Source organism: Manis javanica, chromosome 2, assembly GCF_040802235.1.
Source record: "Manis javanica isolate MJ-LG chromosome 2, MJ_LKY, whole genome shotgun sequence".
NCBI lineage: Eukaryota > Metazoa > Chordata > Mammalia > Pholidota > Manidae > Manis > Manis javanica.
Genome location: NC_133157.1, coordinates 201720382 through 202008739, shown reverse-complemented (window position 1 = coordinate 202008739; position 288358 = coordinate 201720382). Strand labels below are relative to the sequence as shown.

Here is a 288358-nt window from a genome sequence, read left to right as displayed (position 1 = left end):
GCACCACAAAGCCCCAGCCAACGGCATCACCAACAATCTAGAGAGGAAAACCACAATTAGCAATCAGCAGACAGATCCTGGCAATTTGCCTGTCTTTCCAAGGGAGAGAAAATCAGCCCAGGATTTAGTGCATGCTGTGACATATCTTCTCTCCATTTCACCTCTACCCTGTTCAGGGAGCAGAATGCTTTGCTTCTATCACAAACACAGGCATATCTAGGTGGAAAATGTGGTCAAAAAACACCTGTTTGGCAGCAAGAGGCTTCTTCTGTGAAGGCACTACTTAAATAACTGGCAGATTGCCTGTCTCTTCGGCTGTTACGTAATTTAATATCAGACTCAAATGGAAAGTTTAGAAGATCTTAAAACACATGGTTGAAATTTCTCTCCAGATCCAGTTTCTATTCCAAGTTTTTTCTTTTTCCCTAATGTAAATGACACTTTCTTGATCATCTTGCTACATTACTGAAGTCTAAAGTAAGCATTTAAATTATCAATGGTGGGAAATGCAAAGAGTCTTGGCTTTCTCAAATTTTCTTTACCAAGGAAAGGAAGTGAAAAGGTACATAAAGTTAACAATTTACAAAAGGATGCTGGTCCAAAAACTGTTTGAAACCTGAGGATGTTTCTTCCCTACAATATCGTTATTAGAATTGGCAGTTACATCCTCTGGCAGATGCATCTCTAATATATACCCCAACTGAAATATACAGGAAACATTCACAATCAATTACCAGCAAAGCTGACATTTAAATTTAAACCAAAATTACTTTGAAAATACAACTGACTGTCTCTTGAATGCTGGAGACTGAGGAGAAGCAGGAAAGCAAATGGGATTTTTGTGAACATTCTCACAAGCACCTTGAGGCACTGCACTGTCTTTAGGGTTCACTTTTATTAGTTCATTATACCTAATTGCACTTCCAAATGTAGTTCCAAATTACATTTTCCCTGATAAAGACATACTGCCAGTGCTTTTTCATATTGACTGGCCATGACTGGCCCAACCTATTTTAACTCCTCACTGCTCAGAATGTGAAGTAGCCCTTGGCAAATATCTGCAACACGAATGGGTGTGGAAAGATCTTTCTTTCCTCATCGGGAAATAAAAGTCAGAAGACTGAAGGAAAGACAAGTGTTTTAAAGAGGCCAGGGATATGGATGTGAAGAGGCTGAGAGAAAGAGGCAAGGGAAGGAGTGTGGGGAAGGAGCTGCCACACAGAGCACTTAGATTCTGTTTGAAGAAAACCAACTGGGCCAGTGGGAGTGGAAAAAAGGCTGAAGGACCTCCAAGAAGGGGCAGGTGGTCACGAGGTGCTCACAGGTATGCATTGCTCCCAAATGAGGTCCTTGTATAATTCAAAAGCACCATTCCTTACGGTAGAACAATTTATCCCATGGTTTTCTTTCTTTACCTAAAGACACCCCTAATGTCTTAAGTAATTTTTAGAATTAACTGTAATGCAGAAGGAATTATTGTCATGATTTGCACCATCGTTTGCCTTAAAATCTATTTATATTAGGAGACGTACAGAATGGAAATCTCTTTTTTAAGGATACATCAAAAGTTTAAAATGCTATATTGATTATAAATCACACATAGGGAGGAATATTTGGAGCTTTTCAGTTCCACCTTTCAGCTACACATTATACACTGACATGCTTGCATAGCACAGAAAAGTGAACAGCACAGTTGAAAAACCCAAATGGTGAGCCTACCGTGAATGTCTTCCTTGCATACGGAGCCCCAGGAGTGAGCAGTTCCTCAGAGGTGACGGGTCTCTTTAACACTGTAAGACAGACACAGCGTCCAGGTGTAAACCCTTTCAGCCCTTCCTTCATTCACCCAGCAGATACTTCCCAAGTGATCTGCATGTGACCATCAGAGAACAAAAGTGTCAAAGACCTCTGCCTCACAGTTTATACTCTAGCCAAACTGAGACAGAAAATATTCACACACATAAATAACCAGAAACCTAACTTACTATGGAAAGAAGAAATGGAGCAGGGTAAAGGGAAACAAGAGTGCCAGGAGTGAGGTAAGGAGTGGGTGAAACTTTTTCTATAAAGAAAAAGGCCACATTTTCTAGTCCTCACATTTCTTTCTTTTAAATCCTCAGGTGCATTTACTACATCAAAATCTGACTCCAGCAGTCCGACATTCCAAGTTAACGTCACACATTTGCACACACCCCACTTACCAAAGCTTTACCTGTTTCCTTGTTCATACCCCAGACTGCACGTCCACACCACCTTTTCCCCTGAATCGTAATGCTAGTGAACTTTACCACACCTTAACATGTGCTAGGCACTACTGTCTCACTGAGTCATCCACAAATGAGTTAGGTTCATCATTGTCTCAGTTTTATTAGTGAGGAGACAGGAGTTTGGAATAGCTAAATAGCTTGTGCTCAATGGCGCAGAGCTAATGGATAGCAAAATGACAACGCAAACTCAGGTGTTCGAGACCTGCACCCATCAGCCACTGTGCTCCACGGTCACTCCCAAATAAGCACAAGAAAGGGCTCAGAAGCTCCGAAGAGCAGAGGCGTGGGGTCCTTGTAAGACACCTGTTCTCGTCAGCTCACTGCTGTTGCCTACCACGATGGCAGAGACAGCAGCCAGTTCCTGACTTGTGGGCTGCCTGAGACCCTGCCAATACGATCGTTCCCTCCTACCTTCAGGGAATACATTGTAAGACCCCCAGTGAGTGCCTGAAACCTTGGATAATGAACCCTATATTCACTGTGTTTTTGCCTAAACAGACATACCTATAATAAAGTTTAATTTACAAATGTAGCACAGTAAGAGATTAATAATACCTAATAATAAAACAGAATAATATACTGTAATTTAAGTTAGGTGAATGTGGCCTTTCCACCCCTCTCAAAATATCTTCTTGTCCTGCACTCACCCTTCTTGTGATGTGAGATGATAAAATGCCTACGTGATGAGAGGAAGTGAGGTGAATACAGTGAGTCAGGTAGGCACTGTGACTTAGCATTAGGCTGCTATTGACCTGCTGACAGTAAGTCAGGAGGAGGATCATCTGCTTCCAGACCTCAGCTGAACACGGGTGACGGAAAGCATGGAAAGTGAAATCACAGGGAAGGGGAGACTTCTGTAATAAACTTCCCCGTCTATTCTGTGCCCACTAACAACTGGAGAAGCAACAGCACAGCCACCCAAAGCAGCCAGAGGGTCGGGGAACAGGGACCATCCTAACCTAGTAGCATCGTGAACTTGAGTGCTACAAAGAAACTGGAGAGGTCAAGGCCTCTGGCAAAGTGCAAGCCTCCAATTCCCCTTGCCGGCAGTATTTGGAGGTCAGATATCAGCCCTGGAACAAGTGAGCAGCAGAAAAAAGGAAACAGCAGTGCCGGGCAAGGCCTGGATGATCCACCAGGCAGCTGGGCCCTAACAAGCACCTCCTCAGTTAAAGGCAATTCCACCTCTGGGAATTTATCCAAAGAAAACAAAATAGCTAATTTGAAAAGATGTATGGGCCCCATGTTCAATGCAGTATTATCTGCAATAGTAAGTACAGCATAGGGAACACAGTCAATAATACTGTAATAAATTTATATGGTGATGGTAACTACACTTGTCATGGTGAGCCATCTAGTAACAGATATAAATGATGAACCACTGAAACCAATATAATATTGTATGTCCACTATACTTCAATTTATAAAAGAAAAAAAGTTTCCAATTGCAAGAATAAACAAACCAACAAATAAATAAATGACAGAACCCTTTCAGCAGATGGGCAGAGGGAAGAGGAGTCCATGGTTGAAACTGAGATCTTTTAATTCCCTGTCAGCCAGCTCCCTCCCCATGCCCCATACTCTCTTTTGGGGTTTATGAATTTGGGTATAGGAATCACACTTTACTATAATGTGGCAACAATACTGACCACTGATTTTAATACACTTTTTCTCTTTCTCTTGAAAATGTAGAAACCTGGAAGCCCAGGGAACTGCTCTTCAGCTTTCTCTTTTTTGTATCATTGGAAAAGTATTTGCATATGACAATGGTACCAATAATGGTAATGTCTGTAGCAGTTTTTTGGTCTGGCTTAGGGCATTTATATGCAGTACTAAAAAATACATATCCTGATGTATATATAATAATTGATTTTAAATGCCTTACTAGAAAGGCCTGTTTATCTGCTTGAGAAAAAAAAAAATCACAGGTGAGTTCTTTGCATCTTGGAAACCCTCTTAAGAGTGAGGGAGAAGCTTGTCAAAATGTAAGAGGTAGGGCTTAAGAACCACAGTTAAGTCCCAGCAGCTCTGATGCTTAGAGACCCCAAAAAAGGCAACCTCATCTTTGTTCGCTGCCTGCTTATCAGCAAACCTTTCCTTTAAGCCCAGGGGTGAGGAGAAAGAAGAAACAATAGGAACCCACCTCAGGGAAGATGGGTGTGTAGTTAATTTAAATAATTAACACTTTGCTCTTATTCTACTACCAAATACAATAAAAAACACATAAAATGGCTTTAGCACAACTGACCTTTTCCTGAAACTGAGCTCTTTGAGGCTACCTGTCAGACTTCTATCAGGGCATCAGAGATCCTAGTTCTCAGAATACTGTCCTCCTTTCTCATTCTACCTTAGCCACAATGTTTGATTTACTGAAAAACCTGGTAGTATATGGGTACGCAATGGTTTTCCAGCCAGAGTCAGTATGGAAGCAAGTTTCTTCATTCACTTGCAGGTTACAACTTTATTTTTACGCTAACCCTCCACAAGGCAGCAACATGCTAGATTAAGAAAATTACCCACTTGCCTAGCTAACATCATTAGATGACAGTTTTCTTTTAAAGCCCTTTGAACACTTACTTGTACTTATTCTCACTAATGTCTAGTGTTTTTTTCCTCCAAAGAAACGATGTATTCACCGAGGAAAGGGGTCATGACCTCTCATCTTAGTATCCCCACCATCTGATGATGAATAAGAGGAATTCCCAATAAGAACAAGAGGAACAAAGTCCCTTTCCTGAAGGTGATACACTAAACTGAGGGTGGACAGGCCATGAGACAAATGGAGTTGAGGGTGTTTTCAAGGCAGTGATCACTGTGATGGACCATGCACCCTAACGACGGGAAGAGGTAGTTAAGCCACAGTGACAAGGGGGTGGTGTCAATGGCTTACAAATTCCTGTGGACTGAAAGAACTGATTAGATGGTAGCAGGACTGTTTCTAAGTACAAGTGCATCAACAATCTTTGCGCCTGGATTTTTTTCTGGAATGTAAAGGCCATGGGAGTTGAAAAGTAGAGGTTGAATCCACAAGGCACTGAGTCAATTCCAGGGACAGCTGGCTTTGCATACATCCATGCTTCTTCCCCATCAGTGCCAGCACCCAACCAATCTTTACAAACATCTGTTGCAGTCTGGGGAAGCGCTATTACCCCTGAGGTGGAGAACACTGATATTCTGCTCAAACCCTCCTAGGACTGAGGAGCTTCTCCCAGCTGCTGGGTCTGCTAATGACAGACAGCCCTCAGTCTGCTAATACCCACAACGATCTTTGGATCTCTGAAGAGAGCTAGCTTGCACAAGGTCATGAACTCCAGGAGCGGCCAACATCAACTGACTGATCAACATGGGGGTGGAAAAGCCTGGCCTCCTCACCCCAAGCTGGGACAACCTGCAGGGCCACCCCAACTTCAGACTCCCCTGGTGGTCAGCTGAAGCCTCACTGAGACCAATTCTCCCCCCACCCAAAGCTTCCTCCTTCCCTTCCATCCAACAGGCGTTGACCTGGAGAGCCCGTGGTGGTAAGATTCCCACACGCTGGCCTCCCTCTGAGATTCCGCCTCCCAGGGAGCCGGGGCTGCACATCGGCCCGAGTGCGCTGGGCTGTCCTTTGCTCACTCACCAGACTTGGGGTTGCAGAGCACAGGGGGGCTGCCGCTGAGGGTGGGGCTGCTGCTGAAGTAGCCACTGCTGCCACAGCTGCTCATGCTGCTCCTCCTCCCCGCTGACACGATCTTGATCTCCGTGCTGGGGCTGACTGTGTGGGCAGAAAACACGCACAGTCACTGGCGGTGGTCAGGGCTCCCCAGAGCACACGGGCTCAGCTGCGAGGCACAGCAAGGCGAGGCTCATGTGTCAGAGAAAGCACTCTGCCCTTGGAGGCAGAGAAGCAAGGATTTGAACTGCAGCGCTGTCGGGGCCATTCCGTGCAGTTCTCTGAGCCTCAATTTTCCCAACTGTAAAGTGGGAATAATGCTATCTCATAGGATTGGTACAAGGAGTAGAGTATACAATGTATGTGAAAGTGCTTTTAGTATAGAAGATATTATTTCAGAGACAATGGAGCCCATACCGAGCAGTCCCTGGAAGGATGTAAATGAAGTGATGGCTATATAATAATGAATTAACATCTAGAACTCTCTGTTACAGAGTTGGCCAGCTGTCAACAGGAAGAGGACGGCAAGGCGTATGATCAAAAGTAAGAAGCCATGGCGTGTACTCTGCTTAGCGTCTGGCCCATGGAAAGCACAAAATAAATGCTGGCTTTTATGGCAACCGTGGTCACCACATTCTCCTTATTATCACGGTCACCTGTGCAGGCCTACTGGGCCCTGTTAAACAGGCAAAATCTTAGTACCAGTGAGAACGTAGTTATCCTGCATTTGTGGAAGACTGCAACCTCAAGGGCACACAAGTGGTGGCTCCTGACCCTCAGCTGGCGTTTGCTTTCCCAAAGTGTCTCTTGGTTCGTTCTTTCCTCCACCCCAGTTGAGTCTGAGGAACATGGGATGGGAGGGTTGGAGTGGAAACCGTTTAACAGAAGCACTGGAGTGAAGACAGAACTGGTGGGAGATCCCACTCTGTCCACCACTTTCTAGCTGTGTAATCTTGGGCAAGCCACTCAAAGGCCCCATGCCTCAGTTTCTCCATCCATAATGTGGGGATAGGAAAGTCTTTCCTCTTAGGATATTGTAAGAATTAGATGAGAAAATTCATGCACCCAAGTGTGGCTCAGTGCCTGGAGCACAGAAATGCCTCCACATAGTTGCCAGTGCTCTCTGTCACCTCCTAGACGTCAGCAAGACACACATTTTCATTTTGCCCTGGGTCTCACGTGAAGCCCAGAATTTCCCAACCACAGGCCAACCAAGTCCTTGCGTCAGTGCCAAGTTTTCAGAGGAATGAGATACCCCTTTAAGCACCTCATCTTCTCGCACAGATTGACACCTCCAGCTAACTGAATGAACATCAGTCACCATCATTCCTGCCAGGGTTAACTGTAAACAGGAGGCTGTCTGACCTTACAGGTAACATCCCGGCTCTGGGCTTTAAGGGCTCCATTGGCTGCTTTTCATACAGTGGTTCTGTTCTGTGGCACTCCTGCATGATGGATTGACAACCGGTCGCCTTTTAGTTGTATATGCCCTCAGAAGTCTTTATTTGTCCTTAAAAATACAACTTTTCAATGCCGTGATTTAGAAAACTGGATAATGAATGATATGTAAGAATTGTTTGTAACTGAAAAGCACATAAGGTATGCAGGGGAGCTTGAGAGGTCTTCTAAAATTGGAATACATAATTTTATAAAACGGACTTCACGACATTTAAGTTGGCTGCCCAGGAACAATTTGGCTGTGTTTCCTTTTCTTCTTGCACATACTTCTTGGTTATGAATAAATACAAATTTGCCAGAGAAGCAGCATTTCACAAAGATGAGTTATTACTATACCTTGTCTCAAATGACAAATACATGTGATCAAATAAACAATGGACCTGAATACCTGACATAAAACTGGTAGATTTTCGATTGTCATGGCTCTGCTTCCTCAGGCAGAAGGGGCTGTCGTGCGTTTCCTGGGAGGAAGGGGATTTCTCATTGAGCAGCTCCATGAGCCTTCGCCTCCGACGGAAGTTCATTCTGAACTGGTAGAGAAGATTGCTGTCCACAAATGGGTGCTTGTTGGACACTGGGAAGAAGAAACGACAGATGAGATTCACTGGAGTCCTGGCCACACAGCAATGCAGCCAGAAGACTCCAGCTGCCAGGGGCAAAAGTCTTGAGACAGAGTATAGTCCTACAGATGCTGCATGGCTTATAGGCCACACGTGGTGGCAGATTCTTTCCACGTGTCATGCACTTTAAAACTTTACTAACCAATTCCTCTGGGGGAACTTGGCCACAGTGGAGCACATGGGTGCTCCATGATGGTAAAGGAGCTCCCTCATGCTGCTCCTGGATAACTTCCCCCTCCAAGTCCCTATTGCCTACAAAGCATTAACATGTTCTCTACCATGTAATCATTATATAATGATTAGAATATTATGTGAATGGATCACACAGTATGTAGCCACTTGAGATCAGTGTTTAATGAACAAATGCTATACAATGATAAGTATGCCCAGTTGGTTAGTGGCAGAGGCACTGTTAGTCCCCTGCTCTCTGCCACCAAGTCCATGTCCTTTACATTATCTTACAACATATCTCAGGTGGTCAAATGTTGAGTGTTATCTTGATTCCTGTAATGTATGGGCTGTCATCTCAGCCCATCAGTGTTTAACAACGCCTGAGTGCCCACTGATTGCCATCTCGAGGCCACTCTGCTGAAGCTGAGTCATAATAATGATACCAGGAGCTCACTTACTATTTGCCATTGTACTAAGGTTTGTTTCTGAGGAAAATCTGTACTTGAGAGGGCCTAATCATGCCAGTGTGTCAACTCAAAATCAGCAAATACAGCTACCTTCATACAGCATTTCCTATGAATCCAGCACTACTTTAAGTCTTATATGTGTATTTTTTAGAATTATAATAACAGCCTAGGATATAGGTACTACTATTTTCTTCCCCATTTTTTGATGAGAAATCTGAAACCCAGCGAAGCCACAGTAAATGGCAGAGGTAGAAGCAGAACTACAGCACCTGATGCCAGAGTTCAAGTTCTAAACCACTGCTCTCAACTCTCTCTATGAGAAACAATTCCTGTGTTTGTTTAGGATATCATAAAAAATTGAAAGAATGTTATATAAACTGCTAATGTATGGCTACTGGATTGAATTTATACCCAACTACACATTATCATTTATATCTTAGGCAATGAGGTGTAAATCAGGTATGAAGTCCATTTGCAACTTCAATTTTATACAAGTCAATGGTATTTAGTGTACACAGAGTTGTGCAACCATTCCTGCAATCTATGTTAGAACATCTTCATCACCCCAGAAGGAAACCCTGTACCCATTAATAGTCACTCCCCATGTCCCCATGGCCCTATCCCTAAGCACATACTAATCTACGTTTTGTATCTATGGATTTGTCTATTCCAGACAGTTCATATAAATAGAATCACACACTATGTGGTCCTTTATAACTAGTTTCTTTCATTTAGTGTAATGTTTTCAAATTTCATCCACATTGTAGCATGCATCAGTACTTCACTCATTTTTATTGCCAAGTAATATTCTATTGTATGGACAGACCACATTTTGTTTATCCATGTATCACTTAATGGATATTTGAGTTGTTAACACTTTTCAGTTATTATGAATCATGCTGTTATTAACATTCACATACAAATATATCTTCATTTCTCTTAGGTTAATAGATACAAGGAGAATGGCAGAATTTTAAGACAATTCTACATTTGATGATTTGAAGAATTGTCAGACTCTTCTCCAAAGAGGATGTCCATTTTGACATTCCCACCACTAGTGTGGAAGGTTCCAATTTTCTCACATCCTGATTACACTTTATATTGTCATATTAGACCTATCCTAATGGGTGGGAAATGGTATCTTACTGTGGTTTTAATTTGCATTTCCCTGATGGCCAATGATATTGAACATGTTTTTATGTGTTCCTAGTCCATTTGTGTATCTTTTTTGGAGAACTGTCTATCCAGATCCTTTGCCATTTTTTTTAACTGGGTTGTCTTTAAAGAAAAAAAAAAGATTTTATTTTTTAAAGTCATTTTAGGTTCACAGCAAAACTGGGCAACGAGTACAGAGAATTTTCATATATTCTCTGCCCCCCAACACACAACATCCCCTACTATCAATTATCAAGAATAGTACAGTTGTTAAAATTGATGAACTTACACTGACATGTCAGTATCACCCAAAGTCCACAATTCACATGAGAGCTCATCTTTGGTGTACATTCTTTGGATTTTGACAAATGTAGAATGATATGTATCTATCATTATAGAGTCATATAGAAACTGTTCCAATGTCCAAAAAGTCCTCTGTGCTCTGCCTATTCATCCCTCTCTCCTCCCTAACCTTGGCAACCTCTGCTCTTTTGACTGTCTCCAGAGTTTTGCCTTTTCCAGAATGTCATGTAATTATAACCTTTTTAGATTATCTTCACTTATTAGTGTGCATTTAAGGTTCCTCTATGTCTTTTCGTGGCTAGAGAGCACATTTCTTTTTAGCACTGAATAATATTCCATTTTATGGATATACCATGGTTTATTTATCTATTCACAACCAAGAGGACATCTTGGTTGCTTTCAAGTTTTGGCAATAAGAATAAAGCTGCTATAAACATCCATATGCAGTCTTTTGTATGGACATGAGTTTTCAGATCCTTCAGGTAAATACCACGGAGCATGACTGCTGGATCTTATGGTACGAGTTTGTTTAGTTCTGTAAGAAACTGCCAAACCAGCTTCTGAAGTGGCTGTACCATATTGCATTCCCACCAGCAATGAATGAGAGTTCCTATTGCTCTACATCCTCTCCAGCATTTAATATTGTCAGCATTTTGGATTTGGGCCATTCTAACAGGTGTGTAGTAGTATATCATTGTTTTAATTTGCAATTTCCTAATGATATATGATGTTGAGGATTTTTCCACTTGTTTATTTGCCATCTGTATATTTTCTTTGGTGAAGTGTCTGCTCAGGCCTTTGGCCCCCTTTTTAATTTAGATTGTTCATTTTCTTATCATTGAGTTTTAAGAGTTATTCATATATTTTAATAACAGTTTTTTTTTCAGATGTGTCTTTTGTAAATATTTTTCCCAGTCTGTGCTCGTCTCCTCATTCTCTTCATGGGTTGTCATTTCATTATTAAGTTGTAACTGTTCTTTATGTATTTTAGATACAAGCCCTTCATCAGGTATTGTATTTGCAAATATTTTCTCCCATTCCGTGAGTTCTCTTTCACTTTCTTGATAGTATCCTCTGAAGCACAGACGTTTTAAATTCTGACTATGACTACCTTTCTAATTTTATATTTTTTAATCTATTTTTTTTTCTGTTGTCACTTGCGCTTCTGGTGTCATGTCTAAGAAGCTATTCTATAAGCATTTTTAAAATAACAATAAAAAAAATTCTTCACCTAAACAGGAAGAACAATGGGCTCTCTATGGATTGGCAAAAAGGCAACACTTCGTAAATATATGTACATGCCTGAATGTCTTAGCCATATTATTTACTTAAAGTTTAACTGTAGAATATGGAATGGAAATTAGAATGGAAGAACTTAACATCACTTTTAAATCTACTTTTAGTTTGTAAAATATCTTACTTTTCTAATCAAAAAAGTTTTACATGTTCACTTTTAAAAACAGAAAAATATAGAAAGGTCCCCATGCCTTTAACACAATAGAATCATCTATCTATCCACTATTTATTTAACTATGTTGAGCAAAAAACAGGGCTGCCAAATACCAAATTTGATGGAAAGGATTTAATTCACCTTTTGTTCAGTACTTAAATATTGACTCATTCTTATTCATTTATACTATGAGTACCTAGAGGACAGTCACATAAAAATAAGAATCATCACTGCTCTGAGAGCTAAGAATTCAAAGAGAAATTACATAACGTATCCATGACCTCAAAAAGCTCATTGTCCAGCAAAGGAAATAAAACATGATCACATAAAACTATATCACAAGATAGAAAACTCAAGTGTCTTAAGGAAATCATACATAAAGTGCTACAGAAATTCAGAGGAGAGATTATTTTCAGCCTATGGGTGAAAAGAGATTCATTAAAAATTGACATTAACTGAAAATAAATGCATACATGTAAGAAGCTTCTTTGGAAACATGGAGGAAAACCCCAAATCAACAATCAAATCCAAAAAATTAGAAGATAAAAGTTCAACCTAACAACAAAGAACTTAAAAGGTTCTTTCTGGTAGGAAGGATGGCTCGGCCTCCTCTCACCAATGAAGGAAGAAAGACGATATGCCCAGAAGGTTAGAGGCAGCAGCACTGTTGGCCCCTGCTCTCTGCCACCAGTCCAACATCCTTTCCATTATCCTCCAACACATCTCAGGTTGTCAAATGTTGAGTGTTATCTTGATTTCTGTGATGGGCGGGCTATCATCCCAGCCCACCAGTGTTTAACAAAGGTATGGAGTGCCCACTGATTGCCATCTTGAGGCCACTCTGCTTGCTGAAGTTGAGTCATAATAATGACACCAGTAGCTCACTCACTGTTTCCCATTGTACTAAGCATTTTATCAGGATTATACAATACCATCCTCACAATCACACTGTAAGAAGATATTGCTATGATCTTTACCTTACAGTGGAAGAATCGAGACTTAAGGCAGTTCAGTAACTTGCCCAAGGCCAGAAAGCTAAGGTTTTTGAACCCAAAGCAATACATGTTTACCTAAAAACACAGGCCACAAGGTACTGGAAAAAATTCTAGAAGTTTTAGTAAATGTCATCTCCAACACTCCCTCCCAGGTTCACGATAGAGTTTATCTTTATTTTCTTTCTATCACCTACATACCTAGTAATAGCGAATCTTCTTGCAACACTTACCATATTGTAGGGGAATATGGGTTTTTTGTTGTTGTTTTGTTTTGTTTTGTGGTGGTAGGGGAATATGGGCAAAACTGCAGTATTTCCAGAATCTCTTGCCTGGTCTTGTTCATCTCCATATCAATAGGCGTTTCCAAGAGTGGAGAGAAGTAGTCATCTCCATAGCAACAGGTGATTACAAGGGTGGGGGGAGCAAGGCTCAGGGGAGTTTGGTGGGGTCCCTTTTTTACAGCCGGGTGGTGAGAGACACGGGCGAGCAGAAGTGGACGCCTGCTTGTAGGCAATAAATGAGCTTCTCCCACCTTATTTCTCCCTTTGACAGATTTCAGTTTCAAAGGTAATTTGCCCCAGGCTGGAAGAAAAATTTCCCCTACCCCCGGAGTAATGGGGGCACATCCCTTTCCCCTCTCACTCTTCTTGAGAGCCCAGACTGTGTCTTAATCATTCTGCCATCCTCAAATGCTAGACGACAGTATGTGTGGCCCAGAAAAGGTGCTTAGAAAATGGTTGGGAGTGAACAGACCATGGTGGGTAGTCAGAGGAATATAGACGTTGTTCAGAACACAGCTAATTTTGAACTATTTTGTGGCTAGTCTATGCTGCCAAACTGATCTGCGGGCTCATGGTAGGTCATAAAGAGGTTGCTGGTGCATGGGGAAATTAGAATGTAAAAGAAAATGCATTTAGTTTTTCCTAAAACTAAGTATGTTCCATTTAAAGACTTACCTTTATTCTAAAATTATATCATCATGACTTTTTTTGGTGTTCATTCATCCATCATTTATTCAGCTAACATTCATTGGGTTAGGCTGATTATATGCCAGGTACTTTTCTTATCCAGTGTTTTACGAAACGATAGTAAAGATATAACTTGTTTTTTTTTTAAGTACTCATTCTTAACAATTATTTTTTTGGACTGTAAAATTCAAAATTCTGTAAACCACTAGGAAAATAATCTAATACAACCCATTAAGAAACATATTAACTCCTTTATCAATAATACTAACGGGATAACAGACTTCCTGGGTGATTCACAAACAGCCTCGCAACCCTTCTAGGTCAAAGAGACAAATGCAATATAGGGTTGTGACTGTATTTATTACCCACGTTTGCTAACGAATAATTATTTTGGTTACATGAATATCAAAGTCTTATAAAGGTGGGTCCCTATTAAAAGAGTATATCCAATATTTAATCTTATGATTCATACGCATGTTTCACAGTCTTTAAATGTTGATAAACTACTCACTTGGGCTAAATGAATGACACTGGCCACAAAGACAAATACACTTAATTCAGCTGTAGTTCTGTATGATCCTAGTAAATCATACATTCTTGAATTCAGGAGGTGCTGAAGATATCCTGGACCAAGAGATAAGCCAATTACACTTTGATATGATATTTACAAACTGTGGCTCTTTTGTGCTTAGTCAAAGTTTTACATAAATTTAATACACCACTACATTCAGTACTATTACAATAAAATTTTGTAGATATGCTATTTGTTTCTGGCAACATTCTCCGAGTTTATTGTGATTTAAAAAATCCTCGAGTTGATTTTGGCAACAGTTTTTGAATTATAAACTGAAAATACATAGCTCCATACACATTCATTAACACTAACTATCTTTTCTTTGTACAGTGAATCACACAAAATGCTGCTCTGCTATAAATAAAGCCAGAGAAACATTCTGAATCTGATTTCGTCAAAGACAAAAGCACTTTAAAAATACTTTTAATTGAAGTGGAAATTTGACTACTAATTTAATCTCCTCAGGCTTTAACTACCAACCCAGAATTAAAATTCAGTCATCCACCTTCCAGGCTCTACACTAGTTATACCTAAAAGGGTAAACATACCATCTGAGATAAGATACAAGGGGTTAAATTTAAACAGTCCTTCATTACCTTCTCTCTCCAATAGTGTGGTTGACCTTAAGTGTGAACAAATCAGGGAAGACAAGCTCTGGATGAGACAGTAGACGACACATGTTAAGTACAATGCCAAGCAGATTGTAAGAACTTGATAAATTGTACCTTTATTATTTTACAACCATTGTTGTTTTTACTGTTACCATGATTTACTAATGCTATACTGCCACGTGGCTTATGGGAGATCAATTTCATGAGACCCCTCCTTTAACGTCCCATTCAGTTTTCTAGAACTTATTTCGATTTTAGTGCCTCTGAAGTAGCCACGCTCTGTGAAATGAAGGTCTCCAAGTGTTCGTGCCCCAGCTGTGTGGCTGGCACAGATGGAGTCAAATTCTTCTCAAAGAACAGAGAAGTGACAAGTGCATGTGTCAGCTACATTGTTTTCAACGAATTATTTTGCTTCTAAAACTTTTCTCTCTCATTGCAAGTTTAATGACACAAACATTGCGTTTCATACATTTGCTTTGTTTGTGAGTTAGCCCGAGGTGTAACATATCTATGCTACAAAATCATAGCTACAAAAGCTGGAAGAGCACGGGCAGACAGCCATATTATAGCATCAGTCAATCACACACGGCATCCCTTTATTCAACACTCTGAGCACCTACTAAATGTCCCACACTGTCCCAGTTGTCTCTCAGGATGGGGTTTGGAATATGACTCCTTCATTTGCTCAGCCTTTCAAGTTCACTGAAGGCTGCTAAAAGAGACATTGTTTCATACAAGAACAAAACTATTAAGTTGGGACTTTACTGAAAACTTTCTTACACAAAATAACTTTTAGAAAATAACGTTATGCAATGAAAAGCAAAGGTTCTAGGTCTAGAAATCCTCAGTTTTGATCCCAGTTCTGCCACCTTTGCTAGCTGAGTGATTTGGGCAGCTTACATTTTAAGCCTCAACTTTTTGCATAGTTTTGCTGTAAAGAAGAAATGAGATAATTGATACAAGAGATATGAAATGGAATCTGACAAAGTCTAGTGTTTTAAGTGTTCTTAGACTCCCTGGGACTGACTTTAGGCTTTGGTGATGTAAGTTCCTGCAGAGAATCTGTTTATTCTGTCTGTCTTTTCTGCCCTTCATCCAAAGAAGATTTTGCCTGTCTCCCATGGGCAGTTCTGCCACCTTTTCATTCATAAAAAATATAAAATCTTAATCAGGCATCCATATTAAGTTTGGCAAATATCCCACTGGAAGATACTTAAATCTCAGAAGTCAAAGGAAAGCAAGAAATACAGGAGTGAGTTAAGACACAAGAAGTTTTAGGAAGTAAGTAGATTAAGGAAGCCAGAATTTTTTTTTTTACTGCCACAAATTACATGCGTAGAGTCTCAAGAAATAAAACAACAGCTAAATGACATACAGTTTATGTTCCAGAGAGAGAAGAGTTGGTACTTTCTACATGTACATGGCCTCCTCTACATTATATACAAAAGTCATTTGCTAAATAGGCAACTTGCTCTTTGTTAAACACAGAAAAAATTACTTTAAGATCTGTGGAAAAAAAATAAAAGGAGAGAGAAACCAAGGAGGACAGTGACTGGTGTCTCTAAATCTTGGGGTTGTTCCAATTCCTTGTTTCTCAAACCCCAATGCTATACAGGAGCTTCATATGATAGTAGATGTTGTGACATATGCAGTGTAACAAATTTTATTCTTTGCCCTTTGAAAATATTAATCTATAGGCAGGAAGAAAAAAGAAGAGACAATGCTCAAAGCTGACATTCAAAATCTAATATTCTAGCTGTGCTCTTATCTACAGCTGTAATTGAAAATTGACCGCATTTTACTCATCCAATTTATAACTTCTGGGACTTTCCAAACCTTCCCTTTAGCATCAGTAGAATTCTCTAGGGGCTTGGCATGGTTTAGTATTAAATGAGACATAAAATAGGAGGAAAAGCAGACACAGCCAGAGGCTGAAGCAATGTAAATACAAGAGGATCTTATTGCTGAGGAAAGTGGGTGTTGAAGAAGTACTAAATTCACAACGTTGTTTATACATGGTAAAAGAAAACAGATCCTCATTCTCTGTATGCCTGTACTTTCCAGAAAACACGAGGGGAGGTCATGTAGTGTACCAAAGTAATAGAGTGACATAGTTCAAACATATCCATCTTTTTATGGATAATGCAGCTAAATTCTTTCCCTTATAAATTATTAAGACAATTTTAGCAAACAAAGATATTTTTAAAAGCTAATTATCTAGAAGAGGGAAACTGGCTTCAACTCCACTCACACCTGCATATAATAAACATACAAACTTATCATCTTGAGCCCTACAAGTTCAGCTAAACATAAAATACATTTTAGGCTACGTATCTAGTTGGAGAAAGGAAGGTCATTTACTTTCATCCATCCTTGAAAGGTTTGCTGGCAAATGACATAACCCAACAGGTATCATGAAATAAAGTGAACTGAATTCAGCAGTAGGGTAAGGAGGCGTGGGGTGGGATGTGGGAAGAGAACGGGGAGACATCAATTGTTCCCTGGATGACACTTCATCAAAACTTTTTTAAAAGATGGTCTTGGATTTGGGATTATATATATAATCTAGGTAAAAAGAGGGCTTAAACAGAAAGGGAAATAAGGATAATGACTTTCATAATGAGGAAGAAGAGAGATCAGCAAAGAGGAGGTTGACAACTGCAAACTGGCTGGTGTCAAAGCTAAAAGGTCTTCAAGGTCATCTGAGAGATAGAAGACCCTCACAAGCAGCCACAATTAGCCTCCTCAGCATTGCTGCATTCCACAGGGGATGTGACCCACCACTCCATGCAGTGTACAGTGGAGGGTGAAGGGTCATTCTGAGCCAACGAGGGTGTCACTCTGTCCTGCCCGTTGCTCCAGTTCTTCTTGCTGGCCCTCTTGCTTTCAACTACCGATCCCTACAACAACTCCTAAAAGGATCACCTAGCACCTACAGACATTGCTTAAGAGTACTAACAAACCTCAAGGATAAATAGGTGGCAGATCTAGCCCTCAAGTAGGCAAATAAAGTCTGCAAATGAGAATTCTAAAAGACAAATACATTTTGCATGCAAAAATGCTGCAACTTCCCTGCCAAGGAGACAAAACCTTTCAGTTGCTTCATGTGTCCGGGGATGGATCTACACTCGATCTGTATTCTTTTGTCTCCCTGCTCCCGCCAGATCACAGTCCTACAGAGTGCAAGCATCCCAGGTCACTTAGTAGGTCGCATATTTAAAATTTTGCCAAGATTGAAAAGTATTAATACTATGCTTTTATGGGTTTGGCAGAAAATATGAATTGAGAACCACAACAGAAGATTAAAGCTATTTTTTAAAGAAAATCTGAACTGTACTTAAGGCCTTAACTACCCATCTCAAACCATCCTACAGGGATGCAAGAGTTGGAAAATCTCTGTTTCCTAGGGCAGCAGAAGTCCTTGATTCAAGAACGTTCAATAATTGTGTTCAAGTGCCTACGCCATATAAGGACAGTGCTAGGTGCTGGGGATACTGAACGCTTCAAAAGGCAATAACAATGGTGAGTCAGAGAACTAAAATAATTACTTCCTGAGCACTAACAACATTAAGAAGAGGATATGAAAGCAGGAAATTGACTTTAGGGTATAAAGTCCTATTAACTGATATTACTAAAATAAAACACTTCACATGCACACGGTCGGAACCTAATTACACTTCTTTAGGAGACAGAAGAGAGGAGAGGGGATGGGGAAGAGAAGAGGAAAAAGGATCAAAATAACTTTAGTAAAGATAGAAAAGAAGAAACCAAGACATGTAACATTGTGATTATATGGGTTTCTGCTGCTTCCATGTCTTACTGCCAGAAATGTAAAGGTAGTAAACAGATGGCAGATCAAATTATGTTTTATTCTCCTCTATATATCACTAAATAATAGCTGGATACATTCCAAAGACCAGAATCTATATTGTTAATGATAAAATTAAGAATAGAGGATATGTTTTTCAGAAATGAGATTGTTTTTCAGAGACTTAAGTTATACTGTAAGTGCAGAAAAGTCTAAAATAACAAACATTTTATCTGGCAAGTGTAATATCTTATGTACCTAATTCAATGAAGGATATCTGCAACTCTGTTCTAGACCTTTTGGGATTGTTTGCGTCAATTCAAAGTCCCAATTAAAGTACTTCAGTCTTGATTTAACAAGTATATATGCAGCATAGAGTACATATAAGATACTGTGAAGACCAGCAATGGATGAAGAAATCAAACTTACATTAAGCTCTATCTACCAAGGCATTTTGAGGATGTTAATGATAACAATGATGGTAATAACCATCAGCCAGCATTTATTTAGTGATACTCTGGGCTGGGCCCTGTGCTAAACACTTGGAACAGTTATTATATCATTTAGTTCTCAGAGCAGCCCTATAGGAGAGCTATTATAGTCATTCCCATTTTACAGATGAGACAACTGGGGGTTACACAAGGTAAACTTGCCCAAGTCCCATTGTTATCGACTGGCAGGTCCAAGACAGAAACACTACAGATTAACTCTAGAACCCTGTCCCTTAATCTTCTCACTAAACTTTCTCCCATACAAAGATAAAATAAATAATGCCAAATGAGGAGGCAAGTGAGCTTACAAACACAAGAAAACCAAGTCTGCTTTCCCCTCATTTATTCCTTTCTCCAGGTTGGATATGTTTTCCACACAATTCTTCAGCAGGGCACAATGTTTATTACTATGGAATTGCTAAGAAAAGGACAGAGCAGTAACAATAGAAAACACAATTTCAGCCTCAGAGGGCCCTGAGTTGAGTGCCAGCTTAAGATTTTACTGTTATTTGACTGCCTTGAACTTCAATTTTATGCATATCTGTCAAATGAGTTGACAGAATGATGAAACAACAAAGATAAAAGGCCTATTAGAGTTGCTTGTCCATAAAGGCACTCAATTAATGGGCTTCCAATTGAGGGCCCAGGGTGTCAGTCCCCAGAGGATACCTTTCCACGATTTAGGCCTTTTCAGACTTCTCCTCTGTAAAGGGAAGTACCTGGAAGTAACTCTAGGTAGTCTGAGAGAAAAAGAGACATCCTACCTAAAACAGATCAATTCTGCAGGGCCAAGAATGTAGAGAAGAACCTCCAATGTCATGTGGAGGTACTGGAATAAAATCCTAGGTGGGAATCACAAAGCCTTATTCTTGAATGGCATTTTCTTCCCATTCCCAAAAAAGTTAGCACATAACCTGCTGGAGCTTTACTGTAACTGTATCAGATGTTCCTTATGAGTCTAAGGACACTAGTACCCCCCAAAGGAAGAAGCAGACATTCAAAAAAGGAAGAAATCGGTGGTGAGATTTAGTTTTTTTTTTAAACCTGTCTTCATATATTTTCCATATTATTTATATTTGTACTCACCTTTTCCTATAATAAACATTATAGGAAAAACTTTGCCTACATATTTTGCAATAAACTTTATACTTTGGAATAATTTTAGATTTGTAGAGAAGCTGCAGAGATAGTACAGTTCCCATATACCTTTCACCCAACATCCCCTAATGTTAACATAACCATGGTACATTGGTCAAAATTAAGACATTAGCATTGGTACACCTGTGTACTTTAAATCTAGCTTAGAGTTATAAGGAATTCAGTGTGGACACAGGAAAAAACCTGTTCCTTGGAAGCCCACGTTTCATAGAGAAGGTCACATAGTTACTTAATGGAAAAGACATTTGTTCTTGTGGTTGACAATGCTAGTTGCTTGTCCAAAACCCATTCTCCCATTTTTCCTTCTTTATAATTTGTTCAGGGCAGCAGTGTGCCTTGGCTAAAAGCATTAGATTCACTATGTCTTCCAGGAAGGGGTGACCATGTGACTCATGGGCCCATGCAACATAAGCAGAAATCCCTGTCAGAGGCAACCCTTCCTAAACAAAGAGGAAGTCTTGTTAGGTGATGCCCCTCTGCCCTTCACCTCTTTGGCATTCTTCTTCCTGCCCAGGATGCAGACATGAAGCTCTTACACACTAAGAATAGCTAAGCACAGAGATGAATGGAGCCCATGTCTGCCTCTTACCAGCCTGTAATTCCCCACCTGGGGCAGCTCTCTGCACAAGACAGAGAAACCTCTCTGTTCAAGAAGTCATGACTACATTTTCTGTTATTTGTAGCAAAACACAACCTGATACCCTTCCAAACTCAGGTCTAGAGACATGAACGCAAAGGCTTAAAAAACATTTATTTATAGCCCACACCTTGTAACAAGGTGTGCTTGACTGAGAAGCCAAGACTGATTAGACAGAAAGTCATGCAGGCAGAAGATAACGCCTTTCAGCAACTCGGCTCTGATTCCCCACAACAGAACTGATTATGGACAGTCTCTGAGCCTCATTTTTTCCATCTGTGGAAAAGAAATTATAGAAACTTCTTCTTTTATCCAAAGCAAGTGAAATCAATCAATAAATAGGGACCCATAGCTCTCTGCAAGACAGGTCACAATAATGCCAATGCACTATTAATATTAGCTCTGCCAGCAAACTCCAAAGGATCCCACGATGAGGACTAAGAATATTTAAGAAAGTGCTCCTGAATTCTGGTCAGAGACTGGATTAGCCCTTTCTGAGCAAGAAGAGGACTACCAAGATCACATCCGGTTTAAATGAGAGCAGTCAACAATTTCTGACTTGTGGAGATATTTAAAAATCAAAGGAAATATTTTGAAAAAACAGAGGAGAAAGAAAACATGACTATGAAATCACTGTGCTAGGGAACGGAGAACTGCCACCAGTCCGGAAACTCACGTGGCTGGCACCCAGCTTTATTTGGGTGTCCAAACTGGCACTGCAAAATATAAATAACAAGGTGCTTCCTCGACAAAAACTTTCAGGAATTTCAGCCATAGGGGAACAAAGATCTCTGAGATGAGGGATTGAAAAATGAAATACACATTCACCAGGATACCATCCTACCCTGTGCTAGTATCAAAACACTGCGGAGCTGTGGTCCCCAGAGTGGCAGCCACTAGCTACCTGTGGCCACCGAGCGCTTGAAGTGCCACAAGTCTGAATTGAGATGAGCTGCAAGTATAAAATATACACATTGGATTTTAAAGGCTGAGCATGAAAAAAAAAAAAAGAATGTAAAATAGCTGGTTGGTGTTTTTCATACTGATTATGTTTTGAAATGATACTATTTTGAAGATCAAATATATTAAGATTAATTTCACTTGTTTCTCTTTTTTTTTGCTGTGGCTACTAGAAAATTTAAAATTACACATATGGACTACATTGTGGGTTACAGCATGTTTCTGTTGGAAACATTATTAGTCTAGAGGTTGCTGTCCCTTAGGAACAGACCAGCTAATTAATCCATAAGTTAGTCCCTTACAGCATAGCATGGAGTGATTTGTCCAAGAAGGTATACCTTACCCTTATTTTGAGCTTCTGACGGCCAAATGATTAAGTGCTGCTTGCTATCTTTTCCCCCTGCATCTTATCTCCTCCCTCCTGTTTCCTTCATTTTGAGGAGGAAGCACATCATGCTCCCACCTGAGAGGAATCCCCACTGGAGTGGATGCTCTCAGCAACTGCCAAAGAGGGCTTCAGAGAGGAGAGCCAGTGGCCAAAACCAACCCCACCCTTCTCTGATGGCTTTGGTAATTTGCAATCAGACCAAAACCTGGGTGACAGCCAAGGGACTGGCACAAACAGGACGGAAAGAATGTACACCCTGATGTACAAGACTTATTTGGATGGAAGGACGGTGGTTCTGGTTGAGACAAATGTCGTCAATAGGTCAGAGAAGAAAGAAAATGAAGGGGAGCTTTTTAGAAAATAGCTAGATAAAATGATAGCACCTTTAAAGTTTTGTGTCAGTTTAAAAATAACATACATAAATAATTTTACAAAATCATTAAACTTCAAATTAGATCAAAATTGGTTATGTGTATTAATAGACATATCTTCCCAAATGTAATCATTGCATGTGTATGTATACTTCCTTCATAAATTTTAACCTAATACTGTTCTGTAGTCATGTTGATCAGAGTTGACATATGATCAGTTTTATAGTGAGTAATCACTCCATGGTACGGATATACTTCAGCTTGTTTAACTATTCCTGGATGAAGATGGTAGAAGGGAGCAGGTGGGAGGATAGAAAAAAGGAGGGTTTCCAAAGAACTACAGACCCCCAACATAGAAGACAATCCAATAGAGATGAAATGGGAGTATCAGCAAAAAGAAACTGAAGCCAGCAGCTGAGAACCTAGAGCCAGCTAAGATCCCACTAACCAGAACCTTGTGGGAGAATTTCTAAAGGACCATGAGAGACAGCAGTGCAGCAAGGATGAAATGGTTGTGAGAATAATCATTATAACTGCCCAAGGAGAGCCTGGGTCCCAGACAGGAATCCCCACCCACACTTTCTGCCTCTCCCCTAACTCCGGATGGACACAGCGTCAGAACTAGAAAAAGGGTGTGTGGTGGGAAAGAGAATGGAGACAGTTCATTCCCTGAAGGAGAGCCTCCTAACTTCCCACCCCCCAGCCCCACCTTGGAGCTATGGTCCAGGTCATGTCCATCAGTAACCAGGACTTTACACCAGAGTGCTATTGATAATAAGGAGAGAGACGGGCATATCAGAATCTGCAGTCTGAACTTTCCATTCCACCCAGGAGATCCTGATATGCTCTTCAATGTACCTAAGACACCAGCTTACATGTCCCTCTAAAAATGACCACTGAAACCCAGCTGAGTCATTAGATTATCAAACAAGGCCAAACTGTGTACTTAATACAAGACTGCATACTGTCCATATACTTCAACTGCACAAAGATTGTGTGCTTGTGTTTTAAGATTCCTCATGCTGTTGTAAAAATGTCCCATTTGGGCAAGCTGAGGACCATGTACTGCAGGGGACATTGGGCAAAAAGCTGTCAGGAGCAAGGCAGGAGTCAGTAGGAGTACAGGCTGCAGAGGCAAACATGCTCTGTATCTAGAGATTTCTGCACACCTGACAAAAGTTACCCTGATATCAGTCAAGGAGAGAAGTATTTGCTGTTCCCAAAAGACCTCTCTTCCTTCCACATAACACTCTTCTCTAGGAAGATTGCATAAGATAAGGCAGTTGTACTTCCTTCATACTGTCTAAAAGTTAAGGCTGGGCGTAGCTACAGACCTGTTTTCCTTTAACCAAAATCAATACTATTTTGTGTGCCAACGTTAGTCCTTGACTTTACCAAGCAACCTTGTTCCCTTATGTTTACATTACAATAGCATTCTGGAGGTGTCCATTTTTTCTTCCTGTTTTGGATGCAGTTATAATAAAAAGTAAAAAAGAGCCAAAGCCTAGCCGAGGGCACAGTGGGAAGATTCCTGGAAATTCTAAATTGAGAAAGTTAAAAAAAAAGCATTAGATTATGACTGCTGATAAAAATTACTCTTAACATATTAATTATTGAAAGTAGACTGAGAAATTTTCTACCCAATCATGTTTTTGGATTCAGAGTTGAACATTTAGAGCTAAGAATGATCATGTAGCTGCAAATGCTTTCACATATCATCTAACACAACAGGGAAAACAGTACCAAGTGCACTGATACTTTTGGAGGGTTAAACGAACTAATAGCAGTAAAGAACAACCTGCCTGTTGATTTTACCTGCCCAGCATTCATTTCCTTGTGGGGAAGGAAATTTCAAAAAACATTTTTTTTTTTTGCAGGTACAATGCCCCTCTCCCACTTGTTGAGCCTGTCAGTTCAAGGGTCCTGACCATCCAGGGTCAAGAGGCGGGCATGTGACACAAGCTCAGCCAATCAGAGCCCCCCCTTAGAGTTAAGCATCAGGAAAGAGCCACTGCCTAGGCAAAATAGCTACGCTGATTTCCAACTGGAGATGGCTGGAGAGGACTTCCCTTTAGTCACTCATTCCTAGCACCTGAATCCCCAAGAGCTGCTCCAGTTCTTCTCCAAGCAGCTTGGTTTTTCAATGTTTCTAACTGTTGGCTAGTTCTGCCACACATTTGAAGAAAATAATGACTGGGACTGCTTATATTCAGAGAACTCTAGTTGGTATAAACACCTCACTAAGTGGCCACTACTGTCATTCACTCACCCAACACATTTTTTAACTGAGTAGCTAATACATAGCTGCCAAGCCACAGGGGATACAGAGACAGAGAAAACAAATTCTCTGTTCTCAAAGCACTTACATTATAGTAAAAGGTAAAGAAAGACTAAGATACTGGGTACCATCTGTGCTGGAAAAATATCCAATTTGTTGGTGGCAAGAAGTTACCAAAAGCAAAAAGAAAGAGAATATGAGCAGGAGAGTTTTGAGGGAGAGGAAGGGAGGGGAGGCAAACGAGGGTTGGGTGCCCCTGGCAAAGACTCACTCCTTGTCCCGACTTCAGTCAGCCTCCTCTGAGCCTTCTTTTCAATGAGGCCTTGATCTTGGCCCCCATCCTGTCTTTGGCTCAGCCCAGTCTTAGCAAAGAATTCTGCTAAGTCAGTCTAGGGCGAAACCCCCCACCCTTGTTTTCTGATCAATGTGGTTATATGATCAACTTCCTCATCCTCCATCTTTGGTGTGTAAGTCCTTGGCCTGCCTTTAGCAAAAATTCTCCTAAGTCAGTAGAGCAAGGATTCCCCTGCCCTTGATATCTCCTACTAATATGTTTCCATATATTGACCCCTCACCCTGTTCCATGGCCCTAAATCCCCACTCGTCCTTGTATCCAGAGTTGAGCCCCATCTCCCTTTCCTACTGCAATACTCCTACTCCAACAGTCTTGAATAAGGTATTCCATACTATTTTAACAAGCATCAGAATAATTTTTTTCTGTAATATCATACAGTCTTGGGCAAGTTGCAATCTTGCCTTTAGTCTCCATCATCAGACATTTTTTCCTTTCTTCCTCCACCTTCCCTTCCCCCTTCTTTTTCTCTTTCTTTGGCTAGGCTATTCCAGGCTCAGGCTGAATGCTGTCAGTCATCTTAATTACTGGAAAGATGGGGTTAATTCCCATCTGGATCTGGCATCTAGCTTCCTTTGCAGCAGATCCCACCTTTCTCTCTCCGTGGCTATCACAGAGTGAATATTTCAGCTACTGTCTTCCACTTGAAAATGGGATAATCACAACCACCCACAAGCAGCTGGAAGGATTAAAAAGATAACATATGTAAAACTGTTTGTGTATTGAAAAATGTTATATAAATATATATTTAAAACAAAAGAAAAAAAGAGAGGGCCTGATGAAGTGTTGAAATTGTTGAAGTGCTCTGACTAAATCTTAAAAAGAGTAAATTATAGGCCTGGACATAGCAGCAGTAGCCTGATTACCCAGGGTCAGCTGTGCTGCAGCTGTGAGCAGTTTACCCACGTGATTATCTGGTTTCTATCTCCCTCTGTCTAAGGATAAGATAGCTGGATAAACCATTGGAGGGAGATATTTTCTGTGAGTAAAGACATGTGTTCATTGCATCTGCAGAGGTTACACAAAAAGCTCAAGATACCTCATCATAGTTTGCAGAAAGGGAATCTAGTATGTTGTATGGGCTAACAATTTTTATAGTTGCTATATCTGCTAGACTTTGTGAGCTGATACAATAAAAATTGAGAATTTTTTTCCCAGTCTAGTGGAGCTTACAATTAGCATCTACTTTTCTTCAGTGATTAAGAAACTAGATTGCCTTGAAGTGAATCTTGAATCTACCATTTACTAGCACTTATCTTCAGCAAGTTATTTAACCTCATCTCAAAAATGAGGGTAATTATAATACCTAACTCAGAGAGTTATTGAGAGGAATAAACAAGTAAATGAGTAGAGTAATTAGAACAATGACTGGCATACAGTAGGGGGCTCTGCAAATTTTAACTGTTATTTACAGTTGAGCAGATCACATATAATAGCTGGCATTTGAGGGCCCTAAGAGGAAGACACTGTGCTAAAAGCTTTTGCCAACTGCTCTCATTTAATTCTCACAGCAGCTCTGTGCAGGGAAGTTACCATAGTAGCCCTGATACAGAAGGGCCTGTTTTGGGGCCTGGCCCATGGCTAGCATCTGGAGACTTGTCTTTTGGAAGGTGCCCTAAGTTGCTGGACCAATAAGGCAACTTTGCTCACCTGGGGCATGGAATTCAGCTACATTGTTTGTATAAACAGTGTGATTTATGGAGAAAACATGCTTTCCTTCTGAGAGTCCGGAAGCAAGCAGAGTGTACCTCTGTAAGCAGCCCCCAACAAAAACCTTACACTCTGTGTCTCATATGGGCATCCCTGGGCAGGGACGCTGCACACGTGTTACCGCCATGTGTCTGCTGAAGAAAGGACTCTGTCTGCTCCTGGGAGAGCAAATGGGGAGGCCATCCTGGACTTCTCCAGAGAACACCTGATGTGTCTTTTTCCATTGCTGATCCTTCTGTGTCCTTTCACTGTAATAAATCAGCCATGAGTCCAACTATACGTTAAGTCCTTCTAGTACATGTGGTCATAGGATCTCCAAATAAATAAATGAGCAACTCTCAAAGGTATATAATGTGACTAGAATTCCATAAACTTAAAAACCAGTAACATCTTCCTATGTTGGCAGGTAGTAACTGCACTAGTGGGGGTGAGGATTTAGTAACACGGGTAACTGTTGAACCACTGTGTTATATACTTGAAAACAATTTAAGATTGTATATCAACAATACTTTAAAAAAAACCTCTGAGGAATGGAGGAGTTCAGAAGTTAACATGGTCCCTCTGTAGGTGAAGGAGCTGGGATTTAAATCCCAGCTGTCTCCCTCCGAAGACTATATGCATTCCACTGTGCCAGCAGCTGCATCCAATTACATACATCCTGAGCCAAGGAAAACTTTCTAAGGTACAATGCCTAGTAGCTACTGGTTAGCTATGCAACCTTGGGAAAATATCTTAAAGGCTTTGAACTTCAGGTCTCCTCACTATAAAACTATAATAATAATAATAATAATAATAATAATACCAATGTCAAAGAAGTGCTGTGAGAATTTAATAAGATTATATAGATAATAGCTGCCATATATGTGAAGCATGTACATATTAAATACATAAAGCACATTAAAATCTATAAAGTATTTAGCCCAGTGCCTGGCATATGGTGAATCTCAATAAATGAAAAAGCTAGATAAATATGTACATTAATACATGCATATGTATATGCAGACATATATATACATGCATACAAATTAATTACTCACTGAACAAGTTCTGTCTTGATTACAGACCATCACTCACCATTCACAAATGGAGCTTGTTATGATTTCATAAGTGGGCCTGATTTTCACGCCTACTGGTTTCAATCCAGGAAACCACTTCTAACCAGAAGCGTGCTCAAAGCCAAAAGGTTGACTTTCTTTAATGTTTAACCTGTGAAATGAATTATTATCTGAACATTTCAGAGCTCTAGGACACTGACTAGTATTTGTCATTAGCTCTTATCACACACATATGTGGTGAGCATATTTTCATTAACTCAAAGTTAGAACATGTGGTCGAGCAATGAGGTGCTGCGCTGGGGAACTGGAGCTCCCGTGGAAACTCTGACTTCAATCTAGAGAGAATATTCAACCCTCCTAAAACCATGGAAAGCAAACTGCTTTCCATGGTTAAAATTTGCTACCAATCATGCCTTATTTTATCCTTTACATCTTGACTTTATGGCATTTATGTCTCTAGCATTACAAAATTACACTGTAATTGAAGTATAATTACTCACTCTTTGGAAATCATTTGGAAACAATTCATGGCATCCTCTATCTTCTCTCTGAAGTTGAGATGTACAGTATCAGTCAGTAAATTGTAATATGAAGCTAGTTTTATCCTAGAACTTGGTGTCACTGACTCTGAGTTCACACTCATTAGCAATAATATTCACTTAGACATAACTGAGTGACCTCAGATAAATTATTTAACCTATTGGTGCCTTAGTTTCCTTATATATAAACTGGAGATAAAAGGAATTTGTGCCCTATAGCTAACAATACTATACTGTACACTTAAAAATTTGCTCAGGGTTGATCTCATGTTAGGTGTTCTTATCATAATAAAATATGTTTAGTAACAACACCAAAAATCTGCCTCAAAGACTTTAAGAGATTTAATAAGTTAATAAGTGTAAAATTATTAGAACAGTACCTGGCACATAGTATAACATAAACAAATTAATTAAATATACAGTACATCTCTTGCTATTCTCCAATTGCTTCTACATCCATCTTATAGTCCTCAAAAGACTATAAGCTGGTTAAGGCCAGGGACCACACTGGCACTATACTTTTCTATCCACCACCCCACCCTCAGTGACTTAGCCCAGCAGTAGATATATGAGACCATTAATAAACAGTTGTGAGGTGGATTGTGGCAGCACTGCATAGGAGAGAACGCCCTGGAATACATTTCCAGCTTGAGCCTTTCTAGCCAATGCCTCCAGATCAGTGACTTTCCAAATACTTGACCCCAACACACAGTAACAATTTTTATGTTGCAAATCAATAAACACCAAACAACAAACAACAAACAACAAACATGTCCATCTGTTTATATAGGGTATATCTAACTGAAATAAAGTTTTTGTAAAACAATACTTAACCTTCCTGCATAAAATATGCTCTGGTATTTTCTATTCCAGTTAAATCCAGGCCAGTGCATCTCAAACTTTAATGTCCATTCCAATCATTTGGAGGTCACGCTAAGATGTAGTTCAGATTCAGCAAGACTTGGGTAGAATCAGAGATTCTGCACTTCAGTCAGGCTACCAGGTGACACAGAGGGTTCATGGACCACACTTTGAGTAGTAAGAGTCTAGTCTAGTACATTTTTAAATGTTTTTAATGCTGAGAATGGCCCTCTAAATTTATTTCACAACCACTGAAGAATTGTAATCTTTAGCTTGTAAAACACTGTTCCAAATAATTTTGAAAGTTTCTTTCCTCTGTAGAATGCCATTGTGATCTTCCTAACTATGGGACAGAACTTCAAGGGCTGAGTAGAAGTAGGGGTAGGAGAATTCACAGTAGGAGTTACTCAAGTATTATTTTTCATGTTGACTCTTAGGCTGAGATGCCTACCTAGGTCCAGCTCTTACCTCATTGTTCTAAGCTTACGCCTTACAGCTGTATTAATTAATTTATTGAGCACTTACTAAGAGCAGAGCTCTGAACCAACTGCTTTGTACCTGCCCATTGACTCCTATGACTACCTTATGCAGCAATCTCCATTTTACAGGTGAGAGAAGGATCCTATGTTCTTAGGATAGCCAGCCTCTGAGACAGCTCCAGGGATCCTTGCCTCCTGGTACTCAAACCCTAGTATAGTCTACTCCCTGAACAGGGCTCACCTACTGAAGAAATGACAGTGTGTCTGAGTGACCCAATTAATGCCATGAGAAGCAGAACCACACAGCAAAACCCCATCTAAATTCCTAACCTAAAAAATCGTGAGATAGAAAAAAATGGTTGTTGTTTCTAAAAAATAAATAAATAAATAAAATGACAGTGTGTGACATCCCAGGCTCAGTTAGAAGGCCTTGTGGCTTCAGCCCTGCACTGTCTTGAATCAGTCCCTCTGCAAGGAAGAGCCAGGTTGCCATGTTATGAGAATTCCCAGGCAGCCACAGGAGGAAGTCCAGACAGCAAGGGACTGAAGCTTCCTGCCAAAAGTCAGAACCAGCTTGGTAGGCAGACACATGTGCCACTATGGAAGCAAATCTCCCAGCCTGTCAAGCCTTCAGATGCCTGTGTCCCCAGCTGACATCTTGACTGCAACCTCCTACAAGACAGCAAGACAGAACCATCCACTAAAGGCCCTCCAAAATCCCTGACCCATAGAAACTGTGTAAGGTGCTAAACATTTTTTATTGTTTTACACCATTAAGTCTGGGGTGATTTCTTATGTAGCAACCGGCAACTAATGTAGTTTTTAACCACCAGATTATATTGCATCATAATTCAGCCCTAAAAGGAAAGTAAGACTTTTATGAAGCCTTTTGGATCACTTCTTCACTCGCGGCAACTTGTACTAGGGCTCAAGCAAAATCTCACTCTCCCCTTGCAGACAACTTTGTGAAAGGCATCTCATCCAGATTTGACCAGATAACTTGCTTTGACAGTTGGATATGGGAGTAGTGATGTGAAATCACATATGAACAGAAGTTTTTGGAGAGCTACACAAAGAATCCACATGCCCTCATTAGCTTCTGCAATCATCGGTAAAAACAATGTATCTCAGAGAGCAGATGTTCCTTTAGCCTGGGTCTCAAAATGAGGAGGCATACCTTCTATGGAATACATAGCTAAATTTATCAGAGAGAGATAAGCCAAGTTGGGGCCAAGCAGAGGCACCAATGATCCACGAGTGAGAAGTAATGCATGTTGTTATAAGCCCCAAGATTTTAGGCGTGTCTGTTACCACAGCTAAGGCTGAGCCATACACTCACCGTGCTGTATGATGCCATGCTCCATGAGCCGGTGGCAAAGCTGCTCCCCCTCTTTCCTTGTGGTGGCCTCACCTTCCTGAACCAGCCAATCCAGGAACTCAGATGCCATGAAGGTACGCTCATACTTGACCCCTTCCTCTTCCCTGGGCTGCAGGAGTGTGTTTTCAGGGCTCATTAGCCTGGAAGGAAGAAAGGGAAAGAAAATAAACCTACAAAAAAGGAAAACAGCATACTTGAAATCCTACATCACAGGTTCTGTGACATATCACAGCAAAGTGGCCAGACAGATGTGGTTGTCATGTGCTGCCATAGCAGTCATTTTTAAGAGAAGGATCTGCTTCAGAAGCAAATAAGATGCGTTTTCTCCTGGTAATTAAAAAAAAACAAACAGACATGCAATCCAAAACTCTAGCATTATCAACCTGCTTTCAGTTTAGCTATCTTGAAAAGGAGTTATAATTTACCTACCACGCCCCACTCTACCTTTCTAAAAAAAAGGCTAACATTTCTTTCTTAAAGGCATGACTCCATTTTCCAAATCTTTGTGCTCGTAAGAAGATACTCCTACGGATTCAATGTTTGTGACCACCCAAAATTCATATATTGAAATGCTAATGCCCAGCTTGGTGGTTTTTGGAGATGTGGCCTTTGGGAGGTACTATTTCATGAGGGGAAAAGGGCTTGCTCCCTCTCCGTGAGGATGCAATGAAGAGACTGCAAGCCAAGCAGAGTGTGCTCACCAGACAGTGCAGATCTGCTGGCACCTTGATCTCGGACTTTCCAGCCTCCAGATTTTGAGAAATAAGTGCTTGCTGTTTAAGCCATCCGGTCTATGCTTTTTTGTTAAAGCAGCCTATGTAAGTCACTCCTTTAGTCCCCTTATCCCCGCATAGCTTGTTTCTCCTACCCTTCCAAGTATTCAATTCCTCCAGCTTCTGTCCTTTACACTTCCAAAATAGCCCCCATGGGTCCATAAGTATACTTCCTTGCATCCATATACAAAGGGCACTTTGCAGGTCCCCATTTTGGCTGACATTAACAGCATTTAGACACTGCTGACCACCCTCCTCAGCTGGAAGGTCATCACACTGTATGGTTTCTGTCCTGTCTTCTCTTGGTTATCTTTGTGTTGCCCTTCCTCATGTCCCTGGACTGTGAAGGCTGGAATGCCTTGAGATTCAGTTCCCCAAATCTCTCTTTTTTTCATTCCAAAGTCTCTCAGGTAAGTTCTTTCATCTCCATGGCTTCAAATACCAGCCATGCCCCACAGATTCCCAAATTTATATTCCTAGGCCAGGGCTACATTCCCAACTCCAGACCTCTGTGATCACGTGGCCATCTTAAAGACACCTCAAAATCAACAAGCCCAAAATCAACAACCCCCAAACCTGTTTCCATGCTTGTGACTGTTTCCATCATCCAGCCGGAAAACATGGCATTGTCCTTGATACTTCCATCTTCCTCATCCCCCTGCCCAATCAGTCTGAAGTATGAATTTTACCCCCAAAATTGCTCTCATAGACAGATGTATGTCTTAAGTCTTCCCATCTCTGGTGCCACAATTACCTTAGTCAAAAATATCAATTACAGTGGTTTCCTAAATGGACTATACCATGTACCCACTCTTGTTTTCAACCCAACCTCAAGCACCTAAGTCCATACACAGCAGTTAAAATGATCGTTTTAAAATTCAAAATAATGATAATGCCCTGCCCCTATTGAAGATATACTTCAATGGCTTTTCATTGCTTTTAGGTGAAAGACCAAAATCTTTTGCAGGGTCTACAATGTAGGCATGATCCTGCCTCTCACCTCAGGACCATTCTCACCTCTGACCTTTCTGTGTGCTTCAGAGACGCTGGCCTTCTTTCAGTTCCTCAAACAGATCATGTCCCACCTACCACACACAGGAGCATTGAATGTCATTCCAGTGGCTGGAATGCGCTCCCTCATTTCTTCCCACTCCTCCTTTACTCCTCAAGCTACTGAACTCATCTTTTATATCTCAGTTATTGTCAGGTCTCTATTAAGCCACCTCATTGCTCCCTGTATGGCCGGTGTGATTATCAGATAAAGGATACCTCCCCTACTCAGTTTTAGGCTCCAACAGAGTAGGGTCCCTGTTTGTTCATAAAACTTCATTCAGTGAAAAGTGGAACCTCATGAAATACCACAATCATTGTGCCAACTTCTTTACAGCTACTCCAGATGGAACTTTGTTTCTCTTTTAAAAATCTTCATTTCTTTTCAAATTAACAATAAAATGTAACACAAACTGTACCATTTCATTCTAGGACAGGAAGAAACCTTAGAGATCATTGTAATCCAACTCCCTCTTCATTCACATGAGAAAAAGGTAATTCTCTACTACAATGTTTTATGTCAACTATGTATTGATTTAAAAAATATAATTCTCATCCAAATGAAAAACCTGAATGACAGCATTCAGTGTTGTAGGGAGGAAACTTGCTCCAGGTCATGTAAACAGACACTTTATGCATGTTTATAAATCACTTCATTTGAGGGTAATCGAACCTGTCTACCTGCATGTCCATTTACATAATGCTCACTTTCAATGTTTTCAGACTTAAATTCCAAACCTAGTGTGAAAAGAACACTGGACTAGAAATTTGAAGGTTCAAGGTTACTCAGAGTGGGTTGCTTAGCAGCTATTAGTTGGAAAGCATGCCACTTTTCTGTTGGTCAGCCTTGTTCTCAAGAGTGTAATATCTTCACCCCCGCTGTTGTAAGAGTTATATGTGAGCATGAATGAAACAACTTTAGAATACAAAAGACAAGTTATATATAAAGTGTTGCACTACTTAGTTTTTGTGCCTACCTCAGGGCATGGGGAATTTGTGCCCAATAGTTACGAACTGATGAAAAGAGAGACTCCTTCCAACCTTTCCAGCAGAATCTTTAGAGTTCTACTCTTTGGAAGCCCATGGAAGGGGCACAGGTTTGTTAAGTAGGAGACCTGAGATCCAAACACGGCACAACCATAAACGAGTCACATCATTTCTCATTGCTTCAGTGTCCTCAAACTCATATTAAATGAGGCAGGTAACACCTATTCTACTTCCTTTCATGGATTGCTATCAACAAAAATTTTTGGAAAAAAGTCTAAGTATATAAATGTATGCTTTTACATCAAGAGTATTTATAAAAGCTTTAGCATATAACGGAACTCCTTAAAAACTTTTTATTCGGTATGTAACAAAACTCACTTAAAAATTTTACTTAAGTCTTTTCCCCAAGACTTAAAGGGAGACCTATAAGTCTTTTCAATCTTCTTTTGCACTTTAATCCATCTTTAGAAATAGCTCATAGCTGGCACTCCCTGGATTAGTAACAGCTAAGTTGGTGTGAGCAACAGTAATTATATGTAATATAATAACAGCCAGCCCTTCTTAGAAGACGGAAAGGACAACTGCCACATTATGTCAACACATGTGACAGAATCATGGAGACATTCTATAGATTACATGCAGCAGCTCCTTTCAAGCTTCCTTCCAATGTGACATCACTGCCTCTCTCAAGAGGTTGAGTCTATTTTTTCCCTTCCCTTGAAATTTGGTTGGCTTTGTGAATTGCACTGACCAAGTAAATGTAGCAGAAATGACATTATACATCTTCCAAAGTGAGGCTTTATGAGGCCTTGCAACTTCCACTTGCAGCCCTTGCAACGGAGTGCTGAGACTGCCACATGAAGAAGCAAGTCTCACTTACTGCAGGTGAAGAGGCCACAAGAAGGAAAACAGAGGTACTCGGGCAACAGCCAGCACCAACTCTCAGACACGTGAATGATGCCATCTGGGATGTTGCAGGTCTGCATGAATAAGCCCAGGTGACATCAGCTGAGGAGCCACCATGCCACCCACGGAATCAGGAGAAACAGTACATCAGTGTTGTAAGCTATTAAGCTTGGAGGTAATGTGTTTTGCAGGAACAGATAACTGGAATACATCCATATCAATAGGCAATGACAAAAAGATGCCAATTCCCCAAAACAGAGACATGTCATACTGCTCGGAAAGTACCGAAGGAAGAATAAATGAATACTGGAAGATCTGTGAAATAAACCGCATGGTTAAAGCCACATGGTGCTAGACCTGGGAGCCTACAATGGTGATGAGATTCCAGCAAAGAGAATTGAAGGGCATGTGCATGTCCAAATAAGGAATCCCACCATTTCTTTATTTCTTCCGGTCCTCAAATAGAATATTTTGGAGTGAAAATAGAGGAAAACTAGCCTCTTCAGTTTTCTGGTTTTAGACGTTATTTCCTCTAAGAAGTTTTCTCTAATCCCACAAATCTGGATCATGTGCCACTTCTAGGGACTCCCACAGTTTCCTGCAAGGCCCTCTGAGAATCACGTACTCACTTAACTATATGCTTTTTGGGACAAGTGTCCATCTATGTGCTTCACAGTTGTTTCTTAGTACCATAGGTTCTCAAAGAGCATTTGCTGAATGCATAAATTGGACTCATTTCTATGCATACACTGCTACACATTATTATCTGAGAGTATATTAAAAATGACCCCTTAGCTATCATCAAGAAGACAAGCAACAACAGATATTGGTGACAATGTGGTGAAAAGGAACCCTTACACATTTGTGGTGGGCATGTAAATTGGTCTAACTCTGAAGGAAAACAATATGGAGGTTCCTCAACACATTAAAAATAGATCTTTGATACAATGCAGCAATTCCACTCCTGGGTACACACCCACAGGAAATGAAAACAGGATTTCAATGAGATATATGCTCTTCCATGTTTATTGTGGCATTACTCACAATAATCAAGATGTGGAAACAACCCAAGTGCCCACCAACAGGTGAATAAATAAAAAAGGTGTGTATACATATGCAATGGGATATTATTCAGCCATGAGAAAGGCTGATACCCTCCCATTTGCACAACATGAATGGACCTCAGCACGTTATGCTAAGTGTGATAAGTCAAAGACAAGGCCTGAATGATCTCACTTACATGCAGAATCTAAAATGTTCAACCTGTAAAAGAGAAAAAATGGTGGTTATCAAGGACTTAGAGAGTAGGGATAAGAGTTACATGTTTAGTACAAAGTTGTAACACATAATAAATGAGCCACAGAGGTCTAATGCATAGTATAATGAATATAGACAATAATATTGTACTATAATTATGTAATATGGTAAATACTGCTACATTGGCAATCATAATATATAAATGCATCAAAGTGACATGCTGTAAACCTTGAACTTACACAATGTTACCTGTCAAATTCATTTTTCTATAAGACATAATCCAGATTAAATATAAATCTTTTCAAGCCATTGTTTGATTTAGTAGGTTCTAAATTCCATGGAAAATGACTACTTGGCCCTTAACTGTAATAAAACTAAGAAAACAACAACAACAACAAAAATGACCTCCTTAGAATGCCCTGGCGTGGTAATGAAGCAAATCAGCTGTTCTGCCTTATTGACACTCTCCAGTTAAGATTACACACACAGATGCTAGGCCTTATCTCTGTTTCTAACCACGCTGTCCCTTTCAGCTCAGTAATTTTCCTTTCAGGCTGTGGGGTATACAAGTGGATGGGGGTTTACTTGTGTCACTTCTGGTAACAAGAAGCATGACCTGCCAGCCCTCTAGAGCTACTGCTAAGGAGCTGGTGGCCTCTGGACAAGTGGCAGGTCAGCCACTGCTGCCAATGTGAGCTTTAGAAATAGACCAGTTGGCAGGCTTGCCTGGATTAATTCAGCTTGACATTTAAAACATGCCCCACCATCCTTAGCTCTTCCCTATTTCATTTTCCCTTAATATCAAGTACAGTCTCTAGACAGATCCCTCTCTTTAAGACAAAGACTTTCATGGGATTTTGATTTTAGTATTAGTATGTAATCACAGTGTTAAAGTAAGAATTTGACTGACTGCTTGTTCCAATTATGTTTTGCTATGTAACAAGCTGCCATAAAACTTAGTGGCTTCAAACGACCATCATTTAAATATATCTAGTGTTTTGTGTGTTGCCTGGGGCTCAACTGGGTAGTTCCTCTATCACTCTGGCTAGGGTCACTCATGCAACTGCTGGCAGAGAGTGGGAGTGGGCTGAAATGTCTGGCCCTACAGTGCTCCTGAGTCAACATAACCTCTCTCCAGTGAGGCAGGCTGGACATTAAGATACAGGGCTCAAGAGGGAGGAAGCAAATGCTGCCAGGACTTTTTTGTTTTTATTTTATTGAGATATAATCCACTTATACACTAACCATACAATCAATCCATCTAACATGTACTAGTCACTGGTATTTAGTGTACACATAGTTGTGCAACCATCACTACAATCCATATTAGAACATGTTCATCACCCCAGAAGGAAACCCCATACCCATTAACAACTACTCCCCACTTCCCCATTGCCCCATCCCTAGGTATATGCTAATCTACATTCTGTATTTACAGATTCACCAATTCTGGAGAATGCACATAAATGGAATCATACAATACATGGTCCTTTATGCCTGGTTTCTTTCATTTAGTGTAATGTTTTCAAGATCAATGCATGTTGTGGTCTGTATCAGTACTTCATTCCTTTACAATGCAATATATTTCATTGTATGGATAATCCATATTTTGTTTATCCATGTATCAGTTGATGGTCATTTGGGTTGCTTCCATTCTTAGTTATTATGAATAATGCTATGAATATACATGTATTTTGTATGGACATGTTTCCATTTCTCTTGGATATACACCTAGGAGGAAACTGCTGGGTCATAAAATAATTGTGTTTAATGTTTTGGGAAAACCAGGCTGTTCTCAAAGTGGCTGTACCATTTTCATCCTCACCAGTAGAGTGGGAAAGTTCTAATTTCTCCACATCCTTGCCAGCATTTGTCATCTGTTCTGTTTTATCAGGGCCACCCTAGTAGCTGTGCACTGGTATCTCATTGTGGTTCTGACTTGCATTTTCCTGATGTTTAATGATACTGGGCATGTTTTTATGTGCTTATTGTCCAATTGTATATCTTTGGAGAAATGTCTGTTTAGATCTTTTGCCCTTTTTAAAATTAGGTTACTTATCTATTTATTGAACACTCTTTATCCTGGATGCAAGTCTGTTATCAGACAACGTTTTGCAAATATTTTCTCTCATCTTGTGGGTTCTCTTTTCGTTTTCTTAATGATATTATTTGTAAACCAAACATTTTAAATTTTGAAGTAATCCAATCTGTCCATTTTTCTCTTTTGTCATTTGTGCTTTTAGTATCACATCTAAGAAACCATTTACCTAGTCTAAGCTCATGAAAATTTGCTCCTATAAGTTCTTCTAAGAGTTTTGTAGTTTTAGTTCTTATATTTATTTCTTCAATCCATTTTGAGTTAACTTTTCTATAAAGCATAAGGTAAGGATCCAACCTCATTCTTTTGCATGTGGCTATCCAGTTGTCCCAGTACCATTTGTTGCAACGACTATTTATTCCCTGTTGAATTATCTTGGTACTCTTGTCAAAAATCAATCAACCCCACCAGGCTTTCTTAATGCCTAGGCTCAGAAGTCACATAATGTCAACTGCCCTGAATTACATTTGTTAAAGCCATCAGACACATGCCAGACTTAAAGGTATGGGACACCTGTGTCACCTCTTTATGGAAAGAGCAACATACATGTACAGGAAGAGGTGGAAATGTTTGGAGCCATCTTTGAAGAATAGATACTATACTATATTATTTTAATTAGCCAGCTGAAAGGCAATTTCCAAGTTTTATAGCTCATTCACAGTTTTGCATTGTCTCTTCCTCATTTAATAGTTTTACTTTAAAGTATAGGGTAGTTTTAAAAGCATGCAATTTCAAGGCAAATTTAGCTTCGGATCCTAACTCTGCACACATTAGCTATGTGACTATGATTCCCCAAGTGTCATCTGGGGATAATAACAGTGCCTAGTTAGAGAAATGTGCAGCTTAAGTGTGATAATGCACGAAAGGCTTCAATCACGGTGTGTAACTACTGAGTAAGTTTTAGCCATGATGATGATGATAAAAGTTTCCTAGATGGAGCCACTATTTGATAAAACCAAGTTCCTTTTGCCATAGCAAAATGAATTAAGATTCTGTGTCTATTTCTGTAGACAGTAATAACACTTCCATTTTATTTAGTAATCAGAAATGTGTATGATGCTCTGAAACACTTGAATCTTATAGAGCAAATTCATTTTCAGTCAAAACTGTCCTATGCTGGCCTATAATCATGACGCAGTCACACGCCTTACAAGCTGTTAGGCATTAACAATACTTGCCTCCTGCCAAGTAACTCACCAGATTTGACTGTGCATGGGAGCTGATTTCAACCTTTCCTGGATATGTATCTGACTCAGATTTCCCAGAGTCACTTTAACCCAGGGGGAAGGCAACATTACAATAGAAGGAACTGCTACATTGAGGGGCTAGTACAGGAATAGAAATAAGCTGATAACGATCTCCTTGTGCATTGAAAAAAAAAATTCAGAAGAGTTGAGAAGGCCTTATCTAATGTGGGAACCTATGTAAATGGTATATAAGAACACGAGCTAAGGTGGAAGTCAAAATGACCCATGGGCTATTAGGCCAAAAAAATGCTTTAGAATTTAAAAAGAGAACTTAAAAAACAAAATCATGTGTTAATATAATGATAAATGGTTTTCAAAAGCAGAACATAAAACTCTACCTATGGTAACCATTAATAATTAAAAATTCACTCACCCAAATGTTGAAAGAGTTACTTACTCCTGGGGGGAAGTTTGTTAATGATTTTTCTTTTCTTCTTAATAGAATTCTCTATTATTCAAATTATTCCCCAGAAAAAATGTAGTGTGTTTGTAACTGAGGGAAAATGTTATCAATAAAGAAGTTATATTAAGGTTAATATTAAGTTATATTAAGGTTTCTGTTTAACCAGATGACTTGCCCTGACAAGATGCTAACATGAATATCCAATACAATAAAGTAGCTCCCAATGCATAAATTATATATTTAGATGTATGCTTCCAACATACAGTTTGAGTGTATAACATTGACTCTTGTGATTAAAAATAAAGTATTAATTAGGAAGACATGCTTACATGAAGCTGGTATTTTTAAGTATGACGCTATTATCTATAGCACAGATGCTATACAAATAAATTGAGATAGTTTTCATAATTAGGTTTGGAACTAGTAAATGGAAAGCTGTTCAATCAACATTTATGAATAAAAATATTACATACTGGAAAAGGTGAGGGAAAAGGAGGAAAAGCAGCATTTTACCACTCTTGGCCAAGAGATATCTTTTGCCCTCCATATCACATGTTGAATTGAACATGCTCATTTTTATCCTTATTTCTTCCTCATGCTGTTCCTTTACATCTTCTCTCTCTCCTTTCTTTGGAGAAACCCACTCTTTTCTGTACAGTGATATAGGCTGTTCACTGTACAAGGGAACCTGGCTCTAGGGAAAAACAAGAGCTAAAATCCAGCTCTGATACCCCATGAGCAGTCCAGTGTGGGGGTGAGGAGCTGCACCAGCCTGAAGGAAAGGACTAACGGGGGGCTTGGTTCCCATTTACACAAAGGTGCTAAGTGACACTTAGGGCTGGATTAAATGCTACTCCATCTTTAAAGGTATCCCGACTAACGAGCAATCCATACAGACCTCTCCCTTTTTTTAACTTGAAGTCCATACCATGGTTTATATATTCTCTCAATTTCTGCTGCCCTATGTTCACCTCTCCAGCTAAATGAGAAGCTTCTGGAGGATGAACACCAGGGCTTAAATGTTTTTATTTTATAGAAAACAAAGCCAAGGGAGGAAGAATACATCAGGTGCTCAACAAGTACTTGTTAATCCACAGACTAAAAACTAGAAAGAATATCATAAACAACAGTAATGGAGAGTGTTACTTATCTTTGAGAGATAAAACCCCTTCCTCTTTGCTTATTATTTGAAATTTTCTGGAAAGAAAACCAAAAACTTCTTAGTGCTGGTTTTATACTCTGAAGAAACTGATATTCTAGCAACTAAGTTGTAATTCTCACCTTCCCTATGGTTTTCAGTGTTGTTAGATTGAACATTTGCAGAATGTGAGTCAGATTTAGAGAGAAGCTGAGTGTGATCTCAGGGCCACGGATGTCCTAAAAGGCTACATTCAACTATGTTTTCATAACTGTGAAGTTACACTAGAAGGAGAGAAACTGAGCAAATTTCATACTGAATTCTAATCAATTCAAACCTCTGTGAACCTTTTCCAACACTGCCAAGGGAAGCTGCATTTAAAACATATTATAAGGACTCCTTCTAAGGGAATGGTTTTTATGTTTATTTTGGATGTTTCCATAATTCTTATAAAATAGAAGGATTTACTGCCAAAAACAAAGAAAGAAAGGGGAATAAAGAAAGAAGTTTAGGAGAGGTAACATGAAATAATGAAGAAAAATTGAAAACAACACCAATTAAATGACAGAGGCCAGTTACAAAAAGCCATGTATTATACGACTCCATTCATATGAAACGTTCAGAACAGAGCAGTCTATAGAGACAGGAAGAAAATGAATGCTTCCCTAGGAACGAAAGGAGGAATATAGGGGTGATGCGAATTGGTGCGGATTTCTCTCTGAGGCAATGAAAATATCCTAAGATTGTGGTGATGGTTCTACATATCTGTAAATATATTAAAAACCATTGAATTGTACACTTTTAATGGGTCATTTATATAGTTTGTGAATTATATCTCAATAAAGCTGTTTAAAAAAATCACTACTTTGGCCATTTCGTTTATGCATTCGTTTAGTTCAATAAATATTTATTGCACAGCGTCTATATCCCAGGAGATGCAGAAATGAAAAGGCATGGCCCTTACCCTTAAATTGCTTACTATCCAGTGGGGAGGCCAACATTAAAAACCTACGTAGGAGGCAGATAAACACTGCAACAAAGTTAGAACTAGCTCTAGAATGGAAGGGGAGTAAGGAACAAAATATCCAAGTCTACCAGAGGAAGCGTTCAGGCTCCAACTTTAGAAGAAATGGGGGTTGGCCTTGAGAGACAGGGAGAAGCTACAGGATCCAGGAACAGCAAGTACAAATACACAGGATGAGGAAAGATCAGGACTAGCAGCTGGGTGTTGAGTAGGATGGGGGTGGGGGTTGGGGGACAGCAGTGTGGAAGGAGATGAGCATCGATGACAGGCAGGCATTAGATCAGGAGGGCTTCAGACCCGATAGGTGACAGAGTGGGTAAATTCTGCGCTCAGGAGGGTCAAGGGGGATAACAATGACGACAGCATAATGATCCTTCTGTATGATGGTGATCGACCCCCTTTTTCACTTTCCATTATGGCAATTGTGCTTTCAGTTCCACCCAATGTACCAGCACTTACTGGATACCCTGCTCCTACTCTGGAAGACCAGGAGGAAGCAAGGTAAGCAAACTTCCTGAAAGCTTGAAACTGTTCTGAACATATTTTGATTTCGCCTACCTGCTGGAAACCAGAAGGGGATTATCAGCATGAAAGAACCAGTTGCTAACTTCAGTCTAGGGTAAATTGGATGAAAAAACATTCAGCAAACTGGAACCTTTGGTGTTCACGTAGATGCTAACAGCCTCTCGTTCATCTCTAGCGTGGACTAGAAGGAAGGGAACGGTCTATGACAGTGAAATGTGATCGACAGGAAAGACTTCGCAGTCTTTCTAAATCTGTATGTCCTAGTGTGGAAGGAAATATAATGAGTTACAAAACAATACCTCAGTGCCACATAAAAGGAACCTGGGAATGATCCCTTTGGTTACCTTCTTTGCTCTTGCCTATTAGCACAAATGGGTGCAAAGAGAATGGCAACGGGAAGCGGTCCTAGGTTTGAAATCTCTGAATACTGATTTCCAAATTGTGGTTGGTTTCTATGATCCTGAGTTTCTCCTTGTACATAATAAGAATAATAATGCTTACTTCAACGGGGTTGTAAAAATTAGAGCAAATATGTATAAAGCATCTAGCATATCACCTGGCACAAAGTAGCAGGGAACAAATGATATACACAGGTACATATGTACCCATGGACCCTTGTTAATTCTCATCAGGTTGGACAACAATCCACACTAACCAGAAGAGCCAATTCCAGCCATCTGGGGAGAGGGGCTGGCATTGGGTGATAGGTGAGACAGAGGAAAGCCAAAGGAGTTTAATTACTTAAAGAAGAAATTTTATACTCTAGAGGAGGCTAACACTGATGCAAATGTTAATTTTATTTAGGACATTAAATTGTGGTAGAATACAGGGGGAAATTTTTTAAAAATATTATTTGGGTGGTGGTTCCATAAGTGTTCAATTTGTGAAAATTTATTAAGGGACACACTTACGATGTGTACTTTGTGTATATTGTACTTCGATTTTCTTTTCTTTCTGGTCTGAAAGAGTCTTTTGTGAGGGGCTCTGAAAATAAATGCTTTCTGTCAGTCTGGTGCTTTTTCCATTTCATGGAACAATGCCTTGGCTTACACGCCCCGGCTCTGTGTACAGAGACAATAATTAAGTAAGGATGTTTCCATTTAGCAAACAAAGCGAAAAAACAATATACCAACTACACTTCTTGGGATCTCTGCATTTAAAGACAAAGCCAGCTACTCTGGAACCCTGCACACAAATCCTCTAATAATGGAAGAAAAGCTTTTTCTCTTACAAACTCTCAGCCTTGCCTTCCGCTGGTACCATTCCTTGAAGAAATACTTTTACTTTGCTCCAACACGTGTCTCTTCTCTCACAAGGTCCTGCCCCCTCCTCTACTCTGTGTGTGTTCTTTCCCCTTTTGTTGCAGAATGTTTGGTACAGCGTCACCATTGCCCATCCCCCTTGACGCATTCACTCTATAATCTCCACACTTAAAAACAAACAAGAGCTATTTCCTCTAGAAAAGACTTCAAGTTCTTAATCGCTTCCAGATGGAATCAACTGATGCTTGATGTAAACTAGAGTCACTGGATTGAAAACATGCTGCATATGATATTTGATTTCTACAGGTCCACTCAAGAAATAAAAAATTTTAACTTTTAATGCCAATTGTGGGAAAATGAAAAGCCTGCACTGTACAACTTTTGGCCAGGAACTGGGCCCTCCCACTCTTTAGGAACTGGAGGTTAAAAGCACGTTACTTAGCCCAGCTCAAATTCACTTTCCTTAACTGTAAACTGATGGTAAAAAGCTCTTCCTCTTAGATGTGTAGAAGGAATTAAGTGATATAATGTGTGAAAAATAGGATGGTGCCTAGACCACAGACGTGCTCATATGATCATTATTCTTACCCTTTGAATGTTTATTATCAGAACCTACCAGGAGTTAATATGAATAGAGTGATCTTAAAAAGCAATTATCTACTACTAGTTTTACTCAAATCAGAACATTCCACAGAATAAGAGAGAAAGGGGCTGTCCATTGATTTCTTTCCTAAATATGAATGACCAGGTATTCATTTATCTATGATCCCTTCAACAATCATTTATTGGGCACATACTATGTGCTGGATATTGAAGCTCTGAGGTTTTGTGTGGCCCCAAGGTTCATGCCTGAAAGAGCTTCTGGTCAAGCTGGGGAGACTAAAACATCAAGCACAAACACCTTGCAGAAGTGGCTGCTGTGGTGGCTGGGCTATGCTCAGGGTGAATAAGGAGGAGAAAGGGAACCAAATAATTCATTATAATCCAACCATGTGCCCTACTTGTACAACAGGGGCTATTTAGTATACCCTGTGCCAGTTCCAACCATCACATCATGCATGGTACACACTCTGGAAAAAACAGAAAGAGCAAGTGACTCTTAGGCTAACAGAGTGTGGGCATCTCTGCCTCCCAACCCACTCAAGGAGCTATAAGACAACGCACTTCAGTTCCTAGGGGGGTGTCACAGGCCCTGTCACTCAGGGTCTGGCAGGAAACTCCAAGAATGTGAAAATGGACTAATAAGAGATGGTTTATAATTAAAGGCTGGGAGAGTTAAAGAAAACTGGAAGGGATGGGGGAGCTCCCAGACTAGTAGACTGCAGTGACCATTAACAACTCTAGGCCTAAGGATTACGGAGAGCGGGCAGTTGCCTGAGCCTACAAGGCTGACATGTAAGAAGAGGGCTGCCTGAGAGGAGCTGGGACTTCTGGAGCAGAGAAGGAGTAGAGAAATAAATGCTCTGACCTCACTCTCCTCCCATCTACTTCCTGCTACTATCTCCCAGGGGCTGAGCCTGGTGATGTCATCCCTGTAAGTTACCTCCTGGAGTGCCCGGCACATCAGAAAAGGGTAGAGGATGGATCTGGAGGACAAACAGAAATGTCCTGCACACAGCCTGGGCATCTCGCCATGCTGAATAGAATTCTAGTGTAAAAAGGCATGTGATTTTTATTCAACTGGGGTAACACAAGGATGCTTTTGACTACACGAATTGTTCCTTGCTTATTAGAAACATAATGCTTCCTGCATTCACTGAACTTTATCTCATTTAGTCCTCACAGCAAGGCTGTGAATTATGCATTTTCTTCCAACTTTACAGTTGAAAAACAGACTCTGGAAGGTTGACCACCTTGATAAGAGGCAGGAGAAGAACTCTGATGCATGCTTCTCCAACTCCAGAAATCTTAACATTTTTTTCCCCGCATTCTACCAAGTTAAAAAGTAACTACAGAGATGGATTGGCAAAAATCAATGTAACAGAGACTTGGTTCATAGCCCTGCAATTAGGAAAACTTGGCAGAAGTAACCAGTACAGTCAATCACCACCATAAAGGAATCCAGTTTACTGTTGAAGCAATAACATGTTTACCTTTACATCACATTATTTCTAAATAAACAATCAGAGCTGGAAATCTCTAGATGACCACTTAGGGCTGATGATTTCTGGCAAGCACAACTGGCCTGCTGCTGGTTTTGTGTGTTAACAAAGCTCTTATATTGTTGCCACATATTACAGGGAAGGGGGAAGGTGGTATTGCCAAGAAACAGTGAGAATGTGATTTCCAAAACCAGACCCAAGGACTTCATATAAGCCACGAGACAAATACTTTCTTCAGGCCCACTTAAAAATCTGTGAAGCTGGACATTGTTAACCATTATTTAGTGGTGTTCATTACTGCTACCACCTTGGATTGAAGCTGCAGAAATTTTGTGAAGGAGAAGCTGCAGAATGAAAAATAGTTAAGATCATGGGCTCAGCTGGAAACCACTGTTCAAAATGCTCCCTAAGCTTTCTGGCTGTGTGGTGATAAGCACATTGGTTCCCCTCTCTAGTCTGAATTTCCTTATTTGCCGAAGGGAGAAAAGTAGTATTCATCTCATTAGGTTAGAATGAGGCTTTAATGAAACAACACATATATAGTATAGTGTTTGGTATACAATGAGCATCGATGCGATGCCCTGTTTTCTTCTTTCATCATTATCTTCAGCATCTACAGGCTCACACCACTGATTCTGCAGCAACACTGACCAAAAACATCTGGCCTGAACAGGACAGATCTCACCTTGCTTTTCTCTCTCTCATGCTTGCCCGTGCACTAAGAGAAGCCCCTCTGCTCCCCATCAGCCACCATTTCTTAGTGATTTTTAAATTTTTTTACTTATTTTATCTATTTTTTTATTGTGGTTAAACATACATAACATAAATTTTACCATTCTAACCCACCCATTTTTAGTTCAGTAACACTAAATGCATTCACCTTATTGTGCAGCCACTACCACCATCCATTTCTAGAACTTTTCATCTTCTAAAACTAAAAGTCTATACCCACTAAAAGATATCTCCCTATTCCTCCCCCTCCCCAGCCCCTAGCAATCTCCTTTTTGTCTCTATAAATTTGACTAGTCTGTATATCTCATATAAATGTAATCATACAATATTTATCCATTTGTGACTGGCTTGCTTAATTAGCATAATGTTTTCATCCATATTGTATCATGTGTCAGAATTTCCTTCCTTTTTAAGGCTGAATAATATTCCATTGCATGCCTGTAGCACATTTTATTTATCTATTTATCCATGGATGGACATATTACTTTGACCTTATGGCTATTGTGAGTAATGCCGCTATGAACATGGGTGTACAAATACCTGTTCAAGTCCTTGCTTTCAGTTCTTTTGGGTACATACTAAGACATGGAATTGCTAGATCACAGAGTAAATCTGTTTAATTTTTTGAGGAACCACCATGCCATTTTTCACAGCAGCTATGCTATTCCTACCAGCAATGCACAAGCATCCCAATTTCTCTACCAATCCTCATCAACACTTGTTATTTTCTGTTTTTTGTGTTTGTCATCCTAATGGGTGTGAATTAGCTGCATTGCCCCTTTCTATTTCCAGCAGCTCTGTGCTCCCAGATGCACTTTGCTACCCCCACTTCCCAGTCCCCGGGCATAACCAAATGCATACACATTGGCCAGTGCTATTCCTGAGGAAGAGGACTGAACTCAGCTACCTGGACCGAAGCAGCCATAAAGCTGGCTCCTAGATGGCCCTTCCTTGGCAGGCTGAGGCTGCACTGTAAAAAATAAGAGAACCAACACAATTAGGTGAACTATGGCCAGATATTTTCAACATGCATACACATTGCTCTTACTAGTTTGTAAACTACTCTTACTACTAATTGTAACTACACTTACAACTATAAGGCAGTGTTTAGATAGAGAAATTATTTGAAAATAACAGCAGTATAAAATTCTTGTTGATATTTAAAATAAAACAATGAATTTGTTCTATATTGTTTCTCCAGGCCAGGACCCCTGAGGGAAAAATTATTAAACATTTTAATAACCCATCAGGTGAAACTCACAATTTTGCAAAGCCTGTTGGGAAGAAATTCACTTTCAAAAAGAGAAAAGGACAAAAAGAAAGAAGAAAGGCGGTGATAAGGAGTGTCCAACAAGGACACGGTTCTAGGTCAAAAATTTCCCATGACTACGCAGAACTGCACATATAATGAAACCACTTAAACTTTTGTTCTGAAGTTGCTAAACATTCTGGGAGAAGAGATGATGGCCCTTTAAAAATAGCATAGTTTTAAAACTTTCTGAACAACTCAGTTCTTTTCTCAAATAAACTCTTATAAAAAAAATCCCATTTTTTCATTTCATGTTTCCAACATATTAGTTACTTTTAAAAGTTAGACAGTGAACTCTACTGCAATACATAGTAAAATAACCAAAAATCCAGTCAGTTAAAAAATGTCTGGTTTCATTAAGGAATTCCAACCCTGGTTCCCTGAAAAATAGCACACATTAACTTTTTTTTACTAATTATAAAAACAGCATTTTAGTATCTCTTACTATTGATTGTGTCTCTGTTAACTGCACTTAGGGTTTAGCCTATAGGTCCCAACCAATATGTTACTTTCTCAAGAAAAATTCCTTTTCCCATATCAAGCCTGAGTTAGGTATATTTCCTCTTAAACCATAATACTGAACACTTAAGCCTATCACAGAACTTATCACATGTCATTGCATTGTTTCTCTACTTATATCATTGACTTGTCTTCTTTATCAGTGTGTGCATATATATGACTATATATAGATAGCATATTTGTATCCATTTTACAAACTATATGTATAGTTTATATATATAAAATAATAGGGCCTGGTGCATAGTAAATATTCAATTATCATTTCCCAATGAATGAAAAACAATTAGACTCCTTGGTGAAGAGATGAAAAATGACTGTGAAATAAACACATTTTTCAAAAAAAAAAAAGTTAGACAGTGAAACCTTAAAGTTAGTTTTAACACAAAATATACAGAAATAAGAGGAGTGATGAGGATTATTATTACTTCCCTAGTGGTCAGTGTCAAGATCTAATGACCTTGGCCACTCTGTCTAATTACTGGGAGATAATTCTCCACGGGTCTCTCACATCTTTTCATAACCTGCAGGGAGAAGCACTGACAGCTTATGTTCTAGACTATCTTTTCAAGGAGGCTTACATAAGGGGCAGATTTGGAAGAGAGTGTTTCCTTCTGGGGGCAAAATGGTGGATTTGCTTACTGTCCGGATAATAAAGATAATGTTTCCCTCTGGGCCAGAGAGCGGTTTTGCTTGAAGACTATTAGAAAAGATTCAGGTTACTCAACCTCAGAGTTCCTCTTCTGTGATCCAGCCCTCGCAGGTGTCATCTGGTGCTCACTGTGCTGAGGCTTCAGGAACTGGTTCCAGAAAATGATGATACCCTGGGGTATCATCACTATTGCTGAGGGTAATAAAACATCCTTTGTCCCTGACCCAGGAGTCTCATGTCTTCTGCTAGCAGGTAAGGAAATGGTGGTAGGCAAACTTGTTAGCTTGCAAGTAGGGAAGAATCTCAAGACTCTTAAAAAGTTCTGGATATTAGTTATACGGTATCAAAATTACCCCTTCTCACCCAGATAAGTAGTTGCAAAAGGTAACAACTTTTAACTCACTTCCACTGCAATCTTGCAACACTCTTCAAGTAAACCAAGAAGGCAGGGAATGTTTATTCCAAGATCCTACGAAGCCATTAATTAATTGGGCAACACAAGTAAATGTGAAAGGTTTTACATAACACATTAGAAAGTACTTTTTATTAAAGTTTGTGAAATAATTGCAAAATATTTTAAATACAAAATTTGAATCAATTTGCAGAACTGAGGATCTCAGATGGAAAAATACTTCTATACCAGAAATGAACCAAAAGCTTGGAGACTTTTTTCTTACTCCAGCTCCATGGTTTAGGGGTACATCAGTCATTAAATCTCCCTCTAGCTCTGTCCCCCATCTCTACAAGCAGGATTGATTGTGCCCACTGGGTGCAACTCACAGAGTTGTACAAAGGACCAAATAGGTTAATGTATAAGATGTTTGGTAAACTCTAAAGAGGCAAACAAAGGTAACCCTCTGGATGCTGTTGCTTGTCATTAAAAGCAAGTTCTCTGTAGCTCTTTCAGGGTAGAAGCTCAGCAGCTCACAGTGATCACAGCATGCAGTGGCCTTTCTTCTTTCAACAAATATTTATTGTGCCAGGCCCTGAGAGGGAACAGGAAAAGGATTCCAGGGGCACTTGGTAGAGAAACCTCTGATAAGATAAAACACACAAAAGGGCTTTTCCCCTTTGGATATAGTTTCTTCCTTATATTTCTCTCTAGTCCTATGGAAGAAAAACTACAAAGGAAGCGGTGGGGACTCAGCAGAAATTCTAATGGCATACAGGCACTTTAAACCAATTCTTCAGTTAGGTCTACCCTCCCAATCAGGTCTCTACTCCTTTAGACTATTAGTGGCTGGGGAGAGAAACTCCTCCTGCTGAGAAAACCAAGTGCCCTTTAAATGAAAAACTAAACTAACATCTTTACGTACCAGATCTAGAAGGGATTTAACCTCATATTGAGACTGGGATTAAATTAGAATTTAATTAACTTTTTTCTTAACAAGATCTATTTTGCTGATGGCTAAAAGATAACCAAGTTTTGTAGTTCAGAATGCACACCCAAAACATCTACCATGTGAAGGCAGCATCTACAGATTCTATATTGTTCTTCTGAGTTACAGATATTTATCCTGCTTACAAAGGTTTTATGTGAGAACTAAAATCTGTTCTGTTTGGGAGAATGTAAGTGATGTTCATGTGTTATGTGCCTGGGGTATTTATGCCTCTGCAAAGCTAAGTGGGAAACTGTCAGCTTCTCTTAGAGAGATGTCATGCCTTGTTCTCTGCATCTTCAGCCCATAGTGATGGTTTAATGGAAACTTGATGAAAATGCATTGTGCCCTGAATGTGCTCAGATGAATTCCTCAAAATGACAGTCTGGGCATCGATCCAGGAGCACACAGCCTCTTTCTTACACTCCCTTCAAGCCCATAGCAAGAGAGGAGCAACAGGTTATACTCACAGTCTGCGGCAGGGCCTGTCTTGTGTACTTATACATATTAGTTTATTTAAACTGTAAAAGAAGTCTATGAGATTGATCCAATCACTATCTCCATTTACTAGACAGGCAAACAGAGGCACAGAGAGGTGAAGCCACTTGCCACAAGGCACAGAGCCAGGATTCATACCCAGGTAGCCCAGCTCCTGGGCTCTCTTAGCTTCTATGCTAGCCTAGATCATAAAATAATATGATAAAAAAATAATAGATATCATTTATTTATATGATTATTTACTACTGTCTTAGCAGCAGCTAATATTTCTTGGGCTCTCACTGTGTGCCAAGCACTGTGCTTAGCATTGTGTTGACTATAACTCACTTAACCTTCCCAACAGCCTTTTCAAGTAGGTCCCAGCCTAACCTTCATTTAAGACTATGGATCAGTGAGGTTCAGCAGCCTGCTCAAGGTCACCAAGCAACCAAGTTGTGAGGATGGGATTGGAGACTAGGGCAGTGTGACTTCAAAACCCATAACCACTGTCACCCACGAGGCAGTAGAATTCATGTCCCTCTAACCCTACAACCTTCCTCATGCTGGGACAACTTTGAAGAGTCAGCTCTGCCCCTTAACCAATAATTCATTGAGTACCTCTGAGTTAAGGTAAGTGGAGGGATATATATACTAAGAGGTAGCAGAATCATTGACTTTTAGTTTTGAAACACAGCCTTGTCCTACAAAATAGCAGACCGAGAAATACTACTACAGCTTAGAAAGTCAGAGCGCTCAAAAATCAGCATGGTTCAGCAAAACCATAGCCAGAAACCACCAAGTTTCATAAAGCTCTAATAATAACACAGAACAAACAAGCAAGAGGAGAGCAAAGAGGAAATATTGACAATATAGCCTCTCAGAGCAGGACAGCAGCCTGCACACCTGCCACCTGGGTTCAGGCATTCCTTCTGCCTCTCTCGCGCTGTAGCACCATCATGCAGGAAAGACGTATCCGCTTCAGGTCCCAGATGCTCCTCCTGAAAAATGGACCAATGGCCCCATCTATTTTATATTATATTTTATTATTTACTACTCTGTTATTAGAGTTCAGATAAAATAAGCTAATGGAAGTGCTTTGAGAAGTTTAACTTACAAATAAAAGGCATTCTTGTTTTGATCGTATTTGTGGAACACCACGTAGATATCATTGATTTCATCCCTTTAATCTCCGTAAGTAGTAATAAATCTTTTCTAATAATAAAAGTGTTTTCTAAAATTTATGAAAAGCCTAGTAGCAGTAAGTTTGGGCATTGGGCCCCAAGTTCAAATCCCAGATAATTTTTACTAGTGAGGTGAGCTTGGGTAAGAGATATAATTGCTTCCTGCCAATTTTCCTCATCCATGAAATGGGAACAATGACCCAACTGAAGTTATGATGATCAAATAAAATGGGTTAGTCGTGTTGTCAGATACACAGTTAACAACCAATAAATATCATCAATTGTTATAATCTTAAAAGGGAAACAACAAAAGGAGCATATATTTTGCAAGACCTTCTTTCACAAATGTTAATGGTAGCCTAAACAAGTACTCTGGCTGAAAAATATAGGAAAAATACTTCAGTAGTGAAATAAGTAAAATACTTGAAAAGATGAGCTGTGAATAAAACCAACTATTTTCTTTTTCATGTTATGTTCTAAGAGCATCCAAAACTTACAAACTAGTAGTACACACTGAGATTCATAGGGAAAATGCCCAGGGAAACAAGGAAAATGCCTTTAAAAAATTAAGTGTACACTCTAAACAAAAGTGGTCAAATAGGCAAACTGAGTCATCAGTTCCAAAGGCCACAAAGTTTGTTCCATGTCTGTTCCAGCAACCAAAAGTAGGGGCCAAGATTTGTGATGTGACAGCTAGTTCATGCAAGGTTAAGTACTTATTAAATTACTTTTCCTAGTGCTAATTTCATAAGCACTTTAAACAAATAAGTACTTGGAAATTGAGACACTGAACACTAACAACTGGAACACCAACTACACGCCAAAAGACACAGCAGTATTGATCCATAGAAATGACATGTATGTTTTTGACATCATAGAATCTTATAGTGTGAAGGGACCATCATGGTAATCTAAATACCTAACACCTGTTAGAATTTTCCAAAAGGAATTAAGAAAATAAAAGAAAACAGCAAACAAGCATAGACACCCATTCAAGTACACAAATAGAGGTGTTGATGGGTCCTGTCCATTTGAACTCATGTGAGTCAGGGAGATGAGGGATTTTCTATACTTCAGTATTTGCACCAACCCACACATCACAGAGTAAGCTCTTGAAATTGGTAAGTACATATTTTCAACTCCCTGCGCCCTTGAAGGCAGCCAGAGTTAAGGAGAGGGTGCCAAGCTCTTGAACTCCTTTCTCTAATTGTTACCCTGGAAAAGTACAAGGAAGGGAGGGTGGAAAAGGGACCACAGAAATAGCAGATAAGCTCGGAGACGAACTACCGGGGAGATTCAAGATCCACCAACTGCAGACCCTGGGCTACAGTATATTCATCTCTCCCAAAGAGCTGAGAGACTATTCCCCTTCGACCATCATGCTATCTGAAGTTCTCTCACTACTCAACTCCTGACCTGAACTTGAACTCCCCCTGTACCTGACACTGCTTCCCTAGCCATTTACAAGCCTCAACTGCCAAGTCATACAACAGGAAAAGAACGGGTAACTGCATTACTTGATGCCAAACATCAAGCTCCAACCTATTGTTTTTACTTCTGGAGTTTGTTAAATGGACTTGAATATAGAAGACACTATTTAAATAAATTCTTAATTAAGAATCTACTTAATTTCTGGCAAAGAGAAAAGCAAATGAGTGATAGCATTTTCTCTTATTAAAAGGGACGGTTATGTAACCATCCCACTGTGGAAGAGCCAGGCTGAAGTCAAAATGATAAAAGACTGAAACAGCCTTGCTTCTCCCAACAAGTTAAGGTTACAGCGGGGGGTTTCACGGGCAACATACTTCTCATATAGCCTCTGTCCTCTCATGAAGGCCTTCACTTCGTTGTCCAATGGGAAGGTGCCGTCATCCTTTCTAAAGCGGTAGAAGAGTTTGACATCCTTGAATTCCTTATGCTCATCACACACTGAAACACAACATACACAGAGGGAGAATAATAAAAAAAACCTCTTATTTAATTACTCAAATGGAGTAAGATGCTAATTAAGATTTGCTTTACTACCTAATTTCTCAACCAACTACTATATGATTTGTTACCTGTTCCTGGAACAGGGTAAGTTCAGTATTATTAGCTATTATCATCATCATCATTTTTTTACCTATTAAAAGGGTCAGATTTCAATTTATAATTCATTCCACAAACACTTCTTGAGCATGATACTGGGGTAGGCATTAGCCTCAAAGAATGTAAAATCCAGTGAGATAAAGAGAAATGTCAACACGTAACCAAAATATGGTGTGATAAGCTTACAGTACCTCAGTAACCTAGCTTTGGAGAATGGGCTCTCCTCTGAAGAGGTTGCATGGAAGTGGAGACCTGAAGAATGAGTAGAAAGTGGGCAAAAATGGAAAGAAAGGGCCTTCCAGCCCAAGAATATAACAGCATGTGAAAGGTCTTGGTCAGAGAGAGAGATTTCAAGGAGACATGTTCATGAATGTTCATTGAACCACTGAGAATAACAGCAAAAACCTGGAAACAACCAAAATAACCCTCAGTAGGGGAACAGTAAATTATGATGGCATAATTATGTGTGGCACACATAGCAGTGAAAATGAGCAGTCAAGAGATACACAATCAACATGCATGGATCTCACAAATAGCATGTTCATCAGTTTGCAAAAGAATAAACATGCATCTCTATAAAGATTAAAAACATTTAAAACAATGTCATATGTTACTAAGAGATACATATGTAAAAAAGAAAAAGTATAAACAAAGTCCATGGAAATAAACTTAAAGCCTCTTACAGGGAGGAAGGGCATGAAATTGGGGAAAGGTACACAGGAGACAATTAAAGTAAAATGTTTGATTTCTTCTAGAATAGAAGATGTAGTCCTTCATTTCCTCTCAAGTTGCCTATCACCACCTCACTCACCGTGATGAATAATGCCCCGGTCTGCTAATTTCTGCATGAGTTTAATTGCCGTCTCTCTGTCAGAAGCCTCTTTGTGCTCAATCAGCCAGTCAATCAGTTCTTTTGCGACAAAACAGTTTGGGTAGGTTTTGAGATGATGTCGCCTATCTTTAATAACCTTTTCTTCATGCAGCCTGAGCCTGGAAAGAAAATTGGGTAATTATTATAGGTATTTTGATGACAACACAAATTATGAAACCAACCCCAGAGAGCATTAACAGAATGGAAGCTCTAAATGCATCAAAGTGTCATTCAAATATCTTTATGTCATACTGTCAGAGCCTAGAAGACCCCAAAAGTGATTCTACCCCCAGATCTGGAGATGATACAGGTAAATGAGAAGGGAAAACAACCAAGGTTAACCTAGAGCTCTCCTGCCACTGCAGAGACTGACAACAGCTCTCTCACCCTTACTCCACCTCAGTCCCTTCTCTTTATCTCCCCACCAGTGGGCTTATTGCTTGAACCCACCAACGAACAAAAGTTCTAGCAACTTGCTGAAACCAGGCACTTCCTCTTTGTCACAGACTGCTCAGAGTCCACCATATTTGCATTAATTCATTCATATAACAAATATGAAGAAGTGTCTACTACACGTCCATTAGGCACTTCTAGACATTTAGAGACATACATCAAAAAATACGTAAGGTCCTTGCCTTTATAAGCCTTGTTTTTTATAGAGAGCAACAGTCAATCCTTTTGTGAAGCTTCCCAGGTTCCAGGTATAGATTTGAGCACTTTATATAGATTGACTCAGTCATCAGAAATTATTATTACTATCTTCTTCTTTTTTTTTTTTTCCAGCACAGAGAACTGAGTCTTCAGAGAGATTTAAGTGACTTCTCTAAGACCACAGAGCTAACAAGTGGAGAAAATAAGATCTGGGCCCTGATGCTCTCACTGCAGAGTCTGGCTTTCCAAATGCCACATCATCTGCCTATGGCTAGAGTGACGTAAACAAAAATTCCAGGAGAGATGGATTAAAGCTATTGGACAAATACAATTTATTTATAAACTGACAGATTAATGTGGAGAAAAGTGATTGACATGGAACCTTTTCTTACTCAAGTCAGAATTCAGTTACTTTTTACCAAGAGTCTTTAACCTGACTTTTTTTTAAAACAAGTTTCTTCCATTTATCTTCCCTTCTTTTATCAGTCATGCATGGACTTTTTAATTCTCAAGTGAAGCATTTGAACTGAGTGAAACATGAGGTCAGCTTTCTTCTGACTTCACCTACATGGCTTCTATATTGCTTACCTCATATTCTCTACATTGTTGAGATACGGGAGTGCCACATAAGCAAACCACAGAGCAACAGTGTGATGGGGGCAAGCGATTTGATATCTCTTTCTTCCTCTGCAAGGTGGAGGCAGTTATGCCCACCCTATCCTGGGTAATGTTGAGATTTGGAGACATAATATCTTTTAAACAGCAGCAACCCAGCACAGCGGCTGACATACAATAGATCCTATCTTCCTTTCTGCTATTCCCTAAGGAAGGAATTTCATCATATTCTTGCCTGTTTTTTGGACAGAGTACACTGAATGGAATTTAATAGATTTTGATATCCCAAGGGTTGTGATTGTGAGTTGGGGACACTGGGCTGGAGTTCTCCGTTGCTAAACCAGTTACAAGCTGCACTATGTTCCCCCAAAATTCATATGTTGAGTTTCTAACCTCTGGTGTTGAGAATGTGACTGTTTTTGGAGAGAGGTTCTTTAAAAAGGTAATTAAATTAAAACAAGTTCATTAAGGTGGCCCTAATCCTGTATGATTTGTGTCCTTATAAGAAGAGATTAGGACACAGACAAGGCAGAGAGGGAAGACCCTGTAAAGACAGAGGATGAAGGTGGCCATCTGCAAGCCAAGGAGAGAGCCTCAGAAAAAACCAACCCTGCCAATACCTGGATCTCAGATTTCTAGCCTCCAGCGTAAATTTTTGTTGTTTAAGCCTCTCCTTTGGTGCCACTTTGTTATGACAGCCTGAACTGGGGGGAAGGGAGAGGAGGAAAGAAATGAGCATAAATTGCACAGAAGGAAAAGAAGTATTTTAACTGAGTTCCAACTATATGACCGATTTTGTACTAAGCATTTTGACAGATGCTGACTTAACTGCTACAGCCTGAATGTTTGCATCCCACCCCCCAAAATCCACATGTTGAAATACTAAGCCCCCAGTGTCAGTTATGAGGATAGTACTGAACACAGCACAAGGAGTAGGGAGACTGGGCTCTCGTCCTGATACTGCCAGTAATTCCAGGCATCAAACTTCTGAGTGTCAGAATCCTCACTTTAAAGTGGGGATAACAGCATCCGCCTTGCTCTCCTTATCACACTGTCCCAAAGTTCAATACTATGGATAAAAATAGCATTTGAGCCCTTACTTTGGGCTGGGCCCAGTTGTAACTGATTCATTGGCATTAATCCTCATGACAACCCCCCAGGGCAGCTAATGTTAAAACCACAAATGATAGCAATGTAGAGTTGTAATTATTAATAAAAAATAAATGAGCCCTAATTAAAAAAAAACCCACATTCACATAGGCGTGCTAAAGTCATTACATGAATCCTTCTAATTAATTCAGTGACAATGACACTGAATAATTTGTTGAACATGCTTAAAGTGGCAGAATGCTAAACATTAATTCCTAGACGTGATGTCTGTCAGGAATACAAGAATAATGAAGACCGATTTATTTAGAAATTGAAATGTGGAACAAGCTACCACATAATTTGGCGGAGGAGGAATATGTTATGAGCCAAGAGGAGTTTAAGTTTCTGTAAACTTTCCAAATTAAAAACAAAAAGTATTAGGTAATATTTATCTTTAAATACTACAGAATAGAACCTTTAGTCACTATCCTCTCATGAACCCTGAGATTGGTGCTAATTCTCAAGCATGTTTTATTCCCACTGATTTCCACCATGCACAGTGGGACAAAGCACTGGACACTATCTCTTCATTCCCACTGGGCACTGTGGGTACTTAGTAAATATTTGCTGAACACATGATGGTACAAGGGCACTAACAGAAATGACACCATTTTCAAAAATGATAGGGAGGCTTCGCACTAACTTAAGAGGAGTGGCCACCCGACAACTTAGTAACCTTCTAGTATCATGGAATTTACCTGTCTTTTTATACAGAAACTATTTATGCTTTCACTTCTAGGGTAATCAATTCCCAAAGTTTGAATCCCTGTGTGTTGTTTGTGTGCGTGTTTTTAAAAGGCATTTCCTTTTCCTTGTACTAAACTTAACCCTTACAAGTTTTCACAACTTTTAATACACTAATATGCATGGCAATCTCCAAGAAGGGGATAGAGTAAGCAGCATTCCTAAGGGTTGTGGAAAAACAAAACATTACATAGCTGAGCCTTTCATGGGAAACTACACTTTTACACATAGCATGTTGCCTGGACATGTCTGCCATGCCCAACATCACCTTCAAGTTTAAAACTGCCTTCCACATCTTACCCATCCCAGGTAGGATTAAAAAAACCAGTGCCTGTTTTCTCGGCATGGGGCAGCACCTGACTGGAAGAGCTCTTGACCAACAATGGCTGCTGCACACGCCCATAGGCAGTTCAGTGAGGAGACCAGGGGCCCAAGATTTATATTCCGTTCAACTGATAGTAACTGGTTATGCCAAGCAGATGGCTCTAAGAATTAAACTAGAGCTAAAGTTTTCAAATTCTGTTTGTGATATGGAACACTTTCTTCAGGTGGAATATACCCAGGTGTCAATGTGTAAAACTGAGCAACATGAGGTGCTCTGGCTGAACGGGGTAGGGCAAATCCAGGGTATTTCCTGATTTTCCCATTCAGTTTGCCCATGTACACCCTCCACATCCCCAGACTATCTACATGGAACACTTAACACAAAGGCTAAGAATCCCAGGACTGGAAGACGCTGAGGAACGTGGCCACCCACGAATGAGAGGGAAATGGGGCAGACCAGAGCAGCCAAGTGGAGAAAGAGCCCCTGAAGCTGCAAATGAGAGACAGCAAGAGACACAGTTCCCAGAGCACCCTGATTTCTGTGGTTTTCTTCTTCCAAGATACATATACCCTAGCAATAACCAGAGCAGTACCAATTCCTACAGGTGGCTGTGTAAGCTTCAATTCCCTGGATCCAAAACAACCTTGCCTACCCAGACGCTAAGGAGGCCCTCCACCTGGACCCCAGGCCTCCTCCAGAGCTCTCTCCCCTCTTCTCACCTCCCAACCACAAGCATGCCCGCCTTGCATTCTGGACACACTGGACTTTTCTCCACAACCTAAACATGCTATCACCCTCCATGCCTCTGCTCAAGACAGACACCCCTCTACTTGGAATGCTGCCTCCTCCTGCCTTCAATAGTTCTACTTGCTCTTCAGCTTAAATTAAGTCACCTCCTCTGTGATCATTTTTCTGGCTGTCAAAGCCAGAGAACAATCTCTCCTCTTTTCTCCCACAGCATGTTGGTGCCCCTGGTAAGCATCCAACCCACTGTTACAACTAGATGACATGAGAGCAGCCAAAGAAGAGCTGCTTACATATATTTATCATTCCAGCTCCTATCCCCAAGTAAGGGAGAGCTCCTCGCTGATGTGAAAAATCAATTTGTTCATGCTATACACTCAGCATCGAGGAAGCATACGGCAGAAGAGTCTTCTGACTAACGCAGTCCAAATCAATCCACATGGAAGCACTGGAGACAATAACCATCTCTATTCTAGTTGCATTTTCCATACCACTCGCTAAGGAATTTAAATACAAAAACCACCTTCCAATCATTCATCTCCAACAGCAGGTTCACAGGCTTTAGATACAAGGTGATTCTGTAACATTCTATTCCTGTCCAGCTAACCAGCTGCTGAAAATGCATCAGACAATTTCCTCTCCCGGCCCTAGGAGAACAAACACTACCGAGTGCAGGCTGTGAATAATCCCTACAAAATTACCATCCATCTGATATAAAATTTAGAAATTGTTTTTCAAAAAATAGCTTGCAGAGAACTGCAGCAGGTTGTGGGATCCAGGGAACAAAGTGGGGACAGAAACCACATATTCTCATTTAAAAACAGCGTCATAAATCTCAGCCAAAGTAAACAGCTTAATTAACAAACACAGCAAGCCAAACAGTGGGGCTGACAGTGTGAGCCTTGTGATTTGGGCAACAGCACTGCCACAGATGTGCTTTAAACCAAAGCTATTGTCCTTTCCAGACATTCAGCAACAGCCAGTATCTGTCCTTGGGGATTGGAGAACCCAGAGAAAATCACTCTTGGTAATCTACCTTTGAAAGGTCCTGAGTCTAAAAGGACCTTTTTTCTGAGAAAAAAATGAACAAATGAAATCTAACATATTGCATTTCCTTTTAATGTTTAGATTTATTTTATAATTAAAAATTCAAATTATCCAAATAATACATACTTATGTTAGGTAAAAAAGTCAAATAGGTATAATATGAAGCTGGGCAACTGGTGATGAAGTGATCATTGTTAGCTTGGAGATAGGTGCATGGGAGTTTGCTATACTACTGTATTTACTTTGGGATGCATTTGAAATTTTCCTCAACCCCCTACTTTCCAAAGTTACCCAATATTAGTGATTGCTTATGTCATTTATGATACATGTAAAGCCAAACATGTATATTTGTATGTAAAATAGAATCACAATACACATTCCCTGTTGTTTTGCTTCAAGAAGATGCTTGAATCCCCAGCCTGTCAGAACACAGAATAAATACAGACAGTGAAAGAAGGGAAACAGTACAGAACTGGTTAAATATAAACAGAGTACATGTGATTCTGTAAAGCCAGAAGGAATTGGAATCAGAGCACCCCCCCAGCCCCCACACATACATGGCAGAAAGTTGTAGTAACCAATTTTACGGTGGTGATATCAAGTGTCCTACCAGCAAGACTCCTTTTCAGGAGGGTTGTAAGTAATGATTCTGTGAATCAGGTCCAAGTGGGAAATTCAGCCCTCCCCAGAGCCCTTCTGGGCCTCACATCAAATCAGCACATAGCGAAGCCCCAGGTATACTGTGTGCCTTGTCAGCACAGGGAATCGAGATGCTAAACACACCCAAAAGGAAGCATGTTTGATTCTAAGTCCCATGTATCGTACTGTATTTGAGATCGTGATGCAGGAATATTTGCAGAAATAACAACGGTAATACCTGACATCTGAACAGAGCCGTGGCCTGTCAGACCTGAGCCAAACAAACCCCGGTGAATCAGGAAGGCTCCATCATATGCTTTTGACAGATACGGAAATTGGGCTCAGAAAAACTAAAGTGCTATGCTCAAGTCATGTTTTTATTAAGTTGTAGAGTTAGGGCTTGGGCCATGTCCTCTGGTTTCTGTGTTTAGAGAGCTTTCTGGGCCATCAAACTTTAAATGGCAGACAAAGTACTAGTCTTCTGCCTGTTTTAAGCTTGTATAGGCTAAGAAGGAGAAAATAGTCTAGTTATGGTAAAGCACCGTGGTAAGGTGAAAATTTATGCAGTTGATACATAACACAGATACTGCTACCAATACAAACACAGATGGGGCTCACAGAAGTGCCTACAAAATAAATCATCATATTGTCTTCATGTATGCATGCAGCCAATGTTGTATAATTCAGATGACACTTCTTGGGGGGCAGGAAATGGAGCTGGTGAATTACTCCATCCCAGACAGTATTAGGTCATGCAGTGCATACAACAACTATTTTTTAATGATGTATGCAAAAAAGCTCATGAGGCCCTTTTAAATCTTTCTTCTCATCCTTAAGATAAGGGTTAAATAAATACAGGGTCCAGACAGGAAGGCCCCTAAGTCAGCCTTCCTTATGTCACTAGATTTGAGATTTTTCATTGAGTTCTTCTCCCACATGGGCTTCTTCCTATGAGGGCTCCTTTACTGCTTCTGAAGCAATAAAGAGGGCCCTTTTATCCCCTCCATCTCCAGCTCTCATCTCCAGCTCTCATCTCCAGCTCTCATCTCTTCCTCTGATGAGTCAGAAGAATGATCCTCTTCCTGATTGCAAAGAAATTCCTTTCATATCCAAGAAGGAAGAACTTTTTTTAAAACAGACCATTATTTGTTTATCCACCATACCCAGGTGTACCAGGCCTCTAATTGCCACCAGAGTGGTTTGTGGAGCTTGGGAAGGACTCAGAGCGACTTGTGGGACAAGTACTGACTGCTGAGTCAAGTGGTCCTTGGTGTCTGGGTAAAGCATTCTTGGAGCTTAGCAGCTACTTCTGATTCTGGCCCCCAGGCCCCATTATGCCCCTTTGTAATGAGAGGATGCTGCATCCCAACTCCTTCCTCCTCAAAACAAAGGGGCTGGCTCTTCATTTAGCACCCTGGTTCTAAGTGGGGCCTACACTGTGTCCATCCCTTTGCCCCTGCCTCCTCCAGATCTGGCACAAGGCCGATAAATGGTGATTTTCAGGTGGCACCAAGTGGGCAATAAAAATGCATAGCTTTTACCAAGTCAGAAGGAACAAAATAGAAGTAGACTCATAGACACTAGAAGCAACTAGTGGTTACCAAGGGGGAGGGTGAAGGAGATAAAAGGGTACAATAATTCACAATCACTATATTACCTGGTCACAGCGATGGTAGTACAGCACAGAGAATATAGTCAGTGATTCTGTAACATCTTACTACACTGATAGATAGTGACTGCACTAGAGGAGGCGAGGATTTAATATGGGTAACTGTTGAACCACTGTGTTGTATATTTGAAACCAACATAAGATTGTATACCAATGATACTTTAATGAAAAAAAAATGTACAGCTTTTAGATAACAGGAACTCGAGTCAACTTCCTGCCCTCCTCACTCACTATTCATCATTCATTCATTGCAGACCTATGGAGTCAGACTGACTGGAGTTCAAATCCAAGTTCCATCCATTATTCTCTGTGTAACTTTGGACGAAGTATTTGAGTTCTCAGAGCCTCAACCTTCTCATCTATACAATGGGAATAATAATGTATATCTCACATTGTGAGGATTAAATGAGACTCTCTGTCAAGTCCACATATACATAATAAGCTCTCAATAAACTTCAACTCTTCCTGCTGTTATTATTATTTATTGTATGTCATTGTCAGATCTTACCAGAAACACCAACAAGAAGCCATTGAATATGTATTTCAGTTACTTTTTAGAAAAAAATGCAGTCCCTGGTTGCTGACCATTGTTTCCCAGTGTGGATGCAGGATTCTGCACTAAATCTGCTAATTTCTCTGAGAGTGAATCAAGTAATACTGTTGAGAGTTGGCTGTTCTTCTCCATGAATGAATTAGGAAGAGAGCCCTGCAGGTGGGTGGCAGGTAAAAAGCCAGGGGAGCCAGAGGTAAGGTGTTCAGTCATTCCCTGCAAAACATACAGTCTTGCTTCCGGGACATTTGCTAGATCTCATCTCACCCCTTCTGTGGTGGCAACCAAACTAAAATCACTGCATCGTTTGAACTGGGGAGAACTTTATTAGCTCTAGTTCAACCCTCCCCAACATCACTGCTTTACAGATGGGAAATCTGAGACTTAGAGAAGTTAGGTGATTTCCCCATGTTCCCCTGTGGAACTTCAAGGTGCAGAGGCAGGCAGGAGAGTGGCCCAGAGGAGCGCTGATCAAGCAGGTGACTGTATGGGGCCGGATGTGGTCCAGGTAGGACCTCCTCTCTGGGCATATGTTTCCAGGCACTAGAGCAGTCTCCCCAGGAATCAGCAACCTGTGTGTCTAAGGCCCTTGCAATACCTTACCACAATCTTAAAAGGTTGACAGGTGAACGTAACTCTGGGGTCAGCCCTATGGTGTAATTCTTAGGGCCCCTCCTTCTCACCGATGCTTGTTCCTCCTTGAGGAGAAGCCTAGCCTTCCATCCAATAAGAAGGTATAACAGCCTTTTCTTTTTTTAAAGACAGGTCTTTGGCTGAGAGCAGGTGATAAGCTCTCACATATTTAGTATAATCAGTTAAGCAATGAGTGTGATGGCATTGACTCTGTTTACATTTTGATTGGGAGGAAGTTTCAAGTAGGAAGGTGCAGGATTTGGGGGTTAAAAGAGGAAAGAGTTGGTCCTGCTGGTGGGGAGGATGCCCAAAACAGAAGCTGGGCTCAGTGGACTTCACAGTCCGCAATGCGGATGGACCAACGGAAGCCAGGTACTGTGCTGTCTCTGGGAGGAGTCTGGCCACCTAACTGTAGTGTGTGCAGTTTCCATCTAGGTTACATGGCCAGGGGAAGAGCTCTTACCAAATTAGGACCTGAGTTTCCTAATCTGAAAAATGAGGAAGCTGACAAGATTTATTTATAAAACCTGTTTTAACTCTAACTTCTTTGTTTCTATGGACACCCTGAAGAGCCTTGAGAGTAAATCACTATTCATGAGATCAAAATAGCACAGGCTGTTTAAGGCACAGTTTGTGCTGAAAAGAGCTACCGCAAACCACAAGGCCAGGAAACACAGAACAGCAAATTTCATTTCCTTTGGGCTTCCAAACAAGGATAAACACATCAAAGGGAATCTTGTGCCAAACATGCTGTACAAACACCATCTAGAGTTACAATCACCTATTTTCAGCTCACAGGACACATGCTGATGCTGCCGAAGTGTCACAGGCTCTGGGCATGCAGGTCTATGACATGAAAATAGAGACAGTTTCTTTTAGTTTAAAAGTATTTCAAGGGCCCTCAGAAGTGTTTTCAAGGACATCTGCAGCCATAGTAAAGGCTACTTTCAGCTAAGGGGCTTCGAAGAGATTTCTCAACCAATATATATTTATTGAGCCCCAACTGTATACCAGGCACAGCTTGAACAACTGCTCACGATGGACTAGTTTCTGTAGTTCAAGGACCATGCCACAGAAATGAGCGCAGTTTCTTCAAAATGAAAATGTATTCTGTGTGTATAGGATACACACACACACACACACACCAGTTAAGCTCTCCATAATATGTTAAAACTGAATCTATCTAACATTATTTTCCTCTTCTTCTATTTCCTCTGTTTTAATCAAATGCATCACCTTCCTTTCTGCCTCTGTCCCTAAATTTATGCTATCCCTTTTTCAGGATATGCTTCTCTTCTTCCTATTCATCCATTAAAGTCTAGATTAACTCAACCTTCTTCCATAATGTCTTCTGCTATCCAACCACGTATGATCCAGTTTCCCTGAGTCCTCTATGGTGTATTTTCTACAATGTTCATGTTTACTCATATATGATTCTGTATTACCTTACTCTTAGTTGCATTAATTCTCTATCTTTGACTATACTACTAAGTCTATGAGTAAAGAACTAATCTTATTCTTCCATGTGTCCCAAAGTGTCTGGGACAGGGCTAATGGTGAATGATAGGATAGGGCCTGGGTTTTCATCTGGACAGAAAGAAACGAGCACGGTACAGAAGGCAGACATTGAGTCTCCAGTCTCGGGCCCTTTGATGGCTGCATACTCATCCAGGTTAGACACACTCAGCAATACTTCTCAGTGCTTGTGCCATTGCATTTCTATTAACAGGAAGGAGCATTTGGACCACCTGTGTATGTTTGCTTCCCCTGGATAACAAATGTCAATTCTTCCTTCAGGAAAAGCCCACGCTATTCCTCACTGAATGTGTATACAGCAGGCATCTGAACTTTAACCCAGTTCTGTCTCCTGTCAGAATCCAGGCAGATGTAGACAGATATGGCTCGGGCTGGTGGACAGGGCCCTCCAGGAGTCCACTGACAGCTTGGCAAAAATAGCCAGGCCACCAGAGAGGAGGGAAACTGGTAGAAGGCCACAGTACCCAGTCAGCCCCAAGGACAAGGAGCCAAATCTGAAGGTGCAGGGTGCACTAAAGTCCTGTGAGGCAAAGGGCCAGAGGCAGCTCTGCTGTGGAGAAAAGGTGGCAAAGAAGACACCAGAAAGGGACCTTGAGAGTCTTGATACAGTGCTGCGAACACACACACACACACACAGGTTCACACACAAACACCACGACACCAAAAGGGTCACAAGAAGGGCTGTTGATAAATGTCCAGATCACTCCAAAATAAGCACTTTTGAGGGGTTAACTGTCCTATATAGGTACTTAATACACTTAAATCCAAATGTTTATGCCACCTTCGTACCCAGTGTAGACACCGAACACACTTGGCATTGGGACTTGTTTGTTTGTTTACAACTAAGAGTAAAATGAAACTGTGGGAGAAACTCAAAACACCTGAATATTTATATTTCACTTATGACATCTATGTAGAAAACTAAATGGTTTTCTCAGGGCTACATAATACATGTGATTTCACATATCTGATACCACCCTCAGGAAAATCTTCATAGATTCAACTGTCAGAGACATACCCAGTGAACGCAACTACTTGTAGTTCAGATATTGGCTTATTCTAGGTTTACATTTTCTCCTAGCATAGCTGCTTGGACTCTTGCAGGTACACAATACACATACAGTGAAATTTTCAGACCATTTTACAGCTCAGTTTTCTCTCTTTGAGTACCAGGGCAGTCACTGAGCACACATGCTCTGTGTTTGTTCATATTTAATGAAGCTTGAGTATGTATGACCTCATGTATGTAATCCCACACTTACTTGGATCCCCGGTTACTCATTTTTTGAGGTTCACAGAGAAGAGGCACTAGAGCAGGAGCAAAAAGCCTTCACCAACAGCCAAGAAGGAAATATGTCCAATGTAGCAGGAAGACTCTAGATGTCAACATGAGAGAATTCAGTTTTCTATATATTTGAGTCCTGAAGTGCTTCTACTTAATAACAGGGCCACATTCATATGCTTAGCACATTATGGCTTGTAAATTACTTTCATATACTTCATCTCATTTGATTTTTGCAAACAACCATGTGAGGTAGTTAGGAGAGAGATGATGAACCCTGTCTATAGATGACAAGAAGGAGGTTTACTCTGGTCATTAGAATTGGTGGCTAATAGTTTACAAAGTTGCACATCACATTAAGTACTTAAGATTTCTCATTTATCAAGACTTCCTACTTGAAAGAGAATGTCACCCTCTTTAATAAGAATATTTCTGCAAAGCTGGAGTTGGTCAAATCAATGGTTGTACTGTAGTGTTACCTGCATATTTACATTTTTCATGGGTCCTCCATTACTTTCAGAGCGACCCATACAGTCCATTTTCTCTATGACTCTATTTTGCTCTGGTGGATGGGCAGGTATTTAAACCCTGCTGATGATTATATAACGAATCTGAAAACTTACCAAATTCTATTTAGAGCCTCAAACATATTCAAATACCTAGCATGGTTCCAAACACCTGTGGCTATTTAGAAAATACAGCACTCATTAAACCAAAGACAGTATCTTCTTATAAAGTTAGCTAGATCAATCACTAAAGAGCTCGTCAACTCAGCCACATTTCTTTTGACAGCTGTCATTTGAACTGTAGTGACACTTGGCAGCAGCTAAAAAGTCACACTATTAATTAGGCTACCAGAGGCAGGTAGGGGAGCTCCAAGTTGGCTCTTTGGAAATCATTAAGTTTCTAGAGGGCCTTTGAAATACTTCTCTCAATTTAATGTCGCCATGCTACTGTGCCCATCTCCAATATCTTTCTGTCCCAGCATTTGTTCTATTGTGTGCAAAATGCTAGGAAGCAAAGCTAATGCAACAAACTAACTCTAACAAGAAGGAAATGATATTTCTGTTCTATGAATTGGTGGGCTGTCTGTCACGGTTTTTAATTGAGGCCCTGGTGTCGTGTAAGCCTAGGTAGGGTCTATTTCCCCTTGACTGATGCACATCACAATTATATCTGCCCTGAGGCATCTGGTAAGTTAACTATCTGGTTTTTCCTTGAGAAAATTTAAAATACCCTCAAATCGGTCTCCCTTTATCAGATTTGTAACCTTCCCACTGCTTATACAAGGAAGGAACAAATATTTGACTTGATTTGATTTGATTGCTGTTTGATTCAATAGCAACTCAAGTTCTCAATGTCTTTGTTTTAAAAGTTGCAGACAAAAATAATAGGTGTTCAAATTAAAACAATGATAAAACATACATTTTAATAAAGGGTGTAACCTAAACCAAAGAATAGAGGTTTGTCATAGTGTGATAATAGAAAAACAGAGCTCTGAATGTAATAAACACAATAGCTGATGAATATAAGCTATTGAACAAATAAAACTAAAATGTCTTTGATCAGAGACTCATAATACTTTACAGTCCTTCCTGGATTATTATGGCTATTTCTAAAACTCTTTACCATAAAAAGAGTAATCTCTCTTACTCTGGTCTTTTATTTTTTATTTATTTGCTGCAATGACCACATCATCCAAATCCCTAAACCTTCTCTGATATTCAACATGCAGGATGGAGAAGCACCTACCCAAACCAAACTCAACCAGTGATACTTTCCACAAAGAATCGCATACCAATGACTGAAGTCCAGGCATCACATTAGATGTGCAATTAGTTCTATGACATGTACTTACAGTGCAACTATCATGACCTAAAAAAAAAGCCCTTTTGTTTTTATAATGCATTGCTACTTTTGAGTTCTATATTGTAGTAGATCTTCTAAGCTTTTACTTAAATGTTTATTTTGCATTTCTTGAATACATGAGCTGAAGGCAGAGGTAACCATTAGAATTAAAAGTAAGGTAAAAGTCCTGGATTAAGAAATCAGTACTGAAAAATTCAAATCCAGATAATAAAGCATCATTTGCATTGAGGATATGTGTGTGTTCTTCTTCATGTTCTTTAATCTTATTTTATACCCCACAGCACTTGAAAACTTATTACTGTCATGAACTTATTAGTGTCATCAATGTTAGTAAACATCAATGCCTCTGAACCTTCTCTTGACTCCAGTTCAGGGATCAACAAGAGGACAGGCATGTCCACCCAAAGCATTCGTTGTTGTATTGCAACATGCACAAAACGTGGTAGACACAAACTAAGTAACCATTTCAGGGCTTCCATTTTTCTTGACTCCCACAAATACATACCCTGCCTACCCTGACTCCGCTCACAATACATACATTCTCTCTCATCATCATCATTGCCTACTAACGTAGTTCCTTTCCCCAAGCATCTGACTTCTAGGAATGATTCCCCGAATATTCCAGCCACCTGGACAACATTCTTAGCCATCTCGGATTTAGAACTCCTTAAGGACAGAAATTAGGACCCAGTCGTTTTTTTGGATTCCCAGCACTCTGCCTAGTGCTGACAGGAGCCCAATAAATGTTTCTTGTACTCAAATTTCCTTCATCCCCTATGTTTAACTTGCCATCAAGATCTGCTGTTGACACCTTGGAAATTTCCCTTGACTTGCCTCCATTCCATGACCACTTTTCTAGCTCAGAGTCTCCTCATTCAATGTCTGGAACTCCACTGTTTCAATACATACCTGCTGCCCAACTCACCTCTCCCACTTAAGGACATTCAGAGGCTCCCTATTAATTTTGGTTTGCCACAAACCCTGACTCTTCTGTGCAACAATAAAAGCTCTGTCTGAGCTTTCCTCACTCCATCTTGTTTTTTTTTTATTAAGGTATTATTGATATACACTGTTACACAGGTTTCACATGAGAAAACAATGTTGTTACTACATTCACCCATATTATCAAGTCCCCACCCATACCCCAATGCAGTCAGTGTCCATCAGTGTAGTAAGATGCCAAAGATTCACTATTTGCCTTCTCTGTGCTACACTGTTCTCCCCATTCCCTCACTCCATCTTAGTGTGTCTTAGTCTGATTCAACCACGCTGACCCCTGCTCTCAACCCAGCCCATCAAGCAGGCACACATCCTATGCCTATCCCATTTCTGAATCTTTGCCCATGGCATATTTCCATTGCTAGGAATTCTGTCCTTCTTCCCTTCAACTTCTACAAAACCTACTCACCTTTCTTCATGTTCCACCTCACCGTGAAGCCATCTCTGTTTCTAGTTCACAAGGACTTCTCCTTTCTAAAACTGTTGCTTTAAATCTCCAGGGTTCTCTGCAGTATTTCGTTCAACTGTCCTTCATATAGTCATAGATTTTTATTTTATTTCTCTACCTAAAAATCATATTCCTAATAGCATGAATCATACTACTTATTTCTTGACACTGTGTTTAATACAAATAAAAGCTGGCCCCACAGGCTCTCAATAAATATTTGTAGGCTGAGTAACTTAAGAAAATTATTCTGGGAGGAAAAGAGGAAGAATACTATACATCCAGGTTTCTATGAAATTTGCTGAAGATATCTGTGCTCTGTATATACCTAAAAGTACCCAGTCTTAACTAACCTATTATAAAATATTAACTGCACTTTTTTAAAGAAGTTCACATATACTACCTTAAATCCTGTCCAAACCCATCTGTTAATTGCAAGGCACTATGGCAGACCTTATGTTTTGTTTGTTGCCAGGTGAAAAAGACAGTTCTGTTGCTACAACATTATAGACCCCTAGATTCAAAAGTCAGACAGAAAAACTTGTTTTTGATATTGCTATCATTAGCAGTAAGAGCCATGGGAAGAGAAAGAATGGCCTTCATTCTCTCTGCCTGCTTACTCAAGGGCTGTTTACCATTTTAATAAGCTGTTCATCAGTGCCAAGTGCTTCACAATATCACTTTCATTAGTCACTCACCACAAGCGCCATGTGATGCACAAGAATATTATTGCCCCTGTTGAGCAGCGCACATGCTTTCATGAGACACAGAAGGAGGGACTTGTCCAGCCTAAGATAAATAGCAAGCTTGAATTCAAAGCTCTGGTGTCCTGCTCTGAGCCCTGGGAAAACCTACAAAAATCTTCCTTCAGTAAAGCTGAGAAACATTGTCATCAGCTTATTACTTTAAGCTAACTCTCTGGCAATACTAAAAATCAACTCAATCCAACAAATATTTTGGGGGTGCTTAGTAATGCTAGAAAACTGCCAGACATGGATGACAAATATGACACACCTGGTCTCCCTCATGGTGCTTGAAGCCCAAAGAGTGGCTTACGAAGGACAGGCCTAAGACCATCTTTTGGAGTGCAGCTTGAAAAATATCAGGATGTCTATATTTATTTTATCTCACCTTTAAAGGGACTTTCTCAATTTCTATTTTTGTGTATGTTTATGATATACATAATGCATTGGTACAGTAGTATATGTGTATAACTGTTAAATTAATATGCTCATATTGGGGGGAATCTATGCTCAAAACATTTGGACAGATAAGGATAGGCAAGCAGAAACATTTGAAAACATTTTGGACTTTCCTGAACATGCCATGGCATTTCACATTACCATTTTTTCTAATTTCTCTACCTAAAATGAACCTCCTTTCCCCCACTGTATGTTGAGTAAGTGCCTTCAAAACCCAGCTCAGCTGTTACCTGCTTAAGAACATTTTCATTATCCTCTCTCACGGGCAGAGTCAGACGCTTCCATCCAGTGCTCCCACTGTACCCCGTACACCTTTCAACTGCAGACATGATCACACTGTGTTGCTATCATCAGTCCACATTTCCATCTCTGGCACTAGCTGGCTGGAATCCCTGACTGTGAGTACTTGAGGACAGGGTTCAGATGGTTTACCACTTTTCCCAAGGGCTAGCATGTTCTGTCACAAGAGACTCTCACAATTTATATGAGAAATTTATTCACACAATTTTTTCTTTCCAATTGCAATTGGCTTGAAGAAGAAAGAATTTCACATGGGCCATCAGAGTGCATTTTACTTCCTCCTATTTCTCCTTGTGGAAAGGCAGAGTGCTTTGGGGGGATGGGAAAAGGTGTTCACACTTAAGATACTACACTACATTCCTGACTTCCCAGTTAAGTAAAAACTTAGAGCTGGGATATGAGAAAGCTATACATTTTAACTTTACCAGTGAGGGCTGTTCCAGTGGAATAGTCTCATGAAGATGCATGTGCGACTGAGAGGAAAGGAGCTCAGGACGGAGGGACCAGCCTCCTGTCCTGTCTCAGCTCTATGTACACTAACTACTTTGGGGCCACTTAGCCTCCAGAGGAGATTGCCTTGATTCCTCATATATACTTTCAGAGTTGGCATGAGGAAGTAGGGTATACAGAAGAACCAAGACTGTCAGTTCCATTCTTGCTCTGGCACAAAGTCAAATGGCCAAGCAAGAGTCATTCAACAGGCTGAATTAGGACTTGATTAAGTTGATGACATGGAGAGGGTATCAACCCTTTAGGATAACCTTCACTGACATGTGACTTGGAGTAACTACTTTAGTTTTCAGAACCTTGCCAGTTGACAAATATTAATTGAGCACCTAGTGTGCCTTAGGCACTGTGTCAGGCACTGGGCATTCAGTGGTAAATAAGACAATATGGAACATGCAGTAAGCAAACTTCACTTTCCTTGTCTTCCAAATGTAAAGGTTCTTTCAAGTCTAAAGACCGTGAAATGTGATGATTCAGTGTGAACCCCAAAATGGCATGGCCCTCAAGATTTCCTCTCCAATCTCATGTATATATTTTTAAATTCCATTTGAACACATTAGGACTAATTTAATTTTAGCTGTGAAATAATCCCTCATCCAATTTAAGAGGTCTGCATCTTAAGATTTCAAATGTATTTCTTTATCTTAGAAATGTATTTCTTTCTCTTATCACCAAAACTACTGCAGGTACCTTCACTGGGGCATCAGCATTACAAAGCTGAGCGTGGGATTTGAAATAAAAAAATCCTAAATCTGAGCTCTGCCCCCATCACTTGGTAATCACGTGTCCCGTAGCCAAGTCACCTAATCTATCTCTGAGCTGCATTTAGTTTGCCACTTAGAAAATTTTCATCCCATGGTGACTATGCACCCATCTATGTGGTGAACACTGGGGGCATTAACAATGAATATGAAATTATGATGAACTTCATGTAAAGCTCCTCACCTCTAAACAGGAATCCAAATAATCACTAAGGCTCCTCTCAGCTCATGGGCGAAAGATCAATACAATGTTAAGGGCCAATAGAACAATGCATATAATACCTCTTTCTAGAATAGAAGATTTAATTATATATGTGTAAATGTTAATGGGTGTTTATAATTTGTATCACAAATACTTATCACAAAACTAAGATAAAGGAAAACTATTACAGAAATAATGGAATTTCTTTATATATTTATCTCACCCAGCAAGTGGTCTGTGTGATTCTACAAACTAAAGGCTCACAGTGTGACCTACTTCCACTTTTTTCTGAAGGCACCTGAACCATCAACTAAGAGCTGCTGTGCATTCAGGAAGCCAAGGTTACCATACCTTTCTAACAGCATCTGTGAAAGCTAGAAATATTAATGTGTTTGTGTATCATCTTACCTGAAACTGCACAATCAACTGACTGTACATGGGATTTTATGTTTGTACCTAAATATGCAGCAATTTTAACAGCAGACTGAAGTGATGGACTGACTATAAAAAGACAAAAATGTTAACTGGCTCATGATAGAATTGCACAAATTTCCTTGACCCCGAAAAGATGTAAAACTGCAACCACATGAAATAAAATACTCTCTGCTTCTTATACACAATGTAAACCCCAAACCACAGACAAGTTCAAGTCCTAAAACTTCATAGTTTCCCTATTTTTTCTAACGTAGGAAAGGGGAGAATGAAATGTCATCACTTGGAAACTAATTGCAATTTCAATTCCCATAAGGGATCAATCAACAAGCATTTATTTATATTCTTTCCTATTCCTAGAACAGCGGAAATGCCATGAGAATTACAAAAATAGAAGAACATTTAGCAATCTATGTAACAAATCTCATTAGAAGTCCAACATTTTTACATATTAAAGCTCATGCAAATGTGAGAATTATAAAGTAATTATTCTGATTATAAGATGATTTTTCTATACCAAGTAGAATTAGACTTTGTTTATACTTTGTAATAGGCAATAATTTTGCATAGATATCTCCAACTCTGTACTTTTAGCAAACAAAAAGAAATGAGTAAATAGATATGTTATTTTTGTCACATAATATTTATATGCATTATTTCTGGTACTAATTTCTGTATCAGTGATGGTTATAAGAAACAGAAACTAATTCTGCCTAATTTAAGCATGAAGTGATTTTACTAAAATGATACAGAGACTTCTACGAATTCAAGGCAAGGCTGAAGAAGGAAGCTTAGAAAACATAGGAACTGTGTACCTCTGAAATATGCTCAAGAATCTCATTAAGGAAGCAGGGACTGCTGGAAGGTTTAAAATTACATTGGCAAGAAATTCCCAGAGACTTTTAAGAACTAGATGATGAAGACTGCAAGATCTTGTAACAGGCTAGCAAGCGTCTCTGAGCTAAATAGTGTCAGACGATACAAATTACAGTTGTTTCTTAACAAATGTGTGATTAAAAGAAAAAAAGGTTTTACAAAGCAAAAGCCATCCCAATTGCCAATGACAGAAGACTTGCCTCTGAAAACAATACTTTCTTAAACTAAAATTGACTAATAACTTAAATATATACAGATTCCTGCACAGACTTGAAGCATTAACCTCTAAAATATGGTATCAAAATAAATGCATGCAAACTTGTAAGTCTACATAATTGTGTAGACAATTTATCCCATTAAAAGAATATATGGAAATGAATGCAAACAACTGGTAATTCCTTCTTCAGGCTCCACTCAGTTCCTAGATTAGGTCTTACAACCAAGACCAAGAATCAACAGAGGTGGGAAGAGACTCCCACAGAAGTGCCTAAAGTGCAAATCTGCTAAAGAATAACAGGTTTCTAGTGTAAATTCTTGTCGAGTGATGGAAAGCCTAAAAACATAAACACAAATAAGCAGCTGCTCAGTGTGTGACAAAATGGAGAAAGCATTTCAATACAGGATGAAGAAAAATCAAAGAATAATATAGTTTTATACTTACAACACTATTTTAAAACCTCTAGTGGCTGACAGAGGATGGGTAAAGAAAAAAAAGAAAGAAATTGGAGAAAATAAAGTCAGCATTTCACACTTGATTAAAACAGCAACATGTAGTCTTGATATGGATTTTATCACAAGGAACATGGGCTTTTGGAAAGACTACACAGAAAACATCCATTAGTCTATCATTGTATGTATGTTATTAATGCCATCTTCTGTGCCACTGTGACAGATATTAGGCATCCAAGATGGGGGAAGCAAATGGAAACAAATTAGAAAACAAATGGTTTTGGATTCTATATGACAAATTATTTAAGTAAAGTCTTTATGCTTTGTCAAAATTATCAGAACATTTCTAAGCTTAGTTTCCTACCATAAAATGTCTTCTAAAATGGAAAAAATCTTAATACCAAAGCTTCTCAAAATAAATTTGTAAGTATGCCAAATATTCATTTCTTATTTGGAAGAATGTTATCAACCTCTAGTAGAGATTCCTTAATGTAACCATGTGCAAACCACACACACATACTTTCTCTCTCTTAGATATCATCAAGGGCTGGCAAACTTTTTCTATAAAGGACCAGATAAGTATTTTTGGCTCTGGCACCATACAGCTCAATTGCAACTACTTAACTCAACTGTTATAGCACAAAAGCAGCCCCAGACAATATGTAAATATAGGGTATGCCAATAAAACTTTATTTACGAAAGCAAGCAGTAAGCCAGATATGGCCCACCAGCCATAGTTTTTGCCTATCACCAACAAACAGGACTGATTTTCGTGTATCATTTTAAAATTCATGTTTTCAGTATCATAAATAAATTCATATAGTCTCATTTCATAATTGAAGAAAAAGTGCTTCTAGAATGTTAACTCTGACACATATTGACCTATTTACCATTATTGGTAACAATAATACCAATTGATAATGAGTGTTCCCTACCTGCTAGGCCTTATTCTAAGAACTCTACATGCAGGTAACCTCGAGCACCCTATTTATTCTTCCTATTTAATAAACAAGAAAACACAACTTTAAATTAGTTTAGTCAACAAGAGTGCTCAGTTAGTTAGAGCCTCTGGACCTACCAAGAGAGACTATTTATTCAAGAAGCTATGCCAAGACTGCATAACTCCCTTTAAAAGCTCCTTATCCTCTCTTCTGAAAAAGCAATTATTTTCTTTCAGGATTCCCGAAAATTCTAGGACTATGCCCAAATATTGCCTAATACCTTAGAAAACCTTATACTTATACTGTCTTAAATCCAAGATTCTCAAACCCTTAGAGTTCTGCATTCTTCTAATGCTAAACCCAATACCTAAACTAAAGGATCTAACTTTACCAAATCTCCAGGTCTAGCATGAAAAATTCAGTTATAATCATAAAATTATTACCTTAACCATTCCTACAGAGGAATAAAGAGGGTCTTGAACAAATTGTCCAAGTGCTTATTCTGCTATTACAATTTATGCTCTTTGAGAACAATGAGTCAAAGGCTTATATTAGAGTCTATGATAAGAATCCATAGTTAACTAGGTAAAGATTTATTCTAGCTCTAAACAGAAATTGATCAATACCTTAAAAGAATTATTAATCTGCTTGCTAGAAAAACAGATGGCACAGTAGGGAGGCAAGGTGGAAACCACCTCCCACACACACACCAAGGAAGAAACTATTGCAAATACAACTACACCTGAAAACAACATGAAGACTTCAGGACAACCACCAACACCTCATGAAGAAGAGAAGACCACACAGAGAATGGTAAAATGGCAGAATCACAATAATCAGGACCCAGCCCTTCACCCCATTCCAGCCCACAGGTGGGAGGAAGAAGAACAGGGAGGGGATAGGCATTAAGGAATTCTGCATGCCTGGCCTTGGAGACCGGCTCTGGGAATACAAGTCCACATTGCACTGGGTTCAGGTGATTAGCAGGGCTCGACATAAGGGAGAGTTGGAGCACTCTGGGAGGCTAAGACTTCAGCATCTTGTGGAGGGCAGGCATGTTCCACTAGTCCCACTGAGACCCAAAACAGAGGTGGCAATTTGAAAGTTTTGCCAGCAGTGGGAGGGGCAACACAGGGACAAGGGTTGGATGGAGCTCTCTCTGCAGGAGAAAGGACAGGTGGACACTTCCCCAGCCCTCCATTGGCCCAGCAGGTCGGGCACTTTCAGGAGCCCCAAATGCTCCATCTTTCTCACTGGCAGCTCAGCCCCAAGGTGCTTCCCTGCACCCCCACCTGCCTGCCCACTTGGCCAAGCAGCATCAGACTTTGCTGCCTTAAAGGCAGAGGGGGAATTTTCCAGCTTTCTCAGCTCTGTCATAACCAAAGTAGGAGCCAGGAGCCAGGAGCCAGGATTGAACACTCCTTTTTACTCATGGACTCACCTCTGCACACCTATGCCAGAGCCATGTGATAGCCCCCACTGCCCCACCCACCCCATTAACCCAGCAGTCCCACCATTGCTACAGGGTAAGCAGAGAACAGCCCTGCCTGCAGACAATCCCAGCAGAAGTGCTGCTGCTCTGCTCACAAAGGGCTGACTGAGGCAAACTGTTGTCTACAACAGACTGAGATAGACCACTGCTAGCAGTCAAACAGAAAGGTAGCCCTGCCTACAGCCCACTAACAGTAACTGGGGCTCAACTTCAAAGGAGAACCAGGCACTGGAGAGTAAAGAGCCTTGAGCTTATGAGTACCACAGGGTGTCTTCTTAAAAAGCCATTACTCTCTAGACCAGGAAGTATAGCAGATCCACCTAATACAAAGAAAGTAACACAGAAACCCTGATAAAATGAGGAGGCAGAGAAATATGTCCCAAACAAAACCACAGGAATAGACACCAGAAAAAGGGCTAAATGAAATGGAGATCGCCAATATTCTTGATAAAGATTTCAAAGTAACAGTCATAAATATATTCACTAATCTGCAGAAAAGTATTGAAGTTCTCAGGGAGGACTTCAACAAACAGAAGAGTTGAAAAAGAGCCACTCAGAAATGAAGAACACAGTAACTGAAATGAAATATACAATGTAGGGAATGAATAATAGATTGCTGCAATTACAGAAGACAGTCGATGAGATGGAAATTAGAGAACAAGAACACAATGAAGCTAAGGAACAGAGAGAAAAAGGATCTCTAGAAACAAAAGAATGCTAAGACAACTGTATGACAACTCCAAATGAAACAATATTCACTTAATAGGGGTATCAAAAGGAAAAGAGAGAGACAAAGGAATAGTCTCTTTAAGGAAATAATTGTTAAAAACTTCACCAATCTGGGGAAGGAAATAGACACTTAGGTCATAGAAGTACAGAGAGTCCCTAACAAAAGGAATCCCAGGAAGATAACACCAAGATATAAAATAATTAAGATGACAAAGATTAAAGATAAGGAGAGGATATTGAAAGCAGTTAGAGAGAGAAAAAAGATTACTTCTAAGGGAAACCCCATCAGGCTATCAGCAGACTTCTCAGCAGGAACTTTACAAGCCAGAAGGGATTGGCATGAAATATTTAATGTTTTGAAACAGAAGGACCTTCAAGCAAGAATCCTCTACCGAGCAAGATTATCATTCAAAGTTGAAGGACAGATTAAATATCTCCCAGATAAACAAAGGCTGAAGGAATTTATAACAACTAAACAGATATTCCAGGGTATTTTAAAGGGACTTCAGTAGATGGAAATGTTCTTAAGCCTAAATAGATTTCAGCAGGGAAAATAAACCCGTAGTAAAGGTAGTAGATCAATTACTTACCAACTCCAAGTATGAAATTAAAACAAAAGTAGTAAAACCAACTATACACAATCAGTCAAGCAATACACAACAAATGCTGATTATGAGATGTAAATCATAAAGTGTAGGGGCTGAAAGAGAAAACAGAAGTAGTTTTAGATTGCATTTGAAAGAAAGCAGTCATCAACTTAATATAGACTGTTACATAGTTACAAAGCTATCCACAGACCTTATGGTAACCACAAACCTATAGCCTATAAAGATACACAAAAATTTTTAAAAAAGCAATCCAATTACAACACTACAGAAAACCATCAAATAACAACAGCAAAGTGTAAGACAGGAAGAAAGAAACAGAGAGGAACTATAAAACAACCAGAAAACAATTAACAAAATGGCAAGAACTACATACCTATCAATAATTACCTTAAATGTAAATGCAATGAATGTAACACTCAAAAGACATAGAGTGGGAGAATAGACAAAGAAACAAGACCCATCTATATGCTGCCTACAACAGACTCACTTCAAACCCAAAGACATACACAGACTGAAAGTGAAGACATGGACAAAGATATTTCATGAAAATAATAGGGAGAAAAAAGCAGGAATAGCAGTACTTATATCAGACAAAATTGATTTCAAAACAAAGAAAGGTCAGAAGAGACAATGAAGGACATTACATAATGATAAAGGAGTCAGTCCAACAAGAGGATATAACCATTATAAATATCTATGCACCCAACATAGGAGCACCTAAATATGTAAAACAAATACTAACAGAATTAAAGGGGGAAACAGATTGCATCACATTCATTTTAGAAGACTTTAACACACCATTCACATCAATAGACAGATCAACCAGGCAGAAAATAAATAAGGAAATAGAGGCACTGAACAATTCATTAGATCAGATGAACTTAACACATATCTACAGAACATTCCATCCAAAAGCAGCAGGATATACATTTTTACATGTACATGTAATATTCTCCAGAATAGATCACATACTAGTCCACAAAAAAAGCTTTAATAAATTCAAAAAGATTGAAATTGTATCAAGCAACTTATCAGACCACAATGCTTTGAAACAAGAAATTAATAACACAAAGAAAATAAAAAAGCCCACAGAGGCTAACCAGCATCCTTCTAAATAATCAATGGATCAATGAAGAAATCAAGAAAAATGGAGACAAATGCAAACAAAAATACAAGAGTCAAAAATTTGTGGGATGCCACAAAAGCAGTACATAGCAATACAGGCTTACCTCAAGAAACAAGAACAATCTCAAATAAACAGTCTAAACTCACAATTAAAGAAACTAGAAAATGAAGAACAAATGAACCCAAAGTTAGTAGAAGGAAAGACATAATAAAGATCAGAGCAGATAAATAAACTAGAGAAGAATAAAACAGAAAAAAGTCAATGAAATCAAGTGCTGGTTCTTTGAGAAAAATAAACAAAATAGATAAACCCCTAGCTAGACTTATCAGCAAGAAAAGAGAGAGAGCACAAATAAACAAAATGAAAACCAAGAAAGGAACAGTCACAACAAATTCCACAGAAATACAAAGAATTATCAGAGATTATTACAAAAAATATATATACCAATAAATTGGACAACCTAGAAGAAATGGAAAAAGTCCTAGAAAAATACAATCTTCCAAGATTGACCCAGGAAGAAACAGAAATCTGAACAGACCAATTACCAGCAATGAAAATGAATAGGTAATCAAAAAAAGTCCTAACGCACAACATTCCAGGACCAGATGACTTCACAGCTGAATTCTACCAAACATTGAAAGAGCTAATATCCATCCTTCTTAAAAGTATTCCAGAAAGTAGAAGAGGGAATACTTCCAAACTCGTTCTATGAAGCCAGCATCACTCTAATGCCAAAATCATACAAAGACACTAAGAAAAAATGAAAATTATAGACCAATATCCCTGATGAACATAGATACAAAAACCCTCATCAAAATATTAGCAAACCAAATTCAAAAATACATCAAAAAGATCATCAATTAGGACCAAGTGGGATTTATTCCAGCAATGCAAGAATGGCATAATTTTAATAAATCAATCAATATCATACACCACATTAACAAAAAGGATAAAAACTACATGATCATCTCAATAGATGCTGAAAAAGCATTTGACAAAATCCAAAAACCATTCATGATAAAAACTCTCAACAAAATACATATAAAGGGTATTACCTCAACATAGCAAAGGCCACATATGACAAACCCACAGCCAACATCATACTCAATAGCAAAAAGCTGAAAACTTTCCTCTAAGATCAGGAACAAGACAAGGATGTCCGCTATCACCATTTTTATTCAATATTGTACTGGAGGTCCTAGCCAAGGCAATCAGACAAGATAAAGAAACAAAAAGCATCCAATTGGTAAGGAATGACATATTATACATAGAAAATACTAAAGACTCCAGCAAAAAGCTACTAAAACTACTAACTGGATTCAGCAAAGTTTCAGGATACAAAATTAATACACAGAAATCTGTTGCATTCCTGTATACTAACAATGAATTAGGAGAAAAAGAAATCAGGAAAATAGCTCCATTTCCAATTGCATCAAAAAGAATAAAATACCTAGGAACAAACCTAAGCCAGGAGGTGAAAGGCCTGTCCTCTGAAAACTCTAAGACACTCATGAGAGAAATAAAGAAGACACAAATAAATAGAAATCTATCCTGTGCTCATGGATAGGAAGAATTAATATTGTCAAAATGGCCATCCTGCTCAAAGCCATTTACAGATTAAATGCAATCTCTATCAAAATTTCAACAGCATTTTTGATGAAGTAGAAAAAAAAAAGTTCTAAAATTCATATGGACTCACAAAATAACCCAAATAGCCAAAGCAAGCCTGAGAAAGAAGAGCCAGCTTATGCTCTGTGACTTCAAGCTCTACTACAAAGCTACAGTAATCAAAACAATTTTGTACTGGCATGAGAATTGACCCAAAAATCAGTGAAACAGAACAGAGAGCCCAGACATAAACTCACACATCTATGGTAAATTAATATATGATAAGCCATGCATATACAATGGGGAAAAAACAGCCTCTTCAACAACTGGTGTTGGCAAAACTGGATAGGTACATGTAAGAGAATGAAACTAGATTATTATCTAACTCCATACACAAAAGTAAACTCAAAATGGATTAAAGACCTGAATGTAAGTCATGAATCCATTAAACCCATAAAAGAAAACATAGGCAAAAATCTCTTGAACAGAAGCATGAGCAATTTTTTCCTGGACACATCTCCTCAGGCAAGGGAAACAATGTCAAAATGAACAAATGAGACTATATCAAACTAAGAAGCTTCTGAACAACAAAGGACACCATCCGCAGGACAAAGAGGTAACCCACACTATGGCAGAATACTATTCCTAAAAGACTCATCTGATAAAGGGTTAACATACAAAATATATAAAGAACCCATATGCCTCAACACCCTAAAAATAAATAAATAACCTGATTTTTTAAAAAATGGGCAGAGGTCATGAACAGACATTTCTCCAAAGGCTCCACATCACTAATCATCAGGAAAATACAAATCAAAACCACAATGATGTATCACCTCACACCAGTCAGAATGGCCACTATCCAAAAGACAAGAAATAACAAGTGTTGGTGAGGATGTGGAGAAAAGGAAATGCTCCTACACTGTTGGTTGGCAATATAAATTGATGCAACCACAGTGGAAGCAGTATGGAGGTTCCTCAAAAAACTAAAAATAGAAATACTGTATGACCCAGCAATTCCACTTCTAGGAATTTACCTGAAGGAAAAAAAATTTCTAATTTGAAAAGATATATGCAACCCTATGTTTATAATTGCAATATTTACAATAGTGAAGTTATGGAAGTAACCTGTGTCCAGCAATAGATGAATGGATAAAGATGTGGTACATATACATAAAGGAATATTATTGAGCCATAAATAAAAAAGAAATCCTGCATTTCCAACAACATGGATGGATTGAGAGGGTATTATGCTAAGTGAAATAAGCCAGGCAGAGAAAGACAAAAACCATGTGATTCCAACTTATATGTGGAATATAAAAACAAAACAAAACAAAACAAAATGAATAAAAGAGCAGTAGACTCAGACACCTAGAAGTGACTAGTGGTTACCATGAGAAGGGTTTGGGGTGGGTAGGTGAGGAGGGTCTGGGGAATAAAGGGCACAAAAATTCTCAATTATAATATAGGTTGGTCACAGGGATGGTAGTACAGCAGGGAGAAGATAGCTAATGATTCTGTAACATCTTCCTATGTTGACAAGTAGTGACCACATAGTGGGAGTGAGGATTTAATAATATGAGTAACTGTTGAACCACTGTGTTGAATACATGAAACCAGTATAAGATTATATTTCAAGGATACTTCAGTAAAAATTTTAAAAAAGCTCTCAGTCCTCAATGTATCAAATAATATTTGGAATATTTTTTCATGTTTCTTACATGAGATTCTACTGACTAATCTATTCCTTATGTGTAAAACATAAATCTGGGGATATGCATTCTCTTAGAGTTTCATGTCACAGAAAAACAGTAATAAATAAGTTTCCTTCTAAAGCCTAAAATATGATGAGCTGGACTCACATTCCTGGCCTTCCTTTTTTAGGTAAGAATCAGTCCATAGATGAGTATTTACCACTATCTTAGTGTAAAACACCCAGAGTTAATCTGACACATTTCATATATTATATATATATTTATCAGTATGCTCCCTGGTAATTAGGCATATGGAGCTGTGTAAATAGTTATTCACACAACTGACCCAAGTTTTGTAGCTTTTAAGTATTTCTTAATGTTAAATGTATTAATATTGCTATTTATCATTTACATATATGTAGTTGCTACAATTATTATGTATGAAAATTTAAGTTTTGGTCCACACAAAGACATGCACAATATTCAGAGACAAGTCAAACTTCAAAGGTCTAGGCTTCAGGTCCATAATAGTGAGGGCAATCTCTGTCTTTGCCATCCTAGCTCCAAAGGTTTAGGGCTAAACCCACCTGTGTCCTCAAACTATAAACTCTACTAGCAAGGCTTTTGAGAGGACATTGTGGAGCTACAAAGCCCAGCTTTTCTGTTTGGCTCGTCTTGTGACCCTGTGCAACTTTCTTGATTTCTCTAAGCCTTTGTGTCTCCATCTCTAAAATGGGACTAATGATAACTATTTGAGGATTAAATGATGCAGTTCATGTAAAATGCTTATCATACTACTTGGTACACCGTAAGTGTTCAATAAATACTGGTTATTATTATGTTATTATTGCTGTTATTATTGATTAAGAAGGCAAAAAGAAAATCAGACCACCACCAAAAAACCAATGACTATCACAATAAATAGCATAGTAATAAGACTTAAAATCTACTGCCAGGGATGATTTATCTATCTTAACAGAAGGAAAACAGATGGAAGCTCGGTGTTTAAGGAGAGTCAGAGATTAAGAGATGTAACCTAACTTAACCTTTGAGCTAAACACACTAATTTATAAAATAAGGTCAAGTTTAAAGTTCTCATTTTAAAACTTCAGATTAAGTCAAAATGAAGCAAGGAAATAAAGCATGCCTCTTCCTGGATTTCTAGGTAGGGAAGCTCTGGACATAAGAACAGAGTGCTATTCTCACCTCAAAGAGTATACAGACCCGCCAGTTCTGGAGAGACACACAGGATATGTGGATGTGACCTCAGTGGCCCCGGATGATCTGCCAGGCAGTGAGCTGGCTGGGACTCGGAGCCTGCCCTTCCCCAGGAGGGGCTGCACCCAAACCCAGCTTCCCCTGAGATCGGCAGCCTCCTTTCCCTAGCAGAAGGGGCTGTGCCGTCAAACACGCCCCGAGGTCTCCAGATACTGGGCACCTGGTGTTTCCCAGCTCAGTCTCTTGGGTGCTTGAGTTCACTATAGGTTTCCCCAAGAGATAAGGCCATTCTCAAGCTTGCATTACAGGAAAGTCGAGGGGCATGGAGACAGGAGGGGGAAACAAAGTACATGTCAGGGAGCTTCATGACCATGCCCAACTCTTTGTAGGATACGAGAGGGTGGTGGACCATGTGTCCCTTCTTGCTGACCACTGCATATGTGGGTCCTAGGAAGAGTGTTCTCTAATCCACACATAATACATGATACTCATCTTCACTCCTCTCATACACAAGGGGGACAAAAATGGAAAGCATTGTAGAGGCCTTGATGGAAGTTTATACAAGGTACAGGAAAGTTCAAAGCAGGAAGCACACCCATTCTTTTAAGTCACTAGAAAGAGAAGTTCAGCAAAGAGGGCTGGGTGTTCCTGGTAGAAACTGTCATCTTTTGTTTACACCTTCCATTCCTAAAGTCTGAAGGGGCAGAGGAGACAGTCATGCAATGACCTTGACCTTCCTCCAGGAGAATTATCAAACTTGGACACAGGGGCTCTTGCAGAAGAAAACATCTTCCCTATGAGAAACATACTACACATTCACAGTCCTGCCATGAAACATTTCAGGTCACAGAGATAAGATACGATTCTTGGGGCCTCATGGCCTATCGCTGTAAAATGTCTAATTCTAGTAATATGAGGTTTCAAGCAACTGAATTTCTCAAACTTAACCTTTGAACAAGTCTCTGAATAGACTACAGTATAGTTTTAAATTAAGGGTTTTCTTTGTTACATATTGTTTTAAAATCTATTATAAAGGCCCATTTCCCAGGACTCACCAAACAATGTAATTAAATGACTTGCTATACGCTATTAAGAATAGCATGGTTCACTACCAAGTAAAGCGAATTGTCATTGTTTATTATAGGTGGTGTTCTTCTAAGGACTGCCAGGCTAGATTTCATAATGAAATTTCCTTTCACATACACCATCAATAAAGATTGCAATGACTTCCTCAAATGCATATAGGTAGCCCCCTGCTTTTTAAAAGTTTGCCTTATGCTACTTCAGTTTTACAAAAAACCTATATAACTACCAGTTTTCACTAACAGAAAGAAATCTGAAGAGGGTTTTTGTATCTATGACAAAGACAAAAAGTGAAATTAGTACCCAGCATTTGTTTTGCAGTGAGTCATCATACAGCCAGCGCACACCAGGACCACACTCAGCATCTCAGCACCAAGCTGCCAGAGCTTTGAACCATGTCTGTGAGCATCTGTGCTTTATCTTGATTTGTTCTGTGCATCTGTTGGCAAGACAAGTCCTAAGGTATCAGAAAAGCCTAATTATTTTTAGGGGGATTTTTTTTCTTTGCTTTATACCACTTTGACTTAGAAAGCTTTCATAGAAATACTTGACTCTCAGATAGCAGGGGAAAACTGCACTCAATTTCCTAAGTATGACCACTGTGTTCATGGTGGCCTTCCCCCTACTGCCCACACATTTAGATGCTCCTTAAGACCAGATGAGTCCTGGGTACTAGAAAATTCCTCTGACAGAAGCTAGAGGATCAACAGAGGAGTATGGGTAAGGTAGAAGAACTACAGGTCAAGGAAGATGTTCTGAATCTCATGAATCTAGGGGAAGACCTTCAAGAGATCACTCCCATTCCCCCAGTGCCCTCAGGAGGTCTGGCTGCAGCCAGGAAATCTTAGAATGTAGATGCAATAGTGACAACATGAAAGAACAAAAATGTCCAGATATTCCCCAAATTTTCAAACTCCTCCCTGAATAAACATTCTTCCAGAACCGCTGACAAATAGCCAAACCAACCTCCTCTCCTTTTGTGTGTTCCCCTTTAGTAAATGGAATTATCTAGCAAGAAAATAACCACCCCAAATGGAGTTAACAAAAAAGATGACTGAAGAGATTCCCTCTGGTTAATTAAGCAGATAAATGATCAGATCATTCTGTCCCATGATAGAAAAAATGGCTCAACAAATCCTCGTGCATCGTAATAGTTGTTTGTAAAGAATTCCTGGCCCTAACCATTACACCTTCACTTGAAAGGTGTAATTATAAATTATAATAAAGTCCTGAGTAATCAGACTCTGACCTTTGTGGCTTAAAGTCCTTATTCGTGTGAAGTGAATAAATGAAGAACATGAAGACAAATGGGTTGGCTCCAAGCCTGGTTTCTTAGATTTCACGGATGCTTCTCAATTAACGGGAGCTTCACTCTTTTGTAATCAACACAAGCATAAGAAAACGCATACCACAGTTCCTTACCAGTACTTGGTACAAAAGGTCTGCTGCATTTGTACAAATTCTACCCCTTCTGAAGAATAAAAGGTTAAACTCATGCAATATGACCCAAGAATAAAAACACTTTCACTTGCCTTATTCCTATGAGTTATCTTTACAGTACAATGCAGTACAAAATCAAGGCCAAAGGTGCTTCTGTTACATGGAAAGGAACCTGCCTTCTTCATGAACAGTCAAAGGTGGCATCCACTTCCAATTTATAGAAGTGGGGAGAAAAACTGACAAAATATACTGAAACACATGACCTGAAAGACCTTTCTTAGTGGAGTTATGCAAATAAAGAGCATTTTACAATTTTCCCAGAAAGTCTGCATCTTATTTATTCCTAAAGCAGCTTTGCTTAAACCGGGAGAGAACTTTCATACAGCTTTGGCTGGAACTCTCTGGGTAGAGGTGTTCCTTGGAAAGACATCAAAAGCCAAGTGATACAAAAATCATGCTTTGTGATCTGAACCTGAGCCACTAGCCACAGTCTTACACTGAGAGTTCTGTATCACTTCTATTACTGAGCAAATCCTGAACACCAGAGGTGCAGCTTCCAAATCAGACGGTAGGGAGGGATGGGACAAGGGGTGGAAGCCAATGGATGCTAAACAGGTGATCATCAGGTTGAGGTGGGGGTCGGTGGGGTGTGTTTTACAGAGGAAATTGTGTTGAAAACAGTAGCGTCTGAGATGTATGCCAATGTCCCCTAACCCTTCCCAAGCTTTATCTTTCTTGTGGCTTTGCTGTGGGCACTTCCTGCTCTATATAAGCTCTCCTCTCCCAACTTTATTTCTCATGACGTTTTACCCTAATCACAGCATACCCTGCTCCAAAAATCTTCACTGGTTTCTCATCATTGAGCCCAAATTACCTTCTGTGGAGGACATTGTGCTTATCTCCCCAACACTCAACAAACCTTTCTCCGCATACAGCATGATCTCACCCCATCATTAACAGGGGTCCTGACTGACCTACAGCAGGGTAATACCTCTCTCCTTGCCACAGTATTGTAGATAGGTAAGCCTGAAACACCCAGTGAAGGCCTTTGCTCTGCTGTAATGTACTGTGAGCCTTTAAGTTAACAAAAGCTCAAGACTTTTTGTTGGTGGTTGATGGCAGCCAACTCTCTCTCTTCAGTCTTGATCGGCTGGGGGCAGGTGGCTATCCCATGACCACAAAGAAGCCTTCATGAAGACAAAGCTGATGCACAAAGAAGGGCAGAATTGAGAGAATTTAAGAGAAATATCACTGGAGCCCAGACCAAACCTCATATGAAGTCTCCCTATTGCTGAAATGTAATGTTACATAAGCCTAGACATCCCCTTTATTGTTTAAGCCACTCTATATAATGCCCTTTTCATAAAGTGCCCTTTATGTATGGTGTCTTTATATTACTTAAGTGTATGCCTCTCCCCCTTTCTACCCTGCTTAGACTGTGACTTGAAGGCAAGGAGAACAGGCCTCCTTACTTCTTGATATTTTATAGAGTTACTTTCAGAGTAGTATGCATCTAATAGAAACTCCGATAGGCCTGCATTCAAAACCAAGTTCCTATACTTAGTAGCTATGACTTACGGCAATTGTTCATGTCTTAGTTTTTTCCATTTTTAATGGGGAATCTTAGAAATATTACCAGGATTCAATGAAGTAATCTACATGTAAATGCACAGAATAGGATCTGACACTTCACTATTATTATTTTTATTTATTATCCTAATATTTTATTATTATTTAGGAATAAATGACTGAATTGTCCAACTATCCCTCTCTTTACAACCACATATGAAAATATACACCCTGATCACTCTCCTAGACAAGGACTAAGATCATCTCTAGCTTTCTCATCCCACATTTCTCTGTGAGTTATGAGAAGACCTTTTAACTATCAAACTACTGCCAAAACTTTGTTAGCGAAGAGTTTTGCATTCAGGGCGACCCATAACCTGAAGGCCAATTTCTGGCCTGGTTTCCCAAGGTGTAGGCTGTAGGCTATTTATCACTGTTCAGATTCACACCTGCCCACCTAGGTTCCTGGCCTGTGCCCTTCTTCTGTCATTGATCCCCTTGCCCTGCAGGAGTTGCCAATGTATTTATCGTCCCTTATAAGTGCCCTTCTTTGCCATTAATGCCTCATAGCAACTTCAACACTCCCCCATCCTTAGATTTTCAATCATTTCATTTTAGGATCTCAATTTTTTTTTATTTATTGGTATACTGAATTACAACATATGAATTTACTGTATTATATTTATTGTGTATCCATATTTTAAAATTATATTTATTGTATATCCATATTTTAAAATACATTTGTTATACAAGGAATCCACGAGACACGAAATTCTTTAATACATGTTTACTCCCTTCCCTCCACCCCACACTCACACTCTTGTGGCTCGTACTTCTGTATCCACCCTGTCATTAAACGAATTTTGCCTCAGGAGAAAATACAAAGAAACAAAGGACTTTTGCCTTGAACAATCCCAGAAATCCCATAGGAATATATTCTTTTTATTTTGTATATAGTTTATCTTACAGTTTAGAAATCTTGCACCATGAAAATGAACATAATGTACCTAATCCACAGAAAACCAAGAAGTCTGGGAAATGAATGTCCTCCTCTTGTCCCCCGCCTCTAACCCAGTGTTTGGCATCTAGATGGGGTTCAAGGCATTGAGAGGGATCCTGCAGGGAACAGAGCAGGATAACAGAGCCCTTAATGCCGCTGCTGAGCCATCTTTTGGCTTCAAAACATAAAATCTAACCTTTCCTTCAGCTTTGTAATACTTTTGCACTAAATTCTGAAAAGGAAAGGGAGGTAAGGGCTCCATATATGACAATTCTAACAATACAGTGTCATAACTCGAAGGATATAGTATTATTTCAGAAGAAACATAATTACACATGCACACGGTTCATTTAGTTATTCTATTTGGAAGAGTCACCTCTGTCACCTAGATGAAGAAAAGGTGATTCTGTGTTCTCTTTCCAATAAAACACATAACACTTAAAATAGATGCCACAGTGACTTTAAGAAGACAAGTGGTAAAATACATAACCATTTTCTCTCCAGCTCTTAAGTTTTATTCTTACTGATAAATACAATGCCTGTCTTTAATATAATGTGGTCTCAGGTCATAAATTCTACTTTGTGCAAACATTTGTTAAAACAAGATAGAATATATTTTGAGTTCCTCAAAAGTAAGAAGTCCCTTTCATTTCACTTTGTACCTCTCATAGCAAATGGTATAATGGCTGACAGATAACAGGCACTCAATAAGTACAAGCAGAGCAAGTGAAGAAATGGTAGCAACCACTGAAAATAGGTTTGTTTAAAGAAATTCTTGTAAAATGAGCTGAGTTACAGTCATCTATAATAAATCTAAGTGTTTAATCTCAGTTTTGACTCCCTGCATCATAGTTTTGCATGTGCAAAAAATAAAAGGTTTATGCTTTCACCTGAGTATTTCTAATATGTTACACTACTCTTTTTCTCAAAACAACCTATACTTTTTTTCCTAAGTTCCTTTCCCCCCTTTCTATACTACACAGTAAAACTATATAAGCAAGCAAAAAAAAATCCTGAAGTGGTAAAAGAGGATTGTGCTTGAACTGTGGAGTGAACCATGAGAGAGGGTGTGTGTTTTGAGGGGAGATGTCTGGTTTATTTGTGTTGTCCATCCACTCCCCAAGCCATAACCTCATGGGTTCAAGAGCAGGTGTATGACCTAAGCAGTCCAATCAGAGTGAACTTTGGGAATTGTGTTTGGAATCGGGAGTGGAAATGTTCCATCTCTTTCCCCTGAACATTTTTATGAACAGAGTAAGGCCAGAAATTCCTTTTCTACCACTGGCGTAAGGCTTAAGCCAATCAAAGAAGGAGCTGACCCATGAAGAGCTCCAGGAGAGAACCAACAGAAACTCAGAGAATGAATTTAACACCGAAGTATAGCATCTCATGTGCTTCTAGCTATCAGGGTCAAAAATTATTTAAGTTGATTTTCTATTTCTTGTAACCAAAAGCAATCAAAGATTACTGAAGAAGGATTTGGGTTTCACAGATGTATGCCTTAGTCAATACTTATCAAATGGTACATTTCATCATACATAAATTTTATCATATAAAAAAACATGAACAGTAGGGAATACTAGTTAGTAAATTACATGTTGAAGGTTTTAGGGGACATGTATATTGCCTGCAGCTTATTTCAAAAGGCCTAAAAAATATTAAGATGTATTGATGGTGGGATAGATAGTTGTGATACAGAAAACAGAAAATGTTAATCGTGGAATCTAAGTGGTAGATACAAGAGTATTCACTATAAAATTCTTTAAACTTTTCTGTATGTTTGAAATTTTTCATAATAAAATGTTGGAGGATAAAGCTCTAGTTCATTCTTGTTCCTTATATTCAGATGTCCTTAAATACTTTGGGTTCTTCTAAGTCTGACAGCAGGATAAGTGCTTTTTATCATGACAGCCAAGGTCTTCATCCTTGGCTTATATCCACTATTAGATTTGACTATTAGATTCAACAACGCAGTTATTAACAAAATAAATTCTAACAAATGTGAAGGAAAATGAATCATGGTTATGCATTAGATCATACTGCCTTAAAACCTCATCTGAAAACAGCTTTTTGCTGTCAACTGTTAAGAAGACAATAGCACAGTAAATAGAAGCTTTGGTAAAGTCCTGATTTATCTACCTTATTACAGCTTAACCAAACATAGTATTAGGGGCACTTTACACCTCAGTGTAAAACACAGTTGTATATCACTAAGGGCATAAACCTTGTTTTTTTCAGTGAATATATTCTGTAAAAGCCAGTTTCATTTAGGGAAAAGTTAAGTAAAAGGCAAGTAGAACTTAAAAAATATGCAGTGAGAAGATCCAAGAGACATTCTCCTGTCTTCCTGGGGAAGAGGAAAGGAATTGGGAAGCCAAATAGCACTTCTACAACCAAGAAATTCACAATTTATTGCATTCAATATATGTGCCTGAAAATAGTGTGCAAATCTTATTAAGAGAACTGCATTTTAAATAGCAAACTAATTCAGGATCCTCAATATAAATACATGCTAAATTATTCCTGAACATGGAAAAAATAATCCTTCCTTGACAGATTTGCTTTCTAAATTGGCACCTCTGTGTATTGGTTGTTCTTGGACCAGCACATAATTATATATCTGTATACTAACTCCTTCCCAATCCTCTTTGCTTTTTCTGTCAAGACACCACTCATAGTGTACTCACCCAACATTTCATAACTTGTTAGAGAAAGGCCAAGCTTCACACATAATAAAATGCAGTGACTAAGTTAACCCTAAAGAAAACAGGGTAGTATGAAATGAGACTCTCTCTTAGTGAGAGAACGTTCTTCAGTATGTTCATTTGTTTCTCACGCATGAAGTCAAGATCAGGGTAGCTACCGTGCAGTCTGTGCTAGGACTGGCCCTTCTGAATCCTGCCTGCTCTGCCCACTAAGCACAAGGCTCAGTTCACTGCAGTTGTAATAGTTCTACTGCCCAAAGAAGAGCCTCACAGAGCTGGATGATCTAATTAAGGCCACGGCCTAAGAGGGTACTGGGCCACGGCCTGCCCCAATAAAAGGAATCTCTGGGGATACATCAGAATCAGAAATCTATAGGGGCAAGTTTTACAGGGAGGCAGTTTTATCAGGATTAAAACAAAGAAACAGCACCAGCAATAACAGAACTGCAAGTAGCAAATGAGGGGTATGAGTGGAAAGAACTGGCCTTTCTCTGATGGCACTAGCTGCTAACTCCGTCCTCTGCAGCTGCCGTGGGCTTCCTGGAGCTGGAGGCCCTGGCCTGGGTCCTCGCCTGCCACACCCTTGCAACAGCTGTTATCTGAAAACTGGGGATATAACAGGATATCGTGTCCCACACTCTGGGTGTTTTTCTCTCTTTTCATCTCACCTCTCCTACCCAACTTTAAAAATATTTTAAAAGCTCCAGGAAACTGACTCTGTGTAGACCTGAGTTGGTCAGTGCTCGCTCTGAACCAAGATGGAACCACGTCAGCTGGATGGAAACCGGATGCAAACAGCTGCTGTCACCCCTGCTGGCACTGCCACAGGGAACAGCTGCTTGCAAGCACGCTGTCTGACCCCTAAGCCCCCAGCCCCACTCCACGGTTGTCCCTCTAGTATGTAATGATCCATAAAAACACTCCCTCACACCTTCCAGGTTGGGGTAAGGCTGACAAATATTGGAACAAGACCTGACCTGAAACCCATCTCTCCCAGGTAGATAATGAGAGGGAAATAGAAAAGTGTGATATTTACTATGTAGAAAAAAGGTTGATCGCTGTTTCCTCTGTTTTTTCCTAATCACCAAACTCAAAGAAACCAACCATGGAAGAGCCACCACCTAATAAGAGAAGTGGCTTCCTGATATGAATAAATACTAGAAATAACAGAAGAGAATGATCTTCCTTCATCTCACATTCATGTCTTTTGAGGTGTCATTAAGTTATTTTCAGGGTTATTGATTACAAAGATGATAGAAGCCAGAATTTTTATCTTTTAATCTGCATTGACTGCATTAACATTTGCAAAGCAAAATCAGGAAAGCTACTCAATATTTATTGAATGTGTTTGTATTGAAAAGGCCATGGCAAATCTGTAAGAATCTGGAAAGGCAGTCTGTTACAGCAAAAAGGCAAATACATCAAAAAATTTGAAAGAACTGCAATTTCCTACAATTTAACTAAAACTCATTGCCTAGTAAATTGCTTTTAGGGAACCAGCTTTAGTGATTGGTTGAGATTGTTGTAATTAGCATATTTAGTCTAGATAGATGAGCATAACTGAAATGCTTGAAACATTTTCTTTCTTAATTAAGCATTCCCTATTACATTCTTAATTCTCTTCCCCACCCCACCTCCGTCCTCACAGCTGGCAAAATAGTGAACTGCAATTCATCTTCCCATTGGAATGATTACAAATTCAGAATGAGTGGAGTTCAAATTACAGTTTCAAAACCACATGGCAAGGAGACGTGGTTTAATAGTAGAGTGACCATTCCATCTTGTCAAAACATAAACATTTCTAGAAATAAATGAGGTTTTTCCCAACAAAATGGAAAACCATTTGTCTACTTATTTGCTTGCAAAAGTTGTCACACCAACATGGATAGTCTTATCTGTGTGATTTTGTTTTACTTTTGTCTTATCACATTTTTTAACCCTCTAAATTACTAGTTGAGAGTACCATTAAATTGCAGTCTAGCATCCTAGTTAAGAGCAGGGACTCTCAGCTCTAGCACTTTTGGATGAATAACCTATGGCCAGTTAGTATAAATGTTCTGTTCCTCAGTTTTCTCATCTGTAAAATGAGGGTAATAAGCATATCTTCCATACAGAGTGGCTATAAAGATTAAAGAAATACATATCATCAAAGCACTTAGAAGAATCCTTGGCAGGTAATAAAAGCCACATAAATGTTACTGTTATTATTACCTTGCCTATTTTGACCACAAAGAGAATAAGAGAATAGTGCAATTGTTGAGCCTCTTTACTTAAATACTCTATTACAAACCACTTTCTTGTTAAGCATCTCTGAGATTAGCCTGTAGAAGAAACCTGAGGTGGATTTTGGATATCCTAATTAGAATGTCATAGATAACTACATGGGTAAATTTAAAGATAAAAGATTTATGTGTAAAATACATAAAAATAACTAATGATTTGATGATTCATAGCATAGAATCCCACTAATATGGTTAATTATCTTCAAATTAGAAACATTCTGAGATGTTATTGCCTATTTATGATACCATTTCTCTGCTTAATATCAAGAATACTACAAAAATATATATGTAAAATATATTTAAATGTTATATCTTAATAATTCTTTTTAAAGTTACAATATTTTGTCTTTCTTCACTCTAATGTGTCATCCCAATGTATTTTCATTAGTTTTATTGATATAACTCATGTATCAAACAATTCATCCATTTAATATGTATAATTCCATTATAAGTATATCCACAGAGTTATGAAATCATCACCACAAACAGGTCTAGAGCATATTCATCATGACAAAAAGAAATTCTATACCCACTGGCAATCGCCTTCATTTTTCCTTCCCAGTGCCACTGGCAACTACTTTCTATCTCTGCAGGTTTGCTGTTTCTGGACATTTTATACTAATTGAGTCATACAATATGTGTCCTTTGTGTCTGTCTTCTTTCATGTAGCATAATGTTTTCAAGGTTCATCCATGTTCCAACACATATCAGTATTTTATTCCTTTTTATTGTCAAATAATAGTCTGTTGTATGGATACATATTGTTTATCCATTTGTAAGGTGATTGACATTTGAGTTGTTTCTGGTTTGTGCTATTATGAATAATGCTGTTGTGAACATTTGTGCATGAATTTTAATGTGGACATACATTTTCATTTCTCTTGAATATATGCCTAGTAATAAAACTGCTGGGTCATATGGCAACTCTATCTTTAACCTTTCAGGAAATGCTAAACTATGTTCCAAAATGGCTGCATCATTTTACCTTTCCAACATCAGTGTATAAAGGTTCCCATTTCCCCACATCCTTGCCAACACTTGTTATTATCTTTCTTTTTACTTATAGCCATCTTGGGGGTGTGATGCAGTATCCAAATGCATTTTTAAGATGCAAAATCATGGAAAACCATTGGGCAAGGAAGTAAAATCCTTTACGACAAGGGAAAAGCATGAAGAGATTAGAAAAGTATCCTGTAGTCAGACTGGAAAAGGCAGCAGAAGATGTTTTTAAGTCTCTTACTCAATTTCATGTCCTTATGCAACCAAGTACCCTTACCAAAGTGTCAGGATGGTGCAGCCCGCCCTCAGTTTCACATCTGGAACATATAATAATAATGACAACAACTAATCTTGGTTTATTGACTTATTTTGCAAAGTTTCTTCCATGTTATACCCCATTTCATACAATACCACAAATCTTATGTGGGAGGGTATTATTATTCCCATTCTGTGCACTAAGACCCAGAGTGTGGCTAACTGACTGACTCAAGGGAACATAGTTTAAAAAAATAGATAGACAGATAGACACATATACATAAACAATATTAACCAAATAAAATTCACAAAACTGGGCCTAGAAGCCATAATCTTTTTTTTCCAAACCCAAGCCTCAGATTCCTCTTTACTCATCACTTTCATTTGCCTTATCTTTTTGACCCAGAAAGTAATACCAAAGCAAGACATGGTAGAGAGGAATTGTACATGTCTGTGAAACAATTAGAGGCAGGACCCTGCACATCACAAAGTCCCTACAATCAGACCATGAGTGTACAGCTAGGGATCTAAAAACATGCTGTGACAGTGACAGCAAGGATAGCTGCATTCCTACTCCTTTATGAGAGGTTCCTCCTTTCATCAAGAATCCAGGGCATATAGCCACTTAGATCCCTAAATTCTGCCAGTACTTACAATTGTATACTTTGACTATATACACTAGTCATTCAACTATTTATTGAACAATTACTGTGTTTGGCACAGTGTTAAGATGGTTGGGATTTCTAAAAAGCATTAATTACAATTTTCCAAAGTAAAATTGAACAGCTAACTAACATTTTCTAAGCCTTTTACATACTGCATTTCATTTACTCCCCAGAAAATTCCAGCAAGAAACTGAGGCACAAAGAAGTGAATTGACCCAAGGTCACAGAACTAATAAATGGTGGAGGCAGAATAAGAACCCAGGCAGCCTGGTTATGTACCCTGTGTTCTCAACCACCACCCAGTCATTCCTGCCAGATCTTGTTCAGCTGGAAGTCACATGTGCTGATACATGGAGACCAATAATACTAATTAATTCCAGCAACCATTTATTGACTGCTCATTAATACATGAAGCCCAGGGGCAAGTTCTCACAACTCCCTGAAGTACTTGTTTTCTTTGCCTTTTTATGTATGAGGAAACAGAGGCGCAGAGAAGTGAATTAACTTGTCCAAAGTCACAGACTATAATATAAGAGTTAAGCTAATGTTGACATGGTGCTTACTGTATACCAGGCACTCTTCTAAGCACTAATTCATGTAATCTTCATAATCCACTATGAGCGAGGTTCCATTATTACCGTCATTCTTAGCTAAGTAACTTGTCCAAGGTCCCACACTAGTAAGTGGCTAAAAGTCCTCTGAAAACAACTTAATGCTGGCTTTTGGCTACAAAATGACTGAAAGGAAATTCAAAACCAGGTCTGTTTGTCATGATTGAGAGAGAGAGCCCTCTATCTTCTTTCTTACCAACAAGCTAAGTATGGCCCTCAAACTGGCTGTAGTGCAGAGGGGTGCCAGGGAAGAGGGACAGGTGCTCTCCTGAGTGCGGAAAAAAAAGCAGCATTTACATTGCATTTTTAAGGAGAAAGTGCTGCTACCCAAAGGACGGCATCACGCAGGAAATTAAAAATACCCAGCTGAAGACTTTGAAAAAGACAATATAGTAAAGAGGAGCAAATAAATTAAATAATTAAAAAGAAATATCTTCGGATTGAATCAAAAAAAGCTTTTTCTTTCAATTAGATAATACTTTTGATGAAGGAAAACAAATTTGCCTTTTGTAACGTTAAACAGAACAAATTCTGACTTCCAAATTACTTCCTCAATCTAAGTGCTGCAAGCAGAGTTTTGCAAGAGATTCTCCCTCCTGCAGGTCCTGAAACACAGCATTTAGAAACCAAAACGTGTCTGGAGATTCTGGCCAAGAACTCTAACAGGCGATATTCGTCTGACGGGGCCAAGAGCCGGCATGCCAAGTTGTGGCTCAAACGCAGTAGAACCAAGGTTTCCCCCCCCCCCCCCCCCCCCCCCGAGCAAACTGATTTATGACCACAAGAAGAGCAGCTGTGGAACCGGTCAGACCATAAGTACAATTTTCAAACAATCCAAGAAGAATCCAAGAAAAGAACTAGGATGGGATGGATATGGTAAGGGGGATAATCAGGACCACTGCCTGTCCTGGGTGCGGTGAGACCTGTCAAGTCCTAACCCTGGGGCCAATGGACCCTGCGGCCCAAAATTTGCGCGCCTGGGGAGCTGGCCCGGCAGCTTGGAAGAGGGACAAGGTGCCTCCACGCCCCCTTGCGGACCCAAATGATTGGTGGGGATGTGTCAATTTAGTGATAGGTAGTGTTTCCGAAATGTTCAGCCCCACAACAACCCTACAAGAGAGTCGCGGCGATCAGCCCCCCTTTAACAGATGAAAACGTTGAGGCTCGGGGGAGAGAAGCAGGTCGCACCAGCCAAAAGGAAAACCTTCAGGGGAGGTGATCGTTGGGCTGGTCCCTTTCATCTAGGCGTGGAGGCTGGGGCTGGCCGGCTGGGGGGCCCACACCGGTCCCCCTGGCGCAGTCCGGGCGCACTTGGAACCGGCTGTCAGGCGGGAGGCCTGGGGCGCCCACGTGCCTGGGAGGACGAAGAGCGCGGAGCGCAGGGCTGCGGCGGCGGGGCTGGATAGCCGCGTGCGCCGTCCACTCGCGTGGCTCCCCGCAGCCGACCCGCGCCAGTCCTGAGTCCGCAAGGCGCAGGGGCGCAGCAGCCAAGCACGGGGACAACACGGCGGGTCCACGCGCCCTCAGCGGTCCAGGAACCCCGCGCGCGTCGCAAGCCACGGGCGCCGGCGCGCGTGCGCGCGGACTGCTGCGGACACGGGCTAGCAGTGCCACCGCGAGCCCACCGGCACTGCCGCACGCCTTACCGTAGCTGCTCCCCAGTGACCAGGACCTCAGCCATGCGCTCCAGCTCCCTTTGCTGCGCCCCGCCACTCCCGCTGGTGCCGCTGTCACTGCCCCCGCTGCCGGCGCTGCCGCCCTCCTCCATGGTCTGGGCTGCGCCGATACCACTGTCTTCGCTGTCCGCCGCGGTTTGGGTGTTAAATCAGGCTGCCCTCATGGAGGCCTTCCACGCCATATTTGTTAAGGGCAGGCCCGTTGCTCCGACGGGATTGGTTGGAGAGGGAATCCCTGTGGGTAGGCTGAGGCGCTGGGCGAGTCCGCCCCCAGGAACTCGGGCTTGGGCTGGGGCTGCGGCCCCGCGTGTCGGGGGCGGGGCCGAGGGAGGAAAATATAAACATCTGGGCGGGGCGCCGGCTTCGCGGAGTGTGTGCTGGTGGCTATTGAATTAGGCCGATGCGTTTAACTTGACCCACAAAGCTCCTGCGATGGGACCCTGGGGACAGGCTGGCAGGTTACTAGACAAGTGTGAAAGTATTTTTATTTTACTGTCTATGCCTCCAATTGCCAGAGAGTAAAAATAATAACAAAATAGCTAAATAGGGAACAACGAAGGATATAGGAGTCTCTGCAGGAGTTGGAGAAATTAAGCATGCCTCTCGCCTCAATCCCCTTCGCCAAGGACAGTTTACTTACCTTACGGTGTCATCGATGAAAAGGCCTGACTTGGGAGTCAGAATAGACCTGCGACCCCGCTGCATGTCTAGGATTTCCAACCTAGATGTGTTTAATCCTCAGTTTCTTCTTTTACAAAATAAAAATAATTGTGGCTCCCACTTGTCGACAGCTGCTGCATTAAAGATGCCTTGGGTACCTGTTACCTTCTTTAATGACAGCAACAAATCAGAAAATGGGTTATTGTCCTCGTTTTACATCAGGAAGCAGGCTCAGAGAGATGGGGTAACTTGTCCAAGGCAAGCAGATCTTAAGTGCAAGAAGGAAGAATCAAACCCGGGACATTCTGAAAGTTATGTTCTTAGAAGACTGCTTGTCAAAAAGGGGATGTAATGGTATTGTCAACATTATAGGGAACATGCAAGGAAATTTGACTAATGCCAAATAAATGTCCTGTTTTTCTGTCTCCTGAAGTATCAGAGCCAGGTCTGCAAGAAAGCAGAGTAATGCTGCTGGTACCAATCACTGTTGTAGTAAAGAGGTATCTATGGATGGATGTTTTATGCAGCTTGTTAGAATTTTTACATATTTACAAGTCTCTGAACCCTTAGGACAAGTAAATGTGAAACTTAAAAATACTATCATGAAAAACAATCTTCAAGTGCCAATATGTAGTAGAAGTTAATACAATAAAAATAAAAATGAGAAGGGTGGCTGTTAAAAACTAACTTCTTTGTATACTTTATACCAATTCTCCTGTTAAAGAGTACTGATAACCACTATCCTAGAGGCTTACTGTATTATTGTTCTGTTCTGTTGTTATTTTGTTTCTAAGCAAGATCACTGTAGCATTTTCCAACATTCTAGAAGAGCACTACTTAAATTAACTTCAAATTTGCAACAATTCATTGAACATTCATTTTGTGCTTTACATGGTACCACTTTGTTTACATTAATTTACTCTCACAAATTTACACATTTACTCTGACAGATGGGTATTATTGTCAATTTACAAATAGAAAGCTTAAACATGAAAAGTGAAGCAATTTGCCTAAATTTCACACCCAGAAAGTGAGTTAGGCAGCCCTCCAACCTTAGTTCTACAGACACCCAAGGCCATGCATTGCCATACTCTGGAAAGAAAACAAATGTCAAACTCTCTTGGGAATTCAACAATAGATATCAGGCAACTCTTTCACTAAAAGACATTACCTAAATTTCTTAATTTTTTAAGTAGACCCTGGCAAAACTGTAGACCAAGGGACACACAGTACTAAGTGAATGTGATTCTAAGAGCCTCATTCACATAAAGTAAAAAATCATTTAGCACAAGGAGAAGTCCCAGAGTGAATGAGTTTAACAGCTGGTTGTTGCTTGTCCTTTAATCCTATAACATAGACTATCAAGAGTTTCCATGGGCTTCATATTCAAACATGCATTTTCTATTCTGATTCTGTCATTTACTAATTTTGCAAACTTACACTAGTTACTCGCCTTCCGTGGGCCTCAGTTTCCAATCAATAAAATGAGAATAATAATTCCTATCTTACAGGAATGTTGCGTGGCTTAAATGAAATTACATTATGTGAAGTTTCCACATACATGATACTGTTCAATAGCTATTCTCTTTAATATTATTACTGCTTTTAAGAAGGGGATGGAGGAAAGAGGAATAAATTCTTTCCAGATATTTTGCATTACGAGTTGTTTTATGCAAGGCAAAATACTTTTTCTCAATTATCTCTAATAATTCTTATTTTTAATTATTATAAGGCCTTCAAAAGTAAAGAAAACTACAGACCTGACCCTATTAAATATCTTGGATTTAAGGGCTTAAAGCTTTTGGAAAGTTCAGAATTTAAAAAAATTGTTACACATTTCTAATTATTCATTGTTCATTCAATGCTTTATCCAAAAGCTCTAGCAACATAATGTAAATCATATTACTATCGTGATTGTCTTTTCCTACTTTTAAATCTAGTCATGTTTTCAATTAAATTCAGGTAGCTTGCTTTACTGGAGAAATGAAAATTAAAAATGTTTTTTTATAAAATAATAGTTTATGAGTAAAGAACTCTTATCATAAAAGTTTATGATAGATAAGGTACCTTAACATAAGGAAAAATATTTCAAGTCAGAAAAATACCTGATACCACTACACCAGTGAGAGTGATAGAATTTATTTTTCTTGCTTGATGAGAAGGGTTTTCTGGGTGTAAATGTGAACAGGAAGTAGGAAGTAGTTTGTTTTCCTGTTTTAACTTTTCTTTTGACATATGAAATGCACCATGATTCTCTGGGTTAGAAGACAGACCTTTTTTTTTCCTAACTTAGGGAAAGATTAGTCCAGCTCCTGGTGATGTGGGCACACCAGTGCCAGGCAACTGCTGCAATTGGTCCTAGAATAAAATGTGATCTATAGGTACTGATAGTCAAGAGAAGGGCACTGACATGGCCATTAATCCAGCGTGAATATTTTAAAAGGGCTGAAAACTCCAAAAGACCTTGATTTGATTTCTGGCTCCATTGGGGCAAGTTTATTATCATCTCTGAATGTTTGTCCTCCCCTGTAAAGTCAAGATCATGCCACCAATCCCATTAGGTTGGAAGGATTAAATAAAATTTAATGTGTGTCCTGTTACAGGTGGAAACTACTAAATGAGAGCCTTGTCCTCCAGTTCACTCTACACTCACTTCCTTTATGCCTTCTGGCTGTTTTGGAACTCTGGAGTCAGTGCCTCTCAAACTTTTGATAGATAAGGACCGTGTGTGTGTGTGTGTGTGTGTGTGTGTGTGTGTGTTTTCAACCCATTGAAGACTGTGGTTCTCAAACTTTTGATAGATAAGGACCAGGTGTGTGTGTGTGTGTGTGTGTGTGTGTGTGTGTGTGTGTGTGTGTGTGTGTGTTCAACCCATTGAAGACCAATCCTTTGGTAAAATACAATAGAAATGAAATTTTAGAAATATAGAACACGAGCTCAAATTTTTCATCCTTGTGGTCAACAGAAATAAAATTGTCAGATTGCTAAAAACATTTCTAAATGATTTCTCTCTAAGTCTTTGTCTCAGTGTCTCTTAGATAATGGTCACCAGTAGGCAGACCACACATTAAGTTTTACTGGTTAAGGGTGAGCAGCAATGTGAGAACATGAACGTGCATAAATGTGTGAAGGAATATTATCATCTAGGAAGCTTAATAACATGCTAGCTACCATTACTGCTGTTGCCTCCTAGTATATACCAGTATAATTCCCACCTGATTTTAAAGACTAACTCAAACCCTACTTTCTTTGTGTTATCTTCTTGCACTCCCCCAAGTGATGTACAAATTCTCATGGTATCAAATGATTTATGTTGTTGTTGACCATTAATGGAAGACTTGATTTTCCAGCTACCAGTTTTTATTCTCCTTCTGTGAATGGAAGCAGACTGATGATGAAGTGGTATCCTGTCCAGATATTTCTGTTGATAGATCCTTTATAAAGGAAGGGAACTTGTCATTTAAAAATAGATGAAAAGAGAGAAAAATAAAATTTTCATGGATTCATCATTCACACCCTTTTTAAATATTTTAGTCATCTTTTTATAGTAATAGAAATAAAACATTGCCAATAAATTTGAGGTCCTCTTGTCCTCCAGTCCCAGCCCTGCTCACCTCCCAAGGAGTGATCTTGATGCTTCAAGTGCAAGTCGAAATAATTAATACCTTGGCATATGCTGCCACCTAGTGATTTTCTCTGCAATGACACTAAATGATAGTGTGTCTTCTGTAGAAAAATGGCCATCCCTAAGAAGGCCTTTTGAAAAATTTTCCTGGAGGTAGATTGTCATGGTACTAAGACTGCTACTAGCTTTTAATGTGCAGGGAGTAAGTGATAGATATTCTCAGGGGACAGCACTTTTTTCACAAAGAATTGAAATGTCCTAAATCCCAAATGTCTTTCTTATGGCCTGTGAGTTCATGTGGATGAAAAACCTGCTTTGCTATTTACTATCTGAGCTGAGAACCTAGTTTGGCTTTATATAGAAACACAAGATTTCTCTTATGCACAATTTTAATGTAATCCTAAAGAGCCCAAGAGTGCAATTATTCTGTACATCAAGAAAAAAGATGTATCTTTTCTGCTCAGAACTTTATCAAGATAAGTGCATCACAGCATGAAGTGGCTTCACTTGCCATTTGTACAGTGTATACACCATGACTATAGCACTGTACACCCTTTCCAGTCTGCATTTGTTAACTACTGCGTGCACAGTGGTTCGATTGTGTATGTGTATAGGAATATATTACTTAGTCAAGTTTTTAAATGCCAAATAAAAAAAAGAAATGATGACAATGTTCAGTTAAATATTCTTGGTTCTATTGTTCTAAATTTATTCATTAGAGGTAGTTATAGAATTCTGATTACCTCACTAGGCCTACTATTGTTTAAATATTAGAATACATATTGTTATACATGATTTTCCTTTTGTTTTTCTTATACTCCAGTATAAAAGCATCATATTGATTTTTTTAAATTATGTAGACAGAAAGCTCATATTATCTATGAATTTAATGACAAGAAAACAAAGTGAGCATTATACAATATCTTTGCAATGACACTAAATGATAATAATTATGACACTAAATGATTATTTTTAAAGGGGACATTGACTTAGATGGCATTGAGAATTGTTAAAATGGGATTCATAATAGGTCATATTTATTGAACTCTTGCTCTGTGGCGGGCCATGTCCAAAGAGTTGTACCTGTGTTAAACATTTATTCTTCAAAATAACCCCATGGATTGGCCACTATTTTTCCCCATTTTTCCAAGAAATGGGAGCACAGATGGGACTACACAATAGTAGAGTATTTCTGGTGGAGCTTGGCTTGGAACCCAGCCTGTGTGGCTTTAGAGGCCACTCTGATAGTTTTCATGGAGACACACCCTTGAGCGCCTCCCTCTTCTCATAAGTCATGGTGTTTTATGTGCTTTACTGGACTCTTCATTTGACCCTCACCTCATCCCTTTGAGGGACATAATATCACCTGAGGCTGCCTAGCTGCTGAGAGCCCTGGCCCCTTCCACCACTGGACGTGGCAGGCTGAAAGTGATGCCGGGGTTCTTGTTTGCAGAGCCGAACAATGAAATTCACAAACAGTCAAGGTAGGAGAGCAAGGTACAGGCATTTTTTTTATCTGGTATCATTAATCTACAATTACAGAAATAACATTATGTTTACTAGGTTCCCCCCTTCACCAAGTCCCCCCCGACATACCCCTCACAGTGACTGTCCATCAGCGTAGTAAGATGCTGGAGAATCACTACTTGTCTTCTCTGTGTTGCACAGCCCTCCGCATGTCCCCCACGCACTATACATGCTAATCATAATGCCCTCTTTCTTTTTCCCCGCCCTTATCCCTCCCTTCCCACCCATCGTTGCCAGTCCCTTTCCTTTTGGTAACTATTAGTCCATTCTTGGGTTCTGTGACTCTGCTGCTGTTTTGTTCCTTCAGGTTTTCTTTGTTCTTATACTCCACATATGAGTGAACTCATTTGGTACTTGTATTTCTCTGCCTGGCTTATTTCACAGAGCATAACACTCTCTAGCTCCATCCATGTTGTTGCAAATGGTAGGATCTGTTTTTTTCTTAGGGCTGAGTAATATTCCATTGTGTATATGTACCACATCTCCTTTATCCATTCATCTACTGATGGACATTTAGGTTGCTTCCATTTCTAGCCTATTGTAAATAGTGCTGTGATAAACATAGGGGTGAACCTGTCTTTTTCAAACTGGAGTGCTGCATTCTTAGGGTAAATTCCTAGAAGTGGAATTCCTGGATCAAGTGGTATTTCTATTTTGAGCTTTTTGAGGAACCTCCATACTGCTTTCCACAATGGCTGAACTAATTTGCATTCCCACCAGCAGTGTAGGAGGGTTCCCCTTTCTCCACAACCTCACCAACATTTGTTGTTGTTTGTCTTTTGGATGGCGGCGATCCTTACTGGTGTGAGGTGATATCTCATTGCGGTTTTAATTTGCATTTCTCTGATGACAAGCGATGTGGAGCATCTTTTCATGTGTCTGTTGGCCATCTGAATTTCTTCTTTGGAGAACTGTCTGTTCAGCTCCTCTGACCATTTTTTAATTGGATTATTTGCTTTTTGTTTGTTGAGGTGTGTGAGCTCTTTATATATTTTGGATGTCAACCCTTTATTGGATCTGTCATTTATGAATATATTCTCCCATACTGTAGGATACCTTTTTGTTCTATTGATGGTGTCCTTTGCTGTACAAAAGCTTTTCAGCTTGATGTAGTCCCACTTGTTCATTTTTGCTTTTGTTTCCCTTGCCCGGGGAGATATGTTCTTGAATAAGTTGCTCATGTTTATGTCCAAGAGATTTTTGCCTATGTTTTTTTCTAAGAGTTTTATGGTTTCATGACTTACATTCAGGTCTTTGATCCATTTCAAATTTACTTTTGTGTATGGGGTTAGACAGCATGTAGCTCTCCAGTTTTGCCAGCACCGTCTGTTGAAGAGACTGTCATTTCCCCGTTGTATGTCCATGGCTCCTTTATCAAATATTAATTGACCATATATGTTTGGGTTAATGTCTGGAGTCTCTAATCTGTTCCACTGGTCTGTGGTTCTGTTCTTGTGCCAGTACCAAATTGTCTTGATTACTATGGCTTTGTAGTAGAGCTTGAAGTTGGGGAGCAAGATCTCCCCCCCACTTTATTCTTCTTTCTCATGATTGCTTTGGCTATTCAGGGTCTTTGGTGTTTCCATATGAATTTTTGAACTATTTGTTCCAGTTCGTTGAAGAATGTTGCTGGTAATTTGATAGGGATTGCATCAAATCTGTATATTGCTTTGGGCAGGATGGCCATTTTGACAATATTAATTCTTCCTAGCCAAGAGCATGGGATGAGTTTCCATCCATTTGTTAGTATCCCCTTTAATTTCTCTTAAGAGTGTCTTGTAGTTTTCAGGGTACAGGTCTTTCACTTCTTTGGTTAGGTTTATTCCTAGGTATTTTATTCTTTTTGATGCAATTGTGAATGGAGTTGTTTTCCTGATTTCTCTTTCTATTGGTTCATTGTTAGTGTATAGGAAAGCCACAGATTTCTGTGTGTTAATTTTGTATCCTGCAACTTTGCTGTATTCCAATATCAGTTCTAGTAGTTTTGGAGTGGCGTCTTTAGGGTTTTTTATGTGCAATATCATGTCATCTGCAAATAGTGACAGTTTGACTTCTTCTTTACCAATTTGGATTCCTTGTATTTCTTTGTTTTGTCTAATTGCCATGGCTAGGACCTCCAGTACTATGTTGAATAACAGTGGGGAGAGTGGGCATCCCTGTCTTGTTCCTGATCTCAGAGGAAAAGCTTTCAGCTTCTCGCTGTTCAGTATGATGTTAGCTGTGGGTTTATCATATATGGCTTTTATTGTGTTAAGGTACCTGCCCTCTATACCCATTTTATTGAGAGTTCTTATTATGAATGGATTTTGAATTTTGTTGAATGCTTTTTCAGCATCTATGGAGATGATCATGTGGTTTTTGTCCTTCTTTTTGTTGATGTGGTGGATGATGTTGATGGATTTTCGCATGTTGTACCACACTTGTATCCGTGGGATGAATCCCACTTGGTCATGGTGTATGATCCTTTTGATGTATTTTTGAATTCGGTTTGCTAATATTTTGTTGAGTATTTTTGCATCTACGTTCATCAGGGATACTGGTCTGTAATTCTCTTTTTTGGTGGGGTCTTTGCCTGGTTTTGGTATTAGGGTGATGTTGGCTTCATAGAATGAGTTTGGGAGTATTCCCTCCTCTTCTATTTTTTGGAAACCTTTGAGGAGAATGGAAATTATATCCTCTCTTGTAGATTATATCTATATCTGATAAAATTCTGAGGTAAATCTGGGGGTTTTGTTCTTGGGTAGTTTTTTGATTACTGCTTCAATTTCTTTGCTGGTAATTGGTTTGTTTAGATTTTGTGTTTCTTCCTTGGTCAGTCTTGGAAGGTTGTATTTTTCTAGGAAGTTGTCCATTTCTCCTAGGTTTTCCAGCTTCTTAGCATATAGGTTTTCATAGTAGTCTCTAATGAATCTTTGTATTTCTGTTGGGTCCACTGTGACGTTTCCTTTCTCATTTCTGATTCTGTTGATGTGTGTTGATTCTCTTTTTCTCTTAATAAGTCTGACTAGAGGCTTATCTATTTTGTTTATTTTTTCAAAGAACCAGCTCTTGGTTTCATTGATTTTTTTTCTATTGTTTTATTCTTCTCAATTTTATTTATTTCTTTTCTGATCTTTATTATGTCCCCCCTTCTGCTGACTTTAGGCCTCATTTGTTCTTATTTTTCCAATTTTGATAATTGTGACATTAGACTATTCACTAGGGTTTGTTCTTCCTTCTTTAAATATGTCTGAATTGCTATATACTTTCCTCTTAGGACTGCTTTCACTGCATCCCACAGAAGTTGGGGCTTTGTGTTGTTGTTGTCATTTATTTCCATATATTGCTGGATCTCCATTTTAATTTGGTCATTGATCCATTGACTATTTAGGAGTGTGTTGTTAAGCCTCCATGTGTTTGTGAGCCTTTTTGCTTTCTTTGTATATTTATTTCTAGTTTTATACCTTTGAGGTCTGAAAAGTTGGTTGGTAGAATTTCAGTGTTTTTGAATTTACTGAGGCTCTTTTTGTGTCCTAGTATGTGGTCTATTCTGGAGAATGTTCCATGTGCACTTGGGAAGAATGTGTATCCTGTTGCTTTTGGGTGTAGAGTTCTGTAGATGTCTATTAGGTCTATCTGTTCTACTGTGTTGTTCAGTGCCTCTGTGTCCTTACTTATTTTTGTCTGGTGGATCTGTCCTTTGGAGTGAATGGTGTGTTGAAGTCTCCTAAAACGAATGCATTGCATTCTATTTCCTCCTTTTGTTCTGTTAGTATTTGTTTCACATATGCTGGTGCTCCTGTGTTGGGTGCATATATATTTAGAATGGTTATATCCTCTTTTTGGACTGAGCCCTTTATCATTATGTAATGTCCTTCTTTATCTTTTGTTACTTTATTTTGAAGTCTATTTTGTCTGATACTAGTACTGCAACACCTGCTTTTTCCTCCCTATTGTTTGCATGAAACATCTTTTTCCCTCCCTTTACTTTTAGTCTGTGCATGTCTTTGGGTTTAAGGTGAGTCTCTTGTAAGCAGCATATAGATGGGTCTTCTTTTTTTATCCATTCAGTGTCTCTATGTCTTTTGATTGGTGCATTCAGTCCATTTACATTTAGGGTGATTATTGATAGGTATATACTTATTGCCATTTCAGGCTTTAGATTTGTGGTTACCCAAGGTTCCAGGTTACTTTCCTTACTATCTAAGAGTCTAACTTAACTCACTTAGTATGCTGTTACAAACACAATCTAAATGTTCTTTTCTATTTCTCCTCCTTTTTCTTCCTCCTTCATTCTTTATATAGTAGGTATCAAATTCTGTACTTTGTGTCTATCCCTTGATTGATTTTGAGGATAGTTAATTTAATTTTGCATTTGCTTCATAATTAGCTGTTCTACTTTCTTCACTGTGGTTTTATTACCTCTGGTGATAGCTATTCTACCTTAGGAACAATAGCAGTCCCTCCAAAATACACTGTAGAGATGGTTTGTGGGAGGTAAATTCTCTCAGCTTTTGCTTATCTGGAAATTGTTTAATCCCTCCTTCAAATTTAAATGATAATCTTGCTGGATAAAATAATCTTGGTTCCAGGCCTTTCTGCTTCATGGCATTAAATACATCATGCCACTCCTTTCTGGCCTGTAAGGTTTCTGCTGAGAAGTCTGATGTTAGCCTGATGGGCTTTCCTTTGTATGTGATCTTATTTCTCTCTATCTGGCTGCTTTTAATAGTCTGACCTTATCCTTGATCTTGTCCATTTTAATTACTATGTGTCTTGGTGTTGTCTTCCTTGGGTCCCTTGTGTTGGGAGATCTGTGGATCTCCATGGCCTGAGAGACTATGTCCTTCCTCAGATTGGACACAGCAACTACCTCCTCAAAGACACTTTCTATCCCTTTCTCTCTCTCTTTTCTTCTGGTATCCCTATAATGCAAATATTGTTCTGCTTGGAGTGGTCACGAAGTTCTCTCAATATTCTTTTATTCTTAGAGATCCTTTTTTCTCTCTGTGCCTCAGCTCCTTTGTATTCCTCTTCTCTAGTTTCTATTTCATTTATTGTCTCCTCCACCATCTCCAACCTGCTTTTAATACCCTCCATCGTGCTCTTCAATGATTGGATCTCCAGCCTCAATTCATTCCTGAGTTCTTGGATGTCTTTCCATATCTCCATTAGAATATTGATGATTTTTATTTTGTACTCCCTTTCAGGAAGAGTCACGAGATCCATATCATTTCAATCTTTCTTGGGAGTTGTATTAATAATTTTACTCTGGACAAGGTTCCTTTGGTGTTTCATGTTTGCATGTGGTGCCCTCCAGTGTCCAGAAGCTGTAGTATCTGGGGCTGCTCAGCCCCTGAAGTAATGTGAGGGGTCACAGGGGAGCAGTACTGGTGCCTGGGGGGCGGAAAGAGCTGTTCCCTGCCTCCCAGCTGTTGTGCCTGTCTCCACTGCCTGAGCTAGTGGGCCGGTCACACAGGTATAAGTTTTTGTTGCAGAGCAGCCAGATATGGATTCCTGCTTTCCACAAGTGGCTGGAATCCTTGTCTACCCAGGAACTCTGCCTGTATTAACTTTCCAACCTGATAGTCATGTGAGTCTCATGAAAGCACCATGTAATGTAAGTTTGTGCTCCCAGCATAGATCTCCAGAGCTAGGTATTCTGCAGTCCCAGCCTTCCACTCCCTCCCTGCTCTGTTTCTCTTCCTCCCACTGGTGAGCTGGGGTGGGGGAGGGGCTCGGGTCCCGCGGAGCCACAGCTCTGGTACGTTACCCCGTTCAGTGAGGTCTTTTTCCTCCAGGTGTATGCAGTCTTATGCCGTCCTCTTTCCTGTTGCTTTCTCAGGATTAGTTGCGCCAATTAAATTTTGTAATTGTATCCAGTTTTACAAAGAAGCCTCTGTCTCTCCTCTCATGCCACCATCTTTAATCCCATTCTGTCCTCTCATTTTATTTCTAAATAAAAGCCTCTGCCTTGCTCTCCTACCTTGAGTGTTTGCAAAGTTCATTCTTTGACTCCATGAACAAAAAACTCCTGGTACCAGCACCGTGGGTAAAATTGAAACATTTCTAGAATATCTCGCCTGGCTTTACTATATCTGCATATCAATAGGCATTCAGAGGTGGAAAGAAGTATGGCTTTAGTGCAGTTGCTTCTTTCCTCAGGGGTGGAGAAGTTCATCTCCATATCAATGGGTGATTACCTGGGTAACTGAGGGCTTATCTGTACCTGAGAGGTGAGGGGGAGAGCCAGTGTGGTTGCTGCTAGAGTGGAGAAGAAAGATGGCCTGAGACTACAATTTGTGAGCAATAAACAGGTTTTGAACTTTATTTCTCCCCTTGACTGATTTTAGTTTTTAGAGGTATTTTGCCCAGAGATTTCCTTTCCCCAGACTTACGAGCACTTTTGTCATCCTCTTCCTCTTTCCCTCACAGGACCCAGCCTAGTTTGTGGCACAGAAAATGCAATTAAACTGTTGCTCAGTGGCTCAGGACATGATATTTTGATCTCAAATAAAAAATACCATCTATGAAGAATTTATCAAGTATCTCTCCCTTTATTGATCACAGAAGATGACCTAGGCAACCTTTGAGTTTTAATATAAACATGTGTTCACTGGAGAATTTTTGTGGATAGCAGTGTTGGAAGCAGTCTTCCAGAGGCATCAAAAGCAAAAGGAAATTCAGAACTCTGCAGATTGTCAATCAAATAGGACTTACTATTGAAAGCAAACACAATGAAAAAAATATTACAAATGAACTGCTGGAGATAATGCTTTTTTTTTAACATTTGTATACTGCTTGCTTTGTGCCAGGTACTATTCTAAGTGCTTACAAATGTTAAATCATTTCATAACCATCTTATTAGGTGGTATGATAATCTTTTAGCACTTGTTTGCTCTCCAGTTCCCAGAGCTTTACCCAGCTCTCTTCTATACTCCTGGGGCCTGCAGGCTGTATTTACACGTTTCTGTGTCCTGTGGCTTTCGGTTAGGTTCAGCCAATGGGAGGTGTTAGGCTGGAGGAAGGAAAAACAAGGACATACAAACAGAACAGAGAGATAACATAAAAGGAGACCAGACCAGACCCCAAGGTCCATGCCTTATATGGAAAGGGGACAGCTCTTCCTGAATTTCATCCTTCTCATGTGCCAACTAAGACCTGGATGTCAGCCTCCTCCCTCTTGGAAGGAAAAAAAGTTTCTAGTTGTCTATCATGTCACCTTTAGCCAATCATACCTCTCCATGCCCCCTAGGATAGCTTGCCCACTCCTCCCCCTCCTAAACTCTTATAAACCCCCACCTCCCTGACCAGGTGTGACTTCCCCAGCCTGTAATACTCAGACCAGAGAATATCACCCAGGAATTGCACTCAAATAAACTGCCTAGCCCTTTGTTGCCTCTCATCACCTGCTTATTTCGGTTGAAATTTATCTTACATTTTAGAATTTATCTTACATTTTGTGCCAAAACCCAGGAAAGAGCATGAGCATGGGGCCCTGACCAGCCACTGGTGGCCCTGTCCCCTCTTTCCCCGACCCGGGACCTCAGCCTGCTCTCCACTGCATGGACTATTTTCTGGAGAGTCCCTCAGTTTCCCCCGGTCTGTTTCCCTTCCTAACTTCATTTCACATGGTCCATTAGAAATTGTAGCAATGTCCTGGTTGGGGCATCCAGCCCCTTGGGCATCCAGTCCACCCTCTGCGGGCATCCAGACCGCCCCTGGCCCTGCAGTGTGGGAGACGTCCCTCACCCAGGCTCCCAGGACATTTTCCCTGACTTGGCATGCTTGGGACACTGGGCACTCTCCTCAGAGGGTTTAGTTGGGAGGGTGACACAGACATGGGGAACCAGCCCTCAAAAGCAGAGGCTCAGACCCCATTGTGGTATCTCATTTCTAATTTGGCTACTCTATATTTATCCCGGGAAGTTTGCAAATAGAAGCTAGTCTTTCTTTGCTCTGAGGCCAGGCCTCAGTATCCCTTGGATAATCAATCTTGCTGGCCCCCTGAGGTAACTTTCAATTTTAGCCTCCTAACTGACTTAACTAATTATTGCCACCGGAGTGGAGAGTAGGGTGAAATCCCATATGTGCAGGCTTTTTAGACTTTGCGCTCCCACCCAGACCTTTATGTTAAGTGTTCAATGACTCAGGTTCTCCTGGCCTGATCTCCTGCTCAGTCCTTCTTCCTTTTCAGATCTGCCAGAAGACCTCAGTTACCTGCCTCCTTCAGCTCGTGATCCCCTCCCCCTCTCTCCATCACCATCTTTAAGTCCTTTGTCTTCATATGTGTTGCCGCCATCTTAAAGTCCTACATTCTCAACCATGCCGTTGTCCTGCTCTCCTCTTCCAGTGGCTGCACCACCCCTCCCCCTCTCCTTCTGCCTTCACCACCCTCTTCCCCCACCAGAACATGCTCCTCCCACCCTCTGGTTCTGGAAGCCACAGACATGAAGCTGAGGAGAGGGAAAGCAATTAGATATCAGTGACTCAAGTCTTTATATCGGTTTGTCTGTCTGTGTATACGTTTTTGTGTAAGAAGTGTTGCTGACTGTAGTTATTGTGTCTCAGTTTGTATGTTTGTGTGTCTAGGTGTGTGGATGAAAAATATTTTCCTACCTCCAGATGGTATTAATAAAAATTGATTTAAAAACAAGTGCTTGTGAAAATTGGGCATTCTAAAACTTCCAGAAAATCTGATAAAAAATGCTAAGCTAAATCTTTTAAGAATAAAATGCTTAAAGGCTTGGCTTTCTCTAATATTCAGTCAAGGTTTGTAAGTAATCTAGCATAGTTGTTACGAATGAGTGAACTAAATAAATGTGGCAAGTGAACACCTTTTTAATTATGTGTTACAGTGTGTATACCTACCTACAGCCTGAGAATCTTTGTGGTAACCTAAAACCTTAAAGTTTTGCTAAGTTAAGAAGATATACTTTGTGTTTAGGGAGAGATTGTGCTGTAAAGCTCATAGTTACAGAAATTATAAAATGTTCATAAATTTGTCAATCTAAATAATGCTAGTGTAACAGTTTATAATAGCCTGCCTCTCAGTGTTCACTAAAAATTAAGGTACCTAATGGTTTTAAGTTCTAATTAAAACTACTTAAAGTAATAAGGAAAACATTTCTGCATCCTACAGAATGTGTCTTTTGATAAAAGAAAGTAACTTTGGTATAAAGTACAGCTGTTTTTACAGAGAGAACTGTAAATGAAAAAAGAAGGGTAGAGAAAGTTTGTAGAAGAATTTAATATGGTCATACTATACAAAATTAAAGCAAATGAGTTTCGGTATCAAGTACACAGCAAAATTAGAATTTTGTTTTCAGTTAAAAAGGACAAATTTTTCTTAACTGTTAGTCTGCTCTTAATATTGAAAAATTGCAATGGGTTCTCTAATTGTTTAATCAAAGCAGTTTCTCTTGCTTAAAGTCCCAGTAAGTTGTTGGAGTATTTAAGAAAATGATATCTTAATATTAAAAAGACTAAAAGGTAAACTTTGCTAACAACTGTGCAACCTTCTTTATTTGCCTTTAAAGTACTTTTTTGTCATTCTAGTTAAATGGATAAGTATTGCTTCATGGCAACCTATAATCCTATTTAAGCAAGTGCCAAAGAAACTTTCTTCTGACAACTTCCCAAAATCAAATTCAAAAAGGTACTTTTACCTCTAGTTAACTCTGATATTTTCCAGAGGGCCCCTGGAACATGTCAGAGGAACTTTTTCTCATTGGAGAAAATATTTAGCTAATTTGACTTATTTATCTGATATATATTTACCTAGAAAGCACTGTCAAAAAGAATGATACTAAACTTTGTTACTGAATGTTTTGTTACAGAAATATCCAAATTTCCTTATGACAACTGTCTTACAGTAAGCTCTCATCAGATCTTTAACCATTGTCATTTGTAAGTCTTTTGTCATCTATACTCACTATTACTCCTAAACTAGTAAGAAACTAGATTTCAGCAGAACAGGTATTAGTTACATAGGATTAAGTAAACTAAGGAAGATGATTTTGTAGCTTTTTGTTTCAAATGTTGTTGATAAAGTGTTTTAAGCTTTTTCTCTTAAACTGACAACAGTTTAGTAAATTACTGCCTTTTAAGCAGAATTGAAACTTTATCTTTCTCTCTATCTGATCCCTCCAGAATTTAAAAACTCTCAGTGACTATTTTTATATTTCATGGCAATATGTTTATTTGTACAAGTTCAATAAGAATCTGCTTTCCTTGTAAGAGGACCAATTAAAAGCACTGGTTATATTACCAAGGCTTTAACTGGAACGTCATACCTGAAAGACATGTGTGTAAAATCAGATATGAACAGACAGCTTTAAGGAACTAAGATTGAGTTTATCAAGCCAACAAAGCCCCTTAGAAGAACTGGCCTGGTACCTTGCTTACGGAGTTCCCAGCAGCCTTACCAGGTGAGTAAGGAAGGTCATTTCCTGGCAGGTGAAGGAACCTCAAGAATGTCTTGAGAACCTCAAGAAGAGAGAAATTCACCCAAATGTACAGGTACTGCAAGCGCAACCTAGTGGCAAGTCTAGCTTGGCTTTCTAGCCTCAAGAAGCCTTTAAAAGTCCAATCTGAAATTCCTTATAAAAAGTTCCAGCAAAGCATATTTAAAAGAGCCTATGTAATCAATTGCTCTTCTTGCTGCACTTATGCAAATAATCAAGCCACCTGTTAATTATTTTCTTAATCTGGCTACTTCTAATAAAAATGAGGGTGATTTAAGAGAAAAGTATTGTTTCAATAATGCAGTCTTATCTATACTAAATTCTAATACTAGTCATTGAGATGTAAACTCGATCCAGAATTCTAGTCCCCCATAATAGCCTAGCTAATGCCCCTACTGAGCCCCTTAATAAGAGTTTGTGGTTTACTCTTAGTTGCCCCCTTGTGTCCTCAGGTTCCTCCAACAGCGGCTAACCCAGATGACCCAAGTTGCCACTAACCAGATGTTACTTCACCACTATGCACCTCTTCCCACTGAACCCCCCCCTTCAGCCTAATACCAGCCTCAAACCCCCACGACGCCCCTTGTCAGCTGGAAGTAGCCAGATCGAGTCGTCGCCCATTATGACCAAAAGGCTGGAATATTAGGCTGGAGGAAGGAAAAACAAGGACATGCAAACAGAACAGAGAGATACTATAGAAGGAGAACAGACCAGACCCCAAGGTCTGTGCCTTATATGGAAAGGGGACAGCTCTTCCTGAATTCCATCCTTCTGATGTGCCAACTAAGACCTGGATGTCAGCCTCCTCCCTCTTGGAAGGAAAAAAAGTTTCTAGTTGTCTATTATGTCACCTTTAGCCAATCATACCTCTCCATAGCTCTCCCACTCCTCCCCCTCCTAACCCCTTATAAGCCCCCACCTCCCTGACCAGGTGTGACTTCCCCAGCCTGTAATACCCAGACCGAGAACATCACCCGGGAATTGTGCTCAAATAAACTGCCAAGCCCTTTGTTGCCTCTTATTGCCTGCTTATTTCAGTTGAAATTTATCTTACATTTTAAAATTTATCTTACAGGAGGCATTAGTGGGAGATTGGAGAGCAGGTGTAAGGGAGAAACCTGGGTATTTCTCCTTATCACTGTCTAGCCTTGAGGCTTTAGATCCTTGTAGACAGGTCCTCCTAGATATTGTAGTTCCCAGGATAGCCACAGTCCCTTGGGACCAGGAACCTGCCTCTTCCCCTTGTCTCTCTGGGCCAGCAATGGTAGAGGTTTCCTACTGTTGCTATTGTCTCAATTACTTCACCACCTTGCTCTTTTCTTTTCTTTTTTCTTTTCTTCTTTTCTTTTCTTTTTTAGCTTCTCAGATCTTTCATCACCCATAAAAACAATCTTCTTTAATAAGCTATCCCTGCTTAAATATTCAGACTGTGTGTCCTTTTCCTGTTTGAATCCTGACTATTATCATGTTTTACATAAAAAGAAACCAAAGTAAAGCAAACTGTCACTTAACTTTAGGACAGGAAAGAAAAGCTATGAAACCAGAATTCTTTATTTCATGAATTTGAATTTCAAGAACATAAGTGAAATGAAAATGTTTTAAGATAAAATAAGACCAGAAGCATATGTTACCAGGAAATCTGCACTCTAAGAAATGCAAAAGGAAGTACTTCCTATGGAAGGGAAGTGATTAATCCCAGAAGGAAACTAAGAATTTAGGAAGGAATGAAAAGCATTGCAAATAGTGTACATATATCTGGAAAATATTGAAGACTATTTTTTCTCTTAAGTAAAAAAAAAAGATTGTTAAAGCAAAATATAAGTTTGCTTTCTATGATTATAACATCTTTAGTGTTCATAAACACTGATGTGTTAAAGTTAGCATGTGACTGGCTCATAAGAATCAACTTAAATTTTCAAGAAACTTGGAAAGTAACTGAAGACACATTGGTAGCTGGAAGTTAGCCACAATAAAAATATTTACACAATGGAAATCAGCAAAAACTGTAAACCAGGCTATATCATTATTTCTTTTAGAGCCAGTTGTCAAACATTAGGCAACATACCATTGTTTATAAACTGTGTAGATGTAATACATATGTCAACTATATACAAGTGTAAGTCCTCGGAGAGGAAGTCCTGGGGCAAAATACCTCTAAAACTGAAAGTAGTCAAAGGGAGAAATAAAGTTTAAAATCCATTTATTGTTTACAAACTGCAGTCCAGGGCTGTTTCTCTTTCCTGGTCCAGCAGAAGCCAACCAGCCCTCCCCTGAACCTCTCTGGTTCATATAAGCCCTTGGTTGCCCAGCTAATTACCCATTGATAATGGAGATGAACTTTTATCCACCCCTGAGGAATGCCTATTGATATGCAGATGCACTAAAGCCACACTTCTGTCCACTCCTGAGATGCACTAAAGCCAGGTGAGATATTCTGGAAACACTATAGTTTTACCCGCAGCAAGTATATGCACAAAGAATGGAAAGGTAGTCTTAATGGACTATATAATTCCAAGTTCTCTACATTATTCACAAACTGATACAGTGTTGACAAAAAGTATACAATTACAAGTTGAGGATGTATATTTTAATCCCTACAATAACTTCTTGGGGAGGAAGAAATTTCCTCTTCCCATCCAGGCTCTTCTAGCTGGTCTAAGAATCAAATTGACATGAGACAGATTAACAGGAGAAAAATTATAAAGTTCAAGTATGCAGATATGGAGAAGCCATAGACCTGGGTTCCAAAGACAGTCAGGGAGAATGAGGTATATATATATCATCCTGAATCAAGGAGAAGGGCTAGGGGCGTGAGACTTGGAAGGAAAAGGGAAGCAACTTACAGCAATATGAAATGAGTAAATTATTAATAAACAAAATATTTGATGGGACACACACAAGCAATGGAGCATAGAGAGAAATTTTAACAGACTTAACCACATTCCACCCTGTCTACCACCCCTATTTTACATTACAATAAAGCTATCTGTGGTGATAGTGCCCCTCCTGGAGTAGTTCCTCTACCTAATTCTTATTATGCAGTTGTGGGGTGGGAGGTCAAAGTTTCTTTCTGGGTCTTTGGGCCTTAATTGTTCTCTACTCTGAAATCTGCATGTCACAATGGCACATATAGGGGCAGTCTGCCCTTGTTCCCTACAAACCATTTAAAAATACTGTAAAGAGAATAGGTTAAAAGGTCAATATATAAACTGTAATGAAATTCTTTTTCAAAATTCAGATAATCTATAGGAAGGTAGAAAAAGAGTGCAAGAAGAAGAACAACAACAACAAAAAAGTGGGGGCAGGGGAGAAAACAATTAAAAAATGGCACTTTCACCAGGGAAGGCCACATACTGGACCATAAAAGCCTCAAAAGAGTGTAAATTACTGAAATCATAGAGGATATGGTTTTCATGTGCAAGCCATACCATAATGGAATTACATTAAAAATCAATAAATATCTAGGAAATCACAAATGCCTAGAAGTACAATCCACTCCTAAACAACTCATGGCAAAGAGAATTAGAAAATATCTTAAAGTCAGTAATAATGAAAGATAACTTTTCAAAATGTGTGGAATACATCAGGGGAAAATTTATAATTTTAGGTGTTCATATTAGAGAAGACCTAAAAACAATGATAAGCTATAAAAAGAAAAATAAAGCAAACCCAAAGTATAGAAGTTACCATTTAATAAATATTTCTTCTCTTTATTTTTCCAAGGGGCATAATAAAACTGTTGACAGTTGTGGGTAAAATTGTAATATTTCCAGAATATCTCACCTGTCTTTAGTATATCTGCATATCTGAATAGAGGTGGAAAGAAGTAGGGCTTTAGTGTATTTGCATCTTTCCTCAGGGGTGGAGAGAAGTTCATCTCCATATCAAGGAGTAATTACCTGGGCAAGGAGGGCTTCTCTGTACCTGAGAGGTTAGAGGGAGGGCCAGTTTGCTTCTGCCGGAGCAGGACAGAGAAACAGCCCTGGACTGTGGTTCGTAAGCAATAAATGGGTTTTAAACTTCATTTCTCCCTTTGACTGATTTGGGTTTTAGAGGTATTTTACCCCAGGATTTCCTCTCCCTGGGCTTACAATGGTGGTAAGAACGTTCTGCATTTGTCTGTGGTGGTGGTTTCAGCAGTGTGTACATTTATCAAGTCATTAAATTGTCCAATTAAAATGGGTGAAGTTTATTTTTATTAATTTACACTTTAACCAAGTTGATTTAAAAGCAAAGGAGTCTTGAGGCAGAAGTGCTTCCTATGAATTTAGGCAAAGTTAGGTGTGTTAACAGGGTGGGGAGAGAAAATGGAGATTGCATATTCTTATTATAAGAACATAGTACTTTATCCTCTATTTACCCCATGGTCCCAAGCACTTAGGCCGGTGAAAATCATGTCTAGACTTCTCGGACTTGCCTGGACTTGCCTCACCTTCTGACCCGCCCCCAAGGCAACAGGCCAAGCGGTACTTTTCCACTCCACCCCTATAAAAGGCAGAACACTCTGCACCATGAGGCTGCTCCCTCCCTTTGGGGGCAGCCCTTTTCTCTTTCAGATAATAAAATCTCTTGAGCGGGCCCATGTCTCCTGAGTCGTTCTGGGGTAAGGAGGGTCGTGGTGAGATACCCTTTTACTTATAGGCCTTGATAAGGCCTTGGATTTTATTCTGAAAGTCATCAAAATTCACTGGTGGATCTGAACAGAGGAATACCAGGATCTGAGTTAAATTAGGGCAAGGATAGGAGATAACATATATAGGGTACTCAATTCAGTGCTTTACTCAGTAAATATTTAATAGCAATTCCTTTCCTTTGCTAAGGCATTGGAGAACAACTGGGTAAAGCAGGCCACTTTGTGAAGTGTGAAACAATACTACCATCTAGTGGATAAAATCCTGATTGTTTTATACACAGTCTTAAAAATTTCTTTAACAAAGGATGTGAAGTTAAAATTTGAACTACTGTATTTACCACAGAATAAATAATTCTTGCTGTAAATCATTACTTCTGAAGTGATATTAGGTGAACAGAGAGTAATTGTAAGTCTGGGGAGAGGAAATCCCAGGGAAAAAATACCTCTAAAAACTGAAATCAGTCAAAGGGAGAAATAAAGTTTAAAACCTGTTGATTGCTTACAAACTGCAGTCCGGGCCCTTGTCTCTTTCCTGCTCCAGCAGAAGCAAAACTGGCAAGCAAGCCAGCCCCTCCCCTTAAACTCTCAGGTTCAGACATGCCCTCAGTGCCTAGGTAATTACCCATTGACATGGAGATGAACTCTCCACCCCTGAGGATATGCAAATGCACTAAAGCCAGGGGAGATAATCTGGAAAAGTTACAATTTTACCCACAGGAATGTACTTTCTAAGACACCATTTTATTCTGTTTCTCCTACCATGTGCAAAATTCTTCACCCCCCACCCCGCCCCCGCCGCCAGAAGGATTTTTTCAAGACCTCCACCTCAAATGTTGGTGAGGCTTCATTTTTAGACCAGTTTTTACTTGGAAGTCACACTCACCCTGGATGATGTCATTCATAGGCAGTCTTGTAACTACCACATAAGCATGTTTAAAAGCTTTATCTTTATCTCCTGGCCAGGCCTTTGTTCAAACTCCCTAGATCCAACCTTAAGGCATATCTTTACCTGTATGTTCCCATAGCATCTCAATCTCCACGTATAAAAACCAGAACTCATCGTATCTCCCCCACAATCTATTCCAATCCAGTAGCCACTGTTGTCCATTCTATCTCAAAAATTATTTCTCAAACCCAGACACCTTTGTCACTCTTTTGAGCTCCTACTGGTCTCCTTCTACTCTTGTCTCCTGAATGAATTATTCTTTCTTTCTCCCTTCTCTCACTCTTCATCTCTCTACTGGATTCATATATGATTTATTACCTATTCATTTGAGGTTATTTGTCTCTTGGGTTTTGTAATAATGAAGAAAATATCTTTAATGTATTTAATTATATGTATTTAATGCATTAATATGCTCTCAGTGTTATTGTTTATACAACAAAGATAATCAGAAATCCATTTTGCTGTCTCCCATTCCCCTTCTTAAAGGTAAATGTTATTACAATCCATTCATTTACTTATTCATTCATTTAGCAAATATACAAAGACCTATTATGTGCTGGGCACTCTGAACTTTATAGCTTTACACTCTTAGAGACAAAAAAGACAAGATTAAGTAATCACTCCGTAGGGAGCTATTACCAAAGATGCCTTTCACCTAAGAAGCTTATCAGCTTAACAGAGAGGGCAACTTTTGTTTTCTAAACATCTCTTGCCTTCCAATGGAAGACCTCTGTCTCCCCAAACCCTACCTCTTTCCATAGCTCAGGTTGGTATATAAGCCTAAATTACCTGGCTGCCCCTTTGGTCTCATATTCTTTATAGGGCTCCTAAACATACAAAATTTATTTTTCTCCTGTTAATCTACTTTATGTCAATTTAATTATTAGACCAGCCAAAGAAGCTAGAAGGGAAATTTCTTCCTCCCCTACACTAGGAAAGAGAAACCTGCTAACCTAGCAGCATGTATTAGAGTCTTGACCTGGTCAGGGAGGTCAGAGAAAGATTTTTGAGAAGTGGCTCCTTACTAAGGGCCGAATGGTCTGATACAGTACGCAGTAGCCACATGTGGCTCTTTAAATTTAAATGAGCTAAAATTCAATTCAAAATCCAATTTCGCATTCACACTATTCACATTTCAAGCTCAAAAGCCACAAGTGGCTAGAGTTACCAAGCTGGACTACAAAAATATAGAATATTTCCAGCATCTCAGAAAGTTCTACCTGACAGTCCTCAGCAAGAGAATGAATAGCTATTAACCAAGCAAAGAAGGCAGGGAAGAACGTGCTGGGCAAACAAAGCCCTAAAAGACAGGAGACAGCAAGGTGAGCATGAAGACCTCAGAGAGCCAGTGTGCCAGATGCTACAAGGAGGCACTGAAGAGGAAGAGGGAAAGCAATACTCAGTGAAGCAGGATAGGATCTATGATCTGTATCTTCCAAATTGCTAGAGGAAAAAAAATAAACAAAATACCAAAAAAAAAAAAAGGAAACCATTCAATAAAAGACAGTGAAAGAAAATAAGCACCAAAACCAACAAAAATGCGCAGGAAAAAGAGAAAAAGAAAAAGATGGCAGAGATGAGGTCAAACATACCAGATCTAAATTTTGCTTCCTATGTGCTGCCCGAGGCTGTGTTAATCTGTTGGAGGAAAGACACTACATTCAACGCAGCAGCCACAGGGGCCACACAGGCAAAATAAATGGGGGTGGGGGAGCGAAAGGAGCCACTACTCTTGCACCCAAAGTCTCTGAGGGTAGCATTCATTTCCGCCATTACCTGCTGGATGTGATACTGTTTTTAGTTTCTGTGTATGGAGACAGTTTCAGGGCTTCTACTTTGCTTTTTCTCTACAATAATTCTTAATCTATGAGCAGGAACTAATGTGAGAGGCTGCCATCTAAATACATCATTAAAAATGGGAACAACATTTGGGAACCAGGGAAATGATCTTCGATCTCTGGTTGTCTGTTATCTCTGGATCATCTCTCCTTTCTCTGAAGATATTCTGTTTATCATAACGTCTTGGGAGTTTTGCTTTATTACTTCTGTTTCCTGTGGTGTTAACTCTTCTGTTTGATAATTTTTTAGTATCTCTTTTTTATGTCTTCAGTAATATGCAAACGAGGATTCCTGGTTGTCTCCTTTCAGCTTTGTATTTGGGAATCATTGTTCAGAGTTTCTTCTGTTTTCCAAGACGACCTTCCGAGATTGTGGGGAAGAAGTAAGACCATACTCGCGTAGTGAGTTCTGCTGATACTTTGTCTTCTGAGAATTGTTGCTCCTCATTACTCCTGAAATTCACGAGCCACTGAGCATTTCTCTGCCTTTCCATGACCATTTCCCACACTGCTTCAGCCCATGGATAAAGCTACTACCTGTGTATTATGAGTGGACCTGGGAAACAACCAGCTTCACTCATCAATCAGCCACATGAACTCAGAACCACCCCTCACTTCCTTATCTAGGCTTGGTGTTCCTCTAAACCTCTATACACTCTACCCATATTCATCAATTGTTAATATTTTGTACCACTTTTTCTACCATTTGCTTTATATTTAAAAGTAATATATACATATTTTTGAACTTTTTGAGAGTAAGATGCAGACATCATGTCCCTTTGCCCTAAAACATTTCTTTGTGTATTCCTTAAGAACAGGACATTCTATTATATATAATCACAGTACAATTATTGAAACCAAGAGATTTAACATTGATGAAAAACATTTTTATCTAATCCATAGTCCATATTCAGATTTAAGTAACTGTCTCAATGAGACAGGGACAGTGGGATTAGGCAGAGTAGGGTGAGGGCCTCCTGAGAAAAAGCAGAGCAAGATAATTCCAGTCAGAACAATGTAGCAATGTGCAAAGAAGTCTCTATTGAAACTCTGTGATAAGCATTAGGCAAAGTCAGTCACACTAATTCTCTAGGGTAAAGATACCAGACTAGGAATATAGACATCTTCAGTGAGATCAGTTAAAACTCAAAAGGCCAGCAGCAATTTAGCCTGGAATGTTTGAGTGTTCTGCAGATAAAGAAAAGCGTCTCAGCATAACCCGTGACTTCACTGTAAAATTTACCTTAGCCTGCTAAAAGGCCCAGCTTATTTTAACCATACCTATGTACTATATTTCCTTCTCTAATCCTAACCAAGTAATCTGCAACCTAGGAAAAAGACTAATTTAGTATGCAAGCCCAACTATAAACAGCCCAAGAAGTTAAGAAGTAAGATTCTTAATTTACTTCAGCAAACAGGCAACAACCCAGCCCACCTTGGGGGCAGGGTAGGCTATCTTAACTGACATGCTCCCAGAGGGAAACTGCTATCTTGAGAAAGAATCAGAGCTGAAAATTTCCTCTGTTACTCATCAAGAATGAGCATTCTGGGACCACTCAACAAGTCGGTACCCCTAACCCTTTACCCTCTTTCCTGAAAATCCTCAACCACGCATAAAACCCCTGGACAATGAGCCAACAACGGACTCTCTTGTCCCCTCCTGGTGCGAGCTGGGAGCTCTGTTCTCTCACTTTATTTCTAAATAAAAGCCTGTACCTTGCTCTCCTACCTTGAGTGTTTGTGAAGCTCATTCTTCGGCTTCGTGAACAAGAACCCCAGCATCATCAATAATAATATTTTATAGCAGTAATTTTTCCTAGTCCAGGATCTAATCTAACATCACATATTGCATTTCAGTTATCATGTCTTTCCTTTACTCTGAAAGAGTTCTTCCACTTTTCTTGTTCTTTGTGACCTTTCTATTCTTGAAGAGGAAAGGCCAGTTATTTTATAGAATGTCCCTCAGCTTGGGTTGACTGATGTTTTCCTTCTGTTTAGATACATGTTATGCGATCTGACAGGATTAATTTAGTATATCATACCAGGAGGCATATGATGCTTGTTCTAATATTGATGATGTTACCCTTGATCACATATTTGAGGTGCTATGCTCTGTTGGTTCACAAACTGGCCCTTGTACATGGAGGGCAAGGAGAGATGGAAGAAAAAGGCAGACCACTCCAGATTGGGAGGTGGCAAGTTCAATAAGCAAGGGAATTTAGGAGGCTTGTCTTGGGCAGCTGCAAGATAAATAGATCTCTACATCCACCTGCCAGAATCTTAAAAGTATACAGAGGTCTTAACTGGGTTTGGTCACATACACCATCCAGATGATCTCAGCAACACTTTAGTCATTCAAAACTATGTTCTTGCAACAGCTCCCACTGTGGGAATGACAGGCAGAATGTACATTCAAAGAACAGGGGAGGGAGCAAAGAGCTTTTGGTCCAGCTTGAGGGTCAATCAGCAGTCTTGTCCTCTTGTTAACCTCTTTCTACATGCTCCAAGTTTATCATTCTGAAGTTACTATGTTTTCCCTTTGTAATTAAAAAGTAATTTTTAGGTAGATACCTTGAGACTATGTAAAGATCCTGTTTCTCATCAACTTGTCACCTATTATTTAGTAAATAATCTTTTAAAAATCTAAATCTGATCATATCATTCCCTTCTTTAAATAATCCAATGATCTGCTAGGGTACTTTCGCATCTTCTAGGGAATGAGGACTCTTCCTATTTCTCAGGCCACAGTTCTGGTAATCTTCCTCAACTCTTATCTTCTCACTCTCCATATTGTCAACAAGGTCTGTCCATTCTACTCTCTGAATATTTGTTATTTCTCTCTTCTTTGTTTGTCCTTGTTCCATAGAATCAGTTCAAATCCTTGCCAACGAGGTCTGGCTGTGTCTATTTATATACCATTCTGTCTGCTCTAGCTGGTTTAAGCCTCATTTTTTTTTTTGACCTATTCTCCAAACTGCTACCTGAAAGTTCTTTCTAAAACCAAATACCTGATATTGAAACTTTCATGTTTATGTGATAAAATCCAACTACTAGGTTTCAGAAATATAGAGCAGAAAATTTGGGGACATGGGGAAGGGACATTGTCAAGGAAATAACATAAGAAAATTTTCCAGAAATGGAAAATATGAGTTTCCTGATCGACAAGGCTTGGCACAGTCCTAGAGAGAACTATGCAGAAGTCATTAGCTTCCTCTCACTGTTGCTATACAGAAGTATGAGTCCCCTATTGCCAGAGACCTTGATTATTTAAAAGAAAAAAATAAAAAACCCAGAATGTTAGCAGATATCCTAATTTTAAAATTATAGCTGAAATTAAAAGAAAATACACACAGATAAAGATGGCAGTAGGAAAGTACAGGGGCATCTGTAGGTTAGAATATAGTATATGTGATGAGCATTTGGGGTGTAGGGTCCAGAAAAGCAGAGTGGGCACAGAGTGAAAAATCTTAGAAGCCAGCAGGAGTAAGAGCTTTTTTGAAAGAGGAAGAGGTAATGATCTTTGAGCAGAGCGTAATGTTATTAGAGAACTTAATGTTTAGGAATTTAACTGACTGTGGTATGGAGATGGATGGGCAATGGGAAGGGGATGGAAGGTGGAAAATCTGTAATTTTTTATTACACAGTAATAAGAAATGAGAACCCAAACCAAGGCTGTGCTTATGAAACATTTTCAATTCATTTTTTTGGAAGTCACCATGCTCTTCATGATATTAAAAAAGAAGAGAGAGAGGACGCAAAAAGACAAAAGGTTTTCATATGTAATTCTTACCTGAACTATGATTTACTAAATAAAATTCCCATTTTATGCTATGAAATGCAATACATGAATATCATAATCAAGATTATAGTGTCCATGAAAGCAGTATCAATTTTTGTATGGTTGGCTCTTTGTAAGTTTTTCTGTAACTCTTTGATTAGCAATTAAAAGTTCTTCTTTTCTCCTGTCACCCGACGAATGGTTGAGCAAGCCTCAAACATTTAAGAAAAATGTGTAAAAAATGTTTTACTTTAGAAAAATGTATCCATTAGCAGGCTTTTAAAAATGAATGAATTGCTGCACTATTTACAATAGCCAAGACATGGAAGCAACCTAAATGTCCATCACTAGATGAATGGATAAAGAAGATGTGGTACATATACACAATGGAATATTATTCAGCCATAAAAAGAAAACAAATTCTATCATTTGCAACAGCATGGATGGAGCTAGAAGGTATTATGCTCGGCGAAATAAGCCAGGAGGAGAAAGACAAGTACCAAAAGATTTCACTCATTTGTGGAGTATAACAAGGCAAAAACTGAAGGAACAAAACAGCAGCAGACTCACAGAACCGAAGAATGGACTAGCTGTTACCAAAGGGAAAGGGTGTGGGGAGTGGGGGTGGGAAGGGAGGGAGAAGAGGATTAAGGGGTATTATGATTAGCACACATAAAGTAGTGCGGGCAGGAGGAAGGCAGTACAGCACAGAAATGACAAGTAGTGACTCTACAGCATCTTACTGTGCTGATGCACAGTAACTGCAATGGGGTATGTGGTGCGGACATGATAATAGGGGGGGAATGTAGTAACCACAATGTTGCTCATGTGAAACCTTCATAAGGGTGTATATCAATGATGCCTTAATAAAAAAAAAATGAATGCAAACTATCATTGTTTTTAAGAGAGAACAGAATAGCATTAGTCCTGCTCCAGAACAGCAAAATCTGATGTCATTTATTAATCAATAGTAAATTATTTAATAAATAATATCTTATTAATAAATAAAAATATAAACAACAAAAACCTGCTATTTATAAACATCCTTTGCTTCACATATATTTTATAATGTAAGCATTATTATCTCCTTTTTACAGATAATGAAGTTGGAATGAAAAAATTAAGTAAACTGCTCTAGGTCACAAAACAAGTAAGAGCTGAGTTGGGATTCCCAGCCAGGCCCGTCTGATGTAAATGCTAGCATTCTTACACTGAACTGCTTTCAGTGGTAGGATTTTCCTTGTTAACAGAGCACCTACAATGATTGATTCCTTTCCTAATCATAAATTCTCATCAAACAATTGCCTTCATATTCAGCATTTCGCTGTACCATATTCATTTTGCATTCAGATGTATAAGAAGCAGGTCATAGGAACCAACCTTTCCACCACTAAAAGCACCACCAAACCCCTGGGTGAGGCTGAAAGGTCTGTGGCGGAGTTTACCACATTATGCTGCCTTTACAAGTAACTAATGTGTGTAACCTCAATATGCTGATGAGCTTTCCTCTTATAACTTTGTATTCAGGTCACTGTTAAAACTAGGTTTGGAAAGCCCCGAAGCACACACCCTGATTGCATTACCTACCTATGTGTCAGCTACTAGAGAGACAATTTGTATATATAACCTGAGATGAATCATGTGATAATTTGTTGGTTTTCCTAAGAATTACCATTATAGTTTAGGAAAAAGTGGCAGTGGGTTGCTTATGATAGCTGTATGAATGGGGTAATTACATGTTACTGAAGTGGGAGTTTTGGAAGAGAAAATAGTAGAATTTAATAAAAGTGTACATTAGAGAATTACATCCCTGATGTATAGTAGTAACAAGTAAACAAATGACAATATTTTGTTCTAATGAAAATGCTGACAATTTGACTTGTGGCATAGACATTACTTAGTATGTGCTATAAAAATTGCTAATAAGAATTGCATCTATTGCTGGAAAGTTTTAGTAATTTTAGAATAACAATTTAATGGTGGTATGTCCAACATTTAAACTTGATTGGAAAAGAGAAAAAATTTTAATTCCAGAATAATATAATTGTGTGTATTTGCATTAACTGAAAGACAGGCATAACTTGGAGATGTTTCGCGTTCTGGTCCAGACCATCACAATAAAGCGAGTATCACACACATACACTCATACACACACACACACTCTCTCTCTCTCTCACACACACACAGACACTATGTCTAGAAGACACCTTAGAGAAAGCTGAGTGAGCAGTTTATGCATTCTGTTGTGGTAAGTTTGTGTCTCCCCTAGGAGGGTGTAAGGCCCTTCCAGCCTCGGAAAAGTTGCTTTCCTGTTGACACTGGTTTCAACCCCTCACCTGTCACTCGGCACGGACCAGATAGGTTCTCATGTAATGGATGGATCTAATCCAAACCACTGCTCCCCGGATGTGATGATCCCCAGACCCAAAGAAGTGAGACGTCCTTTCCAATTGTTAGGGTCTTGCTTCTAATCCTAGGTGTTTGCATATTTCCAGGCTGGGTGTTTGCAGGGCCACAACAGACTGGGCTGGAATCAGACTTGACCAACTCCGGATTGTGCCACCACCGGCAAGGAGCTTGTTTCCTCGTTCACAAACGGGATGACCAATGGCTCCCCTTCAGGCCCCGCGGTCACGCCGTGGGTGGTCCAGCCGCGGGGCACTTGCGCGGGGAGCAGCTTTTGGACCTTCCGGAGGCGCGCCAGCGGCGCCCCGCCCCGGAAACACGCCGCCGGGCGCCTGGGCGCGCTTTCGAAAACTGTGTCCTTTCTATTTGTGTCCGTTGCAGCTCCGAGGCTTTAGTTCTCCTGCCCTAACCCTGCGGCCCCCGGGGCGGCGGGACCCCGCGCAGCCATGAGGAGGACCCGTGAGGAGGTGGACGCGACGCTGCAGATCGCCAAGCTGGACCCGGCCGAGCTGCTGCCCGCCGTGCACTGCCTGGGCTTCGGACCCCGCGCCTGCGGCGCCGCCGCCGGCGACTTCTGCCTGTTGGAGCTGGAGCCCGCGCTGTGCCAGCAGCTGGAGGCCGGACACGGGTGAGCCGGGCCCGGGCTCTGCCGCCACCTTCTTATTTTCTTACGGGGAAGCTGGACCAGAGAGGTGCATTGATTTGAGCAGGGGGCTCGCAGCAGCCTGGTGGCCTGATCCAGCGCGCTGCCTTTTCCTGGGGATCCCACGCCACTGCCAGTCCCTCCAGGTATCCGGACTGGGCTGATACCCAGGGCTGGTCCAGCTGATCGTGGACTCCTGTGTCAGCCGAAACAAGACAGGAAATAAAACCTCCGTGAAGTTTTGAAGACCTTCACAGTGATGTCAGGGACTGCACAGAACACTTTGCCATTTACCTTAAAATCCAATGGTGATACCTAGTATTTATAGAGCTCTTTTTGCCTTCTGCTTATATTTATTTTATTCAGACCATGGGTAGGACTGGAGGGAACAAGTTGAAAGCCAATATACAGATTTGGTAATTGTGGGAGGCCCTCAAAATACAGACTTGCCTGGGGTCACTCAGTGAGGATCTAAGCTGTTCCTAATTGTAGGTCAGCTACACATTTGCTGCAAGACCATGGATTAAAAAATATAGTCAGAAGAGAAGTCTAGGGAGTCATTCTCTCTTTCAACTTTGTGCACTTCCAACTTGTGGAAATTAGGTGTTAGATGCCTTGGTTTGATTCTCTTCTGTACTGTCGTTTCTCCAACAACTGTATTATATTAGGTAGCTTGTTCTTTTGTGGGTTCCTTTAAACTGAACCCTTTCAGCTCTTTTTCAGTTTTCATACTTCACTTGTCTGACAATGTCATAGTTAACTGGCCAGATGCTAGCTAGGAAGTTATCTTTCAGGAAGCTGAAGGAAAACCTCTCTCACGGTTTTCATCCCAGCTGAGTTGGCAGGAATTTGAGAAAGGACTTAAGGTGTGAGGGCCTTCTCTTGGTCCAGCTATAGTTAATCCAGTTGTCAAAATCAACAGGGCTTGGAACCAGGTGTTTAAAGATTTTTTTTTTCGCAGGGGGAGGGTTAGTTCTAAACAAAATATTTCAAATTCCAAAGCAGAGATAGTGCCATGTAGAAATAAATGTTAGAGTGGGTATTTGGGACTATTATTAGCACCAGGAAGCTGAAGATACTTTTTATTATTTTTTACCTAAATGAAGGCTTAGTTAAAAAAAAAATACACAGCCTTCTTCTATTCAGGTTATTTCTTTAAAAGAAGTGAATTGTGCGTGGGGGTGTTAAATGCTTTGTAGACAAGGAAAACTGCTAGAGCTAATCCCTTGTCATCCCCACCATCTATGTCTGTAGTCTTTCTTTTTCCTGCTCCTCACTTTATTCTTCCCCTCTTCTTTCTTCTCGCTTTTTTCCACCTGTCATCCTTTGCCAGAGACTTCATTTAGTCCCTTTTGTAAACATACCCTTCTCATATTTTCATCCAGCATTTCATTCAGCAACCTTAATTTCACAAGGTCCCAGTTTCTTTGCAACATAGCTGATGGTTAGGACAGGATGTGCTCCTTTGATTATTAGGGGATACTCAGAACAAAGCCAGAAGGCTCACTCTTATGTGGGCACCAGGACCCACAGCATGGTCATCATCTAGGTTATTTTCATTGTTAGAAATGCAGAGTCCTAGGTCCCATCTTGAACTACCGAATCCCAATCCGCTTTTTAACAAGATATCCTAAGTTGCCTACCCACAAGTTTAGGTACTGCTTTAACATGTTTTAGAAAATTGTAACATCTTCACTGAAGCTTCTGGATGCTTTGTCCTGTGCCTTTCCCAGCAGTTTGCAAGAAGATGCCATGTGCTCACATTTGGCTTCTTGGTCTCTTTGGATCCTTCTTGCCCACGTTGAGTTATTTTTCTGTAGTAAGGCTGGTGCCCGTCTGGTTCTCTCAGTTGTCCCAGACCTTGCTCTCTGCAGCCCATCGCTGTGCAAAAGGGCTGTGAGAGCAGGGGCCAGACACAGCCTCAAGATTTAGTTTTAAATTGTACAAGCCTAGAGGATTTTGGAACTGTTTATGATGAAGATGCCCCTTCATGTCTCAATAAACCAATTTTTATTTTTTCCCATTTTTCTGCAGTTTTGTGATTCGTGGTGATAAAGATGAGCAGGCTGTGCTGTGCAGTAAAGACAAAACATATGACTTGAAAATAGCAGACACTTCCAATATGTTGCTCTTGATTCCTGGTTGTAAAACTGCAGACCAGCTGAAGATGGAGGAAACACAGTGTAACATTATTCACACTGAGGTACTGTTTTCTGTCTCCTGATTTAGAGAAGTATGAGAACAATAATACATATACTAACTCTGCTTTTAATTAAAAATATACCCTCACAAAAACACCTACAAAATAGGTACATGATGAGAAAAAAACACCTTTTACAAAAGTATGAACTGCCAACATTTCTAGTTACTTACAATGAAAGACATAACACTATAAAAACTGAAATATATTTACTGAAAATTTTTCTGTTCTAGCAACATGAGTCACTGAAATTTCCCATTATTTTCTCTTATTTCTATTATAATTATATTTTTAAGGAAATAGTTTTCATATATTTAGGTATGAAATGTATAATCACAGGGAATCTGAAAAGTTCTCTAGTAAAATTTGAAATTTCTCAGCATTACTATTTTTTTGTATGTTTGGAATCTTGTGAAGTTGTCTTTATTTTCCCAGTTTGATTTTAAATCCCTGACAAGTTGGCTATTTTATGTAATTGTGGAAAGTTTCTTATTAAGTGACATATTCTAAAAGTTTTACCTAGTTTTTAGAAAGTGTTGGCTGTGAATGTGTTTTGAAAGGAGAGTCCCACAAACTAACTAGTGCATTAGGTAATATTTATGAGGTAGAGAGATGCAAAAAATCTGAGTTCTTAAGGGAAGTGTGTTCCTTACTTTTGAAGTTGGTTTAGTTCACTGTACTCTGTGACCGTGTATAACAAATCTTAATTGTTACGGAGACTACTGATGGCAGATAGCAAACAAAAGTCTCCACCCTGGCTGGATTGGTACACACATATTGTCACACATATAACAATCAAAGCATAGCCCTTAATTCTGTCAGAATGACCTCTGGCCAGCTACCTCCTTAACAATAGAATTGTAATAGAAATAAGAGAAAATAATGGGAAATTTCAGTGACTTATATGTTATGGCTAGAACAGAATAACTTCCAGTAAATACTGTTATTTCAATTTTTGTAGGGTTATGTCTTTCACTGTAAATAGCTAGAAATGTTGGCGGTTCATCCTTCTGTAAAAGGTGTTACTTTCTAATCATGTATCTATTTTGTAGGTGTTTTTGTGAGGGTATAATAACATCTGTGAGTACCTTTGAGGCCCTTGTTTTGGGAGTTCCGTGTACTGAGGCTGAATACAGCTTAACAAAGATTTATTAACCAAAGTTTTAGTCTTTGGTTGCAGTTCCCATGCCTGAAAGGGCTAAGTAAGGCCTGTGCATGAGCAAAGCAGGCTGGCATTGATAAATGGTAGTGGAGACCCAGTCTCAGGAGGAACAGGGAATTGTGGAGCCTATGGAAAATTGGAGAGCATAAGTCCTAAGTAGGTGGGTGTCCACTCCTTGGCCTTAAAGGAAAGCAGGGCAGTATTGCCAGATCTTTTGGTTTCTTTTTTCCAAGAAAAGCTTAATATCTAGCTTTTGGTTGGGAAAAATCTCCAGTTTTTCAATGTTGGTGATTAATTTCAACCCTGTACTAAACCTTCCTTCTCTCAAACACAAAAGCACACAACAATTGTCATTTGGATACAGCCAGGAGGCTGCCAGTTTGCGAACTGTGGATGAAGTCGATCTTTCTGGTTTGGTCCTTAAGTTACCCCTTTGCAGGTCTTAGATTCAGCAGCATCTCCCATCAAGCATCGGGCCTTGTCAATTTCGCCTTACACTGGTTGGAGATAGAAGCATCCTCCAATCTTCCATGTTAGAGTTGGGGTTTTCTTTCATGTGGAACACTTAATGGGCACCTACTAAATGCTAGACCTGGGCAGGTTCTGGAGATAGAGAACAGATATTTATTTTCATTTAGTCACTATCAACTGGATTTCTATGAGTGGTAGTCCTCTCACTGTTTCACAAGTCCAATAAGGAATTAGCTGCAATTCTAAATTGTAGGAAGGTCTTGCACTGAAAAGAAGTCTCTTCCTTAAGGTCTGCTTAATTTTGATATCATGAGCAACACAGAAGGGTGCTCCCTCTTCCTTTTAAGACCCCTTCATTATTTGAAGTTTGTGATTATGTATTTTCTTTGTTTTCTGTTTTCCATCCTAAAAATATTCATTTTCTGTTGTTCCCACCTGGTTTGCAGAACTGTCACCATCCTGGCCATTCTGTTCTGGACATACTCAAGCTCCCAGGGTGTATTTGTGAAATAGAACTCCATTATCAGTACTTTGTTGGCAGTGTCTTCTGAACTGGGGTTTGAAAAACATTTCCTGAAGGTATCCATCCATGTGCATGAGGTGGCTAGATGGGTGCCTTCTCGACAGAAAGCAGAATACCTTGGCTCCCTTTTCTTGCTGTTTGTTGAGGACAGATGCCTTGTTTGACATTTTGTATGGTATTTTCTTTTTAGAATGCCCCCTCAAAGGATATGATATATTTATAATTTCTAGATCTTTGGTTTTTCTAATAATTATTGGGAATTAAGAAGATGCAGACCTAAATTAAAGAAGCTAAAGAAGCTTTTGATGGAAAATACCTACGAAGGACCTGATAGTCAAAAAGAGAAGGATTCGAATCACTCAAAAGTAAGACTATTATTTTCATGTTTTTATTTGGAATGTAAAAAACAGAACTATAACCAGAGGCATTTAATGGTGACATTCTTTTTAAAGTTTGTATTATAAAAATTTTACACATACCCATGAGCAGAAAGAGCCCCATATATCTGTCAGTCAGCTGGGCATTTATCGTTTCTTGTCAATTTCGGTTCTTCTATCCGTCTGCTTCCTCTCACCTTTTTTTCTTTTTCTGGAGCATTTTAAAGTAAAACCTCGATATGGTAATGTTTATATAGCTGAAAGTTTCTTATGATCTTAACTATGAAATTATGGGTTTTTTTAGAGATTAAATTAATTTTTATGTAAACTGAAAATTATAACTAGGGTCTCTTGAGAAAAAGCATTATGAAAGTAGAAAGTGCTACTTTAATGTCAGAATTGACTAATTCCTAGAAGTGTACAAAAATTTTTACAAACCAAGTAAAAAAGTTTTTAATGTAAATCAAAATTATACAGCTCTACTAGTATTCTGAAGACCATGTTTGTATTAGTTCTCCTTTTCCTTTTTTTTGGATAACCACTTTATTGAGATATGATTCATATACCAAATAATTCACTCATTTAAGGTGTATGATACAATGATTTTTAGAATATTCACGAGTTGTGCAGCCATCACCATGAAATTTAGAATATTTTCATAACCCCCAAAAGAAACTGTGTCCATTAGCTGTTAACCTTCCAACCTTACCTTTCACCCCTGTTCACAGCTCAGCTCTAGGCAACCACTAATTTGTTTTGTGTCTACTGATTAGCCTATTCAGGACATTTCATATGAATAGAATCATATAATATGTGGCCTTCTGAGTGGCTTCTTTGACTTATTAGCATGATGTTTTCAGGGTTTATTCAGGTTGTAGCATCTATGTTATCCCATTTTATGGCTATACCACATTTTATTAATCCATTCATCAGCTGATGGATAGTCGAGTAGTTTCTACTTTTTTGATGTGAGTAATACAACTGTGAACACTCATGGACAAGTTTATAGTGGACTTACGTTTCATTCCTTTTGAGTATATACCTAAGAATAGAACTGATGTGTCATATGGTAGCAGTATAACCTTTTGAGGAACTGCCCGACTGTTTTCCAAAGTGGCTGTACCATTTTCATTCCCATTATATGAGGATTCCAGTTTCTACACATCCTTGAAAACCCTTGTAATTATCTGTCTTTTTTTATATCCATCCTACTGGGTTAGAAGTGGCATGATTGTAGTTTTGATGTACATTTCCCTAGTGGCTAATGATTTGAGCCTCTTTTCATGTGCTTGTTAACTATTTAATATTTTTGGAGAATGTCTATTCAGGAACTCCTTTGCCCAATTTTTAATTGTGTTATTTGTCTTTTTTTATTACTGAGTTGTAGGAGAGTTCTTTATATAGTCTAAATATAAGTTCCTTATCAGATAGATGATAGGCTAATATTTTGTTCCATTCTGTGGATTGTCTTTTCACTGTCTTGATTTTTAAAATTTATTTATTAAGGTATCACTGATATATAATCTTATGCTCAGATTGCACATGAGCAACATTGTGGTTACTACAGTCCTCATATTTTCAAGTCCCCACCGTGTACCCCATTACAGTCACTGTCCATCAGCATAGTAAGATGCTACAGAATCACTACTTGTCTTCTCTGTGCTATACTTCCTTCCCCGTGTCCCCCCTATATTATGTGTGCTAATCATAATGCCCCTTAATCCTCTTATCCCTCCCTTCCCACCCATCCTCCCCAGTCCCTTTCCCTTTGGTAACTCTTAGGCCATTCTTAGGTTCTGTGAGTCTGCTGCTGTTTTGTTCTTTCAGTTTTTGCCTTGTTATACTCCATAGTTGAGTGAAATCATTTTGTACTTGTCTTTCTCTGCCTGGCTTATTTCACTCAGCATAATACCCTCTAGCTCCGTCCATGTTGTTGCAAATGGATTTGTTTTCTTCTTATGGCTGAATAATATTCCATTGTGTATATGTACCACATCTTCTTTATCCATTCATCTACTGATGGACACTTAGGTTGCTTCCATTTCTTGGCAATTGTAAATAGTGCTGCTATAAACATAGGGGTGCATAATGTCTTTTTCAAACTGGGCTCCTGTATTCTTAGGGTAAATTCCTAGGAGTGGAATTCCTGGGTCAAATGGTATTTCTATTTTTAGTTTTTTGAGGAACCTCCATACTGCTTTCCCTAATGGTTGAACTAATTTACATTCCCACCAGCAGAGTAGGAGGGCTCCCCTTTCTCCACATCCTCGCCACTGTCTTGATTTAAAAAAAAAATGTGATAAATGACTATAACATACAGTTTACCATTTTAACCATTTTTACATGTATAGTTCTGTGGCATTGAGTACATTCACATTGTTCTGCAACCATCACCACCATCCATCTACATAAATTTTTCATCCTTTCTGAAAATCAGTACCCATTACATATTAATTCCAAAGTCTCATCTGCTTCCCAGCCTCTGGCAGCCACTGTGCTTTCTGTCTCTGAATTTCACTACTCTAAGTATCCCATATAAGTGGATTCATACAATATTTGTCCTTTGGTGTTGATGGTGTTTTGAGGTACAAAAGTTTTTCATTTCGATCAAGTTCAATTAATCTATATTTTCTTTTGTTGCTTGTATTTTTGGGGTCTTATCTAAGAAACTGTTGTCAAACCCACGATCACAAAGAATTTATTTATCCTTGTTTTCTTCCAAGATATCTATCAATTCTGTGTAGTCCTCATTACACATTAATAAAAGAAATTGAGCGAGTACATAAATATTGCCTTAATCTGTTCTGTGTATTCCCTAAAATTCAGTAAGTGTAACAAAATATTCTTCAGATGCCTTAAAATGTTTTTTGTTTTTTTTTTTTATTCTTGTTTCAGTATACAACTGAAGATTTGCTTGATCTAATTCAGGCAAGTGAGGAAGAAATAATGGCCCAGTTACAAGCTCTGAATACTTGTGAGATTGGAGGTACCATTACTTAGTATCATTATATGTAAGGATGGAATTAGGCATTATATGAGAGTGAGAGAAATTCATGGGCATCTTAACCCTGTTTCATACTGTTTCTTTAATCTTCTGTGATTAAAGATGGTATTTGTATTTTTGGGTGTGGAGTAAAGGGTACAGGTGATCATCTTTACTTGAGGAGGTTTGTCTGTGACCAGTGACTTTAACCACTCATTACAGGCCTTTTTTCTTTGGATTAAATGGTAATAGAAGAACAATGTTAGATCAAGAAAAGTCTTGGATGAATCCCTTCATTGTTTCTACTAGGTGAGGAAACTAAGCCTTACGAAGGGAAACTGACTTGTGCAAGGCTACATGCTGAGTTCATGATAGGATAAGGTACAGAACTCAGGTACTTGAACTCCTGCTTCAGAATTAATTTGAGAACCTCATTGTATTTCTACATTGCTTGGAAGATGCAACTATGTTCTTGTGATAACTTGTAAGATATTTTTGAGTATGTGTTAAATAGTTTATATAATAAACCTATGTACGAGCTACTATGTTAGCATGTGCTGGTCTCAGGGGTTGATGTAGAAGCCCAGTAGTATCTTCTTCAGCATTTTAACTAGCTTTTGGTCTGGGGTTAGAGCTCTTTTTCAGTATGTGTACCTGCAGAAGTACTTGAATGTGTTTGTGTGCATTTTTAGCCCTCTTAAGCTTGCCCAGAGAAACAGCTTAATTCTGGAAGGAGGAAGTCTGCATGGGCTGTGGATGCTTTATTCAATCTGCTCATAGTCTTCTAAGCAAGATTAGTCTTTGTGAGACCTTAACCCTCAAATATGGTAAACTCTGCTGAGTAAAGCCACTGTACACGCCTTTAGAACTAACAGGAAACACAATTCTTTGCCTGATTCCTTGAGACACATTTGGCGCTAAGCATTGGAATTAGAATTTTTAATTATGGATGTCTGTTACTTACTGTTGTATGTGGGTATCATGAATGTTAAGATTGAAAGAAAAAAGGGTTTTAATGTGGCCTTTTGCATTATTCACTTATTCTGTGAGGATGGATAAAATTTTGATGTGTGTGAGTGCATAGATCATTCTTTGCTTGCTTTCTCAGTTTTACATCACACATACCATTTTTTAATGTTGCCTCTATTTATTCAGAATAAGAATAGCAACATTCTTCTGGGGAAATTGTGGATGTGTATTTTGTTTCTCTTGGGGTGGCAGTAGCACCTTCAAGTATAAGATGGCATTTCAGAATCTGTCATGAGAACAGGGAAAAGTATTTGATGTCCTGCCTTAATGTTGGCACTGGTTCACATTGTACCCCTGAGTCCATTGTCTCCTGAATGAGCTAGACTTCTTTATGAGCATGAGAACACCCCTGCAAGACAGCTGAGATGAGAGTTAGAATCATGACGGTGCCCATGGCAGAGATACTGAACCTATGACTTCGTTTTAGCTGTAGGATGTTCTAGTGAAACAACCTGCCTGCTACAGGTTTCCACATTTCCATTCAGAATGGCAAGATTATTGTGAGATAATGTAGTATCAAAACCCTTGAGAGAAGTCTAAGTATTAGTTATGTGGAAAGTGCTCTTTAAAAACCACTTGATCTCCCTTAAGACACAATTTGTAATGTTGGAGAGAAAAGCATTAAAAGAAACAATGTTTATAAAGAAAGCTAAGATTTTGTGTTTCTCTTTCTTGCAGTGGGCAAGAGTATACTGCTATTTTATCAATCTGTTAGCCGATTAATTTCCTGAAAATATTCTTTGGTAAATATAACTTTTATAGGTTATTGGAGGATTCTGGAATTTGATTATGAGATAAAACTTCTGAACCATGTGACTCAGCTTGTGGATTCTGAATCTTGGTCTTTTAGTAAAGTTCCTTTGAATATATGTCTTCAGGAACTTGGACCATTGGAGCCAGAGTAAGTGTTTTAATCACCATCCCTCCAGATTTCCTTAAGGGGAAGAAAATTATTTTTCAAGGTGTAACTAAACCCAGAGCATAGACTATATTTTGATATCTTATAAAATATTTAAAAATATACAGCCAAAAAAGGTCTTGGGAATTCTGGTCACTGGGGTGAATTAATTGCATCATCTTTTTTCCCCTCCTCCAACATAAAATTAATAAATAATTATATTTAAGGTGTTTTATAATAATAAATGTATGCTCACATAATTCATGTAAAAATGTCTAGCTTGGGGCCTAGCACACAGTAGCTTTCCAGTATATTTTAGTTAGTTCCTAATGTAAAGTTTTACTTGGCAATACAAATCACTTAGGATTTCAAATCTTAGATTCTATCTTATTTTCTAGTTAGTAATGGTATTTAAAATATAATATATAAAAATATGATAACTTTTAAATGAGCATTTTACATTTTTCAGAGAAATGATCGAACACTGCCTTAAATGTTACGGAAAGAAATATGTAGAAGAAGGTAAGATCTGGGAAGTATTTTTGGGTATCTCAGCTCTTATAAAAATTGGTGTGCTTCTCTGAAGTGTCTTCATGTTAAATAAAAGAATGCCAGGGTTATGGGAGTTGGGTTGTGTATAATCCCTTCTGTGAAACTGCATCGAGGAAAAGGAGGCAGAGGTAGTGTATTTAACTGTAAGAAGACAACATGAAACTATCTGGTACCTTTTCCTTAGGCCAAGTTTATTTTGAGCTGAGCACTGATAAAATATGCAGAGCAACAGCACAAATGCTACTTCAGAATGCAGTGAAATTTAATCTTGCTGAGTTTCAAGAAGTGTGGCAACAAAGTGTTCCCGAAGGAATGATAACTAGGCTGGATCAGCTTAAGGTAAAGTAGCAATGGTGATTGCTGCCATAACTCAGTGGGTTAGCGTTAATTACTAGGGGAAATGAAACTTGTATTGGAACTGAATTTGGAGCCAACTTATTTTCCTACCATTAGGAGTGTGTTATCCCTTAGTCTACCCACAAAATCCTTAACAAAAAAACACAAAACCCAGCACTTTATTGAAGTATAATTTACATATTACAAAATTCAGTCCTTTAAGAAGTATTTTCAGAAAATGTAGTGAGATAGCCATCATCACAGTCTAGTTTTACATCATTTCTGTTGCCTCAGTGAGGTTCCTCAGGCCTACTTATAAGTTAATCTTGGATCCCACCTGGTGTATCTCATTTCGTTCATTTCTCTCCATTTCCAACAGTACATTCTTAGCCCAAACGGTCATGTTCATCTGGCTCTAAATAGCAGTAGCATTCCTGGTAGGCCTTCCATACTTTTCATTTTGCCTACCTCCAGTCAACTGTAGTGCTACTCGAATGATCTTTTAAAAATGCCTGTCAGATCAGATGAACATCTTGCTTAAATCACTTTAATGGTGGCCCACTGCATGTAAGATATAAAATTCAGGATTCATATCCTGGCCTACAAGGCTCTATAGCTTCATTTCTGGCTACTTTCTCTCCTGCTTGCTGCATGTCAGCCTTCTTTCAGGTTTTCATGATCATCAGGCTGTCTCCTACCTCAGGACCTTCACACAAGGCTTTTGTTCTAGAATGATCTTTTTCCTCATTTTTTTTTGTTTTTTTTTTTACCTTTAATTAACTTTATTTTTAAGTTGCAAAAGTCGTATATATTTGTTAGAACATGTAAAACAGTATGAGATGCATAAATTTCCTCCCCTCACCCCAAGTTGTGGAGCTCAATACATATGTATAATATTCAGAACATATAAAGAACTTTCTCAATAACCCAACTGAAAGATGGGCAAAAAGCTTACACAGACAACTCACAAAAGAAATATGCAAATGATAAGTACAGGAAAAGATGTTTAGCAACCCTTATCATTTGGGAAATGCAAATTAAAACCACAAGATACTACTGTGTATCTGTTAAAATGGCTTAAAAATACTTAACACTATGAAATACTGGTGAGGATGCAGGGAAACAGAATTACTCATAGATCAGTGGGAATACAAAAATGGTAAGGCCACTATGGAAACTGGTGAGCAGTTTTTTTTTTTACCATACATAATATAGTATCATTTATTTTTTATTTTTCATTGTTTTACCTCTGAATGGATTTTTGTTTATTTTTATTTATTTATTTATTTTTTTGAGAGGGCATCTCTCATATTTATTGATCAAATGGTTGTTAACAACAATAAAATTCTGTATAGGGGAGTCAATGCTCAATGCACAATCATTATCCACCCCAAGCCTAATTCTCGTCAGTCTCCAATCTTCTGAAGCATAACGAACAAGTTCTTACATGGTGAACGAATTCTTATATAGTGAATAAGTTCTTACATGGTGAACAGTACAAGGGCAGTCATCACAGAAACTTTCGGTTTTGATCATGCATCATGAACTATAAACAATCAGGTCAAATATGAATATTCGCTTGATTTTTATACTTGATTTATATGTGAATCCCACATTTCTCCCTTTATTATTATTATTATTTTTATTTTTAATAAAATGCTGAAGTGGTAGGTAGACGCAAGATAAAGGTAGAACACATAGTTTAGTGCTGTAAGAGGGCAAATGTAGATGATCAGGTTTTTTCCTCATTTTATCTGGCAACCTCCTACTCCTTTTTGAGTTCACAAGACCTTCCTTCCCTCCAAAAAATGCTTCTTGTTTTACTCTTCTTCCAAAGCATGTGTATCTTTCCTTAATGGCACCAACCGCTTATCTTTGGAAAAATGATTACTTATGTGGCTTCCTACTCTCCACTTTAACAGAAGTTTGTTCCCTGTTGCTTGCCAATACATGGCATGCTGCGTGGCATGTGGTGTATGCTCAATACGTTATTTACTTTTTTGTGGAGGGGGCAGTGTTAAGTCATTTTATTTATTTATTTACTTATTTTTTAAATTAAGGTATCATTGATATACAATCTTATGAAGGTTTCACATGAGCAACAATGTGGTTTCAACATTCACCCATATCAAGGCCCCCCTACACCCCATTTCAGTCACTGTCTATCAGCATCAATATGTTATTTGTTAAATAAATGAAAAGATTTACTCAATAGTTACAGAGATCCCCCTTATTTAAGCAATATGCTAGATTCTGAGGAGAAGGCACACAAGATGCCATCAAGGTCAGTCCTCAGCTTGGTGGGGGTGGGGGTGCACCTTACACGGTAATCTCTTTTCACAGTGTAGAGTGACCTGTGTCAGGGAAAGGTATGCCTAAGATGTTATGGGAGTAGAGAAAAGGGGCTTCTCCATCTCACTGGTCAATAAGGGATGATTTTCTGAGGGTATGGATGTTTCAGCTGTTGAGTTTGAAAGGATAAAGTATTACTGTCTAGATGGAAAGGCAGAGAGGAAAATCCAGGAGAGCATGTTCCAAGGAGGGATACACATCAGGACAGTGAAAAAGGGACACATGAGAGTGAAGGGTGCTGGCGAGCTAGAGAGGGACACTATGCACTGTGCTGAGGAATTCAGCTGCATGTAGAAAGCTCTTTGGGGCCATTCAGTGACATCAGTTAAAAGAACTACCTGATGAATTTTGCCTTTTGGAAAGAACACTACAACAGTAATGAGGATTGTTGATGGAATACTGACTAGAGCTTGGGAAAGGGGAACTGTCCAGGCCCTCAGCACTTAAATACTTCTAACTAATAGAGTACTGGCCAAAGACATTTGATGATGGGGAGTGAATCAAGGAATGTTGACGCCTTAAAATCTATGGGATGTAGTACCACATAGGTGTGGGGTTTGAATAATGGAATCTAGGATAATGCCTAGGTTTCCTGGTTTCCTAGGATAGTAGGAAGAGACCAGTGAGTGACAGACACAGTAAGCTCATAAATAGGTTTGAATATAGAGGTCTGGTGCCAGGAAGAGTTTTTAATTGATACAAGTATTACAGTAGTTAGCAAATCAGTGGTGGTTGAAGTGATGGATTTAGTTGAGGTTGCCCAGGACAGTGACAGTGAGACAAGTAAAGGGATTGGTATAAAGGTCCATGGAGTGACAGTATCAAGGTAGGAGGAAAATAATGAGATGGGATGTCAGAGATAAAGAGAGATTCAAAGAAGAAGGAATAAACAGCATTAACAACAACAACAAAAAATGGCTGGCAAAATGAATCTAAGTAAAGGACCCCCCTGGATTTGGCAATAACAGGTTATTGGTAACCCTGAATTAGAGCTGTCTTGATAAATTGTGCACTAGAAGCCAGAATGCAGAATGGAAAAGAAGTTACTGTGTAAAGGAGCTGTTCTAATGAAAAAAAGGCTATTGCATGTCTCTGGGTAGTGTGTGTAAGTTTCTGAGAGCTGAATAAGGTAAACCTATAGGTAAAAGAATGAATCATATTTAAACATGAGACCATTACTTTAACTGCCCTTTCTCATCTCATTTCTTAATAGGGTTTAGCCTTGGTGGATAGACACTCAAGACCAGAAATCATATTTTTGCTAAAAGTAGATGATTTACCTGAGGATAATCAGGAACGTTTTAATAGTCTATTCTCTCTAAGGGAGAAGTGGACAGAAGAAGATATTGCTCCATATATTCAGTAAGTAATTTGTTAATGGATTTTGAGGTTATTCTTTTCATATAGTGGCATAGGGTTTTACATTTATCATTAAAACACAATTGTTTTAGAGTATTCATTCCCTGAGGATACCACTTCCTTTGAAACTTTCTCAAGTGGTGGCTCTCTTCTCTATCATTCTCCACAATTACTGATCCTGGAGATGGGGTGTGTGTTCTATCTTCCTTACCACTGCTTCTGAAACCACTTCTCTGTTCTCCTTCCTGCAAAATGGTGGCTCTTCGAGGGACAGTCAGACTGTATACCCCACTATGATTCTAAGGCAAGCACCCCTCTCTGATTGATTGCCACCTTCCATCTTTCCTGTTGCCTTACTGTAACATTTTGGTAGATGCCAGCTGGCAGAAGAAGAAATTAGCTCCAAAGTCACTATTACCAGGACCTCAAATCCCCTGACACCACCACCCCTTCACTGTGTCTCACCTCCCAAGTCATGTCTCTCCTCTTTACCCAGATGAGATTCCCTGGTCAACCTCTCTTAAATTTACTCCCTTGGTCATCTCTCCCTGCTGTCACACCTCTTTGGTAAAAATCTGCAAAGACTAAACTCAGCTTTCTTCTTACTCTGTGCCTGCACCTGGACAGCTGAAAGCTCTTGGAGAAAAATACTCAATGGGGATTGCCAGTCTCACTTAAGAACTTAGGTGGTAATTAGCAGGGTTCCTGGCAAGGGACCACTTCCTCACGAAACCTTTCTACCCTTATAGCTCACTTTCTATTATCTTTTCTCCTTTCATACCATCAGTTTCCTTCTCACCCTCAGCTTATGACCTTGTTTCTTGGGAAAACAAGCCAACAAGAAAAGGCAAGAGCAGCTTCTTTCTCACTGGCAAATCTGCTGGACTCCCTTGTGTCTGCACACACTTGCTTTGCACCCCCTCCTGTAGAGTGCACGAACTCCCCCTGCTCCCCATCCTCCTCCTGCACTAGGCCCGTTCCCTCTGGCCTCGTTGAAGACTTGTTTCCTCTAGGTATCCCTTTCCTCCTCTGTTGGCAATGTCTCCCTATCTACTGGATTACTGCCATCAATATATGATACTATATAGTATTACTCATCTTAGAAAACAACTTACTGGACCTCATGCTCTGCTTTCCTTTGCAAGTAAACTTTTAAAAGTTTGTGTACTCACTTTCTGCTTCGTCACCCATTCTTTCCTTAACTAATGACATCTCCTTAACCCAACTGCACCATCTTTCTACATTCAGTGGTCAACTGTCTGTCCTTAACTACTAGGCCTCTTAGCACTGTTAGACACTGTGGACCACTTCCTGCTTGGAACATTGGTCTTCTCCCTTCTCCCCTGAGGCTGCTCTTTTTCTGTCTCTTGCTGAGGTCTCCCTGTTCTTCCCAGTCTTTACAGGTTCGACCATCTTCTATTTTTTTCCCTTGGTGCCCTCATAAAGGCCTCGATTTAAAGTTACTGACTTCTTAATTTTATCGTCATTCTTGGCCTTTTCCCTGAGCTCCAGATTCTTATATTTAGCTCCCTAATTAACATTTCTACTTGGATGTCGAATAGGAATTTCAACCCTGACATTCTCATAACAGAGCTGCTGATTCCCACTTGTCCTAACCCCGTCTTCCTCATTTTGGTTCACAGCACTACCATTAATGCAGTTACTCAAGCAAAAAGTCGAGGAATCATACTAGTCTTTTTCTTCCCTTCCCCGCAATTCAAACTATCAGCAAATCCTGATGGATCATCTCATACCTGCCTCTGAATTGGTTTCCCTACTTCTGTTTTTCCCCCCTTCCCCTCTCCCTCTCTATTTTAAACTTTTTATTTTGGAAAATATTAAACATTCAAAATGGACTATATAATGAACCCTCCATGTGCTTACCACCTAGCTTCCATAATCATCTCATTGCCTCCCTTATTTAAAATTTAGATCATGTTATGCTTTTCCATGAATTAAAACCCTCCTAATGGCTTCCCATTATACATAGAATTAAATCACAACTCCTTGTCATATTCTTCAAGGCCCTTCATGCTCTTGCCCTTGCTCCTGTCTCTAGCTCATGTCTTTCCATTCTTCCCTCCCTCATTATGTTCCAGTCTTAATCTTGTCATGTTTTCTCCATTATGTCACACAGCCTCAATGTTCACATCTGTAATATGGGGTTAAATAATATTTTACTCCAACTTTTACTGTGAAGGTTAAATGAGACAATATATGTAATATACTTAGGTCAGTTAAGCTTAGTAACCTCTTCCTACTTTATCCCTCCTACAAGCACACACCCTTATGTTTGTGGAAAGACAGGTTTTAGGGGAGAGAGATATAAGTAACTGGTATGGAATATTGTTACTTTCCCTAAAATATTAATACTATTAATTTTTTTGTTCTTACAGAGATTTGTGTGGAGAGAAGCAAACTATAGGTGCATTACTCACGAAATATTCTCGATCTTCGATACAAAATGGTGTGAAAGTTTATAATTCAAGAAGACCCATTTCTTAAAAGAACAACAGTCTGTTCATTTGGGACTAAAGTTGCCTCATAATGTTGCTGGTTATAAAAAAAGATTATTTTATGTATTATATTCCAGACTTTTAAAAAACTTGTTGCTTTGAAGCATTTTGCTCCTCATCTTAAGCATTTTGAAATGATGGCTCTTTTTTTTCCTTAAATATAATAGGGTATTTCTTTATTTTTCAAGTTATGTATGTATGATGCACATAGGATAAATGAGGACAAAAAAGTTTTTTTCCCTGTATTTAGTATATCTCTGTAGTCTTTGGTTTTATTTACAGAAAAATAATTCTGTCTTTTTTATATTTAAAATTGCATTCCTTTAATTAGGATTTGGCATTCTTTCATTAATAAATCTATCAGTTTTTCAGAGAACTAGATAGTAATAATTTTCTAGAAGAGAATTCTTTATTCACTTAAATATCATTTCTCAAGTGAATCCCCCTCCACTTTCAACCTTCCTCCAAAATGAAGTCATTCCATGCTACCAGTTATCAAATGAGTTGTTTGCGTTGACATTGGCTTCGTAGTTGCTGCCCTGTTGCCTGGATGGTGCAGACAGGCACACTTTAGGATGAAATAGATTTGATCCTCTATTCTAGGTGAAGAATACTAATAGCAGTTTATAATCCAAATACTGACACAGGTAATTCTCACTAGAAAACTACAAGTAATTTCTAGCTGGCTTTGTTATGCTTGATAAAGTTCCTTTGTAGCTTTGTTGTCCTAATTTGTTTTCACCCAGACCAAAATTCAAATTAATTTTACTTCGGCTAATGAAGTTGTCATCAGGTCAGTTGCAGGGTGGATGCAATAAAGTTAAATCAGGTCCACGTTTTGAAAAAATTAAAGGACAATCCACAATTAACCAAGACTTAACTTTTTAAACTTATTCTTATATACATGAAATGCAAATACGTCTTTAAAATACTTGTCCTGACTGATGGACAGTGACTGCATTGGGGTATGGGTGGGGACTTGATAATATGGGTAAATGTAGTAACCACATTGTGTTTTCATGTGAAACCTTCATAAGAGTGTATGTCAATCATACTTTAATAAAAAATTTTTTAAAACATATTTGTCCTGTCTTGCAATAAATTTTTCTGATCTATGTGGATTATATTATTAAAAAAAAAATACTGAAGCAGCAGCACCTAGTGAGGGCTCTGGAGTTCTAGTTTGAATGCCTGGGGTCTAGTCACGTATTTTACACCTTAAGTCACGAATCCCGTGAGTTTATGGTGTCTGTTCACAGGGCAAAGCAGCGGGATACCCTTCCGGCATCTGGTTCCCTGGCTATAGCGCCCACTCATCCCTTTGCAAACCTTGTCTCCATACTTCGCAATGTGCTAGTCCTAGACCTTCCATAATTTAATATCCTCTTCCTTTCCTTCCTGCTCTTATCGCTTCACCCACGAAATATGAATGTCCGTTTTCCTAAATTTCAAGTTACCCACTGTTAGTTGGCTGAACGCCAAATGCGAAAGTCCCAGTATTATCTCCGGTGGGGGTCCGGCCCGCCCCGCCCACAGGCACAGACTTCCGGCTTGTCCTCGCCGTCCTCGCACTTCCGCTGACGTCTCCGGTCAGAGGTGACAGACAAGATGTCGGCCACTAGTAGCTGTGAGCTGTTGTTGAGACGAGCATCTCGGTGACAAGCTCCTCTGTAACAAAATCGCAGGAGCGAGTTGTAGGAGGCGGCGGATCCGGCGCAGCCGGGTGTGGGCGCCGAGAGGCCGCGGCCGCGGGCCGTGACTGTGGGAGCGGGGAGTGTGAGGGCCGGAGACCGGTAATGCCCCGCTGCCCCCGGGGAAGCCGGGTGGCCCAGCGCCGCGAGGTCGCTCCATGCCGCCGACTGGTCTAGAGCCCGCCAGAATGAACAGGAAGAAAGGAGACAAGGGTTTTGAAAGCCCAAGGCCATATAAATTATAAGTATTTTTTCACCTCCCTTTCCTCTTCCAGGTTTTGTTTTTATTAATTATATTTTCTGATTACTTGAAACTGACTTGGTGGGCCAGGGAAACCTAGGAGGAAACTAGAAGCCACTCACTGTGATGGACGTGGTGTTTGTAGCGGGAAAGTGTTTTAAATGACCGTGTTCAACAGATTTAATTCCCCTTGAAGGTTAATAAACCTTTTCTTAAATATCTGTTTGTGTGCAGAGTTTATTTTTGTGGCTGTCTAAATTTAAAACAAGTTACCCCAATTTGTAGGGTTTTAAAATAAAAGATGAAGTGTAATTTTGAGATGTTTAGGACATACTTTTTGTTTATACTTGCATAGAATTATGCTTTGATTTAATGATTGAAGTATTTTCTTTCTTTGTACAACCCATCAGGTCGTCTGCATCAATAACATAAACTTCCAAAGAAAATCTGTTGTGGTAAGTATATTTTCAACAGTTATAGGCAGTAATGAGTTACCTTTTACAATACTTAGAAGCTTTTCCTTCAGATAATTGTGTTTCAAGAATATGTAAGATTTAGAATTCGGATATCTATAACTCCTAGGACCATGGCCTTGCTACTATACTGGCTGCCTAACCCCAACTCCCCCTACCCCCTTTCTTTTCATGTTTCCTGATTAAAATTTTATTCTTTTAATCTGTTGTGGAATATGAAAATCTACATTACCAAGCATTTTAGAATTGTGCATGAAACAACAATAAGCCATAGTGGGATTTCTTCAGTGAAAAAATTAATTAAGGTTAATGGACTCAGTGACTTAATGTAGCTGTTAAGAGGCCAGTATTGTTTTCTGATTCTTGGCTGACTTGGTTTAGGTAGCATTGTTCTGTAGTCAAGTTTTAGATAAGGTATTTAAAATCTAGTAGACACTCCCTGATCTCCTTTAGATATATTTAGATGGTTGCCTATATAATCCATTCTGAGAGCATCTTTGTCAACTAAAGTACTTAATTTAGTTTCTCAGAGGTACCTGTATTAAATAGACCAAGATCTTAGAGCTGATTTTCTTTGAGTGAAAAGCATCAGCTTCCCTTTTAAACTTGTTACCCAGCTGTGCATATGTTTACTTAAGATGAGCTATGTAGATAAAAAAAAGTAACCTTTTCATAGGAATCATAGAATCTTAGATATGTAAGGATCCTTAAAAGTTGATTAAGTCCGATGTCCTCATTTAAGGGATTTCACTTTCCATATTCCCCGTGTATAATTTTATACCTTGTATCCCATTGATGGTTACTTTAGGTGTGTTGTGTTATGTCAGCTGGGTAGGGAAGATACGAGCATTAGGGAAGTCTAGTTAAGAGGTTATTGTAGTAACTAGGGGAGAAATGATGAAGACCTAATGAAGACAGCATTAGTGAAAATGGTATAGAGTTGACATGATTGACTGAACATTTTTTGCATAGATACTATGTGTAAGGCCATCTTCTAAGGTTTTCTGTGTATGACCTCACGTAATTGTCATAATAAACCCATGAAGTAGATACTATTTTAATTCTTAAGTTTATAAAAGCAGCTGAAAGAATTGGAGGCTAAGTAATTTTTCTTAAAGGCATAAACTTAGCAAGTGATGGAGCCATTTTCAATCAAGGATGACCTAAGAGTCATCTGCAATTCCTTTCTGTTTATCTCCTTTGCATTTCCTCTACCCTTGCCAAAATGATAGGAAAAAATTGCAGGTGACATGTAATAAGAATGCTGAGAAGTAGCTGATTTTTGGGTTTCCCATTGAAAAAATTGGTTGGTTGGTGTATTGGTTAGGGTCCTAGAAGGAAACAGATGGCACATTCATACAAGTTAGTTCAGGGAAAATAATGAAAACACTACTTAGAACAAACAGGGTTAAGAGAAAACAGTAAGAGATGGAGGAGCACACTTAGTTTAGCAATGAGGAACAGTTACTATTTCTAAATCTGAAAGAACAAAAGGAAGGGAGAAGTTACCAGAACCTACTGTATCTGTGGGAGAGTCACCTTACAGGAGCTGTGGCATTTGAAAGAAGAATGAAGCTACTGCCTCCATGAGCTGGGCAGAGGGGAGCAAACAGGATGAACTCACTTTCCTTCTGCTCTCCAGTTTCTTCCCTGTGCCTTTCCTTTGACCACCCATCAGGAGGCCAGAGGGCTAGTTCCCAGGTAATGCAATTCCTGGGGCACAGAGTAAGGTGGCGAGTGGATTAGAAGGGGCAAAGGAGAATATCTAAACAATATATCCCTTTTGACCCAAAGCATTCTCTCATCTTTTGTTGAGATGAAAAGCTAGTGTTCCCAATACACAGGGCTTAATGAAGTTTTGTCAGCTATTGCAGAGGTTGGCAATGGATGACTTCCTGTTTTTATATGTAAAATTTACTTGAGAACAGCTGCACCCATTAATATATTGTCTAAGGTTTATTGGATCTCTAAAGGCAGAGTTGAATAGCTGTGAAAGAAACTATGGCCGGAAAGCCTTTTTTATTTTTATTTTTATTTTTATTTTTATTTTTATTACTTTTATTTTGGTATCATCTACAATTACATGAGGAACATTGTTTACTAGACTCCCCCTTCACCACGTCTCCCCCACAAACCCCAATACAGTCACTGTCCATCAGCATAGTAAGATGCTGTAGAATCACTCCTTGTCTTCTCTGTGTTGCACAGCCCTCCCCGTGCCTCCCACCACATTATACATGCTAATCTTAATGCCCCCTTTCTTTTTCCCCTGCCCTTATCCCTCCCTTTCCACCCATCCTCCCCATTCCCTTTACCTTTGGTAACTGTTAGTCCATTCTTGGGTTCTGTGAGTCTGCTGCTGTTTTGTTCCTTCAGTTTTTTTCTTTGTTCTTATACTCCACATATGAGTGAAATCATTTGGTACTTGTATTTCTCCATCTGGCTTATTTCACTGAGCATAATACCCTCTAGCTCCATCCATGTTGTTGCAAATGGTAGGATTTGTTTTCTTCTTATGGCTGAATAATATTCCATTGTGTATATGTACCACATCTTCTTTATCCATTGATCTACTGATGGAAACTTAGGTTGCTTCCATTTCTTGGCTATTGTAAATAGTGCTGCGATAAATATAGGGGTACATCTGTCTTTTTAAAACTGGGCTGCTGTATTCTTAGGGTAAATTTCTAGAAGTGGAATTCTTGGGTCAAATGGTATTTCTGTTTTGAGCTTTTTGAGGAACCTCCATACTGCTTTCCACAATGGTTGAACTAATTTACATTCCCACCAGCAGTGTAGGAGGGTTCCCCTTTCTCCACAACTTCGGCAACATTTGTTGTTGTTTGTCTTTTGGATGGTGGCGATCCTTACTGGTGTGAGATGATATCTCATTGTGGTTTTAATTTGCATTTCTCTGATGACTAGTGATGTGGAGCATCTTTTCATGTGTCTGTTAGCCATCTGAATTTCTTCTTTGGAGAACAGTCTGTTCAGCTCCTCTGGACATTTTTTAATTGGATTATTTGCTTTTTGTTTGTTGAGGTGCGTGAGCTCTTTGTATATTTTGGATGTCAACCCTTTATTGGATCTGTCATTTATGAATATATTCCCCCCTACTGTAGGGTACCTTTTTGTTCTATTGATGGTGTCCTTTGCTGTACAGAAGCTTTTCAGCTTGATATAGTCCCACTTGTTCATTTCTGCTTTTGTTTCCTTTGCCCAGGAAGACATGTTCATGAAGAAGTCATTCATGTTTATGTCCAAGAGATTTTTGCCTATGTTTTCCTCCAAGAGTTTTATGGTTTCATGACTTATATTCAGGTCTGATCCATTTTGAATTTACTTTTGTGTATGGGGTTAGACAATGATCCAGTTTCATTTTCTTACATGTACCTGTCCAGTTTTGCCAACACCAGCTGTTGAAGAGGCTGTCATTTCCCCACTGTATGTCCATGGCTCCTTTATCATGTATTAATTGACCATATATGTTTGGGTTAGTGTGTGGAGACTCTGTTCTGTTCCACTGGTCTGTGGCTCTGTTCTTGTGCCAGTACCAAATTGTCTTGATTGCTGTGGCTTTGTAGTAGAGCTTGAAGTTGGGGAGTGAAATCACCCCCACTTTATTCTCAGGACTGCTTTGGCTATTCGGGGTCTTAGGTGGTTCCATATGAATTTTTGAACTATTTGTTCCAGTTCGTTGAAGAATGCTGTTGGTAATTTGATAGGGATTGCATCGAATCTGTAGATTGCTTTAGGCAGGATGGCCATTTTGACAATATTAATTCTTCCTAGCCAAGAGCATGGGATGAGTTTCCATTTGTTAGTGTCTTCTTTAATTTCTCTTAAGAGTGTCTTGTAATTTTCAGGGTATAGGTCTTTCACTTCCTTGGTTAGGTTTATTCCCAAGTATTTTATTTATTTATTTATTTGGGTGGGGTTTTGGTTTATTTATTTATTTATTTGGTCCTTTGCAAAACATTTGGGTCTGCTTCTTATTCCCTTTTTTAAAAACTAGTTTGTGAATGTGGGAAAGGGGGTAGGCCATTCCATTTCTTCCTCTTCTTTTTTTTTTTGAGAGGGCCTCTCATATTTATTGATCAAATGGTTGTTAACAACAATAAAAATCTGTATAGGGGACTCAATGCACAATCATTCATCAACCCCAAGCCTAATTCTCAACAGTCTCCAATCTTCTGAAGCATAACAAACAAGTTCTTACATGGTGAAAAAGTTCTTACATAGTGAATAACTTCTTACATGGTGAACAGTGCAAGGGCAGTCATATCACAGAAACTTTCAGTTTTGATCACGCATCATGAACTATAAACAGTCAAGTCAGATATGATTATTCGTTTGATTTTTATACTTGATTTATATGTGAATCCCACATTTCTCCCTTATTATTATTATTATAATTTTTAATAAAATGCTGAAGTGGTAGGTAGATGCAAGGTAAAGGTAGAAAACATAATTTAGTGCTGTAAGAGGGCAAATGTAGATGATCAGGTCTGTGCCTATAGACTAAGTATTAATCCAAGCTAGACAAGGGCAACAAAACATCCACGGATGCAGAAGATTTCTCTCAAAACAGGGGGCGGTGAGGTTCTAAGCCTCACCTCTGTTGATCCCCAATTTCTCACCTGATGTCCCCCCTGCGACTGTGCCTGTCAGGTTGTTCCTCCCTTGAGGAATCGTACCCATCTCTGGCTATCCAGTCATCTTCTGGGGCCATACAGGGAAATGTAAAGTTGCTAAGTGAGAGAGAAGCAATATTCTTTGAAAAGGTTAGCTTTTTACTTCTTTGCAGATTTATGCCCTGTGACTTCTATGCCCAGCATTTGCCTTGAGGTATCTTTACCACTTGGAAGAATTATGATACTCGGTAATTTTTGATATGAGACATGAATTCTACTGAAGGGTTGTAATTAGGAAGGAAGAAGAAAAGGTATAGAAGTAGCAAGTAGCAGACAGAAGAAAACATGGGAAGATTATTTCTTTGACATATCTTCTTGTGGAGTAACATAAGCATGTATAGGTTTTAACAAACTACTAATTAAATTGCGTACACACATTAACATAATAGGAATACAGCTACATAACAAAACCAGACCTACAATTACCAGCCATATCCAGTGAAACCAAGAAAACCAGTTAGGTACCCTAGGCATTTGTGAAAACTTATCAATGATATGATGGATATTGTCTAACTGTATATGAATAGTTTGAGAAAAATCAGACAAATTAAAAGAACACATTCCTGGGAACTGTTCACATCCAATATGTTCTTTTAACAGTAGATAGTCTATAGTCGCACGATTTTGGAGCACTGCAACTTGCACTTCCCTAATTCTTGGTTGAGTTCTAACAGTATAGATCCAGTCAAATTTGTTGTTTTACTGTATGCACAGGCCAGCTTTGATATCTCCTGTATTTTATTTTTTTTGATGCAATTATGAATGGAATTGTTTTCCTGATTCCTCTTTCTGTTAGTTCATTGTTAGTGTATAGGAAAGCCACAGATTTCTGTGTATTAATTTTGTATCCTGCAACTTTGCTGAATTCCGATATTAGTTCTAGTAGTTTTGGAATGGAGTTTTTAGGGTTTTTTATATAGAATATCATGTCATCTGCAAATAGTGACAGTTTGACTTCTTCTTTACCAATTTGGATTCCTTGTATTTCTTTGTTTTGTCTATTTGCCATGGCTAGGACCTCCAGTACTATGTTGAATAACAGTGGGAAGAGTGGGCATCTCTGTATTGTTCCCGATCTTAGAGGAAAAGCTTTCAGCTTCTGGCTGTTAAGTATGATGTTGGCTGTGAGTTTATCATATATGGCCTTTATTATGTTGAGGTACTTGCCCTCTATATCCATTTTGTTGAGAGTTTTTATCATGAATTGGTGTTGAATTTTGTCAAATGCTTTTTCAGCATCTATGGAGATGATCGTGTGGTTTTTGTCCTTTTTGTTGACGTGGTGGATGATGTTAATGGATTTTCGAATGTTGTACTATCCTTGCATCCCTGAGATGAATCCCACTTGGTCATGGTGTATGATCTTCTTGATGTATTTTTGAATTCGGTTTGCTAATGTTTTGTTGAGTATCTTTGCATCTGTGTTCATCAGGGATATTGGTCTGTAATTTTCTTATTTGGTGTGGTCTTTGCCTGGTATTGCTATTAGGGTGATGCTGGCTTCATGGAATGAGTTTGGGAGTATTCTCTCTCCTTCTATTTTTTGGAAAACTTTAAGGAGAATGGGTATTATGTCTTCTCTGTATGTCTGATAATATTCAGTGGTAAATCCATCTGGCCCCGGGGTTTTGCTCTTGGGTAGATTTTTTATTACCACTTCAATTTCGTTGCTGGTAATTGGTCCGTTTAGATTTTCTGATTCTTCCTTCATCAGTCTTGGAAGCTTGTATTTTTCTAGGAAGTTGTCCATTTCTTCTAGGTTTTCTAGCCTGTTAGCATATCGGTTTTCATAGTATTCTCTAATAATTCTTTGTATTTCTGTGGGGTCGGTCCTGATTTTTCCTTTCTCATTTCTGATTCTGTTGATGTGTGTTGATTCTCTTTTTCTCTTAATAAATCTGGCTAGGGGCTTATCTGTTTTGTTTATTTTCTCAAAGAATCACCTCTTGGTTTCATTGATTTTTTTCTATTGTTTTATTTTTCTGAATTTTATTTATTTATTCTCTGATCTTTATTGTGTCCCTCCTTCTGCTGACTTTAGGCCTCATTTGTTCTTTTTCCAATTTCAGTAATTGTGACTTTAGACTATTCATTTGGGATTGTTCTTCCTTTAAATATGCCTGGATTGCTATATACTTTTCTCTTAGAACTGTTTTTGCTGTGTCCCTCAGAAGTTGGGGCTTTGTGTTGTTGTTGTCATTTATTTCCATATATTGCTTGATTTCTGTTTTAATTTGGTCATTGATCCATTGATTAGTTAGGAGCATGTGGTTAAGCCTCCATATATTTGTGAGCCTTTTTGCTTTCTTTGTACATTATTTCTAGTTTTATACCTTTGTGGTCTGAAAAGTTGGTTTGTAGGATTTCAATCTTTTGGAATTTACTGAGGCTCTTTTTGTGGCCTAGTATGTGGTCTATTCTGGAGAATGTTCCATGAGCACTTGAGAAGAATGTGTATCCTGTTGCTTTTGGATGTAGAGTTCTATAGATGTCTATTAGGTCCATCTGTTCTAGTGCATTGTTCAGTGCCTCTGTGTCCTTATTTATTTTCCGTCTGGTGGATCTGTCCTTTGGAGTGAGCGGTGTGTTAAAGTCTCCCAAAATGAATGCATTGCAATCTATTTCCTCCTTTAATTCTGTTAGTATTTGTTTCACATATATTGGTGCTCCTGTATTGGGTGTATATATGTTTATAATGGTTATATCCTCTTGTTGGACTGAGCCCTTTATCATTATGTAGTGTCCTTCTTTATCTCTTGTTACTTTCTTTGTTTTGAAGTCTATTTTGTCTGATACTAGTATTGCAACACCTGCTTTTTTCTCTCTGTTGTTTGCATGAAATATCTTTTTCCATCCCTTGACTTTTAATCTGTGCATGTCTTTGGGTTTGAGGTGAGTCTCTTGTAAGCAGCATATAGATGGGTCTTGCTTTTTTATCCATTCTATTAGTCTGTGTCTTTTGATTGGTGCATTCAGTCCATTTACATTTAGGGTGATTATTGAAAAATATGTACTTATTGCCATTGCAGGCTTTAGATTCGTGGTTACCAAAGGTTCAAGGTTAGCTTCTTTACTACCTTACTGTCTAACTTAACTCACTTATTGAGTTGTTATAAACACAGTCTGATGATTTTTTTTCTCCCATCTTATTCCTCCTCCTCCATTCTTTATATGTTGGGTGTTCTGTTCTGTGCTCTTTTTAGGAGTGCTCCCATCTGGAGCAGTCCCTCTAAAATACCCTGTAGAGGTGGTTTGTGGGAGGCAAATTCCCTGAGCTTTTGCTTGTCTGGGAATTGTTTAATCCCTCCTTCATATTTAAATGATAATCGTTCTGGATACAGTATTCTTGGTTCAAGGCCCTTCTGTTTCATTGCATTGAATATATCATGCCATTCTCTTCTGGTCTGTATGGTTTCTGTTGAAGTAGTCTGATGATAGCCTGATTTTCCTTTGTAGGTGACCTTTTTTCTCTCTCTGGTTGCCTTTAAAACTGTCCTTGTGCTTAATCTTTGCTGTTTTAATTATTATGTGCCTTGGTGTTGTCCTCTTTGGGTCTCGTCTGTTGGGAGTTCTTTGTTCCTCTGTAGTCTGAGCAACTGTTTCCTCCCCCAGTTTGGGGAAGTTTTCAGCAATTATTTCTTTAAAGACAGTTTCTATCCCTTTTTCTCTTCTTCTGGTACCCCTATAATGTGGATATTGTTCCTTTTGGATTGGTCACACAATTTTCTTAATATTCTTTCATTCCTGGAGATCCTTTTATCTCTCTCTTTGTCAGCTTCTATTCCTTCCTGTTCTCTGGTTTCTATTCCATCAATGGCCTCTTGCATCTTATCCATTCTGCTTATAAATCCTTCCAGAGATTGTTTCACTTCTGTAATCTCTCTCCAGACGTCATCCCTTAGCGCTTGTATATTTCTCTGCAGCTCTGTCAGCATGTTTATGATTTTTATTTTGAATTCTTTTTCAGGAAGACTGGTTAGGTCTGTCTCCTTCTTGGGTTGTGATTTTGGTCTGTATCAAATTTTTCTGCCTTTTCATGGTGCTAGAGACAGTTTGCGTAGGTGGCGCAAGTGATGGCTGGAAGAACGTCCCTTCTTGTTGGTTTGTGGCCTTCTTCTCCTGGGAGAACAGTGACCTCTAGTGGCTTGTGCTGGGAAGTTGCGCCAGATGGGGCTCCTGATTCTTGCCCAGCCACTATGGAGTGTAGCTCACAGTTGCTGTGGGCGTGGCCTTCCTTGGGCTGCTGCTCCAATATGGCAGAGCAGAGTCAGAGGGGAAATGGCCAGAAGGCTGTTTATCTGCGTGAGGGGCTCTGAGCTGCCCTGCTGCACAGGAGGTTAGAGTGCCCAGAGTTCCCTGGGATTCCCAACTGCTGGGCTAAGTGTCCCTGGACGCTTCTGTCCAGCTGTGGGGTCCCTGTCCCTTTAAGACTTTCAAAAAGCACTTGCTTTTCTTTGTCCCAGGGCCGCTGGCTGCAGGGATCTGCTGACAGGTCTTTCTGTCCTGTTTCCCTAGTTTCCAGCACCCCACGCACGCACTGTGTCTGCGCTCTGGTGCAGATGGCTAGGGCTGTGTATTCCGCAGTCCTGGGCTCCCTCTCTCTCCCTGCTCTGTTGTCTCTCCTCCCGCCGGGAGCTGGGGTGAGGGGTGCTCGGGTCCCGCCGGGCCGCGGCTTGTATCTTACTCCCTTCGCGAGGTGCTGAGTTCTCGCAGTTGTGGATGTAGTCTGGCTGTTGTCCTGTGTCTTCTGGTCTCTCTTTTAGGAAGAGTTGTATTTGTTGTATTTTCAAAAATATATGTGGTTTTGGGAGGAGATTGCTGCTGCTCTACTCACGCCACCATGTTGGCTCCCTCTCACCTCTCCTTCAGTTCCTGTTTTATAGTTGGGATTCGTCATTCCAGCCAGTATAGTGACCCTTTTCTCTGCATTTTGGTTCAGTGGCATGTGGAGCTGAAGTGGTCAAGGGACTTCGCAACTTCCAGTATAATGGAACCATGACCACATGCCCTGTGAGGTGCATTCTTCTCTTGGTCACTAGGACCTCTCGACATACTGAACTCAAGGTCACACAGTCAGCAAAATTCTTTCAGTGGCTTTTTTTCACGCAATAAGAATAGTCAGTCTAACTCTTTCCCTTTTGATTCCCAGATCTATTTTGGCTGTGGAGATGACCTTGTATATTGCCCACTGGTTTAAGAAGACATGTTTTTGGAAGTCTCAGTTGGTGCTATAACTGAACCTTCAGCAGCTAATCACGCTAGCTGCTTTTGGATGATAGGACATAAGAAAAAGGCAGTATTTTTTTGTATGTAAGAGCTCATTGCCACACTTGCCTATATCCTTGGGTGGAGGCATGTATGGGCTATTGCAATGATACATAAGGCTTTCTGTGTGGCTAGAGAAAGAAAATCTAGACTATGTGTCTGTTATTGTAAGGAAAAACCACTGTCCCTCTCCATAGTGCAAGCTGTCTAGTCCTTCTTCTACCAAGTGACTAGTGGTCTTTCTGGGGCAAGTACCATATTGGAAGCTTACTAAAGTTACTCTGCTATTTGCTGTTGGGCACTCAGCAGAGGTGGTAGCTGGGCAACTGTGTGCCGATGGGGCCTCTGAGTCTGGCCTGGGCGGCTGCGGAGGAGGCTTTGTGTGGTTGCTGTGGGTGCGGCTGCTCTCAGGCTGCTCCCCTGCTATGGCAGGTCCGCGCAGGAGGGGGAATGGACGGGAGGCTGTTTATCGCCGTGAGGGGCCTCAGAGCTGCACTGCCTCCCAGAGGGTTAGCGTGCCCAGAGTTCCCTGGGATTCCCAGCTGTTGAGCTGAGTGTGCTGGGGTGGTTTGAGGAAGACTATGTTGTTGGGCTTATGCATAACCTCTTTTCTTGCCACTGTAACCGCTTTGTATATTAGGCAGGGTAGCTAGAGAAAGTCGCTGATAACTGCTGGATAGATAATCTTGCTAGATTTTTGAGGGCTCCTTCTGCCTTGCATGCCTTCTCATGGTCATTTATATATGCTTCTCCCACCATCTTATTTTCAATCTTTTAATTTTGTTTGTTCTAAGTCCCTAACCAGCTGGCCAACCCATTAGCAACTGCCCATGGATCAGTGTAGATGTGTACTTCATGTCATCTCTACTTCTACAGAGAGTATGCTGCCAACATCTGTCCACTGTAGGATTTTCTTCTCCTACCTAACAGGGCCACCTTTAGTAGGATTCTGATGGCAGCTACCATGTACTTCCAACTGGTGTTAATGCCCTTTGCAGACTTATTTATAATTCAGGCTTGTGTTTTGTCCTGTTCTATTAACTGAGTAGAGGGAATGCTCCATGAGGCCATAGGTGTGAATTGAAGGAGAGATGGGGCAGCAGTGGGAGCAAGTCCCTTTGGATTTGGAGTCATCTGCTCGTGCTAATGCCTGTAGTGTATGAAACTGTTTCGGCCTGGTACAGATGTTTTGTTTAAATTTAAAAGCGAAAACTGTTGCATACTCCCAGTTTTATTTTTCAGAGCTCTGTATTATATTCAGTTCATGATGGCCATTTCAGGTAACATAGTCTTTGGAAGTCAGTAGTCATGTAGTCAGTTATACTGCAGTGTCTAGTAGCAAATGAATAATTGCTTTGAAAATGGAAAAATAGTTGTTGGCAGAAAAGGTTATGGCCTTATCCTAAATCTCAGGAATGTGCAGTCATTCTCTTGGAAAAAGCTAGAGTCCATAACACACCTCTGTCTGTTGTGGACATTTCTAGAACCACTGAATCTTCTGAGTCATAAGACCCAGATGACAGGACAGCTTGAACCTCAGCCTGGACCTGCTGCAGAACCCTTTTTGCTGTGGACCCCTCTCAAAGGTGACAACCCAACAGGTTGCCTAATAAGCAGTATGCCCAAATGCATACAGATTGTCTCCAGAATCCAAGGAAGCCCACCAAGCTTTGTTCCTGTTCTCTCAACCCCACCTTGGTGGCAGCATAAACTGAAGCAACTTATCCTTTTTTTTTTAAGGAGAGATATTTTTATTTGCCTCAGACCCCAGGAACCTTAGAAACTTTATTGATATGATAGGCCCCTGAACTTCCATGGGATTTAACTCTCACCCTCTGCCATCCATATATTCTTGATTAAAGTATTTAGAGAACTTGCTTATCTCCTCTTACCAGGTCATTAGCATAATGTCAGTATAATATACTAGTTTCTATGGGTTATCTTGGAATCAAGGGACTTTTGGACTATGTTTTGATTGAGTGGGAGAGTTGACATTAGGTGACAGTAAAGAGGTTCTGCTTCTTATTTATTTTTTTTCTGATAAGATTGGAGGGAAAAAGAATTTACTTGGTATTTAGCTGCAATACTTGTTACCAAGGATTTGCTGATTTGCTGCAGTAAAAATAGTATATATGCAATGTTTGTAATTGACAGGTTTATGATAATTTACCATCATTCTCCAAAACCTCCATGACTTTTGCACTGGCCAAATAATTAAGTTAAATGAAGATGTAATAGCCATCTTTGAAATCTCTGGTGGCACTAATCTCTGCAGTTCCTCAAGGGATGGGGGGAAGGGAAATAGGTAGTCCAGTGGTATCCATTTAGCCCTTCCATAACAGTCCTCATTCAATTGGTTAGAAAACAAGTATAGAGATTTTCCTGTTATTAAAATGTGTAATATATGTCTGGGACTGGGAAAATTATAGCACTAGTCCTACTCTGAAATATATTTGGGCTGTTAGCCCCTTTATTACTTGATCTCCAAAGACTTCCAGTCTGACTGGCAGATTATGGTAATGTTTTGGGATTCCATGGATTAAATAGTGTCAGTTCAGAACCAAGACCTAATAACTCCAGGAAGAGGGCAAAAATTGATTCATTTAAGAGTGACAACAATCTCCAGATTTTGAAGAAACATAAAGTGGGACTTGATGTGTTTGTAGGCATAGGAAAAAATCCTGTAGAGAGATGTTGTAATTATAGGAGAAGGTAGTTTTATAGAGTGGAGTTTGTAGACTATTATAGAGGCTGGCCTCTAGTGAACCAGTAGAAAGATCATTCTTAAGCAGGAGGGAAACATAGGTACATACAGCAGAGGCAAGAGAATTAATTGATAGCAGAAGAGTGGTTGAAATTAACGATCTGGGGTAAATGGTGAAGAAGGTAGCCCTAAAAATGCCAGAAATGATTGAAATGAGAAACTAGAGGAGGTCAATGAATAGGAGGATTTCATGTTATTAAGCAGGACTCAGAGAGAATAAGAGGGGCAGAATGATAGGCATTGTGGACATTCAGATTTGAAATGCCAGCATCAGAGTAATTCTGAGCTTCTGAGCAATGATGGAGTGTTTTTCAGAGTGATTGCTGTCTTGGAATAAAAGTGAAGATTGTAGGAGTTGAGGTCAGGGAACTTTGAAGCAGTGTTACTCCATGAATCAGATATTTACATTTAAGTCACTTTGACTGATGGCAGAGATGGGTTAGTAAGGGGGAATATGAGCCTTCAGTGGATGTTGGGGTATTTGGGAGATATTAATAGAAAAGGATAAAGGCTGGTGTACCTGTATAGCATTATAAAAACATTTATTAGATGCCAGCTATGATTTAAGTACTTTTCATATATTAAATTGCTCTGTTGTTATAACATCAGAAGGTACATAGTATCATTCCTGTATTAAGGATGAGGAAACAAAGACAGCTAGAGTAGCTAGCCTAAGATCATAGTCACCAAATTGTAGAGTTGGGATTTGAATGCAGGCTGCCTACTTCCAGAACACATGCATTTAACAATGACAGTATACTGCACTTGCTTTATAGCATATGCTATGTAAAATCCTATAGATGGGCTAGAAGTAGCAGTGGAGTCCAGGAGGTTTCCTGTTTTCCCCTTCCTTAATTTATAGTAAATGAAATATTAAGTAACTTCCTGTCAAGGGGGGTTCCAAAGACATTTCATCTAAGGCTAGAAGGTAGAGAAGGAGATTATGAAAAGGTTGAATGACACAAGGGAAGTTATTCAGAATGTAGTAGGGGCCATGGGAGGGTGGTCAGCTGTGAAGTTGTAGAGAAAGCAAGGAACAGAAAGTGAGAGATTAGATGACCTGGGGGCTTATGTCAGTGACTAATGTCAATGGCCAAAGGATGACAGGGTTTGGAGACTTGGAAGTTCAGGGGCCTGAATGTTGCAGGCAGGGATAGCTTAGGGCTCTAGGTGGTACCAGAGACCTGATAATATGAGGAGACTAGGTTTTCTGAATCATCATGAAAGACATGGTTCACTGTGTTGTCGACTTTAGTTTAGAAAGCCAAATCCTGTTTTTATGCTCCACCTAACATGGCTATTGACAACACTTTCCATAATCTTCTTTTATAGCTCACTTTTGGCATTGTCTTGGTTATCCTTGCTGTATTTCAGCTGATCCAAACTTATTTATGTAAATCAGTGTTTGGATTGCTGATATGCTAATTTAGAGAATTTTGGTCTTCTCCCCTACAATTGCTAACAGTTTAAATCTCTAAATGCAAAGACTTCATCAACAGTATCTTGGCCTCTGCTCTTTCAGTTCTCATTTATTACCACACTGAGCAGTGTAGATAGTCTAACTTAAGGATTTATATCTCTCTTCTTATTTGGGAATTGGAGGGAAAGGGGCTGCAGATTTTCTGGGCTTTTGAGTAGTAGTAGGGCTGAATTTTATCTAAAAATATTCTTCTATATTATTTAAAAGCCTTGTACAAGAGGCATTATGACATAATGGAAATAAGTTGGGATCATTTAGATGGTGGGTTTGAATTTCAGTTCTTTATTTACTAATTACGGAATTTTCTTAACTTTGTTAACTTATCTGTAAAAAGTGTAAAGTAATACCTCTTGGAGTTATTGGGATTAGAGAGAACATACAAAAGTATCTGTAATGTCTGGCATACAGAAGTGCTCATTAAATAGTAGTCATTATAATTGGTATGAGCTAGTCTTGTATGCTTACTGATTGAATTTCATCTTAGCTATTCTTTTTACATCTTCTGAAGTTTTCCTGTACACTTTGTAGCCCATGAAATGTTACTACTTCATGTCTTCCTATATTTCATAGTTGAGTACAATAGTTTTTGACCCAGGATATTAAAATCACTGGACATTATTTATCTTCCTTGGCCCGTTCATCTTTCGCATTTGATTCCCATTTTGGGGGATCATATTCTTTCACTCACTGACTTAGTTTTGATTGTCTTTTTGCTTTGTTATTTTCTTTCTTCCTTCCCTGTTTGGGTTCCAGTCTGTCTAGAAATTCTTATATTTGAGAGTAAGTGATAAGTGACTCTTTTTCCTTTTTTTTCTAGCAGATAGTCTAATTTTCACTTACAGTGAATGTGAACTAGCAGGATGATAAAGTATACATAATTTACACCCTTTCAGTCACTTAGGCAACCATGTTTCAAATGAAAGTACTTGGAAAGCACTTAAATGTATGTAGCTATTTGGCATTTAATTACTGGAGTGCAGTATAAATAGGATAAATCAAAATATGTTTTAAAACATACCACTCTTATTTGTAGTGAAATTATTCTTTATCTTTTCAGGGATTTGTGGAACTGACTATATTTCCCACAGTTGCAAACTTGAATAGAATCAAGTTGAACAGCAAACAATGTAGGATATATCGAGTAAGGATCAACGATTTAGAGGCTGCTTTTATTTATAATGATCCAACCTTGGAGGTTTGTCACAATGAATCAAAACAGTAAGTTACATACTTTAAAAGTTGATAGTTTCAAATGATTGGATACATTTTCTCAACAGATTTTTCTTAGCTTATTGTGAAACTCCTGGTTCACAATTTTGTTTCTAATTACAGTATCTGTTCCTTTTACTACTCTACACATTTAATTCAATAAATTTTACTAGCTCTGCCCAACTTAGTAAGTTGTTAAGTGTCCCTTCTTCAGACAATAAAGTGAAGACAAAGAAGTGTTATCTGGTAATTTTAAATAAATTTTCTTAGCCATTCTTGTACTTGCAATGTTTTTTAAAAAAATAATATATTTCATAAATATTAAATGTAATCTTCAATTGGTTAGATGGATACCATAATCTGTAGACCAGAGATTTTTTTTATTAAAAAAAAATAGTGTCTAAAATTATCTTCCTTTGCCTTAAAGAAGTGGGTCTGTGAGGCTACTTCTAATTTTTATCAGTAAACATATATTGTTGTGATCAATTTTATGTTCTACTTTTTCATTTACATAATTTGGTTCCACCTTTGCATGTATAATATATTAGGCTTTACTGTTTATCATTTTTATGGTTAGGTAACAATCTATTTACTTAGTGTACTGTGGTTTGCATGTTTGTTTTCCACTTGTTTGGAATTTGTATAATTTCCACATTTTGTGGTCATAAGTAATATTGAGTGAATATTTTGGTACAGGTAAGTTTTTTCTTCCTTTGAATTATTTTCTTAGGCAAAGAGGACTACTTACCTTTTTTTTTTTTCCTTTTTTTTGAAGGGGAGGGAATTACTTATTCTTAAGGACCTTCATATTTTACTTGATTGTGCCCCAGTAAGATTTGTACTTAGTACGAATTAATACTGTCAACTATAATTGAGGGAACTTTTTTTTGCAAAGTTTAGATAGAATCAGAATATATAATTTTTGTGATTCTTAGTGTTTTGGGGTAGGACGCCAGAATTTCATTGTAAACTCTTTGTAGTCGTGTGTAAGGCCAAAATATCTACCCTGTGAGCCTAGAACTCCGTATGTGATAACAGGGAAAGAAGTCTGTCCATCCACCAGTCACAAGACAGTATTTTGACTTTTGTTTTACTAGTTTTTCCTGCTGAGGTCTGGAATCTTGACTTCCTTTTAAGAGAGATGACACTAATTACTTTTGCTGGTGTTTGTTCATTCTCTGATTTGTTTGAAAGAGGATTTAAGATTGTTTTAAGAATTTTATTAGACAAATATTTTTGAAAAATATCCAATGAAATTACCATGAATGTTAAAAAAGTATAGTTGTGGATATACAATATTAAGTTACTGCACAATTACTAGAGGAAAACTGTATGTTTGGTTTTGATATTTCTGGTTGCCATACCAAAGAGGGAAACCTTATTTTTTATAAGATTCAAAAGACATAAGACAGAAACACAACAGTTGTTCAGAAGAAATACTGCTTTCCTTAGTAGTTAGAAATAGAAAATATCTCCTGTGGATGACATTTGTTAAGAGAACTTTAAGAAAGGCAGATAACTAAGGTCTTCAGCATGTCTGTAGATACTTCTCTTACCTTTCTTGATTCTAAAGTAACTTTCTTAATGAACAAATGGAATTTCCACTAAAACTGCAATATAAATAAGGTATAGCAGTTTTGAAATAGAAAATTTACTTAAAATTCAGTGGTAAAATTTGATCTTTAATACATAAAAGGAGTCTGAACATGCAAAGAAGTAATACGCTACTTCATCACATTTTCTTCTTATTTCTTTTAAAGGTGCTGGGCCCTCCTATTTTTAATGGAAGGAGTGTGCTTACCTTGGTTGAGATTCAGCACCATTGAACTGCAGGGGAATATAAGGAAGGGAAACATTTAGATAAGAGTCTAAAATGTATTTCTTTCTCTTTTATCCAAATAAATATTCGCTGAGTTGTTTAATTACCTGTACTAGCAATTAAAAACCCTATTTGTTATGTTAACATCTGTAAGACTTCTCTTTTTCTCTCTTTCTCTTTTTTTTTTTTTTCCTTTTTTGGCTTATATTTCTCTATTAGAATAAAATAAACATGGATTTTGCCGGAGAAACTGTTTCCGGGATGGGTAGCCTAGAGTGGTTGACATTTCTCTTTCCTTCTTTCCTTTCTCTAGATAAGCTTTTGCCACTTTGAGAAGACCTTTTCTTGTTTTGCTTGAAAAGTCTCAACTTTCCAAAGTTCCAAATATTAGTTTATTATGATACTCGGTAAATTCGATATGAGGCACGAATTCTATTTAAAGTTTGTAATTAGGAAGGAAGAAGAAAAGCTATAGATGTAGCATATGAAGGAAACTTGGGAGGATTGATTATTTCTTTGACATATCTTCTTGTATAGTACCTTAAGTATGTATAGGTTTTAAACTACTAACTAATTTGCACACACATATTGACATAATAGGAATACGGTGACATAAACAAAGCAAATCTATAATTACCAGTTAGGCATTTGTGAAAATTTATCTATGATATGATGGATATTTTCCAACTGTACTTGAACCATCAGACAAATTAAAGCAGCCCATTTCTGGGATCTGTTCACATCCCATATGTTCTTTTAACCATAGATAGTCTATAGTGATGAGATTTTGGGGTGCTACAACTTGCACCCCTAACTCCTGGTTGAGTTCCAACAGTACAGATCCAGTCAAATTCGTTGTCTCACTGTATGCACATGCCAGCCTAGACATCTCCCTCCTCCTTCTTATGGCAAGTCCAGGAGACGGTGGGCTGGATGCAGCCACAACCGCAGCATCGTCCGGATCCCTGTGGAGGCTTTTTGATGATCATCCCCCGGCACGAGTCCTCCAGAGAGTGCTGATGCCGGAAGCTCCTCCTCATATCGTATCTTAGTTCATTTTCTGGGTATCCAAGCTAGGCCTTGATCTTCTGCGTAGAGACAAACAGACCCTTTGCCCACACTTTGACATGCCCTCTATACCACTGTGCAGAACTCATTGGAGGTCAGCACACAGTAACTGCTTTTTTTTTTTTTTTTTTAATTAAGAGAAAGGAATATTATCAGAAAAGAGTACCTCCATAGCTGATCATCTGACACCCTTTAAGTGATCAACATTAAGGATATTTAAAGCATGCGTTGATCTTTGATTTACCAATAGTTTTATCCTGTTAAGGAGTAATCCCCCTTTTCTTTCTTTCTTTCTTTTTTTTTTTTTTTTTTTTTTTAAATTTTTAATCTACACTTACCTGAAGAATACTATGTGTTTACTATGCCTCTCCCCTTATATCAGGTCCCCCCTAACAACCACATTACGGTTACTGTCCATCAGCTTAGCAAAATGTTGTAGAGTCACTACTTGTCCCTCTCTGTGTTGTGCAGCCCACCCTCCTCCTTTCTCCCTCCCCCCCATGCATGCTAATCTTAATACCCCCCTTCTTCTTCCCCCCCTTTATCCCTCCCTGCCCACCCATCCTCCCCAGTTCCTTTCCCTTTGGTACCTGTTAGTCCATTTTTGGGTTCTGTAATTCTGCTGCTGTTTTGTTCCTTCAGTTTTTCCTTTGTTCCTATACTCCTCAGATGAGTGAAATCATTTGGTATTTCTCTTTCTCCGCTTGGCTTATTTCACTGAGCATAATACTCTCCAGCTCCATCCATGTTGCTGCAAATGGTTGGATTTTTCCACTTCTTATGGCTGAGTAGTATTCCATTGTGTATATGTACCACATCTTCTTTATCCATTCATCTACAGATGGACATTTAGGTTGCTTCCAATTCTTGGCTATTGTAAATAGTGCTGCGATAAACATAGGAGTGCATCTGTCTTTCTCAAACTTGATTGCTGCGTTCTTAGGGTAAATTCCTAGGAGTGGAATTCCTGGGTCAAATGGTAGGTCTGTTTTGAGCATTTTGATGCACCTCCATACTGCTTTCCACAATGGTTGAACTAATTTACATTCCCACCAGCAGTGTAGGAGGGTTCCCCTTTCTCCACAGCCTCGCCAACATTTGTTGTTGTTTGTCTTTTGGATGGCAGCTATCCTTACTGGTGTGAGGTGATACCTCATTGTAGTTTTAATTTGCATTTCTCTGATAATTAGCGATGTGGAGCATCTTTTCATGTGTCTCTTGGCCATCTGTATTTCTTTTTTGGAGAACTTTCTGTTCAGTTCCTCTGCCCATTTTTTAATTGGGTTATTTGTTTTTTGTTTGTTGAGGCGTGTGAGCTCTTTATATATTCTGGACGTCAAGCCTTTATCAGATCTGTCATTTTCAAATATATTCTCCCATACTGTAGGGTTCCTTTTTGTTCTATTGATGGTGTCTTTCGCTGTACAGAAGCTTTTCAGCTTAATGTAGTCCCACTTGCTCATTTTTTGCTGTTGTTTTCCTTGCCCGGGGAGATATGTTCAAGAAGAGATCACTCATGTTTATGTCTAAGCCTATGTTTTTTTCCAAGAGTTTAATGGTTTCGTGACTTACATTCAGGTCTTTGATCCATTTAGTTTACCTTTGTATATGGGGTTAGACAATGGTCCAGTATATTTTAATGCACCCCTCTTGTTACTTCTAAAGACTAGTAAGTTCTTTATTACATTCGGGGTCTTTGGTGTTTCCATATGAATTTTTGAATTATTTGTTCCAATTCATTGAAGAATGTTGCTGGTAATTTGAGAGGGATTGCATCAAATTTGTATATTGCTTTCGGCAGGATGGCCATTTTGACGATATTAATTCTTCCTAGCCATGAGCATGGGATGAGTTTCCATTTATTAGTGTCCCCTTTAATTTCTCTTAAGAGTGACTTGTTTCACTTCCTTGGTTAGGTTTATTCCTAGGTATTTTATTCTTTTTGATGCAATGGTGAATGGAATTGTTTTCCTGATTTCTCTTTCTATTGATTCGTTGTTAGTGTATAGGAAAGCTACAGATTTCTGTGTGTTGATTTTGTATCCTGCAACTTTGCTGTATTCCGATATCAGTTCTAGTAGTTTTGGAGTGGAGTCTTTAGGGTTTTTTATGTACAGTATCATATCATCTGCAAATAGTGACAGTTTAACTTCTTCTTTACCAATCTGGATTCCTTGTATTTCTTTGTTTTGTCTGATTGCCGTGGCTAGGACCTCCAGTACTATGTTAAATAACAGTAGAGTGGGCATCCCTGTCTGGTTCCCGATCTCAGTGGAAATGCTTTCAGCTTCTCGCTGTTCAGTATAATGCTGGCTGTGGGTTTATCATATATGGCCTTTATTATGTTGAGGTACTTGCCCTCTATTCCCATTTTGCTGAGAGTTTTTATCATGAATGGATGTTGAATTTTGTCAAATGCTTTTTCAGCATCTATGGAGATGATCATGTGGTTTTTGTCTTTCTTTTTGTTGATGTGGTGGATGATGTTGATGGATTTTCGAATGTTGTACCATCCTTGCATCCCTGGGATGAACCCCACTTGGTCATGGTGTATGATCCTTTTGATATACTGTTGAATTCTGTTTGCTAATATTTTATTGAGTATTTTTGCATCTACGTTCATCAGGGATATTGGTCTGTAATTTTCTTTTTTGGTGGGGTCTTTGCCTGGTTTTGGTATTAGGGTGATGTTGGCTTCATAGAATGAGTTTGGGAGTATTCCCTCTTCTTCTATTTTGTGGAACACTTTAAGGAGAATGGGTATTATGTCTTCTCTGTGTGTCTGATAAAATTCCGAGGTAAATCCGTCCGTTCTTGGGTAGTTTTTTGATTACTGTTTCAATTTCTTTGCTTGTAATTGGTTTGTTTAACTTTTGTGTTTCTTCCTTGGTCAGTCTTGGGAGGTTGTATTTTTCTAGGAAGTTGTCCATTTCTTCTAGGTTTTCCAGCTTGTTGGCATATAGGTTTTCATAGTAGTCTTTAATAATTCTTTGTATTTCTGTGGAGTCTGTCGTGATTTTTCCATTCTCATTTCTGATTATGTTGATTTGTGTTGACTCTCTTTTTCTCTTAATAAGTTGGGCTAGAGGCTTATCTATTTTGTTTATTTTCTCAAAGAACCAGCTCTTGGTTTCGTTGATTTTTGCTATTTTTTTATTCTTCTCAATTTTGTTTATTTCTTCTCTGATCTTTATTATGTCCCTCCTTCTGCTGACTTTAGGCTTCATTTGTTCTTCTTTTTCCAGTTTTAATAATTGTGATGTTAGACTATTCATTTGGGATTGTTCTTCCTTCTTCAAGTGTGCCTGGATTGCTATATACTTTAATTCCTATCTCCTGTCTGAGGAGTGGCAGTAAAAATGAAGCTATCTTAAGATATAAATTAAGTAGCTGTTGAGTGATTAGAGTGATTTTTATTAGAGTTGATTTTTAAAAATTGGCATTAAAAATGTATTTTCTAGGTCCTATTTTTTATACAGACTTATATACAGAGGCTTTAAATACTATTTTTTTACTAATATAGAACAGTAAAGTGGTTGATTTCCTTATTGATTATGTTTAAGTAATATGGGTACTTATATGTTGTATCAGCCACAATGCCTCACTGCCAGTTGTTTTAATATAGTTTGGGATTAAATTGTCATAGTTGGGGGAACATTAGCATTTATCTAGTCAAAACTTCAACTGGAACTTTACCTGTACTATTCCACCTTCTGCTTGAATGCTTTTGCCTTTAGAGAGCACAGTATATTTTAATGCACCCCTCTTGTTACTTCTAAAGACTAGTAAGTTCTTTATTACATCAAGCTACGTTCTGTTTGCTGTAATATTTATGAACTTATCTTAATTAAGTATTGTTTTCCCTTAAGGTTTCTTTTCCCGGTCTGCAGAATCTCAATACTCAACCATTTCTCATCGAAAATGCTTTCTAAATTTCTTACCATTCTCTTTGCACACCTATGAATACTCTCTGGTTTAGCATTGTATTTTCTTAAGTGCGGTAATCCTAGAACTACATAAAGTTCTTTCCCTTTGGACTAACAAATGCATAGCAGTAGACTGTTTTGTCCTTATCTATATTCAGTATTTCTAGTAGCTTGAAATTCATGAGCCTTTCACAAATGGCTACTTTAAGTAGTTAGCTCAAGCTTGAGCTTATAATCAGTGAAATCCCCTAGGTTTTTGCATACAAAAACCTGTTAAGATAGAGTTTTGTCTAAGCAATATTGTTTCATGGTAATATAGCAAATGTTCTGATTATTTTTAAAAAGTCATCTTTATTAATTTTGGTATTGGTTCAATTTCTGGAAAATGAGTATTTCTGTTGGTTAGTTTATTTTGCTTTCTATATATTAAATATTAAAACTAAAAACAAGAAAAATGGAGTGTTAACAAGGATATAGAATAACTCAAACTCCCAAACACTGCTAATAGAAATGTAGATTTAGGCTGAATATGTACATACTCTATGACTGGCAGTTTCACTCTGGTATATACCCAACAGAGTCATGTTCATTATGTTCATCAAAAAGTATGTACAAAATTATCAATGATACTTCAATTAAAAAAATACATGTACCTAAATGTTTGCAGCAGCATTTGTAGTAATCAAAACTGGAAATTACCTGATTCATCAATGGTGAAAGATAGATTTTGTATATTCTTACACTGTTGGAATTCTAAATAGTAATGATAATGGAAGACCAACAAATACATACAGTCATATGGATGGATCTCAAAACTTAATGTTGAGCAAAATAAATCAGACACAAAAGTATGTATATTAAGTTGTTAACCTATCACATTAGATGTGAGAATATAGGTTACCTTTATTGGGAAAGAGGGCTTCGATAGTAATTACAAGAGGGCACAAGAGGACTTTTAGGAAGCTGGTAAAGTTCTGATCTTGGTCTGCATGCTGGCTACTTTGGTTTTGTGAAAACTCATTGGGCTGTATACTTAGAGTATATATACTTTCCTAATGTATATTTTGCATACATGAAATTTTTTAAAAATAGGGAATAAGTTTACAAGTAATTGAATCTTAAGTTTTGCAGAATCTGCACCTATAGTTTTAAGCAGCACATGTTTATTTGACAGGTAATTAACAGATTATTTTAGTATAACATGGATGTTTATGTAGGTTATGGGAGAAAATGATTTTGATTACCCTTCATTTGATAGTTTTTCAGTATCCTGCGCAGCAGTACTAGTGTTTAAGCTTTGTTTCCTTGAAGAGGGGCTGGAGATGGTGGTGGCTATGGGGCAGGGGCACATTAATATTTTGCAGTCATTATTCTGAAAATTGAAAAAATTTATTATAATCTTGCCCTGTAATTTTTGGCTTTTATGAGGTTATTATGAAGTGAAACATACTTGATTTGTGTTATGAAAGGAAACACTGAAATCCAAACCGTGAGACTGTTCCTAAAAACTCATTTCCCAGTAGATTCCATTTATGACTCACCATTTTATTTGGACCACTTTACCTTTTCTTAGGAAATGAGATTGAGAATAATTTCTCATTAAAAAAACTGAGTAGCCTAATACATAATGTTTTAATTTGGCCTTTTGTGTAATGATTATGTTTTAATTTTGAATTTCACAGATAACTGGGGGAAAATGTCAAGTTTTTCAGCTTTCAGATTTCACGTTTTTGAAATATTATTGGAAATAAATTAAAATCCATAGATGTACAAAGTAGTCTTGTATGGTATGTTAACTAAGTGCCAGCAAGGATGTGGAGAACTTGTGCTTTTATATTGCTGGAGGGAATGCAGAATAGCATAGCCATTCTGGAAGACAGTTTGGCAGATTCTTATAAATCTAAACATATATTTACCATATAACTCAGCAGTACCACTCTTAGGTATTTGTACTACAGAAATGAAAGTTAAATTCCATGAGTAGTTGTTTATGGCAATTTTAATTGTGATAGCCAAAGGCTGAAAACAGTCAGGTGTCCTTCAGTGGGTGAATGATAAAAACAATAATCTATACAAATCTGTGGCACAGTCTATACAATGGAGTATTATTCATGATACAAGGAATAAACTGTTGATGCATGTAACACCTTAGCTAAATATCAAAGACATACTGAATGAGACAAGCCTGTCTCACAAGGTTGCATTCTGTGTGATTCCATTTAATTGATGTAAGACTTAGCACAAGGGACTTTTTGGGATGATGAAACTATTCTGTATCCTGATTCTGGTCATGGTTATATATGTGTTAAAACTTACAGAGTTATGTACATACCAAAGGAAAAAAAGTCACTTTTACTATATGATAATTTTTTAAGAAGTAGGTGGTATTCAAAAAAGGTTTATTTTTTTTATTACAGTCCTGGAGTTTTTATACCTTTCATTTTACATATTTATTAAACAGAAATAAATTGTTAAAATTATTGAGAAATCTGTTTAACCACTTCTAGAACTTATGTTGTGTAGTTGTTATGAGTCTAGTTAATATGTCCTTCCTAATTAATGGAGGATGTTGATGGGGAGGAATGGCCTCTGTCAAGTAACTTTAATGTTTTCTTGAATGTCTTTTCCCATTTTATTTTTCCTATAAATCACTCTGTAGAGCATTTTAAACTTTTAACTAGGTTAAAAAAATTATTAAGCTAGTGAAATGCCACTAACTTGACCGTATGGATTCATCTAATGGCAAGAGGATAGACATAAAGGTGCACAACAACAAGAGTATGTATGGTTCATAGTGGTGTTTCTTTCACCTTGTTTTCTTGCTCTTGCCATTCCTTTCCTTTTTTTCCCCTTCCTTTCATTTCTTCCTTATTTCTTCAACTGATTTCAGTGAAGAAATGTCATTTGTGTACAGATGGTCCCCAATTTGCGATAGTCAGACTTAGGATTTTTTGACTTCACAATGGTGCAAAAGTAGTATTTGTTCAGAAGAAATCATACCTTGAAGTTTGGTCTTCTCCTGGGCTAGTAATATGCAGTACAATACTCCTATAATGCTGGGCAGCTCCCTGTCAACCACCTGATCATGAGGTTAAACAACTGATAAATACCATTCTAAACCCATACAACCATTCTGCTTTTCATATTCAGTACAATATTCAATAAACTGCATGAGATAACTCAACACTGTTATAGAATAGGCTTTGTGTTTGGTGATTTTGCCCACTTGTAGCCTAATGTAAGTGTTCTGAGCATGTTTAAGGTAGGTCAGGCTAAGCTGTAATTTTTAGTACATTAGGTGTATTAAATATATTTTCAACCTATGTTTTCAACTTATGGTGAATTTGAGACATAACCCCACTGTAAGTCAAGGAAAGTCTGTATGTGTGTGTGTATGTGTGTGTGTAGATAAACACACACACAGTTGATCTTTGAACAATATGTGTTTAAACTTGTGCAAGTCCATATATGTGCAGATTTTTTTCAATAAATATATTGGATAACCGAATATTTTTGACAGTTTGAAAAAACATTTTCTTTTCTCTAGCTTACTTTATTGTAAGAATATAGTATATAATATATATATGACATTGAAAATATGTGTTAATCAGTTGTTCGTGTTTTTGATAAGGCTTCCAGTCAACAGCGGCTACTAGTGGTTAAGTTTTTGAGGAGTCAGAAATTATATTCTACTAAGGGTAAAAAATACTATATAACAGCATCTCATGCTACAGACAAATCATTTGTGAAAGAGTCAATCAGTGTAACAACCTTCACCGTTGTTTTATTTTGAGAAAATGCGACAACCACTCTGACCTTCAGCAACACCAGCCTGATGAGTCAGCAGCCATAACATGGAGGGAAGATCTTCCACCAGGAAAAAGAGTATGACTTTCTGAAAGCTCAGTTGATGGTTAGCATTTTTTAGCAATAAAGTATTTTAAAGTTAGGTTTTTTTTTAAGACATAATGCTATTATTGCACACTTAATACACCACAGTATATAGTGTAAACATAACTTTTATATGACACACTTTATTTCCTTGGTCTGTAATTTAACCCACAATATCTCTGAGGTATGCCAGTAATAATCATATAGCATTGGAGAGTGGATCAATTGTATTTATAGTTTAATAGTTTTTGTCTTGGTGAGAAGAGCAACAGTTACAAGAAGCATTCTTAATTATGTAAAATACAATGTTTACAAATGGTGCATTCATTTAAGAAAGTGTTTGGTGATATACATGGCTTATTAAGGTTGACTCTTCTTTTTTTCTAGGAGAAATCTCAATTATTTTTCCAATGCTTATGCAGCTGCAGTTAGTGCTGTAGATCCTGATGCAGGAAATGGAGAACTTTGCATTAAGGTTCCATCAGAGTTATGGAAACATGTTGATGGTAAAATATGAAAATATATGATTGCATAATAAAATCATGCTAGATGCAGTGACCAGAAACTTTTACATGTAAATTAATGATATCAAAATTGTAAGTTTATCAGTTGAAGTATAAAAGTGTTGGAACTCTTTTTTTCTTGAGGATTACTGGCTAACAGGAAAATAGCAGTCAAGGGCTTTGAGCAAAAGCAACTCATTTCACTGTTTTTTTTTAAATGAAAGTTACCAAAGAAAAATGAGATGGATGAAACAATTTGTTACAATTTGAGAATCTATGCAATATCAGGTCAATTTAGAATTATAGCATTTTATAGCAGGAAGGATCGTAAAATATTGTATGGTTCAATTCCTCCCTTTTGCAGAAAAGTAATCTGAACTTCAAAGAGAAGAGTAGGAGCATGCTAAAGGTCACTAATTAGTAGTAGAGTCAAGGCTAGATCATAGGGTTCCTAATGCCCACCTCTGCATACTTTTAAGCATACTCTGCCTTACTATTTTAAAGTTTATTTTCTTTTTATATGAAGTTATAGCCATTATAATAATTATGCATTATTTAACCTTATAAAAAATAACCAAGATAATGAAGAGTAAAAAACTTTGTTTTGGTTCTGTTTTTTTTTTTTATCGTGTTTTTGTTCGTGGGATGGAATTTTTTGCAGGGGTGGGAGTTGCCCAACTTAGGGGACAGGCATGGAAAGTGATCGGTGCATGTTTAGGGATTGGAGATAGCCCATGTGGTTGTAATGTTTTGTGGGAAATTAAAAGAAACATCTTTCAATCTTATTATGAAAGCAATACATTTATTATGTAGAAATCAAACATAAGATAATAAATAATACCTAATGTAAATGCTTGGGTAGTCCTTCCATACTCTCTACCCCCAGCTCCTTTTGCTCCCTGAAGGCAACTAAGGTAACAATCTAGGGGGGAATGTGAGAAGAGAACAAACTTGACAAGTATTGAGTTGAATCTGGAAGGCCTTAAGTGTCCTGTATGATAGTTTTGAACTCTCTAGGCAGTACAGTATAGCATTGTCAGAAGTGTTAAGAGGAGGATATGGCATGAGCAGAGTTATATTTTTGGAGAACATAGCTGGCAGTGACTAGAATTGAGTGAAAGTAAGGATACCAGTGGAGGCTGACTAATGAGTTCATACAAGCAGAGAGATGGTGAAAGCCTAAACTAAGTTAAGTATGGTTTTCCATGTAAAACTTAAGTCTTTGATTCCCATTTTGTGTTCAGTGTAAGTCTTTGCCCTTAGTATACAGACCACTGTTACTTAATTATGTATTTATACAGTGATATATGTGTGTATTTATTTGTTGCAGAATTAAAGGTCCTAAAGATACACATCAACTTTTCTTTGGATCAGCCAAAAGGAGGTCTTCATTTTGTGGTACCCAGTGTAGAGGGAAGTATGGCAGAGAGAGGTGCTCATGTTTTCTCTTGTGGGTATCAAAATTCCACAAGGTAGATTATTAATTCTTATATGTTTCAGTTAATCTCATTTTTCAGTTGCATTTTTTTCTGTGTATATGCAATATTTGTATTTAGGGTAAGATGGGAAGTGTAAGTGTCTCACATTTCTACATCTTCCTAATCTTGTTTCATTAGTCATTCCTCCTTAATCCTGTGTCTTCCCTCTTCTCTTTCCTTTTCAGGTCTACCATACTAATATAATCTCAGTTTTTGTTTTTTTTTAACTTCATGTTGAAAACGACATCTTACAGAAAATTACAAAAATTGTAAATAGAAGTTCAGTAAATTTTCACAAGTAAACAAACCATATAATCCATTTGTTTGTTTCCATGTAAACAAACAAATCCATGTAAAACAAAGTCACGTCACAAAAAAGAATGTTAACATGACAGAGCCCCACCCCCCTTCCATTTTCATTTGCTACTTCCTCACCTGATATCCTCCTGCCTAAGTGTAAGCACTATCCTGATTTCTAAAATACCATCCTTGACAGCACCTGTTTTGAACTTGATGTTAAAAAAAGCATATGCATTATGCTTTTTATATCTGGCTTTTTTGTTCAACACTACGGCAATGAGATTTACCTTCGTTGTTGTGTGTAATTATTCATTCTCATCTCTATAGTTAACTACATGTTATTAAAATATCTTGTAATATGTGTACTTTACTCAGGTTACTATAATAACCCTCAGATTATTAACTCCTCCACACAAGGGATGATGCCTTGTATGTGTTTTAGTACTAAGTATAGACCCTGGCACGTAACATAAACTATCCTGAATTGATAGCAAGGTCAAACAAATTTTCTATTTATTTATTTATTTTAGTAAGGTATCATTAATATACAATCTTATGAAGGTTTCACATGAGCAACAACGTGGTTACTACATTCACCCATATTATTGAGTCCCTCCCCCACATTCCATTGTCACTGTCCATCAGTCTAGTAAGATGCTATAGAGTCACTCCTTGTCTTCTGTGTGTTATACTCAGACAGAATTTTTATTTCTGCCTCTACCAGCACTGTTTGAATTTATACAGTACATCACATACTTGAAAATGCAGTTTCCTGACTTACGAATAGGTTCTGAATATTGTATTTTTAAAACCTTATTATAAGTTTTTTTTGCTGAAAATGCTAGATAAAAACTGACTAATGGTGAATATACAAATGAAAATTATTTTTATTTTAAAAATGGGAAACTGCAGAATTGTTTATCTTTTTAGGGTTTGAACTGGCAGTACCACATGATATATTTTCTTAATATTACAAATAATATTTGGAGATGGATTTCTGTTTTAGTCAAATTCTTTCAAGTTGCACAGTAAAAAGCTTCAGTGTGCAAATAGCTTAAGTTTCTTTTTGTTTGTATTCTACAAATGTTAAAATAACTTAGAAGTGGGGAAAATAAATGTAGATTATACTTCAATGCATTTCTGTACTGTTGATCTTTTCTCTAGATTTTGGTTCCCATGTGTTGATTCATATTCTGAATTATGTACATGGAAATTGGAATTTACAGTAGATGCTGCAATGGTGGCTGTTTCCAATGGAGATTTGGTGGAGACAGTGTATACTCATGATATGAGGAAGAAGACCTTCCATTACATGCTTACCATCCCAACAGCTGCCTCAAATATCTCCTTGGCCATTGGACCTTTTGAAATACTTGTAGATCCGTATATGCATGAGGTAAGTCATAGCTTCTTGCTCCTCTCTGTACTCTTACCCTTTCTCTCCAGATAAGTTTTTCGTAACCAAGTTTTTCTTAACCTTTCTTTAACTATTAAGAATATCACTAGAGAGAAAAGGTTTCCTTATCTGATATATTTAATGATGTAAAATTTTGAATGAGTGAGTTCTTTTTAAAATGTTGTCATACTAAAATTTAACATTTTTTTCAACAGAGGGCTTTGTATTCCAGAAGATCTTCAAGTATACCTTGATTAGAGTATAAGTTGATTTCTGTAGCTAATTTGTGTTAATGTCATCTTAATGTTCAACATTATAAATGTTATAGTCCCATGATGGAATCTGAAATACTGCAGTTTCAAAATTAAAGAGCGAGTTTGTTCTCAGTTCAACATGTACAAAAGAAAAGAGAAAAGGCTGAGGCAGGGTTAGACTTTTGTCATCAAGGCTTCTCTCAGTTTCCTCCCATCTCATGTCTTGCCACAGATCTTATGTCAATTGATAGGCCAATAGTGCTATCCAAGCATGAGATTTCTGGTGGTTACAAAGTGACTCATTCTTTATTGACCCTCCTGACTTTTGTACGTGCTTAAAGTAACATTTGAATGGATCTCTTTTTTTTTTTATTCTTAGTTCTTCGTTGTTTCAATTTTAGTTGGATTTATTTCTTTTTAAATAAAAGGTTTATATTATGACCATGTATATCTTAGCATTTCTTTCAGTTCTTTGGGCAAAAATAGAGGGCAACCACAGTTAGATTGTTATTAAGTTTCTCAGTCTTTTTATATTTGCTTTCCTGAAATTCACAAAATTAAAAAAATCACTCATAGAAGATTAGAGATATTTTATGAATGGTTTTGCTTTTGCTCTCTCGACTATGACTTTAAATTATATTTACTCTTCATATATTTTGCATGTTAACCCCTTATCAGATAAATCATTTATGAATATATTCTCCTTACTATATAGGTTGCCTTTTTGTTCTGCTGATGGTGTCCTTTGCTATACAGAAGCTTTTTAGTTTGATATGGTCCCACTTGTTAATTTTTTATTTTACTTTCCTTGCCCAAGGAGATGTATCCAGGGAAAAAATGGCTCAAACTTATTATGTTCAAGAGATTTTTGCCTATGTTTTCTACTTACTTTGTATTTTGGAAGAATTTTTTTTTCCTACTCTGAGCTATTGGATGGGAGAAAGGTAAATGACAGTCAAGAAATATTTTCTTGAATACTTAGAAGCCATAACTTAGTCCTTTTCTGTTTCATATAGTTTTACTGCATTATCCGTAAATTTGCTATCATGTAGGTTTTTCTAAAAGTGAATCTTTTTTTGGATGAGTTGTATGTTATTTTTTATTTGTGTACAAAGAAGAGTGCTAATCATGGTGCAGTTTGAACGCTGACCATTAATAATACATAGATGCTTACCATTCATTTATGGTGATCTGTAATCTGTTTTTATATAGTGGTGTGAGAAGAATAATTTTTATCATACATTAAAAACTTTCCTTGCCTCTACAACCCTATAGTAATTGGAACTCTTTAACATATCTTTCAAGATCTTTTAGAATTTGATCCTGATTTTCCCTTTTAGCTTTTTTCCCATTGCTTTCTGATTTATCAATTTTATATTCAATATAATTTACTTAGATTTTTCTGACCGTATTGTACTTGTTTCTTTGACTCTGGATGTCCACTTTACATTTCCTTACCTATCAAACTTGTGTCCAATTCAGAAGACTACCTAAATTCAGCCTCCTGTGTGAAAACTTACTGGGTCATTCTACTCAGAGTAATTTTTGTCATTGTTAATGCTACTTATTTGGCATGTAATTGTAAAATAGGATGAGATGGTGTGTGATATTTGAGTGGCTATGTCCAAGGTGGGATGTTAACATAGTAAGAAAATCAGAATTACTGTTTTTATTGCTGGCATTTCTTATTATCTCCTGCATAAGCTCTTCATCATTAAATATGTAGTTGAGATGTTAGAGGAGGACTACAGTAATGGTTTGTTACGTGTAATGAAGGTAGTATGATTAAAATTTATAACTATTAGTGTAGTACTGTGACAGGTGCAATAGTCACAAAATTAGATATCTGTGAGTCAAAGGAGGATTTGCACTAAGTCTTAGAAATTTAAATTATTTTTGTTTTGTATGCATATGCAGAAGAAAGTTTGATTAGGAACCAAAATTATATTTTCATTGGATCTAAACATTTCACAGACTTATATTTCATCATGAATTTAATTTTTAAGTTCAATGAATATTTGTGAACATAGTCAGTAAAAATAACCCTAATTTCACACCCATATTTTATTTCAGTGCCATGAATTTGTTAAAAAGAAAAAAAAGGATTTATATGAAGAAACTTTATTTATAATATAGATACTTAGAAAATTTAAAATATTAAAGTTAACATTTTCATTTAATGATATCCCTTCCCTGTTTTTTATTTTCAGGTTACTCATTTTTGTTTACCTCAACTTCTTCCATTGCTTAAACATACCACGTCATATCTTCATGAAGTTTTTGAATTTTATGAAGAAATTCTTACATGTCGATACCCATACTCCTGTTTTAAGACTGTATTCATTGATGAGGCTTATGTTGAAGTAGCTGCTTATGCTTCTATGAGCATTTTTAGGTGGGTATCTCTTTAAATTTTTTTTTTTAATCTCTTTAAATTTGAAATGCCTAAATCAGGGTCATGATGTGAAAACAGATTATTTCTATGTTTAAAACTTTTTCCCATTAATTTAGCTATGGTTGGTTTTGTGCAAGATACCATGTTTTTAAAAATTGAAACTATAGAAAAAGCATAAAAAATTTTCAAAATAACCCTAAAGACTCACATTATTTTCATTCAGAATTAACTGATACTAGCATTTTGCATATTTTTTAGTCGCTTTTTTGCTTATACAGTTTTAGGAAATCATGCAAGCTATTGTATGGATAACTAGTGGAGGTTTTTTCCTAGCACTGTTTAAAAATTCACTGATACTAGAAATTTGTTTGCAAAACAAAAAGAGAGAGTGAACTTCATTTTCTTTTTTTTATAGCCCTCCTTTCTTTTATTTCTTAAGAAGTTCCAAATTTAGAGATTTTATGCCTCAAGATAATTATTTTAACCTTTCTGGGCCTGAATTTTCTCATTTGTAAAATGGTAATAATAATGCCCTGCATTCTCCGAAGTGTTAGAAAAATCTTTTGGGTAAGTGTATTTGAGTAAATAATAGAGCCCCCAAAATTAGTATTTACTATTGAGATCTTTTAACATTAGAGAGCTCTTCATGGTAGGATCAGTTTCTGATTAACACATCAGCTTCCTCCTTCCCCCCAAAAAGAAAGATGTGAAAGCTCTGGGAGAATATTCTGGTCTTCCTATTTTATGTCTAACTTATATTCCCTTATTTTAGAAGTGTGATTATTTTCACAATTTAGGTTGGTAATGGGGATGGTAGTATAGCACAGAAAATATAGTTAATGGTTCTGTAACATCTTCCTACGTTGATAGATAGTGACTATACTGGAGAGGGTGAGGATTCAATAATATGGGTAATTGTTGAAACTGTTGTGTTGTATATTTGAAACCAACAGAAGATTCTATGTCAGTGATACTTTAATAAAAAAAAGTGTGATTATTTATTTAATTACTGCTTATTTCTTGGTTAAAATTAGCTGTCTTTTCTAAATTCCAGCACAAATCTGTTGCACAGTGCAATGATTATAGATGAGACACCTTTGACTAGAAGGTGTTTAGCCCAGTCCTTGGCCCAGCAGTTTTTTGGATGTTTCATATCCAGAATGTCTTGGTAAGTTCAAAATTTACAGCTACTGAGAAGAAGAATCAGGAAAGTTTATTTTTATTTTCTGTTCCTGCAATGTAAGCTGATCTTTGTCTTAACTGCAGATACTTAATTTAAAAGACACTATCCTATATATATTTTTTCAGACAAAAATAATGAGTATAAATTTCATCCTAAATTTTTGGCCATGAATTCAGAATAGTTAGTTTTGCAATTTGCAATAAGAATAAGGTAAGAAGTTTGAGAGCAAATGAAGCCTTGAACTTGCAGAAAACTATCATTAGAATTCTAATTCATGTTCAGTGCAATTGGTAATGTTCAAGATAATCGTTAAGGCAAAATAATGGTTCTCTATAATAATGATAATGATGTAAGGATTTTCCTATTAGTGCTTAACTTTGTACTAATTTACTTAAAAGATGAGAGAGATGAGAATGCTTTTTATTTTCTTTTTAACTTGAATTTGAAGAGATACATGAAACTCCCTTAAGATTATAATTTTGATCATTCTGTGCTATATCTAGTATGTGAATCTTGGTTTCTTTTTCTATCTTGTTAGAGGGGTGAGGACAAGAGGGTAAGGTCTGTTGATTTGTAATTTTCCTAAAATTGAATGAGAAACTTTTATCAAAGAATAGTTCCTGAAACATGGTAGGCAAAATGTTTGAGTGAATGAATGGATTAAACATACAAATGAATAAATGAATGAATGGTGTCAGTTTGTCAATTGTCCTTACGCTTGAGAAACCAAAAATAAATTAAGTAATTGAACTTTAGGCTTTGGAATCCTGCTGGTAATTATATATGAAATTGGCAAATGTGGACTTTTAAGAATTGAGCTGTACAGTTCTGGCAATACTTCCTTAGAGGCAGGCAGTATGGACAGAGTTGGACAACAGCGAAGCAGCACTGCCAGAGCACAGCACAAACTGTAGGTACATTATACTTGAAATAAGACTGTAGAGCAGTCTTGTAATTACAGGTGAAGCCAGATAGGAAGAAGGTAATGGACAAGTAGAACCCAACCGGAAGAAGTGGGAAACCAAATAGTTTGTTAAGAACTTAATTTTCTTTAAGAAGGCAGAGAAGTACACACTATGCTTGTTTTGTTCTCCCCTTTGTCCTTATCTGAAGAATTTTTATGATCAAAGAAGTTTATATTTTGACTTTTTGCTTAGGTCTGATGAATGGGTACTGAAGGGAATTTCAGGCTATATTTATGGACTTTGGATGAAAAAAACTTTTGGTGTTAATGAATATCGCCACTGGATCAAAGAGGTACAAGCATATCTATTATCCACTTAGAAGTCAGTATTAGAAGTTATTATGTTAGTGTTTTGATTGCTGAGTCACATGTTCTTTATTTTTAATAATTGTAAAATGCTTTTTGTCATTTGAAAGTTCCTAATTTTTCTCAGCAATGTGAGAATCACTATATTGCAAAAGAATAATGGTTTGTTCTATCTAGTTTCCATTCAGTGTTGGCTTCCAAAGACATTTTTTGCTAATGAAAATAATATTTAAGCTCCTTCAACATCAACTTAGCTATTAGATACATCCCAGCTTCTTACAGTGGTCATTTTTAATGTAATTCTGTACTTCGTATATTTGTTTAGACTTAGAGCCAGATTCTGGAGTCAGATTTCTTTTCAACCTGCCTCATACATTTACAAGCTTTGTGACTTTGGCTAATCTTTCCAAACCTCATCTGTATAAAGAGAGTGGTAGTAGTATCTACCCCCATGAAGGGGATTATGAGACATTGTATGTGTAATCTGCAGGGTGCTTTGTACATTTTAAGTGCTTTACATTTTATGCTGGCAAGTTATATCAGTGAGTTTATGTTTACTGTCATTGTCACATTTTTAAATTTAAAGATATGGCCAAAAAGAAATCATCTGTATTTTGCCAAGCCCATTCGTTTAGCTTCTTCTTTCTCAGGTGGAAAAATTTAAATCTTTAATATCCTTGTTAAGTAGACCCTTCCACCTTTCCCCTTATCTGATTTTATATATGTTCATCACCCAACTTAAACTCAAGTAAGCTGAAAGTAATTGCAAAAGATTTCAAACATGTGAAACTATGAAAGAATTCATACATATATAACTGGTAGAATACAGTCTTCATTTCAGGAGCTATTAATGAAGGGGAAAAACATACAGTATTTACAATGTTTTGGGCACTATTAAAAACATTTTATAAATATTAACTATCTTAATACTAAATACCCTGTTATTATCCCCATTTTACAGATGAGGAAACAGTCACAGAGAGGATAAGTTATTTGGCCTAAGTTAACAAAGCTAGTAAGTAGTAAAATCAGAATTCAAACTTGGCTTTTTAACACTTCACTTTGATTTTTACCACCTATACTACTTGTATGTTATTTAAACTAGTCATGAGTTTCCAGCACAATTGTGTTGTCTTTTTTTCACTTAAACTTGTTTTACTTTGATCTATGTCATATTTGAGAAGACTGGAAAAGTTTTAAAATGATAGATTCCTGATATAATCTTATCCCCATTTTTTTTTCTTTAACTTGCCTCCACCAGAAGCAAAATACAGAGAAGAAATAAACTTGAAACACAGGTCAGAGAAGTTAGGAAGAGCCATTAGGAAATGGTGCCAGGCTACTGGCCAGCTCTAAAGTCACAAAGTAGTAAAGGGTTTTTGCTCTATCATTCAGCCAGCTGTGTAGTCTATTTTGTTTATGAGAACATAAACTACTCTACAAATATATTTAATTTATTTTAAGAAATTTATGTTCTAGTTCCAGGAAATGAGAAATCATATTTAAGTTCTAAATTTGATACGAAAAAAAATTTTCACTGACTCCTATTTTTATATCTTTCTTTAGGAACTAGACAAGATAGTGGCATATGAACTAAAAACTGGTGGAGTTTTACTACACCCCATATTTGGTGGAGGAAAAGAGAAGGATAAGTATGTTTATTATCTAGAGATAATATTATGAAACTTGTCTTACGGGATCACTCTTTTGGGGTTGCTTCTACTTGTGTCGAGGCCCACACAGGCGAAAGGAGTAGTGATAATAGTTTGTGATGATATTGAGGTCACAAACACTGGTAGTAGTCTCATTATTCCTGTCGTCACTTCATTGTTGTCACTGTATGTGATAGCTATAAATGGACTGAAACGTTAAAGACTCTTAACAAATACAAGGTTTTCTCTTGTCTGTGTTAATTTCCTGATGTTGAAATATGCTATATTCATAAAAGTTTAAAAGTAATGGAAACAATTATTTTGCTATGCATTACTGATTTTTGTTAAAGTCTGAGTAGATAATTTCAGCATCAGGATATCATACCTACACCTATTTATCTGAATGGTCACCTACCTAGACACTTATTTACTCTTTCCTTTTATTTCCCTCCCTTACCTTACTTCCTTTCTTTCCCTTACTCTTTTCTGTTTATTAGCAAGTCACTATAAAGGAGATAGCCACTTATAACAAAATAATGGTGCTAGTAGGTGATCTTATTTCTAGGTTCCATGGAGACCCTAAGGGAATATGGATTGAATTAGATGGGAAAATTTTTCTGTATTTTCACTAACCGTTAATTGAAATTTTATATTTCCTTAATTAAGAATGTAGGCAATAGAAAATGGCTTTGTGAAAATAGAAATCATGGGTATTTTCCTGTTACATAATAATTGTTAGCAGATATCTTGAAATATTCTTTGCACTCATCACTACCTCAAAATTGTGACAGTAGAGCATTGCTAGATCTTGTTATTTAATGCATTAATAAACTAGCACTTTTATTGGTATATAATTTTTTTTTATTTTGGTAACTGTATTTCCTTATATTTGGTTTCTGTGTAATTCTGTATACTTTGTTTTGTGAATTTAAAAGTTTCTCACATGCGGCCTATAGGATTAACCAGACTGCCAAGTGTCTAAAAGCAAAACAAAGGCTAAAAACTTGAAGTTGTGCAACTAGTAGCCTTTTTGTTATTGTATCATGGTCACTGAGAAAATATTAAATCACTGGGAAAGCACAGGAATTTGGAGTTAGACGAATATAGTTTATTGCTATTAATTTTTGTGATTTAAGAAAATTGCATACCTTTCTCAGTGTGTGTGTGTGTATCTTGAAATGTATAAAATGACAGTGATGATACATCTTAATCAGGTTGATTATGACGATTAATTAAAATAAATCTTCATGTGTACTATGTATCACTAAATAAATAGTAGTTCCTTTCACTTTCTTACCCCTGACTGCCTGCTGTTGGATGACACTTCCCCAGTATGGAGCAGTCCCATTGTGTATAAATATTATTTACACTAAATTCTTTTACCTTGATTCTGTCATTTATTTAGTTCTTATTGTATGTTTAATTTTTAAAATTTGTGTATGGAAACAGCACATGAATACATGCTGTTTGAAGAAATTCGAAGCAAGATAATTGACAAGCATGTGGAGTAAAAAATAAAAAGCCTTCTTTAACCACTCCTGACTTCCACGTTTCTCTCCTTGAAGATAACCATGATCATAAGTATGGAATATTGCTTTAGGCCATTTTAATGTATGGCATTTACTCAATGTAAATCATTCATGTGTACTGTACTTTAAAAAAAAATTAACCATATCTATGTATTTTGGCAAGTATTCTATGTGACTACATAAATTTACTTTGTTCCATTTAAGAGTGCTATGTAGTACTCTATTATACCTTGGAATTTATGTAACCTTTTCCATATTGCTGTCCACTGCTAAGGCTTATAAATGGAAAGCTTTGAAGTAATAAGTAAAATATAAAAGTAATTTTTCAAGTATTTAATTTATAAATAATTTAAATTTCAGTATGCCATGTTTACAAGGAAGCATAATGACTACTCTTATTGATTGTGAGAGTATAATTTGGTGGTATGACTTTTGAAGGGTAATTTGTTGGTAACAAGCAAAATTTTAGAATGGATAATTTTTAGATTCAGCATGTCCACTTCTAGGTATGTTATCCTATAGAAATTCTTCTTCTAGGTTTTTGCAATACAGTAATACTTGCACATGTGTAAGAAGACATTCACTTCACTGTTACTTGAAATAGTGAAAAATTGTTAACATCCTAAATTCATATATGTCACAAATATTTTCTACTAGACTATACCTTTCTTTTAATTTACTGATGCTCTCTTTCATTGTCAGTATTTTTAATTTTTAACATAGTCTGCTCTTTATGTCTGCTAGATAGTGTATTTTTTCTTAGCAAATTTTTCTTACCCCAGAATTTTGAAAAGAAATTTTTTCCTTTATTTTCTTGTAGGACTTTTATAATTGTTTTTTTCTTATATATGTAATCCATCTTCAGTGTTTTTTGCACATGATATCTTGGGATATCAGTTAGTATTGCATTGATTGTATTGATGAATTCGGAATGAAATATTTACACTTTTGTGTCTTCTTGACTAGGAGCTTGGCATGTGTTTCCATTTATTCAAGCTTTCCTTTATGTCCTTTCATAAAATTTTATAATTTTCTTCCAGTTAAATTTATTTTTATATGTTTCCAAGTCTTTGTTGCTTTCTTCCTAAGGTAATTGCTAAGGTATTCCCATGAGATTTTTGATGTATTGTTTTGATGTAGCCATAAATTTATTGTTTATTTAACATTAAAGTTTGTTATATTAAGTAAATCTCTCTACTTTTATTTTTTAGTCCAGCATCCCATCTACACTTTTCTATCAAGCATCCACATACACTTTCCTGGGAATACTACACTATGTTTCAATGTAAAGCTCACCTTGTAATGAGATTGATTGAAAATAGGATCAGTATGGAATTTATGCTACAAGTGAGTATTAAAGCTAAGAACTTAACAGTTGTAAAGAAGGATCTGTATGTGTATAATCTGAATACTAATTTGTAGAATAACCAGGGCATCTGGGTTTATTTCTGGAGTTCTGCTACTAATTGGATGATTGCCTACTAAGTAAACTGTGCTTTTTGTTTCTTTTTCCTCAGGTTTAGGATAGGTGTCAGTTCATGACCCACTTAGTGCAAGATTATTATGAAGATAAAATTAGAATGTGAGGGTGAAAGTTATTCCTTTTTATGCATATCATTTTATGTTCAGCATTATTTAGAATAGTATGGATGAAGTCAGAAATGTTTTCAGTAGAAAAAAGCAAACCTATCTAAACGAATTTTTTTTTTTTTTGTCTATTACCAAATTCTGCCATATACTTTCAGCAAGTTTTGCTCTAAGTAGTTGAGGTAGTAGAAACAAGATGTATTATAAATCTCCAACTGTTTTTTTCCCATTGATAATGTTCTTGGATGTGAGTGAAAAATAACTTTTGAATAATCTTTTTTAAAAAGCATTTAAAATTTGCCCCAGAGTTGTCTCTTTAATCCTGTGCTTTACTTTGCCTTTAAAGGACAGAAATATTAAATGAGAGAGCATAATGAGCCTGTCAACTATTTATAGAGTGATATATATCTTAATGAGTGCTCTCAACATCTTAAATAATTTTTCTATGTAAAGCTCATAGCACAGTAAATTAGAGATATTATACATTATTCTTACTGTACTTCTTAGAAGTGCAATATTCACTGTTTATCCAGATGATCATTAAAATTCAATTATGTTTAGAGATAGAATGGTTTTGTGATCTGGCTTAATGCTTTAAGTTTTTGCATGTTTCTACTGATAATAATCTTTAGAGCAATCTATGTAGTAAGTGAAATTATTGTCTTTTATAATTGACTAATAAAGTTATAGTGCAAAGTGGGGATAGTACAGAATTAAAAACAATGCGTATTAATGTTATGCAAACTTACTTAATGGTGCTTTTATCCTTATAGGTTTTCAATAAACTGTTAAGTTTGGCTAGTACTGCTTCATCTCAGAAGTTCCAGTCACATATGTGGAGTCAGATGTTGGTTTCCACATCTGGGTTTTTGAAATCCATCTCAAATGTTTCTGGCAAAGACATCCAGCCTTTAATAAAGCAGTGGGTGTATCCTTTTCAATAGCAGTGCAGCAAAAGTGGGGAGGGAATAAGGTTATATATGTAAGGGAAAGGAGGAAGAAGAGGGATTTGGAGGATGAAAGGAGGTAAGAAATATTTAAATTTCTAAATTATAGTAAAAATAACCAGAACTGTAAATAATTTCTTCTAAGAAACCTACCTGATCATTGAGATACATACACATACAAACATTTTTATTTGTAAAATTTGGCGTACATTTTTAGTACTTTTTAGTGTGTGATTTTAGCATTAGATTTGTTGGTGGGGGGAGCATATAATCCACCAGACAGGTGTGTGCAATTACTCATAAAGTGCAATGGTTTAGTTGCTTTTAAATGTGGTTAGAGGTTGGCATAGCTTAAGTAGTATCTTGGAACTTCTCAGTTTTTACATTTTTCATTTCAAAATACTATTACATTAATAACCCAGTAAAGTGGTTTTGCTTCTTTCAAAACACAAATTTCTTAACGTTTCAGAAATTTTGTTTAAATCTGGGTTAACATTTTCACAAGAATTTTGAATACTATGCCACCTGGTTTACAGTGAAATGTGCTCTGAAGCTTTGAACTGGTGGGAATACATTTGAAAATTATTACTACCATAATGAATCATTTATTTTGTTAAGTATATATTCATTTCAGTATGCAAAGATCCCTTTACAATTCTTCAGAGACCAGAGTGGAGTGGTAAAATTTTATGGAAGTTTTGCATTTAATAGAAAACGAAATGTCTTGGAATTGGAAATAAAACAAGATTATACATCTCCTGGAACTCAGAAATATGTGGTAGGTTTATTCCAAAATGGCCTGTTGCAATGCTTACTCCCCTGTTTCAGAATAGGAAGGGTTATGGGTGGGGAGCTGGTTAGAAGTTTCATAATGGGATTTTGTTTGCAAAGAATGAAAATAGGAAAACACCAAGTGTAAATGAAGGTAAGAGAGGCTGTAGATGGAGATTACAGGAGAACAGATTTGCCCACTTTTCTCCTCCTTTGGTACCAATTACCTTCCTGTGCCTCCAGATACACATCTTGTACAGTACTATTTTATATCTTGGTTATATATACCTGTACACATAAAAATACATACTGGTATTTTTCTAGGACTGTCTTTGAATTAGTATGTTTCTTTTTAAAGGGACCACTTAAAGTGACAGTGCAAGAATTAGATGGATCCTTTAATCATACATTGCAAATTGAAGAAAACAGCCTTAAACATGATATACCCTGCCATTCCAAAAGCAGAAGGTAGGCATTGAATCATGACTGTAACTGAAGTTTATAGTACAACTATAAGTCTCACAGATTAAAATGCCAAAATAAAAATCCTAATGTTTTGAGTAGAGAACAGTGTTACCTTTATCTTTTTTTCCCCCATTTATTTGGTTAATATTTTGACATTTTTATCCATAGAATTTAATCACTAATTTAAAAATTTAAGTTTGAGAATCCTTTATTTTGTAGGGGAAGGGGGAGGTAGAATGGAAATGTGAGTTTTCGGAGCCAGGAAAAGTTCAAGAAAAATTGCTTAGGTTCATGCTTATTAGTCTCACTGGAGTAATCTATGCAGGAAATATTGGGAAATGATCACTAAATATGAAGGAAGGATCTGAATACGTGTCATGAAAAGCCCTTGCGTCTTCTTTATATTGTCTCTCTTCTCTGTATCACCACCATACCTTTACAGAACATTCTTGATGTCTTTCAAAGACACATTGTCAGTTTATTTTAAAAAGTGTAGAAGTTCATCTTTTATGTAATATATTTTTCTTTACCACTCTTTTCTTTTTACTCAGCCATTTGCATGTACTTTGAATAGTGAACGATGAGAACATTTTTTTTTATTAAGTTATCATTGATATACACTCTTATGAAGATTTCAGATGAGAACATTTTTGCGCTTTGCTGGTGAAAAATGTAGTAGTATCAGAATTTCAGGAACACAAGTCATATTCATTTGAGACTTTACATTGTAGACTTACTATAGACTAGACTACATTAGGTCATCTCAGACAGATGAGAATGTCACTTGATTTTGACAGTCGTCTGAGAGCTTGATTCTGAAATCTCCCTGTAACCATTCTGTCTCTGTGAAGATTCTTAGTTCAGAGTGAAATCCCCCCTTTATTGTGCTGTCTGTCTTTGAAATTGGGAACATCTGATTGCTATCCTTTGCATAGCATTTCCTCTGGTTTTTCTTCCATATGTCGTTTGAGTATTCTTTGGTGTGAGGAGCACAGGAAGCCTCTATCCTGTTGCCTGTTTTAATTTGTCCTCATCCATATTTTTAGTCTGGTATCCAGTAGATTTTGTGATTTAGGAGTAATTTGCAGAGAAGCAGTTGTTTTTATTTTGGCATATCTTAAATCTTTTGGATATTAATTGTATTAATTAGTACTGTTAAGATGTTTTCTAGTAAATCATTTATTTCATTTCATATAGGATAACACCTTCCCAATATATAGCACATGTTCAGAATTATTCATGTCTCATTTTAGGCCTGGTTAATTTTTCATTTTCTTAATAAAGAATTTCTTTACTGATAGATCTCTTATCTTTTCTATATAAAACTGCAGCTACCAGTTCTTAGGAATGCTTTAAGTTACATTTAATTATGTATTTCTGCTTTTTGTTAAACTTATCCGGGAGACATTTCAATATCATTTACTTCATTCCCTTCAGCTTCAAAATAGATTTTGTTGTGTTTAAATTCATTCTCAGGATATCTTCATCCTTAGTATATCTCTCAATGTGTGAGATCTTTAATTTGAACATCAGCAGGTATTTTTCTCCTTTCAGAATTAGAAATGTCACAATTTTCAAACTTACTTTTCCTTAAATGTAGGAATAAGAAGAAAAAAATTCCACTGATGAATGGAGAAGAAGTTGATATGGACCTTTCTGCAATGGAGTAAGTTAGTTTAAACATGTATTTTCTGCCTTCTCATTTGTCTGTTATGTATATCTGAAAGTATGTAAATGTCCTAAATTAGTGCTTTTAAAACTTTTGAAAGGCAGTAGAAGCCTTATGTTAAAGACAAATCTTCATAAAATCATAATTCATCAAAAAGAGAAAAGTAAATTTAGCTTGGTCCAGGTGAAATTAAGAAGAAATACAGGATGACTGGAGTGGGCACAGCTGTGGATTAGCAGGTTTTTTACACCCCTATTGTCCTCTGGAGCAGTGCTTCTCAAATTACCCAAAATGAGCAATTTGGTCTTATTCCCCTATCTTCACATCACATAATTACAGATTGAAACCCCCAAATTAATATTTTCAGATGGAATTTCTTTGTGATGATTATCTTCTTATCCTTGGAGATAAATTTTTAACAAGCTAATGTGCTTGCCACTGACTTGGGGATCTTCTTAAAATGAAATTAATGATCCAGCACTAGCTTGCATTTCTAATAAGCTCTCAGGTGATACTGATTTTCTTTGTCTTTGAACAAGTTCCAGGGTGCTTTGAGCCTTTCTATATTTGCAAAACAATTTAAATATCACTGTTCTAAATTTTAGGTGTTAATATTTATTAATTAATTTCATTTTAAGTATAATATTGCTCAAGCTTTATTTTGTCCATCCATATTGTGCCTATATATATGTTTTATATAAAACACCTGTAATATTAAAAAACAGATGTAATTAGAGCTAACTTGGTTATTAGTACTGTTTTTATACCATTTATTTAATTTTTCCATATCAAGTGCCTGCCTTACCCTTACTATTGAGTGAAGCACCCAGTAGTATTTGGTGAATTGAAATTAGTATTTCAAGTGATCTTTTTTCTTTTTTAATGAAAGTATCATTGGTATGCAATCTTATGTTGGTTTCAAATATATACAGTTACCCGTATTATTAAATCCTCACCCCCTCTAGTGCGGTTACTATCTCTTAGTGTAGCAAGATGTTAAAGAGTCATTGAGTATATTTTCTGTGCTGTACTACCATCCCTGTGACCAACTTATATTGTGATTGCAAATTACTGTGCTCCTTTATGTCCTTCACTCTTTCCACTACCCTTCCCAACCCCTCCCTCTTGGTAACCACTAGTCCCTTCTCGGTGTCTGTGAGTTTACTGCTATTTTGTTCCTTCTGTTTTGTTTTGTTTTTATACTCCACAAATAAGTGAAATCATATGGTATTTGTCTTTCTCCGCCTGGCTTATTTCACTGAGCATAATATCAGGTGCTGTTCTTTTGGTAAAAGTGTTGACACAGTAGATTTTTTTTTTGATGAAGCATTGATAGACTGTTTTTTTAATTACTTGTTAATTCAAGAAGTTCGTGAGGATAAACTCATGATATGCCTCCAAATAGTGTTCGAAAATGGTGATCGTGAGTCTAGCATTTAAAAAAGTAATATTAAAAGTCTGTTTAAAAAACTAATTTATTAAAATATATCAATTCATTTTATAATCACAGATTGATTTCTAGTAAAAGGTGGCATTTATAGCCATAATTAATATTAGGTTATAGAAATGATATGGAGAAATTTGGTCTCATTCCCCTTTTTCACATCACATAATCAAAAGTCAAAATCCCAAATAATATCTTCAGATGGAATTTGTTTGTGATGATTATCTTCTTATCCTTGGAGACCTTTTTATTTTTTAGCAAGACTGATAATAGATTGGACATTGTGAGAGAGTTGAAATATGTTAAACATAATGAGAAAGTTGTCAGTGTGATTAAAAAAAATGAATACAGTAAAATTTCAGGCAGTCTTGAATACTACATATAAAAGGCAACCTGATTAATAAGTGCTTTGTTTTTTAAATGTATAAAATTGAAAAAATAAAAATGAAAATTGTATTTTCTTTTCAGTGCTGATTCACCTTTGCTGTGGATAAGGATAGACCCAGATATGTCGGTACTGAGAAAAGTCGAATTTGAACAAGCAGATTTTATGTGGCAGTACCAGCTCCGCTATGAGAGGGATGTTGTTGCCCAACAGGAGTCCATTTTGGCCTTGGAAAAGTTCCCTACTCCAGCATCTCGCCTTGCACTCACTGACATACTAGAACAGGAGCAGTGTTTCTACCGAGTGAGAATGTCAGCTTGCTTCTGCCTTGCAAAGGTGAGGTTATGTACAGGAGAAAGAAAACAAGATGACTGCTGCTATTGAAAATGAATTAAAATTCACTGTACTTTTTAATTTTACTTGCTAGCTAGTCCCTTGAAGGCTTTTGCCAAATGTTTAATAAGACTGATTTGAAAAAAACATATTTTGGTCTGACAATAAAGGCATCAAAATTTTATAATTGTCAAGATGAACATCAGATTTTAATAAAATGAAGGAATCTTTCACCATTTTATTCAGTCACCAACCATGTTGTTAAAGCAAAAAATGTCTTAGGTAAGAAATTCCTTGGTTTTGAGTGATTTTTCATATTATAGTACATGAAATCAGTTCATCTTTATTATCCCACTGTGATGATGATTTCATGTTGGTTCAGGTTTAGTAATCAGTATTAGTGATACATCACTTAAAAATGATAGGTTCTATAATTTAACATGCTAGAAAAGTTAATTTATTAAGAAAACTAAATATTTTTCTTTAGATGCAAAAAACGCTAAAGGAAGAATATGAAAACCAGAAAAAACAGACAAAAGTTTGGCCAGAAATACTAGGTTAAAAAGCATCATAGTAATAGGCTCATTCCCATTTAGTGACTCTCTTGCCTTCCGCATCCATTCGTCCAGCATTTCAGCAGATTATAATGGTTTAGATTTGTTCTTTCCTTAAAGGTAACTAGTGAGTAGTTGGATTCATATATTCTACTCAGATGTATGTGAGAAAACGTGATTGATTTTCTTTGATTATTATATGCTAAGGTTATAGTTTTATTGTTTCTTAAAGAGCTTTGTGATTTTTGCATACTAAATTCTTCGGTCCATAAAATTATAGACTATGTTATTTAAAGTTAGTTATAATTTCATTCTTTTCAGACTTGATTTTTTTTTTTTTTTTTTTTTTAAAGGACCAGGCAGTTCATTTGAGCACCAGTTCACAGGTGATGTTCCCCAGTCTGGCTATCACAGGCCAGGGAAGTCATGCTCAGCAGGGCAGGCAGCGAGTTTTTTTGTTTTTGTTTTTTTTTTTCAAGAAAATGAACATTTTTATTACGCTAAAAACAGACTTGATTTTTTATATACACTTAAAGTATAAATAGCAAGATGTAGTTTTTCTGGAAAGCATTTTCTTACTTCCTGAATAGTAGCACTGTACTTGGCTTGTTTTTCAGTTAGGATAGATTAAAAACCTTATTTTTAAAATCCAGGGTGATATTTCTATCTGATAAATTTAAAATATTAAAATTACATCTGCCTAATTGGACAAAGACAAATGTATTCAGAATAGAAGCCTTTTGCAAACATGTTCTTAAAACATAAGAGAATGCTTCAATTTAGAAGCTAACAATAGAAAGTAGTTGTAAGTATACATAAGAAATTTTGGGGAGCATTGAGTTTATTTTCTTGGAAATGATAATGAAAGGCTAAAATGTATTAAATTTCTGAGAATTGAACAGTATTGAAAACTAATCCAGTTGTATTGATAACTTTTAGAAAGCTATTGTATATATTTTAAAATGTATTTGCAGTGGTGATAGAAATTCTTTTGTTTTCTAATTATTTGCAGATTGCAAATTCAATGGTGAACACATGGACAGGACCACCAGCCATGAAGTCACTCTTTACTAGAATGTTTTGTTGTAAAACTTGTCCAAACATTGTGAAAACAAACAATTTTATGAGTTTTCAAAGTTATTTTCTACAGAAGGTACAGTTTACTTTCAAATTTTCTTGTGATTGTATTATACCACTCTCTGTATATATCTCAGTTTAACTTAGGGACTATTCAGATAATAGGTATGTTTACTTTCTTACAAAAGGTTTTGCCATACTCTTTTTTTTTTTTTTTTGCTTCTAAAATTTTTTCAAAAATTTTGATAGATTGCTCATTAATTTTATGAGCTATGTGCAAGTAACTCACTATCCATATTAAATAACTAAAGTCAATAGAAATGGATAATTTGACCTTCTGGTTGGTGGGTTACATGGGGGATAGAGCTGTGGGTCAGTCCTTCTGATGGCAGTCCATCTAGACTGTGGGCAGCATATTTGATTCAGAGATAGTAGAGCATATAGCTGTAATTTCAGTCCCGGCTGTGTTACTCACCAGCAGTTTGCACAAGGACACATTTCTTACCCTCTTAGCCTCAGTTTACTTAATTGTAAAATTTATCTTTCTTAGAGTTAAATAAGATCATGTATGTGAAATGTTTTACTTTGTCTATCACATAGTAAATTTTCTATAAATGTTAATTTAGAAAGTGGTTTTGTGATGGAGTCACTAGTTTAGGTAGGGATGTGACCGTGGCAGAGTGGTTAGCTTTTGGCAATTTGGAAGTTATTTGTAAAATTCTTCTGAGTAATTTAATAATAATGAAGGCAGAGATTAGATTAACTAGATTGAATTTGGAGGAGTGAAAAGCCTATTCTTTCATGAGTTTGGTGTTAAAAGAGTCTGAGAAAGGAGACATTTGAGGATAAAGCAGAGCTGAGAAGGAGATATTTTGGATTTGCTTGTATAGAGAGAAGAAAAAACTTGCATGTTTGGCACAGAAAGAAACTAGTGGAGAGGGAGGGATGAAATATTCAAGTGAGAGCAAGTAAATATAAAAAAGAAAAGATCGAACAGATTTTGGAGGCATTAGTAGTGGGTAGACACAGTTGGGAGGTTAATTTACAAGAGAAGAAATTCCTTTTTCTGAGGGAGGTGAAAAGCAGATTAAAAGTAAGTGAAATAATAGATATTGAGGGGAATCTTAGACACAGTGAGATTCATATATGGTAAAAGGAAAAGGAAAAGGATTACCCAGCAACATTGAGACACCTGCTGAGAGTGGAATTATTGATATATTTATAGTGCTTTCACTAAACAAATTCAGAATGATCCAGGTTTGGGGAAGGCCAATATTGGGGTGATGAAAGAAGTCTTTGGCAACCAGTTATTTTATTTTTAAGAACTGAACATTTGATAGTACTCAAACATTGTTCTGCTCTCTCTTTCCATTTCACTAATTTATGGTATGGAAGCAAGTTAATTTCTGTGTCTACCCAATATGTCAGCTTTGTTATGCCATTGTGTTTCCACATACCAATGTTTCATATTGGGAGTTGCGAGCCATTAGTGAGGGGGGTCATGAAATAAGTTTTGAAATTTTTTTTTGTTTTGAAAATAAAAGCAAACAATAGGCAATACCAGAATGCACCCCATGTAATGAGGGTAGGTTATGGTTATTTGGGTTTAATTTTAGTATGTATATGTAGCATTTAAATTGTATGTGTGTGTTTGGTATGTTAGGTTTGGATGTAAATGTATTTCTTACCATGGGTTGTGGTAAAAAAAATTGGAAAATCAATACTTTTAGACCAGTTAACTTTTCACATAATACTTCTAGTGGCAGAAAGGAGAGAGAGATTAGTATCTAAATCAGATTGAGTACCAGAACGGCAGGTAGGCATGGGACAGATATTTCTGGGGAAAAGAGGCCTTCCTTCAGTTTTTCATACAACATTAACACTGACTATTGTTACAGTGTTCTAACACTGACTATGCTGCTGCTTCTGGTCCTTCAAACAAGCAAAGGAGCCATGCTCCATTTTATCCCCCAGTTTGGAGGCTGTAGTTATTTTAAATCAGAAGAGGAGATAATCCAGTATTCTCTGTGTACTGAGACTGTGATGTCTATTCATCTGTGGTTTTGCGATGAGTTTAAATAGCTTTGTTTTACTGGTAGATTTTACCAGTGTGTGAGTCAGTTTTCTACCTCCTTAGAAAAGTTGCCTATGAAAATTTGGAAAGAAAGTTTGGATTTCAGAAAACTCACTATTTTTTCTTAGACTGAGAATGGGTTGGTACTGGAGAAACAGTGTGTCTTCTCAGACTGATGACTGAACTCTGCTGTCTGCCACATGCCTCTAACCACTGTATCATTTAATTTTAAAAATGATTGTGGAAACTAGGCTCCTGTTTAGAAAGCGACTAGCTAAAATAATCCATCCTAGTAGGTGTAGAGTAGGAATTGAATAATGGCCTATCTAACGTTAAAACCCATACTTTTTCCACTATAAAACACAGATCTAGACTGATATAATTTACATTACATGTACTTTCCTCCAACAAGTAAAGACAAAGGCACGTGGGCCACAGAGTGCCTTCAGTGAAGCCCTGCTCTTCTCTTTTATTAGAATATTTGAGACATATTCCCAATGAGAAGGGGTCAAAGTTAGGGGGGGTCAGGCTCCATCTAGATACCTTTGTCAGTCCAGAGTAGCCTTTTTCTACAAGTACTTTGATGAACTGTAGTAATGAAAGAGTTAGATCTACACTTAAAAAAAAATGTTTTTTTTTTGTAGACTATGCCAGTTGCAATGGCTTTATTGAGAGATGTTCACAACCTTTGTCCCAAAGAAGTCTTAACATTTTTATTAGACTTAATCAAGTACAATGACAACAGAAAGAACAAGGTAAGATATTTTAGTGAATATTATAAAACTACCCAGTATTTTAAAGAAGTATTTAAGAAATCATTTTGAGTCCATGGTACTTGGAATTTCTAGAGATAGAAATATACAAACATAATTTATAATAATCAGTGGATGAAAACCATGCTTAGTTGGGTTTAACTATTACTCTCTTACCTGTTGTAATGTGTATATAGGAAGTAGTGCATCATATTTTGGAGAGCCAGCTAAAACTCGTTTGGGTGAAGTCTGAAAGTCCAATTTTATTTTATTTCTTTTTTCTTTTATCAAATGATACTCAGAAAGCAGTTCTCTCATGGAATAACTTGTTTATTGATAAATTTGACTTCTTTCTTTTTTGTCATTGTGTGTTTATTAATTTATTTAGCAACTAGTTATTGAATGTCATGTTTCCAAAGTTATTTCACATTGTTATTCTATCAATCAGCGAATGTTTTTGAGAATATATGCCATGTTAGGCAGTGTACCATGTTAAATAGAAAGAAGAGATGGTAGATGCTATCTGGAATCTCATTTATTCATTAAACACCTATTGAACAACTGCTGTATATCACAGTCTGATTCTGGGCCCTCAAGAATTTAGAACTAATGGGAAATCAGACAAACAGTTAGTAGTCATTCATAACTGCGATAGTGGAAGTGCTTTCACACAATTTTCTAGGGGAATTCAGAGGAAGTAGTGCTTTTTTCCAAGAGTAAGGAGAGAAAGACTCAGGAGAGTTTTGTACTTAAGAGTTAACCCTTAAACTGACTCATGAAGATGAATAGGATTTTCCCAGTCTATGAATAGGGCCAGTATAGGAAGGTTGTTTTCAGACAGAAAGAACAGAACATATAAAGACACACATTGAATTCATAAAAGTTTAATGAAACATTACAACAGTAAAAAAAAACGTCACAACTGTTTATTAAAAAATGGTAATTCATCATGAAAATCAGGAAGGCAATTTTTCCTCTTTAAGGCAGTACAGTTATATTCACATGATTTAAGCTAAAAAGAGTCCTTAAAGAATTAGTGCTTTAAAATAATACATTATAGCTGATAAGCTTTTTCCTTTCCATTTTTGAATACTGTTAAAACTTTTTGGAGGATTCTTTATTTCCTAGTTGGTAGGTTTGTTTTGACTTTTATTTTAAATTTCTTCCTTCCTCTACACATGAAATTCTTTCATTTGAAGATATAAACTAAGGGTTTGGGATGGTGTCAAATAAGATTATATTCAAATGGAGCAGGAAAATACTTTGTGCAATTATTTATATCAGTTTTCTCATCTTGGGGAGTGCATATACTTGAACTCACGTGGGCCCTTGTACAGTACTTTCTACTTTGCAAATTGATTTCACTTACCTTAATTCCTTTAAACCTTACTTATTTTGTAGAAGGTTTTTGTTACTTTTATTTGACAAACGAAAGCAAACACAGGGTTGAGCATGTGAAATTACACAGGAAATGTAATTGGGAATTGTGCATGAACTCTTGCTTACCATCTGTTTGGTGGTATTTTTAGTATACCATGATATTTTACATAATGCTGTCATACGTGTCATCATTTATGATTTTGTGAGGTACATGATGATTGCAATATTTTACATTTCATTACTTTTGTGGAACAACATAAGACTCATTTTAATTTTGAAAAGGCTAATCAGTTGTTACAGTTAGTTGCTGTGTATTAAGACTAGCATATATCTTAATCCCTGAAGATATTAAGGATAGAAAAATGCAAGTAACAATAATAGTTAATTTTTGTTCCATGGCTTGTAGCAAAACATGGATAACTTAATATGACCCTCATGGGGCCTCTGGTATAGATAGTATAACTCAATTTCCATGTAAGGAGATGGAAGCTAAAAAGGTTAACAGATTTACCCAAGGTCACGTGTGTGGCAGGGCCAGGAGCCAAACCCAGATCTGTCTGATAACAAACTTATTCTTTAGTGGTTTGGGAAAAAAATATTTTGCTGTTATTTAAAGATATGTAGATTAAAATATTAAAACTGGAACAAAAGATGTGATTGGGTGGTACCTTAAGAATACTTTATTGGTTGGCTTGTTTCTTTGGTTTTAAGATACTTTACTTCCAACCACAAATAATATATTTCTGATGGCTTTGGTTAAGCATATTTAAAAAAAAAGGTTCACTACATAGAGAAAAATTTTTAAAGTGCATGAGAAGAAATGATGGATTTTCTACAAGTAAAATTAAATTATACATGCAAAACATTAAGTGCCAAAAAGACGGGGATATGGGGAAAATATTTTTAAGTATTTTAACATTTAATTAATTGGGCAAGAGCATGAAATTCAGTATTCTGGATGAGTTAGTTTTCAAGAGGACTAAAGCTTAATCCCCTTTAAGCCTAGTTAGGTCTATAAAATTTTTCTGTTTTCTTAAGTAAGATGTGTAGAACATGGGTTCAGCTATTCCTGATACCTAAGGATCATTAAAAACATCTGTCTGTTGTAGTACATTGATATCGATACCTTCAGATATTGATTTTTTGTAGGAATTTTTACAAAATGCCTCCCCTGTGCTCCCCCGTTTTCTTCCACAAATTATTTCTTCTTCATTTTCTCTCTTATAACCTTGGGATGATCAGATAATCTCACGTGCTCAGTTAGGATTATAGTATCTGTGACAGTTGGATGTGGTTTGAGTGGTAAATCTTTTGGTTTTCCTACTTCACCCACACCCCCTTCTCATTTTTTATTTCATTCTGTGGTCTCAATACTTAGGTCAGAAACAATGGTTAAATAAATGGCCTCTTTCTTTGTTGATGAAGTAGTTATTAGAGGTAGCCAGTGAAACTATAAAAATACTTGAAGAAAACCTGTTTTTGAGTAAGTTTTCAAAAAACAAAATTTGAATAGTCTCTGAATAGAAATGGCCTTTCTAGGTATGAAACAAAATTTGAAAACCATACAAGAAAAGGCTGATAAGTACAACAATGTGAAAATAAAATTAGCATGGCTAAAAAAATCCATAAATATTTTCTCTGGCTCCAGGGAGTAGAATTAGGATTAGAGAACTGAAATTGTAGAGATTAATTTTTCAATCATTAGAAAGGCTTGAAAACAAAACTTTGTCCTTAGTGAACACTGGTGGAATATTTCTTCTTTAGTTTTGTTATTGTCTGCCTATTTTTTTACTGCCCAGTAAACAGGAATGTTTAGGCACTCTGTCATGTGTGTTAGTTAATGTGAGGTTTTGCCTTCACAGTGGAACTCAAAAGGGGGCAGGTGTTCATTCTCCATCCCCTGGCAGTTTGTGTTGTCACAACGTACACCCCAAATTGCTCGTAGAATTAATTCACTTGCTCTGTGTTCACATTCCTGTCATGGACCACATATATATATATATATAAATATATAATTTACTGAGTTTAAATCAAGCCACACCCAGATTGCCTTTCTCTAAATTGCTTCTCTGGGAACTGACTGGGATATGGATTTAGGAATTCTTTTTATTATTTTTTTATGTTTCTTCCTCCATTTTCTCTGCTTCTGCTAAAACTATTACTCATATGTTATGTCTTCTATATCAGCCCTCCAATTTCCTTGTGCTATTCTTCCTATTATTTTTTAACCTCTTTTTTTTTGTCTAAAATTTTGAAGTTTTTTCTTTTGTATTCCAACTTAATTCTAATTCTGATTCTCTGCATATTTCTTTTTAAAATATGTTATGCTATTGGAAGGCATATCATTGGTTATTTCTTAGATAATGTTAATGATAGTTTTGGGTGTCTATCCCTCCACCCCTCCATTGGTTTCCTTTTCCTTGCAGACCCCATTTCCTCCAAGTTGCTTTATTCCCCTCTGTTTTTTCTGATCACTCTTGCATTGATGCTTTCTTCACTCTATCTGGTGATTCTCAGCTGTATGTTTATGTATGAGAATAGAGCACTAAATAGCTGATTTGAAGCTCAGTGTGACCAGCAGGATTTGTGAACTATGGTCTTCCTTTTACAGGCATCTTCCTAGGTTACTATAAGAATATCTTATATATGTAATAAATATTGATTGAGTAAACTAATGTATTACTAATTAGTGATCTCTTTTTTCCAATATGTGACTCTATACAAAGTACAGAGTTGAATACTTACCAGAGAACTTGCTTGTGTTTCAGATAAATTATGTTTTTAAGTTATATGTATTTCATTTTATTGATTTTTGAACAGAAGCATGAATTCTGTTTTCTTGTAATTATTTTTTGGCTTAGTTTTCAGATAACTATTATCGTGCAGAAATGATTGATGCCCTTGCCAACTCTGTTACACCTGCTGTCAGTGTGAATAATGAAGTTCGAACTTTGGATAACTTAAATCTAGATGTACGACTCATTCTGGAAGAAATCACTAGGTTTCTGAATATGGAAAAACTTCTTCCAAGTTACAGACACACCATCACTGTCAGGTATGATGATTCTTTACATTTCTTTTAAACTTACTTGTTTTTGTAATTGTAAGAGAAATTTATTCTCTTTATAGAAAATTGGGAAATATTGTCAAGTAGAAGGAGAAAAAATCCTATGTGATTCTATCACCTACAGGTGAATTACTACTATTTTGGAGAATGGTTGCCTAAATTTTTCCCCCTTGTAACTGTATATATTTTTAATTACTTGACTTACATTTTATATATAGTTTTTGTATTCTGCTCATATCATAAACATTTTCTCATGTTATCAGAAATTTTTCAGAAGTATTATTTTTTATGTCTGTGTAATCTTTTATCCCAGTGGATATAGTAGCATTGTCCCTCTTTTGTTAGGCTTCTTTGAAAATGACTTTTCACTTTTCTCAATTTCTTTGTATATGGCTATTGAAAGATTCTGTTTATTTGGGAGTTTGCTTAAAAAAGTTGTTTTATTGAATCAAACATTATGAACCAATTTAACCTTCTATATGTATTGTTGACAAAACTACATATTACTAAAATTTTTGGAGAATATACTTTATTTAAAATATGTTTCATATTAAATACATTTTTCTGGACTGTGTTCCTGTTATAAGTATAATATTACCTGAAATTGGATTTCTAAACAAATTTTAAAATTTGATTTCTTTTAATGTGACTAACATATTTTAATTTTTTTGACCATGCAAAAATTCAATGTCACAAAATTAAAAGGTGGATTCAAGTCACATCAATTTTTCAGTTAACTGTTATAAATTAATTTCTAATGCCTAAGCAATGTGTTGGTTTGATTCAAAGTATTTTAACAAAAATACTTAATTATAAATACTATTTACCTAGTTGTCTGAGAGCCATACGAGTGCTTCAGAAGAATGGACATGTGCCAAGTGATCCAGCTCTTTTTAAATCTTACGCAGAATATGGCCACTTCGTGGACATTCGGATAGCAGCTTTGGAAGCAGTTGTTGATTACACTAAAGGTAATGCTTTAGAAATATGTAAAAGAAACGTTTACTTATTACAGCAAGCCTTATTATTGCAGTGTCATGTTATCTACAATACAGATACTTTAATTTTAAATTCTTAACTCACTGAATTACAAATAATTTTTTTTTTTGGTCAATGTAGAATTTGTATAAGAATAAATGAAAACAATAAAGTTATAGATAGAAATATTTGGTCTTTCCAAGAAGTCAGTGTATCATTCAGTGTATTATTTAATTGCATCTTATTTTAAGAAATAGAAAATTTTTGGGAATTTTTTAACTATATAAGGATTCAAGAAACCATGAGGCACCTGTCAAAAATTTGTATCTGTGAAAGTAGAGCAAGCAACATAAAAGGGCTTCAGCACAGGGACTAGGCAAGGCCTCATGAAGTTGAAAAAAACATAAGGCCAGTGGGGCAGGCTCAAGATGGTAGAGTAGGAAGACAAGGGGGAAACCTCCTTCCACATACATACCAAGGAAGCAACTACAATAAATACAGCTAAACCTGAAAATGACCTGACGACTGCAGAACAGACTTATACATGGTGAAGAAAAGAAGACCACACAGAAAAGAGTAGAGTGGCAGAGCTGTGATCGAGCCCTTCCCCCAATCCCAAACCCACAGGAGGGAGGAAGAGGATTGGAATGGGGAGGGGATAGGCGCCTAGGAACTCTGCACGCCTGGCCTTGGAGATCTGCTCTAGGAACATGAGTCCACGTTACATTAGGTTCTGGTGATTACTGGGACTGACACCAGGGACAATTGGGACATTCTGGGAGGCTGAAACTCTGGCCATAGGTGGAGAACAGGCACACTGTGCTGGTCCCACTGAGACCTAAAGAAGAGGTGGCAATTTGAAAGACTTGCCAGCAGTGGGAGGGGTGCCAGATGGTCGAGGGTTGGATGGAGCTCTTTTCTCAGTAGAAAGGGCAGGTGGATGAAACTTCCCTGGCCCTCCCTCAGCCCAATAGGTTGCTCACTCTTGGGAGCCTCAGATGCTCCATCCCCCTTGCTGGTGGCTCAGCACTGAGGCTCACTTCTGTGCACTGTTGGTGAGCCAGCCCCACTTGGCCCAGCAGCATCAGACTTTGCTGCCTAGTGGGCAGAGGGAGGTTCTCCCAGCCTTCTTGGCCCTGTCTCAAGCCAATTATTGCTGCAGGAGCCAGCTCTGAGTGCTCCTGCCTTCCTGCAGGCAGCCAAACCTGGTACTATGCAACTCACTGCAGCAACTTTGTGCAGTGGCATAACTCACCTCCACTGCTGGTGCAGCCTTGCACCATGTGACTTGCTACCACTGCATGCCCACTTGCCCATGTTCCCTCCCACTGCTCTGCTTGCTGCCACTGCTGTGCATCATTGCTCTACAACTGTGCAACTTGCTATCACAAGCCTGCATACTCTGACATTGTGCAACAAACTGTGCGACTACCCTGCCCACTCTGTTAAACCAGCAGTACTGCCGTAGCTGCAGGGAAGAAGAAGCCACTGCTCTGATCATAAAGGGTTGGCTGAGGCAAACTGCTGCCTCTGCAGACTGAGATAGACCACTGCCAGCAGAGAGACAGATAGACGGCCCCTCCTGTTACCCACCAATAGCAAATGGGGCTCCACAGCAAAGGCTCCACAGGATGCCTTCTTCATAAAACCATTACTTTCTAGACCAAGAAACATAGCAGCTCCATTTGATAAAAAGCAATACAGAAACCCTGACAAAATAAGGCAGAGAAATAAGATCCAAACAAAACTACAGGATAAGACACCAGAGAGCTAAATGAAAGAAATCACAGATGTTCTTGTAAAGATTCCAACAGAACAGTCATAAATATGATCACAGATCTGCATAAAGTATTGAAGATCTCAGGGAGGATTACAACAAAGAGATAAAAGAGCTGAAAAAGAAATGCTCAGAGCTGAGGAATACAGTAACTGAAATGAAACATACAATAGAGGGAATAAATAACTGCAGCAAGTAGAGGAGACAATCAGATGGAAATTAGAGAATAGGAACACGAAGCTGAGAAACAGAAAAAAGAATATCTAGGAATGAGAGAATGATAAGAGCTGTGCGACCAATCCAAACACAACAATATTAGCATAATAGGGGTACCAACAGAAGCGGACAGAGAAAAAGGGATAGAAGGTATCATTGAGGAAATAATTGTTGAAAATGTACCCAATCTGTGGAAGGAAATAGACACTCAGGCCTTGGAAGCATGGAGAGCCCCCTGTGTCCTAGCACATCAGACAACACAAAGAGATAAAAGACTTCCAAATTGATAGGGAAGAAGTAAACTGTCATTATTTTCAGGTGACATGATATTGTTATTATTATTTTATTAAGGTATCATTGATACACACTCATATGAAGGTTTCACATGAAGAACATTGTGGTTACTACCCTCACCCATATTAACAAGTCCCCACCCACACCCCACTGCAGTCACTGTCCATCAGCATAGCGAGAGGTCAGTCACTACTTGTCTTCTCTGCCATACTGTCTTCCCTGTGAACCCCCACACCATGTATGACAATCATAATGCCACTAAATTCCCTTCTCCCTCCCTCCCGTTTGGTCATCACTAGTCCCTTCTTGGAGTCTGTGAGTCTCCTGCTGTTTTGTTCCTTCAGTTTTGCTTTGTTGTTATACCCTACAAAGGAGTGAAATCATTTAGTACTTTTCTTTCTCCGTACTGCTCATTTCACTGAGCATAATACTCTCTAGCTCCATCCATGTTGTTGCAAATGGTAAGATTTGTTTTCTTTTTAAAGCTGAATAATACTCCATTGTATATATGTACCACATCTTATTTTCCATTCATCTACTGATGGATACATAGGTTGCTTCCATATTTTGGCTATTGTAAATAGTGCTGCAGTAAACATAAGGGTCCATATGGCTTTTTGAATCTGGGATCTTGCTTTGTTTGGTTAAATTCCTAGGATCAAATGGTATTTCTATTTTTAGTTTTTTGAGGAACAGCCCTATTGCTTTCCACAATAGTTGAACTAATTTACATTTCCACCAGCAGTGTAGGAGGGTTCCCCTTTCTCCACATACTCACCAGCATTTATTGTTCCTAGTCTTTTCGATGCTGGCCATCCTAACTGGTGTAAGTTGTATCTTGTTTTAATTTGCATTTTCCTGATAATTAGCAATGTGAAATTTCATGTGCCTGTTGGCCATCTGAATTTCTTGGTTGGAGAATTATCTGTTCATATTGTCCACCCATTTTTTAATCGGGTTATTTGCTTTTTGGGTGTTGAGGTGTGTGAGTTCTTTATATATTTTGGGTGTTAGCCCCTTATCGGATATGTTGTTTATGAATGTATTCTCCCATTCTGTGGGATGCCTTTTTGTTTTGCTGGTGGTGTCCTTTGCTGTACAGAAACAGCTTGATGTAGTCCAATTTGTTAATTTTTACTTTTGTTTCCTTTGGCTGAGGAGATGTGTTCAGGAAAAAGTTGCTCATGTTTATATTCAGGAGATTTTTGCCTGTATTTTCTTCTAAGAGTTTTATGGTTTCACGACTTACATTCAGGTCTTTGATCCATCTCGAATTTACCTTTGTGTATGAGGTTAGAGAGTAATCCAGTTTCATTCTCTTATATGTAGCTGTCCAGTTTTGCCAACAGCAGTTGTTGAAGAGGCTGTCATTCCCTCATTGTATATCCATGGCTCCTTTATTGTATATTAATTGACTGTATATGTTTGGGTTTATATCTAGGCTCTGTAGTCTGTTCTATTGGTCTATGAATCTGTTCTTGTGCCAGTACCAAATTTTCTTGATTACTTTGCTTTTTAGTACACCTTGAAGATGTGGAGTGTAAACCTCCCAGCTCTCTTCTTCCTTCTCAGGATTACTTTGGCTCTTTGGGATCTTTTGTGGTTCCATATGAATTTTATAATTATTTGTTTTAGTTCATTGAAGAATACCATTGGTATTTTGATAGGGAATGCATTGATTCTGTAGATTGCTTTAGGCAAGATGGCTATTTTGACAATATTAAATCTTCCTAGGCCTGAGCACGGGATGTATGTCCATTTATTGTTGTCTTCTTTAATTCCTCTTATGCGTGTCTTGTAGTTTTCAGAGTATGTATAGGTCTTTTACTTCCTTGGTTAGGTTTATTCCTAGGTATTTTATTCTTTGTGATGAAATTGTGAATGGAATTGTTTTCTGATTTCTCTTTCTAGTAGTTCATCGTTAGGATATAGGAATTCAACAGATTTCTGTGTATTGATTTTGTATCCTGCAACTTCACTGAATTCAGTTATTAGTTCTAGTAGTTTTGGGTTGGATTCTTTAGGTTTTTATATGCACAATAGCATGTCATCTGCAAACAGTGACAGTTTAACTTCTTCCTTGCCAGTCTGGATGTGTTTTATTTCTTTGTGTTGTCTGGTTGCTGTGGATAGGACCTCCAGTACTATGTTGAATAACAGTGGGGAGAGTGGGCATCCTTGTTTTGTTCCCAATCTTAAAGTAAAAGCTTTCAGCTTTTCGCCATCAAGTGATGTTGGCTTTGAGTTTGTCATATATGGCCTTTATTATGTTGAGTTAGCTTGCCCTCTCTACCCATTTTGTTGAGAGTTTTTATGATGAATGGATGTTGAATTTTGTCAAATGCTTTTTCAGCATCTATGGAGTTGGTGATGTGGTTTTTGTCCTTTTTGTTGATGTAGTGGATGATGTTGATGGATTTTTTAATATTGTACCATCCTTGCATCCCTGGAATAAATCCTATTTGATCATGATGGATGATCTTTTTGATCTATTTGTGAATTTGTTTGCTAATATTTTGTTGATTATTTTTGCATCTGTGTACGTCAGGGATATTGTTTGTAATTTTCCTTTTTGTATTATCTTTGCCTGGTTTTGGTATTAGAGTGATGCTGGTCTCATAGAATGAGTTTGGAAGTATTCTCTCCTTTCTACTTTTTGAAAAACTTTAAGGAGGATGGGTATTAGGTCTTAACTCAGTGTTTGGTAAAATTCCACAGTGAAGTCATCTGGTACAGGGGTTTTGTTCTTAGGTAGTTTTTTGATTACCAATTCAATTTCATTGTTGGTAATTGGTCTGTTCTGATTTTCTGTTTCTTCCTTGGTCAGCCTTGGAAGGTTGTATTTTTCTAGAAAATTTTCCTTTTCTTCTAGGTTATCCAGTTTGTTTACATGTAATTTTTCATTGTTTTCTCTAAAAATTCTTTGTGTTTCTGTGGTATCCATACTGATTTTCCCTTTCTCATTTCTGATTCTGTTTATGTGTGTAGACACTCTTTTTTTCTTGATAAGTCTGGCTAGGGATTTATCTATTTTGTTAATTTTTAGAAGAACCAACTCCTGATTTCATTAATTCTTTCTATTGTTTTATTCTTCATGATTTTATTTATTTATTCTCTGATCTTATTATGTCCCTCCTCCTACTGACCTAGGGCCTCATTTTTTCTTGTTTTTCTAGTTTCATTAATTGTGAGTTTAGACTGTTCATATGGGATTGTTCTTTCCTGAGGTAAGCCTGTATTGAAATATACTTCCCTCTTAGCATGGCCTTCTGTGCGTTCCACAGTTTTTGTAGTGTTGAGTTACTGTTTTCATTTTTCTCCATATATTGCTTGATCTTTGTTTTTATTTGGTCATTGATCCATTGATTATTTAGGAGCATGTTGTTAAGCCTCCATGTTGGTGGGATTTTTTGTTTTCTTTGCATAATTTCTAGTTTCATACATTTGTGGTCTGAGAGGCTTAAAATTTCAATACCTCTGAATGTACTGATGCTGTTTTTGTGGCCTAATATATGATCTATTCTTGAAAATGTTCCATGTGCACTTGAGAAGAATATGTATCCTGCTGCTTGTGGGTAGAGTGTTCTATAGATGTCTGTTAGTTCCATCTGTTCTAATGTGTTGTTCAGTGCCTCTATCTCCTTACTTATTTTCTGTCTGGTTGATCTGTCCTTTGGAGTGAGTGGTGTGTTGAAGCCTCCTAAAATGAATGTATTGCATTTTATTTCCCTTTTAATTGTTAGTATTTATTTTACATATTTGGGTGCTCCTATGTTTGATGCATAGATATTTATAATGCTTCTATCCTCATTGTGTTGACCCCTTTATCATTATGTAATGTCCTTCTTTGTCTCTTATTACTTTCTTTGTTTTGAAGTCTCTTTTGTATGTTACAAATATGGCAACTCCTGCTTTTTTCTCCCTATTAGTTGCATGAAATATCTTTTTGCATCCCTTCACTTCTAGTCTGTGTATGTCTTTGGGTTTGAATTGAGTGTCTTATAGGCAGCATATGCATGGTCTTGTTTTTATTTCCATTCAGTAATTCTGTCATTTGTTTGGTCCATTCTGTCCATTTACTCTTAAGGTGACTATCAATAGATATTTACTTATTACCATTGCAGTCTTCAGATTCATGGTTACCAAAAGTTCAAGGGTAGCTCCCTTACTATCTAACAGTCTAACTTAACTCACTTAGTACACTATTACAAACACAATCTAAAGGTTCTTTTCTTAATCTTTCTTTTTCTTCCTCCTCTATTATTTATATGCTAGGTATCTTATACTCTTTGTGTATCCCTTGACTAACTTTGGGGGTAGTTGACTTAATTTTGCATTTGCTCAGTAATTAATTGGTCTACTTCCTTTACTGTGGTTTTATTTTCTCTGGTGACAGTTATTTAGCCTTGGGAACACTTCCACCTATAGCAGGCCCTCCAAAATACACTGAGGAGATAGTTTGTGGGAGGTAAATTATCTCAGCTTTTGCTTATCTGGAAATTGTTTAATCCCTCCTTCAAATTTAAATGATAAATCTTCCCTGGTAGTGTATTCTGGTTTGAGGCTCCTGTGCTTCATTGCATTAAATGTATCATGCCACTCTCTCCTGGCCTGTAAGATTTCTGCTGTGAAGTCTGATAGCCTGATTTGTTTGTCATTTGTATGTGATCTTTTTCTCTCTCTGGATGCTTTTAAAAGTCTGTCCTTATCCTTGATCTTTGCCATTTTAATTATTATATATCTTGGTCTTGTCTTCCTTGGGTCCTTTATGTTGGTAGATTTGTGTACCTCCATGGCCAGAGAGACTATCTCCTTCCCCAGATTGGGGAATTTTTCAGCAATTACCTCCTCAAGGGTACTTTTCCTTTTTCTCTCTCCTCTTCTTCTGGTACACCTGTACTGCAAATATTGTTCCATTTGGATTGATCACACAGTTCTCTCAATATTTTTCATTCTTAGAGATTCATTTTTATCTCTGTTTCTCAGCTTCTTTGTATTCTTGTTTTATAATATGTATTTCATTTACCGTCTCCTGTACTTCATCTAATCTTCTTTTAAATCCCTCCATTGTGTGTTTCATTTTGGATACTGTATTTTTCAAAGTTTCTATCTCTTTCTTGAAGTCCCCTGGAGGTCTTGAAAAGTTTTTGTAGCTCCATGAGCATGTTTATGATTTTTATTTTAAAATCTCTTTCAGGAAGATATGTGATTTTAGTTTCACCGGGGCCTCTTTTTGGTGTTTGTCTCATTTTGGTTTGTACCAGGTTCTTTTGACGTTTCGTATTTGTAATAGTAACTTGGTGTAGGCCGCACCCTCCATTGCCCAGAAGCTCTACTTTCTGTAGCTGCTCTGCCCCTGGAGCAATGATGAGGGTCACAAGTGACCCATGATGGTGCCTGCCAGGAGGAAATGGCTCTTTCCTGCTTCCTGGCTGTAGTCTCCGCATCCACTGCCAGGACCATTGGGCCGAGCATGCAGGGAGGTACCTCTATGCTACACCCTTGTAGCTGCCATAGGTAGAGCCACCCTATGGCTGGCCTGTTGCAATGGTGGAGGCAATGGGTTTGCATGCATGTGCTGGCAGGGAGGAAGAAGTGGCAGGCTGCTTATCATGGTGGGAGTCCTTGGGGCTGCCTTACCAGCCAGGGGTTGGAGCACCTGAAGCTCTGAAAGTTCCCAACCTGCTGAGCTGAGTGCACCAGGATAATTTTGTCCACCTGTCCTTTTCTCTTGAGCAGGAAGCTGTGTATAGTCCTTGCCCATTTAGCAGCCCTCTCGCTGTTGTGAGGTCTCTCAGAGTGCCCGTCTTTCTTTTGTCTAAGAGTGACCAGTTATGGATATCTGTTCTCTACAAGCAGCTGAATCTCAGAGTTCCGAGTATTCTGCCTGTCTTAGCTCTCCAACCCCACTAATCTTCAGAGCACCATATAATGTAGGTTTGTGCTCCCCAGCAGATTTCCAGTGCTGCGTATTCAGAAGTCTTAAGCCTCCACCCCCTCTCAGCTCCATTTCTCTTCCGCCGGCCAGTTAGCTGGGGTGGGGAAAAGGCTTTGGTCCCGCCGGTTCGTGGCTTTGCTACTTTACCCTTTTCTGTGAAGTCTGCTCTTTTCCCCAGATGTAGTCAGTCTGTTGCAGCCTTCTTTTCTGTTGCTCTTTCAGGATTAGTTGTATTTGCTACATTTTCATATATGTGGTTTTCGGAGGAGGTTTCTGTCTCATTTTTCATTCTGCTATCTTTAAACCAATCAGGTGACATGATACTATTCATTGAAAATCCTAAACATACCCCAAAACACTATCAGAACTAATAACTGGATTCAGTGAAGCTGAGGGATGCAAAATTAATAAACAGAAATCTGTTGCATTCCTATCAACTAACAACAAAATAGCAGAAAGAAAAATCAGGAAAACAATTACATTTATAATTGCATCAAAAAGAATAAAATACCTAGTAATAAACCTAACCAAGGAAGTGAAATACATATACTCTTAAAAGTGTAAGACACTCGTAAGAGAAATTAAAGAAGACACAAGTAAGTGGAAATCTATCCCATGCTCATGTATAGGAACAGTTCATATCAAAATGGTCTTCTTGCCCAAAGCCATTTGCATATTCAATGTACTCTCTATCAAAATATCAACAGCATTTTTCAGTGCTAGAAAAAAAGAATTCTAAAATTTGTATGGAACCACAAAAGACCCTAGTTAGCTGAAGCAATCCTGAGAAAGAAGAACAAAGCTGGGGGCATTACAGTCCCTGACTTCAGGCCATATTACAAAGCTACAATAATCAGAACAATGTAGTACTGGTACAAGAACAGACCCAGACATCAATGCAGTAGAGTAGAGAGCCCAGATATAAACCCATGCATATATTGTCAATCAGTATACAGTAAAGGAACCATGAATATATAATTGGGAAAAGACAGCCTCTTCCTTAAGTGTTGGGAAAACTGGACAGCTACATGCAAGGGAATAATACTGATTTACTGCCTATCTACATACTCAAAAGTAAACTTGCAATGGATCAAAGACCTGGATGTATGAGATGAAGCCATAGCACACTTAGAAGAAAACACAGGCAAAAATCTCTTGAACATAAGTATAAGCAGTTTTTTCCTGGACACATTCCTTGGGCAAGGGAAACAAAATAAACAATGAAGAAGTTGGACTACGTCAAACTAAAAAGCTTTTGTACAGTAAAGGCCACCATCAGCAGAATAAAAAGGCAACCTTCAGTATGGGAGAATATATTGGTAAATGATTTATCTGATAATGGGTTAACACCACAAATATATAAAGAGCTCACTTGCCTCAACACCCAAAAAACAAATAAAACAACTCGATTAAAAAATGTGTGGAAGATCTGAGCAGACATTTCTCTAAAGAAAAAATACAAATGGCCAATCAGATTGTGAATCATTAGGGAAATGCAAATTAAAGCCACAGTGAAATACCACCTCACACCAGTTAGAATGGCCACTGTCAAAAAGACAAGAAATGGCAAGTGTTGGTGAAGTTCTGGAGAAACAGGAAACTTGCTTCACTGTATGTGGGAATGTTAATTGCTGCAGCTACTGTGGAAAGCAGTATTAGGTTGGTTCCACAAAAAAATCTAAAAATAAAAGTACCTTTGAACCCAGTAATTCCACTTCTAGGAATTTACCCCAAGAAAACAAAATCCCTGATTCAAAATCCCTGATACATGCACCTGTTTTCATTGCTGCATTATTTACAGTAGCCAAGATAAGGAAGCAACCGAAGTATCTATCAATACATGAATGAATAAATAAGATGTGGTACATATACACAATGAAATACTATTCAGCCTTAATAAAAACAAATCCTTCTATTTGCAACATGGATGGATCTGGAGGGTATTATTCTCATGAAATAAGCGAGGTGGAGAAAGACAAATATACAATTTCACTAAATTTGTGGAATTTAAAAACAAAGCAAAACAGGGAGCAAAACAGCAGTAGACTCAGAGCCAATTAGAAGTTGCTTGTGATTGTCATGGGGGAGGGATATTCTTTCCAAGGTATATGAACAATGTTCACTGTCACATAAATAAGATTTCATAAATTAGTACTATGTGAAATGAAATAGAATGCTAATGCGATTTTCAAAAGAATAATAATAATGTAATTGAGATGTGTTTAAGTGTAATCCGTGAACCCAGCTAATTAGAAAATGAAAAAATGGAAAATATTGGAAATATTAAAATCTTTCTTTATCATAAAAGCAAAACTTGTTGAAAGGTGAATGGAAATAGCTAATGAGTCATTTTGTTAAAATCAGTTATATTTATCATACTTTTTAAAATTGCTTTTGTGTTATGTTGAAAAGGTAAGGCTGCTTTTTAGTCTTAAATGAAAGAAACCAGTTGGCAAAAACAATTTTCTATACTGTCTAACATGGTTGAGATACCATTAGGTAGCAAATATCTCAGTAATTCAGTTTAAGCACCTAGAACCACAATTTTATTTAAATACATTTTTTTTCCATTTGGAGTTAATCATCTCTAATTTAGGGCTTTTTGAATAAATTATCATTTGCCTTATGTTATATTTGCCATTGAGTTGAGGTTTAGGGAAAAATATGTGTTTGATCCTGTTTTATGTTTTAGCTGTCTAAATATATATAGCATAGTACTTATAAAATTTATGAGCTGGTCTATTGAATAAAAACATATAAGCAGTTACCTAGCCTTCTACTGTGATGAAAATCTAGGGAGACTGAGTCCTAAATGTTAAGTGTAAACTCAGTTTGTTACTTGTTATTTAATTTGTTATAATGAACAACAAATATGTTTCCTTATTTTTATTTTCAGTGGACAGGAGTTATGAAGAACTGCAATGGCTACTTAATATGATTCAGAATGATCCTGTACCTTATGTAAGGTTAGTTTTTATGCTAGTAATATTTGTTTTTGTAAATATTAAAGTAAACTGAATGATTTCAGAAGATTATGCATGAAACAAGTCTTTATTTTGACAATAAAGTATATGTTACTCATTCATGTTTTTTAATTTTACTTATTTTTTCATTTGCCTTTGAAAAGACATTTAAAAAATGTATTATTAATAATGTTTATTCCTTGCAATTTAGCATGTGATTTCTGTTGTAACTTATAACTATATAGTAATTTGTAGTGTACACAGTGGATGTCTTACCTATAGAAAATTATGAAACCTCTATGTTGATTGATTCATTCTATTTTAAAAGTAATTATTAGTGATGTTTTGGTGTATCTCATTTGTTCCTTTTCTGTCTTATATAGAAACTCAATTTTTATTAAATAGATTTTAGATTAAAAAATATAATACAACATTATTAAAAGTTTAGAAAATAAACAGAATATGAAAGAAAAATCCTAGTCCTGACACTAACAATTTTGTTTAAATTTTTAACCATTTTTGTTTTTCTTTCTTTGCACATAGTAGATTCTCAAATTTTTGTTTGTTTTAATACTCTGATTTCATAAGTAAAGTTTGAAAGCTGGAAGTAACTTGGATTATATCCAGTCCAACTAGAAACAAAAACATAGACCTACAGACATTAGTTTTTTTGCTCACCTTTACACATCAATTGGCAGGTAGTTGTTTTCTTGTAAGAAGACGTGCAAAGAAACTCTCCCTTCTCACCTCACTACAATACATTTTTTTTTGAGGAATCACATAAGCAATTTCAAATCCCTTAATGGAGACATTATCTCTAGGCAACAGTAGTTTTTCAGTTTGGTTATAACAGTGAATTCTTGGGTAAGTCACCTTATATTTCAGTGTTTCAAACAATGCTTATTATATAAATATTCTTTGTACAAAGTTTTGCTGTTAATATTTCATAGTTCTTGATTTGTGATCTAATGATCTAAATTGTAATTTGTCCTTTGGAATGATGTATACTAAAGGTAAAGTTGACATGGATAAAAGTCTCATAACTATCCATTATAAAGTACATATTCATAAAAGAGGATGGTCAGGAAACCAGCCTCATATATTACCTAACAGAGCTTAGGCATTTGAAAGTTTATGCTAAATTCCTACTGATAGCAAGTAGGAGCAGAAAGTGTATATACAGTATAAGTAAAGCTTATCATGCATTCTTTTATATTTTCAATTCACATCAACAGGACTAACATTAATATGAGATCTTGGAATTGTGTTTTGAAGACCATTTTTAGTATGTAATGTGTAATACTCAAAGTTACTACATTTCTAAATTATATACTGTATGATCTAAATGAGTGCTTTTGAAATATTGTGGGAACTGTTAATATTCAAATTTCAAGAGCATTGTATTTATAATCTGAGCAGAAAATCTATTTAAAGATATCATGATTATTTTTGACACATTTTCTTCTTAATTGATGTTACTTATTTATATCACCAACAGGGAACCTCTTAGGCTTTTCTTTTTTTCTTTTTTTTGAGAGGGCATCTCTCATATTTATTGATCAAATGGTTGTTAACAAAATTCTGTATACAGGACTCAGTGCACAATCATTAATCAATCCCAAGCCTAATTCTCAACAGTCTCCAATCTTCTGAAGCATAATGAAAAAGTTCTTACATGGTGAACAAGTTCTCACATAGTGAATAAGTTCTTACATGGTGAACAGTGCAAGGGCAGTCATATCACAGAAACTTTCGGTTTTGATCACACATCATGAACTATAAACAATCAAGTCAGATATGATTGTTCATTTGATTTATATACTTGATTTATATGTGAATCCCACATTTCTCCCTTATTTTTTATTTATTTATTTATTTAATGAAATGCTGAAGTGGTAGGTAGATGCAAGGTAAAGGTAGAAAACATAATTTAGTGCTGTAAGAGGGCAAATGTAGATGATCAGGTCTGTGCCTATCGCCTAAGTATTAATCCCAGCTAGACAAGGGCAACAAAACATCCACGGATGCAGAAGATTTCTCTCAAAACAGGGGGGGTGAGGTTCTAAGCCTCACCTCTGTTGATCCCCAATTTCTCACCTGATGGCCCCCCTGCAACTGTGCCTGTCAGGTTGTTCCTCCCTTGAGGAATCTTACCCGTCTCTGGCTAACCAGTCATCTTCCAGGGCCATACAGGGAAATGTAAAGTTGGTAAGTGAGAGAGAAGCAATATTCTTTGAAAAGGTTAGCTTTTTACTTCTTTGCAGATTTATGCCCTGTGGCTTCTATGCCCAGCATTTGTCTTGAGGTATCTTTACCACTTGGAAGAATTATGATACTCGGTAATTTTTGATATGAGGCACGAATTCCACTAAAGGGTTGTAATTAGGAAGGAAGAAGAAAAGCTATAGAAGTAGTAGACGGAAGAAAACATGGGAAGATTGATTATTTCTTTGACATATCTTCTTGTAGAGTAACATAAGCATTATAGGTTTTAAACTACTAATTAAATTGTGTACACACATTAACATAATAGGAATACAGCTACATAACAAAAGCAGACCTACAATTACCAGCCATATCCAGTGAAACCAAGAAAACCAGTTAGGTACCCTAGGCATTTGTGAAAACTTATCAGTGATATGATGGATATTGTCTAACTGTATATGAATAGTTTGAGAAAAATCAGACAAATTAAACCAACACATTCCTGGGAACTGTTCACATCCCATATGTTCTTTTAACAGTAGATAGACTGTAGTCACACGATTTTGGAGCACTGCAACTTGCACTTCTCCTAATTCCTGGTTGAGTTTCGACAGTATAGATCCAGTCAAATTTGTTGTTTTATTGTATGCACAGGCCAGCTTAGATATCTCCTTCTTCATTCTAATAGCAAATCCAGGAACTGGTGGGATGAATGCAGCTACATCTGCAACAGTGCCAGGATCTTTGTTGAAGTTTTTTGATGATCATCTTCTGGAATGACTCTTCCAGAGGATGTTGATGTTGAAAGTTCTTCTTCATATCGTATCTTAATTCATTTTCTGGGTAGACAAATTAGACTTTGATCCTCTGTATAAACACAAACAAACCCTTTGCCCACACTTTGATATGACCTTTATACCATTGTGAAGAACCTATTAGAGTTCACCACACAGGAACTGCTTTTTTTTCTTTTTTTAAGAGAAAGGAATATTATCAGAAAAATGTACTTCCTTAGCTGATCATCTGACACCCTTTAAAAGATCAAAATTAAGGATATGTAAAGCATGCATTAATTGTTGATTTGTAGTTAGTTTTATCCTATCACAGAGTAATCCCCCTTTTCTTTTTCTTTTCTTTTTTTTTTGTTATCATTAATCTACAATTACATGAAGAATACTATGTTTACTAGGCTCTCCCCTATACCAAGTCCCCCCCACAAACCCCATTACAGTCACTGTCCATCAGCATAGCAAAATGTTGTAGAATCATTGTCTTCTCTGTGTTGTACAGCCCTCCCCGTTCTCCCACCCCCCACATTATGCATGCTAATCATAATACCCTCTTTCTTCTTCCCCCCCTTATCCCTCTCTTCCCACACAGCCTCCCCAGCCCTTTCCCTTTGGTATTTGTTAGTCCATTCTTGGGTTCTGTGATTCTGCTGCTGTTTTGTTCCTTCAGTTTTTCCTTTGTTCTTATACTCCACAGAAGAGTAAAATCATTTGGTATTTCTCTTTCTCCGCCTGGCTTATTTCACTGAGCATAATACTCTCTAGCTCCATCCATGTTGTTGCAAGTGGTAGGATTTTTTTTCTTCTTATGGCTGAATAATATTCCATTGTGTATATGTACCACATCTTCTTTATCCATTCATCTAATGATGGACACTTAGGTTGCTTCCAATTTTTGGCTATTGTAAATAGTGCTGCGATAAACATAGGGGTGCATATGTCTTTTTCAAACTGGAGTGCTGCATTCTTAGGATAAATTCCTAGGAGTGGAATTCCTGGGTAAAATGGTAAGTCTATTTTGAGCATTTTGAGGAACCTCCATACTGCTTTCCACAATGGTTGAACTAATTTACATTCCACCAGCAGTTTAGGAGGGTTCCCCTTTCTCCACAGCCTCGCCAACATTTGTTGTTGTTTGTCTTTTGGAATGGTAGTCATCCTTACTGGTGTGAGGTGATATCTCACTGTGGTTTAATTTGCATTTCTGTGATGATTAGCGATGTGGAGCATCTTTTCATGTGTCTGTTGGCCATCTGAATTTCTTTTTTGGAGAACTGTTCAGTTCCTCTGCCCATTTTTTAATTGGATCATTTGTTTTTTTACTGTTGAGGTGGGTGAGCTCTTTATATATTTTGGATGTCAAGCCTTTATCGGATCTGTCATTTACAAATATATTCTCCCATACTGTAGGGTACCTTTTTGTTCTATTGATGGTGTCTTTTGCTGTACAGAAGCTTTTCACCTTAATATTTTTTTGCTTTTGTTTCCCTTGCCCGGGGAGATATGTGCAAGAAGAGGTCACTCATATTTATGTCTAAGAGATTTTTGCCTATGTTTTTTCCTAAGAGTTTTATGGTTTCATGACTTACATTCAGGTCTTTGATCCATTTCAAATTTACTTTTGTGTATGGGGTTAGACAGTGGTCCAGTTTCATTCTCTTATATGTAGCTGTCCAGTTTTGCCAGCACCATCTGTTTGAAGAGACTTTCATTTCCCCATTGTATGTCCATGGCTCTTTTATCAAATATTAATTGACTGTATATGTTTGGCTTAATGTCTGGAGTCTCTAACCTGTTCCACTGGTCTGTGGCTCTGTTCTTGTGTCAGTACCAAATTTTCTTGATTACTATGGCTTTGTAGTAGAGCTTCAAGTTGGGGAGTGAGATCCCCCCTGCTTTATTCTTCTTTCTCAGGATTGCTTTGGCTATTCGGGGTCTTTGGTGTTTCCATATGAATTTTTGAACTGTTTGTTCCAGTTCGTTGAAGAATGTTGCTGGTAATTCGATAGTGATTGCATCAAATCTGTATATTGCTTCAGGCAGGATGGCCATTCTGACGATATTAATTCTTCCTAGCCAAGAGCATGGGATGAGTTTCCATTTGTTGTTAGTGTCCCCTTTAATTTCTCTTAAGAGTGTCTTGTAGTTTTCAGGGTATAGGTCTTTCACTTCTTTGGTTAGGTTTATTCCTAGGTATTTTATTCTTTTTGCTGCAATTGTGAATGGAGTTGTTTTCCTGATTTCTCTTTCTATTGGTTCATTGTTAGTGTAAAGGAAAGCCGCAGATTTCTGTGTGTTAATTTTTGTATCCTGCAACTTTGCTGTATTCCGATATCAGTTCTAGTAGTTTTCGAGTGGAGTCTTTGGGGTTTTTTATGTACAATATCATGTCATCTGCAAATAGTGACAGTTTAACTTCTTCTTTACCAATCTGGATTCCTTGTATTTCTTTGTTTTGTCTAATTGCCATGGCTAGGACCTCCAGTATTATGTTAAATAATAGTGGGGAGAGTGGGCATCCCTGTCTTGTTCCTGATCTCAGAGGAAAAGATTTCAGCTTCTCGCTGTTCAGTATGATGTTGGCTGTGGGTTTATCATAGATGACCTTTATTATGTTGAGGTACTTGCCCTCTATACCCATTTTGCTGAGAGTTTTTGTCATGAATGGATGTTGAATTTTGTCAAATGCTTTTTCAGCATCTATGGAGATGATCATGTGGTTTTTGTCCTTCTTTTAGTTGATGTGGTGGATGATGTTGATGGATTTTTGAATGTTGTACCATCCTTGCATCCCTGGGATGAATCCCACTTGGTCATGGTGTATGATCCTTTTGATATATTTTTGAATTCGGTTTGCTAATATTTTATTGAGTATTTTTGCATCTACATTCATCCGGTATATTGGTCTGTAATTTTCTTTTTTGGTGGGCTCTTTGCCTGGTTTTGGTATTAGGGTGATGTTGGCTTCATAGAATGAGTTTGGAAGCATTCCGTCCTCTTCTATTTTGTGGAAAACTCTAAGAAGAATGGGTACTATGTCTTTTCTGTGTGTCTGATAAAATTCCGAGGTAAATCCATCTGTCCCGGGTGCTTTGTTCTTGGGTAGTTTTTTGATTACTGTTTCAATTTCTTTGCTCATAATTGGTTTGTTTAACTTTTGTGTTTCTTCCTTGGTCAGTCTTGGAAGGTTGTATTTTTCTAGGGCGTTGTCCATTTCTCCTAGGTTTCCCAGCTTGTTAGCATATAGGTTTTCATAATAGTCTTTAATAATTCTTTGTATTTCTGTGGAGTCTGTCATGATTTTTCCATTCTCATTTCTGATTCTGTTGATTTGTGTTGATTCTCTTTTTCTCTTAATAAGTTTGGCTAGAGGCTTATCTATTTTGTTTATTTTCTCAAAGAACCAGCTCTTGGTTTCATTGATTTTTTCTATTGTTTTATTCTTCTCAATTTTGTTTATTTCTTCTCTGATCTTTATTATGTCCCTCCTTCTGCTGACTTTAGGCCTCATTTGTTCTTCTTTTTCCAGTTTTGATAATGTGGTGTTTAACTATTCATTTGGGTATTGTTCTTCCTTCTTTGAGTGTGCCTGGATCGCTATATACTTTCCTCTTAAGACTGCTTTTGCTGCGTCCCACAGAAGTTGGGACTTTGTGTTGTTGTTGTCATTTGTTTCCATATATTCCTTGATCTCTATTTTATTTTGTTCATTGATCCATTGATTATTTAGAAGCATGTTGTTAAGCCTCCATGTGTTTGTGAGTCTTTTTGTTTTCTTTGTAGAATTTATTTCTAGTTTTATACCTTTGTGGTCTGAAAAGTTGGTTGGTAGGATTTCAATCTTTTGGAATGTACTGATGCTCTTTTTGTAACCTAGTATGTCGTCTATCCTGGAGAATGTTTCATGTGCACTTGAGAAGAATGTGTATCCTGTTGCTTGTGGATATAGAGTTCTATAGATGTCTATTAGGTCCATGTGTTCTAGTGTGTTGTTCAGTGCCTCCGTGTCCTTACTTATTTCTGTCCAGTGGATCTATCCTTTTGGGTGAGTGGCTTGTTGAAGTCTCATAAAATGAAGCTTTGCATTCTCTTTCCTCCTTTTAGTTCTGTTATTATTTGTTTCACATATGTTGCTGCTCCTGTGTTGGGTGCATATATATTTAGAATGGTTATATCCTCTTGTTGGACTGAGCCCTTTATCATTATATAATGTCCTTCTTTATCTCTTGATACTTTCTTTGTTTTGACGTTTATTTTGTCTGATACTAGTACTGCAACCCTTGCTTACTTCTCTCTGTTGTTTGCCTGAAATATGTTTTTCTATCCCGTGACTTTTAGTCTTTGCATGTCTTTGGGTTTGAGGTGAGTTTCTTGTAAGCAGCATATAAATGGGTCTTGCTTTTCTATCCAGTCTATTGCTGTGAATCTTTTGATTGGTGCATTCAGTCCATTTACATTTAGGGTGACTATTGAAAGATATGTACTTATTGCCATTGGAGGCTTTAGATTCGTGGTTACCAAAGGTTCAATGTTAATCATCTTTAGTATCTTACTGCCTAACTTAGCTCGCTTATTGATCTTTTATATACACTTTTTGGAGATTCTTTTCTTCTCTCTCTTCTTATTCCTCCTCGTCCATTCTTTATATGTTGGTTGTTTTATTCTGTGCTCTTTCATGTTTCCTTTAACTGCTTTTAGTGGGTAGTTGATTTTATGTTTTGCCTTTAGTTAGTATTTGGTTGGTCTGCTTTCTTTGCTGTGATTTTGTTTTCTCTGGTGAGATCTATTTAGTCTTAGGAGTGCTCCCATCTAGAATAGTCCCTCTACAATACCCTGTAGAGGTGGTTTGTGGGAGGCAAATTCTCTCAACTTTTGCTTGTCTGGGAATTGTTTAATCCCTCCTTCATATTTAAGTGATAATTGTGCTCGATACAGTATCCTTGGCCCTTCTGTTTCATTGCATTAAGTATATCATGCCATTCTCTTCTGGCCTGTAAGGTTTCTGTTGAGAAGTCTGATGATAGCCTAATGGGTTTTCCTTTATAGGTGACCTTTCTCTTTCTAGCTGCCTTTAAAACTCTGTCCTTGTCCTTCATCTTTGCCATTTTAATTATTGTGTGCCTTGGTGTTTTCCTCCTTGGGTCCTTTATGTTGGGAGTTCTATGTATTTCCATGGTCTGTTCGATTATTTCCTCCCCCAGTTTGGGGAAGTTTTCAGCAATTATTTCTTCAAAGACATCTATCCCTTCTTCTCTTTCTTCTTTTTCTGGTACCCCAATAATACAGATATTGTTTCTTTTGGATTGGTCACACAGTTCTCTTAATATTGTTTCATTCCTGGAGATGCTTTTATCTCTTTCTGTATCAGCTTCTATGCGTTACTGTTCTCTGGTTTCTATTCCATCAATGGCCTCTTGCATCTTATCCATTCTGCTTATAAATCCTTCCGGAGTTTGTTTCACTTCTGTAATCTTCTTCCGGACGTCTTGTAATCTCCCTCCGAATCTCTGTAATCTCCCTCCGGACTTCATCCCTTAGCTATTGCATATTTCTCTGCATCTCCGTCAGCATGTTTATGATTTTTATTTTGAATTCTTTTTCAGGAAGACTGGTTAGTTCTGTCTCCTCAGGTTGTCTCTGTAATCGTTGTCTGCCTCATAGTTTGCCTTTTCATGGCGATACAGATAGTTAGCAGAGTTGGCATGAGTGACGGCTGGAAGAACTTCCCTTCTTGTTGGTTTGTGGCCTTCCTCTCCTGGGAGAACAGTGACCTCTAGTGGCTTGTGCTAGGCAGCTGCGTGCAGACGGGGCTTCTGATTCTTGCCTGGCCGCTATGGAGTTTATCTCCACTGTTGCTTTGGGCATGACCTTCCTCAGGCAGCTGCTCCAATATGGTGGAGTTGCGTTGGAGGAACAGCTGGGAGCTCTCCTCTCCTCTCCAGGGGCTTAGTGTCCCTGCTCTCCTCTCCAGGGGCTTAGTGTCCCAGGACGCTTCCGTCTGGTTTTGGGGTCCCTGACCCTTTAAGACTTCCAAAAAGCACTCACTTTTCTTTGTTCCTGGGGTACTGGCTGCAGGGACCTGCTCATAGGTTTTACTGGCCTATTTCCCTAATATCTAGGACTCCATGCATACACTGTGTCTGCGCTCTGCTGCGGATGTCTAGGGCTGTCTATTTAGTAGTCCTGGGCTCCCTCTCCCTCCCTGCTCCGACTCTTCTCCTCTCACCTGGAGCTGGGGTGTGGGGCACTCGGGTCCCGCTGGGCCGCGGCTTGTATCTTACCCCCTTCATGAGGCGCTGGGTTCTTGCAGGTGTGCATGTGGTCTGGATGTTGTCCTGTGTCTTCTGGTCTTTCTTTTAGGAAGAGTTGTCTTTGTTGTATTTTCAAAAATATATGTGGTTTTGGGAGGAGATTTCCGCTGCTCTACTCATGCTGCGATCTTGGCTCTGCCTCCCTCTTAGGCTTTTCTTAAATAGTGTTTAGTTTAGCCCATTGTTACACTCATGGTTGAAATTCAACATGTCTTAATAATCTTTAATGACAATGAATGAGCACAGGGTAGAAGTGTTACCACACAGCAGTTATTTTATGTGTGTATTTTTGGTGTCTTTGGACATCTTTCTCTATTATTGCATTTCTTTCAGTTTTTTTATACTTTGAGTAGGAATTCTGTCCTTTTGTTTTTGTCCCCATTATTTCTTTTCCCTTTTTTCACATTAATTTATTTATTTATGGTATAATTGACATTTTAGTTCCAGATCCTTTTCCCTTTTTTCCCATTTATTTATTTATGGTCTAATTGATATTTTAGTTTCAGAAGTACATTATGATATTTGTACATATTGCAAAATTATGAAAATAACAACATCTGTCAACATAGTTGAAATTTTTTTTCCTGTGCTAAGAGCTTTTAAGATCTATTCTCAGCAACTTTCAAATGTGCATCACAGTATATTGTTAAGTGTAGTTACCATGGTGTACATTAAATCTCCATGACTTATTTATTTTATAACTGGAAATTATACCCTTTGACCCCCTTCACCCGTTTTACCTATTCCTTGGCCTTTTGTAACTCTTAGTGTGTTCTATTGCTTTTTCTTGTCATTAAGTGACCCACATATAGAATTACTATTCTGCTGTGTTAATTGGATAGAATTTTTAATTTTAAAGATAAGCAACATTTGTATCTTCTAAAAACAGTGGAATTACTCTGTCGTAGCCCAAATATAAGTATTTTATTTTTATAATCCTTGGTTTATTTTTACTCCTAATGATAAAATGGCTTTCAATATGAAGTTTTAAAATATATATTGATTTTCTATTTCTTTATTATTATGTATGTCAGAGTTGCTGAGTTTGGTAGAATTAGATAAAGCTCTGTATAATTTTGGGGTGAACACCTTAAAGTCTGGAGGGAAAAACTCTAATACCTCCTTTGTGAGGTAGAGGTAAGAACATTATTTCTGCAAGGATGCTTCCTTGACTCTCCACACTAGGTCAGGTGTCTCAAGTCAGAATCACCCATAAAATCCTGAAGTTCTTCCTATACTCATGTACTTCCTGTATTTAAGTTTTAATTTTATAGTTTGATTATCTGATTGTTTCTGTCTCCCCATGGGAATGTAGTTCCAAAAAAGGCAGAGACCATTACTCCTTTTGCCGTTGTATGTGTAGCACATAACATAAGCCTTGCAATTAGTTGGTTAAATAAATGTATGTTAAACAAGTGATTGGATGCAACTTTTCCCTTTTTCCTCTAATCATATATATGTTTAACTTAATTCAGATGTTAAAAATGATTTTAGCTCTATGTTGACAATAGTATATAGAAAAAAACTTTTATTATTTTAAAATGTTTTAGAAAGCAGTCTTTTATGTTGAATTCAGTTTCAAAATGTAGTAATAAGGTTGTCTACTTTCCTTGTCCTCTCTCAATAGATTTTCAGATTGTAAATCATCTCTTCATTAAGATATGTTAAAAATTTAAACTAAATAAATACATTTTCATAAGCCTGTGTATTTACCTGACAAATTACTAACACTGTTTTTTTTCCCACCATGAAGTTGCCGTTCATTTTACATGCCTGATAAGATGATAATCTAGGTGCATAGTTTTTCAATAAGTACTGAAACTAGTACACTGTTTAAAATGAAATTTACATTAGAAGATTACAGTTCCCTTTCAATGAGAACTTTTAAAAATAGTCAGACAAATTTGGAAAAATATAAAATCATATTAAGGAGAAGATGTAAAAAGAGTGTATAATTAATTCAACCAGAAACAACAATTCTTAGCATTTTGGATTATTGCTTTCCAGTGATTTCTATGCATGTGCATACTTTTTACATTGATAGGAAGAACTGTTATATTTGCTTTAGATTGGGTAGGATTATTTTAAAGATGACATTCTCATTTTAGAATCAAGCATGCATATGATGACAGTGTATCAGTTAGTTCCTCAGGGAACAAACATCCAATGCTTTTTTTCCTGCGAGATATTGAACGTTGGTTTTGATTTGATTTGATTTCTTATTGATAGTGTTTAGCAATGGAATTGGACTAGTGCACCAAGAAATTCTCAGTTGCTTGGGAAGTAATGTATTTTTCCTGTTATGAACATTAAATAAGCCCATGACTTTCTCAGGATTTGCTTCCAGTCTGTTTCAGATGTCTGCATTGTGAATTTTGATATTTAATCTCTGAAAAATTAAGTGTAAGATTCTTATTGTCTTGTCTTAAAATTTTTCTCCTCTGGATATTGCTTTGAATGTTTAGTAATTTATAAATATTTCTTGTAAAAGCCTTCCTTCTATCATTTAAACTGTAAAGAGAAAACTCTCAAAAGTATGCATACTTTGCTAAAAGTAATAATTATGCTAATCAACTTTGCTCTTTTGCATTTTTTATTAATTTCAAATATATCCACAGAGCACCCTAACTCATTGGACTGTCTGTAAAAAGTTTTTAATGATCTGAGAGTAAATTAACTTAAAGTTTTATTAGTTAAGCCTTACCACTTTGAGGCATTTGGGGTATTTGGGTTTGTTTTGGTATTTAGGATAATTGGGAAAGCAGCCTGATAGACGATAAGCTTTTTCATGCAAATTAAAAGTATAATAACATTAACATGCTCTAAAGAACAAGCTCAACCACATTATTTTAAAGATGTTATTTACCTGTAAAACTGATCTATTCTTTTCTTTTTGTACTTACTGCCATTTTATTATTTTCTTACTGTTTTTTTAAATATGAAATATATTTACTTTTTTTAACTACTTTTTTAATGGTATAATTAATCTACAGTTACATGAGGAACATTATGTTTACTAGACTCCCCCCATCACCAAGTCCCCCCAACAAACCCCATTACAGTCACTGTACATCAGCATAGTAAGATGCTGTAGAATCTCTACTTGTCTTCTCTGTGTCACGCAGTCCTCCCCATGCCCACCCCCACATTATACATGGTATTCATAATGCCCCCTTTCCCCTCTCCCCCTTATCCTGTGCTTCCCACCATCCTCCCCAGTCCCTTTCCCTTTGTTAACTGGTAGTCCATTCTTGGGTTCTGTGATTCTGCTGCTGTTTTGTTCCTTCAGTTTTTTTCTTTGTTCTTATACTCCACATATGAGTGAAATCATTTGGTATTTCTCTTTCTCTGCCTGGCATATTTAACTAAGCATAATACCCTCTAGCTCCATCATGTTGTTGCAAATGGTAGGATTTGTTTTCTTCTTATGGCTGAATAATATTCCATTGTGTATATGTACCACATCTTCTTTATCCATTCATCTAATGATGGACACTTAGGTTGCTTCCTGTTCTTAGCTATTGTAAATAGTGCTGCGATAAACATAGGGGTGCATATGTCTTTTTCAAACTGGGCTGCTGCATTCTTTGAGTAAATTCCTAGAAGTGGAATTCCTGGGTCAAATGGTATTTCTATTTTGAGCTTTTTGAGGAACCTCCGTAATGCTTTCCACAGTGGTTGAACTAGTTTACATTCCCACCAGCAGTGTAGGAGGGTTCCCGTTTCTCTGCAACCTCGCCAATATTTGTTGTTGTTTGTCTTTTGGAATGGTAGTCATCCTTACTGGTGTGAGGTGATATCTCACTGTGTCCCATACTGTAGGATACCTTTTTGTTCTATTGATGGTATCCTTTGCTGTACAGAAGCTTTTCAGCTTGATATAGTCCCACTTGTTCATTTTTGCTTTTGTTTCCCATGTCTGGGGAGATGTGTTCATGAAGAAGTCGCTCATGTTTATGTCCAAGAGATTTTTGCCTATGTTTTTTTCTAAGAGTTTTATGTTTTCATGACTTAATTCAGGTCTTTGATCCATTTTGAATTTACTTTTGTGTATGGGGTTAGAGAGTGATCCAGTTTCATTCTCTTAAATGTAGCTGTCCAGTTTTGCCAGCACCATCTGTTGAAGAGACTTTCATTTCCCCATTGTATGTCCATGGCTCCTTTATCATATATTAATTGACCATATATGTTTGGGTTAGTGTATGGAGTTTCTATTCTGTTCCCTTGGTCTGTGGTTCTGTTCTTGTGCCAGTACCAAATTGTCTTGATTACTTTGGTTTTGTAGTAGCGCTTGAAGTTGGGGAGTGAGATCCCTCCCACTTTGTTCTTCCTTCTCAGGTTTGCTTTGGCTGTTCGGGGTCTTTGGTGTTTTCATATGAATTTTTGAACTATTTCTTCCAGCTCATTGAAGAATGCTGTTGGTAATTTGATAGGGAGTGCATCGAATCTGTATATTGCTTTGGGTAAGATGGCCATTTATTTTATTTTTATTTTTATTTGCTTTTATTTATTTATTTTTAGGATGGACATTTTGACAATAGTAATTCTTCCTAGCCAGGAGCATGGGATGAGTTTCCATTTGTTAGTGTCCTCTTTAATTTCTCTTACGAGTGTCTTATTGTTTTCAGGGTATAGGTCTTTCAGTTCCTTGGTTAGTTTTATTCCTAGGTATTTTATTCTTTTTGATGCTATTGTGAATGGAATTGTGTTCCTGATTTCTCTATTAGTTCATTGTTGTGTATAGGAAAGCCACAGATTTCTGTGTGTTACATTTTGTATCCTGCAACTTTGCTGAATTCCGATATTAGTTCTAGTAATTTTGCAGTGGAGACTTTAGGGTTTTTTATGTACAATATCATGTCATCTGCAAATAGTGACAGTTTTATTTTTGCCTTTAGTTAGTATTTGGTTGGTCTGCTTTCTTTGCTGTGATTTTGTTTTCTGTGGCGACATCTATTTAGCCTTAGGAGTGCTCCCATCTAGAGCAGTCCCTCTAAAATACCCTGTAGAGGTGGTTTGTGGGAGGAAAATTTCCTCAACTTTTGCTTGTCTTGGAATTGTTTAATCCCTCCTTCATATTTAAATGATAATTGTGCTGGATACAGTATTCTTAGTTGAAGGCCCTTCTGTTTCATTGCATTAAATGTATCATGCCATTCTCTTCTGGCCTGTAAGGTTTCTGTTGAGAAGTCTGATGATAGCCTGATGGGTTTTCCTTTGTGGGTGACCTTTTTTCTCTCTCTCGCTGCCTTTAGTACACTCTCCTTGTCCTTGATCTTTGCTATTTTAATTATTATATGTCTTGGTGTTGTCCTCCTTGGGTCCCTTGTGTTGGGAGTTCTGTGGTCTCCATGGTCTGAGTGACTATTTCCTCTCCCAGTTTGGGGAAGTTTTCAGCAATTATTTCTTCAAAGACACTTTCCTTTTTTCTCTGTCTTCTTCTGGTACCCCTATAATGCGGATATTGTTCCGTTTGGATTGGTCACACAGTTCTCTTAATATTCTTTCATTCCTGGAGATCCTTTTATCTGTCTGTGCGTCAGCCTCTCTGCATTCCTGTTCTATTTCTATTCTGTTAACAACCTCTTGCACCTCATCTAGTCTGTTCTTAAGTCCTTCCAGAGATTGTTTTATTTCTGTATTCTCCCTGTGTACTTGCTCCTTTAGCTCTTGCATATTTCTCTGCAGAGCCATCAGCATGGTTATGACCTTTTGTTGAATTCTTTTTTGGGGAGATTGGTTATGTGTATCTCCCCAGGCCCTGTCTCGGGGATTTTCTGGTTAATTTTGGACTGGACCAATTTCTTCTGCCTTTTCATGGTGATAGAGGTAGCTGTTAGTTAGGTAGTGTGTGTGTCAGCTGGGAGAACCACGTCCTTTCTTGCTTGCTGGTCACCTTGCCCTTCTCCGCTGCCTGTATCTGTTACCCGCACTCCTGGAGCAGCCTCTGGGTTAATCCCCTAAGCTGCTATGGGCGGGTCCTCTGTCAGAGCAGTGCAGAGCCCTGCAGGGAGTGGCAGGGATGCTGGGTGTGCTCTCCTTCAAAAGCGGCGCCCCCACTGGCCTGCTGTGTGCTGGCTGCATCCTTTGGGTGTGGCCCAGGCGGCTGTGCGCTGGGCTGAGATTTTGGGCGGCTGCTGCGGACGCAGCTCCTCCTGGGCCATTTGGCCGCCTCAGGCTCGCGTGGACCGCCCCCAGGTCTCTGTGGCGCTGCTGCCGCTGGCTCGTGCCGGCCGCTCCTTGACCCCTCTGGCACCGCTGATGCTGCCGGCTCACACAGTCCACTCCCAGGCCCTCTGGTGCCGCCTCTAGCATGTGTGGCCTCCCTCCCACTATTGATCCGGTGTGTTGGGGCCCATGCCAGTTGGGGGAACAACTAGCAGGCTTCTTATCGCTGTGAGGGGCTTCAGAGCTGTGCTACCGCCCAGGGGGTTAGGTCGCCTAGAGTTCCCCGGGATTCCCAGGTGCTAGGCTGAGTGTGCTTGGATGACTCCGACCAGCTGTGAGGTCCCTGTCCCTTTAAGACTTGCAAAACGCACTTGCTTTTCTTTTGTCCCAGGGGTGCCAGTTGCAGGGACCCGCTCGCAGATTTTGCTTTTTGTGCACCGTGTGTCTGCACTCCCAGTGGAGATTACTAGACCTGGTTGTTTAGCAGTCGTGGGCTTTCACTCCCTCCCCACCCTGACTCATTTCTTCCCCCCAGGGGGCTGGGGTAGGGGGGTGCTTTGGTCCCACCAGGCCCTGGCTTGTATCTTACCCACTTCATGTGATGCTGAGTTCTCGCAGATGTAGATGTAGCCTGGCTGTTTTACTGTATTCACTGGTGTCTCTTTTGCGAATAGGTTTGTTTGTTGTATTTTCAAAAATATGTATGTTTTTGGGAGGAGATTTCCACTGAACTCACACTGCCATCTTGGTTCCTCCCTCTGATCTATTCTTATGAATAGATTTAGAGGTCCTTAAGGGTAGGAATTTGTTTTTCCATAAAGATATGAAAATATAGATATGATATATCTATAAATGTGTAACCCCTTTCATATTACCTATTTGTAAATTGCATCTCTAACCGCATTTCACTTTTTGTTCTCATAGCTTTCCCATAGTCTTTCATAGAGTCTTAAAATTTCAAAGCATGAACAGATGTTAACAGTGAAAAACCACATCTTTCAGTTTTATGACATGAAATTGAAGCCAAGAGGGTTTAAATGACTTAGAAACTACAACCTACCAGTTCTGCTATCTTCTCATTTCCTTCTCAAGTTCAAACCCAATTTGATACCTTACTAAGACAGTTAAATGTAAAAATTTCCTGGGTTCACCTTCTCTAAGGTTTTGCTGATCTCATAATTACAGCGTAAGTTCCTTTCTTCCTCAGTGATGTCCAAGCATTCCATTACTCTGAGGTCTTGACTTTCTCCGACCTAGTTCTGGGCCTGGCTTTTATCCAGTCTCTAAAATCTGGACTACTGTAGTGACTTCTTTGCTTCTCCTTTTCTTTTTCCTTTTTCTTTTTATGGTATTTCCTACTCATAGAATTGCATATTTTTATTGACATTGCCTTGTTTTTCAGAAGACTCCATAATGTGTTCAGGTAGCCTCTTACATGAGATAAAAAATTCTGAGTAGTGAAGTTTGTTACCCTCTGTGAGTATACTATTTATATTCCTAAACCTCAGCTGATTTTGAGGAAAACTTTTTGCAATTTCTATATTTAAAATTATCCTGCACTACGGAGAGTAAAATGTTCATTTTACAAGTGGGATGTGTCAGTTGGTTCAGGTTTTAGAGGACCTCATTGTATACTAAAGTGATTTTAGGAAGAACCCACTGGAATTTTTTAGTGAAAAAACAGTAGTAAATGTATGGGATATAACATAATATCTTTTTAAATGAATCTAAACTTAAACACCAAGCTAGATCTAAGAAGGAAGATGATAAAATAGAAAGGAGGAACTGCACACAATTTTGAAATGTTTTTATTTAATGGTCAGCAAAAATTAATTTTTCTTTTATCTTTCAGACATAAGATTCTAAACATGTTGACTAAGAACCCACCATTTACTAAGAACATGGATTCTCCCTTATGCAATGAAGCCTTGGTGGATCAACTTTGGAAACTTATGAATTCTGGTGAGGCAGCAGTGGTTTTTAAAAAAATTTTTATTATTGTAGTATTTTCATTTACAACAGGTTTTCAACACTTGAAGAACTGTGGTTAATTTTTGCTTCCTACCTCTTTTTTTTTTTAAAGTAGGATACTTATCACACCTACCTTCAGAGTGGTGGGTGTGATATCATTTGCTGAGCATGTATTCGATCAGTTTGCCCCACAGGGTGGTTGAGGAAATAAAAATATTAAATTTATGTGTAAGTGTCTCAAATGTTTGAAGAGCTGTAAACAGGAACCTATAAAGTATTGTTATTTTTATTTCAGAAGGTTACAAAGGGTTGAGAAGTAAGTCTTCCCACCTCTTTCCCATACCTACCTAGTGATTTTTCCCAGAGGTTGCCAATTTCTTATGTATCTTTTCAGGAACAATACATATTACTGTTCTGCACCTTGGAGATCATGGTATCCCATCACAGTTTTAATTTACATTATTTGAGTGATGTCAAGAGGCAGGACAATAGTGCTCCTAAGCACAAGCTCTGGAACCAGTTTGTTGAGGGTCATGTCTCAGCTGAATGATTTACTCTCTGTGTGACTTGCCTAATTAGCTATGCTGTTTCATTTATAAAATGGAGGTGATGATGATACCTACTTCAGAAAATGAAAATTAAATGAGCTCATATTTGTAAAGCACAGTATATAATCTATATTAAGTAGTCAAAAATGTTATACCAGTATAGTAATGAAATTATGCCTCATATATTTGAGCTATTTGTAGTTTCTTTTTTGTTGGTCATATTCTTTGCCATTTCATTTCATTCAGTGATTGATCTTTTCCTGTTGACTTGCAAATGTATATAGTTCAAATTTTTCTAATGTCTTTGACATATTGAAATTGTAATATTGATTTTGGTTTAAAATTGAGTCAGAAACTAGGCATATGTTTTGCATAAAGATAAACTATTACAGATAGACCATCAAAGAGCCATGGATGTTCATTTTACTAAGTATATTGTTTTATTTTCTCTCAAGAATATAAGAAAATAAACTTGTCCTGCCCACTTCTTTAGTGTCTATTTCACTGAAGTACAAACTAAATGCCAAGTTCATACCAGCATTGCCAAATTGTTTTTCTAATATTTTCCCTCATTCCTAGAAGAATGCTGCTGTTTACTTGTTTTATATTTTGCTACTTGTGGTTACCTTAAAGGATGTTATGATTACTGTCGTTTAGATTCAGGGGATGAGCACACAAATTCAGGAACTTGAAAAGGATTGCTTAGCACTTAGTATGTGGCATGAGCTGTACTGTGTTGAGTATATTCTTAACAAGATGCCTGACCCCATGACCATGATGAAATACAACTTTGGGAAAAGGATAATGAAATACAGAGACTTCTCATCACCTTCTAGGAACAATTTCTTGGACAAAATAAATGTGTGTCTTAAAATTTATGGGACAATTTCTATAAAACATTTGAAGTCCATTGGAAGGTTGTAGCTTCTAATTCAAGCTCTGCCTGATGTTTAGTATTTAATTTTGGTAGTGTTCACTATAAAGTACAGTTGCTGCCTTGGTTTGGAGTTCTTGGTGACAGTAAATTAAACAACAGACCAGTGATGCTGTAGGCATAAACAGTTTATTGCTGAGCTCTATGGATTTATAAATAAAGGGAGGATGTCATTAGGAGTGGCATGTATAATTGGGAGGTTTTTTAAAATTTCCTTTGGTTTTTAATGTTTTTCGGAAACATTGACATTAGGCAGGGGAGACTGATAGAGGATTATTCCATTTCTCTTCCAAGTCTGAGTCTGAGATAAATCAATGAATCTGACTTAAGAAATCCTTGTCTAATTTTTAGTTTCCTTTTCTTATGATAACAATAATATAATCATATTACAAAATGTGATTATCTGAATAAAATAACAATTTGGAAGATATTACATAATTCCATTATATTCCCATTATTTAGATTTGAATATGTTTGGCCTTTAGGGAAAAAAATTGTGTTTTCATATAGTTGTGTTTGTTACTAAAGGTGTTAAAATAGCATTTTAAATTATCATGAGAATTTTAACATTGCTTTTATCTTCTTAATAGTTACTGTTTTAAGGAATAGTAATGAGAGTTTACTAGTAACAGAGGGAGCTAGAACATCATCAAAGTCACTCAGTCTAGCAGAACTCTGCCTTTTACTTCTTTTTGCAGCTTCTGGGTTATCTTTCATTTGAGATAAACGTTATCTTAGTTTACATACAGAGAACAAATAAAGTGTGGACAATAAGGATTTAATTATTTTCATTATTTCACTTTTATTCGAAAGTGAATTTTGTGATGTATTGACTGCATATTATCAAATTTGTGAGCCCATTTAAAATATATGGAAGAGCATATTATTTCTGAAGAAAGGATCATTTTTTTTAACAAATTTTTTATTAAGATATTGTTGATATACATTCTTAAGAAGGTTTTACATGAAAAACAATGTGGTTACTACATTCACCCATATTGAGTCCCCCCATGCAGTCACTGTATATATGTAGTAAGATGCCACAGAGTCAGTACTTGTCTTCTCTATGCTACACTGTCTTCCCCAAGATCCCCCCCCGCCCCCACCATTTGTACTTATCATAATAACCCTCAATTTCCTTCTCTCTCTCCCTCCCCGCCCACCCTCCCCCATGCTTCCCCTTTGGTAACTGCTAACCCCTTCTTGGAGTTTGTGAGTCGGCTGCTGTTTTGGTCCTTCAGTTATGCTTCATTGTTATATACCACAAATGAGGGAATTCATTTGGTACTTGTCTTTCTCCATCTGGCTTATTTCACTGAGTATAATACCCTCTAGCTCCATCCATGCTGTTGCAAATGGTAGGAATTTTTTCTTTCTTATGGCTGAATAGTATTCCATTGTGTATGTGTACCACCTCTTCTTTATCCATTCATCTACTGATGGACACTTTGGTTGCTTCATAATTTGGCTACTGTAAATAGTGTTGCAATAAACATAGGGGTGCATGTATCTTTTTGAATCTGAGAACTTGTATTCTTTGGGTAAATTCCTAGGAGTGGAATTCCTGGGTCAAATGGTATTTCTATTTTGAGTTTTTTGAGGAACCTCCATACTTCTTTCCATAATGGTTGAACTAATTTACATTCCCACTAGCAGCGTAAGAGGGTTCCCCTTTCTCTGCTTCCTCTCCAGCATTTGTTTTTCTTAGTCTTTTCGATGCTGGCCATCCTAATTGGTGTGATGTGATATCTCATTGTGGTTTTAATTTGCATTTCCCTGATGATTAGTGATGTGGAGCATCTTTTCATGTGTCTGTTGGCCATCTGAATTTCTTCTTTGGAATTCATTTGGAATTTCATATCCTCTGCCCATTTGTTAATTGGGTTATTTGCTTTTTGGGTGCTGAGGTGCGTAAGTTCTTTATATATTTTGGATGTTAATCCCTTGTCGATATGTCAATATATTCTCCCAGACTGTAGGATGCCTTTTTGTTTTGTTGATGATGTCCTTTGCCGTACAAAAACTTTTTGGTTTGATGTAGTCCCATGAGTTCATTTTTGCTTTTGTTTCCCTTTCTCGAGGTGATGGGTTCAGGAAGAAGTTGCTCATGCTTATATTCAGGAGATGTTTGCATATGTTGTCTTCTAAGAGCTTTATGGTTTCATGACTTACATTCAAGTCTTAAATCCTTTTTGAGTTTACTTTTGTATATGAGGTTAAACAATAATCCAGTTTGATTCTCTTGCATGTAGCTGTCCAGTTTTGCCAATACCAGCTGTTGAAGAGGCTGTCATTTCCCCATTGTATGTCCATGGCTCCTTTATCATATATTAATTGACCATATATGGTTGGGTTTATATCAGAGCTGTCTAGTTTGTTCCATTGGTCTGTGGGTCTGTTCTTGTGCCAGTACCAAATTGTCTTGATTACTGTGGCTTTGTAGTAGAGCTTGAAGTTGGGGAGCATAATTCCCCCTGCTTTATTCTGCTTTCTCAGGATTGCTTTGGCTATTTGGGGTCTTTTGTGGTTCCATATGAATTTTAGAACTGTTTTCTCTAGTTCATTGAAGAATGCTGTTGGTATTTTGATAGGAATTGCATTGAATCTGTTGATGGCCATTTTGACAATATTAATTCTTCTTATCCATGAGCATGGAATGTGTTTCCATTTATTGGTATCTTCTTTAATTTCTCTCATGAGTGTCTTGTCATTTTCAGGGTATAGGTCTTTCACTTCCTTGGTTAGGTTTATTCCTAGGTTTTTTATTGTTTTTGATGAAATTGTGAATGTAAATGTGTTCCTTATTTCTCTTTCTGCTAGTTCATCATTAGTGTATAGGAATGCAGCAGATTTCTGTGTATTAATTTTGTTTCCTGCAACGTTACTAAATTCAGATGTTAGATCTAGGAGTTTTGGAGTGGAGTCTTTAGGACTTTTTATGTACAATATCATTTCATCTGCAAACAGTGACAGTTTAACTACGTCCTTGCCACTCTGGATGTGTTTGATTTCTGTGTTGTCTGATTGCCATGGCTAGGACCTCCAGAACTTTGTTGAATAAAAGTGGGGAGAGTGGCATCCTTGTCTTTTCTCCAATCTTAAGGAAAAGCTTTCAGCTTTTCGCTGTTAAGTGATGTTGGCTGTGGGTTTGTCATATATGGCCTTTATTATGTTGAGGTACTTGCCCTCTGTATCCAATTTTGTTGAGTTTTTATGATGAATGGATGTTGAATTTTGTCAAATGCTTTTTCAGCATCTATGGAGGTGATTATGTGGTTTTTGTTCTTTTTGTTGATGTGGTGGATGATGTTGATAGATTTTCAAATGTTATTCCATCCTTGCATCCCTGGAATAAATCCTACTTGATCATGATGGATAATCTTTTTGATGTAATTTTTAATTCAGTTTGCCAATATTTTGTTGAGTATTTTTGCATCTATGTACATCAGGGATATTGGTTTGTAATTTTCTTTTTTTTAGTCTCTTTAACTGATTTTGGTATTAGAGTGATGCTGGCCTCGTAGAATGAGTTTTGAAGTATTCCCTCCTCTTTGACTTTTTTGGAAAACTTTAAGGAGGATAGGTATTAGGTCTTCACTAAATGTTTGATAAAATTCAGCAGTGAAGCCTTAGAGTCCAGGAGTTTTGTTCTTAGGTAGTTTTTGATTACCAGTTCAATTTCATTGCTGGTAATTGGTCTGTTCAGATTTTCTGTTTCTTTCTGGGTCAGCCTTGGAAGGTTGTATTTTTCCTAGAAAGTTTTCCGTTTCTTCTAGGTTACCCAGTTTATTAGCGTATAATTTTTCATAGTATTCTCTTATAATTCTTTGTATTTCTGTGGTGTCCTTAGTGATTTTTCTGTTCTCATTTCTGATTCTGTTTATGGGTGTGGACTCTCCTTTTTTCTTGATAAGTTTGGCTAGGGCTTTATCAATTTATTTATTTTCTCAAAGAACCAGCTCCTGCTTTCATTGATTCTTTCTGTTGTTTTATTCTTCTCAATTTTATTTATTTCTGTCTTAGTCTTCATTATTTCCCTCCTTCTACTGAGTTTGGGCCTCAATGGTTTTTCTGTTTCTAGTTCCATTAATTGTGAGTTTAGACTATTCATATGGGACTGTTATTCTCCTGAACTAGGCTTGTATTGCAATATATTTCCCTCTTAGCATGGCCTTTGCTGCATCCTGCAGATTTTGCAGAGTTGAATTGTTGTCATTCGTCTCCATATATTGCTTGATCTCTTTTTATTTGGTCATTGATCCATTGATTATTTAGAAGCATGTCATTAAGCCTCCATGTGTTTGTGGGCTTTTTTTTCTTTGTATAATTTACTTCTAGTTTCATATCTTTTGATCTGAGAAGCTGGTTGGTACAATTTCAATCTGTTTTAATTTACTGAGGCTCTTTTTGTGGCCTAGTATATGATCTATTCTTGAAAATGATCCATGTGCACTTGAGAAGAATGCATATCCTGTTGCTTTTGGATGGGGTGTTCTGTGCATGTCTGTTAGGTCCATCTGTTCTAATGTGTTGTTCATTGCCTCTGTTTCTTTACTTATTTCTGTCTGGTTCATCTGTCCTTTGGAGTGAGTGGTGTGTTGAAGTCTCCTAAAATGAATGCATTTCATTCTGTTTCCCCCTTCAATTCTGTTAGTATTTGTTTCGCATATGTAGATTATCCTGTGTTGGGTGCACAGATATTTATAATAGTTATATCCTTTTGTTGGACTAACCTCTTTATCATTATGTAATGTCCTTTTTTGTCTCTCATTACTTTTTTTGTTTTGAAGTCTATTTTGTCTGATACAAGTACTGCAACTCCTGCATTTTTCTCCCTCTTAGTTGCATGAAATATCTTTTTCCATCCCTTTACTTTCAGTCTGTTTATGTCTTTGGGTTTGAAGTGAGTCTTTTGTAGGCAGCATATAGACGGGTCTTGTTTTTTTTTTTATCAATTCATTGACTATGTCTTTTGATTGGTGCATTAAGACCGTTTACATTTAGGGTGATTATTGATAGGTATGTTCTTATTGCCATTTCAGGCTTTAGATGTTTCGTTACCAATGATTCAAGGGTAACTGTTGACTAATTTAACTCACTTAGTATGCTATTACAAACACAACCTCAAGGTTCTTTTTTTTTGCTCCTTTTTCTTGCTCCTCCAATCTTTATATATTAGGTATCACATTCGGTACTCTTTGTCCCTTGATTGACTTTGGCGGTAGTTGATTTGACTGCATCTGCTTAGTAATTAATTGTTTTACTTTGCTATGGTTTTATTTCCCCTGGTGACAGCTGTTTAGCCTTAGGAATACTTCCATCTGTAGTAGTCCCTCCAAAATGCACTGTAGAGGTGGTTTCTGGGGGTAAATTCTCTTAGCTTTTGTTTATCTGAAAATTGTTTAACTCCTCCTTCAAATTTAAATGATAACTTTGCTGGGTATAGTATTCTTGGTTTGAGGCCCTTCCATTTCATTGCATTAAATATATCATGCCACTCCCTTCTGGCCTGTAACATTTCTGTTCAGAAGTCTGATCATAGCCTGATGTGTTTTCCTTTGTATGTGATTTTTTTTCTCTCTGTGGCTGGTTTTAAAAGTCTGTCCTTATTCTTGGTTCTTTGCCATTTGAATTATTATATGTTTTGGTGTTGTCTTCCTTGGGTCCCTTGTGTTGGGAGATCTGTGTACCTCCATGGCCTGAGAGACTATCTTCTTACCCAGAAAGGGGAATTTTTCAGCAATTACCTCCTGAAAGACACTTTCTATCCGTTTTTCTCTCTGTTCTTCTTCTGGTACCCCTATAATGTGAATATTGTTCCGTTTGTATTGGTCACACACTCCTCCCAATATTCTTTCATTCTTAGAGATCCTTTTTTCTCTCTGTGCCTCAGCTTTGTATTCCTCTTTAATTTCTGTTCCATTTACCATCTCTTCTATTACCTCGGATCTGCTTTTAAATCCCTCCATTGTATGTTTAATTTCACATATCAAATTTCTTAATGATTGAATTTCCATCCTAAATTAGTCCCTGAGTTCTCGAATATTTTTCTGTACCTACATGAGCATGTTGATGATTTTTATTTTTCACTCTCAGGAGGATTGGTGAGTTCAGTTTCATTTGGCCCTTTTTCTGGTGTTGTGAGATTTTTATTTGAAACAGGTTCCTTTGACGTTTCATATTTGTATGTTGCACCCTCTAGTGCCCAGAAGCTCTAGTCTCTGGAGCTTCACAGCCCCTGGAGTGATGTCGAGAGTCACAGTGGAGTGGCATTTGTACTGGAGGGAGGAAATAGCTGTTTCCTGCTTCCTGGCTGCAGTGCCTGTCTCCACTGTCACAACCATTGGGCTTCACACAAGTGTAAGCCTCTGTTCTTTGCATCTATAGCTGCTGTAGGCTGGGCCTCCCTCTTGCTGGCCTGAAATGAGGGAAGGGACTACTGGTTTGCAGGCTGGTGCCCGCAGGCCAGTAGGAAGGTGTAGCAGACTGTGTATCACAGTGAGGGTCCTCTGAGCTGAGTAGCCAACCAGGGGGATGGAGTGTCTTAAGCTCCTGAAAATTCCCAATCTGCTGGGCAGAGTGCCCCAGGTTGTCTACCTTATCCCTTTTCCCGCACAGCAAGCTCCGTGAAAATCCAGTCCCTTCAGCAGCCCTCTTGCTGCTAGGAAGCCTCTCAGACAGCCCACCTATCCATTGTCCCAGAGCAGCCGGATGTGGATCCCTGTCTTCCACAAATGGCTGGAATCTCAGTCTCCCCAAGAATTGCGCCTGTCTTAGTTTCCAAACCCCACTAATCTTCAGAGCACCATGGAATTTAGGTTTGTGCTCCCATAGCAGATCTCCAGGGCTGGATGTCAGCAGAACTAGGCTTCCACACCTCCCCACTCCATTTCTCTTCCTCCCACTAGTGAGCTGAGGTGGGTGAAAGCGCTCGGATCCTGCTGGATTAAGGCTTTGGTACATTACCGTGTTTCTTGAGGTCTTTTCTGTTCTCCAGGTGTATGCAGTCTGGTTCAGCCTTCTTTCCTGTTGCTCTTTTAGGATTAGTTGTATTAACATATTTTTGTAATATATGGAGGTTTGGGAGGAGTTCTCTGTCTCACCTCTCATGCCGCCATCTTGAATCGCTGTTATGAACAGGCTGTTTTTAATTAAAAATACCACATTGTCTAAGGGCAACCTTTTCTAAAGGCTTCAAGCACTAATTTATTCACCTGGTTTTTTTTGCGCATATCCTTTTGTCACTATTCTATATTTTGGGTATAGAAAGGTGCCTTCTATATTAACATAGTGTGAGGGCAAGAGAGCTACAGGAACAGGTAAGTTAGAATACAAATAGGCAGTTGCTAAAATAAAAAGTAGAGTAAACTACTGTAGGAAGTTGAAGAACAGAACCATGAACCCTGCCTGGAATGCCATGTTCATGGAATGGTGACATTTGAGCTAGCTCTTGAGGAGTAGAGAGTTTGCCACAGGAGAAAGGCATTTTAGGTAAGAGAATTATGTATAAAAGCCTTGAGTTCTGAAAAGGTGTATGGAAAAGAATGAGTGTTATCTGTAAAGATACTTCAGAATATAAAACTGGAAGGCTTTAGGAGTTTGCATTTTATACTGTAGGCAATGAGGAATAGGTTGAGTTATGACTTGGCTGGCTTCTGTTAGCTGTATGTATTTTTTTTTGGTATCATTAATCTACAATTACATGAGTAACACTAATTTTTACTAGACTCCAGCCATTACCAAGTTGTCCCCACATACCCAATTGCAGTCAATGTCCATCAGCATAGTAAGATGCTATAGAAACACTACCTGTCCTTCCCATGTCCCCCTACCCCCATATTATACATGCTAATCATAGTATCCCCTTTCTTTCCCCCCACTCTTATCCCTCCCTTCCCACCCATCCTCCCTGGTCCCTTTCCCTCTCGTAACTGTTAGTCCATTCTTGGGTTCTGTGAGTCTGCTGCTGTTTTGCTCCTTCAGTTTTCCTTTGTTCTTATACTCCACAGATGAGTGAAATCATTTGATACTTGTCTTTCTCTGCCTGGCGTATTTCACTGAGCATAATACCCTCTAGGTTCATCCATGTTGTTGGAAATGGTAGGATTTGTTTTCTTCTTATGGCTGAATAATATTCCATTGTGTATATGTACCACATCTTCTTTATCCATTCATCTACTGATGGACACTTAGGTTGCTTCTATTTCTTCGCTATTGTAAATAGTGCTGCAATAAACATAGGGGTGCATATGTCTTTTTCAAACTGGGTTGCTGCAGTCTTAGAGTAAATTCCTAGAAGTAGAATTCCTGGGTCAAATGGTATGTCTATTTTAAGCTTTTTGAGGAACCTCCATACTGATTTCCACAATGGTTGAACTAATTTACATTCCTACCAGCAGTATAGGAGGGTTCCCCTTTCTCCACAACTTCGACAACATTTGTTGTTTGTCTTTTGGGTGGTGGCGATCCTTACTGGTTTGAGGTGATATCTCATTGTGGTTTTAATTTGTATTTCTCTGATGACTAGTGATGTGGAGCATCTTTTCATGTATCTGTTGGCCATCTGAATTTCTTCTTTGAAGAACTGCCTGTTCAGTTCCTCTGATGATGTTTTAATTGGATTATTTACTTTTTGTTTGTTGAGGTATGTGAGCTCTTTGCATATTTTGGATCTCAGCCCTTTATCAGATCTGTCATTTATGAATATATTCTCCCATACTGTAGGATGCCTTTTTCTTCTATTGGTGGGGCCTTTGCTGTACATAAGCTTTTCAGTTTGATTTAGTCCCACTTGTTCATTTTTGCTTTTGTTTCCCAGGAATATATGTTCGTGAAGATGATGCTCATGTTTATGTCCAAGAGATTTTTGCATATGTTTTTTTCAACAGTTTTATGGCTTCATAGCTTACATTCAGGTCTTTGATCCTTTTTGAATTTACTTTTGTGTATGGGGTTAGACAATGATCCAGTTTCATTCTCTTACATGTAGCTGTCCACTTTTGCCAACACCAGCTGTTGAAGAGGCTGTCATTTCCACACTGTATGTCCATGGCTCCTTTATTATATATTAATTGAGCGTATATGTTGGGTTAATATCTGGACTCTCTATTCTGTTCCACTGGTCTTTGGGTCTGTTCTTGTGCCAGTACCAAATTGTCTTGATTACTGTGGCTTTGTAGTAGAGCTTGAAGTTGGAGAGTGAGATCCCTGCTGCTTTATTCTTCCTTCTCAGGATTGCTTTGGCTATTTGAGGTCTTTTGTGGTTCCATGTGAATTTTAAAACTATTTGTTCCAGTTCGTTGAAGAATGTTGTTGGTATTTTGATAGGCATTGTATTGAATCTGTAGATTGCTTTAGGCAGAATGGCCATTTTGACAATATTAATTCTTCCTAACCAAGAGCATGGGATGAGTTTCCATTTGTTAGTGTCCTCTTCAGTTTCTCTTAAGAGTGTTGTAGTTTTCAGGGTATAGGTCTTTCATTTCCTTGGTTAGGTTTATTCCTAGGTATTTTATTCTTTTTGATGCAATTGTGACTGGAATTGTTTTTCTGATTTCTCTTTCTGTTAGTTCATCATCAGTGTATAAGAAAGTCTCAGATTTCTGTGTGTTAACTTTGTATCCTGCATCTTTGCTGAATTCAGATATTAGTTCTAGTAGTTTTAGAGTGGAGTCTTTAGGGTTTTTTATGTACAATATCATGTCATCTGCAAATAGTGACAGTTTGACTTCCTCTTTACTTATCTGGATGCCTTGCATTTCTTTGTTTTGTCTAATTGTCGTGGCTAGGATCTCCAGTACTATATTGAATAACAGTGGGGAGAGTAGTCATCCCTGTCTTGTTCCCGATCTTAGAGGAAATGCTTTCAGCTTCTCGCTGTTCAGTATGATGTTCGCTGTGGGTTTATCATATATGGCCTTTATTATGTTGAGGTACCTGCCATCTATACTCATTTTGTTGAGAGTTTTTATCATGAATGGATGTTGAATTTTGTCGAATGCTTTTTAAGCATCTATGGAGATGATCATGTGGTTTCTGTCCTTCTTTTTGTTGACGTAGTGGATGATGTTGATGGATTTTCGAATGTTGTACCATCCTTGCATCCCTGAGGTGAATCCCACTTGATCATGGTGTATGATCCTCTTGATGTATTTTTGAATTCGGTTTGCTAATATTTTGTTGAGGATTTTTGCATGTATGTTCATTAGGGATATTGGTCTGTACTTTTGTTTTTTGGTGGGTTCTTTGCCTGGTGTTGGTATTAGAGTGATGCTGGCTTCTTAGAATGAGTTTGGAAGTATTCCCTCCTCTTCTATTTTGTGGAAAACTTTTAGGAGAATGGGTATTATGTCTTCTCTATATGTCTGATAAAATTCAGCGGTGAATCCATCTGGCCCAGGGATTTTGTTCTTGGGTAGCTTTTTGATTACTGTTTCAATTTCTTTGCTGGTAATTGGTCTGTTTAGATTTTCTGTTTCTTCTTTGGTCAGTCTTGAATGGTTGTATTTTTCTAGGAATTTGTCCATTCTGTTTTCTAGCTTTTTAGCATATAGAACTGCCTTCGCTGCATCCCACAGAAGTTGGGGCTTTATGCTGTTGGTGTCATTTGTCTCTGTATATTGCTTGATCTCTGTTTTAATTTGGTCATTGATCCATTGATTATTTAGGAGCATGTTTTTCAGCCTCCATGTGTTTGTGAGCGTTTTTGCTTTTTTTGTAGAATTTACTTCTACTTTTATGCCTTTGTGGTCTTAGAAGTTGGTTGGTAGAATTTCAATCTTTTTTAATTTATTGAGGCTCTTTTTGTGGCCTAGTATGTGGTCTATTCTGTAAAATGTTCCATGTGCACTTAAGAAGAATGTGTATCCTGCTGCTTTTGGGTGTAGGTTTCTGCAGATATCTGTTAAGTCCATCTGTTCTAGTGTGTTGTTGGGTGCCTCTGTGTCCTTACTTATTTTTTGTCTGGTGGATCTGTCCTTTGGAGTGAGTGGTGTGTTGAAATCTCCTAGAACAAATGCACTGCATTCTATTTCCTCCTTTAATTCTGTTAGTATTTGTTTCACATATGTAGGTGCTCTTCTATTGGGTGCATATATATTTATAATGGTCATAACCCCTTGTGTATCATTATGTAATGTCCTTCTTTGTCTCTTATTACTTTCTTTGCTTTGACGTCTATTTTGTCTGATGCAAGTACTGCAACACCTGCTTTTTTCTCCCTATTGTTTGCATGAAATATCTTTTTCCATCCCTTGACTTTTAGTTTGCTTATGTCTTTGGGTTTTAGGAGAGTCTCTTGTAAGCAGCATATAGATGGCTCTTGCTTTTTTGTCCATTCTGTTACTCTGTGTCTTTTGATTGGTGCATTCTGTCCATTTACATTTAGGGTGATTATTGAAAAATATGTACTTATTGTCATTACAGGCTTTAGGTTTGTGGTTACCAAAGTTTTAAGGGTAGTTTCTTTACTATCTAGCCATCTAACTTAACTCTCTTATGAAGGTATTATAAACACAGTCTGATGATTCTTTATTTCTCTCCCTTCTTATTCCTCCTCCTCCATTCTTTTTATGTTAGGTGTTTTATTCTGTACTCTTTTGTGTTTCCTTTGTCTGCTTTTTTGAGTAGTTGATTTTATTTTTTATCTTTAGTTAGTATTTGGTTTGTCTTCTCTCTGTGTTGTGATTTCATTTTCTCTGTTGACATCTATTTAGCCTTAGGATTGCTTCCATCTACAGCAGTCCCTTTAAAATGTCCTGTAGATATAGTTTGTGGGAGGGAAATTTCCTCAACTTTTGTTTAGGAATTGTTTAATCTCTCCTTCATATTTAAATGATAATCATGCTGGATCGAGTATTCTTGTTTCAAGGCCCTTCTGTTTCATTGCATTCAATATATCATGCCATTCTCTTCTGGCCTGTAAGGTTTCTTTGAGAAGTCTGATGATAGCCTGATGGGTTTTCCTTTGTAGGTGACCTTGTTTTTCTCTCTGGCTGCCTTTAACACTCTGTCCTTGCTCCTGATCTTTGCTGTTTTAATTATTATATGTCTTGGTGTTGTCCTCCTTGGGTTCCTTGTGTTGGGAGTTCTGTGTGCTTCCATGGTCTGAGAGCCTATTTCCTCCCCCAGTTTGGGGAAGTTTTCTGCAATTATTTCTTCCAAGACACTTTCTATCCCTTTTTCTCTGTCTTCTTCTTCTGGTACCCCTATAATGCGAGTATTGTTCTTTTTGTTTTTTTCCACACAGTTCTCTTAATATTCTTTCATTCCTGGAGATCCTTTTATCTCTCTCTGCGTCAGCTTCTCTGTGTTCCTGTTCTCTGATTTCTGTTCCATTAATGGGTTCTTGCATCTTATCCAGTCTTCTCTTAAGTCCTTCTCAAGATTGTTTTATGTCTGTATTCTCCCTCCCAAATTGTTCCCTTAGCTCTTGCATATTTCTCTGCAGGTCCGTCAGCCTGGTTATGACCTTTATTTTGAATTATTTTTCAGTAAGATTGGTTAAATCTATCTCCCCAGGCCCTCTCTCAAGGTTTTTCTTGGTAATTCTGGACTGGACCAAATTATTCTGCCTTTTCATGGCGATAGAGTTAGGTAGCTGTAAGCAGGTAGTGCATGTGTCAGCTGGGAGAGCAATGTCCTTTCCTGCTTGCTGGTTGCCTTCCCCTTCTCTGGTCCCTTTGTCCAGGTATGGAGCAGCCTTCAGAATAATCCCTTAAGCTGCTGTGGGTGGGGTCGCCATCAGTGTATCCCAGAGCTTGCGGGGAGTGGCAGGTGCACCAGGTGTGCTCTCCTGTGAAAGTGGTACTCCTTCATGCCTTTCCCAGGTTTCTTCTGCCTGTTTTGGCTACCTGCATGCCGGTGGCAGCCTTTGGCTATGGCCTGGGCGGCTGCGCACTGAGAGGAGATTCTGGACGGCTGCTTTTGGCATGGCTGCTCCCGGGCTGCTCTGCTGCTGCTTTATGCACGTTTGGCCACTCCCTAGCTGCTCTGCTGCCGCTGCCGCTTGTGCCCGTGGCCGTTCCTTGGCTGCTTCTCCACCGCCGCAGGTTTGTGCGGCTGCTCCCAGGCTGCTCTGCTACTGCTGCTGCAGGCTTACGCGGCCGCTCCCAGGTGTTCTGCCGCCGCCTCAGGCGTGCATGGCTGTTCCCCGCCACTGGCGTGCATGGCCACTCTCCAGCTACTGGGCTGCTGTTTCAGGGGCCGTGCCGGCCATGGGAATGAGTGGCAGTCTCCTTATCACCGTGAGGGGCTTCAGGGCTGCGTTGCCATCCAGGGGTCTGAGGTGCCTGATGTTCCTCCTGCTGGGCTGAGTGTGCTGGGACACTTCCGTCTAGCTGTTAGGCTCCTGTCCCTTTAAGACTTTCAGAAAGCCCTCACTTTTCTTTTGTCCCAAGTTAGCTGGTTGCGGGGCGGGGACTTGCTTGCAGATTCTGATTTTCCATTTCTCTAATACCCAGCACCCTGTGCACCATGTGTCTGCCCTCCCAGTGAGGATTGCTAGAGCTGGTTGTTTTGCAGTCCTAGGCTTTCACTCACTCCCTGCTCCAACTCCTTCAGCCGGGGAGCTGGGGTGGGGATAGCCCTCCCGTCCTGCCAGGCCGCGGCTTGTATCTTTCCCCCCTTCGTGAGATGCTGAGTTCTCAAAGAAGTAGATGTAGCCTGGCTGTTGTTCTGTATCCACTGGTCTCTCTTTAGGAATAGTTGTATTGTATTTTCAAAAATATGTATGGTTTTGGGAGGAGATTTCCATTGCCCTACTCACACCACCATCTTGGCTCCTCGAATTTTTTTTTTCTTATTAAAAAGTTGGTTTCCTTTCACAAAGAAAAATGTTTCAAAATTCAGAACATATGAGATCCTACCTTTTATAGCTTTAGGTGAGTTACTGGACTGTAGACCAACAAGACAGTAATTAAAAAGATGGAAATGTCAGAATTGGAAATTTTTATTAGTGCTAATATTTTGCTTGTAAGTACTTGCTCTGGTCTTGTCAGCTTAGCAATGTTTTTCATTTCTTAAGGTACGGACCTTCATTGATGAAGAGGTAGCATTATAAAAGAATATCTAACCAGTGTTCCTAAGCTGTGCTTCCGTGTTTGGCAAATTACTGTAAGAATGACATAGAAACATTTATGTAATTGTTTAGGACATTGAAGGCTGTTTACATCATAATATTTAGTGTTTGGAAGTTGACAGGTACATGCTAAGGGGTAGAATAAGGGACAACTTCTGATTCAGTTTGGTAGGATTTGCCAGGTTTCAGAGTAAGAAAATAAATTTGCTCTTTTTACTTAGTGTAAGATGGACAGAAAGAACAGTGCAGAACTATACCCTGTGGCAATTGTATTGATCTGGTCTGACTGGAAATTTCCAAGCTTCCAAGCCTCTGTCATCAGGCATGCTAGGTTTATTGAAAAATGTCCTGACAACAGTGGCTTTCAAAGTGAGCTTTCTTCCTCTTAGCAGCTTTTTGGCTTGATCAGCTTTCATAGCAATTATTTCAGAAAATGAAGTAATGATCTTTTTTTTTGATTTGATGTGCTATTTTCGGGGTTTGTCTTTGGATACTTAATGATTTGAATAGAGACCATCAATACTGGGTTCGTACTTCCTCCTTGAGTATTCTTCGGATTCAAGTAAGTGTGGTTGGCCTCAGAGTATTAAGTACAGAGGGCAGAACAGACAGCATTTTCGCCTAAGAGGAGAGAATAATGACTTGTTTTTCCCATATGAACATTTCTTGCCATTTAAGTGGTTGGCATGGGAGGGGTACCTAGAAGATTAAAGAAGGGTCTTAAAACGTGGTAACTGAAGGCAGATTTCAGCAGCTGTTCCACTGCCTCTCTCTAGTGGAATTGATTAATTTGTCATAGTAAAATTTTAGACCTGAGGGTATCTAAGTTAATTTTTCTCATTTTAGTGCCCAGGCAGCTGGCTCTCTCAAGATTACAGGGATAACTTGAAATAGAGCAGAAGTGCCTTTTCCCACTATTCTGATCAATTTAATCCCACTATAATAATACAATAAGATTTTATTCTATGATTTTGAAGTATAATGGAGTTCTAATTTTTTTCTCTTTTTTAATTTTAACAGAAGCACTGCTATTCATTTTTTAGGTCCCTCCTATCAGCTCTGAATTTTGATATTTTCAAGTCAATTTTTTGAGGAAAAACAAACACAAGCAAGAACTTCCTTCAGGAATAAAACAATAATGTTCCATCCTCCATCCAAATTGAAGGTCTGCCAAAATCTTCAACAAACCAAAGCCCATATAGAAATAGAAAGTAATTCTATTTAAATAGAAATAATAAATAGAAAATGACTCAGTGCATTTAGCAGTTGAGCACAGTAGGAGCTGGCCTAATCATCCTTAAGCTGTTTTTCAAAAAATGAAAAAGAACACTCTGGCTCATCAAAATATATAATTTTCCATTTTCTTTTTTATATTAAAATAGTAATTTTTCAAAAAAAACTTTCAGGAATTCACACTCATTTGCCTGACTGGTTTTGAAGTGACCTACAGCATTTGAAGGTTCAGGATGGTTGTTTGCAGCAGACATAATTAGGTGATACTTTTCTTCAAGGTTTAGTTTTACTCTAGGATATATACCCTAAACTGTTCTAGTTTTCCTTACTGATAAAATGCCTAAGATTCACTCCTTTTCTTGGTACACCCATGATTGATTTACAGGGCTAGGGCAGGGTTCCCTCTCTTCCCTCAGAGGGTTGAACCCTCCAGCCTTTGTAATAAAAGGCCCAGGAATCTGATAGCTGTCCTTTATGGAACCTTTACGTGTATATAAATGCTTTGAGAAGAATAATGTAACACTTAACGAAAAATTAAGCAATGTCAAGCTATTATATTCCTGAGAAGAAAGTGGATTTCCAGTTTGAAATCCTCTCACTTTGTACTGTTCTTCCCATTTCTAGTTTCTCTATAGTTTTTATGACAAAAGCCTCATCCTCCTGAAGAGCCCCTGCCTCCTTCTCTTGCATTTAACAGCATCACGTTTCTCTTACTTTATCACACGTAGCAACAATGAATATGTCTTAGTAAGATTGATAATAGCTGTTCGACAGCGTGTAGTATACAAGGTGCCTAGAATGAGGTACTACATAATGCAAACTGTAAAATGGTAATTCTTCCCACATGATTTCCTTTGTATGTAATTAATATGTTTACTTAGCTGTTAGAGTAAATCTCTTCATAATCACTATTTTATCACAATTTATTTACCTAACTCTAACATTTGTTGTTGAAAACCACAAAGCTTAATGTTTATGCTGTCCAAAAGTTGTAACTTCTTTCCTTTCTGTTTCTCCTCTTCAAACATGGTACTCTTTTGAAACCAGACTTCTTGGTCAAAATTAAGTATTAAGGGGTTTATATTTCTTATCTAGAAGAATTTACGTATTTCTTCCTCTCATTTGCTTTAAATTCTCTAGATTGTTTTAAAGTCCACCAACAAACCATGGAAATTACATAACCGTTAATGACAAATTTCATCTGTCAGGTCTCTTTGATGCAGTATCTGCCTGGAGTGCTCTGGTTGGGGAAGAAAAGGGAAGTGAGAAAGAACTGTGGTATCAGTGTGCTCTAGTCTGTCACTGTTATGGGGTAAGGTAAAATCTGAGACCAGAAACCTTATTTTAGAAATGAAAAATCTGAGTCTCAGAGAAATTGATAGAACTTGCTTTTGGTCTCTCATCTTCTTGAAATTTAATTTCTGCATAGCAGTCTTCTTGTCAATACATATTTTATTATATGTTGCCATCTCTGGGGTTTGCTTATTTTTTGTTAATTTTTCTTTAAACAAATACCTGGTAGAACAACACAAATATAAAAGTGTTTTTTTGCAAAATATTTTCCTCCTATACAGTAAGTTAAAGTTTATAAATGAGCTATTTCATATAGTTGTAGGATTTCTTATATTTCAAACCTGAGCATAATAAATTTGAAAGCTAGGATAATTCGTTTTACATGCTAGGGTTCATGAAGGCTCATAGAGTGCCATTTTCAAAACAGGCTATTACAGAAGAAAGTCAGACAAGATGAACAGAGAATGAATGAATGTGGAATAGTTACTGAGGAGGAGGAATTGAAAGGAAGATATAAAAAATACACCTTTTGGAATATTAGATTTTCAACGAATATCTAATTTTCATTTTGTAGGAAGAATGGCATGATAATAAAATGTTTAATGTTTTCCAATTATAAAATGCGTTAGTTCAATCACTAACATTTTTTGTTTCTATAAGAATTTGTAAGTATCTGCTGAGATAAGGCACCTCTTAGAGGGTTTGCCAGTGGGCCCTAGGTTAGTAGATGCCTCATTCGTGTGTGCTTCAGCAGCATATATGCTGGAAGAGATGGCTCCTTTTAGGCATCCTTTCATCCCTTCTCTCTGTACAGGTTCTGGAACAGTTAACAGTGTATATTGTGCATATTGATTTTTATTTCTTGATTATTTATTTCTTAGGTACTTCACACGACTGGAGGTTACGGTGTGGTGCTGTGGACTTGTACTTCACGCTTTTTGGCCTCAGTAGACCTTCCTGCTTACCCTTGCCAGAGCTTGGGTTGGTTCTTAATCTGAAGGAGAAAAAAGCTGTCTTGAATCCGACCATAATTCCAGAGGCCACAGCAGGCAACCAAGAAGCTGTGCTTAATCCAAGTGGTCACATACAGCTAGTTGGATTTCAGAATCCTGTAAGAATCACATGTTATTACAGAAGGTGTAGTTTTATTTTATCATATAGAGGTTTCTAGAGAAGAGAATTACTTTCTTTGAACTGGCAAGGTTGAAAGCCACTAACAGTGTCTTGTATCATTTTTAAAACTGCTGGCTGATGTTAGTTTAGCACTTAACAGTAATAAAGTGCCACTGACAACTACATCGTGGCATGTAATAGTGATGGACTGTCAGTCCATTTACTCCTTTGGTGATGACTTAGTGATTTTTTGTACTTGGAGAGAATTCCTTCAAGTAGTAGAAAACTGAAGGGAATATTTAACTTATTTCATATTACACTGCCTTGTCCTTACATAGTAATGGCAAGTTGTTTGAACACAGGGACTCTGGCTTTCTTTGGCTACTCTTTTTATTATACTCTGTATAATACCTGGTGCAGTTCTAAACATATTAAGTGCCTGGAAAATGCTTGTGGAATTGAATGAATGAATGAATAACAATGAATCATCAGGTAAATGAGTAATCTGCTGATTTGGGAGGAGGTTATGCATTACACTTACATGTGTTTGCCTTTCAAAAAGGTTTTATTTCTGGCTATGCATTAATAAAACTACCAGACTTTTAATAAAAAGACCTTTGTGATACATATCAGTCATTTTACTGTGATTCAGAGAAAGTTTTCCAGAAATGATTTCCTATTGATGAAATGTGCCTAATACATCAAGCTCTATTTTTCACCAATATTTAGACCAGATTACTTGCCTCGCAGTTCCCTACTGGTGTTTTAATACTTTAAAATTCAGATTCTCTCTATGATAGTTAGTAATAATCATTTAAAATTATTTGTTCCCCTAGATTTTCTGAAAAAATATACTTATAAATTTAAAATGTGTCCTAGAGTTGAGTTATGAAGGTGTAAGACAATTCTTTTCATAGAAAACAAGTCTCATTAAAGAGCTTTTTCAGATCTGAATATTTATAAACCTGTGGAATGAAACTGTTTATAAATATTACCCATATATGTTAATTTATCTACATTCATACTTACAGTCTTAAGGATAAGAGGAGAAAATGACACCAAAAAAATATATTCTTTTAGGAAAGCTCTTAAAGTTCACTTAAATATCTACCTTTTCTCCAAAAAAAGACTAGTAGACAGGAAAACGTGAAATTTATTTAAGCCCAATGCTGATAACTTTTAGGCACTGGGCATGCTCTAATCTGCATGATTGCTGTAGCTATTAGTTTTCAGTTATAGTATGAGCTTGTCTTCAGAAATCTAATTTTGATCTTGAATATTGCCACAGGAAGATGATCACCTTGCCAAGGAAGCATCATGTAATATATCAGCTCATCAGCAGGGAGTGAAGAGGAAGGCTGATACACCACTGGGGTTCCCACTAGAACCTGGTCAAATACTGGAGAAGAATGAGGATAGCAGTAAAGTCAAACTCAAAATCAGAGTAAGAAATACAGGTTAAACCTGTATTAACAGTGTAGGACATTCACCTTCTTGTAAATCTTTTTGAATACTTCCAATGGTTTTACCTTAGCAGGAACAGATGGGACAGACTGAGTCATAAAAGAACTTAAATGTCCATCTAAGACATTCCAATTGGTTAATGTCTATTATCACATACTTCTTCTCTGTTCAGGGGAGAACTATGTGTGTACCATCTACCACAGCGTACTACTACTTCCCACAATACAGGAATAGATTTTAGTTGCTATTACATTTCCAGTAATTTCTAATCAGCTTCTTTTGGAGGCTGTACCACATACTCTTTTCTTTCTCTTAATTCTTTTTGAGAAAAAGAAACTATTTTTCCTCTTAAAATTGTTTAGGGGTATATACTGTGGCCTCTCTACTACCTTATCTAACAGGGAAGATCTAAATGCAAAGTGATATAATGGCTCTCTTTCTCCTGTGTTTTCTGTGTATGTGTTTTAGTTTTCAAATTCTCAAGATGAGGAGGAGATTGATATGGATACTGTTCATGATAGCCAGGCATTCATTTCCCATCATCTAAACATGCTTGAAAGGCCATCAACTCCAGGTAATAATAGTTTACTGTATCACTGGATGACAGAGTTCACATGATACTACTATTTTAAAGTCTGTTGCTTTATTTTCACGTGAACAACTATAAAGTTTAAAGGTAACTGGTGTAAAATATTAGATTGTATCAGATAACACATATCAGCAAAAAGAATAAATAAAAAATGTGTTTCTTTTGATTTTCTATTGTATTTTGGTTCTTTAAAAATGTGTGGCATATTTCTGTATTTTGAAATCCATTCTTCAGATTCCTTCCAATAGTTTTAATTTCTTTCTCTCCCTCCACTCCTTTGTTTTTTTTTAGTAGGCTTAACCTCCAAATAAAATACTAGCTCTGGTATTTCAGTAATGTAACCATTATTATATTTATAATTTTTTGACTAAAGTTAATACTTCTCATAATACAACTGCTTTCTCTTTGGGCCTGTCTATTCCATGTAATATTATATAATAGCTTTTTGTGTGTGTGTAAGTTAAGTAGGCATGTTTTATTTTTTACTTTATTTTACTTTTTTATTAAGGTATCATTGATATACACTCTTCTGACAGTTTCACAAGAAAAACAATGTGCTTACTACATTCACCCTTATTATCGAGTCCCCGCCATACTCCACTGCAGTCAATGTCCATCAGTGTAGTAGGATGCCACAGAGTCGCTACTTGTCTTCTCTGTGCTACAGTGTCTTCCCCATGACCCCACACATACCTTATGCACTAATCATGATTCCCTCCAATCCCTTTCTCCCTCCCTCTCCACCCTTCTCCTTTGGTAACCACTAGTTCCTTCTTGGAGTCTGTGAGTCTGGTGCTATTTTCTTCCTTCAGTTTTGCTTCATTGTTATATTCCACAAATGAGGGAAATCATCTGGTATTTGTCTTTCTTTGCCTGACATTTCACTAAGCATAATACCCTCTAGCTCCATCCATGTTGTTGCAAATGGTAGGATTTGTTTCTTATGGCTGAATAGTAATCCATTGTGTGTATGTACCACATCTTCTTTATCTTTTCATCTACTGATGGACACTTTGATTGCTTCCATATCTTGGCTCTTGTACATAGTGCTGCAATAAATATAGGGGTGCATATGTCTTTTTGAATCTGTGAAGTTGTATTCTTTGGGTAAATTCCTAAGAGTGGAATTCCAGGGTCAAATGGTATTTCTATTTTTAGATTTTTTTAGGAACCTCCATATTGCTTTCCACAATGGTTGAACTAGTTTACATTCCCACCAGCAGTGTAAGAGGGTTCTCCTTTGTCTGCATCCTAGCCAGCATTTGTTGTTCCTAGTTTTTTCGATGCTGGTTATCCTAACCTGGTGTGAGGTGATATCTCATTATGGTTTTAATTTGCATTTCCCTGATAATTAGTGATGTGGAACATCTTTTCATGTGCCTGTTGGCCATCTGAATTTCTTTTTTGGAGAATTGTCTATTCATAACCTCCACCTATTTTTTAATTGGATTGTTTGCCTTTTGGTTGTTGAGGCATATGAGTTCTTATATATTTTGGATGTTAACCCCTTGTTGGATATGTCATTTACAAATATATTCTTCCAAACTATAGGATGCCTTTTTGTTCTGCTGATCGTGTCCTTTGCTGTAAAGAAGCTTTGTAGCTTGATGTAGTCCCATTTGTTCATTTTCGCTATTGTATCCCTTGCCTGAGGAGATGTGTTCAGGAAAAAGTTGCTCATGTTTATATTCAGGAGATTATTGCCTTTGTTTTCTTCTAAGGGTTTTATGGTTTCATGACTTACATTCAGGTCTTTGATCCATCTCGAGATCACTTTTGTGTATGGGGTTAGACAATAATCCAGTTTCATTCTCTTGCGTGTAGCTGTCCAGTTTTGCTACTTTACAGCTGTTGAAGAGGCTGTCATTTCCCCATTGTATGTCTATGGCTCCTTTATCATATATTAATTGACCATATATGGTTGGGTTTATATCTGAGCTCTCTAGTCTGTTCCATTGGTCTGTGGGTCTGTTCTTGTGCCAGTACCTATTATCTTGATTACTGTGGCTTTGTAGTAGAGCTTGAAGTTGGGAGCTTAATCTCCCTGGCTTTATTTTTCCTTCTCAGGATTGCATTGGCTATTCGGGGTCATTTATGGTTCCATATGAATTTTAGAACTATTTGTTCCAGTTCATTGAAGAATGCTGTTGGTAATTTGATAGGGATTGCATTGAATCTGTATATTGCTTTGGGCAGGATGGCCATTTTGACGATATTAATTCTTCCCAGCCAGGAGCATGGGATGAGTTCCCATTTGTTAGTGACCTCTTTAATTTCTCTTAAGAGTGTCTTGTAGGTTTCAGGGTATAGGTTTTTTACTTCCTTGGTTAGGTTTATTCCTAGGTATTTTATTCTTTTTGATGCTATTCTGAATGGAATTGTTTTCCTGATGTCTCTTTCTGCTAGTTTATCATTAGTGTATAGGAATGCAGCCGGTTTCCATGTATTAATCTTGTATCCTGAAAGTTTACTGAATTCAGATGTTAGATCTAGTAGTTTTGGAGTGGATTCTTTAGGGATTTTTATGTACAATATCATGTCATCTGCAAACAGTAACAGTTTAACTTCTTCCTTCCTTGCCAGTCTGGATGCCTTTTATTTCTTTGTGTTGTCTGATTGTCGTAGCTAGGATCTCCAGAACTATGTTGAATAACAGTGGGGAAAGTGGGCATCCTTGTCTTGTTCCCTATCTTAAAGGAAAAGCTTTCAGCTTCTCGCTCTTAAGTATGATGTTAACTTTGGGTTTGTGAAATATGGCCTTTATTGTGTTGAGGTACTTGCCCTCTTTATCCATTTTATTGAGAGTTTTATCATGAATGGATGTTGAATTTTGTTGAATGCTTTTTCAGCATCTATGGACATGATCTTGTGGTTTTTGTCCTTAGTTTTGTTGAAGTGGTGGATGATGTTGATGGATTTTCTAATACTGTACCATCCCTACATCCCTGGAATAAATCCTTCTTGATCATGATGGATGTTCTTTGTGATGTATTTTTAAATTCAGTTTGCTAATATTTTGTTGAGTATTTTTGCATCTATGTTCATCAGGTATATTGGTCTGTAATTTTCTTGTTTTGTGGTGTCTTTGCCTAGTTTTGGTATTAGAGTGATGCTGGCCTCGTAGAATGAGTTTGAAAGTATTCCCTCCTCTTCGACTTTTTGGAAAACCTTAAGGAGGATGGGTATTAGGTCTTCACTAAATATTTGATAAAATTCAGCAGTGAAGCCTTCTAGTCAGGTGTTTTGTTCTTAGGTAGTTTTTTGATTACCAGTTCAATTTCATTGCTGGTAATTGGTCTGTTCAGATTTTCTGTTTCTTCCTTGGTCAGCCTTGGAAGGTTGTTATTTTTCTAGAAAGTTGTCCATTTCTTCCAGGTTACCCTGTTTGTTAGCATATCGTTTTTCATAGTTTTCTCTCAATTCTTTGTATTTCTGTGGTATCCTTTGTGATTTTTCCTTTCTCATTTCTGATTCTGTTTATGGGTGTAGACTCTCCTTTTTTCTTGATAAGTCTGGCTAGGGGTTCATCGATTTTGTTTATTTTCTTGAAGAACCAGCTCCTGCTCTCACTGATTCTTTCTATTGTTTTATTCTTCTTGATTTTATTTATTTCTGCTCTAATCTTTATTATGTCCCTCTTTCTCCTGACTTTGGGCCTCTTTTGTTCTTCTTTTTCTAGTTCCATTAATTGTGAGGTTAGACTGTTCATATGAGATTGTTATTCTTTCCTGAGGCAGGCTTGTATTGCAATATATTTCCCTCTTAGCACAGCCTTTGCTAAGCCCCACAGATTTTGCAGTGTTGAATTATTGTTGTCATTTGTCTCCATATATTGCTTGATCTCTGTTTTTATTTGGTCATTGATCCATTGATTATTTAGAAACATGTTGTTAAGCCTCCATGTGTTTTTGGGGTTTTTCATTTTCTTTGCATAATTTATTTCTCGTTTCATACCTTTGTGGTCTGAGAAACTGGTTAGTACAATTTCAATCTTTTTGAAGTTACTGAGGCTCCTTTTGTGGCCTAATAGATGATCTATTCTTGAAAATGATCCATATGCACTTGAGAAGAATGCATATCCTGTTGCTTCTGGATGGAGTGTTCTGCAGATGTCTGTCAGGTCCATCTGTTCTAATGTGTTGTTCAGTGCTTCTGTCTCTTTACTTATTTTCCGTCTGGTTCATCTGTCCTTTGGAGTGAGTGGTGTGTTGAAGTCTCCTAAAATGAATGCATTTCATTCTATTTCCCCCTTCAATTCTGTTAGTATTTGTTTCACATGTGTAGTTGGTCCTTTGTTGGGTGCATAGATATTTGTAATGGTTATATACTCTTGTTGGACTGACCACTTTATCATTATGTAATGTCCTTCTTTATCTCTTGTTACTTTCTTTGTTTTGAAGTCTATTTTGTATGATACAAGTACTGCAACTCCTGCTTTTTTCTCCCTCTTAGTTGCATGAAATATCTTTTTCCTTCTCTTCACTTTTAGTTGTGTATGTCTTTGGGTTTGTAGTGAGTCTCTTATAGGCAGCATATTGACGGGTCTTTTTTTTTATCCATTCAGTGATTTTATGTCTTGATTGGTGCATTCAGGCAATTTACATTTAGGGTGATTATCAGTAAATATTTACATATTGCCATTGCAGGCTTTAGATTTGTGGTTACCAAAGGTACAAGGGTAAGTTCCTTACTGTCTAACCGTCTAATTAAACTTACTTAATATACTATTACAAATGCAATCTAAAGATTCTTTTTCTTTTTTTCCCTCCTTTTTCTTCCTCCTTCATTCTTTATATATTAGTTTTCATATTCTGTACTCTTTGTCTATGCTTTGACTGACTTTGGGAGTAGTTGTTTTGCCTTTGCATCTGCTTAGTAATTAATTGTTCTATGTTCTTTACTGTGGTTTTATTTCCTCTGGTGACAGCTATTTAGACTTAGGAACAGTTGCATCTATAGCAGTCTCCCCAAAGTACACTGTAGAGACAGTTTGTGGGAGGTAAATTCTCCCTGGAATTTGCTTTTGCTTATCTTGAAATTGTTTAATTCCTCCTTCAAATTTAAATGATCATCTTGCTGGGTAGAGTATTCTTGGTTCGAATCCCTTCTGCTTCATTGCATTGAATATATCTTCTACTCCCTTGTGGGCCTGTAAGGTTTCTGTTGAGAAATCTCACGATAGCCTGATGGGTTTTCCTTTCTATGTGATCTTTTTTCTCTCTCCAACTGCTTTCAAAAATCTGTCCTTATCCTTGATCTTTGCCATTTGAATTATTATATGTCTTGGTGTTTTCTTCCTTGGATCCTTTGTGTTGGGAGATCTGTGTACCTCCATGGCCTGAGAGACTATCTCCTTCTTCAGATTGGGAAGTTTTCAGCCACTACGTCCTCAAAGACACTTTCTATCCCTTTTTGTGTCTCTTCTCCTGGTACCCATATAATGTGAATATCTTTCCGTTTGGTTTTGTTACACAGTTCTCTCAATATTCTTGCATTCCTAGAGATCGTTTTTTCTCTCTTTGCTTCAGCTTCTTTGTATTCTTCTTCTCTAATTTCTATTCCATTTACTGTCTCTTTTAACTTCACCTAATCTTTTAAATCTGTCCCTTTTATGTTTAATTTCACATACAGAATTTCTTAATAGTTGAATTTTTGTCCTAAATTCATCCCTGAGTTCTTGAATATTTTTCTGTACCCCCACGAGCATGTTTATGATTTTTATTTTGAAATCTCTTCCAGGAAGATTGATGAGCTCAGTTTCACCTGTCCCTTTTTCTGGTGTTTGTGAATTTTGGTTTGAACTGGGTTCCTTTGATGTTTCATATTTGTATGTAGCACCCTCTAGTTCCCAGAAGCTCTACTGTCTGAAGCTGTTCAGCCCCTGGAATGATGTTGGGGGTCATGCAGGAGCAGTGCTGGTGCCTGGGGCAGGAAAGAGCTGTTTCCTGCTTCCTGACTGCAGTGCCTGCCTCCACTGTCAGAACGAGTGGGCCAAGCGCACAGGTGTAAGGCTCTGTGCTTTGCATTTGTAGCTGCTGTAGGCGGGGCTTTGCTCTGGTGGCCGGTTGCTAGGGCAGGGACTGCTGGTTTGCAAGCTAGTGCTGGCAGTCCAGGAGGAAGGTGCAGCAGGCTGCATATCACCGTGGGGAACCTCGGAGCTGTGTAACCATCCAGGGAGGTATAGCACATGAAGCTCCTGAAAGTTCTCAACCTGCTGGGTAGAGCATGCCTGGACAATTTTGTCCACCTGTCCTTTCTCCTGATCAGCCAGCTCTGTGCAATACTTGCTCCTTTAGTCTCCGACTGCCCGCCTTTCTTTTGTTGTACGGCAACTGGATGTGGATCCCTGTTTTCCACTAGTGGCTAGAATCTCAGTCTCTCCAAATATTCTGCCTGTCTTAGCTCTCCAACTCTAGTTATCTCTGGAGCACCATGCAGTGTATGTTTGTGCTCCCAGAGCAGATCTCCAGGGCTCTGTGTTCAGAACTAGGCTTCCACCCCCTCCCTACTTCATTTCTCTTCCTCCCGCCGGGTGAGCTGGGGTGGGGGAAGGGCTTGGGTCCTGCTGGATCACAGTTTGGTATGTTACCCTGTTTTGTGAGGTCTGCTCTGTTCTCCAGTCATATGCAGTCTGGTTCAGCCTTCTTTCCTGTTGCTCTTTTAGGATTAGTTATATTAACTATATTTTCATATGATATGTGTTTTTGGGAAGAGGTTTCTGTCTCACCTTTCCTGCCGCCATCTTTAATCCCATCCTATATAATAGATTTTTGCAAGCCTCTCTCAAACATCATAATCTTCCTTTTTGAAGATATTTCCTGAGGCAATATCGAGTTGATATATTCTAATTTACTTTATTATTTCCCCATTGGTAAATATTTAGGTTGTTTCTGATTTATTTATTTTTTTATTACAGGTAATTTTGCAGTAAATTACATACATAAAAAACTTTTTTTTTTTTGTCTGATTATGTTCTTAGGATAAATTCCCAAGAAATACACTGTTGGTAAAAAGATTAATTTTAGCCATAATATATTTATCTTCAGAAGATTTTTATGTCTTGATACATTTTGCCATAATGCATTTGGAAGTGATTGCACCTTGTTTAGGTCTTCAGCATTTTTTAATTTCTAGGAATAAAGCTTTGACATAACTTCTACATAAGTTGTGAAATATATAAATGAGTATTTACATATATATAAACAAAGAAATAAAACAAATATATATGAACCTGTCACCTACCTTACTGTGTAGATGATACATTAGAATATAATATATAGTCTTAACATACTCCATTCAGTGGCCGTTCCATCTGTGCTTCTTCCCCAGTTATGCTCATCTGCATTAACTATGAGTATATAGTGTCTTGAATTTTCTTTTTCTTTCTCTTAATCATTCTGTTGCTTTTCTTTATAGCATACCACACAGGTATATGGTCTGTTTGTTTACTTACACTTGATTTTTGAACTTTATGAAAATGGTTTAATAACTCAGGACTGACTTTGTTCTCTCAACATTATGCTTCTAGATTTCATCCATATGTTCATACATAGGCTATAATTCATCAGTTTTCATTTATCATTTTTTATATGTCATAGTATACTATTTTATTGTCATCAGTGTAGAAACAAAAATATTAACTATAAAATGATAATTAAAGTTCATAATACATTTATTTTATTATGAGTATGACTATTATACTGTTACTGTTTCTTTTCGTTCATAACCCACACTGGTTGTGTTTTATGATCTTTACATTTGAAGGTTTTTTATTTTCTTCCTTTGTGTTTTTTTAAAACATATTACATTTGTGTACAGTCCCCCTTAACTACTTGGTCTCCTTTTGTTTAATTTTAGTTAGTGGCCCTAATTTGCTTTTTACTATCTAGTAATCTATAATGATGTAGTAGAATTTGAGACCTGGTTTCAGGTAAAATATAAGAGTATGATATATTTGAAAACTGATAGGTCATGAGGTCTTTGGCTCTTATAATTGTAAGAGGTATTAACAATTATTTGTCACTCTATACATTTTATAGATCAGTGAACTTTTACAGAGAAATGTTGAATGACTTGCCCTGAATGACACATCTGAGTAATAGCTAAATCAAGGCTAGACTCAAATCTGAGAGACCCAAATCTTTTCCATGTGACAAATAAAGGAATTGGCACACAAAGAGATAAATGTTCTATCTACATTTTATATCTAATATGTTGGTAATTTAGAATCAGAACTTGGGTCTCCTGATACCTACTAAAATGTTGTTCACAATATACCATTATAACATTTACTGCTTTAAATATCTTCTATAACCCGTAAATTTTTGTAATCTATTTTTTTCAGTAAATGTTACAATGGACTTTTATTAGCAAATTTTGGGGGAAATAGGCAGTTTACTATGTGTAAAGTTCCACATATATAATAAAAAGTGACATGGTTTCTGCCTCAGAATATGGAATCCAACTTAGATGTACAGCAAGCCAATTGAATACACTGTCTATCTTAAATGTCTATGTTTTCAGACTTAAGCATATGGGAACCATGACAAAGTTTAAATGGTATCTTCAGTAATTTTAAAAATAGTGTTCTTTTTATTATTAGAATTTTACCTTTGAACTGCTTCTGGTTTTAAGATTAACTTACTAACCCTATATTATTAGGCTTTTTTCTTCTTTCAGAAAACAAGGAAATCATCTTTTCCCTCTAATTTGGCATTTTAGGGCTCTCTAAATATCGGCCATTAAGCTCCCGATCTGCTTTAATACCCCAGCACATACCAGGCTGTGACGGGGCACCTACCACAAAACCCCAGTGGAGTATGGAACTTGCACGGAAGGGAACAGGTGAAATTATTATTATTATTATTTTTTTTACTATTATTATTATTATTACTACTACTATTATTTTGCTCAAGAACAAATCTGTAAACTTTCATGAAGTTTCCTTATCAATTAAAAAAATGAAAATGTAAGTTTGTAAAGTGCTTTTCTTGTAGCACATTGACTTTATATTACCTAACAGAAAGACTTTGAAATTAGAGTTTTTACTATTTCAAAAGTAATATATTCCTATTATAGAAGTCATGGAAATAAGAGAAAGTTGTAAAGAGGGGGAAAAAATCATCCCTTCTAATGCCATGTAATGTTCAGATTTACAGTCTAATGCTTACTCAGCCATCTTACCTATGTTCACCAACCGTTGGCTCTTTTCAACAAATCACAAGATACCCATTATATCAATAATTTGCTTTTTCCTTGCAGTGCTTTTTCTGAGAATATTATAAAATGAAAAATGCCAACTTCAGTAGAAACCATCAAATTTGTGCCTTCATACTTAAAAAAAAATACAAATCCAACCACTTATTTCTCCTGTCCTCTCCCCTTGAAAGTTTTGTATTTGGTCATTCATGGTCAAATATGAAGACTTGATGCTATACCTAGAAAAGTAATGTGTTCTGTCCTTTAAATTATTTCGTACTAATTGGGTTTAAGTTTATGAAGGTTAATTCCATTCAGATGTGTTTATTCTACTGTTTTACATTGTCTTCTGCTTACTCTTTTCTTCTGTTGCTTATAAAGAGAAAATTATAACACAAATAATGAGTAAGCATTTAATGCTGAGGAACAAAGATTCAGTCTTCAAGTTTTAGAGAGGTATGGAGTAAAAAACAGAATACATAAGCAAAATCGTTTTTAAAGAATAGTTTTTCCAAAAGTAATCAGTCAGGCTTTTGAATAACAACTGACAGATTTTTCTTATATAAACCATGTTTTGATGATATAAACAGAAGACTAACTTTATTGATTGAGGAGATTGGGGATGAACTGTTACCAATAGTAGACTTCAAACAAAAGCATAAAAAATCCACTCCAGAATATTTTGGTATTGAGACCCCAGACTTTTGGTTGCTTGTATCTCCTTGTGCCTGTCTGGTAATAGATTCACACAAAATATATTTCAGAAGGAAATAAGCTGGAGACTTTAGCACTTACTTTGACTTCATGAATTTTGACATTTCTTAGCCTGGTTTTACAGTTTCTTGGTTTTGTTTTTGTTTTTAGTGTAATTTTACTCGATCATTATTATACTTACTAAATTTTTCTAGACATGAACATTTTTCTACATTTAAAAAATTACTAAGTTTAGGGTAATTTCAAGCCTCTCATTGCAGTTTGAGAGTGGTGCTCCTGCTGTTTTGCAAAAAAATTCTCTCTGCATACCAGCAGTCAGATAAGCTCCTTTTCCAGAAAAGAACCTGCATATGTTTGTTTTTCTTAGTGATGTGGCACACTAACCTATATAGAAGCAAATCTTAACACCTTATTGACCCACCAGTGTGCCTTTGTATTGTTGTTCCATATTGCTTTAAAAAATATTTTCCCTTTTTTAGGTAACTTTTGTTAAACTTTTGTAATTTTCATGACATCATATGGGAAGCCTGGGAAAGGAGGCAAAGGGTTTGTGGTGAGAACTGAAAAGGAAAGCATTAAAATTTTCGATTTGGTTGCTATCACTGTAGGGCCCTTTTATGTCATGAGGCAAAATGTGTACCAGTATATTTACATGGACTTATCTCTAAAACTTATTTTGAATGTATTCTTTGATGTGCCTTTGTAATTTCCTTTAAATGTTTTTATGCTTTTCAGTCACCTATGACCATTGAGCAAGTCTTTAAATTCAACAGTGATATTAGAATTTAGAAACCCTTCATTTTACAAATGGTAGTGTTCCAAAGGTTTATTTATACATGTGTTTATTTTGGAATTGCAGTTACAGTTTTCCTATAGACAAATTGTGATATTTGATAGGTAACTTTCCCAAACTAGCTAACAAAAACCTTTTTTACTTATACCATACATGAAGAATAGAAGTATCAAAGGTAGCAGTTATGTGTAACTGTTTCTGAGAGAAGGGGCATTTAGAACTTCAGTTTTTAGAATGTCAGAAGCAAAACTTTAACCTAAATCCAGCTAAAGTTGGAACTAAAAGAGGAACTTCCTCTCTTTCTGCCTCCCAGCAAGAGTCAGCCATCTCCTCTGTGGTGGGTATCTTGGCCTAGGGTTGAGAGTGTAGTGTTCAGAAGAGGAGGCATGGAATAGTGGTAAGGGAAGCTGTGACCTCTCTTAAGTCTCTAGAGATTCTAGATTAAAAGCTCACAAATGAGGTTTTTGGGCCTATTCATCTCATCCAGTTGATGTATTATCTTTTATTTGGTCTATAGAAGTCTTACAAAATGTTTGAACTAGTTGACTAAAAAAATGAAGAGATTACACATAAAAATCTGGATTTCCAGCTTCTTTTGAAAAAGTTCACTAAGAAGCTCACTTAAGCAGGGATATGCTTTCTACTTCATTTATTCCTTTTGTGTTGTATGTCGTAGACTACTTATTCATTTATGCTATTTTCTTAGGTGGAAGGCTTTTGAGTGGGTACTCCACTTCCTTTTTTCATAAGCTGAGATGAAGTCTGATGGATCCCATGGAAGCAGCAAGCTAGATGATTGTTGAGAACTGGAATGTGTTGCTGATGTCATCTGTGAGTGATAGAAAAGGAGTTGGGGTTTAGGTAAAATAAAAAGGGAAGGAAATTGTTAAGTAGAAGATAGGTCATGGTTAACTTCGTAAACTTTTTTCCCCCCAGTTTTCTCTCCCTGCATATGAAAGTGAGAAGAATATTTTCGGGTGGGTTATGTATGAATATGTGCGGTAGGTTAAGCCATTTGTGGTGAGAAAGGGGAAGTGGCAGGGTTATTTTCCTTCATTACTATTTCTTCTCCCTCTCCTGAGGTAAGCACGGGAATCTGGAGACAGGGTTGCCTGGTTGAGCATACCGTATGTGTCCTCTCCTGTCCTACCCCTGCTGCTCCCTCTCCACCACTGCAGGGGCCTGAGGTGGCTGGTCTGTATCCCAAGTTGCTGCAGTGGTTGCAGTCATGAAGTGGAGGAGGAATGACAGGATTAAGAACAGACGGGAATCCCTAGAGGTTCCTGTGGAGAAGAAAAGGAGAATTCCTGCAATTTTATGTCTAGGGCTGCTGTGTTACATAATGCCTTCTTTTACAAGTCAGAGAAGTACTCTTCTGGTGCATGAAATCCTTTAAAGAAAAAAAGAAAAACTTGAGAGCCCTGGAGTTCTTTCTTTTGAAACGTTTAATGTGAAAAATAGACTTGGATTTTTTCTCTTAAATTATAGTGGTATAATTCTGTACTTTTTTTTTACAGTTATATATATAGAATCCAAAGAGCAGACTTCATATTTTTCCTAATAGAAACTGCAGGTTTTGCATTAGGTTTAAACTTACACCTCATGTGAATGAATTTAGTAGAGTTAACAGGTTATTCAACTGTTATCAGCACTTTTATCAGGTGGGCTGAAAAGCTTTCATATTAGGCTTATTAAATGCCTATTTCTGTTTGTTTTGCATTTGTTAAGTTAACTACAGCTAAAACCCTTATCTGTACATTTTATTAGGTCCTTAGGAAAGATTTTTTGTTGGATAGAAAAACAAAACATCTGTTTTGTTCTTTCCATATAGCATGAGATTGGAAATTTATAATACTGTGAATTATGTATATCTCCCTTTTCTGATATATGTGCTATCTACACTACAAATAAATATTTCATGTCACCAAAAGGGATTTCATTAGCTTAAAAATGAGTGGTGTCTGGCCTTGGGTGGGCCTCAAGGTTTCAGGCATCTTGTAAATCCCTGAAATGATGTTTGGAATTATGTGTTTAAATATTTGTATAAGGGGAATGAGAATATATGCATTTTTCTCAGTAGAGATTCTATAGATGACCCCATTATGTTAGTGTGAGAGTAAACTTGTATTTGTCCCAAATCTGACTGTTAACACCATTTTACATGGGAAGGGAATTGTACTTTCTTATCACCTTGGGTTAGACATGGTCAAAATTATTTTGGAAAGGTAGAGATTCAGCAAACAAAAAATATATATTGTCTATAATAAATGAAAGCCTAAGCACTAAATGTTGATGATAATAGAGTAACTAGGTTTTATCAGATGTTGTATTTTTACAAACTCTAATATATATTTTTGTATGTGTGTTTTGTAGGCACATTTGTGGGATAAATTTCTAGAAATGAACTTTTTAAATCAAAGAATAGAGGCATTTCCATGTATAGTGCCAAATTGCCTTCTCATTTTTGAAAATCACTTTATTGAAAGCTGTGAAATAATCAGATTAGTGTAACGAACCCTCATACCCATTACTCAGCTTCAACAGTGCTCAATTTATGGTCAGCCTTGTTTAATGTGTACCCTTGCCCATTTCCACCTTTGTGAATTATCATGAAACAAAACCCACATATCATCATTTTATTCATAAGTAATTTAGTATGTAACTCTAAAAAAGAACTTTAAATAAAAAGTTATAACCACAGTAATATATATTAAAAATTAAAAGTTTTTTCATAACTTTAAATATTTAGTTATTTAAATTTCAACTGACTCATAAATGCCATTTTTTGTTTTTTATTTTTAACTATTTGTTTGAGTCAGTGTCTATATAAGGTCTACACATTGCACTTGGCTGTCATATCCTTTACATCTTTTTAAAAAAATTTTTTTTTATTTTGGTATCATTAATATACAATTACATGAGCAACATTGTGGTTACTAGATTCCCCCCATTATCAAGTCCCCACCACATACCCCATTACAATCACTGTCCATCAGCATAGTAAGATGCTATAGAGTCACTACTTGTTTCCTCTGTGCTATACTGCCTTCCCCGTGCCCTCCCCTACATTATGTGTGCTAATTGTAATGCCCCTTATTCCCCTTATCCCTCTGTTTCCACCCATCCTCTCCAGTCCCTTCCCTTTGATAGCTGTTAGTCCATTCCTGGATTCTGTGAGTCTGCTGCTGTTTTGTTCCTTCAGTTTTTTCTTTGTTGTTATACCCCACACATGAGTGAAATCATTTGGTACCTGTCTTTCTCCGCCTGGCTTATTTCACTGAGCATAATACCCTCTAGGTCCATCCATGTTGTTGCAAATGGTAGGATTTGTTTTCTTCTTATGGCTGAATAATAGTCCATTGTGTATGTGTACCACATCTTCTTTATCCATTCATCTACTGATGGACACTTAGGTTGCTTCCTTTCTTGGCTATTGTAAATAGTGCTGCAATAAACATAGGGGTGCATATGTCTTTTTCAAACTGGGCTCCTGCATTCTTAGGGTAAATTCCTAAAAGTGGAATTCCTGGGTCAAAGGATATTTCTATTTTTAGTTTTTTGAGGAACCTCCATACTGCTTTCCACAATGGTTGAACTAATTTACTTTCCCACCAGCAGTGTAGGAGGGTTCCCCGTTCTCTACATCCTTACCAATATTTGTTGTTTGTCTTTTGGATGATGGTCATCCTAACTGGTGTGAGGTGATATTGCGGTTTTAATTTGAGTTTCTCTGATGTTTAGCAATGTGGAGCATCTTTTCATGTGCCTGTTGGCCATCCATATTTCTTCTTTGGAGAAGTGTCAGTTCAGGTCTTCCACCCATTTTTTAATCAGGTTATTTGTTTTTTGGGTGTTGAGGAATATGAGTTCTTTATATATTTTGGATTTTAACCCCTTACTGGGTAAATCATTTATGAATATATTCTCCCATATTGTGGGTTGCTTTTTTATTTTGCTAATAGTATCCTTTGCTGTACAGAAGCTTTTTAGTTTGAGGTAGTCCCACTTGTTCATTTTTTATTTTGTTTCCCTTGCTTGAGCAGATGTGTCCAGGAAAAAATTGCTCATGCTTATGTTTTAAGAGATTTTTGCCTATGTTTTCTTCCAAGAGTTTTATGGTTTCATGTCTTACATTCAGGTGTTTGATCCATTTTGAGTTTCCTTTTGTGTGGGGGGTTTCATTCTCTTGCATGTAGCTGTCCAGTTTTCCCAACACCAGTTACTGAAGAAGCTGTCTTTTCTTCATTGTTCATCCATGGCTCCTTTATCTTGTATTAATTGACCATATATGCATACGGGTCCTTTACATCTTTTTAAATTTGAAGTTTCCAATCCGTCTTTCTTTTTTCCCCCTTTTACAATGTATTTGTTAAAGAAACCAGGGTTTTGATTTGTAGTTTTCGAGTCTGTATCTTGCTAATTGTATCCCTGTGATGTAATTAACGTGTTAAGAGTTCTGGGTATTTCCTCTTAGTTTGTAGTTGTATCTGAAAGTTTAATTGGATTCCAGTTTATACATGATGGTGTTTTCTTCCATCTGGAATCATACAGTGTCTGACTTTTTTATGAGGTTAGCCACTAAAATGTGCATGGCCTAGGTCCATTAAGGGTTGCAGGATGATGATACTCTAATTCATATTTCCATTTTTATTTTTAAGGTGGATTATTTATATAAAGCTAAGTTTCCCCTCATCTACTATTATGCAATGGTATAAATTACAAAGGAAAGGAAAGGCTTGATTCTGAATATTTAATAATTAATTTTCAAAATAATGAGTTGGTTATCTAGCATTCTCCAATGGTGATCAATCATTTCCAACCCATTGCAATTATTATCCATATCAGTATTCAAATTGTTTTTTCTTCAGACAGTGAGAACTTCTTAAGTTGACTTGAGTCTGCTGAGAAGACTTCATCTGTTATTATACCAGATTTTTCAGGCTCGTCTTGTAAATTTTCTTCCCAGACCTGGAATCAGCTATTTGTCTTAGGAGCTCTGGTTCTTAAGACCTTTATCCTTTATCTGGCTCATCCACTGTCTTTCTAATAGATTTAAATGAAGAGAAATACAAGGTTTATAATTAGTATATCTTTAATGCAGAGTATAAGGCCACTAGACAAGATACTGGATTTACTTTTGAAATGGTTGTAAGTATTCCATGGAAAAGAGTACACCCAAGTACAAATTCAGTTGTCCATTTGGCACTTGCCTCTGCTGGGAAGTACAGTTTCCAGTAAAATCAGTGACTTTTCTACATTCCAAGTAGCTTGGCAGGTGTTTAGGATTAGAAGATGAAACTTTCAGTGCAGAAAGGACCTCAGACTTCTAATAGTGCGGACAGTCTCTTGGAAAGCTACAGAGTTTGTTGAGGTAGACTGACTAAGTAATGATATAGAAGCTAAAGACGTTTGTTCATGAGGCTTTAAAATGTCTGCAACTTCTCATCACCTTGCTATGTGTTCTGTTAGTTATGGACCTATTTTCCCATATTCATAAAACTGGAACATATTCATGTAATTCATTTAAAATCAAAATTAAAGTTATATAGTGGCATATTTGATACTGTAAGTCAGATCTCTCAAAATTTTTCCTTTTCTGAAGTATCTGGGTATCAATTACTGCAAAAGATACAGATACCCAAACTAGTTTTTATATATAAATAATCTTAGCTTTTTCATCATTATTATAATTAGTATTAGTTTCACAAAAAAATCATGAATATAAAAAATATAATTTTGTGGTAATAAAAGGCAAATAATCTGTGAAGACAGGAACTATCTGACACATTTACTTGTTTTAAAATATTGGGATTAGTGCCTGACATGAAGTACAAAATAGTCAATGTCAGTTGAATGAATGATCTATAATAGTTTTTGTGTTTATCTCTCACCCTTCAAAATCAGTTGCCTTCAAATTACATTTAGTGGCACTAAATTCACCCAACATCCTATTTAAAAAGAAACACAGCAATTATGTAATTCTGTAATATTAGTTCATGCATTCGTTTTACAAACTTTGGCAAGGCTGGGGAGGTATAGGTAGAGGGGGTGCTGGATGCTGTGTGGTACACTGGGGTATAGAGAAGCAAAAGTCAGACTCCCTGTCCTAAGAAGCTCTGAGTCTAATGTAAGGGACCCAAAGGTAAGAAAATATGCTGCAGTATGCACTATGCTATGTGCAAATGGGCACAGTGGTGAAGAGCACACTCTTCCAGAACCACCTTGGGCAAGGCACTTAATTTATCTGTGCCTTAATTTCCTCATCTGTGATGTATTGTGGGAATATGAGAGAAGTGATTCTTTCAGGGCAGTTTGGGGAAAACTTCCCAAAGAAATGACAGTTGAGCTGAGTTTTAAATAATTAAAGAGCCTAAATGTTTTTTCTTTTCCTTTCCCCTCCCTTAGGATTCAGTTTAAACATTACTTTCTTGAAGAAGTGGGCCTCTCATACCCCCACAAGTAATTTAAATTTTCTGTTGAGTTCTTGTTTTACTGTTTTGTCTTTTTATTACTCTGGTGTGCTTGCTCAGTTTCTTTATTCTTAGCTAGTTTGTATGCTCCAGGAGGAATGAGATCTGTCCACTTCATCATTATTTTCCTCAATTCCTATGTAGTTCCTGATGTTTGTTAAATGACTGTGTGAGTTGAATAAGAAATAAGGGAACGTCTTCCAAGCCTAGGGGATAGCATTCACAGAGTTATGACAGGGCTAGCCTAAAGTGCATATAGCGGAACAGTAGAAGATAAGGCTGGAAGGGATAAGCTCAGGACAGATTGGAAACTCAATAAAGTTAGTACTGAAAATGATTTTCAGGAAACTTCTATGATAATGCCTGTTTTGGTAAAAACCATAGTTTGGGGCTGGTTTAGATCAAAATGAGTGCTGAAAATTTACTTTTTAAAAGAGAAAAGAAAAGTCTATTTTAGTAAAAATCCTGTTTTTTTTTTTTAAGATAAAAACTATTTTCAAAAACTGACTTTTATTCTGTTGGTAGAACCAACTGAGTTTTTAAGCAGATAATTACAGGCAGCTTTCTTTCTTTCTTTCTTTCTTTTTTTTTGATTTTTTAAGGTATGATTGATATACACTCTTATGAAGGTTTCACATGAAAAAACAATATGGTTTCTACATTTACCCATATTATCAAGTCCCCACCCAAACCCCAATGCAGTCACTGTCCATCAGTGCAACAAGTTTTCAGAGATCCACTATGTGCTTTCTCTGTGATACACTGTTCTCCCCGTGATCCCCCACACCATGTGTACTAAACATAATACCCCTCAGTCCCCTTCTCCCTCCCTCCCCACCCACCCTCCCACACCCCTCCCCTTTGGTAACCACTAGTTCATTATTGGGGTCTCTGAGTCTGCTGCCATTTTGTTCCTTCAGTTTTACCTCATTGTTATACTTCACAAATAAGGGAAATCATTTGGCATTTGTCTTTCTCTGTCTGGCTTATTTCACTGAGCATAATGTCCTCCAGCTCCATCCATGTTGTCGCAAATGGTAGGATTTGTTTCTTTCTTATGGCTGAATAGTATTCCATTGTATATATGTACCACATCTTCTTTATCCATTCATCTACAGATGGACACTTTGGTTGCTTCCATATCGTGGCTATTGTAAAAAGTGCTATGATGAACATAGGGGTGCATATGTCTTTTTGAATCTGAGAAGTTATATTCTTTGGGTATATTCCAAGGAGTGGGATTCCGGGGTCAAATGGTATTTCTATTTTTAGTTTTTTGAGGAACCTCCATATTGCTTTCCACAATGGTTGAACTAGCTTACATTCCCACCAGCAGTGTAGGAGGGTTCCCCTTTCTCCACATCTCGCCAACATTTGTTGTTCTTAGTCTTTTTGATGCTGGCCATCCTTACTGGTATGAGGTGATATCTCATTGTGGTTTTAATTTGCATTTCCCTGATGATTAGTGATGTGGAGCATCTTTTCATGTGCCTGTTGGCCATCTGAATTCCTTCTCCGGAGAACCATCTCTTCATATCCTCTGCCCATTTGTTATGTTAATCAGGTTATTTGCTTTTTGGGTGCTGAGGTGTGTAAGTTCTCTATATATTTTGGATGTTAACCCCTTGTCGATATGTCATTTACAAATATATTCTCCCACAGTGTAGGATGCCTTTTTGTTTTGTTGATGATGTCCTTTGCCATACAAAAACTTTTTAGTTTGATGTAGTCCCATGAGTTCATTTTTGCTTTTGTTTCCCTTTCTCGAGGAGGTGGGTTCAGGAAGAAGTTGCTCATGCTGATATTCAGATGTTTGCATATGTTGTCTTCTAAGAGTTTTAAGTTTCATGACTTATATTCAAGTCTAATCCATTTCGAGTTTATTTTTGTGTGTGGGGTTAGACAATAATCCAGTTTGATTCTCTTGCATGTAGCTGTCCAGTTTTGCCAACACCAGCTGTTGAAGAGGCTGTCATTTCCCCATTGTATGTCCATGGCTCCTTTATCATATATTAATTGACTTTATAAGCTTGGGTTTATATCAGGGCTGTCTAGTTTGTTCCATTGGTCTATGGGTCTGTTCTTGTGCCAGTACCAAATTGTCTTGATTACTGTGGCTTTGTAGTAGAGCTTGAAGTTGGGGAGCGTAATTCCCCCTGCTTTATTCTTCCTTCTCAGGATTGCTTTGGCTATTCAGGGTCTTTTATGGTTCCATGTGAATTTTAGGATGATTTTCTCTAGTTCGTTGAATAATGCTGTTGGTATTTTGATAGGAATTGCATTGAATCTGTAGATTGCTTTAGGCAGGATGGCCCTTTTGACAATATTAATTCTTCCTATCCATGAGCACGGGATGTGTTTCCATTTATTGGTATCTTCTTTAATTTCTCTCATGAGTGTCTTGTAGTTTACAGAGTATAGGTCTTTCACTTCGTTGGTTAGGTTTATTCCTAGGTATTTTATTCTTTTTGATGCTGTTGTGAATGGAATTGTTTTCCTGATTTTTCTCTCTGCTGGTTCATTGTTAAGTGTATAAGAATGCCACAGATTTCTATGTATTAATTTTGTATCTTGCAACTTTGCTGAATTCAGATATTAGATCTAGTAGTTTTTGAGTGGATTCTTTAGGGTTTTTTATGTACAATATCATGTCATCTGCAAACAGGGACAGTTTAGCATCTTCCTTGCCAATCTGGATGCCTTTTATTTCTTTGTGTTGTCTGATGGCCGTGGCTAGGACCTCCAGTACTATGTTGAATAACAGTGGGGAGAGTGGGCATCCTTGTCTTGTTCCCAATCTTAAAGGAAAAGCTTTCAGCTTCTAGCTGTTAAGTATAATGTTGACTGGCTGTGGGTTTGTCATATATGGCCTTTATTATGTTGAGGTACTTGCCCTCTATACCCATTTTGTTGAGAGTTTTTATCATGAATGGATGTTGAATTCTGTCAAATGCTTTTTCAGCATCTATGGAGATGATCATGTAGTTTTTGTCTCTCCTTTGTTGATGTGGTGGATGATGTTTATGGATTTTCGAATGTTGTACCATCCTTGCATCCCTGGCATAAATCCAACTTGATCATGAATGGATGATCTTTCTGATGTATTTTTGAATTTGGTTTGCTAATATTTTGTTGAGTATTTTTGCATCTATGTTCATCAGAGATATTGGTCTGTAATTTTCTTTTTTTGTGGTGTCTTTGCCTGGTTTTGGTATTAGAGTGATGCTGGCCTTATAGAATGAATTTGGAAGTATTCCCTCCACTTCTATTTTTTGGAAAACTTTAAGGAGAATGGGTATTAGGTCTTCACTAAATGTTTGTTAAAATTTAGTGGTGAGGCCATCTGGTGCAGGAGTTTTGTTCTTAGGTAAGTTTTTGATTACCAGTTCAATTTCATTGCTGGTAATTGGTCTGTTCAGATTTTCTGATTCTTCCTTGGTCAGCCTTGGAAGGTTGTATTTTTCTAGAAAGTTGTCCATTTCTTCTAGGTTATCCAGTTTGTTAGCATATAATTTTTCACAGTATTCTCTAATAATTCTTTGTATTTCTGTGGTGTCCATATGGCTTTTCCTTTCCCATTTCTGATTCTGTTTATGTGTGTAGACTCTCTTTTTTTTCTTGATAAATCTGGCTAGGGGTTTATCGATTTTGTTTATTTTCTCGAAGAACCAGCTCTTGCTTTCATTGATTCTTTCGATTGTTTCACTCTTCTCAATTTTATTTATTTCTGCTCTAATCTTTATTATGTCCCACCTTCTCCTGACTTTGGGCCTCATTTGTTGTTCTTTTTCTAGTTTCATTAATTGTGAGTTTAGACTGCTTATATGGGATTGTTCTTCTTTCTTGAGGTAGGCCTGTATACTTTCTTAGCACAGCCTTGGCTGCGTTCCACAGATTTTGCAGTGTTGAATTATTGTTGTTATTTGTCTCCATATGTTGCTTGATCTCTGTTTTTATTTGGTCATTGATCCATTGGTTATTTAGGAGCATGTTGTGAAGCCTCCATGTGTTTGTGGGATTTTTCATTTTCTTTGTGTAATTTATTTCTAGTTTCATAGCTTTGTGATCTGAGAAATTGGTTGGTACAATTTCAATCTTTTTGAATTTACTGAGGCTCTTTTTGTGGCCTAGTATTTGATCTGTTCTTGAAAATGTTCCATGTGCACTTGAGAAGAATGTGTATTCTGTTGCTTTTGGGTGTATAGTTCTGTAGATGTCTGTTAGGTCCATCTGTTCTATTGTGTTGTTCAGTGCCTCTGTCTCCTTACTTATCTTCTGTCTGGTTGATCTCTGTCCTTCAGAGTGAGTGGAGTATTGAAGTCTCCTATAATGAATGCATTGCATTCTATTTCCCCTTTAAATTCTGTTAGTATTTGTTTCACATATGTGCATGCTCCTGTGTTGGAAGAAAATATATTTATAATGGTTATATCTTCTTGCTGGATTGACCCCTTTATCATTATGTAATGTCCTTCTTTGTCTCTTGTTATACACTTTCTGTGTTTTGAAGACTATTTTGTCTGATACAAGTACTGCAACTCCTGCTTTTTTCTCTCTGTTAGTTGCATGAAATATCTTTTTCCATCCCTTCACTTTTAGTTTGTGTATGTCTTTGGGTTTAAAGTGAGTCTCTTGCAGGCAGCGTATAGATGGGTCTTGTTTTTTTATCCATTCAGTGACTCTGTGTCTTTTGATTGGTGCATTCAGTTCATTTACATTTAGTGTGATTATCGATAGGTATGTACTTATTGCCATTGCAGGCTTTAGATTCATGGTTACCAAAGGTTCAAGGGTAATTTCCTTACTGTCTAAGAGTCTAACTTAACTCAGTTTGCTGTTACAAACACAATCTAAAGGTTCTTTTCTGTTTCTCCTTCTTTTTCCTTCTTCCTCCATTCTTTATATATTATGTATTATATTCTGCATTCTTTGTATATCCCTTGATTGACTTTGGGGATAGTTAATTTAATTTTGCATTTGTTTAGTAATCAGCTGTTCTACTTTCTTTATTGTGGTTTTATTTCCTCTGGTGACAGCTATTAAACCTTAGGAACACTTCCATCTAAAGCAATCTCTCAAAAATAGACTGTAGAGATGGTTTGTGGGAGGTAAATTCTCCCAGCTTTTCTTATCTGGAAATTGTTTAATCCCTCCTTCAAATTTAAATGATAATCTTGCTGGATAAAGTAATCTTGGTTCCAGGCCCTTCTGCTTCATTGCATTAAACACATCATGCCACTCCCTTCTGGCCTGTAAGGTTTCTGCTGAGAAGTCTGATGTTAGCCTGATGGACTTTCCTTTGTATGTGATCTTATTTCTCTCTCTGGCTGCTTTTAATAGTCTGTCCTTATCCTTGATCTTTGCCAGTTTTATTACTATGTGTCTTGGTGTTGTCTTCCTTGCATCCCTTGTGTTGGGAGATCTGTGGATCTCCATGGCCTGAGAGACTATCTCCTTCCCCAGACTTGGGAAGTTTTCAGCAACTACCTCCTCAAAGACACTCCCTATCCCTTTCTCTTTGTCTTCTTCTGGTATCCCTATAATGCGAATATTGTTCCTTTTGGATTGGTCACAGTTCTCTCAATATTCTTTCATTCTTATCCTTTTTTCTCTCTGTGCCTCAGCTTCTTTGTATTCCTCTTCTCTAGTTTCTATTTCATTCATCGTGTCCACTGTATCCACCCTGCTTTTAATACCCTCCATCATGCTCTTCAGCGATTGGATGTCTGATCTGAATTCATTCCTGAGTTCTTGGATGTCTTTCTGTACCTCCATTAGAATGTTGATGATTTTTATTTTGAACTCCCTTTCAGGAAGAGTCACGAGGTCCGTATCATTTAAATCTTTCTCGGGAGTTGTATTAATAATTTTACTCTGGACAAGGTTCCTTAGGCGTTTCATGTTTGTATATGGTGCCCTCTAGTGTCCAGAAGCTCCATTCTGGAGCTGCTCATCCCCTGAAGCAATGTCGGGGGTCACAGGGGAGTGGTACTGGTGCCTGGGGGAGGAAAGAGCTGTTTCCCGCCTCCCGGCTGCTGTGTCTGTCTCCATTGCCTTAACCAGTTGGGCTGAGCACACAGGTATAAGCTTTTGTACCACAGCAGCCAGTTATGGATCTCTGCTTTCCACAAGTGGATGGAATCAGTCTCTCCAGGAATTCTGCCTGTATTAGCTTTCCAACCCGGTAATCGTGCGAGTATCATGAAAGCACCATGAAATGTAGGTTTGTGCTCCCAGTGCAGATCTCCGGAGCTAGGTGTTCAGCAGTCCCAGGTCTTCCACTCTCTTCCTGCTCCGTTTCCTTCCTCCCGCTGGTGAGCTGGGGTGGGGGAAGGGCTTGGGTCCCACCTGGCCACAGCTTTGCTAAGTTACCCTGTTCCATGACGTCTGCTCTTTTCTATAGGTCTGTGCAGTCTGGTGCCATCCTCTTTCCTGTTGCTCTCTCATGATTAGGTGCGCCAACTGTATTTTCTAGTTGTATACAGTTTTAGGAGGAAGCCTCTGTCTCTTCTCTTACACCGTCATCTTTAATCCATTCTTGCAGTCAGCTTTCTTTTTAGGAAGGTCACTGTGCAGTAGGGTCTCCCAACCTGAACACTATTGACATTTTGGGCATAAGAATTCCTTGCTGTCGGGGGGGCCTGTCTTGTGCATTGTATGGTGGTAGATAGCATCCCTGGCCTCTTCCTACAGGATGCCACTTACCCGTCCTCCTCCCACTCCACTCCAGTTTGACAACAGAAATGTATCCAGTTGCCAGATAACCCCCCGGGGGATAAAACCTCCCCTTATTGAGAGCCACTCCTGTGCAGCTCTGTAACATATGGATTCTAGTATAAGATGCTGCAGGCATAGGAACCAGGTAATTGGAGACTAGTACTGGAATCCAGATGAGGTGAAGTGGTCTGAATTAATACAGTTGTAAACAAGATGGGGGAGAGATTTAGGGTATACTTGTAAGTGGAAATCTGCAAGATTGGTAACCAACTGTCTACAAGGGAGCAGATCTGAAATGGTTCTTAAGTGTTTTTCTTGGTTGGCTGCATGTACAGCAGTACCGTTAACCTATAGTAATATAGAAAGAATTGTTTCTCAGGCTGTGGCCTAAGGATTGTGGGGTCTGGAGGAAGCAAGAAATTCTTACACACTATAGTCTGAGAACTACTATTAAAGAGTCCTAGACTGACAGAAGGTTAAAAATGGAAAAAACCTTCAAAGACATTTGATCCATTATTTAGGAGCAATAAAGAGAAATAAAGTACATGTCGGAAGGTTAACAGCTAAACCTGTTGAACAGCACAGGTCTCCTATTGGCCAGTTCCTTTTTTTTAAAATGACACTGGTCTTGTCTTTAAGTAGAGACACTCCCTTTTATAGACTCATCACCTTATCTGGGTTTCTTAAGCTATGTATATTGAGTCTATTTAAAAAGCCCACTTTTGCCTGTGTTATCCCAGAAATTGTCTTAAGGAAGTATAGAAATTTGGATTTTCACTGAGATGTCATTATCAGTAAGTAGCATAATGTCTTTGTGTGTATAAGTGATTCTCCAGATGGCAAAAATAAAAAAAAAATGCTTTTTCCACCTAATACCTTGGGGCAGAATTGAAGGAGCTAAGTTTTGCATTGATGAATGTGGATTTTAACTTATCATACACACTTGTAATCATTATGACTTCACAGTACTTTATTAATTACTAATTCTTAGAATGGTTTGGTAACACACTGCTGTATTTCATAATTTGTATAGATTTTAAGGAATTGAAATATTTAACTTTCTCAGCAGAATGCTGAAAATTTAGCTGTGCATAATTAATTGAAAGTCTTATTTAGGTAGTTCTCTCATTACTAATTATTCCCATGGAAATGACAAAACTCTTGGGAATCCTTTCCTATACTGCTCTCACTTTCGTTTCACTTTCCTTGTTATCAACAGGAATTCATTTGGGTGTTTTTAATCTTGAAGGTAAAGAACCATCATCTTTGGAGATGAGTATGCATCCAGTTGCAACAGCTCCACTGTCAGTGTTTACTAAGGAATCTACGTCCTCCAAACACAGTGACCACCATCACCACCATCACCATGAGCACAAGAAGAAGAAGAAGAAGCACAAACATAAGCATAAACACAAGCATAAGCATGATAGTAAGGAAAAGGACAAGGAACCTTTCGCTTTCTCCAGCCCTGCCAGTGGCAGGTCTGTTCGTTCTCCTTCCCTTTCAGACTGAGAAGGGGCAGAGACCTTTCCCTCAGTGTCCAGAAAATACATAAGTATATATATAGAACTAAGCTTTGTCCTCTGTAAAGAACAAAAGGAAACAAAAACATAGTTAGCCATTTCATAAATTTCAGAATCCATATAAGTTCTAAACATTTGATTCACAGTATTTATACAATTGAGATCTAATTAGGAAAATGTGTTTTATAGTTCTGAATAAACCAGTTCATCCTGTTTTCTCCTTAAACACAAACACACCCCCAAACATCTTTCTATAAAGGTCCTCATACCCACTGGCAGTCCCCATTCACATCATGGTCTCCATGTGTACTGCCAAAGCCAATTAGGCTTTAAAGTCTTAGGATGTTATGGGGCAAAGTTATGTTTTAAAAAGAAGCTATTGCCAAATCTGTGGTGAAACCACTATTTCCAGTGAAAACTGTATAATACCATTTGGAACTACTGAAAAAGGCTTTTCTATGGGAATGTTCACTATTACATGGGTTTTTTTGGGTGTTAACCATAGAGGCTAAAAATCAGAATTTATGATGAATACATTATATTCATTTATTCTGAAGTACTGAACTTTAAAGAAGGAGCTCTTAAAAAAATTTGAGTAACTGTTTGATACTGCATTCAGCAATTAGAGTGCTGGAACTTAACAGAACTCAAATCCATAATTGTTCTCAATTCAGGATGTTTAAATTACCAGTTCTTTTTCTCACTCGGTATGAATGAATATGTTCATATTCAGAACATGTTTGCTAAATATGGACAATTTATATACTCAGCACAATCTAAAAATGATTACTGTCTAAAACAAAGTTGGTACCTTAAAAAGGTGGTTATATACTGTTTATTAGGTTGCACATAGGCAGTTCAGCCCTCATGTGAGTAAAGCAGAAGCATTTCAAAAGAATGAAACATTTTGGTTTCATACTTCAGTAGTTTGTATGTTTGTCCTTTTATTTTTATTTCTGAATTTACCCTGTACTTTATTGTTTGTTTAAAAATATTTTTCTCACCCATTCTTTTTTTATCATTTCCCTTATTATTAGAAAATTTAACAAAATACTTCTTCCCAGAATAGATATTTCAAAGGGATCCAATAATGTTGGACTTTTAAATATACTACTTTTAGTTGTGTTTAAGTTGTTTAATAAATAACTTTTTAAATTATCATTCTGCTTTGTATCTTTTTATATCTTTTGTTACCTTTCTCTGTGATGTATGTATTATATTACCTACTGACATAGATTGTGGAGAGTTTTGTGGACAGGTGGGATTTGAACTAGCCATGTTATGAAGAGAGTTTTCAGTAGGCAGAGATGGGGTAAAGTTCTCTCAGCAGAGGAAACAGTAACTTTCAAAAGTATGGAGGAAAGCAAAGTCATATTCAGGACTTGTATAGCAGTACTGTTGGACTGGAATGTAAGTACATAAGGACTGTGTTTAGACGTTGAAGGACCTAAATGGTAGTTATCTAAAAATTCCTGTTGAATGTTGCCCAACTGAAATTATTTTTGGAAAATGGGATATATTTTATATTACAGTGTGGAGTAATATCATATATAGAATCCCCAACTTTAAAAAGAGTAAGAATATGGGGGAATTACACTCCCCAACTACAAGCTCTACTACAAAGCCACAATAATCAAGAATTGGCACAAGAATTGATCAGTGGAATAGAATAAAGAGCCCAGATATAAACCCACACATACATGGACAATTAATATATGATAAAGGAGTCATGGATATACAATGGGGAAATGACAACCTCTTCAACAACTGGTATTGGGAAAACAGGACAGCTACATGTAAGATAATGAAATTGGATTACTGTCGAACTCCATACACAAAAGGAAACTCAAAATGGAAAGAAGATCTGAATGTAAGTCATGAAACCATTAAACTCAGAATAAAACAGGCAAAAATCTCTTGAATATAAACATGAGCAGTTTTTTCCTGAACACATCTCCTCAGGCAAGGGAAACAAAAGCAAAAGTGAACAAATGGGACTACATCAAACTAAAAAGCTCCTGTACCCCAAAGGACATGATCAGTAAAACAAAAAGACATCTTACGGTATGGGAAAATATATTCATAAATGACATACCCGATAAGGGGCTAACATCCAAAATATATACAGAATTCACATGCCTCAACACCCAAAAAGCAAATAACCCGATTAAGAAATGGGCAGAGGATATGAACAGACACTTGTTGAAGAAATTCAGATGGCCAACAGGCACATGAAAAGATGCTCCATATTGCTAATCATCAGGAAAATGCAAATTAAGACCACAATGAGATACTACCTCACACCAGTTGGGTTGGCCACCATCCAAAAGACAAACAACAAATGTTGGCGAGGATGTGGAGAAAGGGGAACCCTCCTACACTGCTGGTGGGAATGTAAATTAGGTCAACCATTGTGGAAAGCAGTATGAAGGTTCCTCAAAAAACTCAAAATAGAAATACCATTTGACCCAGGAATTCTACTCCTAGGAATTTGCCCAAAGAAAATCAGGTCACATATTCAAAAAGACATGCACCCTGTGTTTATCACATCACTATTTACAATAGCCAGATATGGAAGCAACCAAAGTGTCCATCAGTAGATGAATGGATAAAGAAGATGTGGTACATAAACACAGTGGAATATTATTCAGCTATAAAAAGAAAAATCCTTCCATTTGCAACAATACGGATGGAGCTGGAGGTATTATGCTCAGTGAAATAAGCCAGGCAGAGAAAGACAAGTACCAAATGACTTCACTCATTTGCGGAGTAAAACAACAAAGCAAAACTGAAGGAACCAAACAGCAGGAGACTCACAGACTCCAGGAAGGAACTAGTGGTTACCAACGGGAAAAGGGGTGGGAGGAATGATGGGGAGGGAGGGAGAAGGAGATTAAGCAGTATTATGATTAGCACACATAATGTAGAGGGGTGACAGGGAAGGCAGTGTAGCACAGAAGACAAATAGTGACTGTATAGCATCTAACTATGCTGATGGACAGTGACTGCAATGGATGTGTGTTGAGAGGACCTGATAATATGGGTGAATGTCATAACCACAATGTTCCTGAAGTGAAACCTTCATAAAATTGTATATCGATGATACCATAATTAAAAAAATAGTAAGAATACATTTCAAACTAATTATTAGTGTTGTAGGGAAGGAGTGACAAATAATAGCTACCTACATAATTTAAGCATGTCCTGTATATCAAGCATTGTACTTGAAACTAGGTTGTGTATGCTACTTCTTTCTTTTTATTTATTTATTTTATTTTGGTATCATTAATCTACAATTACATGAAGAACATTATGATTACTAGGCTCCCCCCTTTGCCAAGTCCCCCCCATATACCCCTTCACAGTCACTGTCCATCAGTGTAGTAAGATGCTGTAAAATCACTACTTGTCTTCTCTGTGTTGCACAGCCCTCCCCATGCCCACTCCACACTAAATGCTAATCATAATGCCTCCTTTCTTTTTCTCCGCCCTCGTCCCTTCCCACCTATCCCCCTCAGTCCCTTTCCCTTTGGTAACTATTAGTCCATTCGTGGGTTCTGTGATTCTGCTGCTATTTTGTTCCTTCAGTTTTCCTTTGTTCTTATTCTCCACATATGAGTGAAATCATCTGGTATTTGTCTTTCTCCACCTGGCTTATTTCACTGAGCATAATACCCTCTAGCTCTATCCATGTTGTTGTGAATGGTAGGATTTGTTTTTTTCTTAGGGCTGCGTAATATTCCATTGTGTATATATACCACGTCTTCTTTATCCAATCATCTACTGATGGACATTTAGGTTGCTTCCATATCTTGGCTATTGTAAATAGTGCAGCGATAAACATAGGGGTGCATCTGTCTTTTTCAAACTGGAGTGCTGCATTCTTAGGGTAAATTCCTAGAAGCAGAATTCCTGGGTAAAATGGTAAGTCTATTTTGAGCATTTTGAGGAACCTCCATACTGCTTTCCACAATGGTTGAACTAATTTACATTCCACCAGCAGTTTAGGAGGGTTCCCCTTTCTCCACAGCCTCGCCAACATTTGTTGTTGTTTGTCTTTTGGAATGATAGCCATCCTTACTGGTGTGAGGTGATATCTCACTGTGGTTTAATTTGCATTTCTGTGATGATTAGCAATGTGGAGCATCTTTTCATGTGTCTGTTGGCCATCTGAATTTCTTTTTTGGAGAACTGTTCAGTTCCTCTGCCCATTTTTTAATTGGATTATTTGTTTTTTTACTGTTGAGGTGGGTGAGCTCTTTATATATTTTGGATGTCAAGCCTTTATCAGATCTGTCATTTACAAATATATTCTCCCATACTGTAGGGTACTTTTTGTTCTATTGATGGTGTCTTTTGCCATACAGAAGCTTTTTACCTTAATATAGTCCCACTTATTAATTTTTGCTTTTGTTTCCCTTGCCCGGGGAGATATGTGCAATAAGAGGTCACTCATGTTTACATCTAAGAGATTTTTGCCTATGTTTTTTTCTAAGAGTTTTATGGTTTCATGACTTACATTCAGGTCTTTAATCCATTTCAAATTTACTTTTGTGTATGGTGTTAGACAGTGGTCCAGTTTCATTCTCTTACGTGTAGCTGTCCAGTTTTGCCAGCACCATCTGTTGAAGAGACTGCCATTTCCCCATTGTATGTCCATGGCTCCTTTATCATATATTAATTGACCATAAATGTTTGGGTTAATATCTTGGGTCTCTATTCTGTTCCACTGGTCTGTGCCAGTACCAAATTGTCTTGATTGCTGTGGCTTTGTAGTAGAGCTTGAAGTTGGGGAGCGAGATCCCCCCAACTTTATTCTTCCTTCTCAGGATTGCTTTGCCTATTCGGGGTCTTTGCTGGTTCCATATGAATTTTTGAACTATTTCTTCCAGCTCATTGAAGAATGCTGTTGGTAATTCGATTGGGATTGCATCGAATCTGTATATTGCTTTGGGCAGGATGGCAGTTTTGATGATACTAATTCTTTCTAGCCAGGAGCATGGGATGAGTTTCCTCTTTAATTTGTTAGTGTCCTCTTTAATTTCTCTTAAGAGTGTCTTGTAGTTTTCAGGGTATAGGTCTTTTACTTCCTTTGTTAGGTTTATTCTTAGGTATTTTATACTTTTTGATGCAATTGTAAATGGAATTGTTTTCCTGATTTCTTTTTCTATTAGTTCATTGTTAGTGTATAGGAAAGCCATAGATTTCTGTGTATTAATTTTGTATCCTGCAACTTTGCTGAATTCCAGTATCAGTTCTAGTAGTTTTGGAGTGGAGTTTTTAGGGTTTTTTATGTACAATATCATGTCATCTGCAAATAGTGACAGTTTGACTTCTTCTTTACCAGTCTGGATTCTTTGTATTTCTTTGTTTTGTCTAATTGCTGTGGTTAGGACCTCCAGTACTATGTTGAATAACAGTGGGGAGAGTGGGCATCCCTGTCTTGTTCCTGTTATCAGAGGAAATGCTTTCATCCTCTCGCTGTTCAGTATGATGTTCACTGTGGGTTTATCACATATGGCCTTTATTATGTTGTGGTACCTGCCATCTATACCCATATTGTTGAGAATTTTTTATCATGACTGGATGTTGAATTTTGTTGAATGCTTTTTCAGTGTCTATGGAGATGATCATGTAGTTTTTGTCTTTCTTTTTGTTGATGTGGTGGATGATGTTGATGGATTTTTGAATGTTGTACCATCCTTGCATCTCTGAGATGAATCCCGGTTTGTCATGGTGTATGATCTTCTTCATGTATTTTTGAATTCGGTTTGCTAAATATTTTGTTGAGTATTTTTGCATCTACATTCATCAGGGATATTGGTCTGTAGTTTTCTTGTTTGGTGGGGTCTTTGCCTGGTTTTTTGGTATTAGGGTGATGTTGGCTTCATAGAATGAGTTTGGGAGTATTCCCTCCTCTTCTATTTTTTGGAAAACTTTAAGGAGAATGGGTATTGTATCTTCTCTGTATGTCTGATAAAATTTTGAGGTAAATCCATGTGGCCCAGGGATTTTGTTCTTGGGTAGTTTTTTGATTACTGCTTCAGTTTTGTTGCTGGTAATTGGTCTGTTTAGATTTTATGTTTCTTTCTGGGTCAGTCTTGGAAGGTTGTATTTTTCTAGGAAGTTGTCCATTTCTCCTAGGTTTTTTAGCTTGTTAGCATATAGGTTTTCATAGTATTCTCTAATAATTCTTTGTATTTCTGCAGGATCCGTCGTGATTTTTCCTTTCTTATTTCTGATTCTGTTGATGTGTGTTGACTCTCTTTTTCTCTTAGTAAGTCTGGCTAGAGACTTATCTATTTTGTTTATTTTCTCTAAGAACCAGCTCTTGGTTTCATTGATTTTTTTCTATTGTTTTATTCTTCTCAATATTATTTATTTTTTCTCTGATCTTTATTATGTCCCGCTGTCTACTGACCTTAGGCCTCATTTGTTCTTCTTTTTCCAACTTTGATAATTCTGACATTAGACTATTAATTTGGAATTGTTCTTCCTTCTTTAAATATGCCTGGATTGCTATATACTTTCCTCTTAAGACTGCTTTTTCTGCATCCCACAGGAGTTGGGGTTTTGTGTTGTTGTTGTCATTTGTTTCCATATATTGCTGGATCTCCATTTTAATTTGGTTGTTGATCCGTTGATTATTTAAGAGCATGTTGTTAAGCCTCCACGTGTTTGTGAGCCTTTTTGCTTTCTTTGTACAATTTATTTCTAGTTTTATACCTTTGTGGTCTGAAAAGTTGGTTGGTAGGATTTCAATCTTTTGGAATTTACTGAGGCTCTTTCTGTGCCCTAGTATGTGGTCTATTCTGGAGAATGTTCCATGAGCACTTGAGAAGAATGTGTATCCTGTTGCTTTTGGATGTAGAGTTCTATAGATGTCTATTAGGTCCATCTGTTCTAGTGCATTGTTCAGTGCCTCTGTGTCCTTATTTATTTTCTGTATGGTGCATCTGTCCTTTGGAGTGAGCAGTGTGTTAAAGTCTCTCAAAATGAATGCATTGCATTCTATTTCCTCCTTTAATTCTGTTAGTATTTGTTTCACATATATTGGTGCTCCTGTATTGGGTGCATATATGTTTATAATGGTTATATCCTCTTGTTGGACTGAGCCCTTTATCATTATGTAGTGTCCTTCTTTATCTCTTGTTACTTTCTTTGTTTTGAAGTCTATTTTGTCTGATACTAGTATTGCAACACCTGCTTTTTTCTCTTTGTTGTTTGCATGAAATATCTTTTTCCATCCCTTGACTTTTAATCTGTGCATGTCTTTGGGTTTGAGGTGAGTCTCTTGTAAGCAGCATATAGATGGGTCTTACTTTTTTATCCATGCTATTAGTCTGTGTCTTTTGATTGGCGCATTCAGTCCATTTACATTTAGGGTGATTATTGAAAGATATGTACTTATTGTCATTGAAGGCTTTAGATTCGTGGTTACCAAATGGTCAAGGTTAGCTTCTTTACTACCTTACTGTCTAACTTAACTCACTTATTGAGCTATTTTAAGCACAGTCTGATGATTATTTCTCTCCCTTCTTATTCCTTCTCCTCCATTCTTCATATATTGGACGTTTTGTTCTGTGCTCTTTTTAGGAGTGCTGCCATCTGGAGCAGTCCCTCTAAGATACCCTGTAGAGGTGGTTTGTGGGAGGCAAGTTCCCTCAACTTTTGCTTGTTTGTGAATTGTTTAATCCCTCCATATTTAAATGATAATCATGCTGGATACAGTATCCTTGGTTCAAGGCCCTTCTGTTTCATTGCATTAAATATATCATGCCATTCTCTTCCGGCCTGTAAGGTTTTTGTTGAGAAGTCTGATGATAGCCTGATGGGTTTTCCTTTGTAGGTGACCTTTTTTCTCTCTCTGGTTGTGTTAATACTCTGTCCTTTGCCTTCATCTTTGCCATTTTAATTGTTATGTGTCTTGGTGTTGTCCTGTTTGGGTCCCTTCTGTTGGGATTTCTGTGTGTTTCTGTAGTCTGATCAACTATTTCCTCCCCCAGTTTGGGGAAGTTTTCAGCAATTATTTCTTCAAAGACAGTTTCTATCCCTTTTTCTCTCTCTTCTTCTTCTGGTACCCCTATAATGTGGATATTGTTCCTTTTGGATTGGTCACACAATTTTCTTAATATTCTTTCATTCCTGGAGATCCTTTTATCTCTCTTTGTCAGCTTCTATTCCTTCCTGTTCTCTGGTTTCTATTCCATCAATGGCCTCTTGCATCTTATCCATTCTGCTTATAAATCCTTCCAGAGATTGTTTCACTTCTGTAATCTCTCTCCAGACGTCATCCCTTAGCTCTTGTATATTTCTCTGCAGCTCCGTCAGCATGTTTATGATTTTTATTTTGAATTCTTTTTTGGAAGACTGGTTAGGTCTATCTCCTTCTCAGGGGTTGTGATTTTGATCTGTATCAAATTCTTTTGTCTTTTCATGGCGATAGAGATAGTTTGCGGAGCTGGGGCAAGTGATGGCTAGGAGAACGTCCCTTCTTGTTGGTTTGTGGCCTTCCTCTCCTGGGAGAACAGTGACCTCTAGCAGGTTGTGCTGTGCAGTTGCATGCAGGCGGAGCTTCTGATTCTTGCCCGGCCACTATGGAGTTTAGCTCCACGTTTGCTGTGGGTGTGGCCTACCTCAGGCTGCTTCTCTGATATGGTGGAGCCACTTTGGAGGGGAAACGGCCAGGAGGTTGTTTATCTCTGTGAGGGGCCTCCGAGCTGCCCTGCTGCCCAGTGGGTTAGAGTGCCCAGAGTTTCCTGGGATTCCCAGCTTCTGGGCCATTTGTCCTGGGACGCTTCTGTCCAGCTGTAGGGTCTCTGTCCCTTTAAGATTTTCAAACTGCACTCGCTTTCCTTTGTCCCAGGGGCGCCAGCTGCGGGACCCTCTCACAGGTCTTACTGTCCTGTTTCCCTGGTTTCCAGCACCCCACACACACACTGTGTCTACGCTCTCGTGCGGATGGCTAGGGCTGGGTGTTTAGCAGTCCTGGGCTCCCTCTCCCCCCCTGCTCTGACTCCTCACCTCCCGCTGGGAGCTCGGGTGAAGGGCGCTTGGGTCCCACCGTGCCGTGTCTTGTATCTTACCCCCTTCACGAGGCGCTGGGTTCTTGCCGGTGTGGATGTAGTCTGGCTGTTGTCCTGTGTCTTCTGGTCTCT

General features: G+C 37.8%; 3 protein-coding genes across 20 annotated transcripts in view; 2 read left to right on the top strand and 1 right to left on the bottom strand.

Annotated features, from left to right (window-relative positions):
* DEPTOR (DEP domain containing MTOR interacting protein) overlaps positions 1–99950 on the bottom strand; it is a 145171-nt gene extending 45221 nt beyond the window's left edge. For 2 of the 8 annotated variants that reach the window (XR_012128390.1, XM_073230020.1), the window contains exons 1-8: positions 98651–99938; positions 55074–55252; positions 53980–54103; positions 31118–31296; positions 7766–7951; positions 5887–6021; positions 1720–1790; positions 1–37 (exon numbers count right to left, since the gene is read on the bottom strand). The exon at positions 1–37 is cut by the window's left edge and continues 68 nt beyond it. Coding sequence is in view for 7 of the 8 variants with exons in the window: in XM_073230020.1 (XP_073086121.1) it covers positions 1–37; positions 1720–1790; positions 5887–6021; positions 7766–7951; positions 31118–31296; positions 53980–54103; positions 55074–55252; positions 98651–98772 (1033 nt within the window). In the remaining variant the exon portion in view is untranslated. Of the gene's footprint in view, positions 38–1719; positions 1791–5886; positions 6022–7765; positions 7952–31117; positions 31297–53979; positions 54104–55073; positions 55253–98650 lie in introns of all 8 variants that reach the window. The other 6 variants (XM_073230018.1, XM_073230019.1, XM_017656987.3 and 3 more) reach the window with 6 other exon arrangements.
* A 28904-nt stretch (positions 99951–128854) lies between these two features.
* Positions 128855–147031, top strand: DSCC1 (DNA replication and sister chromatid cohesion 1). Of its 3 annotated transcripts, none has more exons than XM_073230015.1 (9): positions 128855–129166; positions 131216–131384; positions 133768–133902; positions 136810–136900; positions 138689–138827; positions 139294–139346; positions 139561–139715; positions 143388–143426; positions 145820–147031. In XM_073230015.1, exons 1-9 carry the CDS (start codon positions 128985–128987, stop codon positions 145904–145906), a joined length of 1050 nt encoding a protein of 349 aa, XP_073086116.1. In that variant the 5' UTR covers positions 128855–128984; the 3' UTR covers positions 145907–147031. The 3 variants fall into 3 exon arrangements, with proteins under 3 accessions (XP_073086116.1, XP_073086117.1, XP_073086115.1); XM_073230014.1 differs by having other exon boundaries at positions 128857–129166; positions 143278–143426; positions 145820–147029; XM_073230016.1 differs by lacking the exon at positions 133768–133902 and having other exon boundaries at positions 128856–129166; positions 143278–143426; positions 145820–147030.
* Positions 147032–147526: 495 nt separating this feature from the next.
* On the top strand, positions 147527–280361 carry TAF2 (TATA-box binding protein associated factor 2). Of its 9 annotated transcripts, none has more exons than XR_012128389.1 (28): positions 147527–147872; positions 148273–148326; positions 163605–163765; positions 174848–174966; positions 176294–176435; positions 177906–178137; positions 180602–180786; positions 181841–181954; positions 183127–183226; positions 184806–184891; positions 187632–187767; positions 188781–188935; positions 189618–189732; positions 190084–190193; positions 191791–191856; positions 193772–194024; positions 195588–195728; positions 198371–198481; positions 202720–202913; positions 203757–203896; positions 215025–215094; positions 232416–232525; positions 251501–251730; positions 253021–253176; positions 253665–253770; positions 262507–262629; positions 265197–265321; positions 278927–279076. XR_012128389.1 is itself a non-coding variant. In XM_073230009.1 (27 exons), the coding sequence occupies exons 1-27, from the start codon at positions 147789–147791 to the stop codon at positions 279187–279189; spliced, it is 3756 nt and encodes a 1251-aa protein (XP_073086110.1). In that variant the 5' UTR covers positions 147527–147788; the 3' UTR covers positions 279190–280361. The 9 variants fall into 9 exon arrangements, 7 of the variants coding, with proteins under 7 accessions (XP_073086110.1, XP_073086109.1, XP_073086112.1 ...); XR_012128388.1 differs by having other exon boundaries at positions 278897–279036; XM_073230009.1 differs by lacking the exon at positions 265197–265321 and having other exon boundaries at positions 278927–280361.
* Positions 280362–288358: the final 7997 nt, after the last annotated feature.

Coding starts and splice junctions, on each gene's coding strand:
- TAF2 (XM_073230008.1), top strand. CDS start 147,789: ATGCCGCCGACTGGTCTAGAGCCCGCCAGAATGAACAGGAAGAAAGGA. Junction 178,138..180,601: donor TAGATCCGTATATGCATGAG/GTAAGTCATAGC, acceptor TTTTATTTTCAG/GTTACTCATTTTTGTTTACC. Junction 187,768..188,780: donor GTATGGAATTTATGCTACAA/GTGAGTATTAAA, acceptor TTATCCTTATAG/GTTTTCAATAAACTGTTAAG.
- DSCC1 (XM_073230014.1), top strand. CDS start 128,985: ATGAGGAGGACCCGTGAGGAGGTGGACGCGACGCTGCAGATCGCCAAG. Junction 139,716..143,277: donor CTAGGCTGGATCAGCTTAAG/GTAAAGTAGCAA, acceptor ATTTCTTAATAG/GGTTTAGCCTTGGTGGATAG. Junction 143,427..145,819: donor GATATTGCTCCATATATTCA/GTAAGTAATTTG, acceptor TTGTTCTTACAG/AGATTTGTGTGGAGAGAAGC.